This window comes from Schistocerca nitens, chromosome 5 (genome assembly GCF_023898315.1).
Source record: "Schistocerca nitens isolate TAMUIC-IGC-003100 chromosome 5, iqSchNite1.1, whole genome shotgun sequence".
Classification (NCBI taxonomy): Eukaryota; Metazoa; Arthropoda; class Insecta; order Orthoptera; family Acrididae; genus Schistocerca; species Schistocerca nitens.
Genome location: NC_064618.1, coordinates 87804486 through 88092843, shown reverse-complemented (window position 1 = coordinate 88092843; position 288358 = coordinate 87804486). Strand labels below are relative to the sequence as shown.

The 288358-nt window shown below is 43.2% G+C and overlaps 1 protein-coding gene and 1 long non-coding RNA gene across 2 annotated transcripts; both read left to right on the top strand.

Moving 5' to 3' along the window:
* The first annotated feature begins 63857 nt into the window (after window positions 1-63857).
* Window positions 63858-210212, top strand: LOC126260291 (uncharacterized). Its single transcript, XM_049957615.1, has 4 exons — window positions 63858-63881; window positions 101856-101944; window positions 156335-156485; window positions 209943-210212. The coding sequence occupies exons 1-4, from the start codon at window positions 63858-63860 to the stop codon at window positions 210210-210212; spliced, it is 534 nt and encodes a 177-aa protein (XP_049813572.1).
* Window positions 210213-230602: 20390 nt separating this feature from the next.
* LOC126259573 (uncharacterized) lies at window positions 230603-268426 on the top strand. Its single transcript, XR_007546530.1, has 4 exons — window positions 230603-230650; window positions 239567-239646; window positions 243036-243227; window positions 265126-268426. It is a non-coding gene; the product is annotated as an uncharacterized LOC126259573 (long non-coding RNA).
* The last annotated feature ends 19932 nt before the right edge of the window (window positions 268427-288358 follow it).

Sequence of the window (288358 nt, the reverse complement as noted above, 5' to 3'; positions counted from 1 at the left end):
TAACCGCCACTCTTCGAAACACGTGAGTACCGCAGAGCTAGCCCACGTTTGTACTTCTACATCTGTATTCTGAAAACCATTTTGAAGTGCGTGACAGAGAATAATATCCGTTGTATTGTATATTAGGATTTACTAGTGTTTCACTTGAGTGTGAGACACGAGATCGGCTGCTGGAATGCCTGTGGTCGGGATGTAGTTACTCTAATGTTGTTTTCGCTGTCTCTTCGGGAGCACTACATAGGATGCTGTTGTGTATTCTTAGATTACTCACTTAATGCTTGTTCTTGAAACTCTGTAAGTGGATTTTCTATCGATGCCTGATGTCTATCTTGAAGCGTCAGCCACTGCGGGTTCTCTGTATTTTCGTGTCAGTTTCCCACGAGTCATACGAACCTGCAGCCGTTAGTGATGCATTTCTTTGAATATGTTTAATACCATGTGTTAGTAACTTGAACACAACGTATTAATGTTCCACAAAAATATTTATTAGTTCGTAATGAACCGACTTTCGGCTTCTTAGGCCATTGTCAGATAACTTAATTGTTGAACAGAGAGTCCACACAACACTAGCTGTTCAACATTAAGTTATACGAAGATGGCCTAAGAATCCGAAAGCCGATTCATAGCGAATTAATAAATGTTACTACAAAACATTAATGTTTTGTATTCAAATTGCTAACATGTCTATGGTCCTCCAAGAACCGACGGAATATTCCACAGTACTCTCTGTTAGTTTTGTCTGGTTTGAGACCTACGCTCTTGGGCTGTATCTTAGGAAGTGTCTTGTAAGCAACATCACTTATAGACCTATTGCATTTTCCCAATATCGCAACAATGAATCGAGGTCTGACACCTACATTACCTACATTTGAACCTTGAAATCATGTCACTTCATGTCTCTACGCGTGGGTTTCTACTCGTTGCCCAACATTTGACACAGTTTTCTGCTAATTTGATACCTGATGGTTACATGGTAACTATGAGTTTTATATTGTCGAACATTAATATGAGAATTAGTGTTGTACAACTCTTAGAGCGACAGCTGAATGCGACTCATTGGTCCACGCTAATTTTAAATCCAGTCATGCGTTGACAGTTCCATCTACTCTAACTGTTACTTTCCTCACACATTTCATCGAAACTTATGTCGGTACAGATTCGAGTCAACCACAAAACTCTGATACGTTCAGAAGTTGTAAGTCAGTTGATAAAGTATTTAATAAAAAAATAACGGTTCTCTTTGCTGACGGACTTACTTACAACGGATTTTATTTATTTTTTAAACACCGAAAACATTAGGGACTAGGCATAGGATAAGGCTACTAGATGGAAACGTGGGATACACATTACAATTAGCAATCTTTCGCCTGGGGCCCCCGTTAAACTGTAAAATTTCGTCTGTAACACCCCCTGCCATGGCGTATGAGGGAAAATTGATAACAAGCATCCCGAGAAACTCATACACATCCGCCAGACTTCAGGGTTCAGTATGGCTCCTAATTATTCTACGTTTCGTTAGTTTCATTAGCGTCTCGTCTTACTTTGTGAGGTTTCTGTTAGTGATGTTCTAGACACTGGTTGCAGAGGCAAAACTAAAATGTGCCTTTTCTTACACAACGTAACATTACATCACACTGGCGATAATAGCAATCCATTCGTTTTGGAACTGGCATACAAGAGAGTGATTGCGCTGATCGAGAATGGGAACTACTGCCTGTGCGAAGGCAAAGAAAAAAAGCAGGGTCGTGCAATAATCATAAGCGCGTCAATATTTGGGAATTTCACGTAAATTTTGATTATGATGGCAGAATAAAATTATTCGCGGCATACCGTGTATACCCGACTGCCACCACGATACCTTTAACACCCCTGTACCGTAAATTTGTGATAACAGCATTAAAAGTGCAATTTTCTCACCGTTAGCACCAGCCAACGTCAATTACAGGAAGTTATAGATAAAATGTAGATGGGCACCTACTATATCACATTACACGACTAAATGAAGTCACATGGCCCTCTGGAGGGGACCAGCTATCTTGATATTTAAACAAATTGGAGGGTTCACAGTCTTTATCGAATCCTGATTTATTTAAACGGATTACTGGTTTCAGATTTACACCAATCAACGGATTTTAATAAGAACTCCGGCCCACAGGAGGCGTAGCTGTGAGTCGTACTCATCAAAAACGAACTTAATAATGTACCCTACTGGCCATTAAAACTGCTACACTAAAAATACACTCCTGGAAATGGACAAAAGAACACATTGACACCGGTGTGTCAGACCCACCATACTTGCTCCGGACACTGCGAGAGGGCTGTACAAGCAATGATCACACGCACGGCACAGCGGACACACCAGGAACCGCGGTGTTGGCCGTCGAATGGCGCTAGCTGCGCAGCATTTGTGCACCGCCGCCGTCAGTGTCAGCCAGTTTGCCGTGGCATACGGAGCTCCATCGCAGTCTTTAACACTGGTAGCATGCCGCGACAGCGTGGACGTGAACCGTATGTGCAGTTGACGGACTTGGAGCGAGGGTGTATAGTGGGCGTGCGGGAAGCCGGGTGGACGTACCGCCGAATTGCTCAACACGTGGGGCGTGAGGTCTCCACAGTACATCGATGTTGTCGCCAGTGGTCGGCGGAAGGTGCACGTGCCCGTCGACCTGGGACCGGACCGCAGCGACGCACGGATGCACGCCAAGACCGTAGGATCCTACGCAGTGCCGTAGGGGACCGCACCGCCACTTCCCAGCAAATTAGGGACACTGTTGCTCCTGGGGTATCGGCGAGAACCATTCGCAACCGTCTCCATGAAGCTGGGCTACGGTCCCGCACACCGTTAGGCCGTCTTCCGCTCACGCCCCAACATCGTGCAGCCCGCCTCCAGTGGTGTCGCGACAGGCGTGAATGGAGGGACGAATGGAGACGTGTCGTCTTCAGCGATGAGAGTCGCTTCTGCCTTGGTGCCAATGATGGTCGTATGCGTGTTTGGCGCCGTGCAGGTGAGCGCCACAATCAGGACTGCATACGACCGAGGCATCATGGTGTGGGGAGCGATCTCCTACACTGGCCGTACACCACTGGTGATCGTCGAGGGGACACTGAATAGTGCACGGTACATCCAAACCGTCATCGAACCCATCGTTCTACCATTCCTAGACCGGCAAGGGAACTTGCTGTTCCAACAGGACAATGCACGTCCGCATGTATCCCGTGCCACCCAACGTGCTCTAGAAGGTGTAAGTCAACTACCCTGGCCAGCGAGATCTCCGGATCTGTCCCCCAATGAGCGTGTTTGGGACTGGATGAAGCGTCGTCTCACGCGGTCTGCACGTCCAGCACGAACGCTGGTCCAACTGAGGCGCCAAGTGGAAATGGCATGGCAAGCCGTTCCACAGGACTACATCCAGCATCTCTACGATCGTCTCCATGGGAGAATAGCAGCCTGCATTGCTGCAAAAGGTGGATATACACTGTACTAGTGCCGACATTGTGCATGCTCTGTTGCCTGTGTCTATGTGCCTGTGGTTCTGTCAGTGTGATCATGTGATGTATCTGACCCCAGGAATGTGTCAATAAAGTTTCCCCTTCCTGGGACAATGAATTCACGGTGTTCTTATTTCAATTTGCAGGAGTGTAAATGCAGATGATAAACGGGTATTCATTGGACAAATATACTAGAACTGACCCCCCCCCCCCATGAACCATGGACCTTGCCGTTGGTGGGGAGGCTTGCGTGCCTCAGCGATACAGATGGCCGTACCGTAGGTGCAACCACAACGGAGGGGTATCTGTTGAGAGGCCAGACAAACGTGTGGTTCCTGAAGAGGGGCAGCAGCCTTTTCAGTAGTTGCAGGGGCAACAGTCTGGATGATTGACTGATCTGGCCTTGTAACATTAACCAAAACAGCCTTGCTGTGCTGGTACTGCGAACGGCTGAAAGCAAGGGGAAACTACAGCCGTAATTTTTCCCGAGGACATGCAGCTCTACTGTATGATTAAATGATGATGGCGTCCTCTTGGGTAAAATATTCCGGAGGTAAAATAGTCCCCCATTCGGATCTCCGGGCGGGGACTACTCAAGAGGACGTCGTTATCAGGAGAAAGAAAACTGGCGTTCTACGGATCGGAGCGTGGAATGTCAGATCACTTAATCGGGCAGGTAGGTTAGAAAATTTAAAAAGGGAAATGGATAACCTAAAGTTAGATATAGTGGGAATTAGTGAAGTTCGGTGGCAGGAGGAACAAGACTTTTGGTCAGGTGATTACAGGGTTATAAATACAAAATCAAATAGGGGTAATGCAGGAGTAGGTTTAATAATGAATAAAAAAATAGGAGTGCGGGTTAGCTACTACAAACAGCATAGTGAACGCATTATTGTGGCCAAGATAGACACAAAGCCCATGCCTACTACAGTAGTACAAGTTTATATGCCAACTAGCTCTGCAGATGATGAAGAAATAGATGAAATGTATGACGAGATAAAAGAAATTATTCAGGTAGTGAAGGGAGACGAAAATTTAATAGTCATGGGTGACTGGAATTCGTCAGTAGGAAAAGGGAGAGAAGGAAACATAGTAGGTGAATATGGATTGGGGGGAAGGAATGAAAGAGGAAGCCGCCTTGTAGAATTTTGCACAGAGCATAACTTAATCATAGCTAACACTTGGTTCAAGAATCATGAAAGGAGGCTGTATACATGGAAGAAGCCAGGAGATACTGACAGGTTTCAGATAGATTATATAATGGTAAGACAGAGATTTAGGAACCAGGTTTTAAATTGTAAGACATTTCCAGGGGCAGATGTGGATTCTGACCACAATCTATTGGTTATGAACTGCAGATTGAAACTGAAGAAACTGCAAAAAGGTGGGAATTTAAGGAGATGGGACCTGGATAAACTGAAAGAACCAGAGGTTGTAGAGAGTTTCAGGGAGAGCATAAGGGAACAATTGACAGGAATGGGGGAAAGAAATACAGTAGAAGAAGAATGGGTAGCTCTGAGGGATGAAGTGGTGAAGGCAGCAGACGACCAAGTAGGTAAAAAGACGAGGGCTAATAGAAATCCTTGGGTAACAGAAGAAATATTGAATTTAATTGATGAAAGGAGAAAATATAAAAATGCAGTAAATGAAGCAGGCAAAAAGGAATACAAACGTCTCAAAAATGAGATCGACAGGAAGTGCAAAATGGCTAAGCAGGGATGGCTAGAGGACAAATGTAAGGATGTAGAGGCTTGTCTCACTAGGGGTAAGATAGATACTGCCTACAGGAAAATTAAAGAGACCTTTGGAGAAAAGAGAACCACTTGTATGAATATCAAGAGCTCAGATGGAAACCCAGTTCTAAGCAAAGAAGGGAAGGTAGAAAAGTGGAAGGAGTATATAGAGGGTTTATACAAGGGAGATGTACTTGAGGACAATATTATGGAAATGGAAGAGGATGTAGATGAAGACGAAATGGGAGATAAGATACTGCGTGAAGAGTTTGACAGAGCACTGAAAGACCTGAGTCGAAACAAGGCCCCGGGAGTAGACAACATTCCACTAGAACTACTGATGGCCTCGGGAGAGCCAGTCATGACAAAACTCTACCATCTGGTGAGCACGCTGTATGAGACAGGCGAAATACCCTCAGACTTCAGGAAGAATATAATAATTCCAATCCCAAAGAAAGCAGGTGTTGACAGATGTGAAAATTACCGAACTATCAGTTTAATAAGTCACAGCTGCAAAATACTAACGCGAATTCTTTACAGACGAATGGAAAAACTGGTAGAAGCTGACCTCGGGGAAGATCAGTTTGGATTCCGTAGGAATGTTGGAACACGTGAGGCAATACTGACCTTACGACTTATCTTAGAAGAAAGATTAAGAAAAGGCAAACCTACGTTTATAGCATTTGTAGACTTAGAGAAAGCTTTTGACAATGTTGACTGGAATACTCTCTTTCAAATTCTGAAGGTGGCAGGGGTAAAAAACAGGGAGCGAAAGGCTATTTACAATTTGTACAGAAACCAGATGGCAGTTATAAGAGTCGAGGGGCATGAAAGGGAAGCAGTGGTTGGGAAAGGAGTGAGACAGGGTTGTAGCCTCTCCCCGATGTTATTCAATCTGTATATTGAGCAAGCAGTAAAGGAAACAAAAGAAAAATTCGGAGTAGGTATTAAAATTCATGGAGAAGAAGTAAAAACTTTGAGGTTCGCCGATGACATTGTAATTCTGTCAGAGACAGCAAAGGACTTGGAAGAGCAGTTGAACGGAATGGACAGTGTCTTGAAAGGAGGATATAAGATGAACATCAACAAAAGCAAAACGAGGATAATGGAATGTAGTCAAATTAAGTCGGGTGATGCTGAGGGAATTAGATTAGGAAATGAGACACTTAAAGTAGTAAAGGAGTTTTGCTATTTAGGGAGTAAAATAACCGATGATGGTCGAAGTAGAGAGGATATAAAATGTAGACTGGCAATGGCAAGGAAAGCGTTTCTCAAGAAGAGAAACTTGTTAACATCGAGTATAGATTTAGGTGTCAGGAAGTCGTTTCTGAAAGTATTTGTATGGAGTGTAGCCATGTATGGAAGTGAGACATGGACGATAACTAGTTTGGACAAGAAGAGAATAGAAGCTTTCGAAATGTGGTGCTACAGAAGAATGCTGAAGATAAGGTGGGTAGATCACGTAACTAATGAGGAGGTATTGAATAGGATTGGAGAGAAGAGAAGTTTGTGGCACAACTTGACTAGAAGAAGGGATCGGTTGGTAGGACATGTTTTGAGGCATCAAGGGATCACAAATTTAGCATTGGAGGGCAGCGTGGAGGGTAAAAATCGTAGAGGGAGACCAAGAGATCAATACACTAAGCAGATTCAGAAGGATGTAGGTTGCAGTAGGTACTGGGAGATGAAGAAGCTTGCACAGGATAGAGTAGCATGGAGAGCTGCATCAAACCAGTCTCAGGACTGAAGACCACAACAACAACAACTAGAACTGACATGTGATTACATTTTCAAGGAGTTTGGGTGCATAGATCCTGAGAAATCAGTACCCAGAACAACTACCTCTGGCTGTAATAACGGCCTTGATACGCCTGGGCATTGAGTCAAACAGAGCTTGGATGGCGTGTACAGGTACAGCTGCCCATGCAGCTTCAACACGATACCACAGTTCATCAAGAATAGTGACGCGTATTGTGTAAGTAGGCTGTTTAGGTTTTTTTTATTGGTAACGCCACCTCTGTATGAAAATCACTGGCTGTGCTGTGTGCAGTCTGTGGCTGCTTTGCATTGTTGTAATACTCGCCATTGTAGTGTTAGGCAGCTGGCTGTGAACAGCGCGTAGCGTTGCGCAGTTGGAGGTGAGCCGCCAGCAGTGGTGGATGTGGGGAGAGAGATGGCGGAGTTTTGTAATTTGTCATGAACTGCTATATATATATTATGACTATTAAGGTAAATACAGTGTTTGTTCTCTATTAATATCTTTCATTTGCTAACCATCCCTATTAGTAGTTAGTGCTTTCCATAGTTTGAATCTTTTATTTAGCTGGCAGTAGTGACGCTTGCTGTATTGCAGTAGCTTGAGTAGCGAAGATTTTTGTGAGGTAAGTGATTTGTGAATGGTATAGTTTAATGTTAGTCAGGGCCCATTCTTTTGTAGGGATTATTGAAAGTCAGATTGCGTTGCGCTAACAAAATATTGTGTGTCAGTTTAAGCACAATCATGTACTATTATTTAAAGGGGACGTTTCATATGTCGACCCTTAGCCTAGGATACCTCACTGGAATCTTCTGATTTTTTTTCTCGTAGTTTGTGTAATTAGTGTAGCTTTTGTTTATTGCTAGCGCGTAATTGTAGAGAAAATCTCCTTTGTAGTTGCAGTCTTTCATTGTTGTACAGTAAAACAGTTGTGGCATGCATGTAGATTTGCACCAAGTATTTCGCAGCTGCAATTAACTAGATATTATTTTCAGTGTTATGTTAATGTGTTCTCTTATTTTTGCTCTTCAAATTGTGTTTTTCTGTGTTGTCGTGTGAAATACTGTGACAATAATGGCGTCTGAAAAACGTAATACTAGGCTCCAAAGTAAACTGAGAAATGACAGTGAAAACGAAAGCAGTGTGTTAGCGCCACCGAGTAATGAATTAACTGATGTTCAAAGTAGTAATTTGGTAATTGTGCATAGGGAAATGGAGCGGGCGGCAAACATGGCGTGGACAGTGAAACAATTAGTGAAGAGGGAAGCATTATCGATCGATCGGTCGGCAACAGCTCGCCTCAGGAATCGGGAATGACAGGACACAATTTTGCAAATACTGTAGACTTAGGTTTTGGGTCCTCACCGTTTTCTCAAATGAGTCAAGACACATTTTCTGCTTGTCAAAATGTGAATGTTGCCGGTGAAAATGCACTGCCAAAAAGCATAGAGAAACAGATTCCAGACACTAATACATTGTTATTACAATTAATGCAACAAATGGGACAAAAGCTTGAAAAGTTAGACACAATGGAACAAAATCAGAGACAAACACAGCAACAGTTAGACACAATGGTACAAAATCAGAGTCAAACACAGCAAAAGCTACAAAAGTTAGACAGAATGGAACAAAATCTTCAAAAGTTAGACACAATGGAACAACACCAGAGACAAACACAGCAACTGTTAGACACAAAGGAACAAAATCTTCAAAAGTTAGACACTGTGGAACAAAATCTTAAAAAGTTAGACTCATTGGAACAAACTCTTGAACAAACACGTGAAGATTTAACTACTGAGTTACATAACATGGAATCGAAATGTCAAAAAGTCTGTAATGACGTAAAAACACAGATTTGTGAGCATTTCCAACCTATTTTTTCGCGTCATGAAAATGCATTACAGAATCACGAAGCAGCCATAAAAGAACTGCAGACTATTGTTCATGAAAATCACGACACCTTGCAAGCTAAAATTAACTCAGTTGCATCTACCGATACGGTTATGCAACTTGCAAAAACTCAGGAAAACTTAAAGGAGACAGTAGATACCATTTCAACACAAATGGACACTCTGAAACTTGGTTCAGAAAAACATACAGAGGAAATAATTTCACTATCGGATAAAGTAGCCGAACTTTCAGATCAGTTCACTAACTTATCTACAAAGGTAGATGATAATCTGAATGACACAAAACTGGTAGTCTTTAATGAGACAGAAAAGTGCGAACAAATTAGGAAACTGAAACAAAATCTGAATCAAATTAATACGCAACACCAAGTAGAAATCCGGGAAGTACAAGATCAGCTGACACAGGTAATACAAGAATTACGTATTTCAGAGGACACTCGCGCCCCAACACGGGAAGAGGGACTTAGAAATACGGAACACCCACAAGATAATAACACAGGACACTTCGGAAATTATGAAAGAAATTGGCAAGGTACACCGAATTTTGAGATGGAACCGCCGACACGACGTAACAATGACCGATATGCTACTCGCCGACACAATGATTTTGACTATAAGCTGTTTATTACTACACGTAAATTCAAAACATTTAAGAATTCTGCCAACGACATTCATCCACAAGCGTGGCTCCATCAATTCTCTCATTGTTTTCTTCCCAACTGGTCATTGGAGCACAGGTTAGAATTTATGTGTGGCTACTTGGAGAATGAACCAGCTGTAAAAATGCGATCGGTCATTCACGATTGTCACAGTGAAGTAGATTTTTATCATGCCTTCCTCTCAGCATATTGGCCTCAAGCTACACAAGACCGAGTAAAACATAGCATCATAATGATGAAACATTTAGAACAATCTGAATTTTCCAGTCTTGTGAAATTTTTTGAAGACATGTTGCACAAGAATCAGTACCTGTCAAACCCATACAGCCCCTCAGAACTCATCCGCATTTGCTTAATCAAACTGCCTGAACATTTACGACATATTATTTTAGCAGGACGTTGCAAAGAAGACATTGAAGCTTTTCAGGGACTCCTACAAGAATTAGAAATTGACACAGACAGTCGCGGGATGCGAAAACAGGAAAACAATCACTACAGGTCACATACGTCACAATTCCGTGATGACAGAAACAATAACTGGACACGACAAGGCTATTCTTACAACGCAAATCGTGACCAAAACAGACACCACCCATATGACAACCACTGGCAGAGTAATAATAGTTACAGAGAAAGATCGCATTTCTGTAGTAATGAATATGACAGAGATTACCTTAGAAACAGACAATATGGGAACCAAAACAATTATTATCAAGGGAGACAGAATAACTTCAGACGCAACAGTTCAGCGCGCAGTTACGATTCAGGAAGAAATTCTCCACCACATGACCGACAAGAAAGAAATTATGAAATCTACCGACATGACGACAGACGAGATAATCATAACGACAGACCTGGCGGGATTCAAACAGAGCAGGGCACTTTCGACAACGTGAATTTGTAGAAGCTAGGTCTCCTAATCCCAATAACGATGCGCGCCAACAAAGGAACAGACAATGACTCGCACCGCAGGTAGCCGCGTGCGCCGGCTGGCTCAGGGAAAAATAGCATACACGCTCACATTGAAGAAAATTTTAGCATTCCTTTCCGACGTATACAACATGATATTTGCATTCAAATCAAACTGTGAGTACTATGAAGAGTAAAGGATAGCACCACACTTCACATGTAAAACCGTTTATTGAAAAATAATCTGCTTTTTAACTTTGTCTTTGCCATATAACTTTTCACTTTACATTACTAGTATGCTTTGTAAGACTTAAGAAACTGATAACATGCAACAATGTTTGAAGTTAAATATCCAGTAAAGAACCAAGAGAACTTATTTGAACAGAAATTACGAATGCATTGTTATTGTGAACAGACGACACAGTGTTATTGTGTGTGTGCATTCTTGCTTGTTAGTTGCACGATTACGTAACGACTATAAGGCTCACATACTTCGAGCATATACAGGTACTGCTAATGAGATTTTAATGCAACATTTTCGTTTGCTTGAAAATACATCCTTTATTTGAAGTACTTTCTGTGGGATTAAAGATGACTTAGCATTTGGTTTCTTTGACAGCTACACGATTATATCACGACGCTACTAATGAGTGACAATTTACAATGTTGCTTTTGCGGTGTTTCTGTTTTATATCTGCACAGTTTTTCTGAATTCTTCTGGAAAGTAAAACATGTTTTAGTAGCAACTTTTGTGGTATAGCAACAATGAGACAGCCTTTTCTGTAGTACAACAATACGTTACAGCACGGTAGTTTCTTCTTCATGGCAATAAGCGTAATAACTAAAGATATCTATACACAAAGCATTTCACTTTTGTTTATCATGAGGTAAGTACATTGACTTCTGCAGAACTTAGCTTTCGGAGGACGATAACTACGAGACTTCCACAGAGATTATCTTACAACATGACGCACAGCTTAGCGCTACAGTACACGTATTTGAGTGATTAATTTCGCACTTAAAACATTTAATTTTTTAAGATATTTGAAGTGCAATGATACAAGGGTTTTCCGTGATAGATTTCATTCCATTGCTGTAATCTGTAACACCTGAGGGTATAATTACATTAATCCTCAGGGGGGTACACGCCTACTTTGTGTACCATGTGTTTGGCAAGCACAAGGAGCCCTAGCTAATATGGTGTTTGCTTATACAACTTTACACATCGGTACCATATTTCTGTAACACACAAATTACACAGCTATCTGATCATTTATTTGACAGAGAAACAAACATTCTTTTTACTACGTCAGTGACAGATGTTTACGCAATTACACAGTTGGATAACGTCACACTTATGAAACTGTATTTTGTCTGTACTTTGTGAACTGTTCATATTTTTTCGGAACCATTGTGATACTACGAGAGCTTTGAATGATATATTTGGTATGGGATCATGATTTTTGAAGTGCGTTTGAGCCAGATGACACTTTTGACATGAGCAGATAATTTTTTTTAGGTTTTGAAATAATTGGAGGAAGCTACGACGTTTTTGAGATTTGACTGAGGTGTTATGATGTTATTATTACGATGACAATGTGTATTATGCTGTTGAGGTATGTTTATGGTCAATAAGCTGATGCTATCTGAGTTATTTGAGTATGCTGCGTATTTGTTATCATAAAATATTGAAGAAGTGTCGACGAATGAGGTAAGAAATAATGAGTAGTGGTTAGGGACGCTGATTTGTGAAAAAGGTTGTTGGAAACCAAGAATCGTACTTTAAGAGTTATGAAATGTGTGTAAATGCATGAAAGTATCACAATGCCGACGAAAACGTTTTGGACGCTGTTATATTTATAGGATTTTGTTTCTACACATTCGTAACGCAAATTCTCGACCTCTGAAATTTTTTTATATGAGACTGTCACTGTAGCGCAAACTGCTGTCGTAAATATTTCGGTAAGGAAGCTAAGTGACTCAGGTGGCGCCCAGGCGTGCCAGCCACCTGGAGAAAAAGCCATTAGGTGAAAAAAAAAAGGCCATTATCCTCGCTGTTGACATTCCTTTGTAGAAAGCATCGCAAGTACGACACGCTCATTCCTTGGAAAGATACTTACATCTGCACACCTGATTATGACAAGCGTATTTCTACGAGAATTGAGAGAATTTCTACTAACTTATGAAATGCCACATGACTATTGAATGATATTTTTATGCTTTGTACATAGTTGCTATTTCTGGCTGAATAAATTTGGTTTATAAAAAATAGATTTATTTGCTTAAATAATAAGACCATAATTAATCTTAATATTGAGTAAATAATAAAGTATAGTTCTCAGATGTTTTCTCTAACTGTTAAGGATCTAATTATTCACCCTAAATGTCTAATTGAGGAATATGCTAATATCTGTTTTCCAGCTATGTTGCAGCATTGGTTTTATAAAATAAAATTAAATGCATTTGCTAATGTGAAAACTTTCTGTCAACAGATCTATAAAATAATAATATTATGATCCACGTTCTTCGAAAAAGGAGCACTTGGAAAGGAAAGAACAATAAGAAGGGATTAATAACAGTAACTGCATACATAATTTTCTTTTCAACTACTTGGTAATTTTTTTTTGGTAGAGTAAGTTATCATGATGCATCACTGTAGTGTTAAGATGTGACATAGGTATTAGACATGGCCATTTTTAGTGTACTACTTTTTCTGCTTGAGCTATGTCATGTTTAGGTATAAGATATTTCATTTTCTGCTTCTGCTTGCCAGGCATAGTGCTATTAAATTTCACTTTGCATTACTCTGTTAATCTAGTTATGCTACTGATTTATTTTTCTCGTTTGCTGCTCATTGCCTTATATTAGTTGCCATTTATGCTGCTTGCTTCGCCATTTGTATTTTTGATCATTGGTGTTTGTGTTAATTGTTTTGTGCTGCTGCATTGCCTCGTCCCTTAGTTTAGCATCTGAGCTCAGTAGATTTAAGTTAGCTTAAGATGGGGTAGGTTATATGCGAGAATGAGTTGTGATAAATTGGAAGAAATGCATTGAGAAGTTATATGAAAACGTTTTGGGCCCAAATGAGTATTGTACAATGAGCCATAATTATTTTGAAAGAAATATGGTTGGAATACAAAAAGGAGGTATAGATAGGACTTTTTGGGAATAATGATGAATGAAGGAAGATCTCCAAGAACAAAAAAAAAAGGTTTTGTTCGCAAAATACTGCAGTACCAAATGTTATATTGAAAACAAACCCTGTCCTTTCCCCCTGTGTTATTCTGCTATGTGTTTGTGTACTCTTGTATATTTGTGTTTTTCCTGTTGTAGAGTTTTTCAAATACTATGTTACTTTCTTTGTAAAGATGTTTAGACATTGTTTATTCTGTTTTGTTTTAATGATCATGTGTGAAATTAATGTTTCAAGAACTATTCTCATTATTTCATTTATTTACTTATGTCATAATTCCTGTAAACACTGATGTATATGTTTATTTCTATTCTTTTGTAAAGCCTGCATTACCGCAAATGTTATCTGTCTTGTTATGTTCTCTAATGATGTATTTTGCACATTTGTTATTGTATTCTTATGTTATAAAATTGTAATTGATACCAGTTCATCATATTATTAACTTGTAAGTTACATTTCACTGCACACGTTTCTGTTGGTCATAGTATATGGACAATATGTGAGAAGTAGGGACTGTTAGTGTTTGCACATGTGTTAATAATTCAGCAAGGGACTGGATAACAGCATTGCTGGTTCTAAGGATAATTCCAAAAACTTTGTGAGTGCACAAGTGTTGGTTATGGACTTGCTATATTATCCGCAAGACTCTTCAATGGTGAGTGTGCACCTGCACAGTCACAACAGATGGCTGCTGGCCATCTCTACAAGGATTGCAGTGGGTCTGCACCTCTGGTGGACCACCAGTACCGTAATCTCTACAAGGACTACAGTGGGTCTGCATCTTTGATGACCCACCAGTACCATTATCTCTACAAGGACTACAGTGGGTCTGCATCTTTGATGACCCACCAGTACCATTATCTCTACAAGGACTACAGTGGGTCTGCATCTTTGCTGACTCACCAGTACCATTATTTCTACAAGGACTGCAGTGGGTCTGCGCCTCTGGTGGCCCACCAATACCGTAATCTCTACCAGGACTACAGTGGGTCTGCTCTGTGATGACCTACCAAACGATATTCTTCAAAACTTCGATTGACTCCGCTGTGGGTTTGCTCTGTTGTGGCCCATTACCTGTCAGCATGTCAAGAGTCAGCACTGTCTTTCTGTTGGAAGGACAACACTACTTCTTCAAGACTGCATGGAAATCCACTACTTCTGTGTGCAATTTCTTTTACTAACGAGACTTTGTAAAAAAAAAAACTGTAATTACTATTATGATGAATGATCAGGACTATCTTTATGGACTGTGAGAAAATTTTAGCTTTTGACCAACATTGTATCAATAAGTGTGTGCATTTGATTTCTTTGTTATTGTAGTTACGATTATGAAAAATTGTAACAAATATGTATTGCCGAGTGCCCAAAACAATTTGTAAATTTTTTTGTGGGGAGCATGGGGGCTATGTAAGTAGGCTGTTTAGGTTTTTTTTATTGGTAACGCCACCTCTGTATGAAAATCACTGGCTGTGCTGTGTGCAGTCTGTGGCTGCTTTGCATTGTTGTAATACTCGCCATTGTAGTGTTAGGCAGCTGGCTGTGAACAGCGCGTAGCGTTGCGCAGTTGGAGGTGAGCCGCCAGCAGTGGTGGATGTGGGGAGAGAGATGGCGGAGTTTTGTAATTTGTCATGAACTGCTATATATATTATGACTATTAAGGTAAATACAGTGATTGTTCTCTATTAATATCTCTCATTTGCTAACTATCCCTATCAGTATTTAGTGCTTTCCATAGTTTGAATCTTTTATTTAGCTGGCAGTAGTGGCGCTTGCTGTATTGCAGTAGCTTGAGTAGCGAAGATTTTTGTGAGGTATGTGATTTGTGAAAGGTATAGTTTAATGTTAGCCAGGGCCCATTCTTTTGTAGGGATTATTGAAAGTCAGATTGCGTTGCGCTAACAAAATATTGTGTGTCAGTTTAAGCACAATCATGTACTATTATTTAAAGGGGACGTTTCAATTGTGACAAGTCAGTTGCTCGGTCACCATTGACAAGACGTTTTCAGTTGGTGAGAGATCTGGAGAATGTGCTGGCCAAGGCAGCAGTCAAACAATTTCTGTATCCAGGAAGGTCCGTACAGGACCTGCAACATGCGGTGGTGCATTATCCTGCTGAAATGTAGGGTTTCGCAGGGATCGAATGAAGGGTAGAGCCATGGGTAGTAACACATCTGAAATGTAACGTCCACTGTTGAAAGTGTCGTCAATGCGAACGAGAGGTAACCGAGACGTGTAACCAATGGCACCCCATACCATCACGGCGGGTGATACGCCAGTATGGCGATGACGAATACACGCCTCCAATGTGCATTCACCGCGATATCGCCAAACACGGATGCGACCATCATGATGCTGTAAACAGAACATGGATTCATCCGAAAAAATGACGTTTTGCCATTCGTGCAACCAGGTTCGTCGTTGAGTACACCATCGGAGGCGCTCCTGTCTGTGATCCAGCGTCAAGGATAGCTGCATCCACGGTCTCCGAGCCGATAGTCCATGCAGCTGCAAACGTCGTCGAACTGTTCGTGCGGATGGTTGTTGTCTTGCAAGCGTCCCCATGTGTTGACTCAGGAATCGAGACGTGGCTGCACGATCCGTTACATCCACGCAGATAAGATACCTGTGATCTCGACTGCTAGTGATACGAGGCCGTTGGGATCCAGCACGGCGTTCCGTATTACCCTCCTGAACCCACCGATTCCATATTCTGCTAACAGTCATTGGATCTCGACCAACGCGAGTAGCAATGTCGCGATAGGATAAATCGCAATCGCGATAGGCTACAATCCGACCTTTACCAAAGTCGGAAACGTGATGGTACGCATTACTCCTCCTTACATGAGGCATCACAACAACATTTCACCAGGCAACGCCGGTCAACTACTGTTTATGTATGAGAAATCGGTTGGAAACTTTCCTCATGTCAGCACGTTGTAGGTGTCGCCACCGGCGCCTACCTTGTGTGAATGCTCTGAAAAGCTAATCATTTGCATATCACAGCATCTTCATACTGTAGGTTAAATTTCGCGTCTGTAGCACGTCATCTTCGTGGTGTAGCAATTTTAATGGCCAGTAGTGTAATAAGTGGTAAAGGTCGTACAGCTGGTGGAAGGAGCAGTGGCAGGTTTTTAAACGTGCATCAGTGCTCGTCTACTGATAGATATAAAGCCAGGACTGGTAATTCGTTTATATAAAGCGGAATATGACCTAGACGTGAGTCTTTCAGTACACACTGTGGAGCCACAACATTATTAACAACTGGAAACGCTTAGGATAGTGAGTACCTCACATTTCAGCAGCTACTATGCGGGGGTTTGACAAAAATACGCAATCATCGCTAGAGACGCATACTTCACCATAAATACAGATGCTAGCCAACCTGAAGTCTGCGCTGTTATACGAGGGCAGTTCAATAAGTAATGCAACACATTTTTTTTCTGAAACAGGTGTTGTTTTATTCAGCATTGAAATACACCATGTTATTCCCCAATCTTTTAGGTACACAACACTATTTTTCAACGTAATCTCCATTCAATGCTACGGCCTTACGCCACCTTGAAATGAGGGCCTGTATACCTGCACGGTACCATTCCACTGGTCGATGTCGGAGCCAACGTCGTACTGCATCAATAACTTCTTCATCATCCGCGTAGTGCGTCCCACGGATTGCGTCCTTCATTGGGCCAAACATATGGAAATCCGACGGTGCGAGATCGGGGCTGTAGGGTGCATGAGGAAGAACAGCCCACTGAAGTTTTGTGAGCTGCTCTCGGGTGCGAAGACTTGTGTGAGGTCTTGCGTTGTCATTAAGAAGGAGAAGTTAGTTCTGATTTTTGTGTCTACGAACACGCTGAAGTCGTTTCTTCAATTTCTGAAGAGTAGCACAATACACTTCAGAGTTGATCGTTTGACTATGGGGAAGGACATCGAACAGAATAACCCCTTCAGCGTCCCAGAAGACTGTAACCATGACTTTACCAGCTGAGGGTATGGCTTTAAACTTTTTCTTGGTAGGGGAGTGGGTGTGGCGCCACTCCATTGATTGCCGTTTTGTTTCAGGTTCGAAGTGATGAACCCATGTTTCATCGCCTGTAACAATCTTTGACAAGAAATTGTCACCCTCAGCCACACGACGAGCAAGCAATTCCGCAGAGATGGTTCTCCTTTGCTCTTTATGGTGTTCGGTTAGACAACGAGGGACCCAGCGGGAACAAACCTTTGAATATCCCAACTGGTGAACAATTGTGACAGCACTACCAACAGAGATGTAAAGTTGAGCACTGAGTTGTTTGATGGTGATCCGTCGATCATCTCGAACGAGTGTGTTTGCACGCTCCGCCATTGCAGGAGTCACAGCTGTGCACGGCCGGCCCGCACGCGGGAGATCAGACAGTCTTGCTTGACCTTGCGGCGATGATGACACACGCTTTGCCCAATGACTCACCGTGCTTTTGTCCACTGCCAGATCACCGTAGACATTCTGCAAGCGCCTATGAATATCTGAGATGCCCTGGTTTTCCGCCAAAAGAAACTCGATCCCTGCCCGTTGTTTGCAACGCACATCTGTTATAGACGCAATTTTAACAGCTCCGTACAGCGCTGCCACCTGTCGGAAGTCAATGAAACTATACGAGACGAAGCGGGAATGTTTGAAAATATTCCACAAGAAATTTCCGGTTTTTTCAACCAAAATTGGCCGAGAAAAAGAATGTGTTGCATTACTTATTGAACTGCCCTCGTATTTGGCCATCAACGGCACGTGTGAAATGTCCTAAATACGTTTCAGGCCCGCATCTCGTGGTCGTGCGGTAGCGTTCTCGCTTCCCACGCCCGGGTTCCCGGGTTCGATTCCCGGGGGGGTCAGGGATTTTCTCTGCCTCGTGATGGCTGGGTGTTGTGTGCTGTCCTTAGGTTAGTTAGGTTTAAGTAGTTCTAAGTTCTAGGGGACTTATGACCACAGCAGTTGAGTCCCATAGTGCTCAGAGCCATTTGAACCATTTGAACCACGTTTCAGGCGTCAGTCGTGATCAGAAAAGTGCTGCGTGTGGTTCTGCTAAATGAATTCAAAAGTGGGCAAATTGTTGGTGTTGGTGTGATTGGTGCTTTCGTAACCGAAGACTTCGATGTTTCAAGAGGCATCGTATCGAAGATTTATACTCCACACAGGGAAAGAGGAAAAAGATCATCCGCCAATTCGAAAGGCGGACGAAAGTGTGCGTTGAGTAATTGGGATGTACGGTCATTGAACAGGACTGTGACGAAACATAGTGTGACGACAGCAACAAAAGTCAATGCAGAACTGAATGTCGCACATGGGAACCTTGTAAACACTAAATCAACACGAAGGGAGATCCCAAAGCAGGAAACTGCAAGGCGATCTGGAATTCTAAAACACTCATCGGTGACGCAACTTATATGAATGGTCTGTTCTTTCGGACAGGTCCACGCCTTTATACAACTGATTCGTCTAGAGGGACAGTTGATCCACTTCCAGTGCGGATGCACAAATACATCCGATCTCCTGTGGGACTGCGCGTCGGCCGAGATAGTCCGCGCACTTGTGGTAACACTGTGTCCCGGATGGTGCAGGGATTAACGCACCTGCTAAGCAAGCAGCAGATCCCGAGTTCGAATCCCAGTCCGGAACTGACTTTAACTCGTCCCCGCTGATTCAGAGTAATGTGCCAATGCAGCTGACATCAGTAATCCTTCCTTTCCTTTCTGCCCCCTCCAGCTTCAATTTACATATAGTGTTGCAATTATTCGTGCAGGAAAACGTGGTGCCGATGTCGAGAAACCTCCACTCCGGAGCAATAGAACAAAGTCGTTTGGTATGATATGTCTCGTATCACACTGTTTCCAACTTTTGGCCGAGTTTATGTCCTATCAGTGAAACGTGCTGGGGGTTCGGTAACGGTTTGTACAGCCATTTTTTGGTATCCCATGGGTCCCAGGGTTACACTGTAATGTCGCGTTCTGCCAACGATTATGTGACCATTTTGGTTGATCAGGTTCATCCTGTGGTACACTGTTTGTTCCCCAGTGGTGAGGCAGTCTTTCAAGATGACAGGACCCCTGTTCACACAGCTCGTGTCGTCTAGGACTGCTTTTGTGAGCACAAGGACGAAATTTCGTATCTAACCTGGCCACCAAAGTCACCAGATCTAAATGTTATTGAGCGTTTGCTGTTTTATTTGGAGAGAAGGTTGCGTAATCGCTATCCACCTCCAGCATCGTTATATAAACTTGCCACAATTTTGTAGGAAGAATAGTGTAAGATTCCCTTGAAAACTATACAAGACCTGTACTTATCCACTCTGAGAGGACTGGAAGCTGTTTTAAATGCCAACTAGTTTCCTACACAGTGAAAGGTGGCTACACTGAGCCACAGCGCCAGAGATCGCTAGAGAGCATTGTTCGCCCGCCTCCACTGGCAGAGTGATTATTGAGATGTCGTGGTAGTCAGTGCTTGTCCAGGACTGGTAGTAGTCAGTTGGTGTTCAGATGTGCTAGTAGCGAGTGCTTGCTGAGATGTGATACTGAAAAGTTCTTGTTGAGATGTGGTAATAGCGAGACGGTGTGGAGATATATTGTAATTATGAGAGTGATTTTGGTCAATATATGAAGGTAACGAAACTTGATTTATTTTTCATTATTTCCATGTTTTAAATAATGTGTCATTACAGGTTCAGTCAACAAAGCATCTGGCTTGTGTTCTTGGATTAGAGTGTAATTGTGGTTCTCTTGAGTAATTATGGTATTTGTATTTTCTTTAATTAATTCAGTATAATGTTATTTAAAAATTGTTGTGTTGTTGAAGAAGAACCGTGCCAGATGCGTACGTTGAGTCACACTCCCACACACAGAACAGTTACTCTTGTGCTTGTTGTTGCGTTGGTTTTATAGTTGCTGGGGACTTAATTAATTAACTGTGTTAATGAAAATTTCCATTTCATTCTTTGTTATTGTTCTAAGCAGTCAGATTGCGTAATAATAATAGTCAGGGCCAACCGTTACGAGACTTCGTAATCGGACAGACAGCTACTAAAGCAGAAATTAAAATTATTTGCATTCAATATTTTTATTAAGCCCCCATGCACGTGGCGACCGCTGCTTCGGATCGTCCCTTGGAATTCTTCTGATTGTAAAAATAGTAGACAGTAGTATTGTTGTAGTAATTTGTAGTTTAGTAATTGTAGTCTATATTGCATGTGTAGATTTGGTAATTGGCATTCTTCTGATGGTATTTTTCAAAATTTAATATTGGTTGTCTTGTCTATGGGTTTGACAAATTAGTGCAATTATTTCAATTGTTCGTTAATCGTGTTTGAAGGAAGCGTTTCGTGTGAATGGTATTGTTGGTGATAACGTGTTATATTCTCTGTAATTTTCGTACTGTGACGAGTTTTGTATGTTTTGTAAATGATTACGCGATCGATGAAAAAGGCAAAAATGATGGATAGTCACAATGACGAAATTGTTGACATGGCGAACTCGCCAACACAGGACAACAGTACGATAAATAATGAAGTTGAAAACAATTTAATAAGCAGGGAAAATAGTCCAGAACCCTTTCAAAATTTTTCTCAATCAGAAAATTCAGAGAATACGAGATTACCGATAGAAGATTCTGGAATAGTATCGAACACAGATAGCTTTACAGCTATGACGAAGGAAACTGGTTTTGCGGGAAATGTTAGGGGCGAAAAGAATTTCGAACCGGCTATTATGGAGCAGTTGTTGGGTGCAATATTAAATATGGGATCACAGTTACGATCTGAAATTAAAACTGATATAGCATCTGAATTAAAAACAGTGGCAACACGTTTAGAAACAGATATGGGAACAATGGAATCACGGTTAGACTCACAAATAGGAACAATTAGAACTGAGATGGGAACAATGGAAACACGGTTAGATTCACGAATAGGGACATGTTTCAAAAACATGAAAGATGAATTAAAGAAAGAAATCAGAGAAGAAGTACAACCGACTTTGAATTCTCACAATAATAGATTAATTGCAGTAGAGATTAGACAAAGGGAACAGGATAGAGAACAGGAAGAAAGAGATCGCGTGATAGTACAAAAATTTTCACAGTTAAATTTACAACGTGCACACGATAAGGAAGAGATATTTGAGAGAATCGAGGAATCCGTACCAAATGACAGATTAAATAACCTAACACAACAATATGAACAGTTAACTACCAAATGTGTCAACACTGAAACCCGAGTCGCGACACTTACGGAAGACGTAGGTAAACAGAAAGAAAAAATAGGTGACTTATCGGAAAGAGTTGAGGAGATTTCAGATAAATTGACAAATCTTAGTTTACATGGGGACAGAGATTCAGATGATACAGCACCATTGCCATTTGCAGAAACCGAAGAGTATCAGGACATAAATAAGCATGTTGAAAATCAGGGAAAATTTAATGAATGCGTGAAAAGGGAATTTGAGGCATTAAAAAAGCAAGTCAAACAAATTGAAGGCGAAATCGTAGGAAAAGACGGCAAAAGAGATTTAGAATCACAGATACCAGAGGGGTTTGAAGAAAATAATTTGTTTCATTTACGGGATGCAACAAGAGAGCGCCAGGCGCGCGAACTTGACAATAATCGACATTCAAACTGGGACAGACGCGGTAGGTCTTTGTCGCCACGAGGCGAAAACTTTGACTATAAACACTTTTTGACTGTTCGGAAATTTAAGATCTTCCGCAATTCTAAGAATGACATACATCCATGTGCATGGTTAGATCAATTTATGTATGCACTCCCACCAAATTGGCCACTAAGTCACAAACTGGAATTTATGTGTGGATATTTAGAAAACGAACCGGCGACGCGGATGCGCGCACTCATTAGAGATTGTAATAATCTGAATGATTTTTATCATGCATTTCTATCGGCATATTGGTCCGAAAACACACAAGACAGAGTCAAACATAGTCTGATTATGCAGCGTAATTTTAAACAGTCTGAGTTCCTCACGCCGGCAGAATACTTTGAAGACATGATTCGAAAGAATCAGTTCTTGTCCAACCCTTATAGCCCGACTGAATTAATTCGCATTTGTTTAACTAAGATGCCACAATCCATAAGACAAATTGCTTTAGCCGGAAGATGTAAAGACGACATTGAGACTTTTAAGACTTTGCTACAAGAACTTGAGTATGACAACGACGACGGGACTTCTTATAATTTTTTCAGTAGCAGTAATTACAATACATTTTCAGAGAAAAGAGATAGTGATCGGAACGGACGTTATTTGGGTAACTTTGAGAATGACAGACGTAACAGACAGGACAATAGATACCAGCCTTATGACAATAACAGACGTTCTAACAGAGATTACACAGACAATTATAATAGCGGTAATTCTTACCGGAATGATCAATCATACGGAAACAGTAATCGGTATCATCAAGACAGAAATTATTCATACAATAATAGAAACTCTTACTACAGAAATAACCAGGGTAGTAGGTCTAACAATAATTTCAGAAGTGACAGTCGAAATTATACAAGAAGTAGTTATGCAGACAGACAGGAAAACAGAAATTTTAATAACAGACACAACCAAGAATTTGCATCTAACAGACAGGAAGGATCTAATTGGCATCCTCCGCGTGACAGAAATTCAGAGAGACACGTGGAAATAGTAGAAATTGATCCGCGAAATGTCGGGAATAATCAAAGACGTGACGCAAACAATCGACAATGACTAGCAGCTTCGGCTTCTGGCAGCAATATAGACGGTTCAGAAAGTAATGACACTACAACTTTACACTACGTACGCCTGGAAGATATGAGAGACATTTTGCTAGGCGAAAAGGAAAATAATGTAGACGCATTTTTACATCCTGTTATTGAAGTATGTGTGGGTAAGAATAAGTTCACTGCAGTTTTAGATTCTGGGAGCCCATTGAACGTCATTAGTGAATCGGTTTTTCGTATATGTGAAAGAACTATTGCCTGTCCTGTGTTACCTATTTCTAAAACTACAATTCGAGGAGCGATTTCTGGAAAAGGTGTGGAAGTTAAACAACAGACCAACATAAATTTCATTTGTCAAGGATACGAATTGTCTGCTAATTTTATTATTGTTCCATTACTCAGTACACAGATTATATTAGGTATGGAGTTTCTTAACACACATAAGGCAATTTTGAACTTTAAAGAAGGAAGTGTGAATTTGAATGTTGCCGGTATGCCGAAATGTTTGAAATTTTTCGAGTGTTTAGCAAGATCTGAATCAGATACAAAATGTTTAAGGTTTCTTACTTCTGATGTTTTCGTTGAGCATTATGACGACAGTGTGTTTATTCATGACAATGACAATAGATACAGAGACGCGATGGAGGATATAATTAGTAGCGAAGAATTAATTAATGAAAAGGTTAAAAAAGCTGAAGTGCCAGATGACGTTGCAAGAGAAGAGCTGCACCATATTTTGACTTCACATGCTACAGTGTTTAGTCATCACACAGGAACTATACAAGGCTTACAATATTTATTTAAAGTAAAAGAACACACACCATTTCGCGGAAAAACGTACGCTATTCCTTTGGCTTACAGAGACAAGGTTAAGAATGAACTTCAATACATGTTAGATCAGGGCATTGTTGAGCCAGCAGTCAGTCCTTATACCAGCCCATTACACGTTGTTCTTAAAAAGGATGGGTCAATTCGTTTGGTTCTGGATTCCAGACAGATAAATAATATTATTATTCCTGAAACTGACCGTCCACAAAATTTAGATGAACTTCTTCAACATTTCCATGGAATTAAAGTTTTATCCACGATTGATATGCGCGCAAGTTTTTGGCAAATAGAACTCCACCCTGATTGTAGAAAATATACTGCTTTTTTAGCCTTTGGTAACTGTTACCAGTTTCGGAAATTACCGTTTGGACTTACTGTATCTTCAGCAGCATTCATTCGTAGCTTAAATGAAATTTTACCTGTTTATCTTCGTGACAATATCACTTCTTATGTTGACGACATTCTTATTGCTAAACGTTCTTGGAGTGAGCATAACAAAATTTTGGATTCATTATTACGTATTTTTGCACGAGTTGGCATGACAGTGAACTTGGAAAAATCTGAATTTGGTCGTTCTCAGGTGAAATTTCTCGGTCACATTATTTCTACAGAAGGTATTCTCCCTGATCCAGAGAAACTAGACGCTATTCATAATTATGCTGTTCCTACCACAAAACGTGATATTCGTAGTTTCCTTGGTGTCTGTAATTTTCTTAGACGCTTTGTTAGATTGGATGATTTGGCCACACCTCATTTACACATTTCAGTTATGCGCACTTTGGTCCCAGAAAATGCTTTTATAAATTACGAGAAAATTGCTACTTCAGTAATATGGAAAAACGTATTCGATCTGTTCTTGCCAAATGCAAATTATGTCAAAAGGCTAAGCCGCCAACAGTTTCTCACAGAGCACCGTTGTTTCCTATCATTCCAGCGAAATTAAAGGAGATGGCTGCAGTCGATTTGTTCGGTCCAGTGGTTCGTTCTACTAATGGTTTTGCGTATATTTTCGTAGCAGTGGAATTAACATCAAAATATGTGTGTTTTACACCTTTACGCAAAGCAACAGCTCGTTCAGTATCTAATGCTTTCATCAAACATTTTCTTAAGGAAGTTGGTCATGTTGATAAGGTTATATCAGATAATGGATCACAGTTTCGCTCTAAAATTTGGCTTCGTACTCTACGGCGTCGTAAAATTAAACCAATTTTCATTTCACTTTTTCACCCTCAATCTAATCCTTCAGAGAGATGGATGAAGGAAATCAATAAATTGTGTCGTCTTTATTGTCATCAGAATCACAGAACGTGGGATCAGTATCTTCATCTTTTTCAAAACATTCTGAATGAACTTCCTAATGATTCAACTTCTTTACCGCCTATACTGATATTAAAAAATAAAGCACCGATAAATCGCATTTCTGAAATCGTTTCTTTTCCGCCTTCACGGAAACTGCGGCATTCTGAAGTTGTCAACCTGGCTCTACAAAATATTGCATCTGCGGCTGCTAGAAGAGAGAAATCAGCTAAACGTCCTGGTCGTTTAAAAATCTTGTCAGTTGGTCAGAAGGTGTTAATTAAATCTCATCGTTTGTCTCATAAAGGAAAAGGCTTATGTCGCAAATTTTTTCTGCTTTATAACGGTCCATATAGAGTTCGCAAAATTATTCATGATAACACTGTTGAAGTAGAAACTCTTAAAACTCGGCGCTCTAAGGGAATACATCACATATCTAACGTAAAAATTTTTGTGGAATGACATACTTGTGAGAAACCAACAGTTTACGTAAACATGGAGAGAGTACAAGGATACCGCGCTGTGTTTGGCGGCGGCACATACTCAAAGCAACAGTCAGTCTGCGCGCCGCACAAGGCAGTCGTTGACCGCAAACAATTACCTTCCTACGTCACGCGCCTACAGCTGATCGAGCGCTCAGTGCGAATGCACTGACAGACGTAAACAAATACACAGTCTAATTTCTCCGACTAAATTCTGTATAAAGCTATAAGGACTTAATAAATTATGTTATTAACGTTCAGTATTTTTCAGGATACGGTTGTATAAAGTATTTAAGACCTTCAGGTAAATTCGGTGCGTGTCCGACGTTAAGACGACTTGCTATCGAGAAAATTTCAGGAAGAATGGAATTTCGAAAAAAAAAAAAAAAAAAAGTAATAAATTAAAAAGGGTAACTATTAATTGAGTTTATTTTTCAGGTAACATAATTCCACTTAGGTACGTACTTTAGACGTAATTTGCTGCTTGCGATTACGTGACTCATACTTTGTGCTAATTTCATGTTCTATGAATTTACTTGTGAAGCGACGTGCTTGCGCACATTAACTGATTTTGACAATGATTGACTAATGAACAGGGTTGTTATTTGTATATATTATGCATCGCTTGGCTGCTATGCTTTTTCACTGATGATATATTTTTTTATTATGTGCCTGCTGTGCTTATTTATTTAAATTATAATTGTCACCTGATTAATTGTGCTAATGTGGTTAGATATGTAAGTTATACTTTGTGATTTATCTGCTTGCGCCTTCATGGGTACTTATTAAGATTACATATGAACATTTATTTGCTTATGTCGATGTGATGCTAATGACCTGTTTATTGTGTAAGGCATGTTTGCTGCTGTGCGTATGGATTGCATATTTACACATTTCTGTTTTGTTGTCATAACTACTCTTCAATTTAGTATATAGAAATGCTGATATACTGTGTACGAACAGAGTTTAGGTTACACTGTGGTATTAATTATAGATTGTTCGCTTGGCAGAGCCTCGTTGTAGGAATTGTGCTGCATCCACTTGTTGACATTCTGTTCTCTACTGGTATATTTACTCGCTATTGCTTGTTTTGCCTACGCTCAGTGCCTTATATTTTTAAGATAAGAAAATGAACTGCAGTAATTCGACGAACGACATTAGTACAAGAAAGTCATAGAAGTCACATGAGCTGAGGTTTTATGGAAGCTGTATAAATTTATGCTAATAGGAAGGAAGCTAACGACATGACAGACCAAAACTAGGTTTAGACCATTGACAGTATTACACTGCATTTTCGTGAGCAATTGAAATAGGAAGTGACACTTGACACAAAAAATACTCCACATGTTTGCTTCTGCTATGATTCTTGAAGTGGTGTACACACTGTGAAATATTATGATCATTAACACTTCGTAATCGTACTTAATTACTGAAAGTTATTCGAACTAAGTCTGTTAGAGGTCATGTATGCATTTCTTTTATTTAATGATGGACAAGGAACCAAAATGTATCTTATAATTTATAATGAGTAGAAAATTTGGGTCAGATGGATTACACAGAGGTTGTGTGTGGACACTGTGTCTTCGGATTGTATGGGATGATGAATTGAAGTTGCACTAGGATTTTGTCTGTACTTGTTCAAGGAGACTGACTAGAGGAAAGAGTTGTTATGGAAGTGAAATGATATTGGTGCTGAGGTTTATATGTATCGACGTATTATTGAGGTATTGAGATTAGGTGAAGTAGATGATTATTGGAGTTTTCGTGGACAAAAGGTAAGATAAATGATATTGATGATCGACGTATTGAAAAGGTATTAGTGAAGTATTGAGATTAAGTTGATGATTATTGGAGTTTTGGTGGATAAGAGGTAAAGTAAATGAGGAGCATATTTTTTTTTGTTGGTCCATATGGAACAAGGAGGATAAAGATGGCAGACTAGAACACTCAAGTAGAAGGAAGATTGTCTACACACACACTTTGTCAAATCACTAAGCAGTATACACTTTTTTTTGAAGAGAGGAAGTATTTGCATATCTTGGCTCACTGACAGTTGTTCAGCAACAGTACAATTTGATCTGGCTTGGCAAACATTGGTCTAGACATGATGACTATGACGTTGACTAACTATTATTGACTGTTATACATTGCTGCCACTACTACTTGATACACATAATGAACATAAAATTTCGACAGAATTGCATTTACACAGTTAACACTATTCAATTACACAGTAGCACTAATGTGGATGAAAGATGAGTGAGTGTGTTTTGTGTGTTTTCCTTTTATAATCCCAGAGAAGTGATCCCAACCTATCTCCTAAATATTATTTCACTTGTTTGTTGTGGCTTGCACTGACACCCATAAATATTATAGGTTAACTGTTATTGTGTACTGTAATAGTTAATGTGACAATTACCTGATATCATTTGTGTGTTTATTATGATTTGTATGTTTAGTGTAAGAGCATTGATTATATTTTGTTAAAGAAATTGTATGTGCATTCAAACTATTGTTCATGACTGAACTGTCTCAGTAGTTATGGTGAATAGTATGGACTGTTACTTGCACTTTTTCTACATGATTGGTGCCACAAGGACATGTTTAATTTCTGCTGATGAACTGTGTGATCAGTGATTGTAAAAAAATTATGGACTGTTACTTGTACCTTTTCTACAATATTGGTGCCACTAGGACATGTTTAATTTCTGCTTATAAACTCTGATGAACAGTGTGATCAGTGACAGTGTATTTTATGGAACTGCTTCTGCTGAGAAATGTGACTTGTTGCTGTGTGTACCTGCTCAGCTTTGCTGGTGCCACTCATGGACTGCTTCTACTGAAATGGTGTTACTTGTTGGTGTCTGCACCTACTCAACATTGCGGGTGCCACTAATGGACTGCTTCTACTGAAATGGTGTTACTTGTTGGTGTCTGCACCTACTCAACATTGCTGGGTGCCACTGATGGACTGCTTCTAATGAAAAGATGTCACCTGTTGATGTCTGCACCTGCTCAACATTGCTGGGTGCCACTGATGGATTGCTTCTACTGAAATGAAGTCACCTGTTGCTGTGTGCACCTGATCAACATTGCTGGTGCCACTAATGGACTGCTTCTACTGAAATGGTGTTACTTGTTGGTGTCTGCACCTACTCAACATTGCTGGGTGCCGCTGATGGATTGCTTCTACTGAAATGAAGTCACCTGTTGCTGTGTGCACCTGATCAACATTGCTGGTGCCACTAATGGACTGCTTCTACTGAAATGGTGTTACTTGTTGGTGTCTGCACCTACTCAACATTGCTGGGTGCCACTGATGGACTGCTTCTAATGAAAAGATGTCACCTGTTGATGTCTGCACCTGCTCAACATTGCTGGGTGCCACTGATGGATTGCTTCTACTGAAATGAAGTCACCTGTTGCTGTGTGCACCTGATCAACATTGCTGGTGCCACTAATGGACTGCTTCTACTGAAATGGTGTTACTTGTTGGTGTCTGCACCTACTCAACATTGCTGGGTGCCGCTGATGGATTGCTTCTACTGAAATGAAGTCACCTGTTGCTGTGTGCACCTGATCAACATTGTGGGTGCCACTGATGGACTGCTTCTATTGAAAAAATGTTACTTATTGGTTTTTGCACCTGTTGACCATTGCTGGGTGCTATTGCTGGAACTGTCAACTGCTTATTCATGGGCTATGGAAAGCGTTTATGTGAATATTTGTATAAACTGATTTTTTTGTGTATTACTGTTTGTGGAAAGTTATGAGACTCTTACCTGCACATATTCGTCATTGCTGACGCTATTGATTGAACTGTTTAACCACATAATACTTGTGTAACCTATTATGTAAAGTCACATGCATGAAAGAATTTGTATTGCTTACTGTATTCTATATAATAGGTTATTGAAAGGTCAGTGCAAAGCCAAAATTTTATCTAGTTATATGGTATTTACGTATTAATATTATCTTTTATTTTTGTCTGTATTTTTTTGACGAATTTGGTGGTATTTTCACCACCAATGCTGGCAAAAATACCATCAAATTCTAGCCGTGGAGGAAGGGCATATGAAAGGTGGCTACACTGAGCCACAGCGCCAGAGATCGCTAGAGAGCATTGTTCGCCCGCCTCCACTGGCAGAGTGATTATTGAGATGTCGTGGTAGTCAGTGCTTGTCCAGGACTGGTAGTAGTCAGTTGGTGTTCAGATGTGCTAGTAGCGAGTGCTTGCTGAGATGTGATACTGAAAAGTTCTTGTTGAGATGTGGTAATAGCGAGACGGTGTGGAGATATATTGTAATTATGAGAGTGATTTTGGTCAATATATGAAGGTAACGAAACTTGATTTATTTTTCATTATTTCCATGTTTTAAATAATGTGTCATTACAGGTTCAGTCAACAAAGCATCTGGCTTGTGTTCTTGGATTAGAGTGTAATTGTGGTTCTCTTGAGTAATTATGGTATTTGTATTTTCTTTAATTAATTCAGTATAATGTTATTTAAAAATTGTTGTGTTGTTGAAGAAGAACCGTGCCAGATGCGTACGTTGAGTCACACTCCCACACACAGAACAGTTACTCTTGTGCTTGTTGTTGCGTTGGTTTTATAGTTGCTGGGGACTTAATTAATTAACTGTGTTAATGAAAATTTCCATTTCATTCTTTGTTATTGTTCTAAGCAGTCAGATTGCGTAATAATAATAGTCAGGGCCAACCGTTACGAGACTTCGTAATCGGACAGACAGCTACTAAAGCAGAAATTAAAATTATTTGCATTCAATATTTTTATTAAGCCCCCATGCAACAGTAATGGCCTTAGTAATGTGTAGTTTTGATGTTTCCATATTTTTGTCCGTCCCCTACATTATAAGTGGAGGAGAGACGAGTGGTGAATCATTCCAACAAAGATTCGGGCCGCCAGTAGGGAAATTACTGACGTAAGTAAAGCTGATAAGAGACACGTTATTGTCGCCGCTAGTGTTGCTCCGTCGTGAACGTCTATGGAAACTGACTACAGTACAGATTAGGCACATCGTGTTAGGCGCTCACGCCTTATCACAGAACGTGAATGTCGCAGACTTGGCCGCTCTGTAAAGTAAGATCGGTAGTGATCTCTGGCAGATTTGAAGACAGAGTAAAACGCTGGTGTAGGGGCAAATGTCCCGGAGCGCACAGTCACCAAACATTGTTGAACACGAGGCACTAGAGCAAGCGGCCGATGACTACAGTGGGCACGAGTTAATCGAGATTGGATCGTGGATCAATGGAAACGTGTCAGGTGATCGGATGAATCACGTTTCTTGTTACGTTGGGTCGACGGCCGCGTCCTTATACTCCATCTTCCAGGCGGACGACAGCTAAAAATATGAACTGCGCCACGGTGGCAGGCCTGTGGGGGCACTGTTATGAAATGGAAGACATTCTCCTGGGCTCTTACGAGACCTATGATCGTAATGCAAGGCACCGTGCCAGCTGGGAACCACGTGAACGTTATTGCGGACAACTTGCATCCTTTCCCGTTTGACGTCTTCCCTGACGGCGATGGCATCGTGCGGTAGGGTAACCGTGTGGCAAGAGTAGAATCGTCCGGCAGTGGTTTGAGAAGCACGACAGAGCACTGACGTGGATGTCTTGGTCACTAAATTCGCTCGATTTGAACCTGATGTAGTACCTCTGGGATGCTGTTAGGCGCCATCTCCAACCTCAGAAGCGACTGCTCTTTAATTTACTAGAACTGCATGGCCTGTTCCTTGGCGTCTGGTACCACATACCTCAGGAAACTTACCAAGACTCCATATTTCTCGGTTTCCAGAAGACGTACGACATAGTGCCGCACTGCAGGCTGTTAAATGAGGTCCGTCCATAGAGAATACGTTCCTAGATATGTGAATGGCTCAAAGACTTCTTAAATGATAGAGACTAGGACTTTGTCCTGGAGCCGGCCGCTGTGGCCGAGTGGTTCTAGGCGCTTCAGTTTGGAACCACGCCACCGCTACGGTTGCAGGTTCGAATCCTGCCTTGGGCATGGATGTGTGTGATGTCCTTAGGTTAGTTAGGTTTAAGGGGCTCCGGAACGCCCTATACTTGCAATGTTAAAATGCTTATAAATTACATCTTTCCTCACAAAGTATTTGAGGTAGGAAGTTGAACTTTTTAGAGATTATTTATTGGAATATGGGTTACAACTTCACACAGGGATTTTACAAAATTTTAGTTCAGTTATTAAAGATGATTTTTTTTCAATTGTAATGAAAATTCACAACATTTTTTGCAATTTTTTATTTATATATTCAAAAATATACAGTTTTTTGGAAAAAGGCTGTGTTAAATTATGCAGAAGGTACTGTGTAACATTTACTGAAAGTTTGAAACAAAAATGTTTGGAAGATCCATAGAAAACATGTAATTAGTATGAGAAAATAAAAGTTTTGGGAATCGAGCGACAAAGATTGGATTAACTTTTTAGTGCATTCCAGGTCCATAGGATGGATTATCTTCATCCTCTGCAAACTCCTCCTCCATCTTCCTCTTGTTCCTCCTCCTGTTTACTCTTGCTTGTATTTCTAGACTCTTTACAGCCCTGTCTGCAGCCCGAAGGCGTTCCTTGTCTAAAGCAAGCATCGCTCGTACCATGTTAGAACCTATCTTTATTCCCATATTTCTAAATACCTTGCACCTTTGGCTTTCCAACATTTCTCCTTTTCTTAAAAGCCTTCAGAGGATTTCTAATAACTTTACTTTTACTCATTATTATACTTCAACAAAACAGAGACCCAAGAAACAGAATTAATTACGAATATTTTCGAGATAACGACAGAGTAAATAAACATGATAAATCGACAATCACACCAGCGATATATATTGAAGCATCACAGGTTAGCCACAATACATACTTTATCTCACATCACTAAAATGTACCTGATGAACACGGACGTTAATAATAACACCATTTGACAGCAGTTTAACAGCGCCACAGTGGGTCACGCCCATGTAGAACACATTTCAAAAAAAAATTTAAAAATAGTTGTAGTCTTCGGAATTGAATAAATTATATATCTATTAAAAGGTAATAGTCTGCAGATTCAGAAAACGCAAAAAAGTAAAAATTGAACTTTTCATGATTTTGAGCCTTTCCAGAGCCCCTTAAGTAGTTCTGAGTTGTAGGGGACTGATGACCTCAGAAGTTAAGTCCCATAGTGCTCAGAGCCATTTGAACCATTTTTGTCCTGGACGGCGAGCGTTCATAAGAGACAAAAGTATCGTCAGAAGTGCAGCAGGGAAGTGCTATACCTGTAGGACTACCTTCTTTTATTACTGTACATTACATAAACGATATGCCGCACTGGGTCAGCAGCAAGCTGCTACTGTTTTTGCAGATGACACTGTAGTGTATGGCAAAGTGTCCTCATTGAGTGGTCTTAGGAGGATACAGGATGATTTAAACAGAATTTCTGTTTTGTGTGATGAATGGAAAATACTGGAAATGTAGAAAAGAGCCCAGTCCGACTATGGTATTAGTGCTGCGCTGCTTGAAACAGTCATGTCAGTTAACATTTCAAAGCGATATGAAATGGAACGATCACGTAAGGTTGCTAGTACTGAAGCCGAGTGATCGACTTCGGTTTATTAAAAGAATTCCAAGAAAGTGTACCTCATCTATGAAGGAAACCGCGCTCTGAAGACAAGGCCGACCCCTTTCTCGAATACAGTTTGGGTGTTTGGTATCCATATCTCTTTGGATTAAAGGAAGACACTGCAGCAATTCGGAAGCGTGCTGCTATTTTTTTTTTCTCTTTACCGGTAGACTGAATCGTCACGCTAGTATTATGGAAATGCTTCGTGAACTGAAATGGGATGCCTGGAAGAAATACGACGTTGTTTCCGCTAAAAATTTTTGAGAAAATGTAGAGAACCCGCATTTGCGACTGACTGCAGGGGGATTCTACTGCACTGAGATAAATGCCGAGAAGACAAGAGAAGAAAAATTAGGGCTCGTACAGAGGAGTATAGATAGTCGTCTTTCCCTCGCTCTATTTGCGAGTGGAACCGGAAAATGAATGACTAGTAGCAGTGTAAGTACGCTGTTTAGGTTAGGTTTTTATGTTGGTAACGCCACGTAGCGCTCTGTATGAAAATCACTGACTGTGCTGTGTGCAGTCTGTGGCTGGTTGGCATTGTTGGAATATTCGCTATTGTAGTGTTGGGCAGTTGGGTGTGAACAGCGCGTAGCGTTGTGCAGTTGGAGGTGAGCCGCCAGTAGTGGTGAATGTGGGGAGAGAGATGACGGAGTTTTGTCCGGACGATCTCGACGTGTGTTCGCCAGAAAAAGGAAATTTGTAAAGATGGATGTGATATATATTAACTTCTGAACATTATTAAGGTAAATACATTGTTTGATTCTCTATCAAAATCTTTCATTTGCTAACTATGCCTATCAGTAGTTGGTGCCTTCAGTAGTTAGGATCTTTGTCCGCAGCTCGTGGTCGTGCGGTAGCGTTCTCGCTTCCCGCGCCCGGTTTCGCAGGTTCGATTCCCGGCGGGGTCAGGGATTTCCTCTGACTCGTGATGACTGGGTGTTGTGTTATGTCATTAGGTTAGTTAGGTTTAAGTAGTTCTAAGTTCTAGGGGACTGACGACCATAAATGTTAAGTCCCATAGTGCTCAGAGCCATTTGAACCATTAGTTACGATCTTTTATTTAGCTGGCAGTATTGGCGCTCGCTGTATTGCAGTAATTCGAGTAACGAAGATTTTTGTGAGGTAAGTGATTCATGAAAGGTATAGGTTATTGTTAGTCAGGGCCATTCTTTTGTAGGGATTATTGAAAGTCAGATTGCGTTGCGCTAAAAATATTGTGTGTCAGTTTAGTGATGATCAGAATAAGTAAAGAGAGAAATGTCTGAGTACGTTCAGTTTTGCTCAGCTGTTTGGAAATCAAATAACGTAAGAGGTTTATCAGCACAGTAATTCATAATTTTTTCTGAGGGGATGTTTCAGTGGTACAAGGTACCCTCCGCCACGCACCGTATGGTGGCTTGCGGAGTATTTATGTAGACATAGACGGTCGTATCCATATGTGTCATCATCCAGGGGACGCGCAGTAGTGGTCGCAAGCATCCTGACAGCTGTGGACTGTGTGATCACTACGTGCCACGTGCAATCCTTCGTGAATGGTATCTTCCTCAAAGACTATAGCAACTTCCAACGGGATAACTTTCGGCTTCACAGGGCTGGAATCGTTGTACAGTAGTTTTAGGAACTTGTTAGTGAACTCATGTTAACGTCTTGGCTATGAAAGTCAGCTGACCTGCATCCGATGTAATACGTCTTTGACGCTATTACGGGGCACCACCTCTGCACCCATAAATTAGCAGCCTGTAATTTACGTCACCTATGCGTAAGTATCTGGTGCCACATGCCCCGGAGACACACCTTTAACTAGTCGAATCAATGCCACGCATAATCGCTGCTGTATTGTGTTTCAGATGTGGACCAATACGTTATTAAACAGGTAGTCATAATATTTCGGTTCATCAGTGTATTAGGTCAACTTCTCTTCTTCCTGAATCCGTTCATGGGTCTCAGTGTCTGACAGCGTGACAGCCTGTCTGCCTCGACATCAAACGTGCCGTATACATCTATTCGCTTTTCTCGCCTTCACATTTTGAGTGGAGAATCACACAACTACAATAAGGCGTACTGTACTCGTCAAAACGACGAACAGTTAAAAATGAACTATAGGCTGTCACTGTAAGAGAACACTGGGGCCGTGGTAAGGGTTTGCTCTGGAGCATGTGATGTTAATGATGTCACAAAGGGGCATAAATTATGTTTGCACTCCGATCACACATTTACTTTGAGCATACATACGATGTGCAACAGAGAATATTTATCGAAGGAGTAGCCACCCACATTCGACAAACATGTTTCTACAGGAGGCCATTTATCACTAGGTCGCTTCATATAGGACAATTATCCAAGAACTGTTTGAAAGAAATATCTTTGAGTGGAACTGCTGTTACAGACATGTAGAAAAGGAAGCAAATTATAATTACACATTATTTACGCAAATATGTTTAGCATACATACTGCGTAATGAACTGTTTATGAACTGCAGACTGAAACTGAAGATACTGCAAAAGGTAGGAAATTAACGAGATGGGGCCTGGATGAACTCAAGGGACTAAATGTTATTGTGAGTTTCACAGCAATGTTAGACTAACACGGGGGAACGGAACGCAATAGAAAACGAGTAGATAGCTTTGAGAGATAAAATAGAGAAGGCAGATTAGTATCATATAGGTACGAAGGTAAGGCCTTTTAGAAATCCCTGTGACATATAGGAGATACTGAAACCGATTAACGAAAGCAGAAAATAGAAAAATACAGCAAATGAAACAGGCTGTAGGGAATACAGACGTCTAAAAAGTAAGACTGACAGAAAGATAAAATGGCGAAACAGGAATGGCTGTAATACAATTGCAAGACTGTAAAAGTATGCATAATGAGGGGAAAGATAGATGTTGCCTGTGGGAAAATTAAAGAGATCTCTAGGGAAAAGAGAAGTAGCTGTGCGAAAATCAAGAGAGTAAGTGGCTTGCTGGTACTAAAGAAAGAAGAGAGAGGTGAAACAAGGAACGAATATATAAAGGATCTGCATAAGGGAAACAAACTTGAGAGAAATATTATAGAACGAGAAGAGGAAGTAAGTGAAGTTGAGATGGGAGATATCATACTGCGAGAAGAATATGACAGAGCGCGTAAATACCTAAATGGAAACAAGGCCCTTACGATAGACGACATTTCCTCAGAATTACTGAGATCCTTGGGAAAGACGACAAAATTATTCCACCTGGTGTGCACTATATTTGCACATGAGAAAGCCAAAAAAAAAAAAAAAAAAAAAAAAAAAAAAAAAAAAAAAAACATTAGACTTAAGCAAGAAATTTGAAATTTTTTTTTCTAGGGATCCACAGCTTTAACTTATTACCTGAATGAAAGCATGGTCCAAGCAGGCTGTATTCTTTTTATTATCTGTGCAACTGGCCAATTTCAAAAGCCGGTTATTTTCAAGCACGTGTCCTAAAACTATCTTTCAGAAAGCATGTAATAATTACAATACGAAAGAAATCAGGTATTGACAGATTTAAATACTACTAAATCATCAGTTCAATAGGTCATAGTAGCAAAATACTGACACGAATTATATACAGAAGAATGGAAAATCTAATAGAAACCCACCTCAGAGAAGATCAGTTTGCATACCGGAGAAATGTTAGTACATGCAATGCAATACTGACCTTACGACTTAACCTAAAATATAGGTTTAAGAAAGAGAAACCTTCGTTTGTAACATTTGTAGAGTTAGAGAAAGGTTTTGACAATTTTTGCTGGACTACAATCTTTGAAATTCTGAGGGTAACAGGGATAAAATGCGCGGGGCGGAAGGTTATTTGCAACTTGTAGAGAGATTACAGTTTCAGGAATTGAACGACAAGCAAGAGATCAGTATTTAAGAAGGGAGTGAGTCAAGATTGTAGACTATTCCCAGCCGGCCGCGGTGGCCGAGCGGTTCTATGCGCTTCAGTCCGGAACCGCGCTGCTGCTACGGTCGCAGGTTCGAATCCTGCCTCGGGCATGGATGATTGTGATGTCCTTAGGTTGGTTAGGTTTAAGTAGTTCTACGTTCTAGGGGACTGATGACCTCAGATGTTAAGTCCCATAGTGCTCAGAGCCATTTGAGCCATTTGTAGACTATTCCCGATGTTATTCAACTGTATAGTATTGTATGGGACTGAGGACCTAGAAACGACGGAGAGGCTTCGTCCCCACCGTAGCCCTCAGTGGTTCACACCCCACAACAGGCTACAGCAGTCCACTCACTCCACCGCCGCCCCATACCGAACCCAGGGTTATCGTGCAGTTCGGCCCCCAGTGGAACCCCCGGGTACGTCTCACACGTGCAGCCCCAATGTTTGCGTGGTAGAGTAATTATGGTGTACGCGTACGTGGAGATAGTGTTCGTGCAGCAATCAAATGGTTCAAATGGCTCTAAGCACTATGGGACTTAACAAAAATGGTTCAAATGGCTCTGAGGACTATGGGACTTAACATCTGACGTCATCAGTCCCCTAGGACTACTTAAACCTAACTAACCTAAGGACATCACACACATCCATGCCCGAGGAAGGATTCGAACCTGCGACCGTAGCAGCAGCGCGGTTCCAGACAGAAACGCCTAGAACCACTCGGCCACAGAAGCCGGCGCGCAGCAATTGCCGACATAGCATATCTGAGGCAGAATAAGGGGAGCCAGCGCGCATTTGCCGAGGCAGTTGGAAAACCACCTTAAAAACCATCCACAGATTGGCCGGCACACCGGACCTCGACACTAATCCGCCGGGAGGATTCGTGCTGGGGACCGGCACGCCTTCCCGCAAGAAAAGTAGTGCGTTAGATCGCACGGCTAACCAGGCGGGCCTGTTATTCAGTTAGTATACTGGGCAAGCAGTAAAGGAAACCAACGAGCTGTTTGGAGATGGAATTAAAGTTCAGTGAGAAGAAATAAAAATTTTGTGGTTTTCCGATGATTATAATTCTGTCAGAGACGCCAAAGGAGTTGGAAGAGCAGTTGAATAGAAAAAAATATTGTTTCGGAAAGACATGAAAAAATGAGTATTAGTAAACGTGAAAGTAGGGTAATGAAATGTAGTCGAATCGAATCCGTCGATGTTTAGGTTAGTAAATGAGGAACTAAAAGCAGCAAACGGGTTTTCGTAATTGGGGAGCAAAATAACTGATAATGCATGATGTAGAGAAGATATAAAGTGCAGACTAGCAATAACACGAAAAGCGTATCTGTAAAAGAGAAATAAACATCGAATATAAGTTTAAATTTTAGGAAGTCTTTACTGAAGGTATTTGTCTGGAGTGTAGCCTTATATCCTAGCGAAACGTGGATGGTAAACAGTTCAGATAAGAAAAGGATATATGCTTTTGAAATGTGGTGCTATAGAAGAATGCAGAAAATTAGATAGGTAGTTAGAATAACAAATGAGAAAGTACTGAACTGGCAAAAAAAAAAAAAAAAAAAAAAAAAGAAAAGGAATTTCTGCCACAACATGATTAACAGAAGGCCTCAGTTGGTAGGATAGACCTTGATGCATCGAGGAGTTATCAAGTTATTAAGGAAACGAATTGTGGCGGTTAAATATGGTAGAGCGAAACCCAGACTTGAAATAGAAACTAGTTTGGGCTCGATGTAGGTTGGGCTGGTTATGAAGAGACGGAGGGACTTGCACAGAATGGACTAACGTGGAGAGCTGCATCAGACCAGTGTTTGGACTGAAGACCGCAACAGCAACAGCAACAACGACAGCAGCACTGCAGTACTGGTTTTGTTTCAAGAACCGATTTTAAATGATGACTCTAGGAAAGTGCTATAACCCCGTACGCCTCGTTCCCATACTCATCACGAGATAAGATTAATTACAGAAAACACACAAGCGTTTAACAAGTCAATCTTCCCGTGCTCCTTACGTGTGTGGAAGGAGAAGATAGTACCAGGAACCCTAAGCCGTGCACTTTGCAGTGGTTGCACAATACGGGTGTACATATACAATGAGGTGACAGAAGTCATGGGATAGCTACACTCCTGGAAATGGAAAAAAGAACACATTGACACCGGTGTGTCAGACCCACTATACTTGCTCCAGACACTACGAGAGGGCTGTACAAGCAATGATCACACGCACGGCACAGCGGACACACCAGGACCCGCGGTGTTGGCCGTCGAATGGCGCTAGCTGCGCAGCATTTGTGCACCGCCGCCGTCGGTGTCAGCCAGTTTGCCGTGGCATACGGAGCTCCATCGCAGTCTTTAACACTGGTAGCATGCCGCGACAGCGTGGACGTGAACCGTATGTGCAGTTGACGGACTTTGAGCGAGGGCGTATAGTGGGCATGCGGGAGGCCGGGCGGACGTACCGCCGAATTGCTCAACACGTGGGGCGTGAGGTCTCCACAGTACATCGATGTTGTCGCCCGTGGTCGGCGGAAGGTGCACGTGCCCGTCGACCTGGGACCGGACCGCAGCGACGCACGGATGCACGCCAAGACCGTAGGATCCTACGCAGTGCCGTAGGGGACCACACCGCCACTTCCCAGCAAATTAGGGACACTGTTGCTCCTGGGGTATCGGCGAGGACCATTCGCAACCGTCTCCATGAAGCTGGGCTACGGTCCCGCACACCGTTAGGCCGTCTTCCGCTCACGCCCCAACATCGTGCAGCCCGCCTCCAGTGGTGTCGCGACAGGCGTGAATGGAGGGACGAATGGAGACGTGTCGTCTTCAGCGATGAGAGTCGCTTCTGCCTTGGTGCCAATGATGGTCGTATGCGTGTTTGGCGCCGTGCAGGTGAGCGCCACAATCAGGACTGCATACGACCGAGGCACACAGGGCCAACACCCGGCATCATGGTGTGGGGAGCGATCTCCTACACTGGCCGTACACCACTGGTGATCGTCGAGGGGACACTGAATAGTGCACGGTACATCCAAACCGTCATCGAACCCATCGTTCTACCATTCCTAGACCGGCAAGGGAACTTGCTGTTCCAACAGGACAATGCACGTCCGCAGGTATCCCGTGCCACCCAACGTGCTCTAGAAGGTGTAAGTCAACTACCCTGGCCAGCAAGATCTCCGGATCTGTCCCCTATTGAGCATGTTTGGGACTGGATGAAGCGTCGTCTCACGCGGTCTGCACGTCCAGCACGAACACTGGTCCAACTGAGGCGCCAGGTGGAAATGGCATGGCAAGCCGTTCCACAGGACTACATCCAGCATCTCTACGATCGTCTCCATGGGAGAATAGCAGCCTGCATTGCTGCGAAAGGTGGATATACACTGTACTAGTGCCGACATTGTGCATGCTCTGTTGCCTGTGTCTATGTGCCTGTGGTTCTGTCAGTGTGATCATGTGATGTATCTGACCCCAGGAATGTGTCAATAAAGTTTCCCCTTTCTGGGACAATGAATTCACGGTGTTCTTATTTCAATTTCCAGGAGTGTATATGCACATATACACATGGCGGTAGTATCGTGTACACGACGTATAAAAGGGCAGTGCATTGGTGGACCTGTTCTCAGGTGATTCATGTGAAATGGTTTACGACGCTGCTGTAGCTGCATAAGGGGGATTACCAGAGTTTGAACGTGGAATGGTTGTTGGAGCTAGATGCATGGGATATTCTATTTAGAGTATTTTATTTAGGAAATCGTTAGGGTATTCAATATTCCGAGATACATAGTGTCAAGAATGTGCCTAGAATATCAAATTTCAGGTACACTATGTGATCAAAAGTATCCGGACACCCCCAAAAACATACGTTTTTCATATTAGGTGCATTTTGCTGCCACCTACTACCAGGTACTCCATATCAGCGACATCAGTACTCATTAGACATCGTTAGAGAGCAGAATGGGGCGCTCCGCGGAATTCACGGACTTCGAACGTGGTCAGGCGACTGGGTGTCACTTGTGTCAAACGTCTGTACGCGAGATTTCCAACCACCTAAACATGCCTAGGTCCACTGTTTCCGATGTGATAGTGAAGTGGAAACGTGAAGAGGGTCGTAATGTGTAATAAGCAGACATCTATTCAGACCATTACACAGGAATTCCAAACTGCATCAGGATCCACTGCAAGTACTATGACAGTTAAGCGGGAGGTGAGGTAACTTGGGTTTCATGGTTCAGCGGCTGCTCATAAGCCACACATCACGCTGGTAAATGCCAAGCGACGACTCGCTTGGTGTAAGCAGGGTAAACATTGGACGATTGAACAGTGGAAAAACGTTGGAGTGACGAATCACGGTACACAATGTGGCGATCCGATGGCAGGGTGTGGGTATGGCGAATGTGTGTGTGTGTGAAATCTTACGGGACTTAACTGCTAACGTCATCAGTCCCTACGTAACCTAAATTATCATAAGGACAAACACACACACCCGTGCCAGAGGGAGGACTCGAACCTCCGCCAGCAGCAGTCGCACAGTCCATGACTGCAGCGCCCTAGACCGCTTGGCTAATCCCGCACGGCGGGTATGGCGAATGCCTGGTGAACGTTATCTGCCAGCATGTGTAGCGCCAACAGTAAAATTCGGAGGCGGTGGTGTTATGGTGTGGTCGTGTTTTTCATGGAGGGGGCTTGCACCCCTCGTTGTTTTGCGTGGCTGTATCACAGCACAGGCCTACGTTGATGTTTTAAGCACCTTCTTGCTTCCCACTGTTTAAGAGCAATTCGGGGATGGCGATTGCATTATTCAACACGATCGAGCTCCTGTTCATAATGTACGGCCTGTGGCGGAGTGGTTACACGACAATAACATCCCTGTAATGGGCTGGCCTGCACAGAGTCCTGACCGGAACCCTATAGAACATCCTTGGGGAGTTTTGGCACGCCGACCACGTGCCAGGCCTCACCGACCGAGATCAATATCTCTCCTCAGTGCAGTACTCCGTAAGAATGGGCTGTCATTCCCCAGGAAACCTTCCAGTACCTGATTGAGCATATGCCTGCGAGAGTGGAAGCTGTTATCAAGGCTAAGGGTGGACCAACACCTTACTGAATTCCAGCATTACCGATGGAGGGCGCCACGAACTTGTAAGTCATTTTCAGCCACGTGTCTGCATGTCTCACCACAGACAATGCAGTGCCTGACGGCTTTCACTTAACGACCGAGAGCAGCGGCCGTTGCGCAGAGTAGTTAGTACTAGCAGACAAGCAACACTATGTGTAATAGTCTCAGAAAGCAATGTGGGACGTGCGATAAACACATCTGTCAGGACAGTGCGACGAAATTTGGCGTTAACGGGATATGACAGCAGACAATCGACGCGAGTGCCTTTGCTAACAGAACGACATCATCTGCAGCGCCTCTCCTGGGCTTGTGACCACATCAGTTGCACCCTAGACGACTGGAAAACCGCAGCCTTGTCAGATGAATCCCGGCTGCAGTTGGTATGGGCTGATGGTAGGTTTTGAGTGTGGCGCAAACTCCTCGAAGCCGTGGGTCCAAGTTGTCAACAAGACACTGTGGAAACTGGTGGTGGCTCCATAATGGTATGGGATGTGTTTACATGGAATATACTGGGACCTGTGGTCCACCTGAACAGATCACTGACTGTAAATGATTGTGTTCGGCTATTGGAGAGCATTCGCAGCCAATCACGGACATCATGTTCCCACACAACAATTGTTCGCGATTGGTTTCAAGTACGAGGGTCACTTCAAAAGAAATGCACACTTTTTTTTTTTTAATCCATCTTTATTCTACATGTTTGAAAATTTTACAGTGTGTAGATACATCCTTTAGGAACAATATTTTCATTTCTCCAAATAATTTCCATCCCTCTCAACTGCCTTACGCCATCTTGGAACCAGTGTCTGGACCAACCTGTTGGAGCCACAGTTTGGCAGCGTGCACAAGGGAGTCATCATCTTCAAACCTTGTTCCACGAAGAGAGTCTTTCAGTTTGCCAAAGAGATGGTAGTCACATGGAGCCAGGTCAGGACTGTAAGGCGGGTGTTTCACTGGTGTCCATCCGAGTTTTGTGATCGCTTCCATGGTTTTTTGACTGACATGTGGCCGTGAATTGTCTTGCAACAGCAAAACATCCTGCTTTTGCCGATGTGGTCGAACACGACTCAGTCGAGCTTGAAGTTTCTTCAGTGTTGTCACGTACGCATAAGAATTTATGGTGGTTCCACTTGGCATGATGTCCACAAGCAAGTCCTTCGGAATCGAAAAACTCTGTAGCCATTACTTTTCCAGCAGAAGGTGTGGTTTTGAATTTTTTTTCTTGGGTGAATTTGCATGTTGCCACTCCATCGATTGCCTCTTCGTCTCTGGTGAAAAATGATGGAGCCATGTTTCATCACCTGTCATAATTCTTCCAAGCAATTCATGTCCACCATTCTCATACTGTTCCCATACTGGCCACAAGGTTAGTAAGGAATTCTTGTGGTAGCGCTTTCCATTCCTCCACCAGCTTGGTTGACAGGCACTGTATGGTCGTTGATGCAAGTCGACATACCGCAGCTCTACTCGCCAACTTATCCCACAAGTTCTCGATGGGATTTAAGTTAGTGAATGGACAGGCCGGTCCGTTCGCAGAATATCGTCTCGCTCCAAAAAACTGTTTCACCTGCAATGTTCGATGTGGTCGTGCACTGTCATCCATAAAAATAAAGTCAGGGCCTGAAAAGGCGCACATGGGGAAGGAGTATACTTTCACAATGATCAGTGAGTGTATTGCGTTCAATGATTCGTTGATCAGTACGCCATGGCAGTATTATGCTTCCCCACACCGTAACGTCTGGACCGCCGAAACGATCATGTTCGACATTCTTCCTACGTGTATTACTTGTTCTCACCTCTCGCCATGTGAGGGTACATAATGCTCCCAGGAGGATTCTCAAACATGATCGTTTTGGTGGTTCAGGTGTCACGGTGTGAGATCAAATGGTTCAAATGGCTCTGAGCACTATGGGGCTTAACATCTGAGGTCATCAGTCCCCTAGAACTTAGAACTGCTTAAACCTAACTAACCTAAGGACAGCACACACATCCATGCCAGATGCAGGATTCGAACCAGAGAGCGTAGCGGTCGCGCTGTTCCAGACTGAAGCGCCTAGAACCGCTCTGCCACACCGGCCGGCTCATGCTGTAAGAGGCATAATGTTAAGTGGGTGAATTGACCTTCAAATATTAGACCATGAGACACTCACGGGTCACTGTCATCGTGACATTGTACCCTTTCCCCATGTGCATCATTTCACTGCTGAATTCGGGCCCGATTTCATTTTTATGGTCGACAATAGGCGAACACATCGAAAAGTACAGATGAAGGAGCTCTTGATTCTGATTATTAATGTGTATATTACCCAGTTTCAATGGAAAGTTTGATTATTCATGAAATCCTGCCACAAGTTCACTCTCAATTACCTACCTGATCCCAGGATTATTTATCTTCTGCGCATCTTCCGATCAGCGTCACGGGAAACTTTGAGCGTTCATATGTGAAATCTTGTCAGCCTAGCTCTGAGTTGGTGAACTGTTGCTAAAATTAGCTCCTTTGAGGCACCTTCCAATTATTTACATATATTTTATCCATATTCACAGGAAATTAGATTCGTTAACTTTCAGTAGATTTGTAGTTTGTGTGCTCATTACTTAGCTTTTCAACGAATTTTGCCAGGATTTCTTCATTTTGCTCACTACTCAAGAATTATGTACATGTTTAAGATCCAGCATCACTGGGATTGCTGATGTTATAGGAATAGTCTATACTATAACTGCAGGGACTGATTTAAGAACCTTTGGTAAAATGTGTCAGTCAGGTTCATTGTGTGCTTTCTTTCTTAAATAATTTGAGTAAGAACAAAATTTGAGTGTGATTATTTACTCAGCATTTAATGTTCCAATACATTTTCATTGAAATTTTCTGTTATGTGCCAAGTATTGAGAACATTCATAGTTTTAACAAGTGTTGCTGCATTCAGCTCTGAAGGCTTCAACTATCTGCAACTTATTAGTCGAGGTTTGGTTCTCATTTCTCCCACTTTGCTGATGCTGGTTCTCACATGCTATTGGTTTACCGTCCTTGTGGGTTCAACAAAACATAGCTGTTCTATTTCATGGGTAGTAAGTGATTTCAATGGATTATTAACCTGGCACAGTAATCATTAAGATGTTCTACATTTTCTACCGTATAATTATGTTCGGTGTTAGTTTTTAGTAAACTGTGGCGAAATTTAGTGCATAAGCGTGTTTTAACACTGAATTTCTTGCCATAAAGTGTAATAGTATTACTGTGGGAATAATTTTGAATTTTTTGTATTGCGGCCTTTATTCGAGGGCTATTTCAAGCGCGGTTTCTGTGAAGGTGAAATTTGAATGAGATGGGATTTCTGTGAGAACTTCTGGATCCGTGATATGAAAAGTATGTGAGACTGAACCTGAAAAACATGGATTTTTATATCTTACGCATATCGTATGAAATTGTGATAGTGATGTGGGCTGAGATTTTGGTCGCTTTTAAAATTTTGTTTTACGTTTTGTTCTTCTGAAGGAAGTCTCAAACATTGTTGTATGGTATTTGTTTATCATTGCATGGTATTTTTCACTGGGGTTTTTCTTTTAATTCCTTGAGACACTCTTTGATCAGTTAATGTCCGTTGCGATTTTGCAGTGAACTTACTAACAAATAGTCTGGAATTATTTAATAGTGCGAGGTGACGGGGCTAGCAGTGTATTTAACACTAAATTCTTCTAGAATCTTCATATATAAAGTATGCCCTAAGACCCCCTATTCCAACTCCGACTTTTGCTGTTGCACATGGATTAAAAAAGAAACGCGAACTGACTGTAATCGACCCTGTAAGTGGAGTAGAAAAGAGTTTGGCACCTGCAATAATTTAATTTGATAAATAAGTTAAATAAAGGAAAGTTTCATTAATGTAGTGAGAAATGAAAGGGTTGCTCTACCAATTAACAGAATGAAAGTTCTGTCCAAAATTACAACATGATTTATTATGACTAAAATCAAAATAATAAAAACACATGAAACATTTTACAATACATCAAATTGGCTCAAATTGGATACTCAAATAAATGCTGTGAAGGTGAAGTTGTCCCTAAACTAGATTGTGACATTTATGACGAAGGGGTATGTGGAGCCAATTCCTTGCAACTCAAATCTTAAGAGAAAATACACAGCCAACCCAACATTAATTGCTGCTACCCAAGACAGAACAAAGTTAGAAAAAGACGAACAGGCGCGCTCTGCTGAGCTCTGATTATCACCTAGGAAAATCCCTATCTGCCGGTGCTGCGGACATACATTACCAAACTGTCTTCTTAACTGCCAGAACACTATCTGGCGTACCGGAGGCGATGGCTGGTTGCTTCGACGTCCCGCCGTGGTGATGATAATGTCGCGAGTATAGCCCGAAACAAATTATCCTGGTCTGGTTGTTCCAGACTAAAGACTTCCTAGCAATACAAATGCGCCTCTGAGGGAGACGAAGAAGGCTCGCCACACAATCACTGACGGTACAGTGATTGATTTTATCAAGCGAAGTCACACTGTAACTCCGATACAGTCAACTTTAGCCAAAACTGCTCAAGACAGACAACATAGGCCGCTTGTACGCAGAACATTCAATTGCCAACTGTACTCGGAAAGTTACGTTGAAGTCGAAACTTCAGCAACTTCATCAAAGAGTTACAATTAAATAAAAGTATATTAGAACGGAAGGCAGGCTGTCCAGAACAGCGAGAGCTCAGTCTTGTAACCTACTCCGACCGAAAGGCGAGAGCCGACTCCCCACAAGAGCACCCGTACAAACCGAACACAGAACATTCCCGCCCCCCACGACAGTGGCCGTGGTTAACCGTTCCAATCAGAAACTCGAAAACTGGCGGAAAATTCCACTCTATTGCCGGAGCACTACCACCAATGGAGATTCTTGGCGCCAATTTCTGCGCCGATTTTGCTACGTCACGGAGCTATGCCCTGAGCAAGCCAATCACAGTTATTATACGGCAGAAAACGCGGGAATTTGCGCGCCAAGGCTGCTTGGGAACACAAGTCATTCCCACGCCTCGCTGGTAGCCCGCCAGAAAGTGTTTTCGCAAAGTTTCTGCGAAGTAACGGAACCTCTAGCCCAGCCGCTACTTCAGGCCCCTCTGGGCGTGTCTTTTGACAATGTCAGCGTCTGGAAAGCATTCACTCCCTCACACCCGTCGGCTTACCCTTTCAAGATCAGAAGAGCCCGCCTGTCACCGGACCACTTGGGTGACGAGAGACGCTGCATGGGAAGTCCTCGTGTGAAGGAATAGCAACTTTTCACCGCACGCAATTAGAGAGGAAAATCGTAAGATAGAAATATGAGGGGGGTTCATGCCACCTCTCATAGCCACTATGCCATTTTAGATTGTAATTGGTGAGCGGTTGGCTCACTTAGGAGCAAGGTAGTTAGTCAATCGCCCAAGAGCAATCTCGCAAACTGACTGCACATGCCGCACTCTATAAGGAAAATCACTGCAACTGAAAAATGCAGCTCACAGAGGGAGGATTATTTATGATGTAGCCAACTTCACCTTCTTAATATGGAACACTAACACTCACATCACACATCCATACCCAGGGGGCCCCTTCCAAACACCGATTCACACTCTAAATATGGCCCGGGAATGTGAGCCAAATATGGAGCAGTTTATTCTTTACAATCAGAGTTGGAGTGCTCCGCAATTAAATGCCCAAGATGTTACAACAATTTGAATCATTAAACTAACCTGAACTCACTCACACATGATACTATTTAAGTTAACAATCTCTTTTTGTGAGCTTTCAGAATCTAATTACAACGTCCGATTCATTCTGTCTCCCTGCAGCAAGAATAACCTTTACAAAATGTTCCCTGAACTGATGGTCCATTCACAATGACAGTGGTGGTATCTGATTCAGTTTATGGGGACTTCAGGCACACTGTTTGCATACACATAACAACAAATACAAAATACAAAAAAACAACATGGTGTGGAGAACAACACAGTAATTTGTAATTTGTGCGCCCTACTATATCACTTACATAAGAATTACAGTGTAAAACACAAACACATACATGGTATGACATACATTACAAAAACAACACTAGAGAAAGAAATTTAAGAAAAAAACAAGGTTCATGGGGCGTCAAGTTGTGCTTGCACATTGCACAATGTTCACGACTGTGCTGAGAATGAGGCACTAAATCACATTGTTAGAAATATTCGAAGCACTTCACAAATTCGTTAGTTTCTCTCAGGGGGTTGGTATGTTGAGACATATGCATTGATGCACATGTTTCCATTTCTTGAGCATCGGAGGGGGGCTTTTGGGATGGGGCCACAGTACAGACATCACATAGGGCTAAACGTCAGGTGTTGTTGCTACGTTGTTGCAACAGCAATATGGTGTGCTGGAGCATCTGCAGTACTCTGTTGATATTGCAGCAAGACCCACACGTATGATCATGGCAGTACAGTAGGAAGACACAGTGATAGGCTCTCCTCACGTCGATTAATTGTCTCTGAGGTCTACTTGTTGGGACTTGTTGGGATACATCACTAGTCTAGGTCTCTTCTCTCGCTGGACAGTACTTTACGTTTCCCAATATCGCAGTTCGACGAGGGATGATGGCACGTGGAGTGACTCCACAAGTGTGTGAGGTCATCCATACAGGATCGAACTAGGAGCGACGATTGCTACAACTGCTCTATAATAGAGAGGAGAAGTTAGAAATGAGACCATTCATTGGTTAGACTGTGTGGCACGATACTGCTTTGTGTATGCAGATCGGCCAATGCTAGTGAGTTGTAAGAACCCAAAAAGGTGAGTATATAGCGTCCCTTTCTGTCCTGAGGCACATGAAGCGCAGGTTCTGACACAATATGTGATCTTCGTGTACTCACGACAACATGGTCTGCCGCAGGGAATCCCTCCAAACGGCTGCCGCGTCTGGAGAGCTAGCAGGCTGTTGCGTGTGGGTCGCGTGTCAGTGTCAACGGCCAGCCTCACTTTCGCTTGTGGCCTGGCGAAGATCGCGCCTAATCCCTCAGGTATACGGCCCGTTGACTGTCAGCTTGCAGGACCGGACGCTCCCACGCCCTTCTCGTTAGGTGGCGCGCTGACGCTCCACTTCCTGCAGGTAGCCGAAGACCTCTTGTTTTTGCTCCGGCTGGCCTCTGCATTGCAACGATACCCGTCATCTGCACAATTCTGACAAAAATCTTATGCCTAACTTTTTCCCATGACCTTCTATGTTATAATAAATTTACATAACGACACATTGATGGTCTGTCATTTCAGACACTCTTATTTTACTTTTATAGTTATTAATCTATGGCTACCATTATAACAAAATCTTGGTGTATCTAATTTAGACATGGAAATAATTTATCTTGATATTTGTGTAGAGACCGATCTCACTATTGTGTACGGTGTGTGACAACTAAATGTGCGGGCCCGCACTAATATTACTATTAATTATATAGATCGACAGTAGACATGCTCAAGAATTAACTACCATTTGCTAACGACCTTCATTCTATGTCTTCTGATTAAATTATGTTGTTATGCAGGTTGAAGTTTTACTGAGTTATAAAGAACATGCAACTATTCTACATTCGCTCGCCCGTCGTCCCTCCACTTGGGGTCTGTGGTTTGGTGACCTGAAAAATAGCATCCCAACACGCGCGCGCCAAACACTTATGGTAGAAAACCCCCACAATATTAAGGATCTAGCTATTGTTAAATCCTAAAGTTTAACTTATCCTAGTATATAGTACTCTCCATTTTCTATTTTTATTTATTTATTTATTTTTTGTTTACCTTATACAATACTCTTACATAATTCCTGTTATGTTGAGATTGTCTCGCTGCTCGCCGCTATTGACGACAGTGATGTGCGCGCCGTACGACATGACCTCCGAGTTTTCATTACGCCTCACTGAAACTCCGGAGACTGGGTTAGCCATGGCAATACAATAAATTTGTAGTTGCAACTTCTTTTTCTATGTGATGCGGTTTTCGCGATCAAAGCGCCCCTTTCCAGAGGCAATGTAATATGACCAAGCCAGGACTGGTTCCTGTTGAGGATTCCGTCGCCCACCACACACCAGGTACACAGTATGTCACCAATCTCCAAGTATAATTCCTTGGTTATTCATCTGTGACAGTCACAAGCAGCACGCTAAATCCCCAACCAGCACATTGGCATGGTAGGCTTTATGCCCGCATTTCTACCGTCCAGGGCACCATTGGAGTCAAACGCTCACAGGTTCAAAATAGTTCAAATGGCTCTGAGCACTATGGGACTCAACTGCTGTGGTCATCAGTCTCCTAGAACTACTTAAACCTAACTAACCTAAGGACATCACACACATCCATGCCCGAGGCAGGATTCGAACCTGCGACCGTAGCAGTCGCACGGTTCCGGACTGCGCGCCTGGAACCGCGAGACCACCGCGGCCGGCTCACAGGTTCACCCCGACTTGCAAGACAACGATGCTGGCGCATCACTGTAAAAACTATACTGCCCGTATTCATCCTCGAAATCACGCAATATACCACAATCTTGCAGTGCACTGACGCGTGCCAGCAAGCATTGGTATGAACGTCTCACGAACTGGTTGTGGCCGTTATGGAGCGTATCACGACTTCTCCGAACGCTTCTAAGAGCACGTTCTTGTATGCGCCCGTTTGTGCGACATCTCCTCACTCATCATTATCCCTTAACATGGACACCAGATAGGAAAGGACAAAAACATTGCTCATGGAAAGGTAGTGCCTCTTATCCCATCGACAGTGGAGATCGCGAACATAAATAAAGAAAGTTAGCATCAGTAAATTCTTATGCGAGAAAACGCAGCGTGTTAATACTTTAACAATCTTAATCTATTAATGCAACGATTATTGTTCCCCGAAGAAAGGTTCATATATTTGCCTATTCTACTATGTACACCACTTACACTACTACTATAGCAAGGTTCATGTATTTGCCCATTCTACTATGTACACCACTTACACTACTACTATTCCACGAACTTCTTTGTGTGAGAGATGTGGTGGAGTCCTATGGACTAGCGCCAATCCCTTGTCAGACTACCCCTCCTCTGACGTGCATTAGGATTTGCGGGTCTAGTTTCAATCTCCTGGTTCTCCTGTTGTCCTTGGTTTCGCCCTCTCCAATTACGGTCGCTTTGCCGTTCGTTATTCCTCCTGTCCCAGATTCCTTGTCTAGATTGACCCTGTTCCCCGACGTTCTGGTTTCCGTGTCTCTGGTTTCCATAACCTTGAATAGCGTAACCTTGATTTCCGTAACCCTGGTTTCCTAACTGACCAGTGCGATTATGCGATCTATTGTCGTCTTCCCTTGCTGGCCCGTGGTATTTGTTATTTTGTGCCTTCTTCCTGTCTTTTGCGTCTTGTTTATCAAAGACTACTTCGAGTTCGCGCAATAGACTGTTGAATGCTTCTATGTCAGATCCACACTTCCCGAGAAGTGTCTGTTGATACCTAACTGGCAATTTGGAAAAGCAAAATTTAATGATTTCTCCGTTGCTATATGGACTATCTAAAAACTGATTCTTCTTGAGTAAATCATCAAAAAATTTGGTTGCGCTCCTATGCCCGGACACTTCCAGTTCAGGACAAAATATTATTTCCTCTTTAATCCTGTCTTGCGTCTCCTTTGACCAGTAGGTCCGCAGGAATGCACCAACAAATTCCTGATACGTCCGACACGTCGCTGCCACACCCCGCATCTTTTCCGCGGCTTGGCCTTCGATGTGTCCACACATGAATTCTAATTTTGCCTGGCTTGGCCATGACGACGGTAATGAATTTGTAAACTGCATCACCCAGCTCTTCGGATGCATCGACCCTCCATTATCTTTGAATTTCTGGAATTTTAGTATCGACAGGAAGTGATTCTGATCAAAATCCTGTCTGATCCTCGCACTGGTGTTGTCACTCGTTTCCGATACTTGCAGGTCTACTGAGTGTCCTGATCTATCTTGCTGACAACTGTGATGTGCTACCTCTGTATCACAGTGGAAGTGGCACTCCGAATTCACTCTCCTAAGTGGGCTACAATTATTGGAGCTATTACTAGGTGTTTCGGCGTGTGCACTGTTTGTTCCGCACTCTGTCACTGGGCTAGAGCACGGCGGGCTTTTCCTCGGAGACACAATTCTTTGTACTCCATCATTGGAATCCGAACGCGCAGTGCTCGTGTGCCCGTTTCGCTCTAGTTTTGCTATTCGACTCTCTACATCTTTCATTCGTTTCGTGATGTTCGTAACCGCAATATTACCTTGAGTTTTTAAGACCGCTAGGGACTTTGAGTGGGCTTGTGTCGCACGTCGCACGTCGCAAGCGCCCTGCGAGTTGAGAAGTTGCTTTTGCGATTTTCATTGCCCCTTTTGCTGCCGTTTTGGCTAGGCCTGCTACTTTTTGTGCTACCATTGACATTTGTTTTGCTTCTCCACATTCTTTCTTTGTTGTTAGTAATTCCCCAAGAATTTCCCCTATATGCGAAATTATTGCCTCAGTGTCCTTCTTACGCTGTTTCTCATCTTCTTCTTTCATTGATTGTAGGAAGCTCAGTATTGGGTTAATGTCATCTTTTTGATCCTCGTCACACATGGGCGATGTAACTCTGGACACCTGGGCGCTAGAGCTCTGACGTGACCGAGCTGGTCCCTGTCTGCTCTCGTTCGTCTGATTATAAACTTCTGCTGCCGTCTCGACCTGTGTGGCTGTCTCTGTTTCATCCTCTACCTCACTATCATAATCACGGCGGCGACGTTGCTCTAAGATCGCGTCCAAATCACCGTCCTCATCGATGACCCTGTCGTCCTGTCCTGCTAAAAATGTGCCCATCTCATCTCCGAACCTATCCCCGTCAGCAACATGCCCCTTATCCATTACAGTATCCACTTTTGTTTTAGCTTCGCTCACTAATAGTCGTGCCTTACTTCTCGTGAACATTCATGAGAAACAAAATTTATCTAAAATACACAGTAAAAATAATCTACTCCCTGTATTTTTTCACATAGACATAAAATTTCAACAACGCTGTTCCAATGCTGTAATTACAAGCCCAATTTGATGTGGTACAGAAACCGCACACAAATCCGACAAAGTGCGATGTGGTACGGATAACACATCAACGAAACACAAAAAACAATGAACAAAAAAAATATATACACTGAAAACAAAAACTGTAATCATGCGCCGCTACTTAAAAACTAATCGCGGAAGTACAAGAAAAAGAACTTGGGTATTAATTATTAAAAAAAATAGAGAAAAAGAATTTGAATGTTCCTACTAAGAATACTGTTAGCTTATCAGTGATTCACAGGAAAGATCCGAGGCTAAGGGTCGCCATTTAATGCGAGGTGCTGGGGTTAGCAGTGTATTTAACACTAAATTCTTCTAGAATCTTCATATATGAAGTATGCCCTAAGCCCCCCCCCCTATTCCAACTCCGACTTTTGCTGTTGCACATGGATTAAAAAAGAAACGCGAACTGACTGTAATCGATCCTGTAAGTGGAGTAGAAAAGAGTTTGGCACCTGCAATAATTTAATTTGATAATTGAGTTAAATAAAGGAATGTTTCATTAACGTAGTGAGAAATGAAAGGGTTGCTCTACCAATTAACAGAATGAAAGTTCTGTCCAAAATAACAACATGATTTGTTAAGACTAAAATCAAAATAATAAATAAAACACATGAAACATTTTACAATACATCAAATTAGCTCAAATTGGATACTCAAATAAATGCTGTGAAGGTGAAGTTGTCCCTAAACTAGATTGTGACATTTATGACGAAGTGGTATGTGGAGCCAATTCCTTGTAACTCAAATCTTAAGAGAAAATACACAGCCAACCCAACATTAATTGCTGCTACCCAAGATAGAACAAAGTTAGAAAAAGACGAACAGGCGCGCTCTGCTGAGCTCTGATTATCACCTAGGAAAATCCCTATCTGCCGGTGCTGCGGACATACATTACCAAACTGTCTTCTTAACTGCCAGAACACGATCTGGCGTACCGGAGGCGATGGCTGGTTGCTTCGACATCCCGTCGTGGTGATGATAATGTCGCGAGTATAGCCCGAAACAAATTATCCTGGTCTGATTGTTCCAGACTAAAGACTTCCTAGCAATACAAATGCGCCTCTGAGGGAGACGAAGAAGGCTCGCCACACAATCACTGACGGTACAGTGATTGATTTTATCAAGCGAAGTCACACTGTAACTCCGATACAGTCAACTTTAGCCAAAACTGCTCAAGACAGACAACATAGGCCGCTTGTACGCAGAACGTTCAATTGCCAACTGTACTCGGAAAGTTACGTTGAAGTCGAAACTTCAGCAACTTCGTCAAACAGTTACAATTAAATAAAAGTATATTAGACAGCCAACGGAAGGCAGGCTGTCCAGAACAGCGAGAGCTCCACAAGAGCACCCATACAAACCGAACACAGAACATTCCCGCCCCCACGACAGTGGCCGTGGTTAACCGTTCCAATCAGCAACTCTAAAACCGGCGGAAAATTCCACTCTATTGCCGGAGCACTACCATTCCACCAATGGAGATTCTTGGCGCCAATTTCTGCGCCGATTTTGCTACGTCACGGAGCTATGCCCTGAGCAAGCCAATCACAGTTACTATACGGCAGAAAACGCGGGAATTTGCGCGCCAAGGCTGCTTGGGAACACAAGTTATTCCCACGCCTCGCTGGTAGCCCGCCAGAAAGTGTTTTCGCAAAGTTTCTACGAAGTAACGGAACCTCTAGCCCAGCCGCTACTTCAGGCCCCTCCGGGCGTGTCTTTCGACAATGTCGGCGTCTGGAAAGCATTCACTCGACCCCCTCACACCCGTCGGCTTACCCTTTCAATATCAGCAGTGCCCGCCTGTCACCGGACCACCTGGGTGACGAGAGACGCTGCGTGGGAAGTCCGCGTGTGAAGGATAGCAACTTTTCACCGCATGCAATTAGAGAGGAAAATCGTAAGATAGAAATATGATGGGTGCTTATGCCACCTCTCAATAGTTTCCAACTTAGATGGTTACGTGGTCTGTTTCAACAAACTGCATTTATAAATTAATTCTTCATTGATATTGCCATGATTAGCAAGTGGAACCTTTGATAAACGTGATAAAAATTTGAGAAACATCGTCCCCCCCCCCTCTTCCCTTGCTTAAAGTGTGATTACCATATACAGTGAAGTGCATAGCCGTTTTCACATATTTCATGAGTGCTAAAGACAGTGGAACATAGTGTTTGATAATTTTAGCTGATTTAATAAATTATTGAGATTTTGCCAACTTTCAAAATTTCCTGTAGCTTGGTGCTGTGTATGGTGTTTTTGGGCCATGTTCATTGAGCCTGTTATTTCTTTACTTTTGTAATTCCAAATTATATTTTGTTGCTGATTAGTGGTGTTGAATTGTAAACATTCTTTTCTCTTTTGACGGATTTTGAGTTAAAATTCTTCTTGTGGTTATGGGATATATAAGGGGCGATCAAAAAGCTTCTGTCTGAGGGCGTTGTTGCAGCGTATATGCAACGTAGCCCCACACTGGTGTGGATGTATGACCCTGACATGCGGGAAAGAGACTGGGCCGGCATTGGTGACTTTCTGATGTGCGTGCAATAAATGTGGAAACGTGAACTATGGCTATGTAATTACCAGATGGGTACAAACAGAACCAACATGCTGCTATTCTTTTCTTGGCTGCCGAAGGACAATCACCGGAAACTGAAGAATGTGTGTGGGGCAGCATGTCTGTCGAACACCGCCGTTCTGGAATTGTGCGACAAATTCCGTGCTGCCTTCTGCTAACTCGCGTCCCCATACTGCAAATGTCGTAGCGCAGAAGTTACGTCAACTCAGGTGTAAGACTCGTGACTGTCCGCCTTACAGTCCTGACCTCTTCCCTTATAATTATCCCACCTACGATTCCTTAAACAGAGCCTTGAAAGGTCGACGATTCGTGTCGGTCGAGGACGTGCATCAGGAAGTGACGGACTTCTTCATACAGCAGGACAGGGCGTTTTACCAAACAGATGTCTTCAATGTCGTGCATCGGTGGGATGATTGCCTCAATGCTCATAGTGATTTTGCCCGATCGGTACACTGATTCTGGACTGTATGGCCTTCATACGGAAACTTTTTGGTAGCCCCTTACATTATTCTGTTATGAGTGTAATACACAGTGGTTCCATTGTGTTGTATTTTTTCTTGGTAATGTCATTCAACTTTGTGAAAAAAGGTTTAGTATTTTGTCTTGGGTTATAACTGATTTGAATTTGTCATTTCCTGTTTATTATAGAGTTCGTTCGGTAATTGTTGCTTCTCATGACGCCATCAGGACGCCACCTATGCTAGAAATTACGCTGTGTCAACAACGCTAGTCACTTACCAAGCCTGACTAGGTCCATGTGTTCTCACTGGCACGCACAAAAGAAGGAAAGTCGAGCGGTAGGAGAACTGATCTACCATTCCCAGCTGTCAGTTTCGCTGCTTCCTGGTATGGCTCCGCAATGATGGAGAGAATGAAGAAATGTGAGCCTCGCAGGATTAGCCGAGCGGTCTAGGGCGCTGCAGTCGTGGGCTGTGAGGCTGGTCTCGGCGGAGGTTCGAGTCCTCCCTCGGGCATGGATGTGTGTGTTTGTCCTTAGGATGATTTAGGTTAAGTAGTGTGTAAACTTAGCGACTGATGACCTTAGCAGTTAAGTCCCATAAGATTTCACACACACACAGGAAACGTGACATGAGGTAAAAGCGATCACTCAGTTCATTAGGGAGGGCGAAAACTTCATTGGGATGAGGGATGGGAGTTTGATGGTATGAAAAGGGAGAATTATGAGAGAAAACTGCCTGGGACAGTGAAATGAAAGGTGAAGCCGTCCAGTGGAATATTGCTCAGAAATAATAAACTGGGGTGACAAAAGTCATGGGGTACTTGATAATACCCGTGTCGGACCTCCTTTTGCCAGGGGTAGTGCAGCAGCTCGACGTGGCGTGAACAAGTCACTGGAAGACCCCTGCAGAAATAATAAGCCACATTGCCTCTACAGCTCCCCATAATTGCGAATTTGTCGTCAGTGTAGGGTTTTGTGCACGAACAGACCCTTCGATTACGTAGCATAAACGTTCTGTGGCATTCATGTCAGGCTATATGGGTGGCCAAATTATTTGCTCGAATTGTCCAGAATGTTCTTAAAACCAGTCATGAATAGCTGTGGCCCAGTGAAAAGCCGCATGGTGATCCATAAAAATCCATCGTTGTTTGGGAACGTGAGGTCCACGAATGGCTGCAAATGTTCTCCAAGTATACGAACATACAAATTCCCAGTTAGTGATCGGTTGAACTGGACCAGAGGACGCAGCCCATCCCATTTAAACACAACCCAGACTATCATGGAGCCACCACCAGCTTGCACAGTGCCTTGTTGACAAGCTGTCCTTGACATCTTGGGGTCTGGGCCACACTCGAACTCTACCTTCAGTTCTTTCCAAGTGCAGTCGGCACTCGTCTGACGAGGCCACGGTTGTACAGTCGTTTAAGGTCGATATGGTCACAAGTCCAGGAAAGGGCTGTAGGCAGTGTCATGCTGTTAGCAAAGGCACTGGTATTGCTCGTCTGCTGCCATAGCCCATTAACACCAAATTCCGCCGCACTGTCCTAACGGATACGTTCGTTGTACGTCCAACATTGTGTTGTTACCGCACGCAATGTTGCTTGTCTGTTAGCACCAACAATTCGATGGAAACGCCGCTGCTCTCGGTCGTTAAGTGAAGGTCGTGGGCCACTGTGTTGTCTGTGGTGAGAGGTAGTGCCTCAGATGTGGTATTACTGGCACATTCTTGACGTTGTGGATATTGGAATATTGAATTACCTAACTATTTCTGATATGGGATGTCCCATACATCTAGCTCTAATTACCATCCACATTCAAACTCTGTTGATTCCTGTCGCACGGCCATAATCACTTTTCACATGAATATCACCTAACAAGGGAAACTCCCCATCGCACCCCCACCCCCCAGATTTAGTGGTAAGAAGGCCTGGCAGATTGTCCATCAAAGTCGTGCGGGGTAGCCGCGCGGTCTGAGTCGTCTTGTCATGGTCTCCCCCGTCGGAGGTTCGAGTCCTCCCTCAGGCGCGTGTGTGTGACGTCTTTCGCGTAAGTTACTTTTAGATTAAATAGTGTGTAAGCTTAGGGACCGATGACCTCAGCAGTTTGGTCCCATAAGACCTTATCACAAATTTACAAATAGTCTGTCAAAAACTGAAAACAGATCAAGGATGAAAACATGACGGACGTGTATTGGGCTGTGGAAAAAGAAGCAAAATAGAAAGAGTGAGCAGTCCAAGCTCAAGATGTGCAAAATCTTGAGCCACGGCATTGTGGTTATGTGATCACGGCGTTGGAGTGCGATGCGAGAGATCTGTATTCAGATCTCCTCCGTGGTCCATATATATAATTTTTCTCAAAGTTATGATGTGTTCATCGTATCATTGGTGTGTCTGTTCGCTGTATTCAAATTTGTGTCTGTGTCATGGAGTAACGTCCATTTCCAACAGCGAGATGTAAGGAAGGAACCTCCACACGTACCTACAGGGTGTTTCAAAAATGACCGGTATATTTGAAACGGCAATAAAAACTAAACGAGCAGCGATAGAAATACATTGTTTGTTGCAATATGCTTGGGACAAAAGTACATTTTCAGGCAGACAAACTTTCGAAATTACAGTAGTTACAATTTTCAATAACAGATGGCGCTGCTGTCTGGGAAACTCTATAGTACGATATTTTCCACATATCCACCATGCATAGCAATAATATGAAATTACCCGAAATCTTTGACAACGTGTCTGGCGGAATGGCTTCACATGCAGATGAGATGTACTGCTTCAGCTGTTCAATTGTTTCTGGATTCTTACGGTACATCTGGTCTTTCAAGTGTCCCCACAGAAAGAAGTCACAGGGGTTCATGTCTGGCGAATAGGGAGGCCAATCCACGCCGCCTCCTGTATGTTTCGGATAGCCCAAAGCAATCACACGATCATCGAAATATTCATTCAGGAAATTAAAGACGTCGGCCGTGCGATGTGGCCGGGCACCATCTTGCATAAACCACGAGGTGTTCGCAGTGTCGTCTAAGGCAGTTTGTACCGCCACAAATTCACGAAGAATGTGCAGATAGCATGATGCAGTAATCGTTTCGGATCTGAAAAATGGGCCAATGATTCCTTTGGAAGACATGGCGGCCCAGACCAGTACTTTTTGAGGATGCAGGGACGATGGGACTGCAACATGGGGCTTTTCGGTTCCCCATATGCGCCAGTTCTGTTTATTGACGAAGCCGTCCAGGTAAAAATAAGCTTCGTCAGTAAACCAAATGCTGCCCACATGCATATCACCGTCATCAATCCTGTGCACTATATCGTTAGCGAATGTCTCTCGTGCAGCAATGGTAGCGGCGCTGAGGGGTTGCCGCGTTTGAATTTTGTATGGATAGAGGTGTAAACTCTGGCGCATGAGACGATACGTGGACGTTGGCGTCATTTGGACCGCAGCTGCAACACGGCGAACGGAAACACGAGGCCGCTGTTGGATCACCTCCTGCACTAGCTGCGCGTTGCCCTCTGTGGTTGCCATACGCGGTCGCCCTACCTTTCCAGCACGTTCATCCGTCACGTTCCCAGTCCGTTGAAATTTTTCAAACAGATCCTTTATTGTATCGCTTTTCGGTCCTTTGGTTACATTAAACCTCCATTGAAAACTTCGTCTTGTTGCAACAACACTGTGTTCTAGGCGGTGGAATTCCAACACCAGAAAAATCCTCTGTTCTAAGGAATAAACCATGTTGTCTACAGCACACTTGCACGTTGTGAACAGCACACGCTTACAGCAGAAAGACGACGTACAGAATGGCGCACCCACAGACTGCGTTGTCTTCTATATCTTTCACATCACTTGCAGCGCCATCTGTTGTTGAAAATTGTAACTACTGTAATTTCGAAAGTTTGTCCGCCTGAAAATGTACTGTTGTCCCAAGCATATTGCAACAAACGGTGTATTTCTATCGCTGCTCGTTTAGTTTTTATTGCCGTTTCAAATATACCGGTCATTTTTGAAACACCCTGTACATTCTCTTTGTTATGCACTAGCAACACATTATGACTCTTGCGTTCCGTTTTGGAAGTTTTTATTCTTGAATTCATTTGTTATAACGTAGTTCAAACCCGTTTGTTTATTGTTTTCATCCTGTGAGAGGTCAGTGTGGCATCTTGCTTGCTGTCACTGTTCATCACATTTACTTGCAACGAATGTATTCTTACCATATGATTGATATTCTACAATCGGTGCATTGTTGTTGTGGTCTTCAGTCCTGAGACTGGTTTGATGCAGCTCTCCATGCTACTCTATCCTGTGCAAGCTCCTTTATCTCCCAGTACTTACTGCAACCTACGTCCTTGTGAATCTGCTTAGTGTATTCATCTCTTGGTCTCCCTCTATGATTTTTACCCTCCACACTGCCATACAATGTAAATTTGTGATCCCTTGATGCCTCAGAACATGTCCCACCAACCGGTCCCTTCTTCTTGTCAAGTTGTGCCACAAATTCCTCTTTTCCCCAATTCTATTCAATACCTCCTCATTAGTTATGTGATCTACGCATTTAATCTTCAGCATTCTTCTGTAGCACCACATTTCGAAAGCTTCTATTCTCTTCTTGTCCAAACTATTTATTGTCCATGTTTCACTTCCATACATGGCTACACTCCATACAAATACTTTCAGAAACGACTTCCCGACACTTAAATCTATACTCGATGTTAACAAATTTCTCTTCTTCAGAAACGCTTTTCTTGCCATTGCCAGTCTACATTTTATATCCTCTCTACTTCGACCATCATCAGTTATTTTGCTCCCCAAATAGCAAAACTCCTTTACTACTTTAAGTGTCTCATTTCCTAATCTAATTCCCTCAGCATCACCCGACTTAATTCGACAACATTCCATAATCCTCGTTTTGCTTTTGTTGATGTTCATCTTATATCCTCCTTTCAAGACACTATCCATTGCGTTCAAATGCTCTTCCAAGTCCTTTGCTGTCTCTGACACAATTACAATGTCATCGGCGAACCTCAATTTCTTCTCCATGGATTTTAATACCTACTCCGAACTTTTCTTTTGTTTGCTTTACTGCTTGCTCAATATACAGATTGAATAACATCGGGGAGAGACTACAACCCTGTCTCAATCCATTCCCAACCACTGCTTCCCTTTCATGCCCCTCGGCTCTTATAACTGCCATCTGGTTTCTGTACATATTGTAAATAGCCTTTCGCTCTCTGTATTTTACCCCTGCCACCTTCAGAATTTGAAAGAGAATATTCCAGTCAACATTGTCAAAAGCTTTCTCTAAGTCTACAAATGCTGGAAACGTAGAGTGCATAGGATGGCAATTTCCAAGACTATAGAAGGAGAAAAGATACATCAGTGACTGGACGGGAAGTTCATAATTTTGTAGTAAAAAGAAGTGGGGCACGAGGGAGATTTGAACACGGATCTTCCGCTTTGGAGTCCAAAACTATAACCACAGAACTTTTTTTTTAAAAAAAACAACTCAATATGTTCGCTTCTGTTCGTTGCATCTGCTCGGGGCGGAGGTCATAAGAAAACCGTTTAAGCTCGTTATTGATCGATTAACCCAGTGCTAATATTACAGAAGGCCCGTAACCCTCTGACCAAACACGATTTTTTTTTAAACTCATTTTGTTCGTTATAGTTCGTTGCAATCGTTCGTGGCGAACGTCCCCTGACGCCCGTTGAAGTTCATTAATGATCCATTCACTCAGTTTTTTTTATTACAGAGGACAGCTAACCCTCTGATCGAACACACTGTGCTACCGTGCCGGCTTTGGACGTTGAGATTCTTGTAATTTACTCGATGTTGCACACGTTGAGCTCGGACCGTTCACTGTTTGTATTTTGCTTCTTTTTTCACATTTCAGTACACCTTCTTCCTGTTTCCATGCTTGATCTGTGTTCAGTTTTTGACGGGCTATCCACACGGTCATTTTACCACTAAACCTTACGGGGGTACGATTGGGAGTTTCCCTTGTCGTTACAAATGACAGCTGCGCCATTGCAGTGGTCTTTATACCCTGCGTACGCGGTACTTCAGTGCATTTCGTGTAACAGTTGAAACGTCGCCTTAGAAAAATTAATGAATTACTGTGCTGATAAAACCCTTACGTTATTTGATTTTCAAACAGCTGAGCAGAACTGAACGTACTCAGACATTTCGCTCTTTACCTATTCTGATCAACACGCAACTGACACACAATATTTTTAGCGCAACGCTATCTGACTTTCAATAATCCCTACAAAACAATGGCCCTGACTAACATTAACCTATACCTTTCACAAATCACTTACCTCACAAAAATCTTCGTTACTCGAACTACTGCGATACAGCGAGCGCCACTACTGCCAGCTAAATAAAAGATTCAAACTACTGAAGGCACTAACTACTGATAGGCACAGTTAGCAAATGAAAGATTTTGATAGAGAACAAACAATGTATTTACCTTAATAGTGTTCAAAAGTCATAATATATATAGCAGTTCATGGCATCCAGTCTTACAAATTTACTGTCTCTGATGGACACACGTCCAGATCATCTGCTCTGAAAACTAGGCCATTTCTCTCCCCACATCCACCACTGCTGGCGGCTCACCTCCAACTGCGCAACGCTACGCGCTGTTAACAGCCAACTGCCCAACACTACAATAGCAAATTCCAACATGCCACCCAACCACAGACTGCACACAGCACAGCCAGTGATTTTCATGCAGAGCGCTGCGTGGCGGTGGCGTTACCAATATAAGAACCTAAACAGCCTACTTACACAGTGTATGTTAGCGTCCCATAGGATGGGTGATGTAAAGAAGCAGAGAGCCAGCTGCGTGTCGGGCAGAGAGGCGATGACTTGCGGAGCGTGGAGTGGTGCGAGTGCAGGCAGTCAGCGCCCGCAAGGTGGCTGGTGTGCGGTGCGCTGCGGCCCCGAGCCACCCCTGCACCTGCCTGGTCTCGGCTGGTCCTGGCTGGGTGCGGTATAAAGCGGCGGGCGGTGGCGCGCGCCCACCAGTCTGCTCTGGACCTCCGCCGCTGACGCCGCACCCCGCCGCTCGCCACTCGCACTGTGCTTCTCTGCCCCGACATGGCACGCGCTGCTTCTCTGCTGGTGAGTCCGCCTCATCTCGTCTCCCGTCACTGTGCCAAACCGCAGCGTAGGCTCACCAGTCGCAACCTGGTGTCTGAATTATTTTCACATTTGGCTCGCGATAACCTGGTCAATTGTTGGAAAATACAGGCGTCGGTCAAAATCCTGTCAATGCGAACGAAAGTTTTTCATCGTATATAGTCGCATCACGGTGTAAAAACACGTAAAGTTTGTATCACCTTTGGGAGACTGTTTCGTCTTCGTCCAGTGCCAGAAAGGTCATTGGATAAATCCTGAAACAAACTTCCTGAATTTTTATATTTGTTAAATCATTCCTCCTCGACATCCACGCCTACTGACTGTTCTAGTGTGGAAGTCCGCGCGCCACCGGATGCCCACGATGTGGCCGTCGTATCAACGTTCCCTTCTCTTAAGTTCTGTCGCCATTTTATTAGTCCTCTCCGTGTTTAGAAGTTAGGAACGTGGTCCTCGACGGGAGTCTCGTGCGGTGTACAACATTTCTAAAGCGATCAATTTTTCCTTGGTAGTGTAATGAGTGTCCAGATTCGGCACCCTGCTGAAGATTATTGCAATTAATGCAGATGAATAGGAAAAAGAATCCCGTAATGTTTGAATACTCCATTAGTAGTGTAGTGCTTGAAACAGTCACGTCGATTAAATATTTGGGCGTAACATTGCAGAGCGATATGAAGTGGAACAAGCATGTAATGGTAGTTGTGGGGAAGGCGAACAGTCGTCTTCGGTTCATTGGTAGAATTTTGGGAAAATGTGGTTCATCTGTAAAGGAGACCGCTTATAAACCACTAATACGACCTATTCTTGAGTACTGCTCGAGCGTTTGGGATCCCTATCAGGTCGGATTGAGGGAGGACATAGAAGCAATTCAGAGGCAGGGTGCCGGCCTGAGTGGCCAAGCGGTTCTAGGCGCTACAGTCCGGAACCGCGCGACCACTACGGTCGCGGGTTCGAATCCTGCCTCGGCCATGGATGTGTGTGATGTCCTTAGGTTAGGTTTAAGTAGTTCTAAGTTCTAGGGGACCTCCGCAGTTGAGTCCCATAGTGCTCAGAGCCATTTGGATCATTTTTAGAGGCAGGGTGCTAGATTTGTTACTGTTAGGGTTGATCATGACGCGAGTGTTACGGAAATGCTTCAGGAACTCGGGTGGGAGTCTCTGGAGGAAAGGAGGCGTTCTTTTCGTGAATCGCTACTGAGGACATTTAGAGAACCAGCATCTGAGGCTGAGTGCAGTTCAATTTTACTGCCGCCAACGTATGTTTCGCGGAAAGGCCACAAAGATAAGATAAGCGGGATTAGGGCTCGTACAGAGGCATATAGGCAGTCATTTTTCCCTCGTTCTGTTTGAGAGTGGAACAGGGAGAGAAGATGCTAGTTGTGGTACGAGGTACCCTCCGCCCTTGTGGATTGCGGAGTATGTATGTAGATGTAGAAGAGTTGTTGCCCTAATCTCGTCTGAATATGCTGCTAGTGGGTTTTCCGGAACGGAATTGAGCTTTATAGAGGTTGTACGTGCCCACTTAATACGACAGTTACTTGTCATTGAACTGTTCCAATTTGATTCATCAGCAGTCCCAGAGTAAACAATTTTGTCAATTATCCCGAAGTAGTCTTCTCTGAATGTCGTCATTCTTCCATTCACTGGCTGCAGGCACTCATTTTAATACACTTGAAGATCCTCCGGCATATCTAACCATATCACGTGAGCCTGTCTCCACTCATTTGAGCTCTTATACTGTGCGCTCGGAAAGTCGTTGCGCGCTGGACTGCAGGTGTACATTATGTTGGACGTTCGAAACAAAATTTGCGGAAAACAAGTTAGCAGAACTGTTTTTCATACATACACGAGTTTTTTCTAATTTGTTCTACTGTTTCGTAACATTTAACTATTTCATTCCGTTGATGAAAGTAATTAAACGGGATGTGAAGTATTTACCTGTTCAATTTACTTTCATGTTGTGGTTGTTTCAACTGAGTAAGATATTTCCTTGCTGAACATGCGTTTCGTCGATAAATAGACAGTTTTAGTACAGTAGGTACGTGCTGAAAAGTTCCCAGAAGCAGCTGCAGCTCAGCATAAAGTGGTTCATCGACTTATTGACAAATTTCGAGAGATCGGAGCAGTGTTACACAGTGAATGAAGTAGAAGACCAGCTAAATTAAACGAACAGTTGTTGTTGCATGTTTCTGGTCTATGTAGCAGAGCACAGCAAGATTTTTTCGCAAACTGGTACATGAAAGACGTATCGGGCTTGCTCTCGCGCATAAAGCAGCATCGCAAATATTGAAATGTATAAACTGAGAGCAGTGCATGAATTGAAAGACTCAGGTAATGAAAACCGTATCCTTTCCTGCAGTTGGTTGGTTGGTTGGTTTACTGAAGGGGACCAAACAGGTCATCGATTCCATCGGGTTAGGGAGGGATGCGCAAGGAAGTCGGCCGTGCTCTTTCACAGCAACCATACTGGCATTTGCCTGAAGCGATTTAGGAAAATCACGGAAAACCTAGATCAGGACGGCCGGACGCGGGTTTGAACCGTCGTCCTCCCGAATGCGAGTCCAGTGCGTTAGCCACGGCGCCACCTCGCTCGGTCCCTTACTGCAAATTGTTTATTGAGAAGAATTTCGTGATGTCACCTTCTATACAAACGAGGCCTGGTTGTACTTGCCTGCTCAAGCTAACACATTAAAGACACGGTTATGGTCAACGGAGAATCCACGTGCTGTGCTTGAAACACCACTGCGTGATCACAGTTGGAGTGTGGGTGGCAGCATCCAGACGGAGCATAACTGAATCTTTAATTTTTGAAGAAACCATGAACAGTGAACGTTATTGTTTAACGACCCATGATTTGGTTGACCAAACAAAAGATGACGAAATCAGCAACTCGTGGTTTCAGCAAGATGGCGCTTCTAGGCACACAGCTAGAAACACTAAGCGTCTTTTGGAAAGTTTTTTGGGGAACGTGTTACCTTAGAAAACCTATGGTCTCCCCACTTGTCAGGCCTTTCTCCACCAGACTTTATTCTGTGGAGAGCAGCAAAATGTCTAATGTATTGCAATCGCCTACACACTCACTGTAACTTATACTGAAATAACTTCTTTGTTGGGAAGCATATCACAATCAGTTTCGCAGAAAGTGTTAGCCAATAAAATTAAGCGAGCTGAGGTTTGTATAGCCGCCCGTGGATGTCTTTTCCAACAAACGTTGTAATTGCACAGCAGCTTTCCGAACGCCCTGTATAACCCTAGCAGCAACTGTTGTTCATTTGAGAGACCTGAATGTTTCGTTCTTTCTTTTTTAATTTCTTCTTGCGACTGACTATTTATTTAACTGTGTTCAACATTACTTCTGAATTTTTTATTGATTTAACTGAAAAGAATAGTGCTCATTTTTTCATTGACAAGGACGACTTTTCTGTGCTATACAGGGTGATTCAAAAAGAATACCACAACTTTAGGAATTTAAAACTCTGCAACGACAAAAGGCAGAGCTAAGCACTATCTGTCGGGAATTAAGGGAGCTATAAAGTTTCATTTAGTTGTACATTTGTTCGCTTGAGGCGCTGTTGACTAGGCGTCAGCGTCAGTTGATGCTAAGGTGGCGACCGCTCAACAGAAAGCTTTTTGTGTTATTGAGTACGGCAGAAGTGAATCGACGACAGTTGTTCAGCGTGCATTTCGAACGAAGTATGGTGTTAAACCTCCTGATAGGTGGTGTATTAATCGTTGGTATAAACAGTTTACAGAGAATGGGTGTGCCATTTCAGCCAATAAAGTTTTTGGTCCCTTTTTCTTCGAAGGTGCTACTGTAACTGGACTACAGTATCTGGAGATGTTAGAGAATTGGCTGTTCCCTCAGCTCGAACAAGAAGCACAACAATTCATATTTCAGCAGGTTGGAGCGCCACCACATTGGCACTTATCTGTCCGTAACTACCTGAACGTCAACTACCCGAGGCGATGGATCGGCCGCCAGGCAGCCCGTGACAGAGCACTTCATCACTGGCCTCCAAGAAGCCCTGATCTTACCCCCTGCGATTTTTTCTTATGGGGGTATGTTAAGGATATGGTGTTTCGGCCACCTCTCCCAGCCACCATTGATGATTTGAAACGAGAAATAACAGCAGCTATCCAAACTGTTAACGCCTGATATGCTACAGAGAGTGTGGAACGAGTTGGAGTATCGGGTTGATATTGCTCGAGTGTCTGGAGGGGGCCATATTGAACATCTCTGAACTTGTTTTTGAGTGGAAAAAAAACCTTTTTAAATACTCTTTGTAATGATGTATAACAGAAGGTTATATTATGTTTCTTTCATTAAATACACATTTTTAAAGTTGTATTCTTTTTGAATCACCCTGTATTATTCAAACACTGGTGGTTGCGCGTCATATAACGGCATAAGACGGATCTGTATTATTAATCACATGAAATGATACGTTTACGTTTATTAGAAAATTGATTTTTCATCATAGTCGTCCCGTTTTGGGATACGAGATGAATACTAAGGTCTATATTTCCTCATAACCTTCGATTTTCGTTTATTTCTAGCTGTGAGATTATATCCGAAGCTGGCAGCTTTCATTCCAGTGATTGAAAGACAGGTTTTCTGTTGTTCGAAAAGAGAATATACGGAAACTGATGGAGAAATGGAAACCTTTATACATTGTCGTAGATCATTGAGAAGTATACTTGAAGTTTACTTTGTGCACAGACCTGGGGGAAAGACCTAGGAAGGTCGGGTTATATATAGTCGACGAATGGGTGCAAACATTTGTTCAATATCTCATATACCAGCCTAGATTCTGAACCAAAGACGAGAGACAGAAATCCATATTGCGAAGTTCTACTGTTAAAGATTCATTGACGCTAGAGGTCGGAACTACCGTACTACTAATTCCACCCACACGCAAACTCATAAAAGGTTCTTATTGGAACCGGTACTCCCGATACAGAAAGGCAGCAGTGACTGCTCAAAGTGAAAGGTACGTCATGAATTTCCCTTGCATTTGACTGAAAATGCAACAGAATGAATCTGTTTCGTAGTGACAGCTACAATATTTTCCAGGAGTGTTTCCAGAATGTACCGGGTATCGTACACTAACACTTGACGGAAAATGCTGATCACTCCTGTTTGTAATAACGATGAAAGAATAGATGGGCAAACCAACATACGAAACGCTCATGTTTTTCAGATTGTAATGTAAGCTCTAACAACCGGTAGAGGCGAGTCAGTGGTAGTAGACTGGACTCGTGGGGACTATCGATTTCCTGAGAATAACACAAATTGCGTTACCGAGTATATGGAGATATACCAACAGTAGTTTTCCCTTCGCCCTATAGTTGCGACTGAACATGACTCGGAGTAGCTAGTATTGGTACAAATTAATGTTATGCAAGCAGTGGCCAAGTGGTGGCTGATGGAGATTATACATGGGCTTTATATGCCGAGCGAGGTACCGTAGTGGTTAAGCTGTAGCCTCGGATTCGAGAAGAACACGGTGCGAATCCGTGACCATCTATCTATGTGGAATTGTTTCACGGTTTTCCTAAGGTATCTATGTTCCTAATTCCTGGTTTTCCTAATGACGGAAGGTTTCTTTTGAAATCCACACAGCCTGTTGACCGTCCCATACTTGCCCGATCCGAGCTTTTGCTCCGCCTCTAATTTTCTCGTTGTCGACGGGATATCAAACATTAATCTTCCTTCATCTACATCTAGTTCTATATCTACATCTACATGATTGCTCTGCAATTCACAATTAAGTGCCTGGCAAAGGGTTCATCGAACCACCTTTTTACTTCTCTTCCATTTTACTCTCGAACAGCACGCGGGAAGAAAACGAACACTTAAATCTTTCCGTGCGAGCTTCAGTTTCTCGTATTTTAATCGATGATCATTTCTCCCTATGTAGACGGGCACCAACAAAATATTTTCACAGTCTGAGGAGAAGGAAGGTAATTGAAATTTCATGAGGAGCTCATGCCGCAGAGAAAAAAGGCCTTTGTTTTAGTGACCGCCAACCCAATTCGTATATCGTATGCGTTGCACTCTCTCACCTATTCCGCGATAACCAAAACGAGCTGCCCGTCTTTGAACTTCTTCGATGGCCTTCATCAGTCCTATCTGATGCGGATCCCAAAAGCGCACAGCAATAATGAAGAGGGCGGACAAGCGTAGTTGAAGCAGTCTCTTTAGTAAACCTGTTATGTTTTCTAAGTGTTCTTCCAATAAACCCTAGCCTTTGATTTGCTTTCCCCAGAATTTAATCTATGTGATCTTTCCAATTTAAGTTATTCGTAACTGTAGTTCCTAAGTATTTATATAAGTTTACAGCCTTTAGATTTGTGTGTTTTATCGTGGAACTAGAATTTAGCGGATTTTCTTTAATGCTCGTGTGGATGACTTCACACTTTTCAGTGAGGTGGAGTCAACTGTCACTTTTGGCACCATACAGATATCTTGACTATACCATTTTGCAGTTCGTCTTCGTCAACTGATGACTTTAATGACGATAAATGGCAACATCATCTGCAGACAATCTAAGGGGATCGCTCATATTGTCTCCTAAATTGTTTATGTAGATCAGAAACCACAAACGGCCTATACCACTTCCTTGGGGACGCCAGATATAACTTCTGTTTCTCTCGATGATCTTCCGTCAGTTATTACTACCTGTGACCTCTCTGACAAGAAATCACGAATCTAGTCACACAGGCATGAAATTTAATGAGAAGTCGCTTATGAGGAACCTTATAAAAATCGTTCTGGAAATCTAGAAATATGGAATCAATTTGACGTCCTCTGTCGATAGCACTCGCTACTTCGTGAATTTAAAGAGCTAGTTGTGTTCCACAGGAATGTTCTTTTTGAATTCGTGTTGATTGTTTGTCAATAAATCGTTTTCTTCGACGTGATTCACAACGTTGGAGAACAGTACATGTTCCAAAATTATACAGCAAATCGCAGTCAGTAATATGGGTCTGTAATTCAGCCGACTATTATTTTCTATCTTGGTGTTACCTGCGCAGCTTTCCAATCTGTGGCTACGGATCTTTCTACGACCGAGCGGTTGTATATGACTGATAACTATGGAGGTATTGTATCAGCATACTCTGAAAGGACCGGGACTAGAATAAAATCTGGACCGGAAGCCTTGCCCTTCTTGAATGTTTTAAGCTACTTCCCTACACCAAGGATACCTGATTCTAAGTTACTCATGTTGGAAGTTGTTAATTCGAGTTCTTTTTTTGAGGAGGAATGTCCGAAAACCGTGCATAATAGTTATGCTTTAGTGGCACCCCAGATCACGTAAGAAACAGATTGACCGTCCTTACGGCGGAACAGGCAACCGCAAAAATAGTTTTCCCGTCGGTCAACAGATGTTGCAGGCGACGCTACAATGCTAGCTGACCTGTCCATGTCGCGGAATTGGCAACGCTGTATCTTCTGTGACGTGAATGATGCTGATTTTTGTTCGGCTAGAGCGCTGCACGCGAAATGCATTCGTCACACAGCTGACTGTAGACCATGATTGGCTATGGTTTTTCCCGAGTTTTCAATCGAAGAATGTAGATTAACTCCTGTAATTCTACAAACCAAGTTTATTTCTACTGTAGGGATACTTCTCACAATCATATACAAAATGAAATAAATGAAAAGTAACACACAAATATTTCTCGTAAGTTACTGTTTAAATGCAGACTGTATTGCAGTCACATAGATTTTACACTCGCCTTCCATGCCGTCTATTTCCTCTTTGTTATACAGCTCTTCTGATACGGATTATGTTGGTAAAAAAGATATCCACGTGCAGGTTAACACTAGAAAGTTTTCAAAACCTCAACGTCTTTGAAATATAATCCGTTAATTTACTGACAAATACTGCACTGAGCAGTGGGTTTCGCGTCCTGACATTACCGACATAATTATTTATTTTGCATAAAGTATGTGTAAGGATTAGGTGAGTTATAACTACAAGATATTTTTCAAATTGAGACTGTAAATAAGTTTAAGAAACAGATTTTGCTTCCTTTCTAAGTATTTCTGTAAGCGTTCTTAAGTATAACCACATTTTGCATTTGCTTACTGTTAGTTTAAACGAATATAATTTCATGTACGCACTTAACAACGATATCTTCGAAAAAAATAAATATTGTGAAACCTTAAATATCGTGAGTAAAAAAAAAATTCTGTGATGGTAAACATCTTAACTTTGCAGTCAGCACATCTACTATTGTCACATGCAGTACTGTTTTGCTCAGATTTAACACATTACTTCTTTCTAGTTAAACGTGGTAGAGTGATCAAGGAAAGGCAACGAAAATTATTTGTGCAGCCTAACGGAGAATCTTTATTTGGTACTTAAATACAATATGAATAAACTACATATTTTTTATAATTTTCAGTTTTGAGACAGTTCTACTACACTTGTCTTTGAACATATAAAAAAGTCCAAATCGCAGCAAAGATTTCATTTAAAAATTATATGATATGATTCTTGTACAGGAAGGGCTGCCACGTTATATCAGAATATAAGATCGACAAAATGTATATAGGAACGAATGCTTAGGGCTCATCATTAATTCTTACTCGTAACTAATTTATTGATTTACCTGAATTTAAAATCCACTCGCGTAACCTTTCTTTATCTTTGATGGGAAATCTGAACATTTTTTGTGGTGTCACCGCCAGACACCACACTTGCTAGGTGGTAACTTAAATCGGCCGCGGTCCTGTAGTACATGTCGGACCCGCGTGTCGCCACTGTGTAATCGCAATCCTAGCGCCACCACATGGCAGGTCACAAGACACGGACTAGACCTCGCCCCAGTGGTACGGACGACATAGCTTGCGACCAGACGTACGAAGCTTTCCTCTCATTTGCCGAGAGACAGATAGAATAGCCTTCAGCTTAGTCCATAGCTACTACCTAGCAAGACGCCATTTGTATCAGCGCTTATAGCTTACTAAAATTCAAGAGAGATGTATTCCAACAAGAGAATAAAAGTTAAGTAACATCTACGTACTTTTCTTCTTATTCATTGATAAGTCTCATGTTCCAGAACTTCAAGCCCGTCTGCTTAGTTTAGCGTGCACCTAGCTACCTCATTGTGTCTATGCTGTAGGAACTAGACACAACATTTTTAATTCAGGATTTGTTCGTCTACTCCTTCCACAGTTGATATACTCGCAGGTTCTCGGCATGACGACTCGATCCACTACCACTTGTATGTCAGAAACAGCTGTACTTCACAGACGCCAAATAGTGGAAAGCTGTACGCGTTCGGCCGATGTTGCCACATATTTCACAAAACGGAGTGCCATCTAGTGGTTGATTCCACAAGTAAGGGTGCGACGCTGTTGCCGCCTGGTGGCCGTTCCCTGACAAGGGTTGCCTGCTAGACCAAGCGATTGGACAATCTGTTTCTTACGTGATCTGGGGTGACACTGTCATCAATAACACCACCATTGTTAGCGCACAGTGAAGGTGTTCATGCGTCTTGTTACTGGTGTACTTTACATATGACCCGAATCTATTTGGATTTCCTGCCAGATTTCGAGACTGTGTTTCGGTATGGAAAATATTAAATGCATCTCGCACTGAAGTTCGCACTTAATTTCGATCTTCTGCAAAACTTCGATATTCCTTAGGATTTTGCGTTCTTTTAAATTTGGTATGCTTTTTTCGTTGCTTCTGCAACAGTGTTCTGACCTGTTTTGTGTACCATGGGGGATCGGTATCATCTCTTACAAATCTGTTCGGTATATATCTCTCAATTACCGACAAAGCTAACTCTTTGAATTTACACCATATCTGAGCTACGTTTACGTTGTCAAATTTAAAGGAGTGGAGACTGTCTTAGGAAGGTGTCAACAGAATTTTTATCTGCTTTTTTGAATAGATACGCTTTGCGTGTGTTTTTGGTGGCTTTGGAAATACGGTATCCAGTCTAGCTACAACAACTTTGCGGTCACTAATCAAAAAAATGGTTCAAATGGCTCTGAGCACTATGGGACTCAACTGCTGTGGTCGTCAGTCCCCTAGAACTTAGAACTACTTAAACCTAACTAACCTAAGGACTTCACACACATCCATGCCCGAGGCAGGATTCGAACCTGCGACTGTAGCAGTCGCACGGTTCCGGACTGCGCGCCTAGAACCGCGAGACCACCGCGGCCGGCGCGGTCACTAATCCTTGTATCTGTCATGATGTTGCTTATTTGGTCTTGTTTATTGGTTGCTAAGACGTCAAGTATATTTTTGCAATCATTTAGACGTCCAATGGGCTCCTGAAATAGTTGTTCAAAATAATTCTTTGAGAACGCATTTAATACTATTTCTACGACGTTCTATGCCTACTACCAACATTAAACATGTATTTTCACCAACATATGGAGCGTAGATCAAAGTCACTACGAACTATAATTGTGTGAGTGGCTGTCTATTTGAAATGACAGTCAAGTTTTCTTTGAACTGTTCAGCAACTATATCATCTGAGTCGGTAGTTTGATAAAAGGAGCCAATTAATAATTTATTGCGGTTTCATGTATAACAGTTACCCATACTAACTCTCACAGGAACTATGTACTTCAATATCACTACGAAGTAAACTACTTCTCACAGCAATAAACACTCCACCAGAAAATGTATTCAATCTATCCTTTCTGAAGACGGGTAGGTACTTTGTAAAAATTTGGGTGAACTAATTTCCGGCTTTATTCAGCTTTCCGCACCTACAAAGATTTGAGATTCGGTACTTCCTTCTTTCCTTCCATTCCTTCACCTCTTCTTTTCACTTAAACCCGGACTCATTGTCTTTTCCATTATCTCTACGAAGTCTTGTCCATTTTGTTTGAAACTGTGTATCACAAAAGTCTACTTAACAAAGTCTCGAAAGTTATTCCTCGATTCGTAGTTGCAAAGGTCACTCATGAGGAAGGAAGGATGTCTAATCACGTCTACAATGAGATCACTGAGCACATATTGGATATGGGGAAGGATATCTGTCGCGTCCTTCTCAAACAACCATCGCGGCATTTGTCTTTAAGCGATTTGGGGAAACCACAGAAAACCTATACCTGGGTGCACGTGACTGTTAAAAGGGGTTGTGACAGGGCGAGTACCGACCCTAAATCCCACGTCACAGCTGGTAGTAAGCATGCTTGCTCACGGCCTCGCCGCCTCCCTTGCTGCTCCCACGCAGTCGTCGTTGACTGTTAGGCTGTTTGGCTGCAGGGAGCTTCCTACGATTTTGGGATATCTCTAGAGCTATTTTCTCTGTTAGAGTCTCTGAATGCCAGCTGCACCTGTCAAACGTAATGCAGTGCGCTGTACTATATGGCGGATCTTCCACAGAAACGAAAGTAACAGTGGGGTGTGCCCCAGCGAAGCGTAATAGGACCTCTGTTTTCCATATATATAAACTATTTACCGGAGAGGATCAGCAGCACCATGAGTTTGTTCTCCGATGATGCAGTCGTGTACAGGAAAGTACCTTTGTTGTATGGCCGTGAGGAATTGCGTAACGACTTGGACAAAATTTCCTCTTCGTGTAATGGATTTTACCTCTATTTAAATGTGTATAAATATAAGATAAGGTCTGAAACAACGAGAAAGAACGTTTTGTGCACGCCACATCATATATTTAGGGTTAATGCTAAGAGACGAAATGAAAATGGGACGATCACGTAACGTCAGTATTAAGGCGAATGGAGATTTAGGTTTGTTGGAAGAGTTCACATCTGCAAAGGAAGTTGCGCATAAGACGCTAGTCCGACCAATTTGGAATAGAGATCCAACATTTGGAGTCCTGATCACGTAGGCGTAATAACAGAAGAGGAACGATTTCAAAGACGCACTGCTAGAATTGTAGCTTTTCGGTATAGCGCGTACGAAAGTACAACAAAAATGCCCTGGGAGCTTAAATGGGAATTCTTGGAAGAAAGACGACGTACTTTTAGTTAAACCCTGTCGGGTAAATTTAGAGCACCTGTATTCGAAAAAGAGTGTGCGAGCATTACGCTGCCCGCATGGAATGTCTTACACAGGGATCATGAAAATGAAATAAGACATGTAAAAGTTTCGGCAGTCACTTTTCCCTGACTCAGTACGCGAATGGAATTGGTAAGGTCTTATGGGACCAAACTGCTGAGCTCATCGGTCTCTAAGCTTACACACTACGTAATCTAACTTAAACTGACTTACGCTACGGACAACGTATACACACACACACACACACACACACACACACACACACACACACACACATGCCAGAGGGAGGACTCGAACCTCCGACGAGAGGAGCCGCGCGAACCGTGACAGGGCGCCCTAGACCGCCCCGTAGTACGCGTATGGAATACGAAAGAAAATCGATAACATTACTACGATGTATACCTAGGCATGAACCGTACAGAGGCTTTCAGAGGACCAGTAGACATAGTCCTGACGTCACAACCTGCAACAGTGCCATTGGCAAAGGGCCACAGGTTGGAACTTACCGTCGCACAGATTTTTCATTTCCGTGTAGGGTCCACAATACACCGAGTGAAGTATTACTAGCTATGCTGATGCGTGTGGGCAAGGACCTCCCATTTATTAAAACAAATATTTCTGTGCTGAAGTTAAATGAACGGCATGTGCTACAATCATTGTAATTATACTTGTTATTGTTGTTGTTGTTGTGGTCTTCAGTCCTGAGACTGGTTTGATGCAGCTCTCCATGTTACTCTATCGTGTGCAATCTGCTTCATCTCCCAGTACGTACTGCAGCCTATATCCTTCTGAATCTGCTTAGTGTATTCATCTCTTGGTCTCCCTCTACGATTTTTACCCTCCACGCTGCCCTCCAGTACTAAATTGGTGATCCCTTGATGCCTCAGAACATGCCCTACCAACCGATCCCTTCTTCTAGTCAAGTTGTGCCACAAACTTCTCTTCTCCCCAATCTTATTCAATACTTCCTCATTAGTTATGTGATGTACCCATCTAACCTTCAGCATTCTTCTGTAGCACCACATTTCAAAAGCTTCTATTCTCTTCTTGTCCAAACTATTTATCGTCCATGTTTCACTTCCATACATGGCTACACTCCATACAAATACTTTCAGAAACGACTTCCTGACAATTAAATCTATACTCGATGTTAACAAATTTCTCTTCTTCAGAAACGCTTTCCTTTCCATTGACAGTATACATTTTATATCCTCTCTACTTCGACCATCATCAGTTATTTTGCTTCCCAAATAGCAAAACTCCTTTACTACTTTAAATGTCTCATTTCCTAATCTAATTCCCTCAGAATCAACCGACTTAATTCGACTACATTCCATTATCCTCGTTTTGCTTTTGTTGATGTTCATCTTATATCCTCCTTTCAAGACACTGTCCATTCCGTTCAACTGCTCTTCCAAGTTCTTTGCTGTCTCTGATACAATTACAAAGTCATCGGCTATCCTTAAACTTTTTATTTCTTCTCCATGGATTTTAATACCTACTCCGAATTTTTCTGTTGTTTCCTTCACTGCTTGCTCAATATACAGATTGAATAACATCGGGGAGAGGCTACAACCCTGTCTCACTCCCTTCCCAACCACTGCTTCCCTTTCATGTCCCTGGACTCTTATAAGTGCCATCTGGTTTCTGTTCAAATTGTAAATAGCCTTTCGCTCCCTGTATTTTACCCCTGCCACCTTCAGAATTTGAAAGAGAGTATTCCAGTCAGCATTGTCAAAAGTTTTCTCTAAGTCAACAAATGCTAGAAACGTAGGTTTGCCTTTTCTTAATCTAGTTTCTAAGATAAGCTGTAGGGTCAGTACTGCATCACGTGTTCCAACATTTCTACGGAATCCAAACTGATCTTCTCCGAGGTCGGCTTCTACCAGTTTTTCCATTCGTCTTTAAAGAATTCGTGTTAGTATCTTGCAGCCGTGACTTATTAAACTGATAGTTCGGTAATTTTCACGTCTGTCAACGCTTGCTTTCTTTGGGATTGGAATTATCATATTCTTCTTGACGTGTGAGGGTATTTCGCCTGTCTCATACATTTTGCTCACCAGATGGTAGAGTTTTGTCAGAACTGGCTCTCCCAAGGCTGTCAGTAGTTCTAATGGAATGTTGTCTACTCCCGGGGCCTTGTTTCGACTTAGGTCTTTCAGTGCTCTGTCAAACTCTTCACACAGTATCATATCTCCCATTTCATCTTCATCTACATCCTCTTCCTTTTCCATAATATTGCCCTCAAGTACATGGCCCTTGTATAGACCCTCTGTATACTCCTTCCATCTTTCTGCTTTCCCTTCTGTGCTTAGAACTGGGTATCCATCTGAGCTCTTGATATTCATTATACTTAGAAAGTCAAATCTTAAAGGAATATGACACTTATGGACTTGACAATTCAGGTTGAAAAAAGAAATTCCATTCGAATACTTAAACTGTCCGTGAACCTTAAGAGAACAATCGCTATCAACGTTTCTCCCCTTCATCCATGTTTCAGACGACGCTTTCGCTTTTCTTCATTCCTCATTAGCACCCGACTGTTCATGGCTCAGTACCAATACATCTAACAATGCTGATTACTTCTGAACATTGGCAAGTGAAACACACATACAGCCACGAAACGACTTGCCGCTGACCTCACAAGGGCCCAGAGCTATCTGACACGCCGGCAAACAAACGTATGGCGAAAGTAGCTCCGCGTGACATGTGCTTTGCCACATATCTTGACTGGCTGATCAGGCTTGCCTCGTGATGACTGGGTGTTGTGTGATGTCCTTAGGTTAGTTAGGTTTAAGTAGTTCTAAGTTCTAGGGGACTGATGACCATAGATGTTAAGTCCCATAGTGCTCAGAGCCATTTGAACCATTTGATCAGGCTTGTTGGCTGAACGATTCTATGTAGGATGGCCAAAATAAAACTTGTCCGGAAGATATTTACGATACTGAGAGGGATCGACACTTGTTAGTGAATAGGAGAACTGCCTATCACAGGAAATACTAGAAACCGTGATTTAGATGTACCAGTCGGTTAATGTCACACCGCTTTGACAAGCTTGACACGAATGTATGGGGTGTTCCGTGACAATAGGACAATGAGCAGGGGCAGTAGAAACTCCTGGACACGTGCGTCAGCTGATATCTCTCCCTGTGATTTCCTATCTTGGTGTAATACGCCCTGTTTTATGCGACCGTGTGTGGGCGCTCTGCAAACATAATATTTTATATACATATGTTTTTAATTAGACAGCCGTACATAAGTATGACCTCTGTTTGAATGCGGATTCTTGCCGAGAATATTTTTTGTTAGCATCCAGATAGTTTCGTAATTTGGACGACGACGTAGGCTAAAAAACTCGGAATGTTATTTAGTGTTCTCTGCTATAAGTTAACCAGTAACGTTATTTATAATTTCATTTGATCCATAATTTGCAGCTTTAATTGTGACTGTGTTCAATACGCTGGAAGTATAAAATGAAAAAACGTCTTCAGTCAGAAATTTTCGTGTCTTATTAAATACACGATACATTTCGTACCCTGTGGGTCCAGCATTAGGCGTAAATTGTCTTAATACATGATTTATTTTTGCCCTTTAATAAGGTGAAATGGATTTTCCTGTCATGAAAAGGTTTGATGTTAGGACTTGAATCTCGTAAGTGAAACGCGGAAAATATTTGCGAAATACTGGAAAAAATGAACAGTGTAAAGTTACCACATAGTCCAAGAAAAGCGTTTCTAACTTTTTAGCACCATCATACAGTCTTTTCTCTATCCTGTTAATACATATCACTTCACCCAAGAGGCATTTTTCATACACATGCTTGTAAATAGTTCACAGATGTCGTTGCACATAGTGTGATCAAAGATTTAAAATTAACACCTGATATATTGTTAAATTCCAGAAACTGATTAAATTAATATTTTGTAGTCTGTGGTGTACTCAGCATTGTTAATTCACTTCTCCTTTCCTTTTCAACAACGTCTGTTATAATTCAACTATTTTAAGCTACAGACATTTGGATAAAATTGATACGACAAGCTCCAATATGTAATCTTTGGTTTGATGCATTTCGTAACTGTATAAAAATATCATAATTTCTTTATTTTTAGTTTTTATACTTTTTACAAACAAGTTGCCAATCTGCCAAAATGATTTCTTCATACCATAAAAGTTTTTCACTTCTCACGAAGAAACTATTTACTTCCACTTTCTGACGGCTATAAAAATCCACTTTTACAACCAATTGTGGTGTCACCACAAGGTTGTAGGCTTCAAATCGGCCGCGGTCCGTCAGTACACAGCGGACCCGCGAGTCGCCACTGTCGACTCTAGCAGACCGAGCGCCGCCACTCGGCTGGTCTTACGAGACAAGCTAGCGCACTGCCCAGTTCTACAGACGACTTTAATAGGAATAGTTCAATTGTTATAGCATCAGAGACCTCATTTGCAGAGACGCTAGTTAGCATAGCCTTCAGCTAAGTCAGTAGATGCGACCTAGCCAGGCGCCACCTGCATTTTATGCATTGACAATTGATCTATATGTGTAAAACAATCAGAATTGTAAAGAAGTATTCTCAGTTCAGTCTATAACTGCACTTGTAAATATTATTGTACAAAGTCAAGATCGACGCTCACCGCTGATGCTGAATTAAAGCTAAGTATTTAATTGTATTCCTGTCTACTAACCTTCTAATCACCTAAGATGTTCCAGATACATCCCGTCAAGTATAGTTTATTGATCCTCATGTCAGCCTACGTGATCAACGCGTGCAATTATGGCCACACCTCTTGATCAGACTAAGAGTCAAATTGCGTAACTCAGCCGGGTCACCCTTTTTCCATGAGGCTCATAGTTCCGCCTCATACACAACACCAGTAGCAACCATCCTATACAGGGTGTTTCCGTAAGACCGTGAAAAAATGAAACAGTACATAGAGAATGCTCCACTGAACAATTTGAGGTAAGGAACCTGGGGTCGGAGAAGCCATCTTAAGAAAATATGGAAGTAAAGTTCTCTACCGCTTTGTCTAGCACTACTATTCTCGAGCTTATTGGCAACTAACATGCGTTCAAGTTTACACCAACTGTGCTGCTTATTTACATGTACATTCCTTTTTTCCTTCAAGGAAACAAGGAATTGCCGGAATTGTAGCTGCCTATAATGTGATTCGAGAAGGCATGAGGGAGGACGCGCCAGTACCTTGTTCGTCGATATCATGCTTGCATTAAGGTTGGAGGCCGTCAGTTTCTGCACATTTTGTAAGATATAGTACAAATGCTACATTCATTGTGTCAGTGATGATATTTGCAGTTAACTGTAACTGATGTAAATAAAAGTACACAGTAATGTGATTTTGTTCCTATTATCTCCTTACGCTGGCTTCTCCGACAGGTTCCCGGGCTCAAATTGTCCTGTTAAATTTTAGTACGCTCTTACGGAAACACCCTGTATAAACGAGATACAAATGGCAACTACACGCCGCAAAGCTTAAAATCATCCACCGTTTTTTTCTTTCCACAACTACAATAATAATACTCGCGGTGAAGCAGAACAAGACGGCGGCATTTTCTGGTAGTGGGTGACCATCTGCTGTCCGGCGCGCCGGTGGTGCGCTTACAGCGAGGTATACGCGGCCGTGTCCCTCCGATTCCCGCTCGTTGAACTTGAAACATAAAGAATAAATAAATACAAATTTTCTAGTTGTTTCATAAAATCACTGCATGTAACGGGTTTTTAATCATATTTTAAAAGAAATACGTACCTTACGCCGCTTAGACTGCACAGATGACGAAGACAACAGTGGGGACGAAAATTCTGTCATATTCGGCACGTGGGACAAATTGAATGATTAAGTGTACTGAAATAATTCTCAGGGCTCATCAGAACAGTAGAAGCGATATTGTCGCTATCCCTCGGGCACCGAGGTGGCGCAGTGGTTAGCACACCGGACTCGCATTCGGGAGGACGACGGTTCAAATCTACGTCCGGCCATCCTGATTTTGGTTTTCCGTGATTTCCCTAAATCGCTTCAGACAAATGCCGGGATGGTTCCTTTGAAAGGGCACGACCGACTTCGTTCCGCATCCTTCCCTAATCCGATGGGACAGACGAGCTCGCTGTTTGGTCCCCTCCCCAAGATCAACCAGTAACCCTCAGGCACAGCTGCTACCCGTGTCTCATAGTTTCATAAATCGAGCACAGCACTGCATCGGCGTCAATGGTGACAACTCACAGCATGTTCTGTGATGTTCAGTCTTATTGTAAGTAACGTCCAGGCCAGGTTTATTTTGGTGCATTCTGTAGAAGTAACGCTTGATTTCGACTGGTTCTGTGTAGCGTAATGTGTTCAGTTTGTTACTTGTCACTATACCGTACTGCTTCTGTAAACTAGTGTGAATGCTCGTAACATGGAATATGTGTTGGATTTGTAAGGAAGACGTTTCCATAGAGCCACGTGTCTTTACACTCAATTTGTGGAATAACAACTAGCGAATCGAATATTACAACTTTGAACATGGCTGACGTTTGCAGCAACCGTATACACAAATTTGAAAAATATGTAAAAATCTGCCAACCGGTTGGCATATTTTTACATATTTTTCGAATCGAATATTGACACCAAAAAGGCTAATGCGCGCGGTGCAGAACAAAACGGGTCCATTCGGAGCTTCTAACATACTGCATGCTGGGTCACTGCACATTCTGCAGTGCTCGATATTCAGGACAAAATGGCTCTGAGCACTATGCGACTGAACTTCTGAGGTCATCAGTCACCTAGAACGTAGAACTACTTAAACCTAACTAACCTAAGGACATCACACACATCCATGCCCGAGGCAGGATTCGAACCTGCGACCGTAGCGGTCTCGCGGTTCCAGACTGTAGCGCCTTGAATCGCTCGGCCACCCCGGCCGGCGACATTCAGGACATATCTTGCAAAAGAGATACTTCTTTACTCTTCTGTACTGAACTACAGTTCCTCTGCCCAGAGCAAACTGGGCGAAACGGAAAGAAAAAACAGATTCTGAGTGTTTACGCCGTCAGCGGATATGAGTCTGTATCTGTGAACGTCGTTCACAAGTTTCTTGTGAACCATTCCGGTATATATTATGTAGGGTCCCAATCGTCTCGTATAGGGTGCGTAAGGGATGCTGCGTTCTCGGAATGGTATATAACAACTCAAGCAAATAACATTGTAGTTTTATTTCAACAAAGCAGATTGTCAATACTTAACTTCGGAGTTAGATCGGTGTCACAAGCCATGGGCGACATGCAAGCGGTAATGTTGTTCGCTGTAGACGAAGTCCAAACAAGCAATGGATATGGATCACTAATAACTGTTCTCGTCTCACTCTCTGCTCGGCCGTGCTAATACTCTGCTAATACTGTCCACTAATATCCGCCCGAGGCTGGCAGAGGCTGCGCTTATTCACTTCCTATCGTCGTGGCGTCCTGGTTGGCGCCGACGTTCTTTCACCGCCTTCTCCTCTTGCGATATTCCTCTTCGTTCCGGCGCTTGTGGCTACGCCAGAATATATTACATGTGGTATGTGACAGCTCCTTTGTTATTGACGGTGTTTGAAAACCACAGCTGGTTACTTTGTTATTGACAGGGATTTTCTGACAATGTTGGAGTAGTTCTTCTATGTACCGACGTATGTGCGAAGGTTTAGGAAGGCCGTGAGAATCTTGGACAGTATTAAACTCACCAAGCTCCGTTTCGAAAAGTGAAACATTATCTTTTTACTGTTTTTGTGCATTATTTCTGCTAATTGTAGTTCAATAATAATTATGTATACTTAAACGATGATTACATTACCGGCGTCGAGTGCAAAGTACATGTTACTTCTGTCCCCATTGCTCACATGCACTTCGTGGTACAGTCCACTTGGTGTTTTTGTTGAATAGTTTGGTCAAAGTGCCACTCGTACAGTGACTGTTACAAATATTGTGAGTTGTGTCTTTTAATAGGTCGAGTGTTCGGACTGCTACGGTGCTGCCTGCCGCGGCGTCCTCTCTACATCTACAGCTACATCTACATTTATACTCCGCAAGTCACCCAACGGTGTGTGGCGGAGGGCACTTTACTAGCCACTGTTATTACCTTCCTTTCCTGTTCTAGTCGCGTATGGTTCGCGGGAAGAACGACTGCCGGAAAGCCTCCGTGCGCGCTCGAATCTCTCTAATTTTACATTCGTGATCTCCTCGGGAGGTATAAGTAGGGGGAAGCAATATATTCGATACCTCATACAGAAACGCACCCTCTCGAAACCTGGACAGCAAGCTACACCGCGATGCAGAGCGCCTCTCTTGCAGAGTCTGCCACTTGAATTTGCTATACATCTCCATAACGCTTTCACGCTTACCAAATAACCCTGTGACGAAACGCGCCGCTCTTCTTTGTATCTTCTCTACCTCCTCTGTCAACCCGACCTGGTACGGATCCCACACTGATGAGCAATGCTCAAGTATAGGTCGAACGAGTGTTTTGTAAGCCACCTGCTTTGTTGATGGACTACATTTTCTAAGGACTCTCCCAATGAATCTCAACCTGGCACCCGCCTTACCAACAATTAATTTTATATAATCATTCCACTTCAAATCGTTCCTCACGCATACTCCAAGATATTTTACAGAAGTAACTGCTACCAGTGTTTGTTCCGCTATCATATTATCATACAATAAAGGATCCTTCTTTCTATGTATTCGCAATACATTACATTTCTCTATGTTAAGGGTCAGTTGCCACTCCCTGCACCAAGCGCCTATCCGCTGCAGATCTACCTGCCCGTTGCTGCAATTTTCTAATGCTGCGACTTCTCTGTGTACTACAGCATCATCCGGGAAAAGCCGCATGGAACTTCCGACACTATCCACTAGGCCATTTATATATATTGTGAAAAGCAATGGTCCCATAACACTCCCCTGTGGCACGCCAGAGGTTACTTTAACGTCTCTCCATTGAGAACAACATGCTGTGTTCTGTTTGCTAAAAACTCTTCAAACCAGCCACACAGTTGGTTTGATATTCCGTAGGCTCTTACTTTGTTTATCAGGCGACAGCGCGGAACTGTGTCGAACGGCTTCCGGAAGTCAAGGAAAATGGCATCTACCTGGGAGCTTGTATCTAATATTTTGTGGGTTTCAAGAACAAATAAAGGGAGTTCGGTCTCACACGATCGCGGTTTCGGGAATCCATGTTGATTCCTACAGAGTAGATTCTGGGTTTCCAGAAATGACATGATACGCGAGCAAAAAACATGTTCCAAAATTCTACAACAGATCGATGTCAGAGGTATAGGCCTATAGTTTTGCGCATCTGCTCGACGACCGTTCTTGAAAACTGGAACTACCTGTGCTCTTTTCCAATTATTTGGAACCTTCCGTTCCTCTAGAGACTTGCGGTACACGGCTGTTAGAAGGGGGCAAGTTCTTTCGAGTACTCTCTAATAGCACGAAAACTGTTCTCTGACGCCTCAACACACGTTGTGTCATCCTGCCCATTCTGTTTGTTTGTCAATGTCCTCCATATATTGCTTTCCTCGCTGATACCGTCTGACGTTTACTACGCAGTGCTTTTGTAGAGCATACATGTAGAGGAACTCATTTCTTATCTTATCAGGCCACTTAAATTTGAGCATTCTTGAGTTATATCACAACTCAAACACTTAGATTTTTCTTGTTTTCCGGCAGTCCCACGAGGGCTGGTTTTGTTTGTAGTAGCACGCTAGAGTGTTTATATCTCAGCCAGTTGTTATCTCACCATGATCTAATAAGCTGAATTCTGGGTCGTAGCAAATGATGGTGGATCAATTGACACTTTTTGTGCTTTTCTCACTTAAATCCTCTTACCGCCTGCCCAAGAAACTAATTCTGTTTTGTCTGCAGGAAGTAGGTTATTGACATGTACGGGAAACAACAGTGTACCTATAGCTGAACCTCGTGGAGATGCATCACGGCTTTATCGACTAATAACTTCGTCGAGAGTAATACTGAAAGTGAAATTAAAGCGGGGAGCTCCCGTGGCGACGATAAGAAACACAAGAGATCGTCGAGCCAATTCTCCGTGTTCTGCGGGCTATCAGCTGCACAGGGGTTCTGTGCGTCGCGACACGAGATGCGAGAATTTGCTTTCCAGCGGCTAAGTACCTCTATTCTGCCGACTCGTACTTCAGTCAGTATAACAGACGATACTAGCTCAAATTCGCAGCAGATCAACACAAATGCAGATCTGCGAACCAAGACACTGACTTTGCTTCCAGAAAAGTGCTGTCTGATGCACTACCGCATAAATCTGCGACACTCTTTGGTCATGCACTTTACAATGAGTATTACTGAAGATTCTTCTTGTGCTGATATGATTACATTGACCGTATGTATCCATCAGCTGCAATATACCTTTCTGGGAATATAATTAATATTCTTAATTTCATAAAAAATATTGCTCCTATTGGCACATGAAGTGACGGACTAGAAACAGCTGGAATTGTACACTTCTATTCCCGAGATGTTATGCATACATATTATTTTTCCTTTTCATAGACGTTGTTCACATTGTACAACACAATTACTATGAAACATAAAAGTGAATGGCACTTGATGAATATAGTGGAAAAGTTATTGTACCATAGTCATCATAACATTTTAGTGGGCAGCTTGTCCAATAAGGTGCTTTTTAACATTATACATTCACACACACACACACACACACACACACACACACACACACACACACATACACATATATATATATATATATATATATATATATATATATACGAGAGCGGTTCAGAAAGTAACCTCCGATTGGTCACAGTGCGGGTTGTGGGGGGAGTAGCGACGCCATCTGTGCGTTCACGCACTCAACAGGTCAGTCGGCATCAAGCCGTGGTCGAGTGAACGTCGTACCTGCGCTAGTTTAATTTTTGTGGCAGTTTAAAATGTGTGCTGCAATAGAAAACCCCGCCAAATGTGAAGTGCGTGCTGTCATAAGGTTTTTTACAGCCAAAGGATATTCTGCAGCAGCTATTCATCGTGAGCTTTGTGCCGTGTACGGACCAAGAGTTATGAGTGAAGGAGTTGTCCGTGAATGGGTACGTTTATTTAAAAGTGGACGAGAAAACGTTCATGATGAAGAGGGGAGTGGTAGACCATCATTGGTGACTGACGAACTCGTTCAGACAGTTGATGCAAAAGTTCGTGAAAATCGACGTTTCTCAATGTCGGAGTTGTCTACTGGTTTTCCACAGATTTCTAAGACTCTCTTGTACGAGATAGTGACAGCAAGATTGGGTTACCTTAAGTTCTGTGCACGATGGGTGCCCAAAATTCTTACCGACCACCACAAAACTCAAAGAATGGCCTCTGCATTAGACTTTCTGTCACGTTATGAGGACGAAGGAGAACCGTTGTTAAACAGAATCGTGACCGGTGACGAAACCTGGATTAAGTACGTGAACCCTGAGACAAAAGAACAATCAAAGATGTGGGCATATTCAAATTCGCCTACCAAACCAAGAAAAGCCTCGCAAGATTTTTCTGTCAGAAAACTGATGGCAACGGTGTTTTGGGATGCCAAAGGGGTGTTGTTGGTTGAATTCATGGAACGTGGTATGACCATTAATCAAGACGTGTACTGTGAAACAATAAAAAAGTTACGACGGGCTATACAGAACAAACGCCGTGGTCTGCTGACTTCCGGTATCCTTTTTTTGCACGATAACGCCCGTCCTCACTCTGCTCGCAGAACAACGGCCCTTCTTGAGTCCTTCAAGTGGGACATTATCAACCATCCACCTTACAGCCCAGACCTGGCGCCAAGTGATTATCACTTCTTCATGCATTTGAAGAAATGGCTCGGGTCACAGCGGTTTGATGACGACGAAGAGCTCAAAGATGCGGTCACAGGCTGGCTCCAGGCACAAGCGGGTGATTTTTATGCAGAAGGAATTTCAAAGCTTGTGAAGAGATACGATAAGTGCCTCAATCGCTATGGAGACTATGTAGAAAAATAGTGCAAAGATGTAGTTGTAAGATGTATATATTAAAATATTTTTATTTAACTTGGTGTATTTTTTTAAATCAACCGGAGGTTACTTTCTGAACGGCCCTCGTATATATATATATATATATATATATATATATATATATATATATATATATATATATATACTAGTGGCCATTAAAAATGCTACACCACGAAGATGACGTGCTACAGACGCGAAATTTAACCGACAGGAAGAAGATGCTGTGATATGCAAATGATCAGCTTTTCAGAGCATTCACACAAGGTCGGCGCCGGTGGTGACACCTACAACGTGCTGACATGAGGAAAGTTTCCAACCGATTTGTCATACACAAACAGCAGTTGACCGGCGTTGCCTGGTGAAACGTTGTTGTGATGCCTCGTGTAAGGAGGACACATGCGTACCATCACGTTTCTGACTTTGATAAAGGTCAATTGTAGCCTATCGCGATTGCGGTTTATCGTATCGCGACATTACTGCCCGCGTTGGTCGAGATCCAATGACTGTTAGCAGAATATGGAATTGGTGGGTTTATGAGGGTAATACGGAACGCCGTGCTGGATCCCAACGGCCTCGTATCACTAGCAGTCGAGATGACAGGTTTCTTATCCGCGTGGATGTAACGGATCGTGCAGCCACGTCTCGATCCCTGAGTCAACACATGGGGACGTTTGCAAGACAACAACCATCTGCACGAACAGTTCGACGACGTTTGCAGCAGCGTGGACTATCAGCTCGAAGACATGGCTGCGATTATCCTTGACGCTGCATCAAAGACAAGTTCGCATGCGATGGTGTACTCAACGACGAACCTGGGTGCACGAATGGCAAAACGTCATTTTTTTCGGATGAATTCAGGTTCTGTTTACAGCATCATGATGGTCGCATCCGTGTTCGGCGACATCTCGGTGAACGCACATTGGAAGCGTGTATTCGTCATCGCCATACTGGCGTATTACCCGGCGTGATGATAAGGGGTGCCATTGGTTACACGTCTCGGTCACCTCTTGTTCGCATTGACGGCACTTTGAACAGTGGACGTTACATTTCAGATGTGTTACGACCCGTGGCTCTACCCTTCATTCGATCCCTGCGAAACCCTACATTTCAGCAGGATAATGCACGACTGCATGTAGCAGGTCCTGTACGGACCTTTCTGGATACAGAAAAAGTTCGACTGCTGCCCTGGCCAGCACATTCTCCAGATCTCTCACCAATTGAAAACGTCTGGTCAATGGTGGCCGAGCAACTGGCTCGTCACAATACGCCAGTCACTACTCTTGATGAACTGTGGTATCGTGTGGAAGCTGCATGGGCAGCTCTACCTGTACACGCCATCCAAGCTCTGACTCAATGCCCAGGCGTATCAAGGCCGTTATTACGGCCAGAGGTCTTTGTTCTGGGCAATGATTTCTCAGGATCTTTGCACCCAAATTGCGTGAAAATGTAGTCACATGTCAGTTCTAGTATAATATATGTGTCCAATGAATACCCGTTTATCATCTGCATTTTTTCTTAGTGTAGCAATTTTAATGGCCAGTAGTATAAACACTCCTGGAAATTGAAATAAGAACACCGTGAATTCATTGTCCCAGGAAGGGGAAACTTTATTGACACATTCCTGGGGTCAGATACATCACATGATCACACTGACAGAACCAGAGGCGCATAGACACAGGCAACAGAGCATGCACAATGTCGGCACTAGTACAGTGAATATCCACGTTTCGCAGCAATACAGGCTGCTATTCTCCCATGGAGACGATCGTAGAGATGCTGGATGTAGTCCTGTGGAACGGCTTGCCATGCCATTTCCACCTGGCGCCTCAGTTGGACCAGCGTTCGTGCTGGACGTGCAGACCGAGTGAGACGACGCTTCATCCAGTCCCAAACATGCTCAATGGGGGACAGATCCGGAGATCTTGCTGGCCAGGGTAGTTGACTTACACCTTCTAGAGCACGTTGGGTGGCACGGGATACATGCGGACGTGCATTGTCCTGTTGGAACAGCAAGTTCCCTTGCCGGTCTAGGAATGGTAGAACGATGGGTTTGATGACGGTTTGGATGTACCGTGCACTATTCAGTGTCCCCTCGACGATCACCAGTGGTGTACCGCCAGTGTAGGAGATCGCTCCCCACACCATGATGCCGGGTGTTGGCCCTGTGTGCCTCGGTCGTATGCAGTCCTGATTGTGGCGCTCACCTGCACGGCGCCAAACACGCATACGACCATCATTGGCACCAAGGCAGAAGCGACTCTCATCGCTGAAGACGACACGTCTCCATTCGTCCCTCCATTCACGCCTGTCGCGACACCACTGGAGGCGGGCTGCACGATGTTGGGGCGTGAGCGGAAGACGGCCTAACGGTGTGCGGGACCGTAGCCCAGCTTCATGGAGACGGTTGCGAATGGTCCTCGCCGATACCCCAGGAGCAACAGTGTCCCTAATTTGCTGGGAAGTGGCGGTGCGGTCCCCTACGGCACTGCGTAGGATCCTACGGTCTTGGCGTGCATCCGTGCGTCGCTGCGGTCCGGTCCCAGGTCGACGGGCACGTGCACCTTCCGCCGACCGCTGGCGACAATATCGATGTACTGTGGAGACCTCACGCCCCACGTGTTGAGCAATTCGGCGGTACGTCCACCCGGCCTCCCGCATGCCCACTATACGCCCTCGCTCAAAGTCCAACTGCACATACGGTTCATGTGCACGCTGTCGCGGCATGCTACCAGTGTTAAAGACTGCAATGGAGCTCCGTATGCCACGGCAAACTGGCTGACACTGACGGCGGCGGTGCACAAATGCTGCGCAGCTAGCGCCATTCGACGGCCACACCGCGGTTCCTGGTGTGTCCGCTGTGCCGTGCGTGTGATCATTGCTTGTACAGCCCTCTCGCAGTGTCCGGAGCAAGTATGGTGGGTCTGACACACCGGTGTCAATGTGTTCTTTTTTCCATTTCCAGGAGTGTATATAAGAGCGAGCGAAAATTCAACAGGATATAGAGTTAGAGGATACTCCACTGAACAGTTTGAGGTGCGGAAACCGACGTTGGAGAAGCCAGCTTAAGGAAATAATAGGATTAACATCAACCTCTATGCAACCATGACATCGGCGAACAAAATTCTGACGGATCCTGACAAATATCACTGGTGCGTTTCGAATCACTTCACAGGCAGCCACAATTCTAGAAACTAATTCCATCTCCGTATGCACTGTGGTTTCACGCACAAGAGCCTTTAGATATCCTCATAGGAAATAATCAAGGGGATTCAGGTGAGGTGTCTCGCAAGACCTCCGCTTCCTATCCAGCGACGGAAAAAACGCAGCATCGACGTCCACACTAAAGTGAGGCGGTGCACCGTCATGTCGTATCCACATCCCCTCACGAACAGCCAAGTGTATGTTCTTCAACAACTCAGGTAGAGCCCTTTGCATCAAGCGCAAGTAGAGGTGGCCATTCAGACGGGCAGGTAGACTTCCTAGTAATCAGGCTCGTCCTCCTTGCTGGAAGTAAAGGATGTAAAGAAGCAGCACAGTACCAGTAGACTTGTACGCATGTTTGTTGTAAATAAGCTGGAAAACAGTAATGTTAGATAAAGCGATAGACAAGTCTTCTTCCATATCCCGTTAAGCTTGCTTTTACGACCCCATGTTCTCTACCTCAAATTGCTCAGTAGAGTATTCTCTGTGACCTGTTACATTTTTGCACGCTCTTACGGAAACACCCTATATATATGTGCTGGAAACCTTGTTGTAATAAGTCTTCTTACGTGCCCAACTCGACATAACTGTCTGATTAAAAAAAAGTGAAACACCCAGATGGAACGATCGTTTCTCTGTGTTATTTCGTACCTGTTCACTGGTATGTAAATGTTTAGGGTTGCAGTTCTCTGTCTCTGTCAGCCAGAATGCATTATTACGGTTCGTGTTTAGTGTTGTTTCCAGGCCTGATGGGATATGTAAGGGTCGTGAACAGCGCCAGATACTGAGTGATCGCTGTGAAGGACGCGGACAAGCCTCACACTCGTGTGATGCAGCGTTATCAACACCTGACAGACAGCGGAAGGCGCCTCATTGTGGGCTTCACCATCATTTCACCTGCAATATCCAGTTCTGTGCGGCTGTGAGATGTGACAGTGGCCCGGCGTAGCACTGCATCAGAATGTGAGGGCAGGCGCACTCTTTGCCAAGATGCCGGTCGATCACGCTGACCACCAGAAGGGAGAATCGCCGTATCATGCACCAAGCACATCTGTTGCCTACACATCTGCACCGACAATCCGAAAACAAGTAATGGATCTACATCTACATCTACATGGATACTCTGAAAATCACACTTAAATGCTTGGCAGAGGGTTCATGGAACCGCAATAATTCTCTATTATTCCAATCTCGAACAGCGCGCGGAAAAATCTAACGCCTATATCTTTCCGTGTGAGCTATGATTTTCCTTATTTTCTTGTGAAGATCGTTTCTTCCTATATAGGTCAGTATCAACAAATTAATTTTGTATTCGGAGGAGAGAGCTGGTGAGTGAAATTTCATGAGAAGTTTCCGTCGCAATGACCTCCACCTAAATCCCACCCTAGATCCTTTCTCATGTCAGTGATACCCTCTCCCTTACTTTACGACAGTACAAATGTGCTAATCTTCTTTGAACTTTTTCGATGTACTCCGTCAATCCTATCTGGTAAGGATGCCACACCGCGCAGTACTATTCTGTAAGAGGATCGACAAGTATGGTATAGGCAGTCTGTTTAGTAGATCCGTCACACTTTCTAAGTGTCTTGCCAATACAACGCAGTTTATGGTTTGCCTTCACCACAACTTTTCTTACGTGTTATTTCCAATTTAAGTTATTCGTAATTGTAATTCCTAGGTATTTAGTTGAATTTACGCCCTTTAGATTTGACTGATGTACCGTGTAACCGAAGTTTAAAGGATTCCTTTTAGCACTCATGTGGATGTCTTCAGACTTTTGATTATTTAATGGTTAATTGCCAATTTTTTACCCTACAATATCAATATAGAATCATCTGCAAACAACCTTCGACGGCTGCTCAGATTGTCTCCTAAAGCTTTTATATTGAAAAGTAACAGCAGAGGACCTATAACACTACCTTGAGGTATGCCAGAAACCATCTCTGTTTTACTCGAAGACTTTCCGTCAATTACTACGAACTGTGACCTCTCTGACAGGAAATCACGAATCCAGTCGCATAACTGAGGCTATGTTTCGTAAGCACGCAATTTCACTACAAGCTGCTTGTGTGGTACAGTGTCAAAAGCCTTCTGGAAATCTAGAAATATGGAATTAGTTTGATATTCCTTGACAATAGCACTCAACACCTCGTGTGTGTTAAGAGCTAGTTGTCTTTCACAAGAACAGTGATTTCTTAATCCTTGTTGAATGTGTATCAGCAGGCCGTTCTCTTCGAGGTAATTCATATTGTTCGAACACAATATATGTTCCAAAATCCTGCTGCATATCGACGTTAATGATATGGGCCTGTAATTTAGTGGTTTACTCCTACTACCTTTCTTGAATATTGGTGTGACGTGTGCAACTTTAGAGTTTTTGGGTACGGATCTTCCGTCGAGCGAGCGATTATATGTGACAGTTGAGTATGGAGTTATTGCATCAGCATACTCTGAAAGGAACGCAATTGGTATACAGTCTGAACTGGAAGATTTGCTTCTATTAAGGGGCTCCGGAAAGGCTCAAAATCATGAAAAGTTCAATTTTTACTTTTTTGCGTTTTCTGAATCTGCAGACTATTACCTTTTAATAGATATATAATTTATTCAATTCCGAAGACTATAACTATTTTTAAATTTTTTTTGAAATGTGTTCTACATGGGCGTGACCCACTGTGGCACTGTTAAACTGCTGTCAAATGGAAAATAATGGTAACAGAGATTTGACTGCAGCGTTCGATGGTACCTGGCATAAACGGGGACACACATCTCTTCACGGTGTAGTATCTGCCACCAGTATGTATACAGGGAAAGTTTTAGATGTAGCAGTAATATCAAAGTATTGTAGATGTCCACAAAAATATAAAGGTACACATGTAAATAATTGCAAAGCTAACTATTTTCAGAGACTTAGCAGCACCTGAACTGTTGAAAAAGTGTATTCACGCAAAAACTCAAAACCCCAATGAAAGTGTAAATAGTGTTATATGGTCGAGAATTCCCAAGACTGTATTTGTTGGAATAGAAACACTTCACTTTGGTGTGTATGATGCTGTTGCGAATTTCAATGATGGCAACATTGTAAGGTGCAAGGTATTTAGAAATATGGGAATGAAGATAGGTTCTAACATGGTACGAGCGATGCTTGCTTTAGACAAGGAACGCCTTCGGGCTGCAGACAGGGCTGTAAAGAGTCTAGAAATACAAGCAAGAGTAAACAGGATGAGGAACAAGAGGAAGCTGGAGGAGGAGTTTGCAGAGGATGAAGATAATCCATCCTATGGACCTGGAATGCACTAAAAAGTTAATCCAATCTTTGTCGCTCGATTCCCAAAACTTTTATTTTCTCATACTAATTACATGTTTTCTAAGGATCTTCCAAACATATTTGTTTCAAACTTTCAGTAAATGTTACACAGTACCTTCTGCATAATTTAACACAGCCTTTTTCCAAAAAACTGTATATTTTTGAATATATAAATAAAAAATTGCAAAAAAATGTTGTGAATTTTGATTACAATTGAAAAAAAATCATCTTTAATAACTGGACTAAAATTTTGTAAAATCCCTGTGTTAAGTTGTAGCCCATATTCCAATAAATAAACTGTAAAAAGTTCAACTTCCTTCCTCAAATACTTTGTGAGGAAAGATGTAATTTATAAGCGTTATTTTAACATTGCAAGTATAGGGCGTTCCGGAGCCCCTTAAGTAATTTAAGTTGCTTCACCACTCCGAGGATACCTAGTTACTGATGTTGGCAGCTGTTCTTGATTCGAATTTTGGAATATTTACTTCTCCTTCTCTGGTGAAGGAATTTCGGAAGGCTGCGTTTAGTAACTATGCTTTGGCAGCACTGTCGTCGATTCCCTGAGACATACTGTGTCATACTGCACCAATGGTCGGAGACTAACAGCAATAGGAGCGTGGAATTACCGTCACAGGCATAGGCCGCCGTGTGCACCGCACCACAAACAGCTACATCTGCAGTGGTGCCGCGAACGGGAAGCGTGGACTGCTAATCAAAAACGTTTCTGCCCCGGATTAACATCGTCGGCGAGTATGGAAGCGACCGTGGGTAGAGATGCCATTGTTCCAATCGTTTGGAAAGGCACACCTGTGTTACTTAGTGCTGGTGTCATGGTATAGAGAACCTTCGGGCATGATGACAGTCGTGATTTAGGAACTCGGATGGAACAACTGTGCGTCAAGGACACCTTCGTCGTAAATATTACCACTCATTCTACAGCATTATGGTGCAATTTTTTAACAGGACAATGCCCATCCACAAATGGTACGTATGTCTCGAACTGTCTGCGTGATGCTGAGATACGAGACCAGCAAGATCACACGCATCGTAATATGTTCTTTACTAGTGAGACGAATTACCATAATGTTCCAAAAGTGATTTTCTTGAACGAATCATAGAATTACCACCATACTTTCTACAGATATGAAACATTCGGGAAAATTCATTTAGCTGCAGAAGGAAGTTTCATATTGATCACGATTTTTTTGTAACTAAAATCGACATGAGTACTACATTCCCTTGCAGGCACTAGACAAGTGGCCGCTGACGTGATACTGCTGCAGTTCCCATCTCACTCGTTCTCTGCCGATGTGGACAATGTCCTCCACTATATCGACTGAACTCCACAAAAAAAGTTATATTAATATGCTGAAACCAAGGGCAGTGGTCGAGACTGCAGAAATTGTCAATCTACCACATTCTGAAAACAAATGGGGTTGACTGGCCTGCTTTTAGTGGAAACTACCGTGGACTGTATACCTTGTCTAACATGTTTAGGAATATGAAGTTCATGTTAACTGACTTTTTGCGTGAATTCTTGATAGAACAATTTCATAATTGCTATGTGATTCTTCAGTTTCTCCCGGCGTATTTGTTGATCGAACGGCCCGCGGGTGTACTGCCGGTTCGTAGTGTCCAACGGGCGCAATGTTTCGGCTATCAAACATGTCGCCATCGTCAGTTGCGCTGACGAAATGAGCTCCTGAGGGCGCGCGGTCGACTTTTATCTCGTCCCCCGCGAGCCGCACCGTCCACGATCAGCGGCCGCGCATCGGTGTTCACAGAGACGCTGGCGTCGGCGTCTGAGATGGAATTGATGTACGTTTTCTGTCCGCCCTCAACGTCATCACAGAAGCCCATGCTAGCGTCTCCACGAACACCGACGCGCGGCCGCTGATCGTGGACGGTGCGGCTCGCGGGGGACGAGATACAAGCCAACCGCGCGCCCTCGGGAGCTCATTTCGTCAGCGCAACTGACGATGGCGACATGTTTGATAGCCGAAATGTTGTGCCCTTTGCACACTATGAACCGACAGTACAGCCGTGAGCTGTTCCTTCGTAATTATTGTTTATATTCTACAGTGAAAGGGAAGCAGGGGTTGGGAAGGGAGTGAGACAGGGTTGTAGCCTATCCCCAATGTTATTCAATCTGTATATTGAGCAATCAGTAAAGGAAACAAAAGAAAAAGAGGTTAGCCGATGACATTGTAATTCTGTCAGAGACAGCAAAGGACCTGGAAGAGCAGCTGAACGGAATTGACAGTGTCTTGAAAGGAGGAATAAAATGAACATCAACAAAATCAAAACGAGGATAATGGAATGTAGTCGAATTAAATCGGGTGATGGTGCGGGGACTAGATTAGGAAATGAGACGCTGAAAGTAGTAAATGAGTTTTGCTTTTTGGGGAGAAAAATAACTGATGATGGACTAAGTAGAGAGGATATAAAATGTAGAATGGCAATGGCAAGGAAAGCGTTTCTGAAGAAGAGAAATTTGTTAACATCGAGTATAGCTGCATCAAACCAGTCTCAGGACTGATGACAACAACAGCAACAACAGCTCAATATTGTTGTTGTTGTTGTAGTCTTAAGTCCTGAGACTGGTTTGATGCAGCTCTCCATGCTACCCTATCCTGTGCAAGCTTCTGCGTCTCCCTGTACCTACTGCAACCTACATCCATCTGAACCTGCTTAGTGTATTCATTTCTTGGTCTCCCTCTACGATTTTTACCCTCCACACTGCCCTCCATTGCTAAATTTGTGATCCCTTGATGCCTCAGAACATGCCCTACCAACCGGTCCCTTCGTCTTGTCAAGTTGTGCCACAAACTTCTCTTCTCCCCAATCTTATTCAATACTTCCTCATTAGTTATGTGATCTGCCATCTAACCTTCAGCATTCTTCTGTAGCACCACATTTCAAAAGCTTCTATTCTCTTCTTGTCAAAACAATTTATCGTCCATGTTTCACTTCCATACATGGCTACACTCCATACAAATACTTTCAGAAACGACTTCCTGACACTTAAATCTATACTCGATGTTAACAAATTTCTCTTCTTGAGAAACGCTTTCCTTGCCATTGCCAGTCTACATTTTATATCCTCTCTACTTCGACCATCATCAGTTATTTTTCTCCCCAAATAGCAAAATTCCTTTACTACTGTAAGTGTCTCATTTCCTAACCTAATTCCCGCAGCATCACCCGACATAATTTGACTACATTCCATAATCCTCGTTTTACTATTGTTGATGTTCATCTTATATCCTCCTTTCAAGACACTGTCCATTCCGTTCAACTGCTCTTCCAAGTCCTTTGCTGTCTCTGACAGTATTACGATGTCATCGGCGAACCTCAAAGTGTTTATTTCTTCTCCATGGATTTTAATACCTACTCCGAATTTTTCTTTTGTTTCCTTTACTGCTTGCTCAATATACAGATTGAATAACATTGGGGAGAGGCTACAACCCTGTCTCACTCCCTTCCCAACCACTGCTTCCCTTTCATGTCCCTCGACTCTTGTAACTGCTATCTGATTTCTGTACAAATTGTAAATAGCCTTTCGCTCCCTGTATTTTACACCTTCCACTTTTAGAATTTGAAAGAGAGTATTCCAGTCAACATTGTCAAAGGCTTTCTCTAAGTCTACAAATGCTAGAAGCGTAGGTTTGCCTTTCCTTAATCTTTCTTCTAAGATAAGTCGTAAGGCGAGTATTGCCTCACGTGTTCCAACATTTCTACGGAATCCAAACTGATCTTCCCCGAGGTCGGCTTCTACCAGTTTTTCCATTCGTCTGTAAAGAATTCGCTTTAGTATTTTGCATCTGTGATTTATTAAACTGATAGTTCGGTAATTTTCACATCTGTCAACATCTGCTTTCTTTGGGATTGGAATTATTATATTCTTCTTGAAGTCTGAGGGTATTTCCCCCGTCTCATACATCTTGCTCACCATATGGAGAGTTTAGTTATGACCGGCTCTCCCAAGGCCGTCAGTAGTTCTAATGGAATGTTGTCTACTCCCGGGGCCTTGTTTCGACTCAGGTCTTTCAGTGCTCTGTCAAGTTCTTCAATCAGTATCGTATCTCCCATTTCATCTTCATCTACCTCCTCTCCTATTTCCATACTATTGTCCTCAAGAACATCGCCCCTGTATAGACCCTCTATATACTCCTTCCACCTTTCTGCTTTCCCATCTTTGCTTACAACTGGGTTTCCATCTGAGCTCTTGATATTCATACAACTGGTTCTCTTATCTCCAAAGGTCTCTTTAATTTTCATGTGGGCAGTATCTGTCTTACCTCTAGTGAGATAGGCCTCTACATCCCTACATTTGACCTCTAGCCATCCCTGCTTAGCCATTTGGCACTTCCTTTCGATCTCATTTTTGAGACGTATGTATTCCTTTTTGCCTGCTTCATTTACTGCATTTTTATATCTTCTCCTTTCATCAATTAAGTTCAGTATTTCTTCTGTTACCCAAGGGTTTCTACTAGCCCTCGTCTTTTTACCTATTTGATCCTCTGCTGCCTTCACTATTTTATCGCTCAAAGCTACCCATTCTTCTTCTACTGTATTTCATTCCCCCATTCCTGTCAATTGTTCCCTTATGCCCTCCCTGAAACTCTGTACAACCTCTGGTTCTTTCAGTTTAGCCAGATCCTATCTCCTTAAATTCCCAACTTTTTGCAGTTTCTTCAGTTTTAATCTACAGTTCATAACCAATAGATTGTGGTCAGAGTCCACATCTGCCCCTGGAAATGTCTTACAATTTAAAACCTGGTTCCTAAATCTCTCTCTTACCATTATATAATCTATCTGATACCTTTTAGTATCTCCAGGCTTCTTCCATGTATACAACCTTCTTTCATGATTCTTGAACCAAGTGTTAGCTATGATTAAGTTATGCTCTGTGCAAAATTCTACCAGACGGCTTCCTCTTTCATTTCTTAGCCCCAATCCATATTCACCTACTACGTTTCCTTCTCTCCCTTTTCCTACTCTCGAATTCCAGTCACCCATGACTATTAAATTTTCGTCTCCCTTCACATGAATAATTTCTTTTATCTCATCATACATTTCTTCAATTTCTTCATCATCTGCAGAGCTAGTTGCCATATAAACTTGTACTATTGTAGTAGGCGTCGGCTTCGTGTCTATCTTGGCCACAATAATGCGTTCACTATGCTGTTTGTAGTAGCTTATTTGCACTCCTGTTTTTTTTTATTCATTGTTAAACCTTCTCCTGCATTACCCCTGTTTGATTTTGTATTTATAACCCTGTATTCACCTGACCAAAAGTCTTGTTCCCCCTGCTACTGAACTTCACTAATTCCCACTATATCTATCTTTAACCTATCCATTTCCCTTTTTAAATTTTCTAACCTACCTACCCGATTAAGGGATCTGACATTCCACGCTCCGATCCGTAGAACGCGTTTTCTTTCTCCTGATAACGACGTCCTCTTGAGTAGTCCCCGACCGGAGATCCGAATGGGGGCCTATTTTACCTCCGGAATATTTTACCCAAGAGGACGCCATCATCATTTAACCATACAGTAAAGCTGCATGTCCTCGGGAAAAATTACGGCTGTAGTTTCCCCTTGCTTTCAGCCGTTCGCAGTACCAGCACAGCAAGGCCGTTTTGGTTAATGTTACAAGGCCAGATCAGTCAATCATCCAGACTGTTGCCCCTGCGACTACTGAAAAGGTTGCTGCCCCTCTTCAGGAACCACACGTTTGTCTGGCCTCTCAACAGATACCCCTCCGTTGTGGTTGCACCTACGGTACGGCTGTCTGTATCCCTGAGGCACGCAAGCCTCCCCACCAACGCAAGGTCCATGGTTCATGGGGGGGAGCTCAGTTTTAGTGTTCTCCAAAATTTCTGTTAAGCCTCACATTTCTTCAGTACTTCCCACACTCCATCTTCAATGCTATACCTCCGTTTCATTTTGTATTTATTTATTTTATTCTAGGCGTATTTAACAAATACTTTTTGCAGCAGTTATGTCACTCTTTACTTGCTTTGATATCGTATTCGTCTTACATATTTACGTTTTCGGTTTTTATTTTTGAGTACTGTAGCTCGGAATAGGACGACGTCCAGTTATTTATTATGTCCATTTTTCAATATACTTCCAGATAACCTGGCGATGCCCTGCCTGGATGGAAAGATTCATTTTTAAGCCAGTAAAGAACACTGTGAACATAGGACTGTCTTTTAGTATTAATCAAAATATAAGATTGCTGCAACATCGGGCCACAGTGGATTGAATTTATTTTATTTTGTTGTGTATTCCTTATTTTCTGTTATGTTATTACATGTGCGTCTTCCCTACAGTAAGCGATTATTATTTATACTACTGATACATAACTTAGTTTGTGTTTTTCCTGTTCCGATTGTCAATTTTTACCCTGGTTCTGCACCACTCTCTATTTGTAATACATCTTCCAGCTATTCCTCAATACTCGCGTCTTGCATTAGTTTCATTTGATTTTGATTGTGAATGTAGTTTAAAATGACAAATTGATTGATGGATTCTGTCTCCGGTTCTTCGGCCGACGTTTGTTTGACGATTTTTACGACGTTTCGACAGGCCGAGAGCCTGGAATTGTCAAAGCTTTGGCAGTGCCAGTTCCTCATGAAGGTGAAAGAAGGTTCGTCAGACAAACGTCGGCTGAAGAACCCGAGCAGAAGCCAAAAGGCAATTTGTCAATAAGTGGCCAAAGCCTTAGCAATTGTTTTACCACACGTACTTCTACTCTTCTGTTGAGAGTAATTCATTGATAATGTTGCCGCCCTCTTCTTCCACATCACCTTCACACACACACACACACACACACACACACACATACACACACACACACTCGTTTTTTGGTGTTTAGCGTTAATGTTTTTGCTGGTTTGTTTCATTTCTATTTACTTATTTTTAAACTTTAATTTTTTGAATTATTAAAAAAAAGAACTATTTGGTTCCACAGGCCTTTTCAAGTTTCAAACAGCTGTGACTTATATATGCAGCCTGAAGCGACGAATGAAAGTTTCTATCAAGTCCCAAAATCGAACCCAGGTCTCTTGTTCACTAGTGGCAGTGGTCAGCGCATCTGTCCAGAGAGCAGGAGGCTTTGGTATAAATTTTCATTTGTCGCTTTTTGAATTACGTTGATGTTACACTGACGGAGAGGACGTTTAGTCTTTGTTTGCACTTCCCTGTGTGTTATAACTTTTACAATGCTCTTCACTAATATAGCACACTCTTTGAGGACGATGATGGCCTTGCACGCCGACACCCGGCTAAAGACATGACTCAGTATTGTAGAACATACGCCTGTTTTGTGCTTTTCACTTACAATTACATGAGACTGACAACTACAGTGCTGACATGTTCCTGTAGGCTGTAGGCTGTGTCTCTCTGTTTGCGGCAGGTGCTGGCGGCGGCCCTATGGCTGTGCGTGTGCTCCCAGCAGACGAACGCCTTCTGGCTGCCCAGCTGGGCCAGTTGGTACAAGAAGCCGTGAGTATCCCGCCTACCACTTACCGCTACTCTGCATGTGTGTTGCCAGTGTATTACGAAGGTTGCCCACAAAGTAATGCACCGCATTTTTTTTTATCAGCCGAAACCAGTGCTATGAAAGCGAAACGCCACGTATGTGTCGCTCGGGATTAGCCGAGCGGTGTAGGGCGCTGCAGTCAAGGACTGTGCGGCTGATCCCGGCGGAGGTTCGAGTCCTCCCTCGGGCATGGGTGTGTGTGTTTGTCCTTAGGATAATTTAGGTTAAGTAGTGTGTAAGCTTAGGGACTGATGAAGGCGGTTTGGCGGAGTTCTACGATTTGCAACGGTCGGGAAGACCATCCACGCCTGTCACACCTGACGTGTTGCAGCGAGCTGATGTCACTCGCGAGGACAGATTGAAGGATGCCATTCGTACAGGACATTTTGAGGACGATGAGGAGGTGATTCGCACAGTGTGGCTCTGCCACCAGGACAAGGATTGGTACCGACAGTGCAAACACGCCCTGGTTTCGCGCTGGAGTAAGGCCATACAACGGGACGGAGATTACGTGGAAAAATAGGGTGTATAGATAAAACACCTTTCTTTCGTATGTGTAATTCTCATTATGATCAACAAAGAATTGTTTAAGAAAAAAAATGCGGTGCACTACTTTCTGGGTAACCCTCGTACTCATCGGGTGACTGCCACAACCTGGTTGCACCGGTCAACACCATTTTTGTGATAAGACGATCTATAACACTGAGTCGATCATTTTGCCACAAAATAAAGATTTTTTAATGAGATTTCTTGTTTCGTTTTGTGACCAGGGCAGTTTTCATTTGTTTTTGTACTTAATGTTAGTTACCGACTACCGAGAAGATTTTTCTCCAACCAAGAATAAATAACGGAGTCACCGTACACACATTGTTTGGACACAATTGGAGATGCCTTTGTGAATTTATGTCATATATTCAACTGCAGATCAGAACTGTTGATATTTTTAAAAATAGCAGGAATCAATATTTGAAAAAGTATCATAGTCTAGAATCGATAAATCGAAATTGATTGTCAATATATCGACGTTGAGAAGATTGACATATCAGCCCATAAAAATATACTGCCGGTTTTAGAGATGTGTATTTAAGTACTGATTTCTTACTAGATATGTTGTGTTGGCAGAAGAGCCAACACCGTGTTACTAGAGGGGGCCGAAATGCATGCGTTTTAGCTCACGCAGGCTGGCGTGAGGAGGGAGGGACTATACTGACGTGAGGTCTGGAACATGATAAGGAATTAGAATTCAGAAAGCGGACGTAAATAGTTTGATACTTAACTTTAATCCATTAATGATGAACGTCGCTCTTTACGGTACATGATTCACAATATCTGTTCAGAATACATTCTTGAAATAACTGAATATGGCGCCTTGCTAGGTCGTAGCAAATGACGTAGCTGAAGGCTACGCTAAACTGTCGTCTCTGCAAATGAGAGCGTATGCAGACAGTGAACCATCGCTAGCAAAGTCGGCTGTACAACTAGGGCGAGTGATAGGGAGTCTCTCTAGACTAGACCTGCCGTGTGGCGGCGCTGGTCTGCAATCACTGATAGTGGCGACACGCGGGTCCGACGTATACTAACGGACCGCGGCCGATTTAAAGACTACCACCTAGCAAGTGTGGTGTCTGGCGGTAACACAACAAGATATTTGTACATCAGTAGGCTAGTAGCCTTCTTATCCCTCTTACAGAAAGAACTGAAAGGAAAACAAAGCACGGTCAAGCTTGGCGATAAAACTTTGCTGAAAATTGCATGTAAGTGGCGCAGTAAAAGGTATCCGATGGATCCGTCGTTCGGTTTTGTCAGATACCAGAATTCTCCAGAACATATCATGTCGACTTTCCTGCTTTTTCGTTTCTGCAGACGGCAGCGTCCTAGCCGTTCTAGTGTCAAAATTACGCCGTGCGCGGCCGGGTAACCCGGGTTCGATTCCCGGCGGGGTTACGGATTTTCTGTGCCTCGTGATGACTGGGTGTTGTGTGATGTCCTTAGGTTAGTTAGGTTTAAGTAGTTCTAAGTTATAGGCGACTGATGACAATAGATGTTAAGTCCCGTAGTGCTCAGAGCCATTACGCCGTGAAGCTAAACGTTGCAGTTTCTGTTGGTAGGGCCGAGCGCAGGATACGCAGCATTCGCAGCATTTCCCCCCACACGTCTCCGGCCACTGCAAAGACCACTCTTATCATTTAGATTTTTGTTCATCATCTTCAGCAGCTGTTTTTGAAGAATGTCGATGTGAAAAAATAGCACACTAGATGCGTTAAAAATTGTTTTTTAACGCTGCTGGTGTGCTGCTTCTTCACATCGGAAATCTTGTTAGTCCAATCACACCGCCATCCCACAGTGCAATCGGACTTCTTCTTTGTGCGACCTTATACTTGCTTCACACATTCACATAGTCAAAGAGAAAGACTAGATGTGATGAAAGCTCAAAAAGTAGTTTCCTTCACACAGTGAAAGTAAAATTATGTTCTACTACGATTTCAAAAGAACAATTCCAAGTACTTATCGAAAATTGCAAAAAAATATAATATAAAATAAAAATATCGGCAGTCGATGTAGCCATTCCGATATCGATACATCGATACATCAACAGCCCTAGAGCAGAGCTATCAGGAAGAAGTAAAGAAGGACGCTAACTGCAAATTGTATAAACAGCACAATATCAACTGTTTTTGCACAAATATTTTCTGGGTTATTTTTTATAAAGTTCTCCCTAAATGTATAAACACAGGTCCAACTTCACATTCCCGTTATACAGTAATGTCGTTAAAATTGTGGAATGCTTCAGCTGCTGTTCCACGTTGAATGTCACTGTTCATTCATTTACCATATTACTCGCATTCTTTTTCTTTTGTACACTTGCTATGCTCAGAAGTAAATAATACATCTTTCGACGTGAAAGTATTTGTTTAATGTTGAGAACTGTGAAGTATTAGCATGAGACAATTACTCTAACAGGTATCTAGATCTACATTCGCAGATGTATTTCGCAGAGCATCTTATGGTGTGTAGCGGAGAGTACTTTGAGCATCACTATCAGTTCCCCCGTTTCCTCTTGCAGTCGTGAATGCTGAGCGCGTGAAACGAATAATCTTGCTTCCATGGTCTTTACGCGAAAAATGTATAGGAGGAAGCGATATATTGGTTGATTCTTTTAGAAACGTACGGTCTCGGAATTTTAGTAGCAAACCGCACCGTAGTACACGGGGCCTCGCTAGTGGAATCTGCCCCGCCTCCGCTTGACGCTTTTGCGCTTTTATAATGAATCTGTGAGGAAACGCAATTGCTCTTCTATGGATCTTCTCTGTTTCCCAATTAATAACATATTCCGGGCTATTATGCCATGGTCGGATGGATTTCATATTAAAACCCGACGTTTCGGCCCAGTTTGCGGAGGAAATTTTCATGGTGGATTGTAGCTTTGTTGAATGTACGGTTCACACCCTATCTCGCTACAAGCTACAGCAAAATTCCGTTTCCCCGAGCTTCCGCGCAGTGGTGTGACGTCACATGTTTTGAATATGCTGTTGACAACGGCCAATTGCGATCGCGTGTTCAAAACATGTCAAATCACTTAACTGCGCGGAAGCTCGGGGAAACGGAATTTTGCTGTAGCCTGTAGCGAGATAGGGTGTGAACCGTACATTCAACAAAGCTACGATCCACCTTGAAAATGTCCTCCGCAAATGGGGACGGAACGTCGGATTTTAGGGTGTAATCCATTACACCACGCACTATAGTCCGGAATTTGTTATTAATTATGGCATTTACGGCCGTGAAAGTTCGCATTTTACAACTTCTCTGTTTCATTTATGAATCCTATATGGTGCGCATCTCATACTCATGAGCAACACTCAGGTATCGGTCAGACGAGAGTTTCGTAAGGTATCTTCAACGTTTGTCTCCTTTCATACGATTAGTTTCATGCGGTCGTTGACTTCAAATCGCTCCGTGCGTATATTCCCAGATGTTTAACGGAAATGACTGCTTCCAGTGACTGTTCGGTAACCGCGTAGTCAAACAAAAACTGATCTTTCGGCCTATTTACGGCTAATACGTTACATTTATTTATGATTGGACCTGCTGCCTACACCGAACGTTAATTCCCCTGCAGGTTTTCCTGGGTTTACCAACAATTTTAAAGCGTTACGGCTTGTCTATACATAACAGCATGATCCGAGAACAGCCTCGTGGAGCACCCGACGCTATCCAGCAGGTCATTCACAAACGATGTTTTAAATGTTAGGAGAAACTAGTGCACGTATTCTGGCTGCTTGGTAAACGGTGTAACGACAACAGCGAGCATTCGGGAAGCGTTAAACTTAATGGTGTCCATCTCCACATTATCCACAATACTGCGTCAGCGAAGTGTCATACAGTGAACGGGGTGTGGGGGGTGGTCTAGGGGGGGGGGGAAGGGGGGAGAAGCATCGTAAATACTCAGCAGAGCCTTACTGCAGTTGTTTGAGATGCAAGAGAGGAATGGAAGCAAACGGGATAAAAAGACGGCTAAAAGAAAATGATTGCAACGTTTCGTGTCGTAACTCTCGTTGACGAACAGCGATAACTAATCATACTTGTAAAGTGTTTCACTGTAAGACGAGGAGGCAGGATACAAACATAGCAGTTACTGGTAGTTTTATGGGAATCAGGTACTGAAGTAAGGGCATTTATTGATTTGTGCCGTTATACCGTCAGATCTCTTCGACGCATATACAGCAAACCAAACAGAGACAGGCAATGCTAACTGTAATGTCAGCTGGCTCCGCAGGGATCTATCGTTGTAGATAAATCTCGTTTCTGCGACTCATTGACCTCTGTTCGACATTGTTTCTGACTACCACGCCTGATGTCACTGTGTGTGACTTGTCCATATCGGGCCAACTGCTACTTAGAAGACACTTGTTAGAACCAGCAAAGTCCGTGCTTTTAATAGAAAAGACTGGTTGTCAGTTCACTAGTGCCGCTGTCGTTTTAAAATTGTATCTTTTTTTTTTTTAATTTGGCACTTCAGGGAAAAAGTATATTAATGTAGAAGTGAAAGAAAATAACAGAAAACCTTGCCCTATCAAGCCATGCTTTCTCTGCATCTTATATCAACTCCCACTCTTGCTAGTTCAAGTTGCTGAAACAATGAAATGAAGAAACACTCCAGGTCACTCGCTATTTTTTTATTTATTCGAATAGTTCTCGCGATATCGTTCTTATACTTACAGCCCACCAGCTGTCGGCATCGTTCGTAACGAAACGGCGTGCTTAGAACTTTGGTACACAGAGCACGAGCCATAGCGGCTTCACACAGCTTATCCGAAGAGCTATGCCACTTCCGTACGGAATTCCTGCAAAATGGATATTCCGGAGATTCGCCGAGCCTCATAGCCCGCGCCCGTCAGACAATGTCAGGAAAGGTCGTCTTGCCATATGTTGGCGGTGTTTGTTCGAAAACAGGAAGGTTACTAAAACAACATGAAGTTAAATGCGTCTTCCGTCCGCCATCAAAATTCAGAGTTCTTCTAGGTTCAATGAACGACAACATCGTTTTCAGTACACCCTGTGTTTATAAGGTTCTTTATAGTTGAGGAAAGTCATACATCGGACAAACCTGGGAAATTTTCAGTGGCCTAGGATTGCCTCAGTACTGGGCAGAATACATAAGGTGATTGTCCGCAGCTCGTGGTCGTGCGGTAGCGTTCTCGCTTCCCACGCCCGGGTTCCCGGGTTCGATTTCCGGTGGGGTCGGGGATTTTCTCTGCCTCGTGATGACTGGGTGTTGTGTGATGTCCTTAGGTTAGTTAGGTTTAAGTAGTTCTAAGTTCTAGGGGACTGATGACCATAGATGTTAAGTCCCATAGTGCTCAGAGCCATTTGAACCATAAGGTGATTTTTTCTACGGCGTACAAATCCTAGGAACTGATCGATGAGAGGATACGGCAAAAAAAAAAAAAAAAAATATATGTAATGAACTTACGTCGGGAAATGTATGGTTTCCATGCTAGAGACCATTTATTGAATCATGCATTGTTACAGAGACCGCGGTCTAATATGTGCTGTACCATGCAGCTACAGTTAAGGCAGGCAATGAAAATGGTTTCCATGTACCTCAACGCATACGTGTACGACGCGACTTAGCAGGTTGTGTCTCCCACGTTCGGATGCAGCTTGGCCGATATGGACAGTGTCAAGGCAGCATGGATACGCCGCTCCAGTGTCTCCACATCTGGAATGGGCTCTGCATACACGATACTTTTGAGATGGCGCCATAACCATAAATCGCACAGGCGGAGATTTGGTGAACGTGCAGGCCATGCAACTGAACCGCGTCGTCCGATCGATCAACCAGGGAAGACACGTTTGAGATGCGTCTGGACGTAAACGGTGAAGTGGGCTGCAGCACCATCATGTAGGAGCCACATAACCCTTCAAACCATCAATAGCACTTTTCTCAGGAGGGGAGGCAAAGTCACCCGCAAGAAACGCCGTTAGTTTCGGTCTGATGGGAAGTTTCGGTCTGTAGGAAGGAATACTCGTCCCAAAATACAGTCGCCAGTTATCCCGGCCCATACATTCCGGCGGCATCGATGCTGATGATTCGCTGTCACCATACCATGGACGTTCTGCACGCTATCCCACAGATGACTGTTATGAAAAGCCGGCCGAAGTGGCCGTGCGGTTAAAGGCGCTGCAGTCTGGAACCGCAAGACCGCTACGGTCGCAGGTTCGAATCCTGCCTTGGGCATGGTTGTTTGTGATGTCCTTAGGTTAGTTAGGTTTAACTAGTTCTAAGTTCTAGGGGACTAATGACCTCAGCAGTTGAGTCCCATAGTGCTCAGAGCCATTTTTTTTTGTTATGAAAATCGAAGATACCACTCCGTGTAAAGGTGGCACCATCTTTGAATAGCATGGATGACACATATCCCGGAATCGTGGCTCCCTGGCGAAGAGACCAGTAACAAAAGTGTTCCCGATGTAGAAAGTCTGTCTCTAGCAAGCCCTGCACACGTCTAAGTGTTAAGGGTAGAATGTTCCAGACAGTCGTCTGGCTTACTCTGTACTGGCGACCAACTGCCTGGTACTGATATGACGTTCGCCTACCACGGCGTTCCTCTGCACTTTTTTCTTTGTGAATGCATTAAAGACGTTGTCCATCGCGATACTCCAACAGAGGACATGCAGGAACGTATCGTGCTTGCTTGTAATTCTCTGCAGCAGGCAACTCTGGAAGCAGTAAATAATTCTTTCGTTCAACAAGTGCACTAGTGGATCGGTGTCCAGGGTCACCACTTTGAGAACCTTTGAATGTTCTACTCCTGGGCAATGGTACAGAAGAATCAAAGTCAAATTTGTGTTATGTTTTTACTTGGTTTTCATTTATTTTCTGTCAGCTCTAGCAAGTGGACTAGTTTGTGATCCCAGGTTCAAAGTCAGTGTTGTGTTATGTAATTAATAATGTTGTGTTTCAGTGAATGGTACACTGTGATACAGTTTTGAATAGGTCTTTAGAAGAGGAAAATGCAGTACCGAATTAAATATACAGGGTGTCATTTAAAAAAGTCATACCCCTGTTCATGTCTTTATAAAAAGCAAAGCTAGAACGAAGGCAATCACGCTGATTGATGTCCCCGTGACGGCTAAAGAACATTTGCTTGAAACATTTTGTAACTTGCATCTGGACAAACAGTTATTTAGGGTGGGCAAGATAAATGGGACACCCTGTATAACGGCTGGGAACGACTTAACTACAAACACATTTGAGGATAAGAAATGAATCAACTGCAGACATACATGAGGACAGTCAACAATCACGGTTGGGTTAACTAAAAAAAGATTATTCAGTGCTTTCAGGGAATTAGCTAGAAGAAGAGAAATCTTGTTGAAAGCCATTAGTCACCAGTCAGTCACGAGAAGAAACCTTAAAATACCTTAAAAAAATCTGATGCTAACAAAGAAAATGAGAAAGAGAAATATAGTGCATCAAAATAAACTTAAATCACTGATTAAATAATGATGTAAATGACATGATTTTTCTCTTCATCCTTAGCATTTTTGTTCAAATAGAATCACAATAAATGATTGAAATCTAACTTACCTAAAGCTAACAGTAAAGAACAGACTCAAATGAAGTAACCAAAATGTCCTCTCAGTGTAGTAAACTTTGTGAATCCTCATTTACTTTTTTGAATCTTATCACATTTTTCCTCATTATAAACATATTACCTCTTCTATGACTCTTCTTTTATCCTCATTATTTATTACCTTCGCTGTCATTCACATTTCAACAATTACCAAAACTACTTCTTCACTTCATTACCACGTTTTTTCTCTATCAGCATCTCATAGTATTACACATTATTCATCAGCCTCTATAGATTTCATCTTCAAAATTACCAACGCAAACACAGCTAGAAAACCTTTTATCACCATGGCTTTTACATATTTAGTTTTATACATATTTGACCACAACAAAATTATGTATTTACTTCATTGCCACATATCTTCTCTATCAGCATCTCACAGTACCACATATCAATCATTAACCTCAATACATTTCATCTTACATCTCCAAAACCACTAGTATTACAAATATAGCTAGAAAACCGAAATACGTACCATAACATCAAAAGCTAAACTTCTCAGGTACACTAAGCAGAGTAAGAAGTTAACTTTCTTCCTGTCTGATCTTTCTCCAGACTTAACACTTCACGCTGGCATATACCTTCGTTTACCTGGTCACATTATGTCCTTAAATTTCACTTTCATCAAATATTGTTTGTGCTAAAAGCAAAAGTTATTTAACCTGAAAATAATTTTACCACAAGCAAATGTGTTCACATACGGTCATCTTACAGTGTTAAAAAGTAAACTACAATGCTGTGGCAGAAAAAATTAAATGTAAAAGGGAAAGATCTAATGTAATGCTTATACATATTACAAGGAAAAAAAGGCAAGAGGCTTACGTACAGCCTTTTCTGTTTTCCTGATCGATATATGGTTCAAAATTTTTCATCAGTCAGTTTCCATTAGGTGAACGCCAATTAATTTCTTCTGTGTAACTTTCCTTAAAATGGATGTTTCACTTTAACTTTCTTTGCAGTAAGAAATCCCTTAAACATACCAAAATAAATATCAATACACAGCAAAGTGGTATCTACAAGACAGCATATTCTCCATGTTACAATGTGATTCATAAGGCTCAAAATACAATAGTAAAAATTACAGCAATGCGCATTTCATAATAATAAAGCAAGAAATAGACAGCTGGCTGCAAGAATGTAACTGTGTGCAAATACACAAAAATGAAAAATGTTCGTCAACTATTCACAGCAAATTGGGTTAAATTTGACATGGTGAACTCCTCTAATCTTGTGCTTACATAAAGTTTCAGCATTGTTGTGTGTTGTTGTACGAGTGCTGGAAGGTCTATTACAAAAAAAGAAAAAAAAAAGTACCTCAAATTTTCAACTTTATGTGACGAGATTTCACTGACACAATCTGTCCTCAATATAATTTCTTAACATTCACTCATGTAGGTTTTAATTTCTTTTTTGTTTCAGCAGATTGCTTTATGTTACTCAATACTGAGTCAATTACTGTCTTGTGAGGTAATCATTATGGTGTTGGACAAGGCATAAGATCTTTAATACGATCTGGTAGCGGTATTCTCAGAGTGATGTAGCTCATTGTTGGCTACCGAAACTGCATGTCGTGGTACCGTTGTACGTTCGTGACGCGGATTATCATCTGGGTTAGGCGGCCGAACTTCGATCAATTCCAGTTGTGTTTGTGGGTTCACTCTACCACAACAGTGTAAATGTGGACCAGAGTCCTGTCTGTAATTAGTCTGAGTGTTCTGATTAATGTGTTATTCATTATTGCAATTGCTGTTGTGCCACGAACTATATCCCCTATCACCGCTGTATAAGCTACCTTTGTACGAAAATTGTTTCTTGTTTGTCCACTGTGTATCGTGTCTTTCTTCATGTCTGTAATTATACCGTTGTCAAAATTTTGTAGGCATATGCCAGTTGTTTCTATGTTCTTACGGTATGCAGTGATGTTGTCTATTATAATTGCGCTATTAGATATCGTGAATCTTTCTTGCCACGCAGTCGTCATTATCTAACTCTAGTTCCTGCAATAAAACTTGCAACGCTTCCAAATCGCCTTTGCACCTGCCTGCAAGTGAGACGTATCTTAAATGTGTTGGCAGTTTTGTCAAATAAATATGTATGAGCTCAGATGGACGGTAAGGGTTTCACAAATATTAGTTCTTCTGCGCCATATATTCAGTATTTAGTGTTTTCTTTTCGGGCTACTCCAGTATTAAATTTTTCAAATAAATTAACACAATTTACTGCACTAAAAAACCTGCAAAATACACACATCAAAAAATGTTTTGCGTCACCCCAGTTCCCAGAACTCATGAAGATAAACATTGACTGTGGATACTGTATCACAGACGGAGGCCGGCCGGTGTGGCCGTGCGGTTCTAGGCGCTTCAGTCTGGAACCGCGTGACCGCTACGGTTGCAGGTTCGAATCCTGCCTCGGGCATGGATGTGTGTGCTGTCCTTAGGTTAGTTAGATTTAAGTAGTTCTAAGTTCTAGGGGACTGATGACCACAGATGTTAAGTCCCATAGTGCTCAGAGCCATTTGAACCATCACAGACGCAGTCCCTTTGACTGTTCAAAGATGTTACATTTGAACCATCACAGACGCAGTCCCTTTGACTGTTCAAATATGTTACTAAACCCGCCCAAAGATGTAAACAACGAGGCATGAGCAGCGCCTATTAGACGGAGGGGCTCCGACAGCCGGTTCCGGTCATTCCACCAGGAAGGAGGTACACAGCTCTTTTGTTTTTGTCTGTAATTCAACCATGCCTAGACAGTCAACACCGCGGTTCGATCGCGTCCGCATTGTTACTTTGTGCCAAGAAGGGCTCTTAAGAAGGGAAGTGTCCAGGCGTCTCAGAGTGAACCAAAGCGATGTTGTTTGGACATGGAGGAGATATAGAGAGACAGGAACTGTCGATGACATCCCTCGCTCAGGCCACCCAAGGGCCACTACTACTGTTGATGACCGCTATTTACGGATTATGGTTCGGAGGAACCCTGACAGCAACGCCACCATGTTGAATAACTCTTTTCGTGTAGCCACAGGACGTCGTGTTACGACTCAAACTGTGCGCAACAGGCTGCATGATGCGTCACTTCACTCCCGACATCCATGGCGAGATGCATCTTTGCAACGACGACACCTTGTAGAACGGTACAGATAGGCCCAAAAACTTTCCCAATGGACCACTCAAGATTTGGCATCACGTTCTCTTCAGCGATGAGTGTCGCATATGCCTTCAACTAGACAATCGTCGGAGACGTGTTTGGAGGAAAGCCGGTCAGGCTAAATGCCTTAGACACACCGTTCAGCGAGTGCAGCAAGGTGGAGGTTCCGTGCTGTTTTGGTGTGGCATTATGTGGGGCAGAAGTACGCCGCTGGTGGTCATGGAAGGCGCCGTAACGGCTGCACGATACCTGAATGCCGTCCTACGACCGATAGTGCACCCACATCGGCAGCATATTGGCGAGGCATTCGTCTTCAAGGACGGCAATTCGCGCCCCCATGGTGCACGTCTTGTGAATGACGTCCTTCAGGATAACGACATCGCTCGACAAGAGTGGCCAGCATGTTCCCCAGACATGAACCCTATCGAACATGCCTGCGATAAATTGGAAAGGGCTGCTTATGGACGACGTGACCCACCGACCCCTCTGAGGGATTGACGCTGAATCCCCGTTGAGGAGTGGGACAATCTGGACCAACAGGCCTTGATGAACTTGTGGATAGTATACCACGACAAATACAGGCATGCATCAGTGCAAGAGGACATGCTACTGGGTATTAGAGGTAGCGGTGAGTACATCAATCTCGACCATCACTTCTGAAGGTCTCGCAGTATAGTGGTACAACATGGAATGTGTTGTTTTAAGGAGCAAAAAAGGGGCGGAAATTATGTTTATGTTGTTCTCTGCTCCTCTGCTCCTCGGAACCGAGGTGATGCAAAACTTTTTTTGATGTGAGTATATTCGGATACTTCACCCAACAGTCAAGTTTCAGTGTTTTATAAAATTCGATCATTTTTTCAAAATAGATTAGTTGATACAAAATTTACTTTCTGAATCTGACGTTGAAAATTCATCTGGCACCCTCAGCTTCAATACATCGTTTTTACTTTCCACAGATGCTATGTCGTCTTTCAAGGCTGGACAACCGTTTACCTCTATATCAGCATCACCTAATGCATTTACAACATTATTACATAAATTGATTAAATTCTTTTATGTACTAATTACAATAGATGCATCCAAGTTTTCAGTGTTATCTGAAGTGTTAGCTGCAGCTTCCAAATCAGTTACTCTTTGATTAACACTTTGAACTGTGATTCCTGTGTCAGTGAAATTGTCGTCTGGTTTATCACGTTTTGAATTTACAGTTGCAAATTAGTCGTTCAGTTCATCTTTAAATTCAGTTATTTAGTTCTTCTTCACATACCGAAAGCTGACTCCCTAAAACATGTTTTATTTTATTAAAGCTTTCGGAAATTAGATCATTTGCTCCAGAAATTAGGTTGTATTTTAACTCGTCATAGCATCTGGAAATTAAATTGTTTGTTTCGAAAATTCGATTATTTGTTTGACAAATTCGTTTCCCTAAAACCCCACTGTTTTTAACGAGATCCCTTTTTAACTCGCTATTTAAAAACAACACAGTTTCTACCTAATTGACCGCTTGTTTTAGCCATTTTCTCCCCTGGAACGTGACTGTTTTGTTCTAAATCATTCTTTCACTCACTTTTTAAAAAGTCTCTGTTTGTAGCCCTGTCATGTCTCGTCAACTTTGATGTCCCTCATAAATTGTTCTAACGATAGTGTGTGCATTGAATACGTGGCATTTTCAAAACTGATTTAATCTTGGCTCTGCGTCGGCACTTTAAAATAAGTCCTGAACTGAGCAACTTCTTTTACATTTTCAAAGTTTCAACAGCAATGGAGGTCTACAAAGATGTTGTTTCAGACTCAAAAGGATAGTTACAACTGATACAATTTCTGCCACTCTTCGAAGATGACTCAAATTAGGTACTTGTAAACACAGCAATGGAGATTTCGCTTGTACAGATCCTTCTAGTATTGGTTACTGTCTTAGCAAATGGTTTAATGACAGTCGATCCATACAAGCTCACGCTTCCAGCAGTCACTAGCGGTAAAATCCAGTTCGTTGAAGCTTGGTTAGTGTCTTATGTTAGCTCAGAACTTCGGACCACTTTATACGCGTCCATGCCACGCGGCGCAAATTTCGAGTGGTGTGGTACCGTACATAGCAGTAACACGACAGTTCTTCTGCAGCTGACGGTGGCCAGGTTTTCTGTCACGAGGAAAACAGCTCTGCCCCAGTCTGCAGCTGTTAGCCAAACGGCCGTCAGTCCAACAGTTAGCGCAACATCCCTCTTGGCCGTTTTTCGTGCGCGAAATCTTCGAAAAAGCGATCCTACTTTTGAGAAGCAGCCGATACGACACTTTTAGAACATAGTCTATGGAGCTGCTTATCAGGGGGGCACGATTGAAGACAGGAAACGGAGGTCGTTACATTGCATAAGAGAGAATAACAAATCCTCACTGAATGTAAGTGCGAACCTTTAGAAGAAAGGTTCCGATGTTTTCGGCGTTTGCTGGAGCTCGGCCCCTGTAGCGTACATGAATACCGGCCGTACCCCCTGGCCACACAGCGAGTGCGCGGACCACCCACGCCACGCCACTCCAGGCCAGTCAGTCCAGGCCGCTGTGGGAGTCGGCCTGTGTACGTACACGAACAGCCGTGTATACCTGCGTTTACGAGCGGTCCGGTGGGCCCGCGGCTGACGACTGAAATTGCGGCTTGGATTTACGAGGCGGCCTGGCTTGGCCTGCCGCTTCTTCTGCTGTACGGGGGAGGGCAGGGTCGGGCTCTTGCCCAGGCCACTAGCTAGGAGCTCTGCAGGTGGAGCGGAGGTTGCCATCCACCCACATTGTTAAGTGCAAGAGCCCTCACGAAAGGACACGAACAGAATTACATCACGAAAAAGGAAGTGAATACTGAACACTAGTGATTATTTGAAGGAAGGAACTTCATGTTTTAACGCCCCGTCGACGACGAGGTCATTAGAGCAGAGCAAATGTTTGAATTCTATACCTACATCTACATCCGTACTCTGCAAATACTGCAAAATGCACGGGAGAGGGTATTTCCTACACTTCAAGTTAATACATCCATTCACGCATGGACAACGGGAAGAATGGTGGTCCAATCGCCTCTGTGTGTTGTTCAAAAAAATGTTCAAATGTGTGTGAAATCTTATGGAACTGCTAAGGTCATCAGTCCCTAAGCTTACACACTACTTAATCTAAATTGTCTTAAGGACAAACACACACACCCATGCCCAAGGGAGGACTCGAACCTCCGCCGGGAGCAGCCGCACAGTCCATGACTGCAGCGCCGTAGACCGCTCGGCTAATCCCTCGTGGCTCTGTGTGCTGTTATTAGTGTAATACTGCCTTCGCGATTCTTACGGGAATCTTTCATAGAGCGTTCTACTGCACTCTGCATCACTTAAAATTCATTCTTGTAACCAGGTTTTCACACCATAGCCAGCATGTACCTACCTCCTAGCGTCTACCAGTTCAGTTCTCTCTGTGACGCTTCCTCAGATATATATATATATATATATATATATATATATATATATATATATATATATAATAGAAACATTCCACGCGGGAAAAATATATTTAAAAACAAAGATGATATGACTTACCATACGAAAGCGCTGGCAGGTCGATAGAAACACAAACAAACACATACATACACACAAAATTCTAGCTCTCGCAACCAATGGTTGCTTCGTCAGGAAAGAGGGAAGGAGAGGGAAAGACGAAAGGATGTGGGTTTTAAGGGAGAGGGTAAGGAGTCATTCCAATCCCCCAATCCCAGGAGCGGAAAGACCTGTCCTTTTTTCCCCCTAAGGTAAGTCTTTCCGCTCCCGGGATTGGAATGACTCCTTACCCTCTCCCTTAAAACCCACATCCTTTCGTCTTTCCCTCTCCTTCCCTCTTTCCTGACGAAGCAACCATTGGTTGCGAAAGCTAGAATTTTGTGTGTATGTATGTGTTTGTTTGTGTTTCTATCGACCTGCCAGCGCTTTCGTATGGTAAGTCACATCATCTTTGTTTATATATATATATATATATATATATATATATATATATATATATATATATATATATATATATATACAGTGACCATTATTAGTGCCCTCCTCTGTGTCTCTCTCTTTCCTAAGCATGTATCCCGACTTGTGGGGTCTGCTGGTTAATTGGATGTGGCATCTTAATGTTAAGGGTGGCCGGATGTCCTTCCTGCCACCACCCCATACCCCCCCCCCCCAGGAAGGAATTAGTGTACCCCAACTGGCTGCATCTAGTGTAATCCATGGAATAGTGCGAATGTGTTCAAATATCTGCGAGATGTGTAACTGAGGCGGAACGCGGGTGCCAGCCCAGTATTCACCTAGCGGCATGTGGAAAACCGCCTAAAAACCACATCCAGGCTGGCCGGCACACCAGCCCTCGTCGGTAATCCCCTGGGCGGATTCGGTCCGGGGCCAGCGCGCCTACCCGAGTCCAGGAAGCAGAGCGTTAGCGCTCTCGGGTACCCTGGCGGGTTCTCTGTATCCCCTGTTAATCCAATTTGGTATGCGTTCCGAGCACTTGATCAATTTTCTAGGTTGCGCCGCACGAGTGTTTTGTAAGACTGATCGTATTTAGTTAGCATTCTACGAATAAACTGAAGTGTTGCGCTGCTCGATCTGTTTCATATCTATACACATTGTAAGTCCCAGGTATTTGTATGAGTTGACAGATTCCAGATGTGACCCACTGTTACTGTAGTCGTTGAATACTTAGGTTTTTTTTTCGCTTTATGAAAAGCAAGGTTTTATATCTGTGAACTATTAAATATGTATACATGAAGATAGTAACTGTTCTCGAAAGAACAGAAGCCACTGATGACCGTGCAGCTTCTCTAGAATAAATGATAATAAATTGAAACCCTCAGCTGCCTACAGGTGTTGTTGATGTATCTCGATGGGGACAGCTGAAAACGTGTGCCCCGACTGGGACTCGAACCCGGGATCTCCTGCTTACATGGCAAACGCTCTATCCACCTGAGCCATCGACAACACAGATGAATAGCGCGACTGCAGGGACCTATCCCGTGCACGCTTCACGTGAGACCCACATTCCCAACTGTCCACAATCTACATACGTAATGTTCCTAATAGTTATTTGCCCATCCACTCATTACTCGCGCCCACTAAGGTGACGATTCCCGTAAAAGTTCGGGCAACCTTTGCGCATTCACACAGACGAAGGTCAATGGCCGCGTAGCCATTGAACTATGTATGAAGAAAGTAACTGTTCTCGAAAGAACGGAAAGCGTGCAAGGGATAAGTCCCAGCAGTCGCGCTCTTCATCTGTGTCGTCGGTGGCTCAGATGCCGGCACGGTAGCTCAGCTTGTTCGGTCAGAGGGCTGATTGTATTCTGTAATAAAAAGACTGAGTGAAGGAATCACCGATCAACTTGAACAGATATCATGTGACCTCCGCGAAGACCAAAAGAAACGAACAATTAAAAAAAAAAAAAGATGGATAGAGCGTCTGCCATGTAAGCAGGAGATCCCGGGTTCGAGTCCCGGTCGGGGCACACATTTTCAGTTGTCCTTATCGAGGTATATCAACAACACCTGTCGGCAGCGGAGGGTTTCAATTAATTATCACTTATCAAATAAATTATCAAAATTTTCCACCACTTTGAAATCTTATCAAGGTCTGGATGAGCTTTGCAGCTATTTGTGCAGCTACTTGCAGACAATACTTCGTTACAGACAACTGCATCATCTGCGAGAAGTTTTACGTAACTATTAATTGGAAAGGAATGGTCAAGGAAATTGGCCGCGTCGTTTTTAAAGCTGTCACTGGAACACCTGCCTTCAACGATTCAAGAAAACCGTGGAAAAAAGGTAAATATTGTTAGTCTGACGGGTATTTGAAAGCGTAGATCGCACAACGCCAAGCTTACTCCATTTATTCGCTAGCTCCAAAAGACAGTAGATGGTGGAGCTCAGATTCGTGCCTCGTTCGCCAACTTGCAGAAAGTCTTCGTTACGCTCCCATACAGCCACGTAGTAAACTTATTAACTGCGATCGTACTGAAGATTTCTGAGCAAAACGGACACAATGTGCCGTTCCTCATGGGAGGTATCTTCAGAAGACCAGCGTCCAGCGTGCTTCAAGGCTTTATGACACTGGTGCGGAGACGGATTATTTTAACATTTCTGTAGAGCCCGAGACACTTCCGTAGATTTTTTGATTTCTCATTCGTTGGCTTCACCAGTTCAGAAACAAATTGTGACTTCCAACCTAAGCTAGACCTCGGGCTAAGCTGTAGATGTCTGTCACAACAACCACCTGTGAAAAACCGCTTGTGCCAGCAGGAGTTTCAGGCTCTGCAGAAATGTCTCTCCGCAGAACCTCGTGTTCCAACCTCGTGATTCAAGGAATTGTGGGGACGGCCGCTACTGTTCGCGGAACACAAGTGTATATACAGGGTGTTTCAAAAATGACCGGTATATTTGAAACGGCAATACAAACTAAACGAGCAGCGATAGAAATACACCGTTTGTTGCAATATGCTTGGGACAACAGTACATTTTCAGGCAGACAAACTTTCGAAATTACAGTAGTTACAATTGTCAACAACAGATGGCGCTGCGGTCTGGGAAACTCTATAGTACGATATTTTCCACATATCCACCATGCGTAGCAATAATATGGCGTAGTCTCTGAATGAAATTACCCGAAACCTTTGACAACGTGTCTGGCGGAATGGCTTCACATGCAGATGAGATGTACTGCTTCAGCTGTTCAATTGTTTCTGTATTCTGGCGGTACACCTGGTCTTTCAAGTGTCCCCACAGAAAGAAGTCACAGGGGTTCATGTCTGGCGAATAGGGAGGCCAATCCACGCCGCCTCCTGTATGTTTCGGATAGCCCAAAGCAATCACACGATCATCGAAATATTCATTCAGGAAATTAAAGACGTCGGCCGTGCGATGTGGCCGGGCACCATCTTGTATAAACCACGAGGTGTTCGCAGTGTCGTCTAAGGCAGTTTGTACCGCCACAAATTCACGAAGAATGTCCAGATGGCGTGATGCAGTAATCGTTTCGGATCTGAACAATGGGCCAATGATTCCTTTGGAAGAAATGGCGGCCCAGACCAGTACTTTTTGAGGATGCAGGGACGATGGGACTGCAACATGGGGCTTTTCGGTTCCCCATATGCGCCAGTTCTGTTTATTGACGAAGCCGTCCAGGTAAAAATAAGCTTCGTCAGTAAACCAAATGCTGCCCACATGCATATCGCCGTCATCAATCCTGTGCACTATATCGTTAGCGAATGTCTCTCGTGCAGCAATGGTAGCGGCGCTGAGGGGTTGCCGCGTTTGAATTTTGTATGGATAGAGGTGTAAACTCTGGCGCATGAGACGATACGTGGACGTTGGCGTCATTTGGACCGCAGCTGCAACACGGCGAACGGAAACCCGAGGCCGCTGTTGGATCACCTGCTGCACTAGCTGCGCGTTGCCCTCTGTGGTTGCCGTATGCGGTCGCCCTACCTTTCCAGCACGTTCATCCGTCACGTTCCCAGTCCGTTGAAATTTTTCAAACAGATCCTTTATTGTATCGCTTTTCGGTCCTTTGGTTACATTAAACCTCCGTTGAAAACTTCGTCTTGTTGCAACAACACTGTGTTCTAGGCGGTGGAATTCCAACACCAGAAAAATCCTCTGTTCTAAGGAATAAACCATGTTGTCCACAGCACACTTGCACGTTGTGAACAGCACACGCTTACAGCAGAAAGACGACGTACAGAATGGCGCACCCACAGACTGCGTTGTCTTCTATATCTTTCACATCACTTGCAGCGCCATCTGTTGTTGAAAATTGTAACTACTGTAATTTCGAAAGTTTGTCCGCCTGAAAATGTACTGTTGTCCCAAGCATATTGCAACAAACGGTGTATTTCTATCGCTGCTCGTTTAGTTTTTATTGCCGTGTCAAATATACCGGTCATTTTTGAAACACCCTGTATAAGCCGCCGCATAGCGTCTTTAAGCCTGTGAGCCTGTTCGCAGACGACGTAGTTTTGTATGAGGAAGTAACTTCGTCAGGCGCGTGTTATGGAAAGCAGAGAGACGAACATGTGGTCAGTATGTGCGTAGGTTGACTATTGTCTCTACACTTAATTACATAAAATAGAATGCAGAAGAACAGAAAAAAATGTCCATCAGACTACGTTATCTGTGGTCAGTGACTGGAATCCGTCGGGAACTTCTACTATACAGCATTGTTTCTTTAGAGCGATTGAAGGGACGAGCAACCGCATGCATCCAGCCACGTGAAGGGCAGACACCTGACTCAGTTCGGAATCCGAAAGAAGCGAAATTCACTGACGAAAGAAGTCGCTTACGAAATCCTTGTCCGATCGATTGAGTATTACTCGTCGGCCTGTGATCCCTGCCAGGTTCGATTAAGTGAAGTCACAGAAAAGATTCAAAGAAGAGTTGTACAACAAGTCACGGATCTGTTCAGGCGCATAAGAGCGTCTCAGAGATGCTGTGGATGACGCCACAATGAAGGCATGAGGCATGTTGTACAGCTTAACTCACGAACTTTTGTGATCCTATATTCCAGATTGGTGAAGAAACATACTCCTTTCTGCACTGTGCAGGGGTTGCACAAAAATACGAAAAAGCAGCGAGAAATGCGTGTTTGAACTTATATATCTACATCTACATGGATAATCTCCAAATTACATTTAAGTGCCTGCCAGAGGGTTCATTGAACCACCTTCACGATTCTCTATTATTCCAATCTCGTATAGCGCGCGGAAATAATGAACACCTATATCTTTCCGTACGAGCTCTGATTTCCCTTATTTTATCGTGGTGATCGTTCCTCCCTATGTAGGGCGGTGTCAACAAAATATTTTCACATTCCAAGGAGAAAGTTAGTGATTGGAATTTCGTGAGAAGATTCCGTCGCAACGAAAAACACCTTTCTTTTAATGATTTCCAGACCAAACCCTGTATCATTTCTGTGGCACTCTCTCCCATATTTCGCGATAATACAAAACGTGCTGCCTTTCTTTGAACTTTCGATGTACTCCGTCAGTCCTATCTCGTAAGGATCCCACACCGCGCAGCAGTATTCTAAAAGAGGACGGACAAGCGAAGTGTAGACAGTCTCCTTAGTAGGTCTGTTACATTTTCTAAGTATCCTGTCAATAAAACGCAGTCTTTGGTTAGCCTTCCCCACAACATTTTCTGTGTTCTTTCCAATTTAAGTTGTTCGTAATTGTAATACCCAGGTATTTAGTTGAATTTACGGCTTTTAGATTAGACTGATTTATCGTGTAACCGAAGTTTAACGAGTTCCTTTTAGCACTCATGTGGATGACCTCACACTTCTCGTTATTTAGTGTCAACTGCTACTTTTCGCAACATTCAGATATTTTTTCTAAATCGTTTTGCAGTTTACTTTGATATTGTGATGGCTTTAATAGTCGATAAACGACAGCGTCATCTGCAAACAACCTAAGACGGCTGCTCAGATTGTATCCCAAATCGTTTATATTGATAAGGAACAGCAAAGGGGCTATGACACTCCCTTGGGGAACGCCAGAAATCACTTCTGTTTTACTCGATGAGTTTCCGTCAATTACTACGAACTGTGACCTCTCTGACAGGAAATCACAAATCCAGTCACATAACTGAGACGATATTCCATAAGCACGCAATTTCACTACGAGCCGCTTGTGTTGTACAGTGTCAAAAGCCTTCCGGAAATCCAGGAATACGGAATATGCAGATGCTTGTCGAGCCTGCAGGTTGCGCTGATGTCTTTGACCACGAATAGCACCTGTGAAATATCCTCAATACCTTGCAAGTGTCAGTCATAGTCAGAAGAAGAGTTATGGACAGTTGTGAGTGAGTTATGTCGCAATTAAGTGAATTGGAACGCGGGAAAATTGTTGGTGCGCTTATGTTAGGTGGTTCCGTAACGAAAGGGGCGTAAGTGTTTAGTGTTTCAAGAGGCACTGTATCTAAAATTTATACTGCACACAGGGAAAGAGGAAAAACGGTATTCGCCAAGTCACAACGCGGGCGAAACTGTGTGTATTGAGTGATCGTAGCAGACGATGATTGAATAGGATTGAAAATAAGGGGATGAGAGCTGTAACAGTCACTGGAGAATTAAGTGTGGCACTCGCGTACCCTGTCACCACTAAAACAGCACGGAGGGACCTGCATAAGCAGGGGCACCGAGCGAGGTGGTGCAGTGGTTAGCACACTGGACTCGCATTCGGGAGGACGACGGTTCAATCCCGTCTCCGACCATCCTCATTTAGGTTTTCCGTGATTTCCCTAAATCGCTCCAGGCAAATGCCGGGATGGTTCCTTCGAAAGGGCACGGCCGACTTCCTTCCCTAATCCGATGAGACCGATGACCTCGCTGTTTGGTCTCCTCCCCCAAACAACCCAACCCAACCCATAAGCAGGGAAGTGCAGGATGAGTTGGCATTCCAAAACCGCTCATCAGTGATGCAAATGTATAAAACAACATAATGCCGCAGTCATGAAACGTGGGCTAAGGACCAATAGAAGAGAGTCATTAGGTCAGATGAGTCTCGTTTCACACTGTTTCCAACTTCTGGCCGATTTTACGTCCCAAGAGTGACATAGCGGGATTCACTGATGACTGGGGCAGCCATATCGTGGTGTTCCACGAATCCCAAGGGTATTGTGAAAGGTCTCATTAACGCCAAGGGTTATGTGACCATTTTGGCTGATCAGGCCCATCCCATGGCACAATGTTTGCTCTCCAGTGGTGATACTTCGCACACAGTGGACAGGGCACCTGTTCGCACAGCTCGCATCATCTGTGAGCACGAGGATGAATTGTTTCATGTCCCATGGTGACCACATTCACCATATCCCAATATTATTCAGCTTTTGTGGCCGACTTTACATAGTAGGGTACGTGATCGCAATCCACTTCCAGCAGCGTTACCTGAATTCGTCACTATTTCGCAGGAAGTCTGGTATAAGATTCCCCCGAAAAGCATAGGGGATTTGTACGTATGCAACCCCTCTCGACCGTAAGCTGTTCTGAATGCCAGCGGGTTTGCTACGGAGTATTCCACATGGTAAGGTGTTGACTTTTTGATGTTTCTGTAAGTTGTATTAGTGCATAGGGATGACCTAAACGCTGTTGAGGAACAGAAATTCCTGTCTAAGCGATGGTAAAGTCTGCGTGTGCCGAGTCCTTCACGATGGAAGGGAGAAAGGAAGGACGTAAGGTCAGGGTTCAACGTCACATCGACGACGATATCATATGAGATGGAGTGGAAGCTGGCGTAGACGAAGGATGGGGAAAGAAACTGAGTTTTTTTGTAGATACATCGCGATATTTGTCTTAAGAGGTTTAGGGAATGCAAGGGAAAGCTGAAGCTGGACGACTGGGTGGTGACTTGAACCAGTGGCCTCTATAGTACGAGTCCATTTGTAACACATTTCATGGCCATTCATGTCTGCTAGCTCTGCCAACCATTGTAGTAGTCTGGACCAATACCCGGCTATAAGGAGAAAAAAGAATTTCTTCGACCTGAAATGGCACACGTGGTCTTACCCTAATCTTCATAAAAGTGCTTTGGCTGTAATCTTGAGTGGTGTCGTGCTCTACTTTGTACACACAGTTGGACAAAGAGACCAGTCTGTTGAATTAACACACACAATCAAACAATACGATTCGATGCTTGGTGCTGAAAGACATGTTTTATCGCTCTCCACAGCTGTGACTGAAGTGAACACATGTGGAACTATTTATACACATTATTAGTCTTGATTGGTAAGCTTACAGACAAGCAGCGAAAAACAATGAATTGCGTTATACACTCCTGGAAATTGAAATAAGAACACCGTGAATTCATTGTCCCAGGAAGGGGAAACTTTATTGACACATTCCTGGGGTCAGATACATCACATGATCACACTGACAGAACCACAGGCACATAGACACAGGCAACAGAGCATGCACAATGTCGGCACTAGTACAGTGTATATCCACCTTTCGCAGCAATGCAGGCTGCTATTCTCCCATGGAGACGATCGTAGAGATGCTGGATGTAGTCCTGTGGAACGGCTTGCCATGCCATTTCCACCTGGCGCCTCAGTTGGACCAGCGTTCGTGCTGGACGTGCAGACCGCGTGAGACGACGCTTCATCCAGTCCCAAACATGCTAAATGGGGGACAGATCCGGAGATCTTGCTGGCCAGGGTAGTTGACTTACACCTTCTAGAGCACGTTGGGTGGCACGGGATACATGCGGACGTGCATTGTCCTGTTGGAACAGCAAGTTCCCTTGCCGGTCTAGGAATGGTAGAACGATGGGTTCGATGACGGTTTGGATGTACCGTGCACTATTCAGTGTCCCCTCGACGATCACCAGTGGTGTACGGCCAGTGTAGGAGATCGCTCTCCACACGATGATGCCGGGTGTTGGCCCTGTGTGCCTCGGTCGTATGCAGTCCTGATTGTGGCGCTCACCTGCACGGCGCCAAACACGCATACGACCATCATTGGCACCAAGGCAGAAGCGACTCTCATCGCTGAAGACGACACGTCTCCATTCGTCCCTCCATTCACCCCAGTCGCGACACCACTGGAGGCGGGCTGCACGATGTTGGGGCGTGAGCGGAAGACGGCCTAACGGTGTGCGGGACCGTAGCCCAGCTTCATGGAGACGGTTGCGAATGGTCCTCGCCGATACCCCAGGAGCAACAGTGTCCCTAATTTGCTGGGAAGTGGCGGTGCGGTCCCCTACGGCACTGCGTAGGATCCTACGGTCTTGGCGTGCATCCGTGCGTCGCTGCGGTCCGGTCCCGGGTCGACGGCACGTGCACCTTCCGCCGACCACTGGCGACAACATCGATGTACTGTGGAGACCTCACGCCCCACGTGTTGAGCAATTCGGCGGTACGTCCACCCGGCCTCCCGCATGCCCACTATACGCCCTCGCTCAAAGTCCGTCAACTGTACATCGGTTCACGTCCACGCTGTCGCGGCATGCTACCAGTGTTAAAGACTGCGATGGAGCTCCGTATGCCACGGCAAACTGGCTGACACTGACGGCGGCGGTGCACAAATGCTGCGCAGCTAGCGCCATTCGACTGCCAACACCGCGGGTCCTGGTGTGTCCGCTGTGCCGTGCGTGTGATCATTGCTTGTACAGCCCTCTCGCAGTGTCCGGAGCAAGTATGGTGGGTCTGACACACCGGTGTCAATGTGTTCTTTTTTCCATTTCCAGGAGTGTATGACAAGTTGTAGATCTTGTACTCTAAATGTATTTACTACAACGCTTGTCCACAGGATACAACTTAACTCTCGGTATATACAAGTCTGACATAGCTCGGCAGAGCGATGGTGTGACGCCTCTGTTCACTGGAAGCAGAAGTAGAACTTGAACTGAACTCGAGACGGAATCCAGACGGAAGTCTAGACGAACCTTCTCGCTTGTCCCTGGAGGCCGTATTTCATAATAGCCGCACAGCAGTGACACCTCGCAACTACTTGCGAGTGGAGAGCGGGTGAGGGTGGGCATGACTCAAGCCTCGTCCGGGACTGGTGCCACCAGCGACGTTGCGTGGACATGCAGCATCTTTGCGGTGGTCGACAGTTGATGTCAGGTTATCGATGACCCCCCCACCCCCCACTTAAACATCCGTACTTTGTTAGATTGTGCACGACGGACAATTGCAGGGGCAGGAGCTGAGACACAAATCGACAGTGAGCACCCATCCATATCTCTACATTCGCCCTGAGCGTGGCAACTGAAAAGCCAGCCACAGGATGCGCTGCGGCTCGATATCGGTAGGCGCATACTCGGGCGTTGACGCAGATGAGGCGACGAGGACGGCGACGGGAATCTCTGGGGTCACTGGCCAGGTGACGAGATGCGACTCCTCTGCCGGCTGCGGCTCCAGGTCGTCATCTGCAGGTGTCCTCAACTGAGGAGAGGACCGCGCTGCAGGAGGAAGCGATTGCGTCTGTGACGGTGACCGCTGCAGACCATGGCAACGAACTGGGCGGCAGGATCTCGAAAATTAACAGGCCTAAGCTGGTTTTGATGGTCCCAATGCAGCCCCGTTGGGCTCTAGACGACGTAGGTGCACTGCAGAAGCTCATCAGACACTACATCATATTCCCATCAGTGACCCCTGCTGGAGACTCTATACAAAAACCAGTTGCTGGGGCTCAAACATAGAAGTGGGCGGTGATGTGGAAATCCTCTGAGACAGACGCAGGAGGTGGAGCAATTTCCTATGATGGCGACCTTTAGGAGTTCTTCTGGTGACTTGCCACCCTGGGGAAGGAGCGGTAAGACCACGGAAACACCTAGAGGACCTGATCGCATGAGTGAGTGGCAGGTAGCTTGTCCATTTGGGCTTTGAAGATTATAACAAAACTTCCGCCTCTCCGTTGCGCTGGGGATGGAAGGGCGCCGTGAGGATTTGATGTATGGCGTTGTCACTGCAAAACTGTCCATATGCAACGTAAACTGTGGCCCAATATCAGACAGAATTAATTCCAGCAACCCTTCAATACAAAAAATTGAAGTCAGGGCCGACACAGTATTGACGTAATGGAGATCATGGGAACGACAAAGGGGGACTTGTTGCAAGCGTCCACCACCAATAACCAGCACGTATTTCAGTACGGACCAAGAAAGTATATGTGCAGCCGCTGCCACATTCCAGCAAGGTGCGGCCAATCAGTGTAATGTTGAACGGGGGAGCGACCAGATGCTCCACCCACATGGCACACTGTGAAGACATCGCCGCTACCTGAGAGTCCATCCTCCACTCTGTACAATGACGTCTGGCTAACTGTTTGGTCCAGATGACACCTAATGATCCTGGTGCAGCAGTTCGAGTATTTCTCCCTGCAGGGACTGAGGAACTACTATGCGGCCATCGGCACTTTCTTTAAGAAGGAGGAGGACGCCCATTTCCACAGACATGCCTGGAGACCACCCTTGGCTAACAAACTTGAGAACCATACTCAAAGCCGGGTCGGATGCCGTTTGTCTTGCCACTCGGGTAGAAGTAACCGGAAATTCTTATAACATGTGCATCTCCTGAGAGATAACGTGGAAACAGGAGTCCTCCGATGAATCAGAGCTGGTGACAGAGCCCACTAGTAACCGCGACAGTAGGTCAACATTGGGATGCTTTGTAGTAGGCCGATACATCAGTTCACACTGGTTATTTGACAAAAATAAGGCCCACTGGTGTATCTTTTGTAATGCCTGAGCTGGGACACAGTGGTAGTAACCAGACAGTGCCGTCATCGACCAGTGGTCCGTAATCACATAAAAACGGTGTCCGTATACTGATGGGACTGAGTAACTCCGTAATTGACAGCCAGGGCCTCTTTTTTCCAGTTGATTGTAAGTGTGACTGCCTTTTTCAGAGCCTTTGATGCAAAGACAGCCGTCCCGTCTGTGGAGGCTGTGCTGTGTGACACGCACCGATACCGTAAACGGAGTCGTCCACTGCAAGGACGACAGATCTGGTGGGGTCGAAGAGCACAAGACACCGCTCAGTTAGGAGTGCATCCTTTAACGGCGGAGAAACTGTCTGACAGTCTCAGGAACAAACGAAAGGAACACCCTTGCAGCGCAAACGATTTAATGGACACGTGATCAGAGCTGTGTTGGCTACGAATCGAATATTATACGTCAATTTTCCCGTGCAGTTCGTTATATTTGTGGGAACAGGCAAGTCACGAATGGCACATAAATGCGATTGAGACGGATGAATGCAGTGTGCATTAATCCGCCTGTGATACTGTGAGCGCGGAAATGTGCCATAAACTGGGCCAAACATTGTACCCAATCTTCGCCTTGGCCCACAAATCCTCGGAACTTTGGCGCTCGAGTCACTTGCTTCAATGGTTGAGCTGGAACAGGTAAGTGCGGCGGTTGTGGCGCTGGTGCTGCTTGTAACATGCTTTGCAGTGCTTGTAGTACTTGGTCAAAAGCTGCCTCTGTAACTGTACAATTTGAGGTAACGACTTTATATGATTGACATTGTGTCAATCGTTGGAAGCGATCTGAAAGTTATGTTATTCTTGAAGAATCAAGCCTGCGAAGATCGCTAGTAATTCTTTTTATTACTATTGCCGGTGTCTACAGATCTGTGCTGTCGTCATCTGATCTGAAACTTACAGAAACAAACATCCCAAGAGAAGGTGGTTCAAGTAAATACGATTTCACATAATCACTGTGTACACCACTGCAACATTACCTTGTAACATTATTAGATGTACATGCTTTTTTCAACATCGCAAGTCACATAGTGATGCTGCGTCCAATCGTAAAAAAAGTGCAGGGAACATCAGCATGTTACAAATAAAATACCACACAACTGAAATATACAACATGTTGTGCTGATGTCCCAGCATAAATTAACTACTTGACACCACAATGGCGATTAGCTAGTATAATATTTTCACAGATAAGTTAGTATACAGTTGTTTACATAGTGGTATCCGGTAATCGATAAACTTCGATAAATATGCCTCACTGCAATTATTTATTCTCTCCAACCTCATTAATAATATTTTAAGACAATTTACGTAACATTTTAAATCGCAGATTAAAGAAAAAAGCATTAAATTTTGGAAATACACAATGACATTTTTAATGTAAAATTTTCAATGAAATATACATTATCATGCATTAAATGTCAACTTATAAGAAATTATAATTCAATGTCAGTTTTTAAAAATCAGGTCTACAACGAACATAGTTTAGATTATTCATCGACACAGAGTCAAATCAAAAGGCCTGATACAAGAAGCTCATCAAGGTAACTATAAGCAAGACAAATATAGGCCATAGTCGTGGAACATCCGATGAAATACTATTAGGTTTAAATAATTGTATTCTTCACAGCACGTAAAATGAATTACATTATGTCATACGTGAAAGTGATGCGGTGCTCTTGGTCTAAATACAGTGTGTTCATTAAAGAATTATGGGTTTACGTGTCAGCGTAACCACATAGCGAGTTATTGAAATTATTTACAAGTATTGCAAAATGTTGTGGAGATCATAGTATTGTTCCCGAGGTTTACATGAGACCATATGCACCGAATGACGAAAAAATTTACCTGTATTGTGGAATTCAAAGTTTGCGTATGCTAAAGTGCTTATAGTTTACACCTTCTAATTTTTAGCTTAAGTAGGCGCTAAGTAAATCCGGAAATTAGACGTGATTTGAATAACTTCTTCATATATGAACGAAATTTCTATAAGTAAATAACTCTGTGCTCGATGTTTATGTTTATTACAGTACACAAGATTTTGTGCAAGTATGTGCAACAATAAATACATCATCATAGGCATAAGTGTGACAGTAAAGAATTGAAGATTACATGAAAATGACATGACTCCCGGTTATAATCTGAGTCGGTGTTCGAGTTTGCACTGTAAGTTATACTTCCGCCACTGTACATTCTCCTTTCGTACACGCAGTTGGAAAAAGAACACAGTATATTGAATTAACACACACATTCAAACAACAGAACTCTTTGAAACTTCCTGGCAGATTAAAACTGTGTGCCCGACCGAGACTCGAACTCGGGACCTTTGCCTTTCGCGGGCAAGTGCTCTACCAACTGAGCTACCCAAGCACGACTCACGCCCGGTACTCACAGCTTTACTTCTGCCAGTATCTCGTCTCCCACCTTCCAAATCTTACAGAAGCTCTCCTGCGAACCAGGAAGTTTCATATCAGCGCACACTCCGCTGCAGAGTGAAAATCTCATTCTGGAAACATCCCCCAGGCTGTGGCTAAGCCATGTCTCCGCAGTATCCTTTCTTTCAGGAGTGCTAGTTCTGCAAGTTTCGCAGGAGAACTTCTGTAAAGTTTGGAAGGTAGGAGACGAGATACTGGCAGAAGTAAAGCTGTGAGTGCCGGGCGTGAGTCGTGCTTCGGTAGCTCAGTTGGCAGTCCGCTGTTAGCAGCGGTGGGGCAAGGTCGTCGTGCCTGTGTCCCCCTGTTAGCGCACCGCGCGCGCGAGTGTTTACTGTTTACCTTCAGCTGCGGCGAGTGTCACGCGTCCGTGTCTCGGTAGTGCCATGGCGCACTCGTATCGCAAGTCCACCATTAAGATCACATTTCAAGCGGACTACGCAAGACCTCGAGCACTTGACATTGAACGTTTCATCCGAGAAGAACTTCATATTGCACCTCAAGACATCATTGGGATCCACTTTTCTATAACACAAAGTGTCGTCTACATAAAAAGATCAATGAAAAGGCGTGCACTGATGTTGTGTGTCGATACGCTCATGGACTTAAATTCAAGCATTCTGATGGTCACATAGGAACTGTCACGATCGACCACGCTGGATCAGGCCTTCGCACTCTGAGGGTCTTCGAGCTGCCATTCGAAGTCCCGCCAGATGTTGTGGTGACAGCTTTCAAACCATACGGCAATGTGCTAAGCCACTTGGCTGAAAAATGGCAAACGTTTGAAACGTACCCCGTCTTAAATGGAGTGCGACAAATTAAGATTGAACTGACGAAGCATGTGCCATCCTATTTAGTAATTGGCGGCTGCAGAGCCATTGTCATGTACAACGGACAACCGCGTACTTGCGCCGGCTGTGGCCAGGAAGGACATGTTCGATCGGCCTGCATTCAACGCCGACTGACTCAGACACCGGTTGGTGAAGTTCCATCCCCGGCGACGCCTACTTCACTCCCAATCACTTATGCAGCGGCTGCAACCGCAACAGCTGTTCCTGCCCAGGATCGTAACACCTTATTGCAGTCAGTGGTCGATGACAGTGTGGCGGACAGCATATCCCCCTCTACGACGTCATCGGCAGACTTGCCTCAAGACGGTGATCAATTGTGCCACCAAGACGAGCCTAAAGAGAAGATGGAAGTAGCAACTGAAATTGTCCTGACCTCTGCCTTCCTACCAATGGAGACCGCATCAGATGATTGTCGCCCGCACTCTGACACAGAACAACGTGTCCGGAAACAACGGTCCCCTCGAAAACGCAAGAAACGGCGCCATACGCCATCCGATGATTGCCTGCTTCGGATGTGTGACTCGGACGAACATCCGGCGTCGGACGACAATCAGGACTCTACCACCACAACTCACCCTTCCCGTCACGATGCTACGGCGGATACAATTTCTGAGCCTCAGTCTGACAACATCACTTCTGCTACTGAACATGCGCGCGAGCGCTCTACTGACAGCACTGATCAACATTTACCAATTGCTGCATCTAATTCTTGGGCGGATGATGTCGAGGATGAGCCACAGCACCAGGAGGATGCCGAAGGCAGAGATGCTCCCGCGGCTGTACCCAGCACCGACCAACAACAGTGACTACGGCTGTATCGTCAGCCTATGTGGCGCCGCCCCTGCCGCCCACACCTGGCCTCCTACACAACCCAGTTGCCGACCTGGCTGACCAAACGTACCGTCTAGCGACGATTAACATCAACAACATATGTGCCCGACATAAATTAAAGATGCTACAGGACCTGCTCAACGCAGCAGACATCGACATTGCGCTCCTTCAAGAGGTGTATGTCACAGACTTCAAGGTACCCTATGGCTACAAGACTTGGGTCTCACATGCGTCTGCAAATGGCAGTGGTGTGGCGATCCTCCTCCGCGAAGGTATATCCGCAGACGACGTCGAGTATCTCCCTGACGCCAGAGGCATGGCTCTTACTATCCAAGGAGTCAAACTTATTAACATCTATGCACCGTCAGGATCTGGTCGGCGTCGGGAACGATCCACCTTTTTCGCTCATACAATCACGCCCCTCTTTATGGGCCGTCAGGACGCCTTGATAATGGGAGGGGACTTTAACTGTAGCCAAGCACCTAAGGATCAGTTACCACATCATTCTCCCTGCGCAGAACTTACGACAATTATAAATAATCTTCAATTGGTGGACTCGTGGGAACATGTTTGTGGCGATCGGCCCGGATTTACTCACTACACCAGCCATTCCTCCAGCCGCATCGACCGGATTTACATCTCGCGCTCCATAGCGGTGGGGACAAGAGCTGCCGAAGTTTGGCCCACAGCTTTTTCTGACCACGAGGCCTACATCTGCGCTATTACCCTCGGCCGCCAGAAGGTATGGCACAGCCGTGGTCCTTGGAAGTTGAACGCCGCCCACCTCGCTTCTCAGGAATGCCGCCGCCTTATAGAGAACACGTGGGACTCTTGTAGCCGCCGGCGTGGTACCTACCGGTCTACACTGTCGTGGTGGTTACTCTGCGCCAAACCAGCCCTCCGGAAGACCTTGATAGGCTACGGCCGAGATGTTGCAGCATGGAAGAGACATACCATGGACTTTTACTACAGCATCTTAAGGGAATGTACAACACTGCCGTACTCACCTGCACGGCAGATGACGGTGAACCGTGCCAAGGCACAGATCATCAGATTAACACGTTGCCACCTTGAGGGTGCGATCGTCAGAGCGCGCACTCAAGACAGAGTGGCCCAGGAGGAACCGTCTATGTACCACGTCATTGCAGAACGACGGCGCCGACGCAGGACACTGATCCACGCTATCACGACGGACGACGCCTTGATACCCAGCGCGACATAGGAAACGCCCTTCATGCTCACTACACTAGGCTGTACTCGGAACATCGACATCCCCCAGAGGTGATCGCCGAAGTCTCTCAACTCACTTATGGCTCGATCTCTCCGACAGCGGCGGCGGATTTGACTGCAGATGTAACGGAAGAGGAAATCATTGAAGCAATACAGGCTGGGGCTGCTCATAAGTCCCCAGGACCTGATGGCCTTCCTCTGGAATTTTACCGGACGTATTAACAATTGCTGGCACCAGCATGGACTGATATTTGCCGCGATCTTATGTCTCCGACGACGCAGATACCTGGGGCCTTCCTAGAAGGACTGATTGTGCCTATACACAAACCACGAGGCGGATCCAGGATCAGTGACTATCGGCCCTTGACCTTACTCAACAGTGACCTGAAGATTTTCACCCGGCTTCTGGCGGCACGCCTAAAGCGATCAGTACGATGTGTTGTGTCGCAGGACCAGGCATCGTTAGGTGGTGACCATAATATTCGCACTGCATTGTGCCGATATAGAGATATGATCGCGCTAGCCAAAGCTCGCCAACTGCTAGGAGTTTTGGCCTCACTCGACTTTAGCCAGGCCTTTGACAGAGTCGACCACACCTTTTTGATGGAGGTACTGCGACACATGGGGTATCCGGACGTCATAGTTAATGTACTGATGCGTCTCCTACGCGGCGTGACGTCCAAGGTGTTATATAATGGCCGTCTTACGCCGCCGATACAGATCCAGCGATCGGTGCGACAAGGCTGCCCTCTTTCGGCGATATTGTACGCCCTCGTCTTGGAACCACTCCTCTGCGGCCTCCGACAACGCCTGACTGGAATATCCCTTGGTGGACACACTTTTTGCTGCACTGCCTATGCGGATGATCTGGTACTCCTTCTTCGCAATAATGACGAAGTTCGTGCAGCACTGGCGTGGGTGGCGACCTAGGCGCGGCATCGGGGAGCCATCTCAATCTCCACAAATCACACTCCCTGTCTATAGGCAGAGGCCTACCTGACGAGAGTGTCGCACCGCTAAGAATCAGTGACACAATCCGCTGTCTTGGCATTGATTTCACATCTGACATGAAGCGTTCAACAGCCCTTAACTACAGGCGTTTATTGAATCAGATGAGAGCAGGAATAAGTGACCACCGTCTGCGACATCTAGACCTCCTGCAACGGACACGATATGCTAACGTCTATTAGGCGTCACGTATCCCCCATTTTGCACAGATACTCCCCGTACCACCTACCCTGGCTCACCGCATGTTGGCGGTTTTGGGATCCTTTGTTAATATGGGCATGTTATTTAAGATTCGTTACGAGTCCCTAACCCTCCCGAGGAGCAGAGGGGGTTTAGGCCTTTGTCATGTTCAGAACAGAGCGAAGGCCCTGTTCGTCAGCTGTCACCTGCAACTGTGGCGACGAAGTCCGACGTGCCTCACAAGTCTCTTACTGGAAGCCTTACGACCAATCTCACTCGCACCCCCTGTGATGATATCGGACATCCCAGCACCTTTCTTCTACATTAGCCAGTTCTTCCTTGAATTAAGCTACATCCGCACCGCACTACTACCCACACGCTTGATGATGACGAGGGCGGTATATGCTGCCATGCAAATGAACAGGACGCCGAATGTGATTGAAAGCAAACACCCCAACACCAAGTGGCGCGCGGTGTGGCAGGCAGTGAATGCCACCACCCTTGATACTAACGTGCAATCTGCATGGTACGTAACTGTTAATGGGAAACAGTTGTGCCAGTCCCGCCTACATCACATCCACCTAGCTGATTCACCCTTGTGTGCCACATGCCAAATGATTGACACGGATGAACATCGTTTCGAATGCGGCAAAGGACGTTTGGTATTTGGTGCGTCAGATATTGGCTTTACTCACACGCACGATTCCCGACAGGATAACTACCCGATCACTTCTTTTCCCTGATAAGATTTATTTCCCAAGAGCAAAAACGAACTCTGTGACGTGGATCAGCGGCCACGCTGTTCACTACCTGTTCGGTAATGGCGAAAAGACGGTACCCGATTTTTGGTATTACCTCAACGAACGACATTGTGCGATCGTCAAGAACCCTAAATATAGGCAATATTTTTCTAATTTTTTTTGGAACGCATTCCATAATCCGCCTCGCAGCTGGATTATCGATGACATGAGAAGATAACCATAGCACCTCTTCCCAGTTCCTTTTTTTTATGAGATTGAACAAACAACGGAAACAACACAGCAACGAGAAGACAGTCATCGAAAAATTCGCAGCGGGCTATAGTATGGAGCATCCTTTGTCGTAACGGGACGACTTCCTATTATTCTGTTTATGTAGCCGAAGAGGAACGGCCATCCTTTTATCCATTTGTATAAAAAAAAAAAAAAAAGTTGGTGGAGCACTTGCCCGCGAAAGGCAAAGATCCCGAGTTCGAGTCTCGGTCGGGCACACATTTTTAATCTGTCAGGAAGTTTCATATCAGCGCACACTCCGCTGCAGAGTGAAAATCTCATTTTGGAAACAGAACTCTTTGTTTAGTACTGCCACGATTGAAGCGACGCAATTTGCAATCATTTATACAGTTATGACTCTTGATTGGCAAGTGTACAAAGAAGCAGTCGAAGACACTGGGTTATGTGGTATGGCAGGTCTGTAGATCTCGAACTCTGAATGTTCTTAGTGCAGTTATTACACTTGTCCTCAGGACTCAGCTTGACGCTCGATATACACAAGTCTCACATAACTCGGCTTGTGGACTATAGCATTCGCGACTTGATCAGTTCCACGCTGTTTCACGGGAACGAGCATACCAGATTTCTCTCCTAAGACGAGCGGAAGCAGAAGTAGACTCGATCTGAACTTCGCACGGGACTGCCCCGTACGTTCCGTGCGGACGAATTTCATAACCGCTGCGCAATTGCCTGGGGGCGTGGCTCAAACTTCGTCCGGATTGGCGGCGCTGCGTCGACATGCAGCTTCTCTGCGGTCGATTGCTGGTGTGACGTTATCGATGATCGAGATATCAGAGCTGGCTTGGAGGGAGCATAATTTCCTCATGACAGCTGGTGTTTCCAAAATCCAGTCTTACAGTCCTATCAGAAGACAGCACCTAACAGAAGTGCTGTAAGCACCAGCGAGAAATGGCCACCGAGAATAGCTACGTTCTGTACCTGGCTTTTATTGGCTGAAGTTCTATATATTAGACAATTTCGTGGAGCGGTATGGAGTTCGGCGAAATCCGGAGCTTGCCTGCACGCCTCGTGGGGTTAACGTTTGGTGCCCTCTGCGGCGGAGGTGGTGTTTTCAGTGTGTAGTTCGGAAGTAGGTGATTGTTCGTTATCAAGAAAGTTACTTAGAACAGCACACAAGACTGAAAGAATCCGAAGTGCTTTTTGAAAGATATAAGCGCTATTTGACTCGTATTACAACTGCAACAGATTACAGCGTAATAGTTGTACCAAGTGTCAGAAAAATAGCAGGGCAAATAATTAAATTGATGTATGAGCTGCATGATTTGTTCTCCTACGTATTAAAAATTATTAGACTTGAGTAGAACACAATTACGATAAATAGTCCCACTACCTGTTCCCACGATATACCGCAGATCACATGGTGCAAACTGGGATGCCTTTGTGACAGTCTCCGATGATCGTTTCACTTCTGTTTACGTAAATGGTTGCTTAGACACAGTGTAGCCAAGTTTAAAACGTATGATTTGGTCATCTAATGTATTCCACAACCATATCAAGTGAAGAAGTCACTCTAACTGCCAGTACATGAGCCTATGATGCAAATGTTGTCACATTTACTTTTGACCAAATTGGTTTATATAAGCGAAGATACATGTTTTGGCACGTGACCAGTTTTTGCTACAAGTTTTCAGATGTGAAGGTGGCACGTACTGACTAATACTCGTTATCGAGAATTAATAAATTTGTGGACTAGACTGTGTTATTCAGGGAGTGTGACCAGTTGCTTCGTGTTCCTCACCCGGGACGTACGACGGGTCTTCTGGAGTGGAGACTCTTCCAATAGAAAACGCAACGATTCCAGGGAGAGCACAAACAAAAACGTCAGCCGGGAGAAAGTGGAAGAGTCGGCAAACACCAGCTGAAGTGACACTTCGCAGGCGCGAAAACTACCGCCTCTGAGAGCACTCCGCTGGCGTCGTTTCTCAGTAGGGACGGCCGCTGTGGCCGAGCGGTTCTAGGCGCTTCAGTCTGGAACCGCGCGACCGCTACGGCAGCAGGTTCGAATTCTGCTTCGGACATGGATGTGTGTGACGTCCTTATGTTAGTTAAGTTTATGTAGTTCTAAGTTCTAGGGGACTGATGACCTCAGATGTTGAGTCCCATGGTGCTCAGAGCTATTTGAACAATTTCTTCTCAGTAGGGCGCGAAGCGTCGCAGTGATAAGGCAATAAATGACCCATTGGACACCCATTCTCGAGGATGGCAGTTCAAACACCCGTCCAGTCGCCCAGATTGAGATTTTTTCTACTGTTTTCCTTAAAGCCCAGAGACAGATGCTGCAATGGTTCCTTTGAAAAGCACCGGTCGATTACCTTCCCTATCCAAATTTGTGTTCTGTCTGTAATGAGACATAAAACTGCAATACTCATTCCTTCCTTCATTGTAGGTACGTGAAAAGGAATGGTATTTTCTCCTGAACGTCTAGTGTGTCTCGATCGGAGGATTACATGTGGAATAAAATGAGTCAGCTGTTCACGTTTGAAAACTTTAGCATATTTATAATGCAAATTCTGTTATTAAATAAAAGTTTCTCGTTACATTTAAAATATGGGGTATTTCATAATTCCCATTACAGGCTGGTAGGGGTTGTAGATGTAACTTTGTACATAACGTGTCGATAACCGAAACATACACTACTGGCCATTAAAATTGCTACACCAAGAAGAAATGCAAATGATGAACGGGTATTCATTGAACAAATATATTATACCAGAACTGACATGTGATAACATTTTAACGCAATTTCGGTGCATAGATCTGGAGAAATCAGTATCCAGAACAACCACCTCTGGCCGTAATAACGGCCTTGATACGCCTGGGCATTGAGTCAGAGCTTGGATGGCGTGTACAGGTACAGCTGCCCATGCAGCTTCCACACGATACCACAGTTCATCAAGAGTAGTGACTGGCGTATTGTGACGAGCCAGTTGTTCGGCCACCATTGACCAGACGTTTTCAATTGGTGAGAGATCTGGAGAACGTGCTGGCCAGGGCAGCAGTCGAACATTTTGTGTATCCAGAAAGTCCCGTACAGGACCTGGAACATGCGGTCCTGCATTATCCTGCTGAAATGTAGGGTTTCGCAGGGATCAAATGAAGGGTAGAGCCACGGGTCGTAACACATCTGAAATGTAACGTCCACTGTTCAAAGTGCCGTCATTGCGAACAAGAGGCGACCGAGACGTGTAACCAATGGCACCCCATACCATCACGCCGTGTGATACGCCAGTATGGCGATGACGAATACACGCTTCCAATGTGTGTTCACCGTGATGTCGCCAAACACGGATGCGGCCATCATGATGCTGTAAACAGAACCCGGATTCATCCGAAAAAAAATGACGTTTTGCCATTCGTGCACCCATGTTCGTCGTTGAGTACACCATCGCAGTCGCTCCTGACTGTGATGCAGCGTCAATGGTAACCGCAGCCATGGTCTCCAAGCTAATAGTCCATGCTGCTGCAAACGTCGTCGAAGTGTTCGTGCAGATGGTTGTTGTCATGCAAACGTCCCCTTCTGTTGACTCAGGGATCGAGACGTGGCTGTACTATCCGTTACAGCCATGCGGATAAGATGCTTGTCATCTCGACTGCTAGTGATACGAGGCCGTTGGGATCCAGCACGGCGTTCCGTATTACCCTACTGAACCCACCGATTCCATATTCTGCTAACAGTCATTGGATCTCGACCAACGCGAGCAGCAATGTCGCGATACGGGAAACCGCAATCGCGATAGGCTACAATCCGACCTTTATCAAAGTCGAAAACGTGATGGTACGCATTTCTCCTCCTTACACGAGGCATGACAACGACGTTTCACCAGGCAACGCCGGGCAACTGCTGTGTGTGTATGAGAAACCGGTTGGAAACTTTCCTCATGTCAGCACGTTGTAGGTGTCGTCACCGGCGCCAGCCTTGCGTGAATGCTCTGAAAAGCTATTCATTTGCATATCACACCATGTTCTTCCTGTAGGTTAAATTTCGCGTCTGTAGCACGTGACCTTCGTGGTGTAGCAATTTTAATGGCCAGTAGTGTATTTTACACCCAAACGACATATTCCCAAGTATACTAGTTGTATAGGTTAGTTGCTGTCTTTAGAATCTGTAATAACAGTATTATTAAGAGCAGATGCGTTTCGATTTATTTTACAGCGTCGTCATACGGTATTTTTCTCTTATGGTTTTGTTTGGTTTGATGATTAACAATTCGCATGCTTTATTTGATACTATAAACAGTAAGAGAAAAAACAGTATTGTTACAGTGACCACTGAACATGGTTCAAAATAAAGCGAAACGCAACTGGCCTTGATTAGACTTTTAATTACACTTGCTAAGGACGGCACTTGACTTATAAACTAGTATATGTGCAATTGTGGAAAAAGGGAGGCCGAAGAACAGAAAAGACAACATGTATATTTGCAAATATATTTTCCTTACAATCTTATCTGCTATCAAGTTTTTGTATGTACATCCCTGTGCCTGGAGGTCTGGATGACCACGGCCGTTCACTATTGTAAGAAAAAACCTACAGCCGTCCTTATGAGGTCAATTATTGTTTGCTACCAGTTTCAGGACAGCGCCTAGAACCGCTCGGCCACTTCGGCCGGCGAAGCTCACTATACTACAAGGAAAATGAGAGACGTTATCTCCTGTTACGGTCTGCAAATGAAAACAATGTAATAGCAGGCGGATTACATTAGTAGCTCTGCTGTTGCACATTAACGGAATAATGTGTTCTCATTTGTTTATTCATTCGTTTGCTGGGTTCTTGGTTCAAATGGCTCTGAGCACTATGGGACTCAACTACTGAGGTCATTAGTCCCCTAGAACTTAGAACTACTTAAACCTAACTAACCTAAGGACATCACAAACATCCATGCCCGAGGCAGGATTCGAACCTGCGACCGTAGCGGTCTTGCGGTTCCAGACTGCAGCGCCTTTAACCGCACGGCCACTTCGGCCGGCCTTTGCTGGGTTCTCTAAGTCGTTCATAATAAGAGGAGCTAGCAGTAGAAAAGATGTGTTTCACAGAATAGCTCTTAACGTAATGTGTTTTAGAGCCCCTTTTCACTTGGTATTTTTTTTTTCTTGCTTTGGTCAATCAATACTAGCACCTTTCAGTAAATGGAATATTTTTTATAATATACTCCGTACCCGCATCTACTTAATCGCCGCTGGCCATTCTGCCGGTTTTCCTGTCTCTGTGATTATGTATTATTTGTTGAACTGCACGCCACATAAGACTATATCTATTCACTGCAAAAGCAAAAATGCAATCATTTACGGAAATACTCTTCAGACATAATTTTAGAACTCTTGTTTACCAGACATTTTTCTCTTTTTTTTTTTACTCTTGTTTGCACCGCTTAAAATAGAAATATGTTTTATCGACACCTGTGTGTAATGCAGTAGACGAGAATGGGGCAAATCGGGAAAGGAAGACGCGGCCAAATGCGTTTACCGATAAGTCTACTGCTGTGGGACATACCGATAAACCGAGTATCGCTCTAGATTAACTTAGTAACGCAATGTCGAAAGTGCACGTAAAATTAGACTATGAAGGAAAATTTATTTGTAAATAGAAATAAACCCATGTTCTCCAAGGGCTCTGGAAGTCTCATGAAACATGTGACAATCATCCTCAAACAGTCTACAAACGCGCCTGACGACTCTCAAGAGACACACGTGGAAATATTGTGCAAGGTCATCATTTTATGAGGTCCCATTCCAACATTTACATATTGACCGAAGTGGAAAAACAATTTTTTTTTTTTTTGCGATACCCTAGTTAACTAGTGTCACATATGTCAGTAGGGCGCTCCCAGATTATTTTAAGATATTGAGGGATTTGACCTTGAAGAGTTAGAAGGTGTGCCATCGCCATACATGTAATTTTGTGACGCATCTGAAGTCATTCCCTCTCCATGGTGAACAGTTCATGTGGTCTGATGCCGGAGACCCTGGAATCGCAGGAATGGCAGTCTCTTTGCCACGCTTCTAAGCGCCACTTTCAGCTCAGTCTTGTGTGGGACCAGGCTGAAAACATTCAAGACTGGCCGATTTAATAATCCACGGTTGCAAAAATGGTTCAAATGGCTCTGAGCACTATGGGACTTAGCTTCTGAGGTCATCAGTCCCCTAGAACTTAGAACTACTTAAACCGAACTAATCTAAGGACATCACACACATCCATGCCCGAGGCAGGATTCGAACCTGCGACCGTAGCGGTCGCGCGGTTCCAGACTGTAGCGCCTAGAACCGCTCGGCCACTCCGGCCGGCTATAAATAAAGAGATGCGATAAGTACCTGTACCATCGATGGGGAAGGTGCAGGAAAGGATGTCGGGAAGACAGTAGCGTGGGGACTGGGGAATGGGTGGAGCCATAATCTGAAGGAGGTAAGGGGTAGAGACCGATGGGGAGGGGGTAACGAAACAGGAAGAGGAACGGGGGAAAATGGTGAAGTGGGACTGGTAGGGTGGAAAAACTGTAGATCGTTTGAGGCTCAGATCTGGCCTAACCCATTGCGCACTATCGTTGTTGACTTACCTGACACACAAGCAAACACCACCGGCTTGCTCGGAGCGCCATTGACCGCCGAGACGCTTTCTCGTCTGTCTCGAGTACTGCTCCTATATCGGCATTCTACAGTTATGTTGCCCCTGCAGTGTTGCCAACAACTCTCCTCTACTTCTCAGCTGGAATTAGAAACACTGTCACGAGCCGGACGTGAGTTTGTCAGTAAAAACTGCCTTTCTGTGCAAGAAAACGAGCGAGCAAAATACACTTAGATTTACATGTGTCGTGTCTGTTCTTTCGGACGTGTCTGTAAGAACAGACACCATACATACAAATATATCCGCCTTGACGGCAAATAATGATACCTTCAGTGCGGATCCATTCTTCCTTCGACCTCTTGCGGGAATCAGGTGAGGATAATGGACAGGGGACATTACGTATGCAGTGTGCGACATATGGGAATTTAGGATGGACTGGAAACGTGCTCGGATGCCCGAACTGTTTGAGTCCACTGCTAGCGATAAGCTTGAAATCCGTGTTCGAGGCCCAGTACAGCGCAAATTTTCATTGGTTGACACTGGATTTATTTCAGTGCTCAATGGCGGGTGATGTTGGGATTATTTTTCGTCATACGTAAATTTATTCTTGATGATTTCGCTGTAGTCGAATCTGCATTTTTAGTATCTCCAAGTTCGTGCTCGAAGCTCTGAAGGGTTTTGCATAAAGAATCTGCTCGCTCCAATATTCCAGGTGTGTGCTATATCTGCTGAAACCCTTGAGCACGCTGGCAAAGAATGTTAGCATTTGAAGTGGGTCGTGAATACACTATGACCCCAAAAATAAGAATCCAATGGATTTAGATCGGAAGGTCGACCAGGGCAGGACGTTGCTGCCCCACGCCCTGTCTGTTTATATGGGAAGCGCTGATTTAAAATTGTTCTTGCTCGCAGAACAAAATGTTGGTGTTCCCCATTGTGCACCAACCATACGTTCAGACGTAAGTGTAGTGGAACCTCTTCGAGCGAAACTTTTAAATGTTCCATTAAAAATTCGCTGTACGATGCTCCAGTCAATGCTCCATTGAAAGTGGCAGGTCCAGTTAATCTGTCTCCAATTATGGCAGCTCAGACATTAACGATAAACTGTTGTCGATGTCTTGTTTCCAAAACTGTACACTGATTCTCGTACTCCCATGTATTGTGAAAGTTCTGCACTTCCTTCCTGATAAACTTTGCTTCATCGGTGAGTAGTACGGAAGTCAAAAGGTGTTGGTCCTGAACACACATTCCTATTAATCAAGTGCAAAAAGCTTTTCTGGTTTGAAACTTTGTTTCAGTAACACCTTGTACCCTCCACAGTGGTATGGATAAAGGATTCACATTCTTAGTTTCTGCTATTTTTCTGGTACTGTTACCATTATTACCCTCAGTATGATGAATTATTTGATCTTCTAAATCAGGCGTTTTAACGCTGTTTGGTTATCTCCAAAAGTACATTAAATGTATTCGCAGTTGCGAATATGGACAACCATCAGCTGTATAATGGAATGACGACAATGGAAATTAGTGTCGGACCGGGACTCGAACGCGAATTTGCCTCTTATCGCGAGATGTCGCCATTTGGCCATTTGTCAACCTCTACACCCGTTCAGGCCCAAACTTTCGTATGTCGTCAACCATGTGCCTACGACCTGCACTCGTAAAACCATTATGTATATTCCCGTGCAGAGTAGACATTTTACTTGATGCATGTGGGTCCGAAGGAACCTTGCATCGTAAATCTGAATAACACAGGCAATGTAATATCGTATCGTATTTTCCCAAAAGGGCCTGTCGTCAGAAGACACTCACGTATTCTTCGAAAGGTGTTATTGTTTGGTTAATGTCGTTTAGGAAATCTTACATCATACAAGCATCTGGCTTCTGACGCATTGCAATTTTCAGGTCCATACATCAACTCCATGTCCTCCATGTACTGATCAGAAATCATTGTAGCCAGAAATGTACAGTGCACTCTAATCCAATAAGAATCTGTCTTGAAGTCAGACACAACACCTCGCTCTCCAGCTGAGGTCGCTAAAGCACGCCTGTTCAGTGGCAGTCCTATCGTAAATAGCCGATTCGACTCTTGGTGGGGGCAGAATGTTCTGGAAACACTAAACAGTAGTCCAATAAGAACTGAGCAAGCTTCCGCTACTGACTGTGTTCTCAATACTTAAACGATTTGTTTATCTAATAGTCCCACAGAGACCAGGATATATATTTCTCTAACAACAGTTAAGTCTGTATAAAAATAAAAAAAGTTGGAAAATAAGCGCTAACATTGAGCAACACTTATCCACAGTAAAATTTAGGAAACATGTTTTGTCTTGTAACATATGTTGCAACCCATCCCTACCCAAGCTCTTCAATGGTCAACATGTCACACATCTCCAAAATCAACACCCATGCAGGACACTGATAGTTGTTCAAATTGAGGCTAAATAATAAAAAAATGATTATGGAAGTGTAATAACTTTTTATAAATATGTGGCTTTTGAAACCAAATGTTTCGTTAGATGGTTCAAATGGCTCTGGGACTTAACATCTGTGGTCATCAGTCCCCTAGAGCTTAGAACTACATAAACCTAACTAACCTAAGGACATCACACACATCCATGCCCGAGGCAGGATTCGAACCTGCGACAATAGCGATCGCGCGGTTCCAGACTGAAGCGCCTAGAACCGCTCGGCCACACCGGCCGGCGTTTCGTTAGATGATGTATCAATTTGTATAATAGTTTGGTTGGATTTTCGGCTTTCTACACAAGACGTGTTCACTGTCGAAATTAATCATGTATTACCCATACTTAAATTCCTTCTCAAGATATCTTTCGATACTGGAAACTTGGCTGTAATTACTGTTTATTACAAACCTTTCTTTCCCTTATAAATCCGTGAGAACATTAACTGAACTTTATCAGAGTCTGTAAGTACGAATATCACAGATAGTATTCTGATGTGTAATTCTTCAGCTACAGATTTTATTTCAAAATCTGAAACATGTCTGCGGATCAGCAACTGTATAAATCTGAAGAGGTTGAAAAAAATCAGCCGACCAGTTTCAAAACAAAGATTTATTCTCCCTTGACCTAGGATTCGATATTTCTAAAAATATCTTCTTCAGAAGGAATGGGCGTTGTTACATCACTGGACTCGCGTTCGAGAGGACGACGGTTCAAACCCGCGTCCGGCCATCCTGATTTAGGTTTTCCGTGATTTTTCTAAATTACTTAACGCAAATGAGGGGATGTTTCCTTTGAAAGGGCACAGTCGACTTCCTTACCCAGCCTTCCCTAATCCGATGGGACTGATGACCTCGCTGTTTGGTCCCCTCCCCCAAACCAACCAACCAACCAACCAACCAACCTTGTTTGTTTGCATGGTGGGTGGTAAATCACATTAGCTGAAGCCGAGCTGCTCTTGTCATATATAAAATTGAGATAAAAACCAGGAACATCACATGACATGGCTTAAGACAGCAGCCAGATTACATTCAGCGTACGTCAAAGAAATGCACAAATGTATTCGCCCACTGATAAGGGCTCTTGTCAAAATAAAATTATAACGGGAGTCAAATGATAAAATATTTGCATAACGTAAGGATACACCCTTCCAGAGAGAAAGGCCTCGTTTTTACATCAGTTTTATATATGACAAGAGGCGCTCCGCTTCAGCTGTTGCAATTTACCATCATGTGATGCAACAAGGCTCACTCCTGCTTAAGAAGATATTTTTAGAAATGTCGAAACCTAGGTCGAGGCCCAATTTCTCGAGAGACGGACTAGCACTCGCCCCAGTTGTACGGACGACTTAGCTATAGCGATGCACACTGACGAAGCCTCGCTCATTTGCAGAGCAGATAGTTAGAATAGCCTTCAGCTAAGTCAATGGCTACGACCTAGCAAGGCGCCACAGCAATTGATAGTTATCGTATGAAGCATGTCTCATCAAGGACGATGTATACAAATGATGGATTAAAGTTAAGTATTCCAGAAGCTACGTACTTTTCTTTATAGCATTCATTACGTATCCTGTTTCAGACCTCACGCCATCCTGCGTGAGCTTATAGCGTGCATTTCGGCCTTCTCTAGCAATATAACAAAACCTTTGTTTTTCAACTGGTTGGCTGATTTTTTGCAATCTCTACAGATTTTATTAACGACTTTTCAGCGTGTAGAACTACACTCCTGGAAATTGAAATAAGAACACCGTGAATTCATTGTCCCAGGAAGGGGAAACTTTATTGACACATTCCTGGGGTCAGATACATCACATGATCACACTGACAGAACCACAGGCACATAGACACAGGCAACAGAGCATGCACAATGTCGGCACTAGTACAGTGTATATCCACCTTTCGCAGCAATGCAGGCTGCTATTCTCCCATGGAGACGATCGTAGAGATGCTGGATGTAGTCCTGTGGAACGGCTTGCCATGCCATTTCCACCTGGCGCCTCAGTTGGACCAGCGTTCGTGCTGGACGTGCAGACCGCGTGAGACGACGCTTCATCCAGTCCCAAACATGCTCAATGGGGGACAGATCCGGAGATCTTGCTGGCCAGGGTAGTTGACTTACACCTTCTAGAGCACGTTGGGTGGCACGGGATACATGCGGACGTGCATTGTCCTGTTGGAACAGCAAGTTCCCTTGCCGGTCTAGGAATGGTAGAACGATGGGTTCGATGACGGTTTGGATGTACCGTGCACTATTCAGTGTCCCCTCGACGATCACCAGTGGTGTACGGCCAGTGTAGGAGATCGCTCCCCACACCATGATGCCGGGTGTTGGCCCTGTGTGCCTCGGTCGTATGCAGTCCTGATTGTGGCGCTCACCTGCACGGCGCCAAACACGCATACGACCATCATTGGCACCAAGGCAGAAGCGACTCTCATCGCTGAAGACGACACGTCTCCATTCGTCCCTCCATTCACGCCTGTCGCGACACCACTGGAGGCGGGCTGCACGATGTTGGGGCGTGAGCGGAAGACGGCCTAACGGTGTGCGGGACCGTAGCCCAGCTTCATGGAGACGGTTGCGAATGGTCCTCGCCGATACCCCAGGAGCAACAGTGTCCCTAATTTGCTGGGAAGTGGCGGTGCGGTCCCCTACGGCACTGCGTAGGATCCTACGGTCTTGGCGTGCATCCGTGCGTCACTGCGGGCCGGTCGCAGGTCGACGGGCACGTGCACCTTCCGCCGACCGCTGGCGACAACATCGATGTACTGTGGAGACCTCACGCCCCACGTGTTGAGCAATTCGGCGGTACGTCCACCCGGCCTCCCGCATGCCCACTATACGCCCTCGCTCAAAGTCCGTCAACTGCACATACGGTTCACGTCCACGCTGTCGCGGCATGCTACCAGTGTTAAAGACTGCGATGGAGCTCCGTATGCCACGGCAAACTGGCTGACACTGACGGCGGCGGTGCACAAATGCTGCGCAGCTAGCGCCATTCGACGGCCAACACCGCGGTTCCTGGTGTGTCCGCTGTGCCGTGCGTGTGATCATTGCTTGTACAGACCTCTCGCAGTGTCCGGAGCAAGTATGGTGGGTCTGACACACCGGTGTCAATGTGTTCTTTTTTCCATTTCCAGGAGTGTATATTGTAATACCCGATTCACGTTAAACAGCATTTTAGAATCTGATACATGACACAACGTTGTATTGTACACTGAAGCGCCGAAGAAACTGATATAGCCTAGCTTATTTAAGTACAGAGATATGTAAACAGACCGTGGGTAACGGCTGTATGAGACATCTAGTGTCTGGCGCAGTTGTTAGATTGGTTACTGCCACTACAATGGCAGGTTATCAAGATATATGTGAGTTTGAACGTGGTGTTATAGTCGGCGCACGAGTGATGGTACTGCATCTTCAAGGTAGTGATGAAGTGGGGATATTTCCGTTCTACCATTTTACGAGTGTGCCGTGAATATCAGGAATCCGGTAAAACATCGAATTTCCGACATCTCTGCCGCCGAAAAAGATCCTGAAAGATAGAGACTAACGACGACGGAAGAGTATCGTTCAACATGACAAAAGCGCAACCCTTCCGCAAATTGCTGCAGATTTCAATGCTGGGTCATCATTAGGTGTCAGCGTGCGAACCATTCAACGAACATAATCGATATGGGCTTTCGGAGCCGAAGGCCCACTCGCGTGTCCTTGACAACTGCACGACACAAAGCCTAACGCCTCGCCTGGGTCCGTCAACACTGACATTGGACTGCTGATGACTGGAAACATGTTGCCTGGTTGGACGAGTCTCTTTTCAAATTGTATCGAGCGGATGGACGTGTGCAGGTATGGGGACAACCCCATCAATCCACGGTCCCTGCATGTCAGCAGTGGACTGTTTCGTGGGAGCTCTGTAATGGTGTGGCGTGTGCGCAGTTGGAGTGATATGGGACCCCTGATACGTCTAGATAGGACTCTGAGAGGTGAGTCGTACGTGAGTATCCTGTCTTGTCTGTTCGACTGCATCTATTCACGTCCACTGTGCATTCCGACGGACTTGGGCAATGCCAGCAGGACAATGCGACACCGCACATGTCCAGAGTTGCTACAGAGGAGCGCTCTTCTGAGTTTAAAAGCTTCCGCTGGCTACCAGACTCCCCAGACACGAACATTATAGAGGATCCCAAGCTGCGACATCGTCGCGAAAAAACAATGACCCATATATGTAATAAGTTTCCTTTAATTTACATCTATGGTCACAAAATTTTTGTTAACGGATTACCGGTTTCGGTCTTTAATGACCATCATCAGATCTGCAGCAAGAATGGGAAAAACATAACTACACTCGTATTTATTTCATAGACTGCATTAATCAGATAATGTGGATCATCCACTGTTACGGAATTTCGTCATTCTTTTCTTGCAACGGAGTACCGCAGGGTAAGAGGGGCCCTCTGCCGGTCACGTTCCTCCAACCACTTCCCGCCTGTGCGGAATTCTGGCGTTAGCGCTAGCAGAGGGGGGGGAGGGGGGGCGCAGATTATGTGCAGTACTATGTATTCTTTCATTTTTGGCTCCTTTAGCGATTTGTTTTATGGTTGTTTAATATTATCCGATGGACTATCAACGGTGTTTAATATTTATGTCATTATCTAGAATATTGGCACTAGAGGACATGTCAACTAGAGCACGTCAAAACGCTGCTCACTCTCGCTCGCTTCTCGCTGAGTACGCGGCTCATTATCGCTGGCACAGGCGCTGAAGTGGGGATGACTGACGTCACACTACGAAACGGAGCTGAGACGAGGGTTGTCGAATAGGACGGGTGCCGGCCCGAGACTGCGAGAGCGCGAGCTGGCCGAGAGACTCGCATTATCGTAACGTAGCGGTAGGCTGTAAACTGTCACGGGACTAAACTCAGCATGAGTGGTTCCGGAACCGGGACCAGTGCAATGACTACCATCACAAAAGATGTTGTGTTGAAGAAACTTGCTGATGGGACATACATTCTGATAAATAAAGTGGGAGTAAGGAATGGCAGTTCCAGTTGGGAAAATTTTAAGGCAAGCCCTTCAATTATTACTAAATAATTGCAGAATAGAACTTCCGAATTCGATACGTGATAGTATTTGATTAATCGAATCGCTTCGTTTGTCTAGCATTTTTAATAAATTGATAACGTTTCTTGTGTCCGTAAACGAAAAGAAAAATTGTCTTCGCGAAACATACATGAAGGTGTTTATGACGACTGTTTCAGGTGGTTGTTGAAAGAGATACTCGTCTTCCAGTTGGTTACGTTCAGTGCCAAAATGGAAATTGTGGAGCATTGCTTGCTTACAAAGGAAGCACAACTGGAATGAACAGACATAAATGTAAGGATAATCGACACTTGTCAAGCGTTGCAGCTGCCAGTGCTGATAAAATATCTATTAGGGACAAATGTGTTTTAATGTGTGCAACAGACCTCCGACCATTTAATATGGTAAGTGGTGAAGGATTCATAAGCTTAGCTCAAGAACTGATAAATACAGGAGAAAAATGTGGACAAATCACCGCCCAAGACGTGCTACCTTCCCCAAGGACTGTAGCACGACATATTAAGGAATTGGCTGATCAAGTCAGGAGTGAACTTATTCCAGTAGTAAAAGACGCAATTGGTAAAAACCAGTGTTCAATGACGTGCGATCTGTGGACAGACAGTTACCGTAAGACCCATTACCTGACTGTCACATCCAGCTATATTGATGAGTCGACGGACAAATGGATACTAAAAAACAGTGTACTCTTAACTACGAGGTTTCCAGATGTTGCCAAGACTGGTGAACATATCATTACGGAAATATATGAACAAATGGCAGAGTTGCAGATAACGTCCTCGGAACTAAGACGGGCTACTTTCGTTACAGATAAGGGAGCTAACATCAAGAAAGCACTAGAAGCACACAAACGACTCCCATGTGTGATGCACTGTATTAATACAGCACTGAGGCACACATTCAATGAAGGTTTCTTAATGGATGAGATTCCTGCAGTGTATGACTCCATCCTGACTGTACGTAAACTAGTAGGCTTTATGAAGCGAACTGGCTTAGTCACGAGATTAGATAAAATCTTACACCATGATGTAGAAACCAGGTGGAACAGTGTGTACACGATGTTAGACTCATTCTATTCACAGAGAGACCAAATAGAGACGGTTTTGCGCGATTCAAACAAACACGAGATGATGATGTCGTATCAGAATGCGACTGTGGAAAGCGTTATTCAATTTCTGAAGGTTTTCAAAGAGGCCACGGACGATTTGGAAGGAGACAATGAGCCAACAGTACCATTTGTAGTGCCGTGGGTTTTGAAACTGATAGGTCTCTGCGAAACTGGAACCGACGATGTGACAATGTGTAAGCTAAAGAAGAGGGCAGAACTATTTATAAAACAGAAAGTTCTAAATGAACTACATGACATTCATTACGTGGCAACGTTCTTGCATCCCTGTTTCAAGGAACTATTAGTTTTTCCCGAAGAAAGAAGAGAAAGAATTCATCAAGATGTGCGAAAAATGTTAAATAACGTTGTTGATACGAACGTAACCAAGGAAGTCATGCCTTCTCCCACAAAAAAATTTCAAAATTGGCGAACATTCACCTCAAAATCGAAAGATGAGATTGAGAAATATATGAACATGGAGAGTCCAAACGATGAGATCACAGACCTTCTTTCATGGTGGAAAACAAATTCGTGTACCCTGTCGAAACTCATCAAACTCAGCAAAGAGGTTTTCTGTATACCTGCCAGTAGTGCCTCAAGTGAAAGAAATTTTAGTAAGGCAGGGTTGGTACTGACTCAGGAGAGAAGTTGTCTAGATTCCGATCGCGTTAATGATATTCTCATCATCCATAACAATAAGAGAACCAAATAACCTAAATTTGAATCACAGAAGCAAAGGCAACTGACAACTGGTCTTCTGAGATGTGTACGTAATCAAATATAATACTGAGAAGTGATAAGTAATGACTGCACAATTACGCAGTGAATATTACATACTTCATACTAAGTAAAGTAAACTGTTGTATAACTATGGTACTCAGGAGAACAGACTCAACTGCAGTGCAATATCTTCAGAAATGTGACTGCTGAATTAAGGTTTCAGATTAATTTGCGAAACTATATTCTACATTATTCGTTTTGAATATGTACACTTTCTTTTAATAAAATGAATTTATTATTGTGTACTACGGTCGTTTACATCGCTTGAGTAGAAGAAAATTGGTTGTGTATAAGACGTTACTTCCTCACTGAATAACAGATTTATTCCAACGTACTGTTTAGCAGGTGGATCGGTTCCTCAGCTGCTGCTTTAAATCGTTTTTCTTTTGGGTGCTATTGTACGACTGCCGGTACAACAGTCTTTGGTTGGTCAGTTAGTTAAATTTTCGATATATCATTTAAATGATTGTTTTATGGAAATGATGTGGAAAGAGCGTCTTTTTTTCTCTGGCTACCACCTTTTCAATAGACATTCTTCAAGGGTCAACAGAAACGTCCGATCTTACTCGTCGGCTTTGACCCGTGACGTAAGCGTGTTGTGGTGTGTGACGTCATTACGGCGCGGAGTTTGGTTTGCGATTGTGGCGTGTTTGTAGATGTCTTGTTTTTATTTGTGGTGCTCTTTGGTGGTGTGTTTTTTAAGGGCTGTGGGTAAAATGTATAGACCGAAAGTGGTTAGTTAGGGTGGGCTGGGTAGGTGGGTGGGTGGTTTATTTTGTTGTATAGTGTTTGTGTGTTGTATTTTGGAGTTGTGGGGGAGGGGGTTGACGTTTGGGTGGGTTGGGTTTTTATTTTAGTTCAGTATTTTTTCGTTGGTGTGTGTGTGTGTGTTTTTGAATGTGTGTGTGTGTGTGTGTGTGTGCGTGCGTGCGTGTGTGCATTTGTGTGTGATTGTGGTGGCCAATCTAGTTTGTGGAGCTGGAACTTTTTTGAGGTAAGTTCCGTTTTTTTTTTTTTTTTGTTATTTATGTATGTTTTGTGTATTGGGTATAGGTTGGAAACATCCGATCTCACGCGTCGGCTTTGACCCGTGACGTAAGGGACCTACACATTGATCTGTAGCGTAGCCCTGAATACGAGGTTAGGTTGGGAGTTTTTTTTTGGAATGCGGCCGCGGCAGCGGCCGCCTATGATTCGAAAATATTGATTTGACACTAATGAACATGTATACGTAATATGAAGCAATTTGATGAACATATTGATCTGTAGCGTAGCCCACTTGAGGTTAGGTTGGGAGTTTTTTTTTGGAATGCGGCCGCGGCAGCGGCCGCCTATGATTCGAAAATATTGATTTGACACTAATGAACATGTATACGTAATATGAAGCAATTTGATGAACATATTGATCTGTAGCGTAGCCCACTTGAGGTTAGGTTGGGAGTTTTTTTTTGGAATGCGGCCGCGGCAGCGGCCGCCTATGATTCGAAAATATTGATTTGACACTAATGAAGCCTGTGGGGGGATGGGGGGGGCACTGCAGACTCCCCCCACCGCATAACGACACATGATGATCAAATTTTGAAAAAAAATGAAAAATTTTTTCCGTACCTGCTAAACTGCATAAGTGCCGATGTATGTAGGTGTAAGGGTAGCTTTCGTTTCTTACTTTTCTATTGGGGGATGTGATCGGTAGGTTCTGTTGAGCTATATAGGTTAAGGGAAGTGTCCGATTATGGATAGGAATGTGTTTTTTGGTATTTGGTCAGTTTTGTGATGTTGATTTATTTCGTTGTTTTGCGTGGTTTTGAATGGCGGTCGGTGGCTACATTTCTGTATATTTAGTTTCTCCCCACCCAAAAACCCCTAATTTCCCACGCTTGTCCCGTTACAGTCATTAGGCTTTTTGTGAAACTTGTGTATTTCAGTGTTTACAATACGTATGCGATGTTTTTATATCCGCCATATTGGAATTGTTTATAGTCGTTTCCGCGGTATTTGTGACGTCATGGGTCAAAGCCGACGGGTAAGATCGGACGCTTCTGTATTTCCTTCTTCAATGGAACAGAAGGAGTTGTCCAGGAGAAGTAATTTTTAAGTTCGATTTAAAACTCACTTTGCTACCTGCCAGACATTTTAATTTTTAAGTTAGATGTGAACTTACTTTGCTACCTGCCAGACATTTTATGTTATTGGGCAAGTAATCAGAGATATTTGTTATTGCATATTGAACTCCTTTCTGAGCCACTGACAGCTTTAACAATGGGTAAGATCTTTTTTCCCTCTAGTGTTCTCCCTATGGACAACACTGTTCTTCTCAAACTGTGATGGGCTGTTTCTAACGAATGTCAGTAGCAAATATATGTATTTTGACGGCGCAGTTAAAATGCCAACCTCCTTGAAGATTATTGTGCCTACATGATTTCCGTGAGTGAACATAGCATATTATTTTTACTGCTCTCTATTGTGCAATCAGTATTTTCTTTCTAAGTGATGAGTTACCTCAGAACATCATTCCGTAACGCATTTTTCTTTGTTGAGTTCAAGCATCGTAATCTTAAGGTTCTTTCAGCTTTAGCAATAGGTGGATCCGGCTTTTTGTAGTTTTTCTTATGTCTGTTGCTGTGGTTTGTATATTTTCAGTCAGCTTTGGCAGCTTTATTTTTGTAATTACGTGGACTGGATTTGCTCGAATGTCTCAGTTTTGATTCGTTCGACCGAAATGTGTCTTAAATCTACCAGAATGCATTCATACATACCAGCACAACTGTGACATGACACACGTGCATGTTCCTTACTAGTATACTTGTAACTCGGGTAGCCGCACACAGTACGATACGCGTTCGGAACGGCCCCATGCGACCGGCGGCGCTGCAGGTGGCCAGCCGAGAGTGTCGGGTCGCCTCGTTATCGAGACCGCGCTCTCGGAACACGACAATCTCGCAGGCAGCATTCTCGCTGCTCAGTCTCGCTTACGAGAAAGAGCGGGAATACGGCGACAGCTGACGGCCTCTAATGTCAACCACTGTTTCTTAACTCTTCCTCTTTTTAACAATATTACTTTTGTCGTGTTCTACTTTTTATTGCTTTTTATTACTTTAATGCCTTTTATATGTTATGAGCTTATTACAGACTTCAACTATTGTATTTTCGCTGTTTCAATTAGTTATTGAAAACTAGTGTATGCCGACATTTGCGACATCTGGTGAACTTACAACACAAACATCTTGTGGCTACTGTACGGCAGCTTGTTTTAAACAGTAGTACTACTGACAACATGACTCGTGCGTGTGATGTTATCTATATGTATTTGACGATGCTGGTGCTGATTCCGCGCCGGCCGGGGTGGCCAAGCGGTTAAAGGCGCTACAGTCTGGAACCGCGTGACCGCTACGGTCGCAGGTTCGAATCCTGCCTCGGGCATGGGTGTGTGTGATGTCCTTAGGTTAGTTATGTTTAAGTAGTTCTAAGTTCTAGGGGACTGATGACCTTAGAAGTTAAGTCCCATAGTGCTCAGAGCCATTTGAACCATTTTGCTGATTCCGCATTTAACATTTGACGATGCGACTATGGCTGCAGTACATTAGGACTTTGTTTTTATGAAACAGGTATGCCTCTTCATATTTAAAGCGCACAAATGTAAATTTTGTCAGTACTACTTTTGATTATGGTCTACGTATTGTTCTTAAGCTGTATACAGTTTGCGAGTGTAGTTATGTTTTTCCCATTTTTGCTGCTGATCTGATGATGGTCATTAAAGACCGAAACCGGTAATTTGTTAACAAAAGGTTTGTGACCAAAGACGTAAATTAAAGGAAACTTATTATTGGGGATATCTGGGATGCCTTGCAACGTGCTCGTCAGAAGAGATCTGCACCCCCCCCTCCCCCCCCCCCACGTACTCTTAAGGATTTATGGGCAGCCGTGCAGAATTCATGGTGTCATTTCCCTCCAGCACTACTTCAGACATTAGTCGAGTCCATGTCTCGTCTTGTTGCGGCAGTTCTGCGCAGTCGCGGGAGCCCTACACGGTATTATGCAGGTGTACCAGCTTCTTTCGCTCTTCAGTGTAGTATCCGATACACTACATAATTCGTTGTAAGAGGTGCCATCTGTTGCTTGTTAATAGAATTTTTACGGCTCCATGTGTGCCTAGTGTTGCTACCAACTGTACCAGGAAGGACGATGCGGCAGTTACGGATGTGGTGTGCCTGTGTTGCAGGGACGTGGCGACGGCGTACTCGGCGGGCACGTACCCTGCGCCGGCGGAGGCGCCTTCGCAGTTCACCGGGCACTCTCTGTACGGTGGCGGGCCGGCGCAGGCGGTGCCGGTGGCCGTGCCGTACCCGGTGCCCGTGGGGCCGCACCTGCAGGTGGGCCAGCCGCACCAAGACCCTGCAGCTGCAGCTGCCGCTAGCGCCTTCACCCTGCAGCCGCCCCGCTGCTTTCTCCGAGGGGAGGTCAGCCGCGCACCGACATTCTCCACTCTCTCTCTCTCCTCTCTGTCTTTCGCTCCCCCCTCCCCCTCTCTCTCTATCTCCCTCCCTCTCTTTCTGATTGAAGTCCGTGCTCTTTGTGTAAGTCAGTAAACAACCACGTCACGAATGGGACGGTGACGTCACTGAGCAAAGTGTACCGTGTGTGGTGTCTTAAAATCTTGAATACGTTGCAGCCTACGGGCGTGTAGAAACAGGTGACTGCAGCGTCGCCTGCCAACACCGGAAGTTACCGTTTTCTCACCGAACTCACTCCTATTATAGTACTATAGTTGATAATTCTTCCGGGTTATATAGCCGTGGTCCATGGTATACTTCTATTCCTAACGTTTCGTCCAATACTACGTTGGTCATCCTCAGAGGTATGGCTGGTCCTGTTGAGTCTTGCCGACAGCACAACAGCACCATCCGGTCGTGAAAGCCTTCATTGTATGATTATAGTACTATAGTTTGTGCTTTTGTGTCTTCTTAATCATAATTTCGTGGTTTGCTTTGTTTTTGTGACACGCTGCAAAGGTTGCATCAGGGCTAGAGATTTTTTTGTGCTAGTGTTCTCCCGCATAAAGGACGAAATAGCTGAAAGCAAAAAGGTACGGCTATTTATGTTTTACAATACCGGTATCTGGACGTTAAAAACCTTACATTGTGCATAAGTAAGAATCAGTGATAAAGACAGAACTGTTTAACGAGAAAAATAGTTTTCAGCGGAATTTGGAAACACAACACAGAAGAGATACAGGAAAAAGACTCTTTTTAAAGCCTCGCAATATTTTTTGACGTGGTTGTAAGTAATATAAGGGGGTTCCAGGAGAGATGGTCATATAAATGACCTAGTAGATAGTGTCGGAAGTTCCATACGGCTTTTCGCGGATGATGCTGTAGTATACAGAGAAATTGCAGCATTAGAAAATTGTAGCGAAATGCAGGAAGATCTGCAGCGGATAGGCACTTGGTGCAGGGAGTGGCAACTGTCCCTTAACATAGACAAATGTAATGTATTGCGAATACATAGAAAGAAGGATCCTTTATTGTATGATTATATGATAGCGGAACAAACACTGGTAGCAGTTACTTCTGTAAAATATCTGGGAGTATGCGTGCGGAACGATTTGAAGTGGAATGATCATATAAAATTAATTGTTGGTAAGGCGGGTACCAGGTTGAGATTCATTGGGAGAGTGCTTAGAAAATGTAGTCCATCAACAAAGCAGGTGGCTTACAAACACTCGTTCGACCTATACTTGAGTATTGCTCATCCGTGTGGGATCCGTACCAGATCGGCTTGACGGAGGAGATAGAGAAGATCCAGAGAAGAGCGGCGCGTTTCGTCACAGGGTTATTTGGTAACCGTGATAGCGTTACGGAGATGTTTAGCAAACTCAAGTGGCAGACTCTGCAAGAGAGGCGCTCTGCATCGCGGTGTAGCTTGCTCGCCAGGTTTCGAGAGGGTGCGTTTCTGGATGAGGTATCGAATATATTGCTTCCCCCTACTTATACCTGCCGAGGAGATCACGAATGTAAAATTAGAGAGATTAGAGCGCGCACGGAGGCTTTCAGACAGTCGTTCTTCCCGCGAACCATACGCGACTGGAACAGGAAAGGGAGGTAATGACAGTGGCACGTAAAGTGCCCTCCGTCACACACCGTTGGGTGGCTTGCGGAGTATAAATGTAGATGTAGATGTAGATGTAGATGTAGATGTAGAATTCACACATGGAAAGTACAGGCCAAAAGTAGCTAGAAAGCTCCAGTAAACATGGGTTCGCAAATCCACCGTTGCCTTAGTATCGCATTAATTCGAGTTGGGAAGCAGCAGTAAACCCCCTGTAAACCGCGGTATTGACGTTCGTATCACAAGGTTTGGAATCGATTACAATTATCTGTTTGTACACGCATGCGCAATTACTTCCCTTTCCCACTCTGTGCACCGTGCCGTACCGGACTCACAATCAGTTACGAACGTAAAGGCACCACGGACTGAGGTTACACGAGTGAAAGTACGCTCATATCCACTTCATGTATGGCAGAAGGAATGGCAGTGCCCTTGAGGCAGGACTGCTCATAGACCGCATTACTGGGGCACACTTCCTACCACAGAGACTAACCGGACAGCAGTACTTGCAGTTTTTGCGGACTGTATTTCCAGATGTACATGATGATGTCCCACAGAACCAACGCCTCAACACATGGTTTATGCATCACGGTGCTCCAGCACGTTTTCATTTACGAGCGTGCCGGCTTCTAACTCGGACGTATGGTCAACATTAGATAGATAGAGGAGGGCCTTTGCCATGGCCTCCAGGGTCTCTGGATTTTAATATCATGGATTTATGGGCGTGGGGTCATGTCAGAAGCCTGGTCTACTCTACGCTGGTGAACTCTCTTGAGGAATTACGCTTATGGATTGAAGCATTCTTCCAGCATTTACACAATTCCCCTGGATTGCCTGAGAGGATTCGCAACTCATTTAGGAGACGAGTTCAGTGTTGCATTCAAACACATGGACAACATTTCGAACATCTTCTTTAACGTTTAGAGACGCCATGTTTTCCTAGACACTGATGAACAGCAACAGAAAATGTATTTCGACAACGGTTGATTTGTGAACCCATGTTTATTGGAGCATTATAGCTACTTTTGGTCTGTACTTTCCATCACTTCTGAAACAAACTGAATATTTTCCCGAACGGAGGAACGTAGATATTTTCGTTTCGACCTGTACATCCATGTGTGAATTATCGATCATCTCTCCTGGAACCCCCTGTGTACCTACAACCACGTCAAAAAATATTTACGAGGCTTTAAACAGAGTCTTACAGTATCTCTACTGTCTTGTTTTCTTATCTTCTCCGCTGAAAATTATTTTTCTCGTTAAACAGTTCTGTCTTTTTCACTGACTCCTACTTATGCACAATGTAGGGGCGACTGGAATGCAGTTGTAGGGGAAGGAGTAGAAGAAAAGGTTACAGGTGAATATGGGCTTGGGACAAGGAATGAAAGAGGAGAAAGACTAATTGAGTTCTGTAACAAGTTTCAGCTAGTAATAGCGAATACCCTGTTCAAGAATCACAAGAGGAGGAGGTATACTCGGAAAAGGCCGGGAGATATGGGAAGATTTCAATTAGACTACATCATGGTCAGACAGAGATTCCGAAATCAGATACTGGACTGTAAGGCGTACCCAGGAGCAGATATAGACTCAGATCACAATATAGTAGTGATGAAGAGTAGGCTGAAGTTCAATATATTAGTCAGGAAGAATCAATACCCAAAGAAGTGGGATACGGAAGTACTAAGGAATGACGAGATACGTTTGAAGTTCTCTAACGCTATAGATACAGCAATAAGGAATAGCGCAGTAGGCAGTACAGTTGAAGAGGAATGGACATCTCTAAAAAGGGCCATCACAGAAGTTGGGAAGGAAAACATAGGTAGAAAGAAGGTAGCTGCGAAGAAATCATGGGTAACAGAAGAAATACTTCAGTTGATTGATGACAGGAGGAAGTACAAACACGTTCCGGAAAAATCAGGAATACAGAAATACAAGTCGCTGAGGAATGAAATAAATAGGAAGTGCAGGAAAGCTAAGACGAAATGGCTGCAGGAAAAATGTGAAGACATCGAAAAAGATATTATTGTCAGAAGGACAGACTCAGCATACAGGAAAGTCAAAACAACCTTTGGTGACATTAAAAGCAACTGTGGTAACATTAAGAGTGCAACGGGAATTCCACTGTTAAATGCAGAGGAGAGAGCAGATAGGTGGAAAGAATACATTGAAAGCCTCTATGAGGATGAAGATTTGTCTGATGTGATAGAAGAAGAAACAGGAGTCGATTTAGAAGAGATAGGGGATCCAGTATTAGAATCGGAATTTAAAAGAGCTTTGGAGGACTTACGGTCAAATAAGGCAGAAGGGATAGATAACATTCCATCAGAATTTCTAAAATCATTGGGGGAAGTGGCAACAAAACGACTATTCACGTTGGTGTGTAGAATATATGAGTCTGGCGACATACCATCTGACTTTCGGAAAAGCATCATCCACACAATTCCGAAGACGGCAAGAGCTGACAAGTGCGAGAATTATCGCACAATCAGCTTAACAGCTCATGCATCGAAGCTGCTTACAAGAATAATATACAGAAGAATGGAAAAGAAAATTGAGAATGCGCTAGGTGACGATCAGTTTGGCTTTAGGAAAAGTAAAGGGACGAGAGAGGCAATTCTGACGTTACGGCTAATAATGGTGCAAGCTGTTCGAGATTCTGAAAAAAGTAGGGGTAAGCTATAGGGAGAGACGGGTCATATACAATATGTACAACAACCAAGAGGGAATAATAAGAGTGGACGGTCAAGAACGAAGTGCTCGTATTAAGAAGGGTGTAAGACAAGGCTGTAGCCTTTCGCCCCTACTGTTCAATCTGTACATCGAGGAAGCAATGATGGAAATAAAAGAAAGGTTCAGGAGTGGAATTAAAATACAAGGGGAAAGGATATCAATGATACGATTCGCTGATGACATTGCTATCCTGAGTGAAAGTGAAGAAGAATTAAATGATCTGCTGAACGGAATGAACAGTCTAATGAGTACACAGTATGGTTTGAGAGTAAATCGGAGAAAGACGAAGGTAATGAGAAGTAGTAGAAATGAGAACAGCGAGAAACGTAACATCAGGATTGATGGTCACGAAGTCAATGAAGTTAAGGAATTCTGCTACCTAGGCAGTAAAATAACCAATGACGGACGGAGCAAGGAGGACATCAAAAGCACTCGCTATATCAAAAAAGGCATTTCTGGCCAAGAGAAGTATACTAATATCAAATAGCGGCCTTAATTTGAGGAAGAAATTTCTGAGGATGTACGTCTGGAGTACAGCATTGTATGGTAGTGAAACATGGACTGTGGGAAAACCGGAACAGAAGAGAATCGAAGCATTTGAGATGTGGTGCTATAGACGAATGTTGAAAATTAGGTGGACTGAGGTAAGGAATGAGGAGGTTCTCTGCAGAATCGGAGAGGAAAGGAATATGTGGAAAACACTGATAAGGAGAAGGGACAGGATGATATGATATCTGCTAAGACATGAGGGAATGACTTCCATGGTACTAGAGGGAGCTGTAGAGGGCAAAAACTGTAGAGGAAGACAGAGATTGGAATACGTCAAGCAAATAATTGAGGACGTAGGTTGCAGGTGCTACTCTGAGATGAAGGGGTTAGCACAGCAAAGGAATTCGTGGCGGGCCGCATCAAACCAGTCAGTAGACTGATGACCAAAAAAAACAAAGGGTTTTTAAGGTCCAGATCCCGATATTGTAAAACATAAATAACCGTACCTTTTTGCTTTCAGCTATTTCGGTTTTGAATAGTGTGGAGAACGTACCCATACGACCTTTGTGAAGAACATGCAATATGAATTTTGTTTCGCTGAAAAATAATCTCTATTATCACTGTTTGTTCCTACATTCTGCTACTATATTTCGATTTTTTTCATAGAAAACCTCACTTTCACTGTTCAGGCGCCAAACTACATGGCAAACAGCTCACACAACTCACGAAATTCTGTAGCTGGAAGTTTGAGCTATCGAGCGTTCGGGATTCTGGCATGACTCCTTTGAAATAAATGTTTAAAATTTCCTTTAAATTGGTTTATTGTCTTTAGAAGATGGAAAATGGCTATAAAGTTCGTATTTTATATCCCGACATCAATTATGCACTGTTACTGTCTCTATTATTACAAGTTCACACCAGAAAGCTGCCAGGAGATATTTAATCCGACCCGACATTCTGAACGTCCTAAACAGTCACTGACCCACTAGTACTTGCAAGTTAACACATTCATTCGTTCGGTAGACTTCTGTTCAAGAAGTGCTCGCCATAATGTCTCGTAATCAGCACGAAAAACACCACACGGAATTTATGTACGATATGAAATGTTCACACACGAATATCTCCTAAAATAAACCTTCTAACGAAGCTCAAACTTTCACAAAATACTCAATACAGTAGTCGCTTTTCACGAACGACGCGAGAGCCAATCAAACTCACGAATTTCTTCATATTGCCATACATTTGATCACCGCAGTTTAACATCTGTGTTTACCGGTAGACGGTTCCCTAGCGACTCTGTCGACTTATGGATCTGAGGTACGAAGCCCTACTTAGACGGGCGGGAAATACTGAATTCATTTTGGCTAGTATTTTAAACAGAACATCTCGAGCACTTCTACATTCGCGGTATTTCTAATATCAGCGAATCATATTACCACAAGTAATTTATACTAGAAATCTTGTAATGTCGAAACTAAATACTATTTAATGAAAACAAAATACGATTACTTTCCACAAAATAAATTACTGATAAATTTAATACTCAGCGTCCCTTCTGGCTGCCTTTTACGTATAAAATCAAGCTCACTCAGGTATAAGCCACAAATACCTCTACTGCACAACTTTGTCAGGCAAACATTTACATAGTTTTAATCAAATATCACATTCTCACTTTACATATGTCCTCCATTCACTCTCTCCAAAACACCCATACAACCAAAACACGATGAAATAATAATTTTCCAAAGCACTTCTAATTACGTCAGAAATCTGTTGTAATGAAACTGAAGAAAATTCCAGAAAATTAGATTATATGAACCTATCGTCTTGGTTGTAGTTTAAATGGACACTACAGATGGGTACATTACAGTCCCTTACTCAGTTCCACAATGCCGGCACGATTATTGTGTGTATTGTCTAAAAGTTTATATTTGCAAAAATATTGAAGTTACTGATTTGAAATTTCAAGAGTACAGATGTGTTATTCGTAGAATTTGATATACTCAGTATGAAAATGATCGACTGATATGTAATGGTACTTCTTCAGATTCATAGAGAGTATGTTTAACGTGCTGCACGCAGCGTTAGTCAAGCACAAGGCTCGCTCGGCCCGGTTCGCAGCGTCAGCTGTGGCAGGGTGAGAACCAAAATTTGCTCATGTCCCGGTTCCAGGGGAAGCTGCTCTTTCAATGCAAGATGACAACTCCTAATTATTTGCTACGTTACAAGGTGACACGTTTTCAAAAAATGGTTCAAATGGCTCTGAGCACTATGGAACTTAACATCGGAGGTCATCAGTTCCCTAGAACTTAGAACTACTTAAACCTAACTAACCTAAGGACATAACACTCATCCATGCCCGAGGCAGGATTCGAACCTGCGACCGTAGCGGTCGCGCGGTTCCAGACTGAAGCGCCTAGAACCGCTGGGCCACACCGGCCGGCGGTGACACGTTTTCTCTCAGCCACGATCCGTGTCGATAATCCAGTGCCCGCTGCAACTGTGACTGGCGATGTCTTTGGGTAACATGGGAACGAGTATCGGTCGTTTGCTGCGCAGCACCACGCGCAAAAATATGCGTTGAAGGATGCGCTCTGGAACACGCGTGCCTGCAGCAGCAATTTATGCTGTCGCCAGATCTTCTACAGATCGCTGCCTGTCCTGCTTTCCAGATCGAGCCTCAGAGAGACACCCAGGTCTTGTGATGAGGCGTGGACGCCCAACACCGATGTTCAACTACTTTTCATGGACGCTGAGGGTAGTGGCACGTGAACAGTCGACCAACTTCGCAGTTTCCGGGATGCTCATTCGCAGACGTCCATTGTCAGAGTGGATTAAGTCAGTGGATATGCCCATCTGTGGTCCACATTATCGCTATTCCTCATAGACACTTTGCATACCGCGTCACGTGCTCTTAACGACACCAGACGATATTCAGTTTCGCGGTGGATAATGGACATAACGCTTCCTTTCATCAGTGGATCTTAGCCTCCTCTCTCCTGCTGAACAGAAAGGAGGAAAGTTCCATTGAGTTCTCAGCACTACACGTATACTGTATATATATATATATATATATATATATATATATATATATATATATATATATATTTATTGTAGGTACGACGCCACCTCCAGATGAGAAATAACAAGGCGTGTTAGGCGCCTGCATACAAAATACGAGGGTAGTTCGGAAAGTAAGTTCCATTTGGTAATAAAAAAGGAATCGAATACAGGTAAAGAAAGCAATTTATTTCAAAAAGTCTATAACACTGACATTACTTTTCAAAATAGCCCCCGTAATTTTCCAGCATTTGTCGTAGCGTGGTATAAGTTTATGTATTCGTTCGTTCTAGTCGCCTATGTTGTCAACCATGTGCTGACATGTTCTTTTACCTTTTCATCGCTGTTGAAGCGCTTGCCAGCATGGACGACTTCAGATGCCGAAAGAGATGAAAACCGCTAGGAGCGAGGTCCTTACTGAACGTAGGATGGCCAAGAACGTCCCAACTAAAGCTCCGAAGGAAGTGCTTTGTCATATTCGCGTGTGTGGTCTGGCGTTGTCGTGAATGAAAACCACAGCTTTGGACATCATTCCTGTGCGCTTGTTCTGTATTGCGCAGCGTACTTTGTTAATCGTCTCGCAATAAACATCCTTGTTGATTGTTTCACCTCGTGATAAAAAAATCAGCCAGTAAAATGCTTTATCTCTCCAAAAACACTGTGCATATGACTTTTCGGAGTGCCAAGAGTTGCTTGGGTTTATCCTTTCCTGGGAACGAAGTGTGCCTCCATTTCACCCATTGCCATTTCGTTTCACGTGTGTCATAAGTAATGTAAGTTTCATCCCTCGTGACTAACTGGGATAAAAATTTATCGCCATCGTCACTGTTGCGCGTCAAAAAACTCAAATGGTTTGCCCATCTGTTGTTGTTTGTGTTGTACACTAAGAAGTTTAGGCACCCAATGCGCGCTAAGTTTATGAAAATCTAGTTTTTCAGTAACAGTCTCCTAAATTACTGTTCGTGGAATTTGTGGAAGTTGATGAGCAATAGCATCAATCTTGAACCTATGGTTTTTTCAAACATTTCTTCAACTGCACTACCCAGTTCATCAACAGCCACAGACGGACGTCCACTTCCACTTCGTTTTTCCTTATGCGCTTGATGACGCCCTTTCTTACATTGTCGGGCCCATTTTCTCACCACTCAAGCACTCACTGCACTTTCACCTTAAACTTCCCAGATTTGTCGACACGATTGTCACTTGGTACAACGTTCTTAGCATTCGGAAAACGAATCACAGATCTCAATTCACACGCGGTGGAATTTTAGATCAACGATGCCGTCATAATCAATCACTACGAATGCCACACAATTACAGAGCGATCTGGAAATGGCGTTATTTCGTTCTGCTTGAACCGCACATACTGCTGCGCATGAGGGGAATTGCGATCGTAGGAGTGCCGGGGAGAAAAATCGAAACGGAACTTATTTTCCGTAATACCTGTGGTGTCACCGCCAGACACCACACTTGCTAGGTGGTAGCTTAAATCGGCCGCGGTCCATTAGTACATGTCGGACCCGCGTGTCGCCACTGTCAGGATCGCAGACCGAGCGCCACCACAAGGCAGGTCTCGAGAGACTTACTAGCACTCGCCCCAGTTGTACGGACGACATTGCTAGCGACTACACGTACGAAGCCTTTCTCTCAATTGCCGAGAGACAGTTAGAATAGCCTTCAGCTAAGTCCATGGCTACGACCTAGCAAGGGCATTAACCATATCTGGAGAGAGTCTCACTTGTATTATCAAGAGAAATGTACCACAATGAATTAAAGTTAAGTATACGAGAAGCTCCGTTCTTTTCTTTATAGCTTTCATCACGTATCCTGTTTCAGACTTAACGCCAGTCGGCGTGTGTGTACGCGTGCCTTTCGGTTACCCGTCACTGTGGACTGGCTGCCTTGTCAGTCCACTACAATACCCTCGTAAAACACGAAAGCAGTGTTACATTGGTGCAGCAGCTCAGCACGGCGCTAATGCAACACCATTGTGATTGTGGGCAGTTTCATGAAGCACGAGACACGCGTGGACGCACACATGTAAAATGAGAGAGGAGATCCACACTCTGAGGAGCGCAACATCGGCAGAGGAGCTGCGGCAGGCACCTGACGTCATGGCTGCAAGCAGCACCACCGAGGCAAACAGCGAGTGGCCGCTGTGTGGGGCATTCACTCATCGGGCAATGTCGCGACTCTCTGGAGCTGTACAAACTGCGCAGCCAGAACTGGCGTCGTATATCCGCGACTGCCGGCAGGAACACGCGGCTCTCAGAACTTGCTGGTTTGCAATGAGCCACCAGTAAGCAGTAAGCTTTGTAATAAAAAATGGTTCAAATGGCTCTGAGCACTATGGGACTTAACATCTGTGGTCATCAGTCCCCTAGAACTTAGAACTACTTAAGCCTAACTAACCTAAGGACATCACATACATCCATGCCCGAGGCAGGATTCGAACCTGCGACCGTAGCGGTCACGCGGTTCCAGACTGAAGCGCCTAGAACCGCACGGCCACACAGGCCGGCGCTTTGTAATCGACGAGTAACGTTGCGCATACCCTTTTCGTCCGCTTTGTGACATGCCAGTGATATTTTAGTTTGAACATTAATTGACTTATCGCACCAGTAGTTAACGCCATAAGTTCAAGTACTCACTCGCATCAGAAACAGTCTAAGCCCAGATACACATTCCGACATGCCGGAAACAGCAGGTAGTTTCAATGTCGCTCTTTCGACTTGTACCTGCTTTATCAGCTTACAAGTTTCCATATTTGTTTGTCTGTCTTTTATTCCCAGCTTCACCATAATGTACTGGAAATCAGCACGACGGGGTTTTCGCAGTGGCGCAATAGCTTCTCTGAAGGACAGATTCCGTCAACTAATACTGCAAGCCCAAGCCCTGATATGAGAGCACGGTTAATCTTTTTTTTAATTTTTTATAGAAAAACCTTCTAAAGCAATTACGGTATTTCACCGCACTTCTAAAAACTACTGTCACTTAAAAGTACACATACTAATTACTGTTCATTAGTTGAAACATCAATAAAGAAATATTTATAACTTATCGTTTAATCGTTTGATCAAACGGAATCGTTTCCTGTACATCATGATAACATTCTGTTTGATTTACATTGTGTCATTTTCCTAGCGACTTTTGTTCTTTACGCGTTTTTAGCCCTTTCCATCTCTTTCAGTCCACGCTTTGCTAGGTGTAGATTACAGGCTAGAATCATTTTCGTGTACAGTGAAAATGGAAAAAGGAGTCGCACATATGTAAAAGGTGGACGCAGAGAAAAAAAATATTGATACAAGCCTTTTTTGTGTACAATCTAGAATCATGTCCATGTGATATGTTACAAAAGAATAGTTCTCTCGTAATTCTAACAATATACAGAACCCCTCTAGGAAACTTTAAGCTATTTATGAGAAATCTAGATGCATTATTGACTTATCTGTCGGATCAGAAGAAACAGTAGTTTATAGAGATTTCATTGTGGATTTCTTAAAAGATACAGACAGGAAAAATCAACTAGAATCATCATTTGCGTGTTTCAATCTGATTTCAGTGGTCAGTTTTCTGTCTCGCATGCAGCAAGGCAATAGGATCCTGACTTATAGTAGTTGTGCAGACAGTGCCCTGGCTGAAACCGTTAATGTGAACCGTATTTCAATGGAATATCTGATCACGATGCACAGTTAATGGAAATAAACAAGGCAGCACCTAACAGCTGTGAGGCATGTTCACACAAAGCAGTGAGGCTTATTGATAAGAGTGTTTAAGAAGGAGTTGAAAAAGGTAGAATGGGATGAGGTGTATACAGAAAGAGATGCTAATGCACATCGCTGGCAAAGTGATATTTCCAGACAGATTAAAATATGCAATTGTTAAACCTCTTTATAAAAAGCATGACAAGAAAGATTTAACTAGTTGTTGTACCCTTCCCTAGCTGAAAATTTTTTCCAAAGCATTCGAAAGAGTAATGTACTCAAGAGTAGTCTCATTTAAGTACAAACAACTTACTTAGTACACCAAAGTTTGGATTACAGAAGGGTTACTCGACTGAGAATGCTATTTATACATTTATTCATCAAATATTACAAGCATTAAGGATAATATATTGCAGTTTTTTTTGTGTTTCCAAGTTATTTGGCTTACGTGTACATCATGTTACAGTCTTAGAAAAAGTTAAGTTTTATGCAACTGATGGCCTTACATACAACTTATTTGGATCATACATAATGAACAGAACGCACAAATTTGTGCTGAATAATACAGACAATATTCAACATTGACGTTATTATTCAGCACAGATTTTTGCATTCTGTTTGTTATATCAATGACCTTCAACCTAATGTTAATCAAAGAAAATTGGTACATTTAAAAAAAATAGTAGTGCTACATTATATCCCATTACAGAGAAAGGAACAGGAGAGACGTAATGATTTTTCAAAGCATTATTTAATGATCCTCTGAAAACGCACTTCGCTCAGTTTTGAGAAAACACACTACATACATTATATACAACAAATAGAGTCACGCCAACAATTGATGTAGCACATGAACAGGAGCTATATTTTTGGGTCCAGATATTGATTAGAACTTGTCCTGGAAGAAGAATATTACTGAGCTGTTCAAACAAGTAAGTCCAGTAATTTTCGCTCTTCGTATAAATGCAAGAGAATCAACTTCCTAACGTATTTCACATATTGCCACTCAGTATCATTACTTACAAAGATGGTATAGATTGCAAAAAGGCGAACAGTAGGAATAATACATTACGTTCTCCCACTGTCGTCACGTAGGCACCACTTCAAGAAATTAGGCACTTTAAGTCCACCGTCACAATACTTATATTCGCTAATGATATTCGTCATAAAGAATTCATCACAATTTGAGAAGAATAGTGGTGTCCATAAGTACATTAGAAAAGTAAATAACCTTAATTATCCATTGTTAAAGCTGATGGTGGCCCAGAAAGGAATTCAATATGCAGTAACAATTTTTTTTATATTTGCCCAATACCATGAAATGTCTGACAGGAGGCAAAGCAAGTCTTAAATCTAACCTAGAATCATATCCCTTGGACCACTCCTTCTATTCCATTGATGGATTTCTACTGAAAAACACGTAGCCTGAAAAAAAAAGGTTTTGAGTGTCGTTGCATTCATTAATTTTAACAATAATCGCCTATAGGTATCTTGTAAACTGCCTCGTTCCACATCCTTCGATAAAAGAATCGTTGAAGTAGTCTATGGACCAAGTAACTAAGTTAAAAAAAAATGGCTCTGAGCACTATGGGACTTAACATCTATGGTCATCAGTCCCCTAGAACTTAGAACTACTTAAACCTAAGGAGAACTCGAACCTCCGCCGGCATCAGGCGCACAGTCCATGACTGCAGCGACCTAGACCGTTCGGCTAATACCACGCGGCCCTCAATAAAAAGAAAAGTGTTCAGATCATTTTGTTTGAAGTACTTTTGCTACATTTAATTACAATTTGGAGGTCAAGAATTTCCTGTCGTTGCCTTGTTGTGACTGTGGAATGATAAATATTTCATGAGTTACCTGACACATTTTCCTGGTGACGTTGCATCCATTTAATACATGCTCTTCAGTTCTAACTCGACTGTTGCCCGCAGCAACGTATCTGTTCAATACCCTTGAGTAGACGCTGTAGACCTGTTCCCGTTCCCCTTCCTTATTGAAGTTTCTGTGACGTCGGGTTAGACTTCTGACATGTCTAGCTCAGCGTGTGACTGCAATATCATATATCATTGACAAAACGTGACTGCCCGCAGGTCATCAAAAACCATGTTATGCACACAGACCTATCATGTTGTAGCCCACGAACATACGGAGTAGCGTCGACGATAGTTCATCATTCGAAAGACACAGGTCACGTTAGTATTCTGTATGCTCAATCAGTAACGGATAGGAGGTACAGTCAGATATTGTGGATGTTCCGTATCAAGCTGTAAGACCATACTTCATGCAGCGTCAGTAGTCCATATGAAGATGATGGGACACACATAAAATCTGTTTGCACATGGCTGGAGGGATTGTAGCTAATTGAAAAGGAGCGAAATGTTGTGTGGTATACGACATGGAAATAAATGACTGATATCAAAATACCTGCCGTGAATCAAGAACTTTTCCACACTGTCTTCAATTACGCTTTTAAGGAAAATGTATACACAGAGAAAAAGCCCTGTACAAGTATAGCGTAGTAGGGAGAATGACAATGGTTTTTAGAGAAAACAAACTATTGACCTAAATTATTTTTTACGACATAGTGCCGAGAGATGTAGCCTACCAAACAAATAGCAGTACTTTTCACAGAGCATGGGCAAACATGAATCCTATGAAATTCACCAGAACCATCTTAGTTGTTTCTGCATCCATCTTAAGTAACTGAATTCTGGGGTACCAGCATGCATCTAAATTAAACACAAATATTCATCATCTGCGCGTCGTGCGCTGTCAGTATCCATGCATCTTCTTAGAAATCTTAGCGCTATATTATGCCTTAATTTGTTGTGTGATGCCACGCAATGTTACTTGTAAGAACGCCATATCGTTTTTCTTTTTGTCCCGCTATTTATCTGGAGTAATATTTTAGTTTCATTGTGGTTTCTTGGATTTTTTCAACCGTTCATAGCCATGTAGAACGTTGTGGATGAAACAGACACGAAGATCACGTTTACGAGCATACGTAATGAAGGGAACGTGGGAGCTATCGCTACTTTTGGCAAGACCAGCTAAATAGAAACCACTAAAATTGATTGGAAGGCGCAAACTGGTTTCCGCGACAGGAACCGGGCCTAATAAACAGGTGGTTCCTAAACGAGGACACGGATTTTCAGCTTTCGCAACAAACCCACGCAGATGTACCTTATGATTAAAGTTGTTATAGTGTTCAAGCTTCCATGGTGCATTAATACTCATGCATACCAGGGGCCGGGCTGTCGATGAGGGAAACTGCAACGTCCGGCCACGCCAGCTACGAAGCATGGCACGGGTCTTTCAGACTGCTTGGCTGGCACCTCACATGTTCCTCTCTATACATACGCGGAGGGCCAAAAGCCTGGGATTTTGCGGCCACTCGACGTGTTTGGTTGTTCCTGAATTTTAAGAGTGCGAAAAATCACGGTTTTATGCCGTTAGACGCGAGAATAATTATTGTACCCCTGGAAAACAGGGTTCAGTAAGCCGTTGTCCGTGTTAAGATGAGGATAAACCACAAAACTAGTCTGGCCAACGGCTCCGTGCAGCCATTCTGCTGGAAGTCGCCAGCTAGCCTGTAACGTGACGTTTCTTTCTGTTAATTCTAAAATCATTGTTGAAACAGTTTTGGATTGAAACGACTGTCTGCGGCTGCATTATGCGCTTCGTATCAAATTTATGAACGACGGTAGCACGTCAAATTGCTTTTAAACTTGTACGCGTGACTCAGAACCACTTGAACTGTGTGTGTAATCGCAACGGCTGAACTTCATCTCTCAATTGTTATATCGTTATGGGCGACTGGGCGAGCTCAACAGAACTGGGGCAGTTCCCAGGACCACAGAATACTGAATTATTTTGTAAAACAATGCACAACCAAAAAGGTCTCGCTGTATCCAGCAACGCTTTCATTAAGAACAAATGACGACACTATCGTATAGCAACAGTGGTCATAGCAGTCTCATAGAGACAGATATCGAAAACAAGCAGGAAAAAGGCGAGTTCACGATAATCACTGCGACAGACTCCTGGCAGAGGTACACTACTGGCCATTAAAATTGCTACACCACGAAGATGACGTGCTACAGACGCGAAATTTAACCGACAGGATGAAGATGCTGTGGTATGCAAATGATTAGCTTTTCAGAGCATTCACACAAGATTGGCGCCGGTGGCGACACCTACAACGTGCTGACATGCGGAAAGTTTCCAACCGATTTCTCATACACAAACAGCAGTTGACCGGCGTTGCCTGGGAAAACGTTGTTGTGATGCCTCGTGTAAGGAGGAGAAATGCGTACCATCACGTTTCCGACTTTGATAAAGATCGGATTGTAGCCTATCGCGATTGCGATTTATCGTATCGCGACATTGCTGTTCGCGTTGGTCGAGATCCAATGACTGTTAGCAGAATATGGAATCGGTGGGTTCAGGAGGGTAATACGGAACGCCGTGCTGGATCCCAACGGCCTCGTATCACTAGCAGCCGAGATGAGAGGCATCTTATCCGCATGGCTGTAACGGATCGTGCAGCCACGTCTCGATCCCTGAGTCAACAGATGGGGACGTTTGTAAGACAACAATCATCTGCACGAACAGTTCGACGAATGGCAAAACGTCATTTTTTTCGGATCCATGTTCTGTTTACAGCATCATGATGGCCACATACGTGTTTGGCGACATCGCGGTGAACGCACGTTGGAAGCGTGTATTCGTCATCGCCATACTGGCGTATCACCAAGCGTGATGGTAAGGGGTGCCATTGGTTACGCGTCTCGGTCATCTCTTATTCGCATTGACGGCACTTTGAAAAGTGGATGTTACATTTCAGATGTGTAACACCCTTCATTCGATCCCTGCGAAACCCTACATTTCAGCAGGATAATGCAGGACTGCATGTTCCACGTCCTGCACGGGCCTTTCTCGATACAGAAAATGTTTGACTGCTGCCGTGGCCAGCACAATCTCCAGACCTCTCACCAACTGAAAACGTCTGGTGAATGGTGTCCGAGCAACTGCCTCGTCACAATACGCCAGTCACTACTCTTGATGAACTGTGGTATCGTGTTGAAGCTGCATGGGCCATCCACGTTCTGTTTGACTCTATGCCCAGGCGTATCAAGGCAGTTATTACGGCCAGAGGTGGTTGTCCTGGATGCTGATTTCTCAGGATCTATGCACCCAAATTGCGTGAAAATGTAATCACATGTCAGTTCTAGTATATTTGTCCAATGAATACCCGTTTATCATCTGTATTTCTTCTTGGTGTAGCAATTTTAATGGCCAGTAGTGTATGTTACTGTTTTTGTACAGGTCATCATCGACCAGTAAATTATAAATAGAGTTTGGAGTATTAATAATTACCAATATGTTTCATGGGTTATATACGCTGACAGATATGGAAACTCTTCTACTTTAACAAACCTTAAATAAACACCGCCGAATTGATATTCCAATATTTACATGCCAGTGGCATATATTGTTTAAAATTGTATCATCATCAAAGCTTATTTTCAATACAGGAAAGAAGACATTTCTCCAGATGAAGAACGGTGTGAGTATATGATGGTTGCTGGGTATGTCTAACGAATCAGGAACTTTTCAGGTGAGGATCGCAACGCAGCATACTCAGAGGGCAAGCATATGTTGGTTATCGACAGGTTTCGGAGTTTTTCCATATTAGCCGTATGGTGTAGAGCCAGAATCAACTAGGAAAATATCCTTAACATCGGTTTGCTGCAAAGTTCTTCTCATTTCGAATATAACAGATATCAAACGAAACTTCCTGGCAGATCTGCTAGTTCTGTAAGGTTCGCAGGAGCTTCTGTAAAGTTCGGAATGTAGGAGACGAGGTACTGGCAGAAGTAAAGCTGTGAGGACGGGGAGTGAGTCGTGTTTGGATAATTCAGATGGTAGAGCACTTGCCCGCGAAAGGCAAAGGTCCCGAGTTCGAGTCTCGGTCCGGCACACAGTCTTAATGTGCCAGGAAGTTTCATATCAGCGCACATTCCGCTGCATAGTGAAAATCTCATTCTAGATAACAGATATCACTGAAACGGTAAACCTTCTGTCTACAAATCAGCACGGTTTTACAAAGCATCGCTCATGCACAACTCAGCTTGCCCTTGTGTCACATGATTTCCTGGGAACTGTGGATGAAGGGCAATATGCCTATTTCCGAAAAGCATAGGGTGCGATGGCTCGCTGCAAACTGTTAATGAAGGTACGAGCATATGGTGTAGGCTCACAGATGTCTTAAGTCCTTGGAAGACTTATCAAATAGTAGAACCCAGTAAGTTGTTCTAGACGGCGAATGTCCATGAGAGACAAGGGTGTGTGCGGGAAGGTATCATCTTTGAATGTCTATAGGAGGATACGAGATTACTTACATACAATCTCTAGTTGGTGTGATGAACAGCAGCTTGTACTAAACATAGAGAAATATGAGCCAATGCAGACGAGTAGGAAAAACAATCCTGAAACGTTTGAATACAGCATTAAGTAGCATGGTGCTTAACACAGTCACGTCGATTAAATACCTAGGCGTAACGCTGCACAGCGATATGAAATGCAACTAGCACGTAAGGATGGTAGTAGGGAAGTCGAATTGTCGACTTCGGTGTACTGGGAGAATTGTAGGAAACTGTGGTTTATCTGTAAAGTAGACCGTGTATAGGACACTAGTGGTGCCCATTCCTGAGCACTGCTCGAGTGGTTGGGATCAGCACCAGGTGGGATAGAAGGAACACATCGAAACACAGGCGGGCTGCTAGGTTTGCTACCGATGGATTCGATCAACACCCAAATATTACAGAGATGCTCAAATGGGGATCCCTGTACGGAAGACGACGTTCTTTTCGAGGAACACTACTGGGAAAATTTAGAGAATCGGCATTTGAACCTCACTGCGAAGCGATTCTACAGCCGCCAACGAACTTTTCGCATAAGGACCACACACATATGATAATAGAAGTTACATCTAGGGAGGCATATAGACAGACGTTTTCCGTCGCTCTGTTTGCGAGTAGAACATCAAAGAAACTACCTAGTTGTGGTACAACGTATCCTTCGCCACACACCATACAGTGGCTTGCAGTGTGTAGAGGTAGATGTAGAGCGGTATTCTGTGCCGTTCGGCGACGAACTTCGCTTCTGGTTTTTGCGTTCAGATGTTCGTAAAGTAACTGGTGAAAAGAAGCAACAAAAAGCGACTCTTGAGACCCATACCTCTCCAATTCCTGGAACCATGGTGTAGAGACCTACTGGATATGGTAACAGGTCTACTGTATATTGTAATTGTTGAGCGCTGGTTGAATGTGCGCTAGTATGTGGCAGGAATTGTAAAACCTGTCGTCATACCCTCTGCGGCCAAGGTACCAAACGCCATATTCCAGTAGGACAACACATGACCGTACACAACAGTTTACACTACAAAAGCCCACAGGAATGTACCGATTCTTGCCCAACCCCTTGATTTGTCCCCTGTAGAGCGTATCTGGGATTCGATGGGGAGATCTATACTTTCATGCCAGCCTCCATCAATTCCAATGGTCATGAACTGACACAGCATGTCTTTCCGGCGTAGCACAAAATTCCTAAATGTGACATCCGTGGACTGTTTGCTTCCATGCCACAACGAATAAAAAAGAGTACTCATGCCTGTGGGGCTACACCTCATACTGATGTTGATGATGGACATCACTTCCGAATGGAATGAAAGTTTAATCATTAATTTAATACCTGTTACATGGCTCGATAAGTATAGGACGAATGCATGTTTAAAAACTAGAAACAGAGTTCCACTGTACTTAGCAGATTGATTCATGTTGCACTAGAGTGATCGCTACCGACACGGCTAACAATTGTTTACAGAACTCCAGCACATACCCATAGAATAGACAACTATAAAAGTGAAACATGAAAGAAAGTATGCGACTTGAACGATATCGGCTCTACCTCAACCAAAGGATAGCAGCAAGTGGAACTTACGTCACAGAGCCTCCACTGCGCCTTCAAGTAGGCACCCTGGCGTGCTTCGTAAGGTCTCAGGAGACCGCGAGAGTTGTACGTCGCCATCTCTCGCTTGAGTTTACTTTGTTTTTCGTAAATGTCTGATTTGTGTATTTTTGTACCAGAGATCTGACGATTTTGTTTTTCTTGTGGTGCATCTCGAGCATGGAAAAAAGGAATTGCGACGAAGGTATTCTTTTATATTACTGAGTGCGGCGCCACATATACTTGTATGTTACGAGACAAAATTTTAATGGAGAGTTGTTCGACAGTTGCCTGTTCCTCAGTGTGTCGACAGGACAGAGCCGCCCAAACGAGGGCGATCGCTTTCTCGGTTCGCGCCTTTCACTTGCTTTTCTCCGGATCATTTCCCTGATGGTGACGATGCGGCCTGATTCCACTGGGTACTCATTACGCTGACTTATTACGGTAGCATTCCCCCTGCTTCGTTTGGGATAGTGGCGTGTGGGTTCCCTGCCGTGCCATTGTGAACAGACCTTCACCTTTGGACGCACATGCACGACATACAGCTACAGTTTCGAGATAAACGTTGAAACATTGTCACTCCTTGACATTTTAACATACAGTTCATAAAATATTATGACGATCGATTTAATGCCCTGAAAAATTCCCCTTTGTATGAAATCTGACCCGTAAGTCAACGGAAACGCGACTGAACAAACTTTATTGCGTGTTTCATAGTGACAAGGATTTGCTCATAAAGGAACGGAATAATTAAAGGGTGGTGTAATACAAGCTAAACCAAGGCAAAACTAAAAGCATTGTTCTTAAAAAAATACGCTATCTATGTATGTCTATTACACCTTAAAGGTGGAATTTGTGCAGTTTACACGTATAAGTACTCTGTAACCCACAACACACAATAAATTGAAAAGACCTGAGCTGGTGTGAAAAAGAAACACAGTTTGATACCAAACAAAACTATAGAAAACTATGTTTATTAATTACCGAACTTACTGCAACGATCTTACTACCGTGAATTTAATCTGATACTTTATTTTTACTTTTTGTGTGTTGCTTCTACTTGAAAATTACGTCCATGAGGTAGCAGAATAATCGGTTTCAGTATCTGCTTGCTGCAGCTTGCAATGTGCTGGAATTTAGTGAATGAGAAAAAGTCGATATTCCAATAAAAAATAATGTACCCAAGATTTCCTATCACGATTTCTTTTTAATTAACTTTTGTAATTTTTCAACAAAACTTTCAAATGAAATAAAGTGAGTTACTTTGCACTAGGCAATCATTAACTTGCAACAGATATTCGCCAACATTAACGTAGCGGACACGGCAGTTGAATTTTAACAATGCAATTACTGCAACATTTACAGTAAAAAACTTATAATGGAAAATTCAGTTCACTAATGTGTTCAGATATATGTTTGACATAAACACAAGTGAGGTATGAATGCATTTCTATGTGAAATTTGACATAATATATTAAGTAAAGTATTACTTCTGAATAACACTGAATTATGTTTTAATTACGTAATTATTTTAATTATTGACATTGTTACATGGTCTTGTACAAAGGCTGAATCATTTAGTTGAGATGATTTTTCCATCCCTTTATCGTATATACTATTAAAGTGATTTAATGTTATCCTATCGTTAATTTTACATTTAAAAGTTATTATGCAAAATACTTATAATTTTGACAGCATTTATAAGCTGGTACAATAATAAGTGATGAATGACAAAATATGAACAGTAATTTCACACTCGAGACTTTGTATCGTATTGTGTACTAGAGGGGTCATCGACTTCATCACAAGATGCTTATGTATTTTTTACAATACTAATGACAGCTGTTTGCAACACATACGTACTTGCGCCAATATACTTGACTAAGAGTGTATGGTTCGTATGAGATTTGTGCACATTATTTTGCGTCGGGAAGGTAACGTTGAGATACACGCTAATATCTTCTGTATTCATATTTTGAGTAGTTTTGACAGTGGATGGCAATACGAAAAAAATACTCAACTTGAAGGTGGACGCTACGGTAAGATTTTGGAAATCAGAGCCGTGTGACGACAAGAATATGACGAACTACGAAATAATTTTTAGCTTTGAAGACAAATGATTGTCGGCATAGTACCAACTTGCCAATATCTATTATTTGATCCAGATTTCTTTAGACCGGTGTGGCATGATACGTGTGTTGCGTGGCTGTGTAGCACAGAGAAATTTATATATATGTGAGTTAGATGGGGCCGGATAACCTCTTCTGCTCCCCATTGGGCACGCCCTAGGGATGGCGGTTATCGCTCAAATAATCCATTTACAGTTGTATATTTTTTCGCGTCATTTTAAACTGGTTTCCGAAATAAATTATTTTCGATTGTTTATTCCTACTATTTCCTGTAATAAACTTATAGGTAGAAGAAAGACTGAAAATATTTGACTCTTTTAGTGCCAAGATACCTGGAATCAAAGTATTAAATTAAACAGGCAAATAAAAGAAAACTTATCCGTCCACCATTCACTGCTTTTCTCGAAAAGCGATAGGTCGGTGAATACTATAAAAAGTCACCAGCATTCTCGTACTGTTGCTAATTTATCGAAACTCTGCTCAAAGACCATGTTATAATCAGGGATCATGGCACTATTTGACCGCGACGTATAGTCAGTGCTAAAGGGAGAAAACTGAGGTTCAAAACCTGTTTCACGCGTTAATTTGCCCGGTTTCAAGGTTCAAAATGGTTCAAATGGCTCTGAGCACTATGGGACTCAACTGCTGTGGTTATCAGTCCCCTAGAACTTAGAAATACTTAAACCTAACTAACCTAAGGACATCACACACATCCATGCCCGAGGCAGGATTCGAACCTGCGACCGTAGCAGTCGCACGGTTCCGGACTGCGCGCCTAGAACCGCGAGACCACCGCGGCCGGCCCGGTTTCAAGCGCTATGAGCAGATGAAGGCATGTTATATACACTCCTGGAAATTGAAATAAGAACACCGTGAATTCATTGTCCCAGGAAGGGGAAACTTTATTGACACAATTGATATATCACATGATCACACCGACAGAACCACAGGCACATAGACACAGGCAACAGAGCATGCACAATGTCGGCACTAGTACAGTGTATATCCACCTTTCGCAGCAATGCAGGCTGCTATTCTCCCATGGAGACGATCGTAGAGATGCTGGATGTAGTCCTGTGGAACGGCTTGCCATGCCATTTCCCCCTGGCGCCTCAGTTGGACCAGCGTTCGTGCTGGACGTGCAGACCGCGTGAGACGACGCTTCATCCAGTCCCAAACATGCTCAATGGGTGACAGATCCGGAGATCTTGCTGGCCAGGGTAGTTGACTTATACCTTCTAGAGCACGTTGGGTGGCACGGGATACATGCGGACGTGCATTGTCCTGTTGGAACAGCAAGTTCCCTTGCCGGTCTAGGAATGGTAGAACGATGGGTTCGATGACGGTTTGGATGTACCGTGCACTATTCAGTGTCCCCTCGACGATCACCAGTGGTGTACGGCCAGTGTAGGAGATCGCTCCCCACACCATGATGCCGGGTGTTGGCCCTGTGTGCCTCGGTCGTATGCAGTCCTGATTGTGGCGCTCACCTGCACGGCGCCAAACACGCATACGACCATCATTGGCACCAAGGCAGAAGCGACTCTCATCGCTGAAGACGACACGTCTCCATTCGTCCCTCCATTCACGCCTGTCGCGACATCACTGGAGGCGGGCTGCACGATGTTGGGGCGTGAGCGGAAGACGGCCTAACGGTGTGCGGGACCGTAGCCCAGCGTCATGGAGACAGTTGCGAATGGTCCTCGCCGATACCCCAGGAGCAACAGTGTCCCTAATTTGCTGGGAAGTGGCGGCGCGGTCCCCTACGGCACTGCGTAGGATCCTACGGTCTTGGCGTGCATCCGTGCGTCGCTGCGGTCCGGTCCCAGGTCGACGGGCACGTGCACCTTCCGCCGACCACTGGCGACAACATCGATGTACTGTGGAGACCTCAAGCCCCACGTGTTGAGCAATTCGGCGGTACGTCCACCCGGCCTCCCGGATGCCCACTATACGCCCTCGCTCAAAGTCCGTCAACTGCACATACGGTTCACGTCCACGCTGCCGCGGCATGCTACCAGTGTTAAAGACTGCGATGGAGCTCCGTATGCCACGGCAAACTGGCTGACACTGACGGCGGCGGTGCACAAATGCTGCGCAGCTAGCGCCATTCGACGGCCAACACCGCGGTTCCTGGTGTGTCCGCTGTGCCGTGCGTGTGATCGTTGCTTGTACAGCCCTCTCGCAGTGTCCGGAGCAAGTATGGTGGGTCTGACACACCGGTGTCAATGTGTTCTTTTTTCCATTTCCAGGAGTGTAGACACAGGAAGTAGATCAATTACTTTCTATTTTTTTTTCTTGCATACGATTGCTTCGTTTCGCTTCGCTGCTGTAAGCCACGTTGCTGGTTCGCGAGTCGGACGAGAGAATGTGAATCCGATGTCGGTGGCTGGGCCAGCCTTGACCCAGAGTGGAGAAAGAAATAGCAGCTGTTTTCAATTTATTAGTGTCACCATAGTTTCCTTGCTGTTTCATTATTTCATAGAAATAGTAGACAAATCTGTAATCTTATAACAAATGAAGCACTGTACTAAAATGTAACATCACTTCGTAAAAATGTTTCGACGTTAGGGTTGGTGGCATACTACATGTGGTGTCACCGCTAGACACCACACTTGCTAGGTGGTAACTTAAATCGGCCGCGGTCCTGTAGTACATGTCGGACCCGCGTGTCGCCACTGTGTAATCGCAAACCTAGCGCCACCACATGGCAGGTCACAAGATACGGAATAGACCTCGCCCAGTTGTACGGACGACATAGCTTGCGACTAGACCTACCAAGTCTTCCTCTCATTTGCCGAGAGACAGATTGAATAGCCTTCAGCTTAGTCCATAGCTACTACCTAGCAAGGCGCCATTTGTATCAGTGCTTATAGCTTACTACTATTCAAGAGATGTATTCCAACAAGAGAATAAAAGTTAAGTAACATCTACGTACTTTTCTTCTTATTCATTAATAAGTCTCATGTTCCAGAACTTCAAGCCCGTCTGCGTTAGTTTAGCGTGCACCTAGCTACCTCATTGTGTCTATGCTGTATGAGCTAGACACAACACTACAAACCATGGATGTTTGGTGACGACAGCGAGGAATTATCGTGTAGACCAGGTGGTGGCGGTGGGGGGGGGGGAGGGGGGGAGGGACAAGTCTTGCACACTGCACTTAAGGTACACGTAGCCGCGTACCTTAAGTCACGACTACCGGGAACAGGGACGTTACTGATTCACCACTGCTGTGCCAATCCTTATGTCAAGTGTTTGTTGCTCGTTTCTGTTGGCATTGTTATTGAAATAGCATTGATCGATTTTTCTATTTTCTGTAATAACGCAATATTTCAAACCAGTGCAAATATTACGGGTAAAAAAGATTTATGTGACAGCGAAATATTTTAGTGCTACCACTTGGGCTAATTGATCTTTCAGGTTTTTTCCTTTGCTATTTGTAACAGATAAAAAAAATCTGTTCTAACCCAGACCAAACAAATACCGAAAAAACCAGTTATTCTGAATTAAAATACCGGTATTGGATATAACAGGTCGGTTTTTCTCATCCCTACCGCGCCCTTGAGCGTAGATCGGGCCGCACTGCTTTGCTTCGCTTCAATACTATAAGCCACGTTGCTGGTTCTCGAGTCGGTCGAGAATGTGAGTGAGACGTCTGTGGCTGGGCCAGCCTTGACCCAGAGTGGAGAAAGAAATAGCAGGGCGTGTGTGTGGCGGTGGGGGGGGGGGGGAGAGGGGAGAGCTGAATTACGGCCGGCAGCTGGACTCTGCTGCCGCACACCGCCTCGCTGCCTGAGGACAACTGGCACACTACACTACACTACACCTGGCCACGAGGCCGTTCGTAGCAGAGCACAGGCGTGCAGTGTGAGCTGACGATGTTGATGCAAATTCGTCGCGGGAGAGGAGTAATGTCCACTGATGAGCAGCACCATTCTGAGGTGATCCTGTGCCCTTAGCAGAGCTACTATATCACCCCCCCCCCCGGAACACCCCTTTCACCCCTTTTTACAACTCTTTCAACGCAGAATTAGTATGCGCTTATAGATTTATATTATTATTATATTATAAATGTTACGCTTTCATGACTAATCCGCTGAAACGATCTTGAAGAAATTTGGTGTGGAGATAGCTTGAACGATGAGAAAGAACATAGGCTACCTTAGAACGTGTGTAGTTCCACATATTTTATGATTTGAACAATATATACTGCGAAATATGGAACAATAATTACTCTTTGAAAAGCTATTTACTTTTTGACTTTTGAATTTTTGTTCGTGAATATACTTTTATTGTTTGATACATTGCACATAATTCGATTCAACGTAATGAATACAATGCTCAAAAATCCTCAACGTGTTTAATCTATACTTCCATATTAATGTTATTAAATGCGTAAGTAAGTTTTCACGACTACACAGAATCGATTCTGATTATTTGGTGTGCAAATTGCTTGAATCCTGAGGAAGAATGTAGACTACTACTTTAAGGGAGGGGGCAAAAAAGAATCGACCCCGTGAGAGGGTGATGTACAGAATGCAACATATTTTTTTGTAATGCTTAATTGCCGTATTTAGTAACTGTAATAAATGTCTTATCAGTACCAGACGCCTTTCGCTTTATTTTACAGCATCTTCAGTTTTCACTGTAGCAATGTGTTTTTTTTCTCTTAAACTTTTTGTTTATTATGATCGTTAACAGATCGTGTCCTTTATTTATTACTATAAACAGTTTTTATTCTTTTCGTTTCTGAGGGCTTTTTGTTTCTTGCATTTTTCTTTGTCTTTCACGCGTTTGTGTAAAGTATTTATTCACAGCACTTTTACTGCACCTGAGCATTTTAGCCGGCCGCAGTGACCGAGCGGTTCTAGGCGCTTCAGTCTGGAACCGCGTGACCACTACGGTCGCAGGTTAGAATCCTGCCTCGGTCATGTACGTGTGTGATGTCCTTAGGTTGGTTAGGTTTAAGTAGTTCTAAGTTGTTGGGGAGTGATGACCTCAGATCAAGTCCCATAGTGCTCAGAGCCGTTTGAACCATTTTGTTTTTACTTACTAGATATCTGAAGTGATACGTTGAATACAAGAACTGATGTTTCCATTCATTGTCGTAAAGACTTGTATCCCAAATTGGACAATGTATATCACTCAACAAAACATTCAGTATGAAGATATCAGGAAGAGTGCCTGCACTTCTTGCTCTTCTTTGAGAAGACAGATACACTATGTGAATTTTTATCACGATATACACAGTAAAGGTACAAGTGACACGAAATATTTCTAGAAAATATCCTGTAATCATTCGTAGGAATAAAATGACAAGAAAGATTGTAAAATTCGTATGTCATGGGAAGAAAGAATATAGATTCCTAAGGGTTGTGGGGTGTGGGCCACAGTCGAACCCTACCATCTCTTGAACAATGTTGAGATCCTTTCATCACTCATGCCACCACTGATAATAAAAATTAAGGATGAACTGAACATGTACAAGGGTATATACTTCTCAGTCTAAAACGGAATTTCTGTTTTTACAGCCGGCGATTGTGGCCGAGCGGTTCTAGGCGCTTCAGTCTGGAACCGCGCGACCGCTACGGTCGCAGGTTTGAATCTTGCCTCGGGCATGGATGTGTGTGATGTCCTTAGGATAGTTAGTTTTAAGTAGCTGTAAGTTCTAGGGGACTGATGACCTCAGATGTTAAGTGCCATAGTGCTCAGAGCCATTTGAACCATTTTGAACTTAAGCATTTTACATGAGAGAACATAAACCATGTTAATAAATCCCTAAATTTGATGCATAATCTATACGTTGTAGAGTGTATAGATGCCCATGTCCCAGCACACAGTGCGACATCGTATCGCCCTGCATTGAGGCAGTGGACGGAGGGTGCACATTACGAGCTATGCGTACCTGAAAAGGCAGACATTTATGGGCAGCTGACATTATTGCATGTGCAATAGTTGCTTACTGACGGTCGTAACAAAACTGCTGATATGCGAGCACAGCTCCAGGTAACAGCTAGCATGATTAATAAAAATGAAGCGATATTGAAGAACTAATGTTTAAATGTATCGTACTGCGTTGAACTATTGTCCACAGCTAATTAAATCTAGCATTGTGATGAATAAATTACACAACATATAAACTCGATCCAAAAACAGGAAGTGAAAGAAAATTATGACTTTTTGTTTATGGCAGCTATTGTACATTGGTTTTCGTAGATTTCTTCGTCATAAATGATTAATACTGGATAAATTATAATTAGAAATGAAAAAGGTACTGTAAGTAATAGTTGAGAAAATGTCTCTTTCCAGAAATTTTATTATTGTTATACATTGAAGAGGCAAAGAATCTGGTAGACCTGCCTAAAGTCGTGTAGGGCCCCCGCGAACACGGCGTGGCGGGGGCTCAACTAATGTCTGAAGTAGTGCTGGAGGAACTGGTTCAAATGGTTCAAATAGCTCTGAGCACTATGGGACTTAACATCTATGGTCATCAGTCCCCTAGAACTTAGAACTACTTAAACCTAACTAACCTAAGGACAGCACACAACACCCAGCCATCACGAGGCAGAGAAAATCCCTGACCCCGCCGGGAATCGAACCCGGGAACCCGGGCGTGGGAAGCGAGAACGCTACCGCACGACCACGAGATGCGGGCGGAGGAACTGGCATCATGAATGCTGCCGGGCTGTCCATAAGTCCATAACAGTACGAGGGCTTGGAGATCTCTTCTGAACAGCATGTTGCAAGGCCTTCCGGATATGCTTAGTAATGTTCATGTCACGGGAGTTCGGTAACCAGTTGGAGTGTTTAAACTCAGACGAGTGCTCCTGGAACCACTCTGTAGCAATTCTGGACTTGTGGGGTGTCGCATTGACCTACCTGAATTGTCCACGTCCATCAGAATGCACAATGGATGTAGGTCATCAGACAGGATGCATACGTACGTCTCGCCTGTCAGAGTCGTTTCTAGACGTAGCAAGGGTCTCATATCACTCCAACTGCACACGCCCCACACCGTTACAGAGGCTCCACCGGCTTGAACATTCCCCTGCTGACAAGCGGTTGTCTCCATACCCGTACACGTCCATCCGCTCGATACAATTGGAAACAAGGCTCGTTCGGGCACGCAACATGTTTCCACCAAACTCCAAACACAGTCAAGAACATTATTGGGATGCCTTGCAATGTGCTATTCAGAAGAGATCTCCACCCCCTCGAACTCTTACGGATTTATGGACAGCCCTGCACGACTAATGGTGTACGGGTATGGAGACAACCTCATGAATCCATGAACCCTGCGTGTCAGCAAGGAACTATTCAAGCTGGTAGAGGCTCTGTAATGTTGTGGGGCATATGCAGTTGGAGTGATATAGGACCACTGATACGTCTAGAAACGACTCTCACAGAAAGTAAGCATCCTGTCTGATCACCTGCATCCATTCATGTCCATTGTGCACTGCGACGGACTTGAGCAATTCCAGGAGGACAATGCGACACCCCACACGTCCAGAATTGCTACAGAGTGGCTCCAGGACACTCTTATCAGAGTAAACACTTCCGCTGGCCACCAAACTCCCCAGACATGAACATTATTGAGCATATCTGGGATGCTTTGCAGCGTGCTGTACAAAAGAGATCTCCACCCCCTCGTACTCTTATGTATTTATGTGAGCCCTGCAGGATTCATGGTGTCAATTCCCCCCATCACTACTTCAGACGAGTCCATTCCAAGTCGTGTTGTGGCACTTCTGCTTGCTTGCGGGGGCTCTACACGATATTAGGCAGGTGTAGCAGTTTCTTTGGCTCTTCAGTGTATTATAAACTTTACTGAAGCTATAGCAGTTATAGCTCTTTGACGACGAGGTTGATGCAGTCTACAAAGTCAATGTTGCTCCCCCCCCCCTCCTCCCATCCACCCTTAAACTCATCATGTACGCAATTGTTGTGTTGGCATAAGGTGTTAATTTAAAGAGCCGGCCGCCGTGGCCGAGATGTTCTAGGCGCTTCAGTCTGGAACCGTGCGAAAGCTACGGTCGCAGGCTCGAATACTCCATCTTGCATGGATGTCTGTGATGTCCTTAGGTTAGTTAGGTTTAAGTAGTTCTAAGTTCTAGGGGACTGATGGCCTCAGCAGTTAAGTCCCATAGTGCACAGAGGCATTTGAACTATTTTTGTTAATTTAAAGACTGCATCTTAGCTAGAAGTAACAATGTGTGATACTGAATGTGTTGAGCAAAACGTCCTTTCATTGGTGTATCACCGGTTATTATCACGATTTGTAGTGCATAATAGGAGAAAAACACAACAGAATCTAAACGTGTCCTCTATTAATTTAACCATCATGGTCTTTGCTACAGCTACTGAATCACTTAGCTGACGTGTGAGTATTTGTTCGCCATGTTGTCCGCAGTGTGGTTAATGCTTCAGCATGTGAAACATCAAGGAAGCGAATCTGTGCGATACAGGATGACTTTATAAATTAAAGGAAATATCGAAGGATGTACAGATAATGTGAAAGTAATTTCAACGTTATGTCCAATTTTTTCACACGAACCAATATTTGTGAAGCTCTCGGTGCTCTTCTGTACGTCGCAAACAAGTCAACAGAACGTAAAACCATCTAATTAGTACCTAAAATGATCACGTTATAAGGATATGAAGGAGCTGCTTAGTCTAAACGAAGGCAAAAGGTATGTGAAGTTTCAGTTAGCAACCGAGTGAAAGAGGGTTTTAGCTTTGGAAGCACTCTGGCCTTTGCTCAGTGAGTAGCTTGTCGAAAGTGTACACCTACGTCCATCTACTTCTACATGATAATTCTGCAGTTCTCAACTAAGTGCCTAGCAGAGGGTTCATCTAACCAACTCATGCTACTTATCTACCGTTCGACTCCCCAATAACGTGCACTGAAAAGGAACACTTAAATCTCTCCGTGCGAGCTTTGATTTATCTCATTATGATGATAATTCCTCCCTGTGTAGGAGGGTATCAACAAAATATTTTCGAACTCAGAGGAGAAATATGGTGATTTAAATTTCGTTAGAGCACGGAACACACAGATTCCTGTATGTCTACACGAACCAGGAGGTCTACGATGCTATAAAGCATCTGGGTTCGCTATGGCAGCTAAACATAAATATTGTCTCACCTTTGCTGTGAGGACCTGCTAAACCGGGAACCTGCCAGATAGTTTTCCTGTTCTGACCATGACTTGGGCATAGCTTTCATTTTCTACTGGCAAGCGTCATTATGAGCAGACTTTATTTAATTGCAGTTAAATTGATTAAAGCTAGTGTTAGACATGAAGGACAAAGGGGGAGCTCGCAACATTAATGTAACAGTAGTGGTATTCAGAGCCATATAAGCAGGAATACATTGCACGAGAAAATTTCATACACATACGCACCAACTACGGTTGTGTAAATGTTGCAACTCTCTGTGGCAGGTAAAACGGCCAGCAGAGTGCATCAGCGCTGTTTCTGTTTAGCCTGTTAGCAGGGCTGGTGGCGCATTTACGGGGCGTGAACAGCGTCAGATGATGATTGATCGCTGTGAAGGACACGGAGGTGTCACGTACTCGTGTGAGACAGGGTTGTCAGCACCTTACACAGTTTGAAAGGGGCCCAATTGCAGGTCTCCTTTTTGCTGGCTGGTCTAATCGTGCAATATTCAGTTTTTTGGGGCATCTAGATGTGACAGTGGTACGATGTTGGACTTGGTCTAAGCGTGCAATGTTCAGTTTTTTGGGGCACCTAGATGTGTCAGTGGTCCAATGTTGGACTGTATGTGAGCGTGACGCCAGGCATAGTGGTCGTCAAGGTTCCGGCCGATAACGTGTGACCACCACAGGGAACGATCGCTGTGCTGTGCACCAGACACATCGGAACCTCTCCACATCTGCGCTTGGCATCCCAGAAACAGTAAGTTTCATTCTGCAGCGTAGATCGGAGACTATGAAACTAGAAAATCAGCGTTTCGTGCTTAGGCTGTCGTTAACACTACAACACATTCGGCTGCATCTGGAGTGGTGCTGTGGCTGCGAAGCAAGGACTGCTGACGAATGACGTCGCGTTGTGTTCGGCGATGAATCGCGGGTCTGCTCTATCCTGGATGATCATCGTCGGCGAGTGTTCTGGCAACCTGGCGACAGGTCCCACTCTTCCAGTGTTTTCGAGACGCGTAGCAGTGTTATTCCTGGCATCACGATGTGGGAAGCCATCAAGTATGAGTTCAGTTCACGGCTCGTAGAGACTAGGAGAAATCTCACGGTACCATCGTACGTCACGGATATCCTAGGTCCTCGTGCGTTACCTTGCGAGGTGCCGGGGCTAGCAGTGTATTGATCACTAAATTCTACTAGAATCCACATATGTAAATCATGCTCTAAGCCCCCCCTATTCTAACTCCGACTTTTGCTGTTGCACAAGGATAAAAAAAATACGCGAACTGACTCTAATCAACCCTGCCAGTGGAGTAGAAGAGAGTTTGGCACCTGCAATAATTTAATTTGATAAATAAGTTAAATAAACAAAGGTTTCATTAACATAGGGAGGAATGATAGGGTTGCTCTATCGATTAACAGAATGAAAGTTCTGTCCAAAATAACAATAGGATTTATTAAGACTAACACAAAATAATAAACAAAAACACATAAACATTTACAATAAATCAAATTGGCTCAAATTGGAGACTCATACAAACACTGTAAAGGTGAAGTTGTCCCTAAACTAGATCGTGAGGTTTAAGACGAAGTGGTATGTGGAGCCAATTCCTTGCCACTCAAATCTCAAGAGAGACACACAGCTAACCCAACAGCAATTGCTGCTACTCAAGACAGAACAAAGTTAGAAATAGACGAACAGGCGCGCTCTCCTGACTTCTGATTATCACCTAGGAAAATCCCTATCTGCCGGTGCTGCGGACATACATTACCAAAACTGCCTTATTAACTGCTAGAACACGATCTGGCGTACCGCAGGCGAGGGCTGGTTGCTTCGACGTCCTCGACCGAAAGGCGACTGCCGACTACCCAGAGCACCCGTACAGGCCGAACACCGAACATTCCCGCCCCCACGACAGTGGCCGTGGTTACGTTCCAATCAGCAACTCGAAAACCGGCGGAAATTCCACTCCATTGCCGGAGCACTACCATTCCACCAATGGAGATTCTTGGCGCCAATTTCTGTGCTGATTTTGCAGAAAGTGCGGGAATTTTCCCGCCACAACTGCGTGGGTACACAAGTCATTCCCACGCCTCGCTGGTAGCCCGCCAGAAAGTGTTTTCGCAAAGTTTCTCCAAAGTAACGGAACCTCTAGCCCAGCCGCTACTTCACACCCCAGCGGGCGTGTCTCTTGACAATGTCGGCGTCTGCAAAGCATTCACTCGACTGCCTCACACACGTCGGCTTAACTCTCTCCAGTTCCACAGAGCCCGCCTGTCACCGGACCACCCGGGTGACGAGAGACGCTGCGTGGGAAGTACGCGTGTTAAGGAAAAGCAACCCTCCACCGCATGCAACTATAGAGGAAAATCGTAAGATAGAAATATGAGAGGGGGCTCATGCCACCTCTCATTGCCCCTACGCCATTTTAGATTGTAATTGGTGAGCGGTTGGCTCACTTAGGAGCGAGGTAGTGAGTCAATCGCCCAAGAACAATCTTACAAAGTGACTCCACATACCGCACTCTATAGAAAAGATCATTGCAACTGAAAAATGCAACTCATAGAGGGAGGATTATTTATGATGTAGCCAACTTCACCTTCTTAATATGGAACACTAACACTCACATCACACATCCATACCCAGGGAGCCCCTTCCCAAACACCGATTCACGCAGACATTCACTCTCTAAATATGGCCCGGGCATCTGAGCCAAATATGGAGCAGTTTATTCTTTACAATCACAGTTGGAGTGCTCCGCAATTAAATGCCCAAGATGTTACAACAATTTTAATCATTAAACTAACCTGAACTCACTCACACATGATACTATATAAGTTAACAATCTCTTTGTGAGCTTTCAGAATCTAATTACAACCTCCGATTCATTCTGTCTCCCTGCAGCAAGAATAACCTTTACAAAATGTTCCCTGAACTGATGGTCCATTCACAATGACAGTGGTGGTATCTGCTTCAGTTTATGGGGACTTCAGGCACACTGTTTGCATACACACAACAATAAACACAAAATACAAAAAAAACATGGTGTGGAGAACAATACAGTAATCTGTAATAAGAATTACAGTGTAAAACACAAACGCATACAAGGTATAACATACATTACAAAAACAACATAAGAAAAAGAAATTTAAGAAAAAAAACAAGGTTCATGGGGCATCAAATTGTGCGTGCACATTGCACAAAGTTCACGACTGTGCTGAGAATGAGGCACTAAATCACATTGTTTGAAATATCCGTAGCACTTCACAAATTCTACAGTACTGACATCACATAAGGCTAAACGTCGGGTGTTGTGGCTACGTTGTTGCAACGGCAATAGGGTGTGCTGGAGCTTCTGCAGTACTCTGTTAAGATTGCACCAAGACCCACGCATATGATCACGGTAGTACGGTAGGAAGACACAGTGATAGGCTCTCCTCACGTCGATTAATTGTCTCTGAGATCTACTTGTTGGGATACATCACTAGTCTAGGTCTCTTCTCTTGCTGGACAGAACTTTACGTTTCCCAATATTGCAGTTCGACGAGGGATGATGGCACGTGGAGTGACTCCACAAGTGTGTGAGGTCATCCATACAGGATCGAACTAGGAGCGACTATTGTTAAAACTGCTCTCTAATAGAGAGGAGAAGTAAGTAATGAGACCATACATTTGTTAGTGTGGCACGATACTGCTTTGTGTATGCAGATCGGCCAATGCTAGTGAGTTGTAAAAACCCAAACAGGTGAGTATATAGCGTCCCTTTCTGTCCTGAGGCACATGAGGCGCAGGTTCTGACACGATATGTGATCTTCTTCGTGTACTCACGACAACGTGGTCTGCCGCAGGGAATCCCTCCAAACGGCTGCCGCGTCTGGAGAGCTAGCAGGCTGTCGCGTGTGGGTCGCGTGTCAGTGTCAACGTCCAGCCTCACTTTCGCTTGTGGCCCGGCGAGGGTCCCGCGTAATCCCTCAGGTACACGGCCCCGTGACTGACAGCCTGTAGGACCGGATGCTCTCGCACCCTTCACGTCAGGTAGCGCGCTGACGCTCTTTTCTTGCAGGTAGCCGCAGACCTCTTGTTCCCGCTCCGGCCGGCCTCCGCATTGCCACGATCCCCGTCATCTGCACAATTCTTACAAAAATCTTATGCCTAACTTTTTCCCATGACCTTCTATGTTATAATAAATTTACTTAATGACACATTGATGGTCTGTCATTTCAGACACTCTTATTTTACTTTTATAGTTATTAATCTATGGCAATCATTATAACATCTAATCTAGACATGGAAATAATTTATTTTGATATACGTGTAGAGACCGATCTCAGTATTGTACATGGTTGGTGATAACTGATGCTATGTAATGGATGAACAACTAAATGTGTGGGCCCGCACTAATATTACTATTAATTATATAGATCGACAGTAGACATGCTCAAGAATTAACTACCATATGCCAACGATCTACATTCTATGTCTTCTGAATAAATTATGTTATTCCAACTATTCTACGTTCGCTCGCCGGTCGTCGTTCCATCTCGGGTCTGTGATTTGATGACCTGAAAAATAGCATCACAACAGGTGCGCTCCAAACACAACACTTGTGGTAGAAAACCCCCACAATATTAAGGATCTAGTTATTGTAAAATCCTAAAGTTTAATTTATCCTAGAATATGGTACTCTCTCTATTGTTATTATTATTATTACTTTTTTTTTATACAATACTCTTACATAACTCCTGTTACGTTGAGATGTCTCGCTGCTCGCCGCTATTGCCGACAGCGATGTGCGCGCCGTACGACATGACCTCCGAGTTTTCATTACGCCTCACTGAAACTCCAGACACTGGGTTAGCCATGGCTATACACGACAATAAATTTATAGTTGCAACATCCTTCTCTATCTGATGCGGTTTTCGGGATCAAAGCACACCTTTTCAGAAGCAATGTAATATGACCAAGCCAGGGGTGGTTCCTGTTGAGGATTCAGTCGCCCAACACACGCCAGCTACACAGTATGTCACGAATATCCAAGTATAAGTCCCTGGTTATTCTTCTGTGACAGTCACGAGCAGCACGCTAAATCCCCAACCAGCACATTGGCATGGTAGGCTTTATGCTCGCATTTCTCTCGTCTAGGGCACTATTGGAGTCAAACGCTCACAGGATCACCCCGACTTGCAAGACAACGATGCTGGCGCAGCTCTGCAAAAAAAAAACTATACTGCCCATATTCATCCTCGAAATCACGCAATATACCACAATCTTGCCGTGCACTGACGCGTGCCTGCAAGCATTGGTATGAACGTTTCACGAACTGGTTGTGGCCGCTATTGAGCGTATCACGACTTCTCAGAACGCTTCTAAGAGCACGTTCTTGTATGCGCCTGTTTGTGCGACGTCTCGTCACTCATCTTTATCCCTTAACCTGGACACCAGATAGGAAAGGACAAGAACATTGCTCATGGAAAGGTAGTCCCTCTTATCGCAACGACAGAGGAGATCCCGAACATAGACAAAAAGTTAACAGCAGTAAATTCTTAAGCGAGAAAACGCAGCGTGTTAATACTTTAACAATCTTAATCTATTAATGCAACGATTATTGTTCCCCGAAGAAAGGTTCATATCTTTGCCTATTCTAATATGTACACCACTTAAACTACTATTATTCCACGAACTTCTTTGTGTGAGAGAAGTGGTGGAGTCCTATGGACTAGCGTCAATCCCTTCTTAGACTCCCCCTCCTCTGACGTGCATTAGGATTTGGAGGTCTAATTTCTATCTCCCGGTTCTCCTGTTGTCCTTGATTTCGCTCTCTCCAATTACGGTCGCTTTGCCGTTCGTCATTCCTCCTGTCCCAGATTGCTTGTCTAGATTGACCCTGTTCCCTGACGTTTTGGTTTCCGTGTCTCTGGTTTCCATAACCTTGAATAGCGTAACCTTGATTTCCGTAACCCTGGTTTCCTAACTGACCAGTGCGATTATGCGATCTGTTGTCGTCTTCCCTTGCTGGCCCGTGGTATTTGTTATTTTGCGCCTTCTTCCTGTCCTTTGCGTCTTGTTTATCGAAGACTACTTCGAGTTCGCGCAGTAGACTCTTGAATGCATCTATGTCAGATCCACACTTCCCGACAAGTGTCTGTTGATACCTAACTGGCAATTTGGAAAAGCAAAATTTAATGATTTCTCCGTTGCTATATGGACTATCTAAAAACTGATTCTTCTTGAGTAAAGCATCAAAAAATTTGGTTGCGCTTCTATGCCCGGACACTTCCAGTTCAGGACAAAATATTATTTCCTCTTTAATCCTGTCTTGCGTTTCCTTTGACCAGTAGGTCCGCAGGAATGCACCAACAAATTCCTGATAAGTCCGACACGTCGCTGCCACGCCCCGCATCTTTTCCGCAGCTTGGCCTTCGATGTGTCCACACATGAATTCTAATTTGGCCTGGGTTGGCCATGACGACGGTAATGAATTTGTAAATTGCATCACCCAGCTCTTCGGATGCATCGACCCTCCATTATCTTTGAATTTCTGGAATTTTAGTATCGACAGGAAGTGATTGTGATCAAAATTCTGTCCGATCCTCGCACTGGTGTTGTCACTCGTTTCCGATACTTGCACGTCTGCTGAGTGTCCTGATCTATCTTGCTGATAACTGTGATGTGCTACGTCTGTATCACAGTGGAAGTGGCATTCAGCATTCGCTCTTCTAAGTGGGCTGCAATTATTGGAGCTATTACTCTCTGTTTCTGCGTGTGCATTGTTAGTTCCGCACTCTGTCACTGGGCTAGAGCACGGCGGGCTTTTCCTCGGAGATACAATTCTGTGTACTCCATCATTGGTATCCGAACGCGCAGTGCTCGTGTGCCCGTTTCGCTCTAGTGTTGCTATCCGACTCTCTAATTCTTTCATTCGTTTCGTGATGTTCGTAACCACAATATTACCTTGAGTCTTTAAGAATGCTAGGGATTTTGAGTGGGACTGTGTTGTACGTCGCAAGCGACCTGCGAGTTGAGAAGTTACTTTTGCGATTTTCATTGCCCCTGTTGCTGCCGTTTTGGCTAGGCCTGCTACTTTTTGTGCTACCAATGACATTTGTTTGGCTTCTCCACATTCTTTCTTTATTGTTAGTAATTCCCCACGAATTTCCCCTATATGCGAAATTATTGCCTCAGTGTCCTTCTTACGCTGTTCATTAGCTTCTTCCTTCTCCTGCTTACGTTGTTTCTCCTCTTCTTCCTTCTCCCTCTTACGCTGTTCTTCAGCTTCTTCCTTCTCCTTCTTACGTTGTTTCTCCTCTTCTTCCTTCTCCCTCTTACGCTGTTCGTCAGCTTCTTCCTTCTCCTTCTTACGTTGTTTCTCCTCTTCTTTCTTCTCCCTCTTACGCTGTTCGTCAGCTTCTTCTTTCATTGATCGTAGGAAGCTCAGTATTGGGTTAATGTCATCAATTTGATCCTCGTCACACATGGGTGATGTAACTCTGGACACCTGGGCGCTAGAGCTCTGACGCGGCCGAGCTGGCCCCTGTCTGCTCTCGTTCGTTTGATTATAAACTCCTGCTACCGTCTCGACCTGTGTGACTGTCTCTGTTTCATCCTCTACCTCACTATCATAATCACGGCCGCAACGCTGCTCTAAGATCGCGTCCAAATCACCTTCCTGATCAATGACCCTGGCGTCCTGTCCTGCTAAAAATGTGCCCATCTCATCTCCGAACCTATTCCCGTCAGTAAACTGCCCCTTATCCATTATTCTATCCTCTTTTGTTTTAGCTTCGATCGATAATAGTCGTGCCTTACTTCTCGTTATCATTCATGAAAAACAAATTTATCTAGAATGCACAATTAAATTAATCTACTCCATATATTTTTACACATAGACATAAAATTTCAACAACGCTGTTCCAACGCTGTAATCACAAACACAATTTGATGTGGTACAGAAACCGCACACAAATCCGACAAAGTGCAATGTGGTACGGACACCACATCAACGAAACACAAAAAACAATGAACAAAAAAAATATACACTGAAAACAAAAACTGTAATCATGCGCCGCTACTTAAAACTAAACGCGAAACTACCAGAAAAAACTTGGGTATTAATCAATAAAAAAAATTAGAGAAAAAAAATTTGAATGTTCGTACTAAGAATTCTGTTTGTTAATCAGTGATTCTCAGGAAAGATCCGAGGCTAAGGGTCGCCATATTATGCGAGGTGCCGGGGCTAGCAGTGTATTGATCACTAAATTCTACTAGAATCCACATATGTAAATCATGCTCTAAGCCCCCCCTATTCTAACTCCGACTTTTGCTGTTGCACAAGGATAAAAAAAATACGCGAACTGACTCTAATCAACCCTGCCAGTGGAGTAGAAGAGAGTTTGGCACCTGCAATAATTTAATTTGATAAATAAGTTAAATAAACAAAGTTTTCATTAACATAGGGAGGAATGATAGGGTTGCTCTATCGATTAACAGAATGAAAGTTCTGTCCAAAATAACAATAGGATTTATTAAGACTAACACAAAATAATAAACAAAAACACATAAACATTTACAATAAATCAAATTGGCTCAAATTGGAGACTCATACAAACACTGTAAAGGTGAAGTTGTCCCTAAACTAGATCGTGAGGTTTAAGACGAAGTGGTATGTGGAGCCAATTCCTTGCCACTCAAATCTCAAGAGAGACACACAGCTAACCCAACAGCAATTGCTGCTACTCAAGACAGAACAAAGTTAGAAATAGACGAACAGGCGCGCTCTCCTGACTTCTGATTATCACCTAGGAAAATCCCTATCTGCCGGTGCTGCGGACATACATTACCAAAACTGCCTTATTAACTGCTAGAACACGATCTGGCGTACCGCAGGCGAGGGCTGGTTGCTTCGACGTCCTCGACCGAAAGGCGACTGCCGACTACCCAGAGCACCCGTACAGGCCGAACACCGAACATTCCCGCCCCCACGACAGTGGCCGTGGTTACGTTCCAATCAGCAACTCGAAAACCGGCGGAAATTCCACTCCATTGCCGGAGCACTACCATTCCACCAATGGAGATTCTTGGCGCCAATTTCTGTGCTGATTTTGCAGAAAGTGCGGGAATTTTCCCGCCACAACTGCGTGGGTACACAAGTCATTCCCACGCCTCGCTGGTAGCCCGCCAGAAAGTGTTTTCGCAAAGTTTCTCCAAAGTAACGGAACCTCTAGCCCAGCCGCTACTTCACACCCCAGCGGGCGTGTCTCTTGACAATGTCGGCGTCTGCAAAGCATTCACTCGACTGCCTCACACACGTCGGCTTAACTCTCTCCAGTTCCACAGAGCCCGCCTGTCACCGGACCACCCGGGTGACGAGAGACGCTGCGTGGGAAGTACGCGTGTTAAGGAAAAGCAACCCTCCACCGCATGCAACTATAGAGGAAAATCGTAAGATAGAAATATGAGAGGGGGCTCATGCCACCTCTCAACCTCTCATGTGACTGCATCGCAGTGCCACTTTTCAACAGGACAGCGCTCTGACACACATGGAAAGCGTGTCTATGAACCGTCCACATGAAGATGCGCTACTACCGTGGCCAGCAAGGTCCCCAGATCTGATTCCATAGAGCGTGTGGGGGTCTAGGTCATGTTTGCCCAATGCCAGTATAAAGGATATCAAGCACCGTTTGTAACAGTTGTGGGCCATCTCCTCTCATGAGTGGATACAACGGTTATTTACGGCACTCTTCCAATCAAATCAGCGCATGCATCCAGGCCAGAGATGTTGCAGCGTTGTGCTGACAAGCTGCGACATAGTCGCGAACCGAACAGTGATCCGGATATAGAATAAAGTTCCTTTACTTCACGTCTACGGTCATAAATTCTTTGTCATGAGACTACCGGTTTCGGTCTATAATGATCATATTCAGATCTGTTTTATATAAAAAAGTCAACTTATACTGCCAAGTTAATTGATTCGATACTGCATTCACTGAAATAACATCACTTACTGTCCGAACCTCTGAAGTTCCACTTCGCTTCCTCCTCCTCCTCTTTAGGGAGCTCCACATTTCCTGTCAGGCAGTGTGTTAAATTAATCAAATAAATTAACAAAGAAGCTCACTGTTTTACAAAGGAGATCGCACTGAAATAGGTAGAAAAAAGTGAGTAATTTCTTCAGCATAAACGTAAAACACATTAGGTTAACTGGAGAATACAAATCACAAGACAAATTCTGTATTATGATGTGAGCAAGAAAGACATCGTCAAATTATGATACAAGTGCTGTAGAACATTTGGTGTATTATGAGCGTGACGTGGATGACCTTGTGGCTTGGTGACTATCGTATTTTTATGCTGCTATTGTTTTTTTTTAATTACAGTTGTTATCGCGACTAGCGAGTAACAGGATGATTAAAACCATTTCTTGTTGAATAGTTTAGTTTTCCAAAAGCTTGCCGGCCGGAGTGGCCGAGCGGTTCTAGGCGTTACAATCTGGAGCCGCGCAACCGCTACGGTTGCAGGTTCGAATCCAGCCTCGGGCATGGATGTGTGCGAGGTTTAAGTAGTTCTAAGTTAGGTTTAAGTAGTTCTAAGTTCTAGGGGACTAATGACGTCAGCAGTTAAGTCCCATAGTGCTCAGAGCCATTTTTTTTTTCCAAAAGCTTGTTTGACCTTTAACACTCGGATAACCTTCTAAGAGCTGGCACCTGAACCACACGTCCATGTGGTCTGGAGGCTGACTGCAGTATCTGCAGAAACATCTGTTGTTGTTTCTATTAGTGAAAGCGACTGCGCTTCTCGGACCTTACTTAAAATCTCTCATTGCAAGTAAGGCGCCAACCAACATGCACTTGTCAGTGGGGTGCCAACTTCTTTGGATCGTCATGACCGCGGCTCTTTAACCGAGCCACTGACACTCGCTGAACTCACATCTGTCCTCCGTGCCTGTCCGGGACACAAGTCACCTGGCCCCGACGGTCTCCCTTATGAGTTCTACCAACAATTTTGGGACCTGCTCGGCGACCGCTTCTGCACAATGTGCGAGGAGATTTTTGCTGGATGCGACTTACCCACCGAATTTTTAACTGGACGTATCGCCCTTATTCCAAAGGTGACTGGTCACTGTCGAGCTCAGGACCTGCGTCCTATCACTGTTCTTAACACTGACTATAAGTTGGTGGCACGATGTGTGGCCTCTCGTCTCAAACAGGCGATGACTAAGGTACTTTGCCCCACTCAATCCTGTGGCGTTTCGCGCCGGAACATCTTCACCGCCGCTTCCCTGTACCGCGATGTTGTCTTCCTCACCGCCGACACTCGCACCTCAGCTGCCATTCTTTCCTTGGACTTCGCCGGTGCCTTTGACAGAGTCTCGCACCCATACCTGCTGGCCGTTATGTCGCGGATGGGTTTTGGGGAGCGCTTCATACGCATCATCCGCCACTTCTTGCATGGGGCGAATTCCACTATCGTGGTGAACGGTTGCCGGTCGCGCCCCATTCCTATCAGACGGTCAATTCGACAGGGATGTCCCTTGTCAATGTATCTGTTTGCCTTAGCGCTAGACCCCCATGCTGCGTGACATTGGCCGGTTGGTCGACGGTGTCGCTCTTCCAGGCGTCACCTTCCGCTGTGCGGCCTACGCCGACGACGTTGGTGTGTTTGTTGCTAACGCCAGGGACATCGATTCCGTTCGCCGCGTCCTCGATGTCTACGAACGGGCCTCCGGTGCTCAGTTAAATCCTAACAAGACCGTGCTGCTTCCGCTAGGGCCCCGATCGTTGACCGTCGAACGCCCCTGGTACCGCGTTGTGGGGGAACAGCGTATCTTGGGTCTTGAGGTAACTGCCTGTCCGCAGCGTATGTTAACCCTCACGTGGCGACGGCTTTTAACACGCATCCGAGGCCTTTGCGTGAGCCACGCTGATCGGCGACTCGACCTCCATCAACGCGTCCAGCTGATTAATGGTTATCTCCTATCACGGGCATGGTATGTCGCCCAACTCCTTACGCTACCAAAACAGATCGGCCGAGCCATATCACAAGCGGTATATTGGCTTTTGTGGCGGCATGCGCTGTTCAAGGTTGATGCGCTGACTTGTACGCTGCCGAAGGTCGATGGTGGCCTCGGCCTCATTGACTTTTCCCGGAAATGTGCGGCCCTTCTGATTCACCGTGTTGCCACTTTGCGCGACGCCGACCCAGGCGGGACTACAGCGGTCCTCTTCGACCGTTATCGTCCACACTCGGCGCGTGCACCGGTGTGTTTGACGCATATTCCGTTCCGGCTGACGACGGTAAAGGACTATTATCTCCACCGCAGTTATATCCTCCCAGTAGCCACGGACAAGGCACGCACATCGCGGCGCCTTTACCATGCACTTCGCGGCCAGCCCACACCGCATAAATTGGAGGGCAGACGACCATCAGTCATTTGGAGCCATGTTTGGGCCAATATCAACAACTCCGCCCTTCCCACGGAAGTTTCGGCACTCTGGTATCGTGTCGTCAACAATTTGATTCCCACCAATCACCGCCTGGCGGCCATCCGTCTACGGCCATCGGCTGCTTGCGGCCGGTGTGGTGACATCGATACCAGAGAACACCGACTCCTCTGCCCTCTCGTCACGGAAGTGTGGGACCTTGCCCGTGGGCTCTTAGCGCTGATTGGTGGGACGACACCGGACAATGTATCCATCGACTGGTTCCTTACCCCTGATCTTCAAACCAACCCCCGGACGCGACGGAACGCAATGGTGTGGCTCTTGGGCCACACCATTTTCACGATCTATGACCTCTCCCTCACCGATGCTGTCACCTTCATGGATTACCTGTGGAGCCAGCATCGCCTGATGGAATCTGACCGGACATACACCAATACCTTTGCTCGGTTTTTGAAGGTTGCCATGATTCATGGATACCAAAAGGTACTCAGGGTTAACTAAGGCACCTCGTATACCCTAAATTTGATATTGGCCTTCTGGGCATCACTGGAGTAGGCTATTCTGTGATACAACTGATTTGCCAATTGGTTCCCTGGGACTTGAGTAAACATTTATGGGTAATTCTGGAAAATTGGAAAACAGGTAATATTCTTAGAGGATTATCCTTCGTTAATTCTATAGGCGATGGGATTATCTCGCCAGTTCCGTTTCATTTGTGTGTCCTGCCATCCCTGGTTTAGTTTGCCTTCATTTATGTCTTTCTTTATTATTTCTTTTAGTTCAACACCATCAATTGCTTCGCACCTGCAGAGAGGGGTGTGTTTTCTGAGTATTGTGTCGACGCTCCCTAAGGCATAGCAGAGTGTGCCTCTGTTTTTATTTCGTTTTCCGGCAATAAGGCTTGCCACTACCAGCACACTGCTTAACGTGCTGCGTTGACACTTGAGGATGGCGGCAAACTTGGAGAGGACAAGGAAGGGCTATAGGGGAGGAAGGAGGCCCAAAAAAAAAAAAAAAAAAAAAAAAAAAAAAAAAAAAAAACTTGTGTGGTACTAATTCTAATGACCAACCTAACAGTGTCTTTGTAGCAAGTTCCGAAACAAGTATGAAATGTTAGGTCTCCAGAATCTGGTGACATTTTTCGGCGAAATTCACCTTCAAAAATGGTTCAAATGGCTCTGAGCACTATGGGACTTAACTTCTGAGGTCATCAGTTCCCTAGAACTTAGAACTAACTAAACCTAACTAATCTAAGGACATCACACACATCCATGCCCGTGGCAGGATTCGAACCTGCGACCGTAGAGGTCGCGCGGTTCCAGGCTGTAGCGCCTAGAACCGCTCGGCCACTCTGGCCGGCAATTCACCTTCCAGGCGGAGTCTGTGACGTTCACCGGCTTTTTTTCTTCATTGATTGTCCTCTGTGTCGACGTACTTCGTTGTGATATTGGCTGAAAAAATAGGGGTGGAAGTGCAGTACTGTCTACTGTAAATGATGTAGCCGACAGATGCACAGTTGCGTTTCACAATTCTTTACTTTCACTGTTCTCAATCCCCCAATATTACACAGTTATATGGCCAGTGCACTATTGTTTAACTTTCGATAAGCCTAATTAATAGGCTGCAGGCAAACATCCACATACTGCTACAATAGTTTACTGCTGAACATATATGAGCAGTAAAAACCTACCCCACATTTCACAGTTCTTGAAGAATAAAAAGGTACATATGGAATAGACACTGTCATTGTTTTAACACACAGCTTAATTGTGTTGTACTTATTTCACAGTTAAGCTGATGCATTGTTGTAGAACTAACTGTTGTGTCGATTCCCTAAGGTCTCGACACAATGAGTGGCTAGGTGCACGCGAAACTAACGCAGACGGGCGTAAATTCTGAAACAGGAGACTGGATGAAAACTATAAAGAAAAGAAAAGAGATTTTAATATACTTAACTTTAATGTAGTCTTGTTCTTGTTGAAATACATCTCTTGCATAGTAGTAAGCAATTAGCAATGATACACATGGCGCCTTGCTAGGTAGTAGCGATGGACTAGCTGAAGGCTATTTAATCTGTCTCTCGGCAAATGAGAGGAATACTTCGTAGGTCTTGTCGCAAGCTATGTCGTCCGTACAACTGGGGCGAGGTCATGTCCGTGTCTTGTGACCTGCCATGTGGTGGCGCTAGGATTGCGAATACACAGTGGCGACACGCGGGTCCGACATGTACTACAGGACCGCGGCCGATTTAAGTTACCACCTAGCAAGTGTGGTGTCTAGCGGTGACACCACACTAACCATTATGGGTTTCTCGTCTGAAATTCGGCCGTGGACTCACTCACTCACAGCACGGACTGAATATCGAGTCCGATGGGGCAGGAGTCTAAGGAGCGAAGCTGCTGTTCCTCCTTGGTAGGCAATGGTGGTTACGATGGCCTCTGGTACGGATGGTCCTCAGGCTACTTCCGAAGATTTTCGGGCGATGGCGGCTGCGCCCTCTGGGACAGGTTTTCTTCTGCCGGAGCGCCACTCTTCCTTCAGCCACTTCTCGGCGACCGGGTAGATGTGCTCCCAGTCGTCGGGGGTGAAGATGGGGAGGGCTTTGATCGCTCGATGGCCGTGGACTGACTGTCTCGGGACCAAAAATCGGGCCCTTATATATCCTCACAATAATAGGTACTGAAACTACACATTGTTTGAAGTTAAATTTACTACAATTATAACTTAACTCATTAAATTGACTGAATACATCGAAAAATTCCATCATTTTAACGCTTTCTTTTACTACAAGAGTTAGGCCGAATTATTTGTTTAAATGATGAAATTAACAGATATCGTTACCCAAACAATACTTTTGACAAAACTGTTAATTACTTTAGAATTAATTAAGGTCTGGCTTTGCTAACATGTTTTCGAATAGAGCCAAATAAATCCTGTAAAAATACTATTAGTTGTTCCTCAAAATGTTTACAATCAGTACAGAATTTATATTTGTTTATAAGTCAATAATAGAGTTTAAGTTACGAAACAATTACTGATTTCACCCTATAACAAAATACAGGAATAGTCAAAATAAATTGGATAATCAATTACATACATAAAAGTAAGCACAAAATTAGATCTGGTGTCATATTCCTTACAACTGAGGGCCAACCCTTTTCTTTTATGAAAATGCAGATTATGCTCACTTATGTTAATGGTAATTAGTTAAAAGTGAAAAAACGAATTTAAGGAGGCAGATGGCCAGACAAAAGGGAAGTTCAAATGGCTCTGAGCACTATGGGACTTCTGAGGTCATGAGTCCCCTAGAACTTAGAACTACTTAAACCTAATTAACCTAAGGACATCACACACATCCATGCCCGAGGCGGGATTCGAACCTGCGACCGTAGCGGTCGCGCGGTTCCAGACTGAAGCGCCAGAACCGCTCGGCCACTCCGGCCGGCAAGAGGGAAGTAAAAATATCCCAGCTTGCTACATCACAAGCCTCGCACTCGAAGGTAGACGTTTATCACACATACACTTGGCTTTAACGGTAAACACCATCTTGGCGATAATTTTAATTTATTAATGATTATATACAGCCTCAGAAAAATAGGGGGAAATAAAGGAACATCATGTTATTATTTTCATCTCTCGGTCGTTCCCGCAACACACATGACATTAATTATAAATTCTTCTAACCAGTAATTAATAAAGTTTTTCAGTAATTTTGAACCTCAGTATTTACGAAATCTGTGTAATAGTGGAATATGAGAGTAACATCGCCACCCCCTGAGGGTGCCGGTTGTGTGTCCCATACTCGCACGGGACTGCTACACGTATTCCCTAAAGCTACTTTGTACTAACAAAACACTTAGATGTTAATTATTGTTTAAACCGTTGGCCAAACAAACCTAATAGACTGGGGGTTTTCCTCTGTAAATCACCTGTGTCATACGTTCTGCGGATGACAGTTCTGCATGCATTCCGTAGCAACCCTGCAAAAAGAACATCTTTTCTCAATTATGTAGACTGTGTAGACCTTAAGATTTGTGTAAAAGGTTTTGAAAATCATACTCTTTTATATTGTTGGAAGGTGGGGTTAAATGTTCACTACAAGCGATAGTGAATTTTCACCCCAACAGTGTTATCGATAGAAGCCTGCCACTTACACATTTTGAATCTACATCTTATAAGCTATAGTATATAGGAACTACGCGCATTTTTCTAAAGGCTTAATCAGTGTTCATTTCCTCCACCTAATGGAATACTCTGCCCTCGGCTGGCCATTTTTCTGGTCACGTTATTAGTGTGAAAAGATGTGGTATTTTGTTCCGATGTGCGTACTGGCGTGATAATCTCAATATGTCATTAACTGCAAGTCAAAAACTTGTCTATTTCAAGATTGTAATTGACAATTTCTTGTTCTCGTTCTTCACTGAACACTCTTCTCAAGCTTCCCGTAATCTTTTTGTGACCTACTGCGTCTCCATTTCTTCGTAGAACTCTTCTGTTCAGCGTGGTACATGGAACATTAAATTCCTTTTTTTGTCGTAGAAAAAAGCGTGTTAACATTATTCACCGCCTCAGTAGCATTTTCCATCGTAAGATGATCCCATGTTTGTTGCTCTGATTGTCAGACATATTTTCAAGGCGTCTTGCTGTTCTATTGTCTGAAGCAACATCAAGCTGCTGCAGCAAACTGTTTTCAATCGGATTTTTGTGCTACGTCAAATATAAAAGAAAGGCAATGGTTTTCGATATAATTAATAAATTAATTCAAGATCGCCAAAAAAAGATAGAACGATACTTTTGTGTATAAACGAATTTAGCAATCGGTTTGTAGTGGTATATGGAAGTAGTAACCAAATCTCTTTGTGGAGAACAGATTAAGAATAAACTGTAGTAGTGTGGACGAGAAGTGTGGGTACTTTTTCCTATCAGACACCATGTCGGGATTAGTGGTTCAAGGATGAAACCATCAAAGTGAAAGAAACAAAAAGGAACTACATTTGTAAGCCATAAGATGTTGTTGAAACACAGATGCTGCAAAAAGTTATTAATCTTCCTGTAACCTAGTAACAAGAGTAATACAACTGTCTTACCCTACATCAGAGACTGAAAATCATAAAACTTCTTAGTAAAAATAACGGTAAAAAGGTTCCTCTGTTAGGCTCGCTGGGTGCAGTGATAGTGTTCATTAGAACGAACCTGACGACTGCTTGGTAGCCAACAGCACTGTTGAGGTCAAGAAATATGCTAGGGTCACTTTTCCTGCTCTGACCACTTTAGCCCACATTCTCCCATAGCACGAAAATGGATGGAAAAAAGTCGATACACCAAAAGGTATTTAAAGTAGACTAATGAAATTTGGGGAATACATCTATCTGTGTAACATATTTAAGTGATTAATATTGTAAGATCACAGGTTAATGCACGTGCGAGAGAAACGGTTACAAATGTGAAATGCTGCTACATTAATAACCGGTGTAACCGCCAGAATGTTGAATACAAGCGTGCAAACGTGCATGCATTGTGTTATACAGGTGCCGGATGTCAGTTCGTAGGATGGAGTTCCACGCCTGTTGCACTTGGTCGGTCAATACAGGGTCGGTTAATGTTGGATGTGGATGACCCTGGAGTTGTCACCCGATGATGTCCTGTATATGCTCAACTGGAGATAGATCTGTTGAACGAGCAGACCAGGCAACACGTCGACACTCTGCAGAGCATGTTGGGTTACAACAATGGTATGTGAACGACCGTTATCCTGTTGGAAAATAACCCCTGCGATGCTGTTCATAAGTGGCAACACAACATATCGTATCACCAGACTGGCTTATTTGCAACCAGGGTACGTAGTATAATCACGAGAGTGCTCCACCTGTCAAACGAAGGCGCACCCCAGAGCGTAATTCCAGATGTAGGTCCAGTGTGTTTAGCATACAGATAGGCTGGCTGCAGGCCCTCAACTGGCCCACTTCTAACCAACACACGTCCATCACTGGCACCAACGCAGAACCAGCATTCATCAGAGAACACAAGAGACCTCCCCCCTGCCCACCAATGAGTTCTCGCTCAACATCACTGACGCCGCAAATGGCGGTGGTTTGTGGTTAGTGGAATTCACGCTACAGGGCTTTTGACTCGGTGCTGTCCTTGAAGTAACCGATTTGTAACCGTTGTGTCACTGTGGTGCCTACTGCTGCTCAGATTGCTGCTGGTGATGCAGTATGACGTGCCAGAGGGATACTCCGAGTATGACGGTCTTCCCACTCGGTAGAGCCACGTAGCCGCCCGCAGTCCGATCTTCTTGCGGCCGTAGGTTTCTGTGACCTCCACTGCTAGAAATGATGTACAGTGGCTACATTCCTGCCAAATGGTTCTGCAATATCGCAGAGAGAATATCTAGCTTTTCGTAGTCCCATTACATGATCTCGTTCAAACTCAGTGAGGTATTGTCCTAGTTTCTTTGTCGTCTTAAAGGCATTTTTGACTAACATCAACTCACTACGTCCAGTCTCAAAGGTGACTAACGCGAACGGCTTTTACATTGTGAATTAAAAGCGAACTGATTTGCATCCTCTTAGTGGCGCTACTAGCGCCAATCTTATGCGACTGACGCTCAATTTTCATAGACGCGATCTTTCATATGTATGTATGTATGTACACTATGTGATCAAAAGTATCCGGACACCCTCAAAAATATATGTTTTCCATATTAGGTGTCTTGTGCAGCCACCTACTGCCAGGTACTCCATATCAGTGACCTCAGTAGTCATTAGACACAGTGAGAGGGCTCTCCGCGGAACTCACGGGCTTTGAACGTGGTCAGGTGATTGGGTGTCACTTGAGTCATACGTCTGTACGCGAGATTTCCACACACCTAAACGTCCCTAGGTCAACAGTTTACGATGCGATAGTGAAGTGGAAACGTGAAGGGATACGTACAGCACAAAAGCGTACAGGCCGACCTCGTCTGTTGACTGACAGAGACCGCCAACCGTTGAAGAGGGTGCTAATGTGTAACAGACAGACGTCTGCCCAGACCATCACGCAGGAATTCCAAACTGCATCAGGATCCACTGCAAGTACTATTACAGTTAGGCGAGAGGTGCAAAAACTTGGATTTCACGGTCGAGTGGCTACTCATAAGCCACATATGACGGCGGTAAATGCCAAACGCCGTCTCGCTTGGGGTAAGGAGGGCAACATTGAACGATTGAATAGTGGAAAAACGTGTGGAGTGACGAATCACGGTACACAATGTGGCGATGCATGGCAGGGTGTGAGTATGGTAAACGCCCAGTGGACGTCGTCTGCCAGCGTCGGTAGCGCCAACAGTAAAATTCGGAGGCAGTGGTGTTATGGTGTGGTCGAGTTTTTCAGGGAGGGGGCTTGCATCGCTTGTCGTTTTGCGTGGCACTATCAAAGCACAGGCCTACATTGATGTTTTAAGCATCTTCTTGCTTCCCACTGTTGAAAATTTGGGAATGGTGGATGCATCTTTCAATACGATCGAGCACCTGTTCATAATGCACGGCCTGTGACGGAGTGGTTACCCGACAATAATATCCCGGTAATAGCCTAGCCTGCACAGAGTCCTGACATGAATTGTATAGCACGCCTTTGGGATGTTTTGAAACGCCGACTTCGTGCCACTCCTCACCGACCGACATCGATACCTCAGTGCAGCACTCCGCGAAGAATAGGCTGCCATTCCTCAAGAAACCTCCCAGCCACTGACTGTACGTATGCCTGCAAGAGTGGAAGCTGTCATCAAGGCTAAGCGTGGGCCAACACCACATTGAATTCCAGAATCACCGATAGAGGGCGCCACGAACTTGTAAGTCATTTTCAGCCAGGTGTCCGGATACTTTTGATCACATAGCGTGTGTATGTATTAAACCGGGGACCTAGAAACGACAGAGGGGCTTCGTCACGCCGTAGCCGTCAGTGGTTCAGGCCACAGCTGTCCACCAACATCATCGCCGCCCCACATCGAACCCAGGGTTATTGTGCGGTTCGGTCCCCAGTGGAACCCCTCGGGAACGCCTCATGCCAGACAACCCCCAATGTTTGCGTGGTAGAATAATTATGGAGTCCGCCTTCGTGGAAACGGTTTTTGCGCCGAAATCGCTGACACAGGGTAGCTGAGGCGGAATAAGGGGGACCAACCCGCATTCGCTGAGGTAGATGCAAAACCGCCTGAAAAATCATTCACAGGCTCGCCGGCACACCAGACATCGACAGTAATCCGTCGGGCGGATTCGAGCCGGGGATCGGCACGCATTCCCGCTCGAGAAGCAGCGCGTGAGACCGCGCGGCTAGCCGGGCGGACATCTTTCAGATGTAGAAACACGCCAAACTTTAGTTTATCCCGCACAACTCCTTCTTGGTGTTGCGATTTTTTTTCCGTCAGTTTAGATGTCTGAAATCCTTTCTGTCGTCTGATGACGGATTAAACATCAAATTATTACAGTACTGGCCATTAAAATAGCTACACCAAGAAGAAATGTAGATGATAAACGGGTATTCATTGGACAAATATATTATACTAGAACTGAAATGTGATTACATTTTCACGCAATTTGGGTGCATAGATCCTGAGAAATCAGTACCCAGAACAACCACCTCTGGCCGTAATAACGGCCTTGATACGCCTGGGCATTGAGTCAAACAGAGCTTGGATGGCGTGTACAGGTACAGCTGCCCATGCAGCTTCAACACGATACCACAGTTCATCAAGAGTAGTGACTGGCGTATTGTGACGAGGCAGTTGCTCGGCCACCATTGATCAGACGTTTTCAATTGGTGAAAGATCTGGAGAATATGCTGGCTAGGGCAGCAGTCGAACATTTTCTGTATCTAGAAAGGCCCGTACAGGATCTGCAACATGCGGTCGTGCATTATCCTGCTGAAATGTAGGGTTTCGCAGGAATCGAATGAAGGGTAGAACCACTTGTCGTAACACATCTGAAATGTAACGTCCACTTTTCAAAATGCCGTAAATGCGAATAAGAGGTGACCGAGACGTGTAACCAATGGCACCCCTTACCATCACGTCAGGTGATATGCCAGTATGGCGATGACGAATACACGCTTCCAATGTGCGTTCTCCGCGATGTCGCCAAACACGGATGCGACCATCATGATGCTGTAAACAGAACCTGGATTCATCCGAAGAAATGACGTTTTGCCATTCGTGCACCCAGGTCCGTCGTCGAGTACACCATCGCAGGCTCTCCTGTCTGTGATGCAGCGTCAAGGGTAACAGTAGCCATGGTCTCGGAGATGATAGTCCATGCTGCTGCAAACGTCGTCGAACTGTTCTTGCAGATGGTTGTTGTCTTGCAAACGTCCCCATCTGTTGACTCAGGGATCGAGACGTGGCTGCACGATCCGTTACAGCCATGCGGATAAGATGCCTGTCATCTCGACTGCTAGTGATACGAGGCTGTAGGGATCCAGCACGGCGCTCCGTATTACCCTCCAGAACACACCGATTCCATGTTCTGCTAACAGTCCAGCAACGCGAGCAGCATTGTCGCGATACGATAAACCGCAATCGCGATAGGCTACAATCCGACGTTTTTCAAATTCGGAAACGTGATGGTACGCATTTCTCCTCCTTACACGAGGCATCACAACAACGTTTCACCAGGCAACGCCGGTCAATTGCTGTTTTTGTATGAGAAATGGGTTGGAAGCTTTCCTCATGTCAGCACGTTGTAGGTGTCGCCACCGGTGCCAAACTTGTGCGAATGCTCTGAAACGCTAATCATTTGCATATCACAGCATGTTATTGCTGTCGGTTAAATTTGGCGTCTGTAGCACGTTATCTTCATGGTGTAGCAATTATAATTTCCAGTAGTGTAGTTTTTTAGTGTGACCCTTGCTACATATAAAAGAAAATTTCATTCATGTAAGCCCCTTACCTGCAGATATTTATTTTGCTCTTCAATCTGGCGTAGCAACCCCAGCACAATACTACTAACTCGTGCCCTGACGATTGCACAGATGCCGCCCAACGCCGGACAGCTGTCGCTGAGTAGCTACAGTGTGGGCGTGTCCAGCGGCGGCAACGGCGTGGGCGTGGCGAGCGATGCCGGGGGCGCCGGTGTGGGCGGCGTCGGCGTGAGCGTGGGCGGCCTGCAGCTGGTGCCGTGCTGGTGCTCCGTGGCCAGGGTCGAGAGCGAGGAGTCCCCCGGAGGCGCCGGTTCGGTCCCCGGCGCCGGCAGCGCGGGCGGCTCCTTCATGGTGCAGGCAGCGCAGCCCGTGGGCAACTAGTGGGCCGCCCTTCGCTGGGAGGCGCCCTGACAACGCCACGGCCGGCCTCCACAGCATTGCTAACTCACTCACAGGGGGCGCCTTCGGAGCGCCGCTCTCTGCCGTTGGCGGGACACCTCACACACTGGCTGGCCTCGCGGTGACGTCACTCTCCTAACCCACCTCATACCTTTACCTCACTTCCTGCGCCGACGATTACACCTTTGGTTTAGTTTCGAGATAACTACTTCAAGTAGCAATATCTCACTGGGATTAAGGAATCCTACTCTCCCACCAAACGTTTTGTTGTAAATATTGTTTGCCTCTTTATATACTAAAAAGTGGAATATAATGTTTCTTGAAATATATTAGAGTAACTTGCAGTACTACTCATTTTCTGCTTCTTCTTACACTTGGTGTCAGATCACTTACAGTGATCGTACGTTTGGGCTTGACTCTCTCATAATACTATTTTACAAACAATCGATGCAGTATACGTCACGATAGTAGCAGTCACTTAGTAATGTTCCTGCTGTCAGCCCTTTCCTATCAGCCTTTCCAATATTGTGTATCTATAGGACAAGGTCCTTGTGTACCCATGTGCAGCATGAGAAAATTGGAGAGCTCCCCTCAATTGGGTAGTACCAAAAGCTGTCAACTTCAACACTCCAGGTGCAATTTTGGATGCGGGAGCGTAGTGGGATGAAAAATAATGACGTTTCCTTCGCAGCCGAGCTTTTCTGGAGAACAAATTTTCCAGCTGCTTGTGCTTCCTGAGACATTGCCTGCCATCACAGTACAACTTCCATTATTTACGACGACAGTCGTAAACCTTTTTAACCCCCATCTTACAGATTTCAGCTCCGTGCTTTTACTGAACATGTTGCTCAAACACCTGCAATCAGTTAACACTATTTCGATTTACCAACGAATATAACAATAAGTATTCTTCCATCTGTTACAACCATCTTGCAGAAAACATTCACAGCATTTATTTTGAACACGAAACAAATCCATTATGAAGCAAAGTGACGCTGTATCGCACATACACTCATAGCTGTTTATTTTCGCACTTCTCTCTTCTTCTTGCTAACAGGGATCGATGTACCATTTTTCAGATGCTCATTTTGTGCATTAGAATATTTACTGTTTTCACTTTCTTAGTGATACATCGCTACATTGCACGAAACGTCACAGACTTCGATGCAACATCTGAGTTCAGCTGCTCACACGGTGCGAGTCACTGCTAGCTACATAAGACATAGTCTCCTGCTTTCATGCGTAAATGTGAATATGTATTGACGGTAGGGCGCATTTAATATTACTTGTTGAAATCAGTACAGGTCTTGTTTAGCTACTCTCTATCTACCCCAGTCAATGCAGTCACGATGTGTTCTTACTTTTGTTTCATATCATCATGCATTGACAGTTACTAGCTGCTGTCTGTGTAAAAATTTCGTAACGTATCCAATGTACATAGTACGAATTAATAAAGTTATTGTAGTTCGTTACGATAACATTAGAAATGAAAACAAGATTTTACTAAGAGCATAAAATTACATTTAAACATTATGACAGAATAAGGCATGTTATTCAGAATGTATATTATTAAGTTATTGTTGTATGAATAATACTTGAACTAATAAATGGTCTATGTAACTTAACTGTTATGTCTGATAACCTGACACTGCCTATCTGTACCATGTACAAACGTCTACAGGACTTACCCAGTCAAAACGTTGACAGTAGTACATACACTACTCCAGATACACAACATTAAACCAGACACAAAAAACCTAACAGCTGTTAGTTATAATTAAGAGTAACCGAATGCTTTTACCATATTATGTGATAAAAGACAAGGACTACAGTATAAGTGATTCCATATCAGCTCAAATGAAACAATATTCAGCCTATTAAATAGAGAAGTAACACTAAGTTCTCGATATAAAACTGGCTTGAGTAGGTACTCCAACATACATTACATGTATTTAAGTGATTTATCAATACATAAATCTGGAACATTTTTGTGTGTGGTGAATTTTCTGGAAAGCACACTTAAATATTTTCCCACCCTTTGGATACTACTCGTTACTGTTAAGTGAATCAAATAGATTCTCTATCTTTTCTACACACTCGAATGTGTATGTAGCCTCAGGTGATAATATCTGCGTAGGTCCGTATGTTTCAATTAGTCCCTGCAACTGTATGGCTCATTTGTGCAGCAGCAACTTGATCTTTAATTTGACACAGGAATCTGACAGTTTATAACTATGCACTTATTTTTGTTCAGTAATAATACCTGCTACAACTACTATTCAGTCATTACGATTACAAAGCATACTCAGGGGCAAGAAGCACCAGCATTCGAAACGCAATTACATACTCGTTCCATGGCAAATTGTAATAAAGTTGAATAGCAATTCCGTCATAAGCTGCTTACATGGAGTTCTCCATTAAGTGGGAGAAATTCAGAAAAATGAATGCAAGTAAAAATGAAGTAGATGTCAAGCCATATACTTACAACGCAATTAAATCGAGCAACACACACACGGATTTGTACGTACGTCAGTCCGCAGAATACCATCTAACGAAACCAGTCTCTGTTTTACACGAAAGAAACACAAATATGGAATTATTTACTCTACCCAGCTTCACAGATGCAAGCAAAGATCAACCAGAATACGATAAAAATACTTCCAATGCAATACAGAGAATATAGTACGCAAAAGAAATCGTAGTCCGGAACACAATGAAAATAAATCGGCTTCAATTTTCTACGAAATAAAAACAAAATTGGAAGAACTTAAATCACGCAGTAGTAAAAGGAGGTGATGAACGATGGTGGACTTGCGGCGCTCAGAGTGGCTTGGCACCAAACCAAGGTCGTGTTCTCGGAAATCCCTGTATGAGTTTCAGCGCTGCTGTACCACCACGCCGTTTCTCTCTTCTCTTGCTTTTCCCGAAGACCAGATTGTTACAACCAATGGTCGCTACCTACACTGCAGTTGTCCGGGCACCCCGGCCACGGATCCTCGTACGTTGTTTCTTCACTAATTACAACACGGCGGCCACGAAAAGTCACTAGGACCCAAAAGAAAATACTTTTCAATTCTGCTGTTATATGACCCTATTATACTGGATATTTCAGATACCTGGAGAGCAACAAATTCAACTTTTGCGAAAGTAGTGTAATAGACGGTGAATATTTTGCTGTATCATTGACAATGGAAGGCTGTTGTCCTGCAAAACAACAGCTTCAGATGCAGCAGAACTCGATAAATTAGGTGCTATATCAGTTAAACCTTCAAATACAGATGATCTATAAAACCAAATGTCGTAAACAGTGTAGATGTCTCTTGAACAATGTTGAGATCCTTTGCTCAATCACACCACTACTGATAGTACAAATTAAGGATGAACTGAACATGTACAAAGGTATATACTTCTCAGTCTAAAGTGGAATTTCTGTTTTTACGTACTAGATATCTGAAGTGACACATTGACTACCAGCACTGTTGTTGCCATTCTGTGTTAAAGACTTGTATCCCAAATTGGGCAATGTGTATCACTCAGCAAAACTTTAAATATCAAGATATCAGGAAGAGTACCTGCACTTCTGGCTCTTCTTTGACAACTCAGATACACTAGGTGAATTTTTATCACGATATACACAGTAGGGGTACAAGTGAAAGGTGTGATAATCTATAGGAAACTTGTTTACCACGGGAAGGCGCGCAGATCTTCAAAATATCTCTGATGACGGTGCGGATTGTCTCGGGCGAGAAACGAAGAACTATTGCTAAATGATCAGATGAACGCAATGCTGGACATAGTGAACTCATGAGAAACATTTTTTTAAACGAAGCAAGTTTACTGTAATCCTCAAACGGCCGAGAAACGAAATAAATGAATAGTAAATAAATAATGTTACAGTAATATGAAAGCAGTGAGTGACTTCTCAATAACTGGAGTACTATCATTTAACAAATTGTCACAAACGTAGATGCCTTGCTGCTCAAAAGTGTCGTACACCTCTTGTCAAATTCTCTTTCGTATTGTTCTGCAGCAGAACGGTAAGTGGCTTCGGCCTGGAGAGCCTCTGGAATTCCCTGTCGTTCTTTTTGCCGCCGGCCGAGAAGCATTTCCCGAGGCACTCTGCTAAAGTGCAGGCCTGTGGCGAAAGGGCCCCGAAACAGAACGTGAAGAAGCGGCATTCTTTGCGACTCGCCTGTTTTCCGTAAGTAGTCAGTTCAGCTGACTGGAGACTCGACTCTGTTGGCCTTGCCTTCGCTCTAATCGCATTCAGCTGCGATCTGTTAACGAAATGTATCTGCGGGAAGATTAAATCAGTAATAACGCCACTCAGTCAATAACAAAGGACCAAATCAAACTGCACCATTCTCTTGAAGGTCTACATAATATGTTAAAGAAACCGGGCACTTTACTCGATATTTACAGGTGTATATCTAAAAGGAGATCACATGCTGAACAAATAGAATTTTAAAATACCTTCAGATTAGGAAAACGAGACAATGTTTCTGGACATTTATGGACTTCAAGAGAGCATATGATATCAGTGACAGATATTGTTTAATGTTTAAGAGGAATTTCAAGTCGATAAAAAGACAAGGGCCTTAACGAAACAAAATATGATACAAAACAACAACAACAGCTTTTACTTGAAATTCCTGAATCTTTCGAAATCAAACGACACTAAACGGTATAAATGATGCACCAACACAAACATCAATTTCATTGTGAATTTTAAAATTTTCTCGCGAATTGAATGTCCAGTGACATTTCAGGTATGCAGCTGGTCGTCGTTACTTACACTACACGATATTTCGAGTGGACGCCCTCGCTGCCGAAATTGCGGAATTCAACTGTCCTTAGGAGCAATACAAGAATAGGTTTAAAAACGAACTAGATAGTAAGAACGCTGGTAAGCTTCTGTGAACGGTACTACGAAAGCGTTGACGTAGCCAAAGTAAACACGATGCCAACACACACCACAATAGTACAAGTTTGTATGCCATCTAGCTCCTAGGATCTGAAGAGACTGAAGGAATATAACAGGTAAAAGAAATTATTCAGGCAGTTAAGGGAGATTTTAGATGGGGAACTGGAGTCCGATAGTATAAAAAGGAAGAGGAGGAAAAATAGAAGAAGAACATGGACTGAGAGACTGGAACGATTGGTAGAATACTGCACAGAGCATAATTTTCATATCGCTAATTTATTCTTAAAATCATGAAAGAAAGTTGTATATCTGCAAGAGAGCTAGTGTCACAAAACAGATTCAAACAGATGACATCAGTGTAATACAGAGATCTAGATTCCACATTTAAAACTGCGAAAGACTTTCAGGGCAGATGTAAACCATAATTTACTGATTAGAAACCGCACATTACATTGAAGAAATTGCAGAAAGGTAGGAACTTATTGGGGATGAGACCTGGACATGTTGAAACAAGTAGAGATTGTGGAGAGGTTCAAACGGAGCATTAGGCAACGATTGACTGAACTCGTTTAAGAAACACTAGACGAATGGGTAGCCTTAAGGTGTCAAAAAGTACAAGGAGCAAAGGAACTTACAGGAAAAATAGAAGGCTCAGTATCCTTGGATAACGCGCGATATGTTAAATCGAATTGACAATAGGGGAAATTATGAAATTGCAGAAAATGAAGTAGCCAAATGGAAATGCAGTTTCTAAGAAATCCGGTTGATGTAGGTTGCAAAGTGGCAAAGCAGCAATGGCTAGGCAAGAAATGCAAGGATGTAGAAGCATGCATACCTGAGGTAAAGATAGACGCAGTCTAAAAGAAAATTGAAGGGAGTTTAGACGAAGGGAACCACCTTTATTGATATCAGAGACTCATATGGTAAGCCAGTGCTAAGATAAAAAGGTAAAGCTGAAAGGCGGGCTATCCAAGGGAAATCGACATAAAGCCAATATTATAGAAACGGAAGGGCAAGCAGACGAAGATAAGTTTGGAAGTACGATACTGCGAGAAGATTTTGACAGGACTACGACAAAAATATTCCACATGATGTGCAAGATATAGGTGACAGGTGAAATTACCTCAGACATCAAGAAAGATATAATAATTCCTGTTCCAAAGAAGCCAGATGCTGACAGTTGTGAATATTATTGAACTGTCAGTTTAATAATATTGACGGGTATTATTTACATAAAAATGGAAAAACTATTAGAAGGCAAGATCAGCTTGTGTTCCGAAGCAATGTAGGAACACGCGGGGCAATACTGACCCTATGACGAACCTTAGAACATAGGTTAAAGGAGGGCAAATCTATTTCCGTGGCGTTTGCAGATTTAGAGAAAGCTGTAGACAATTTTGACTTGTGTAATCTCTTTGAAATTCTGAAGGTAATGGGGATGAAATATAGGGAACGAAAGTTTATATATAACTTGTGCAGAATTGACTACTGTTTTAAGAGTCGAAAGGCGTGAAAGGGAAGCAGTGGTTGAGAAGTTAGTGACAGAGTGTTCTAGCCTGTCCCCACTGCTACTGAGTTCCTGCATACAGCAAGCAATGAACGGAACCAAAAACGAATTCGGAAAACATTCACGGACGAGAAAAAAAAAAAAATTCGCGGTTTGCCGATGTCACGGTAATTCTGTCATAGATTTGAAAGATCAGCTGAACGACATCGAAATCAATGTTTTCTGATTTTTGTACCCGGCTTATCTAGAACTGTGCAAGAAGTTAGCTATTGTACAGTCAGTACTAGATTTATCATTGTCTGTTCTTGATGTTGCCGTGCTGTGTTTTACTCATAAGTGAAGGTTTTATTGGCTGTTTCACGGCGGTACTCTGTTGTGTTATTATTGCTGTTACCACAATCATCACACGAAGCGAAGAGATAGATGCAGTAAAAAGCTTTGCCGATTACGGCAAGCTGCCTGGCCCTTACAAGCCAGTGTAGTTTTGCCAAAAGTCTGCCGGTTGAAACATGTTCAAGGGTTTGGTATGAACAACTGATCTTTCAAATAGATGATACCCGCTTTGGTATATTCAGAAAGAACAAGGGTATTAGAAGGTAAATGAATGCAGTTCCCTATTGACTGCTTTTATAATGTTATATATACTGGCCACTGCATCTAGCGTCTACAACTATTACTTCCCTGCAGATTACGAACCCATTGCTAAATTTTGTGGTGCAGTCACTAAGTGGCACTCGTCAAGTTTTTCTGCAGCAGAGTTGCACAGTGTGAAGCAGCAGTTACTATTAGCGGTGTCCAATTTCGGAGACGTTTCACTGACTTCAGCGTCCCTGCTGTTCCATACGAAGCCTTATGAATATGGAAGGTGATAACTACATTCTGGCAGCTGATCTGTGTTTTATTACTGTTATCTGGCCTCATCATTGTGTGTGTGTGTGTGTGTGAATTGCCCAACGACTGTCGAGGGGCGTTGGGTGCGTTCTCATTGATTCCAGCAGGCTACATGGATGTCTCTTGACCTTCTGCGGACATGCATGTCACCTCAATCAAAGCCTCGCTAAATCTGAGCACACTTGTGGCCCAGAGGTTGCCTACCAGTGACTGTTACGTCTCAACAATCATTCCCTCCCATCGGCAAACAGTACACCTTGAGTCAAGCTTTATCGTAGTGATTTGTGGGGAAACAGGGGTAGATGGCCATGATTCCTTCAAATACCAATATCAAACTCTAATACACAAAAAACACTGGGAAATTTACACATATTGCTTTACATATTCATAAAACCAAAAGAAGACTTCGTTCGCGCAGTTAGAGCACATTTCAAAATAACTACGACTTTTTAAAACATTATGTAACAGTTGGCCATCCCACGTGTATATCACGGTTAGATGGCCCGGCACGCAATGGATAGATGACCAACTGGCAGAACTCTTGGAAAACAAAAGGGGAAATCGTACTAAAAGAGTATCCAGTGATCTTAACGTGTTTTTATTCAACTACTGTTTACGGGCAAATTTTATAGAGAAAATTGTAGAAAATAACACAAATCGTTCCTCATTGGCCATAGCGCGTGGACGAGAAGGCAATGCAGCTAGACATATACAGAACCGAAATCCGTAACTACTCATAGTCTAGCTTACGAAAAAATGGAAAAGTATTGACATGCTATGTAATGTTGTGTTAAAAACTAAAATCATGAAAAATACTTACTTTTTGTCGAAATAAAAAGTCACGGGAAGCATCAGAGTGTCTCTCGCGACAAACACTCACTATGAACTGACCAGCAGCGCTGTAAAGCGGATAATTGGAGAACCACAACCGTTGTCCATCTCCCCCGTATGGCTGTCTATCCCTGTTCTACTCTACCACCTTTATGTTCCGGTTAATTAACCAAAGGTCCCAGTTCCCTGTGGCACACAACGTTCCTCTGCTGCACTGAACGGTGGTCCCTCAATCATGTACGCAGATTAAGGTTATGGACAACTTGTGGCGGCCACCAGTCCCGAACTCCTGAATTCCGATTTCTCCAAACCCACTGTGAAACAATGATGGGTGAGTTCCGGAAGTACTCGCTATTTAGCCCTACCCAGGAGGCACATATGATGATTACGGACATGGTTTCTGTTTTTATTGAAACAGGGTGGGCAAAATAAATCTGGCACGGAAAGTATTTCATGCAAGTTCAGGTAGGCAACCCAACTACATCAGCTGACTCAGGGTGCGTGAAATATTTTCCGGACCAATTTTTGGGCTACTTTTAATTTGACCAAGATGTACCCTTGCAGGAGGATATTCGATTTCTGGCCCATTAGAGTCACTAACGGCCTATTCATCCAAATACTAGACGAGGGTTGGAAGTGGGAGTCAAATCTGGGATATTTTGGGAGGCGTTTCCTACTTCCGATAATTGCTTTACAACTGGGGGGAAAGTCCAAAAACCCTCGCCATAATTGGCAGATCGGATACTATTTATTTATTAAATGAAAAGTCGCAAGAGATGCTGTTGATGACGCCTGAATTCGGATGTGGTGAGGAACGCGTCCCCTTCCCGCCACCAAAATAAGTAACTCAAGAATGTAAGCAGAGTAAGTGAGACTGTCCCCAGAAAGTCGCTTTGCGCTACGTGTACTCGTATGCGAAAACAGTCTTCCCTGCTTCGAAACACGTATGGTTCAAAGTTAACGAAAAACACAACAATGAATCCATAGTAACACAGTAGTCATTAGCGGGGTGTAGACTGTTGGCAAAGCTTACAAGATAATACTGCAAGCGCGTCATTTGGAGCCTGTGTTACAGAGTAGAACTCCTGAACGAAATGAACCAAGTCAGACAGGGAGCGTTCATTACGTTACAAAACCAAGCCATTGGCGACGAATCTGAAATGCAGGAAATGTTAGTAGTAGGTCGGTAGAAGTTAGAACAGGAGCTACCACGATACAACAAGACCGAATTTATTTTAATCATGGATTCAGACTAGTTATCTCTTCACCTCTAAGTGGCACTTACACCCAATGCCTTTAAATTTTTATTCTATGTATTCTGCTTTCTGTAATTTCTTTTGCCCAGCATGGCCCCCTCTAATAACAAGGAAATTATTTCCTAATGTCTGAACACATGTTCTACCAGGCTATCCCTTCTCCGAGTTCTGTATTCCATTTATGCCCGACTAAGTGGAGGGCCTCATTTCTTACTAGTCCACCTAATTTTCAACAACCTGCTGTAACGTTTCAGTTCAGACGTTTCATTTCTCTTATTTTCCGATTTTACCACAATCCGCAGTTCACTTCCGCACAATGCGATTTTCCACACAAGTTCTCACAAATTTATTTCTCGAGCTAAGGTCTATGACACTAGTGGACTTGCATTGCCGAGAAGAGTCTTCTTTTTCCGTCTAATCTACTTCTTGTGTCCTTCTTGCTTCGTCTGTCATGCATCATTTTGTTTCCAAGATAGGAGCATTCCCTCTAATTTTGATTCTATTTTTTATATGCTCAGAAGGGTATTCATCCCATTCAACTGATCGTATAATACTTCTTAACTTTCATGGAAGGCAGCACTGTAACCAGAAAATCTTATCACTATTCTTCTTTTACCTCGAATTACACTAAAGCGCCAAAGAAAATGGCATAGGCATCCGTATTCAAATACAGAGAGAACAGGAAGAATACGGCGCTGCGGCCGGCAACGCCTATATAAGAAAACAATTGTCTGGCGCAGTTGTTAGATCGGCTACTGCTGCTACAATGGCAGCTTATAAAGATTTTTAAGTCGGTCTGAACGTGGTATTATAGTCGGCTCACGGGCGATGGGTCACAGTATTTCCGAAGTAGAAATGAAGTGGGGATTTTCCCGTACCACCATTTCACGAGTGTGCCGTGAATATCAGGAATCCGGTAAAAGATCAAATCTCCGACATCACTGCGGCCGGAAAAAGATTTTGCAGCAAAGGGACCGATTACGACTGGAAAGAATCGTTCAACGTGACAGAAGTGCAACCCTTCCACAAACTGCTGCAAATTTCAGTGCTGGACCATCAAAAAGTGACAGCGTGCGAAGCGTTCAACGAAATTTTATCGATATGAGCTTTCGGAGCCGATGGCCCACTCGTATATCCTTGATTGCTGCACGAGACAAAACTTTACGCCTCGCTTGTGCCCGTCAAAACCGACATTGGACTGTTGATGGCTGCAAACATGTCCCATGGTCGGACGTGTCTCGTTTCACACGTTCAGAATTGTTACAGAGTGGCTTCAGGAACACTCTTCTGAGTTTAAACACTTGGCCACCAAACTCCCCAGAAATGAACATCACTGGGCATATCTGGGATGCCTCGCAATGTGCTGTTCAGAAGAGATCTCCACCCCTTCGTACTCTTACGGATTTACGGACTCCCCTGCAAGATTCGTGGTGTCAATGCCCTCCAGCACTGCTTCAGGCATTAGTTGAGTCTATGCCAAGTCGTGTTGCGGCACTTCTGCGTGCTCGCAGGGGACCCACACGTTATTAGGTAGGTGTACCAGTTTCTTTGGCTCTTCAGTGTATAATTCTGTCGTATGCTGCCCACTCGTCTAATATAGGGTGCCTAGGAAGCCATTTTGTCGCTTCTGTCGTGGTGTAGTCCTAGCCAGCGTAGGCTGACGTCGCCTCGCAGCCCCCTCTGCTGTAACGTTGCAGGCCGATCTACCGGCGCTTGATGTTAGGCCGGAACAAATTCCAATTCCGGGTGATTCTTTTATTTTGTCCATTACTTCTTTAATGTACAAGAATATGGGGGAAAGGCTGAATACCTGACTTAAGCAATCTTTAATCTAAGATCTTCTCTTTTGGTCTTTCCTACTTATTGTTCACTCTTGGTTCTTGTACATATTTTATGTCAGCTGTTTTTCTCTATTTCATATACCTACTATGCTGATGTCAAACGTTTTGCCCTGTTTTGCGTTGTCACAAATCCAGCGAGGGTGTCCTGATTTCATAAATCCACCATTAGGGATCGGTACGGGACATTCACTGGACGGCTAAATACGAAGACGCCTCAAGGACAGTTATTGTTGCAAGAGTGGCAGTGTTGCAACACAGATCTGCAGCTACACCCCACGGCTCCTCCTGTGTGTGTCCCGGTCGCTGCAGCACAGGCGCCTCCTCATGTTGGACAGTGTTCATTCGCATTCAGTTGCTCCGGAGGGTGAAATTCTCTTAGGTATGGAAGCTGTCCATCGCGTATGACGGCAAAGTGTACATCCTACGGAGAAGGAGTTGTCACATTTTCAGTCCCCGTGGTTCCCATACTCAAAAGACTTATGTCTTTCAGGTCGCAGATATTTGCAACTTCATGTTTTAAAAACTAAAATTCGACAATTTTTTATTTCGACACTGCCATTGTTAGAAATTAGATTAAAATGGGGCAAATATAGTCGTTCAGCGGAATCACGCCAATGTTTTTAAAGCACAGTTTTGTTACAAAAAAGGGGGGGTACGACGTATATTAATTTTTATAACTACAGAGAAGGGATAATTTATGTCTGTAACACAATAGTAATGTAATTTAAGATAAAGGGCTTGAGAGAAAGTTTTTCGTGTTCCGCAGTAGATGGCATGGTGATCACATAATTGTGTCATTTCACAACAGAATTGATTAACGCTCATCTAGCTTTTTCAAAGGCTGGAAACAAATAAGAATAGAAGGCTATGGGACCATGGGAGAGGAGCAGTTTCTGAGGTGTTAGTGACACAGTATTGTTACTGTATCCTTACATACAACAAACAATAACGGAAAAGGAATAACGGGAAAGGAATTAAATTTTATAGGAAGAAATAAAAACTTTGATGTTTGTCGATGATGCTGAAAATTCGTCAGGGATGCCAAAGAGCTTGAAGGCCGACATAAATAAAAGTAAAACAAGTATCACAGAATTAAACCAGGAGATGCAAAACTGACGATCTCAGAGGGACAGACCGTATAAAACATGGGCTGACCATAACAACTAAATTATTTCAGAAAAGAAGACAATTATTAATATCTAATGAATATTTAACTACTAAAAAGTCCTTTCTGATTTTATTTGTCTGGAGTGTAGCCTTATATGGAAGTAAAACTCGGACCATAAACATCACAGGCAAAAGGAGACATGGAATACAGTTTTTCAAAAGAATAATGCATATTATTAAAAGAATAATGCATTCTACGTTCTCTATAATTCTTGCTAAAGTCGCCATATGAAGCGCATCTACTTTGCAATCTCGCCATAAAACGTATCGATACTTTAATATCTTTATTTTCGTTAATTCCTTATTTAATTTAATGGTCCACATATCATGATCCGCATGTAACAATGCCCCTTTATAAAAATGCAACAGATGACTTTATTTGAACAATCGGTTAGAGAGTCACACCTAACTTCTCTCATGAGAAATTTAGCTTATTATTTAGTAATGCATTATGGAATTGCGTTGGATGATAATGTATAAATTTTTTTAAACATTCCATACGGATGCTTTACGTATCAGGCATATTTGACTTGATGCAAATATACACAAAGAAACTACACTTCTCAACATAATACATAGCCAAGGTCCTCATTTCCCATAAAATTAAATTTACCAGCATATCTGCACTGATTAGCGCTATGAGAAGACCAGGATATGTTCGCAAAAGAAAAACACTTGGTTTAGGATGGGAATCTCTCCTCATCACAGGCTCGTTCAATCATCAAGGAAATTGAAATGAAAGTAATTCTTCACTATTGATAACCAGTATAATGAACACTATATACTCAACAGAAAAGTCTTAGATCAAACGAGGGCAAGTGCCAAACTGAGAAAAATATGTTGAGCTGTACAATCTCAGAGTGAAGAAAAATAAGCCACCCATGTAGGTATTCATTATAATCCGCAATTTTAGATGTGTACAATGATTAGCAAACGAAATGAATTTCGATGTAGTCTGTGTGGCACGTGGCTGAACACCCTGATATGAATGCAAAGAAACCCTTTGAACTCATCTTGAAGTTGGAAATCTGCATATATATTGCATAAACAGAGACGGTAAAAGCATCTACTTGTAAGTATTTGAAGAAGAAACCATTTTTCTACCAACAATCATGAGGTGCCCCAGCTGAAACTAACCCAACAACATTCAAATACCAAAAATTCAAGAAAAATGTAAAATTACATTCCATATTCGGCACAATTGTGTCCTGTGGATTTACTTTAAACACTGCAAGCAATTTCACTTTGATAAATCAATCGGAAAATAAAGTTTCTTTGTAGTGAACTCATCGTGGTAGGCAACTCACAAATAGACAAAGCTCCCCTCAAAAACACAAGAATTGCGGTAAATCCACATCCGAAATTAGTCCTATGACAATTAGTATGCTTTAGCCCTAATATTAAAAATGCTGAAAAAGTGTTTACTATACACAGTATGCCGTCCCTGCTCGCCACACTTCCGACACGTGGTTGGCACAATGATTATGGCCAGTGATTTTGGATTTGGTCTTTAACATTACCAACAACAACCAGACCATTTATGTCATGACTTTAGTACAACGCGATGAGAATTTAGTATAATGCTGTTATCAGTGTGACTTGCCTATTTTACTCATTAAGATGCTGTAGCACTAGCCTGATTTCTTGTTTTATTTAACTGTATGCAACCTGAAGATGTTCAGCGAACGAAACAAATAGTAAGATAGTAAATGTGTGATAATACAGCTGAGGTGTTTTTTTTTAATTTAATAATTAAATGTGAGCCTCACACATTAAATAATTTCAAATACCTCCATCCACAGACTGTCCGAAGGTACGTCCGTTCTTACTCAGTACCGGACGAACGGTAACTGTCCCTCGCTATCCACCACCAGAGGTGACTATGGCACCCACTTACCAACCATACCGCGACTGCCTGTAAAGACGTCTGCCCCGATGATCAAATTAAACCTCTTTGCCTTTCCACCTAAGCTACCACTATTAGCAAAACTGCACAGGCAGACAACAGATACCAGCCACACTTATGAAACTGGCATTTTTTCATCTCGATTACATACTAATTTAAATAACAAGAGAAGGAGACATGAAAGACACAGGTGCACCAACAGCAATGTAAATTTCGAAAATAAAACAACTCACTTTCTCCCAAGGCACATGCTACGTTCGAAAATTGGTAACGAGTGGTAATGTAAAACAGGAGTGACCTGTAGTCGCAGAAATATATATGAGATGGATCTGACGGATCAGTCTCAATGGTTAATTCACATAGCTAATGAAGAAGTGCTGAATCGAAACGGGAAGCACTGGGTTTGGTGGCACAAGTAAACTAAAACGAGGAATCAGATGATGAGACGTATCCTTAGGCATCAAGAAGTAATTAAATTGGTTGTGGAGGGAGGAGGGAGGTGTGACAGTAAAAATTGTAGGAGTTCACTAAGGTTTGAATAGAGTGACGAGGTTCAAGAGGATGTAAGTTGCAGTAGTTATGCAGAAATGAAGAGGTTTGCACAGGATGGACGAGTGTGGAGAGCAACATCACACCATTCTTTGGTCTGCAGGCCACAAAAAAATGATCTTTTTTATGAAGGAAGGGTGTGGCGCAGTTAGTTTGAGGCTGAGGCGTACAGACATAACAGAAGTGGAAGCCTTGGACTACCGAAGGCACCGATAAATGTCTATTTGTTGTGAATGTACCACGGTCCTACACTGCGATGGTCACCATAGTGGACGAACTGAAGCAGCTACTCTTAATTGTACGAAGACCTCAGCTGTAAACTGTGGTAAGGGACAAACGGCGAGAAACAAGGGGAACTGCATGTAAAACATGGTACGTTGCATGCTTTACTCATATGAGTTGATAGTTCCGCGATAAACCGAGAAATGGCAGCTCTGTCTCTAGTTTCGGATTCTCACTGATGACAACTTAGTCAGGGTGAGCGCATGTAAAAAGTGGTGAGAGCCAAAACTTGGCTTCCACTAACAGTAAAGTGTGGGATGTTCGTGCCAGAAAATTCGACTTTGAGGGACGATTTGTACAAATCTGAGGATCATGTGGATAACTAAGAGTCTGATAAAGATCCTAAATATATTCCAGACAGCAAATGGCTTCAAAAGTTGTTGCTAATAAGGTAAATGCGAAAATCTTTTAAGGAAGTAAACAATGCTAAGTTGTTCCCCTTACCATTGTTTACGCGTATTTCCGTAACAGTTTGATGGCAGAAGTGTTAAGAGCCATCCTTAACATTTTGCTGAGTCATAGATTAATTTTTGAGGTGGTTACACTTCATTATTTAAAAAAATGGTAATGCTATTCTTAGCGTAATTAACTGAAACAATGCCTACCTTTTAAGTATGTATGAGGGGCGTGCTGAAAGCCATTCCAATTCCAATAATGTAAGAAAAACGACTGCAGGATCGTAATCTACAGACCTTGCATCATATATTGCCACGGTGTGACGTCATTGGCGTTTATCACGTGACCACCGGCAGTATTTCAAAAATGGCCTACATTAATAACTCGTTTTTCAGCATGATTCAATTGAATTCCTCGTTGAAGAGGAAAATGGCTGATGAAATTCATCTTAGAATTCACCGTTCGTAATGAGATATCTGTATGGGTGCCAGCAGTATTTGAAGATGCGTGAAACATTTCAAAGATTGGAACACGAGTATCTAAGAAGAGCCTCGTAGCGATCGCCCTTGAAATGGGATTCATAGGGCTGCATTCTGATTTTCTTTTACCTGGAAAACCTATAAAAGCTGCCCGCAATACCTAGACACTTCTGAAGCTGCGTCGTGCACAACCCGCGCTGTGAAAAGGGATAGATCATCCTTCAACGGGATAATGTGCATCCTCACACTGTTTGTGTCACTGTGGAGAAGGTCAGGACATGTGGGAGGGAAACTCTTCTGCAACACGAACTAAGTACCGACTTTTCGGATCAGTTAAGGAAGAAATGTGAGGCCGACGCTTCGAGACAGCGAAGGATATTCAGCAAGCAGTGCGTCAATGTCTTTAGGAAGATGTAACGGAGCTACGTAGTAAGAACTTGAAAAATGATGGGAAAATGTGTGCAAAGAAATGGAAACCATGTTGAAAAGCGACAGAGAGTTTGTGGATTAAGATGATATTCTTCGTTTGTCTAAAAAATAAAGATTAAAAGTTCTAAAAACTGTTGCTCATTACTTTCAGTATGGCCGTCGTGTTTTTGAGAGGGTTCACGGTCATGTTTCATTAACTCTCCCAGTAAGTTAACACTGGTAAGTGAATGGTAACTGATAATAAGTGCACTCAGTTTGAAAGTAAACGATGTTAACTGACCACTGACATATTTCTAAGAATAAAATTTCGGATAGAATTTATGATTTTAAAAATAGTCTCTGTTGATCCACATTTTAAAAATATGTCTTTACACTAGTAAAATTTGAAAAAAATGACTTAACTGAATAAAAAAGTCGCAATGGATGTACTTGAATTTATGAGAATTTATGAGAATTTATTGAAACATTATTATGCAGTTTCTCAATCAACCATGCTTTTACAGCCGAGGTCTTCATTTCTTCAGTCGATTCATTCACTGCAGTTTTGGAAGGTACTGCTACCTTCTATTCCTTCGAAAGAAAGAATTTACCAATTTCATGCTCATTATTTACATATATACTACGAAAAGTATCATTACGCATTATTATATCAAGCCAGTTGGATTGTGGGCCTGTGGCTCAGCCGGTGAGTGCTACCCTACAAACCTTGCGGTCTTGCGTTCGAGCCCACTGACATCCAAGATATTCTGCTTATGAAGGTGCAAAATTTCAAATTGCACCGTGATACGGCCTCCACGTTAGTTTCGCTAAGTTGTTTTAAAACAAGAAGAAGACAAGGACATACCAAAGGCGACAGACTATTCCGATGGCAGGACAATTCATGTGCTCTGTTCATGCCGATCCATACCTTGCGGACCACTGTCATTTGCACGGTAGATGCTACCTCTGACAGTACCATGTATTAATATTTCTTCCCATTTGACTCCGATAGGGAGCGTTGGAAGGATGTTTGCGTAAGTGCTCCTGTGCGTCCGGTAGTGAGCGTAATTTTGTATTAACGGCCTCTATGGAAGCGATGTGTGGTAACTGAAGAATATCTCTAGATTCTCCAGCTAACAACCGTTCGGGTGTGACTTTGTAACTAGGCATTCAGTGGCTAATTGACGCCTGACAGTTCATGGTTTTCAGCATTTTGGATGCCTGCTCACAAGCCAAACAAACCGGCGACCATAAGTGTTGCTCTTCTTTGTAGACACCGAATATCTCGCCTTAGTAATATTTGATATGGGTCTCACTCACTTCAGTAATATTTTAAAATGTGATGGACAAGTGTTTTGTAAGCAGTTTCTTTTGTACACACTCTTTTTGTTAGTGCAGTACGCTGCTTTACAACACGGGATTAATTTCCTTTGTTGCTTGCTGTTGTGTATTTCGAAGACTGCTCTGTCTAACCTGAAAGCCTCTGTTTCATATCCATGAGGTGGCACTGGGAACTCGGCAGATGGACGTAATTTAACTCTTTTGCTGGCGTTGGCCTTCTTACACAGCGAAAACATGTTGTTGTGGCCATCGCTCTTCAGGCTGGTATGTCCTACGCAGACTCTCCATCTGTGCACAGCTATGCAGTCTACGTCCATCTGAATCTGATTACTGTATTCAAAGCCTGCTCTCCTTCTACAGCGTCTACCCCCATATGTTTCCCTCCATTAACAAACTGACGTTTCCTTCATGCCTCCACGAGTGTCCTCTCAACCGATCTCTTCTTTTAGTCTAGATGTGGTATAAATTTCTTTGTGCCACATTTCGATTCAATAGCTCGTAACAGTTCTACCTTACTCCATCATTCTTCTGCATCACCATATTTCGAAGGCTTCTCTTCCTGTCTGAACTGCTTATCGTTCGCACTTTAGTTCCGTCCAAGTGTACATCCCAGGCAAATACGTTCAGAAAATTCCTAAGGCTTAAATGTATATTAAATGCTAACAAATTCCTCCCTTTGAGAAATGCTTTCCTTGCTATAGCCGGTGTGTCTTTAATATTCTCTCTGCTTCAACCAACAAGTGTTATTTTGCTGCACAAATAGCGAAACTCATTTACTGGTTTCAGTGAATTAATTCCTCATCTAATTCCCTCAGCATCGCATGATGTAATTTTATGACATTGCATTACCCTTTTTTTACTTGTCCCCTTTTACGACACTATCAATTTGTTTCAACTGTTCTTGTCAGTCCTATATGCGGCTTAAGGTCAAATTAATCACGGCACCTGTATCAGATACGATATTCTCCTGCGTCAGAGAATTGTAGAGGATCCATTTGATGCGCGATGTACACGAAACTCTTTCAGAACTTCTCAGATTTATCGGCGAAACCCATTTTTGAATTTTTGAATATTACCGCTACGAAGGATTTCAGTGCCGCGAGCAGTCTTTAAAGATTTTTTTTTTTTTTTTCGTTCCATAGATCCGTGCTGAGGAGATCCTCGTGGATGTGGAACATGTCAATTTTTTTAATGCTGAAATAACAATACTAATAGTATGAGTATATACAATACATCATTTGTTTCTATTAAAAAACGATTCATCAATGGAGTAGAAGGAGTTGGCCACTAGTAAGTCTTTCAGGCTCCTTTTAAACTGATCTTTATTTGTAACTAAATTTTTTATGTTTGCTGGCAAATTACTGTAGATGAGTGTTCCTGAGTAGTGGACCCCTTTTTGAACTAAAGTAAGTGCTTTTAAGTCCTTGTGCAGATCATTTTTGTTCCTGGTATTGTATGTATGAACTGAGGTGTTTGTTGGAAAAAGAGATATATTATTTAGGACAAATTTCATTAAGGAGTAAATATACTGAGGGACAGTAGTTAGTATACCCAGTTCTTTGAAGAGGTTTCTACAGGATCCTTGAGGATTTAATGATCCTAGTTGGAAATTTTACAGTGTGAGGTAGATTGAAAGACCACACTACTAACTGCAGTAAATGCTTACTGGAAGATTGCATTAGAAAATCTGTATTAAAGCCACCAGCAATCAAAATTTCTTTGTTTCTTCTTGTTAAATAACCCAAAAGAGCTTCTAGATGATTTATGAATAGATTATAATTTCCTGCAGGTTCTCGGTAAATAGTTACTATTATATAGGATCACTTATGGAACCCTGCTTCTGTTGCACATGCTTCTAGATGCTGCTCTAAACAGAATTTATTAATGTCAATGTTCTTGAATTAATGGCAGTTTTTAATAAATGTGGCAACTCCTCCTCCATCGATATCCACTCTGCAGAAGTAGGAAGCTAGCTTAAATCCTGAAATGTCTAACATATCTATACCAGCGGTCACTTGATGTTCAGAGAGGCAGATTATGTCAATTTGGTGAGATGAATTCATTTCATCAATACAAATGAGTAGTTGATCAACTTCATTTATGAGTCCCGAAATGTTCTGGTGTAATAAAGATAACTGGTACTGCATACTAATGGGATTATAATTGCTTTGGCGAAGATGAACTGGCAGTTTCTGATTACTTTCTGTTAAACATTGTTTAAATGGAGGCTGCATGCTAACATATGACTCCTGTTCATCTGTTTTCTCAAACTGAGTGTGTCTGCCAATCTCTCTTAAAACTCGTTTTCTTTCCCCCTTCTGCATAAAGAGATCACTGCCTGATCGTCGCAAAGACCCTGCAGCTTCTGTCGGTAGTTCACGGTCCCCATTTCGGCTGAGGCTGGACGCCTGTGGCGGAGACGTCCAGAGATGGGGCAGGCAGATCTTCAGCATCCGGGACGGCCGCAGGAGAGAATCGCCGCTGGAGCATGTCGCCAGGGCCACGGCCACGGCGGGGTGGGGCGGGGCGGTGTCGCGGCCTGGCCTTGTTTCGCTTCTTGCGGCGCCGGCGCGGCCTGCGGCAGCCTATATAGGCGCCCGCCGGCCGCTGCCCCCGCCGCTGCCATGAGGATCGCAGCCCAGGTAAGTGTCCGGCCGGCGCAGAGCGCTGACGTGTGAGCTACGGGGCGAGCGGCCCCCACCTGCCGCTAGTCTCCAGTGTGTGACCCACACCGAGCTGACAAAAGTCACGGGATACCTCCAACTATCACGTAGGCGTCAGCAGCAACTCGACCTGACATGGCCTCAACAAGTCGTTGAAAGTACCCTGCAGAAATATTGAACCATGCTGCCTCTATAGCCGTCCATAAATGCGTAATTACTGCCTGTGCGGGATTTTGTAAACGAACTGAGATCTCGATTATATCCCATAAACGTTAGATGGAATTTATGTCGAGCAATCTGGGTGGCCAAACCGTTCGCTCAAAGTGTCCGAAATGTTTTTCAACTGAATCGCCAACAGTTTTGCCCCAGTGACATGGCGTATTATCATCCACAAAAATTACGTCGTTATTAGGGAACGTGAAGTCCATCAGTGGCTGCAAATGGTCTCCTTTCTTTCAGGGGTACTAGTTCTGCAAGGTTCGCAGGAGAGCTTCTGTAAAGTTTGGAAGGTAGGAGACGAGGTACTGGCAGAAGTAAAGCTGTGAGGACGGGGTGTGAGTCGTGCTTGGGTAGCTCAGTTGCTAGGGCACTTGCCCGCAAAAGGCAAAGTTCCCGAGTTCGGGTCTCGGTCCGGCACACAGCTTTAGTCTGCCAGGAAGTTCCATATCAGCGCACACTCCGCTGCAGAGTGAAAATCTCATTCTGGTCTCCAAGTAGCCTAACATAACAAGAGGACCAAGTCCACTCCATCTAAAAACAGCCTACATCATCATGGAGTCACCAGCAGTTTGCACAGTGCCTTGTTGACAACTTGGGGCCACGGCTTCACGGGGTCTGCACCACACTCGAACCTTACCATCGACTCTTACCAACTGAAAACAGAACTCATTCGACCAGACCAATGTGTTCCAGTCATCTAGGGTCCAACTGACGTGGCCATGAGCCCAGAAGAGGCGCTGCAGGTGATATAGTGCTGTTAGCAAAGACATCGGGTCCATCGACGTTAAAATCTTCTGGGTCATTAGGCCGCGTCACGTTTCTTCTAAAATGTTGGACATTTCGACCCCTCTGCTGGGATCTTCCTCAGGATCTTTTGGTGTCCACTAGCAGTAGTGGACACCAAAAGATCCTGAGGAAGATCCCAGCAGAGGGGTCGAAACGTCGAACACTTTAGAAGAAACATGACGCGGCGTAATAACCCAGAAGATTTTAACTTCACTGACAACGGCCACGATAGCCTGCAGACTTACATAAATCGCGCCCATCGTCTGCTGCCATAGCCCATTAACTCCAAATTTCGCCGCACTCTTCTAACACGTACGTTCGTCGTACGTGCAACATGGATTTATGACGTTATTTCACGCAGTGTTGATTGTCTGTTAGCACTAACCATGCAAACGCCGCTACGCTCGGTCATTAAGTCAAGTCCGTCGGCTACTGCTTCGCCTGTTGTGAGAGGCCTGATATTTGGTATTCTCGGCACGCTCTCGACGCTGCGGATCGCGGATTACTGAGTTCCCTAACGACGTCTACAATGGAATGTTCCATGTGTCTAGCTTCAAATACCACTCCTCGTTCAAAGTCTGTTAATTCCCGTCCTGCGGCCATAATCACGTTGGAAGCCTGTTCATACGTATCAACTGAGCACAAATGACAGCTTCGACAGTGCGTTGCCCTTTCATGTGTTATGTACATAACACTACGGCCATCTTTGTATGTGGAATTCGCTATCCCACGACTTTTGTCAGCTCACTGTATATACTTTTCCACTGATCTTTGCAGATATTTAATTCTTCCGTATTATTTACTTATTCCAATTACCTTTTTACAGAGAACGTTAAATCAATGTTCTTGCCGAATGCATTATTCTTCGTATTCGCTCTCATTCGTTTTACCTGTTCTGATCTCTACTTCCGAAGTTGTTCGCTATTATGAGCTTGCCTTCTTTTTCTTTCTTGTTTGTGCCCGCATACCACTCTCTTAGTTTTGTTCCTGAATATGTTCCTCTGATGACTGTCCATTTGTTGATGTGTGCTTCTTTGAGATCATTTAGCAACTGTGTAAACTATGCTGCTTGTCCTTTCAGCTTCATAATTTTACTACACATTTGCTTCGTCAGTCTCCCATCATCCATTCTATCCAAATAATCAAAGAACGACATCCTTCATTGTTTGTGTTATGTTCTCTGCGTGTTCATAGATTTCTCTGTTGGATCGTGGCCTTTTATATTCTGTGCTTTTCCTTTTGGGTCAACTATGCTTCTAACTACTTTCCATATTAGTTTTAATGTTTCGGCGCCATACAGAACCTCTCCTATTATAATGTATAATTTTGCTGTTGCAGATAAAGTCTCCTTCTTGTATATGTTTCTGTTGTTCTAGAATGTAGTCCTCATCTTATTTGCGCTTAGCTATACACTATCCTTTTAGTTGTCCTTTATACTTAACCAGTCACCTAAATATTATATCTGGATTTTGGGATTTTCGGGTGTTCCTGTTCTCAAGCCAATGTCATCATCTACGATTGTCAGGCAGTCCACGTAGATGACCTCCTTTTGTTTTTCCAATTAGACGACGTTCGTGCTCGATTATCTCCCCCCTCTGGTCACCATCCCAGGGTGCCGTTGAAAAGCAAACACGACACTTCATCGCTTTTCCTTACTACTGTTTTTATTTCAAAGTTTTCGAGAATTCTTCACAGAACCTGATTTTACATAAAGTATTGGTTAGTGTGTCTCGGATAATATTCACAATTTTTGGATTCAAGCAGATTTGTTTCCTAATATTGAAGAGGAGATTTTCTGTTAATGGAATCATACGCTTTCCTGAGATTTGCAAACCTAACTGTTTATTTCTCAGTTGTCTCTTTTGCAGAATAGTTTTTAGATTCTAGATCTGTTCGCCGCATCATCAGGTTTTATGAAATCCACCTTGATATTCCGCTAGTTGTGGGTCTAGCTGGGATTTTGCACAGGTCTGTAGTAATTATACAAGGATTATGGAATATCCCGTCGGTACGTGAAGGAACAAACAAATATCAAAAACTAAAATCCACAATACTGATGTTCAACAATGATACTTATTTTATAGCTCGTTGTGGACCAACTTTGGGATTTCTAAACCATCCTCAGACAACTAAAGACTAAACAGATAGTACACACAACATTAGCGACAGTTTATAAATGTGCATTGGTCGCTTTTTCGAATATATGCTGCCTTTTACGACTGTATAGCTATACCCAAAAAGACAAGCATTCTGGAATACACAAAGAATCTTTGGTTAAATAAACCGTGTGCAACATTATACTTACAGATTAAAAGTATAAGAATGTAAAGGCCGAAACATTACGCAAGTGAGTATTGGCACATACTGCTATGTTTTATGGACAAAATAACTGGTCATTGTGATGAACAGGCAAAGGGAAGGGGTGGTAGGACAGAGGGGAGAATCAAGTCAATGGAAGGTGGGTGGGGAACGTTTATACTATTCGCAACAAGCGTATTATCTTGTGCTGAGGGAAATGTGGACTGGCTGCTGCTCCTTTAGCAAGTGTGAAAATGGAACTGTATTTGGTTGTTAAGCACTAACACAGAATTCTATTATTAGTGTTTCCTGATAAACAGTACTTCCCGCATTTAATATCACAAGGATCACATTCATTCAGAAAATTTTCAGCAGCGTTGGAATCTTTGTCTTTCAGTCTCCAACTCCTTTCATTTTCAGTCAGTCTAAGAATTATAGCCCTACATAAATTTGCTTCCTATCTTTCAGTATAGTGTGATATATGGTTTATTTGTTCATAGATTATTTGTGTATTTCAATATGCTTGTGTTTTTCTTGTAGGCATACAGTAGTAAAAACAATCTTTGTGCAGCTATAAGCACTAGCTGATACTATATGCACTGTCCGTTTGGTTTTAAGTAGTCTGGGGATAGGTAAGAAATGCGAAACCCGATCAAAAACGACCTATAAAATAAATATTGTTGTGGAACATCAGCACTGTGTATTTCAATTTTTAATTACACAAGATGTTCCATGTCCGAAGCAAACGCTACTTTAGGCATTGTGCGTGAATGAATATGCCCATAGGCAGGCGCTGATCACAGTATGCACACGGGCGTTTTGCTTAGTCACTGTACCAGGTATTAACTGAACACGGGAGATAGTGATCTTCCTTAATCTACAAACTCAATTTGTCAATACATAAAGCTCACAGGAATTTGCAAGTGTGTTGCCATATACATACGAGGAAATCGGACTACTATTCATTTTCCGGCTTTCTAGGTGTCTGTTGCCATTTAGTAAACGTGCACGCGTTCGATACACAGAGCCCTCATATCAGAGGCTGGAGCTATTAGCTAACTGGAGCGGGTGTTTCATAAAAGACACTGGTTTGGCGAGCTGGCTGAAGCCAGTAAATGATGTTCGTTACTATGGAAACTTGAAGTGTTGTGTCTATCACTGACTTTGAAAGCCTGCCATATCTTGTAAAACTTTAAGTTTAGACAAAGTTTTAAACAAGTCCCACCCTGATTTATACATCAAATTTTAAAATGTGGGTCTCTAGATAACGCAATGTGAATTGGAAAATCTGTTACTGTCGTGGTACAAACCTCGCTAGCGCTACATGGTTTTTTGTAGGGCATTTCTAACCAACAGACTGAATATTAAATGAACACGTTGCCTAATCCAAGAGCAAACATATAATCAACTTCGCCTTATAGGTGCGGTTCGTGCAGGGGAAATGTGCTTGCCATCTGCTACAGCTATCACTTGAAAAAGTGCTAAACAGAGAGCCGTGGTGAGTCTGAAAATTATCCAACTACTACTTTGAAGTGCATCTCAGGAGCCGCGTGCCGCTTCCTCACCTGATTGCTGAAATATCTTACGAAAGGTAGCAGGCTCGTGTATTGCAAATTGAGTAGGTACTTTGCTTGGAATGAGTATGCATGGATAAAAACAAGCGATTGTATGCATGAACAAACGAAAACTTCTAATGCAATAAATATGCATATGAAAAATGAGAGAACCCAGAGGGACAATATAAATAATCACTACAAGTGATGCATAAGTTCAGAAATCACATAGGAGTAATAATAGATGAAAACCTAAATTGGACTGAGCTCAGGAAAGCATACGACATCTACAACTGGTCACGCATGCCTGTGATCGTTCTGTCCATGATGTTCCTCTGTGATCACATTTCATCATCATATGCGCAGCTACCCTGGCTGTGTGCAGACAAGTGCAGAGATTTCCGTATCCAGTGTCTTATCTGCTGTCTTATCAATGATCACTGCCTCTCATACCTTGTCTGAACAACATGGCAGAAACATCTGCTCCCACTCCATCGTTCAGTCACCTTCTAGAAGTCCTCAGTAACAGGAACCCGACTCTGGAACAACCTTCCACATTATATTAGAGAACTAAGTAACACATCCAGCTTCAGAAAACAGATAGTAATGTACCTACTAAAGCAACATCGTCCATGTACGCACTCAATACCCTTTTGACCCCTCTTTCCAACCTTGTCTTCGTCATTTCTCAGTATTCTTAGCTGAGGTAGTCTCCCTAAAGTTCCTTTTACACAAGTCGCCACATCAGAAAACTTCCATTTTGTAATCCTATAAATTCTTCTTATGTCTGTCACTGTCATTATTCTTATTAATGTCACAATAACATTATTATTATTATTACTGTTATTAGTGGCAGAAGCTGCAGTAGTACAAGCAATACCAGTACTAACTTTGTTAGCTCGTAATCAGTATAATTTATGCACACTGCCTCTTCAGATATTCAAATCATTTTAATACTAGCAGTCATACCCAAACTGTTATTTCTTTGGTAGCTATGATGTACTAAATACTTATGTGAGAAACCCTGGTCCAATGTAAGAGAGAGCCTGATGGCCTTAATCAGATTAGTTTAAATAAATAAAATAATTGTTGAAACAAGTAAGGCAGGGCTTCCCAACCTTTTCAGCTGGCGGACCCCTTCTTCAGTCGAAAATCCATGGCGGACCCCTAGTCAGTCAAGCACAGTAACTTAAATTTCAGAGCGAAACCCATGGGAATTGAAAGCTTCTTAATGCAAGTGCCATGTTCCCAATGCTCCCCCCCCTCCCTCCCCCCCTCACCCGAAGTATCAATAGTCTTTGGTTTAGAGATGAACGAAAACAACTTGAAATTAACGATCCAACTTTATTTCCCACTGTATCCAGACACTTACTAGTGGATTTACTCCCTTTGTTCAATACACTGTAGCCTGATTAAAGTAACTTGGTAATTGAAATTTCACATGATGGAGCTGTCTTCCACCAAGAGCAATCAACGTCACGTCCACACTGTTCGCTGTTGACAAGCTGCCGCTTATGGTATGTTCACTTCCACTATTTGGCTACTGTTGTGTAAGGAGCATCCATATTTTGTAACAGTCGTGTGTTTGTGTGTGTGTGTGTGTGGTTTTTCGTGAAATCCGAAGAAAAATGTTCAAATGTATGTAAAGTCTTCCTTTGGTCGTCCTCCCTCCTCATTCATTGCAACTGGAAACTTCCCTTGTTGTGAAGGCGATGGAGAAACTGCACCCTTCTTCAATGATCCTGACTTCAGCCACCGATCCATGTTAGAAGTAATAAACTGGTCAAAAATCGACTTATGAAATAGGTAGTGCACTGACAAAGCAAGTTTGACATTTAATGGTGCCTGGGGCAGCAAACGTGCCAGCGAGCGCTGTGATTGGTCGACAAAGCTCGCTCCACGCATGCGTAAAAGGTTTCACCGCATCTAGCGCCGTGAGCCGGCGCACAAACGACCCCCGTATTGTTGCTAAACAGTCGATCAGAGAAGCCGCATCCTCCGGCGCTAAACTGTGTATACGTTCTCATGTATACGTTCTCACTTAGAAACCTCAAAGGCTGCTTGGGGATACGACCTGAAGTAAAAGTACATATGTTTTTCACACGAAAAAAAGTGATGAATTTGATTTTCAAATTTTTATTCAATAATTTTACTCATTATTTTACACGATTTGGTGGAAGGTGGCCGCGGACCACTATAATCAGCCGGCGGACCCCTTAAGGGGTCCGCGGACCACAGGTTGGGAAGCCCTGAAGTAAGGAAAGCTGCAAAATGTTTTCTACGCGTTTTGAGAGGGAGAGAGAAAGATATTACATGCTATTTATATCATTGAATGGAATAATTATAAATGGATACTACCATGAATGTGCATACATGTATTTGAATGGGTAAGAAAGGAATGTTGACGTACCATAAAAAATCGAAAAATATTCGGCTATCCTGAATAAACATTACTTGAAAACATATTTGAAATACCAAAACCATAACTGAAACGTGAATGAGTTGTATGGCTAATGCCAACAGCTGCAGTCTCACCCAGTTTTACCAAACAGAACAGCATGCTGGAACATCAAAAGAGTCACCTTCATCTGTGATGATGTCTATACCCCATCAATGCAAAACCCAGGAGCAAGCAAATGTAACTTCCTTTTTCAGAGCATCTCGGTACAGCTAAAGTTTTTCGGCCTGCAGTCTCATTGGCTCATGCTGGTCAATGTTCCTAAACCAGGCAAGATATGACATACCAAGTGGCCCAAAGACATCTGCCACTGGCTCTTCAAACTCGCTAGGCACACACAAACGACTGACTCATACTGGGAACGCTAGCACAAAATTATATAGCTAGGGAACAGGATGGTAAGCATGGCGCCAAAGTGTTCCTACTTTGATCTTTAATTATGTACTTCTGTCAGTTCTTTAGCCAAGATGGGCATAGAAGTTTCTCATAACCACATGTCTGAGCAGTTTATAAAATTGATAAGATAGTTACTGGTATCTTTTTATATCCCTGAATTTTTGACTTGACATATATTCTTGTTATTTGTCTTTACTCTACAATTGGAGCTCATCCACATTCAGCAGCCTGTTATAATTGTTCACAATCACAGAGCTTATTCTGTGGTAGTTTTCTTGCATGCAGAAGTTGTGGTTTGGTGTTGGGTATCCAAACATCTGAATTTTGTCAAAAATTCAAACAGAATCCTGCATTACATCCAGTTCGATAATCTATATAATAATCAGCTACAGATAGCTGCTACAATATCTGAGACAGCTCATCCATTAGTACAGCCATTTTAGTATGAGCCAGTTCCTCTTTATACTGTACCACAAAAAGATTTTTATGTTTCCTCGGAATTATTTCTAGTGGTTCCTTGTCAATTTTTTCTAGTATATCTCTTGCTGTCAGACTGTCTTTCTCATGTAGGAGAGGTAGCAGATCTCTTGCAAGAAATCAGCTTGGAAAATCCGTCATATAGATAATTGTTAAATGCCCCACACATTTTCTTCTTTAACATTACAGACTGTCCCTTCTGTAATTGTTCTTGGCAGTCCACTTGATCACAGATTTTAGAAACCATGATGTCGTCGCAAAATGGTTCAGTAATGAGCATAAGCACATTTAAATTGTATGGCTGTAACACTGACACATTGAACTCTGCTGCGACTAGTCATTTGTTGCCCCTTGCACCAAGGCAATCATGTACCTCATGTGCATCCTGACCTGCTGGTTCATGTCATGTCGAACTACGCCGAAAACCCGTCACAGGCAGAGCAGATCTGTTCACCCTGGTGAAGGCAATGACAACAGCTGGGCAATGCCACTGGCATATTTAAGTTGCATTCAGTAGTGCCTTAAAGTACACCATTATAAAACTATCAGCTACAGTAAATGTCCTGCATAGGAACAATATACATTGATACAGTTCACTGACATTATGTGTGTTTGTGGTACTTTAGCAAGTTTAGTGAATCCTAGCATCTGCTATGCTTGGCTACACATTGCACACTGTTACTAACAACGCTGTGCCTTCCTTTGCAGGTGTGCTTGCTGGCTGTTCTCCACCTGATTACTGCACCTGAGGCTGGCGCATTCTTCTTGCCCTTCTGGTGTTTCAAGCTGTGAGTGAACAAATAGTGTACTTATCATACATGTTAAATTATCAAGGTACTTGACACACTTTCCTTCACTCAGATTGGAAAACTGAAAACAAATATAATTGTGTCATGTATCACCTTTCCAACAACAGGAGGGAATGCAAGTGTATGTGCATACAGCATTCTATGAATTGTTGTCTACCTACAAAATTTGTTCATGGTATCATCACTGGAGATGAAAAATTATATTTTTCGTTGTGACCCATCAGTAGCAATGCAATGCCAATCTGGAGGCAAATTTGACCTTTCATATTTGGATGCCTGCATGCAGGGGCCAATGCATGATGTCATCAGTGATCTTTCACCTTGATCACATGATGTCATTAATAACACATTATACAATCTTGCTTTCCCACCTCATCCCACGCTCCTCCCCTTGTCCACTAAGCGGAACCCAGAAGTTTACCAGCCATTAAAATGAAACCGACCCATCAGATGCATCTGCCATGTTCAAAAGTATCTATGAAAAATACGAAAAAAGTATTTGTGACAAATACTGTACCTATCATCTAGCATATGTACACACAGCACCAAAAAATAGGTAATAGGTAATTTACACTATTTTCACATAAGAAATATCAAAATACTGGTACATAAAAATATTGACATTCAGATCTTTGAGGACTACTTGAGTCAATGAACTCATGGTATGAAGATAAAACATTCATCATCTGATGTTTTTACAAATTTTTTCAGTAATGCTTCACCTCATGAAGGGGGGGGGGGGGAGAGAATAAAACGCATCATGTACTACACTAGAAAAATTTAATAATTTTTGTTCAAGATTAATATAGCTGTTTTTACATTATATTTTGTGCATGCCTGTGGTAATGTGTTTATCCACTGGCATAACTTTTTTGAAACAATTTAGCACAGAGAAACCAAATTAAAATGCATTCTGATGAGACATTTAATGCATTGCACAACTTAAACGATATTTTTTCGTAATATACAAGGATAACTTCATATTCAAATATGAGACATAAACACTTAACATGACCAAAGAAGAAGATGGTGTAACCTTCATTTGGAGTGTAAAAACATGAATGTGGATTCTCAAATTCATTTCCACATAGGTATTTCCAAGCCTAAATTGTTATCTAACTGTATAAAACACATGTCCTATTCTACAATAACATGCTAAGCATGTAGTTGACAGTTTCTCCTAGGCCAAAATGAGGCTATATAAAGAGATGAACTTTACCAAAAATAATTTGACAGGAGAAGAAGGTATTTTGATGAGATCTTTAATGTATTACTTCACTTAAACTATATATTTTCATAATACTGAGAATAAATTTGTAATGTTCCAAGTACAAAATGTAAACATACAGTGTGGGCAAAGGAATAGATGGACAAGTTTACATACAAAGAGGAAATCCCCATATTTCAAAAATACGATCATTCCACCATAATAAAATAATTTTCAAAATGGATAGTGCTTTTGATTGGATAATACACACAGGCTGCTTATCGTAATACACAAATAGAAATATGTACCTTTGATCATGAACAAAAATTCGATTTTATTGTCTGTATTATCTATCAAAATATGTAAAGACTTTAGTGCAAAACACATAAAACAACTGTTGTACAAAATACATGTGGTACTACTGTCAGAACTTAATTATTTACAATATTTTTAAAATATTAACATGAGTAGAATATTTACACTATTGATGTAATTTACTGAAAAGTTTCAAATATTCACGAGAGTGCTTTGATTAGTAGTACAACATTTTTCCAGGTTCATTGAACCCTCAAATTAAGCATTTAAACATCAAAAATGTATGTTTTAATCAGCAAAATACTCATGGCTCATATGCTGACATTGCTGACACAACTTACAGGTTAGTCAATGAGCTTAGTTTGATCTTTGTACCACACTCATTAACAAACGAAAAATTATCTGTATTGAGTATCAAAGTATGTATAGATTTGTTCTATAACATTGCAGAACACTCATGATACTTCTGCCAATCCAATTGCAGCTGAAAGGGCACTTGTTGATTAGGATAGTTTGATCTTTGTACTAATCGACGCCATTCTCACATCTTAGTTGTAGATATTATTTGACGGAAACTCGTTCTCGTTTTGCTAAAACTGATATCAAAGTCAGCCAGTCCTTGTAGTGATCATAATGCTAGGGCTGTAACTTTATCTCGCAGTGCAAAACATTTGTTATTTGCTGATGGTAATATAGCAAAATTGTAACAAATTAGCCTATACATCGTCACGTTACAGCAAAATTGTAACAAACTGTCTTATAGACCGTTATGTAATAGCAAAATTGTAGAAGATTGCTGTATACATCGCCATGTAGTAGCATAATTGTGACAAATTACTTTATTAGTAACTTATTACAGCACATTAAAGTACAAATTCCGCCATTAAAAAAACGTTTGTCATCTTCTGCTGATGATGCCAGATTATGCTATTTTGCAAAAAAAAAAAAAATAAAAAAAATAAAAAAAAATAATATAAAATAAAATAAAAACTGTTCGGGCAAGGTTAGTTGAAACTCACCACGGCGATGATCGTGTGCGGACACATCTTCATGCTGGCAAATGGCTGTTTGAGACATGCACTGTGCTATGGCACAGGCGAGTGGCTCCAGTGTTATATAATTGACGATTTGCGCCTGGGCGCCATGGGACCGTGGTAGTCATCACAGGAAACATGACCGATGTGGACCAAATGAACATTATAGCTGACTACCTGCATCCCTTCATGGCTGATGCCCTGCCCAACAGCAATGGCACCTTCCAGCAAGATGACTGTTCTCGTCACAAGACCAGAATCATACTTCAGTGGTTTCAGGGGCATGACCGTATACTCACGTTGATGTGTTAGGCATCAAATTCGCCTGATACGCACACAATTTCACATCTACGACGCTATTTGGTGGCACACCTGTGCCCATAAACCACCAACTGGTAATTTTAGTGGAACTTTCTGACCTGTGGTTAGAGGTATGGTGCCAAATTCCTCCGGAAAGACATCAAATATTTGTCAAATGTACGTCATCATACAGTCCGTTTGGTATTGAGTTCTGAAGGTGTACCAACACTGTATTAAGCTGTTTGTCAACATATTTTGGCTAATAAAAACATGTGCAGTGCATTTAACTGTGGTTTTAATGACTGTTACGTTATTTTTTGTGTCATATTCATTAATAATACGAATTTAACCTTTCGCTAGGTCACTATAATGGTCATGAAACCCGACGGTAGAATTCTAGTTGACTGACGGCTATAGACCAAAATTAATTAGTACTTAGAGGCAATTGTTCACTCGTAACAGAGTTCGTTGTAGCATTTACGTACAGATTACAGATCTGAGTGTCATTGCAGTGCGAGGAAGTGGCGCCTGGGGCTGTCCCTGCCCTGGCTAGGCGAGGAGGATGGCCGGCACGAACACGTGCACTACCACAACCACAACCACAACCACAGGCACAGGCTTCCAGTGTCGCCGCGCCGGCCGTTCTTCAGATAACCAAGGCACTGCGTCAACAGCTGAGCAGCATTTGCCCGCCCAACTACGAGGTAATTGCCACGTAAACCAGTAATATTGTGGACAGTTTTTTCAGTTATTCAGTTTTCATATTCTTTTATCATTTTATGTGAATTACACAGCATAAGATTTCCATTTCCTTAAAAATTTAAATATTTCAAATATTTGTAAAGAATGTTTAACTTGAAAAGAAAATTTCCTTTTGTTGTTAATGGGGAAGGTACGTAAGATAAGTATATCCTCAGCAACGCCAGAGATGTCACCGTACATTTTATTAATCCACACCTTATTAAATGTCTTCATACGTAAACGACTAACTAATTTTTCCCCAGAATTCAGTACCCCTTTGATACAACTTTTTGATTAGAAAAGTTTCATGACGAAAAAAAAAATTGTTCAGGAGCGTAATGTGGTCCTCTGATGATCTGAAAGCCGCATGTTCCTGTCAGTCGGTGCAGGCTGGCGACGTGATTATTAGATGTGACACACACGAGGGCAGCGACGCCACATGAATGTTAGTCGGAACTTAGCAGTCGTGGAATCGACGACGAAGGACGTGGAAGTGTGAGCGAAAACGTCGATAAAGTCAACATTTGGGACAGAGGCTTGAGAGTGCAAGAAAGATGACACAGTATTGCAAGAACGACAATGAAACAATTATATTCGACACAGTGTCTGAAATGACCGTCCGGACATTGTGGTCTAGTGGCTAGCGTAGCTGCCTCTGGATCACGGCGTCCCGGGTTCGATTGCCGGCCGGGTTGCGAATTTTCTCTGCTCGGGGACTAGGTGTTGGTGTTGTCCTTGTGTTGTCCTCATCCTTCCTTTATCATCATTCGCGTAACCAGGTGGCGACAAGAAGGGCATCCGGCCGCCCCTTAAATTAACCCTGCCACATCTGACTGTAAACACGCCGACTTTGCGCAACTGTGAGGCAAAGGCACCAAGAAAAGAAGGAGCGAGTGGCTCTGACATGATTAAGCAAAGTACTGCAATTAGTTCTGGTTTTATGTACTAACAGTCAGTGCCGACAAACAAAGCGAAAAATAATAATATACAGCTCAAAACGAATAATTGTGGTTTCCTTCTTACATTTAATCATTTTCCCACAAAATGTCGCTATGCACTGAGTGACACACTCAGTCAAGTCTCGCCACCATTTTGAAGGTAAAACAGAGCAAATTATTGGCTCGTTCCAGAAATCGTCTTTTCAGTTACAGATGACGGATCATGACAGACAGTTAAGCTAGAGGCTTTTGGGAGTCAGTGCTGAGATATAAATATCTTTGTTGTGTATAAGTAGGGTAACTGAACCTCTGTATCTCGGAAATCGATAAAGATATCAGGAAAATTTTCGAGGTTATTCGAGATCCAGATCTTAGAAATATATCATTGCTCCATTTGCCCAAGCAGGAGGAAGTGGATAATACCCCAGATCACACAAGAAACAGATTGACCGTCCTTATGGCGGAACAGGCAACCATAAAAATAGTTTTCCCGTCAGTCAACAGAAGTCGCAGGCGACGCTACAATGCTAACTGGCCTGTCCATGTCGCGGAACTGGCAACGCTGTATCTTCTGTGACGTGAATGACGCTGATTTTTGTTCGGCTAGAGCGCTGCGCGCGAAATGCATTCGTCACACAGCTGACTGTAGACCATGATTGGCTATGGTTTTTCCCGAGTTTTCAATCGAAGAATGTAGATTAACTCCTGTAATTCTACAAACCAAGTTTATTTCTACTGTAGGGATACTTCTCACAATCATATACAAAATGAAATAAATGAAAAGTAGCACACAAATATTTCTCGTAAGTTACTGTTTAAATGCAGACTGTATTGCAGTCACATAGATTTTACACTCGCCTTCCATGCCGTCTATTTCCTCTTTGTTATACAGCTCTTCTGATACGGATTATGGTGGTAAAAAAAGATCTCCACGTGCAGGTTAACACTAGAAAGTTTTCAAAATCTTCTCAACGTCTTTGAAATATAATCCGTTAATTTACTGACAAATATTGCAGTGAGCAGTGAGTTTCGCGTCCTGACATTACCGACATAATTATTTATTTTGCATAGAGTATGTATAGGGATTAGGTGAGCTATAACAACAATATATTTTTCACATTGAGACTGTAAGTTTAAGAAACAGATTTTGCTTCCTTTGTAGGTATTTCTGTAAGTGTTCTTAAGTATAACCACATTTTTCATTTCGTTACTGTTAGTTGTAAAATGGTTCAAATGGCTCTGAGCACTATGGGACTTAACGTCTGAGGTCATCAGTCCCCTAGAACTTAGAACTACTTAAACCTAACTAACCTAAGGACATCACACAACACCCAGTCATCACGACTGTTAGTTGTAAACGAATATAATTTCATGTACGCACTTAACAACGATATCTTCGAAAAAAATAAAGGAAGGGCTGCCACGTTATATCAGAATATGAGGTCGACAAATTTTAGATAGGATCGAATGCTTAGGGCTCTTTATTAATTCTTACTCATAACTAACTCATTGATTTACCTGGATTTAAAATCCACTTCCATAACCTTTCTTTATCTTTAACGGGAAATCTGAACATTTTTAGTTCAGAATTTGTTCGTCTACTCCTTCCACAGTTGATATACTCGCAGGCCCACGGCATGACGACTCGATCCACTACCACCGGTATGTCAGAAACAGCTGTTCTTCACAGACGCCAAATAGTGGAAAGCTGCACGCGTTCGGCCGATGTTGCCACATATTTCATAGAACGGAGTGCCATCTAGTGGTTGATTCCACAAGTAAGGGTGTGACGCTGTTGCCGCCTGGTGGCCGTTCCCTGACAAGTGTAGCCTGCTAGACCATGCGATTGGGCAATCTGTTTCTTACGTGATCTGGGATAATACTAATACACTACTGGCCATTAAAATTGCTACACCAAGAAGAAATGCAGATGATAAACGGGTATTCATTGGACAAATATATTATACTGGAACTGACATGTGATTACATTTTCACGCAATTTGGGTGCATAGATCCTGAGAAATCAGTACCCAGAACAACCACCTCTGGCAGTAATAACGGCCTTGATACGCCTGGGCATTGAGCCAACCGAGCTTGGATGGCGTGTACAGGTACAGCTGCCCATGCAGCTTCAACACGATACCACAGTTCATCAAGAGTAGTGACGCGTATTGTGACGAGCCAGTTGCTCGGCCACCATTGACCAGACGTTTTCAGTTGGTGAGAGATCTGGAGAATGTGCTGGCCAGGGCAGCAGTCGAACATTTTCTGTATCCAGAAAGGCCCGTACAGCACATGCAACATGCGGTCGTGCATCATCCTGCTGAAATGTAGGGTTTCGCAGGGACGTTCACTGTTGAAAGTGCCGTCAATGCGAACAAGAGGTGACCGATACGTGTAACCAATGGCACCCTATGCCATCACGCCGGGTGATATGCCAGTATGGCGATGACGAATACACACTTCCAATGTGCGTTCACCGCGATGCCACCAAACACGGCTGCGACTATTATGATGCTGTAAACAGAACCTGGATTCATCCGAAAAAATGACGATTTGCCTTTCGTGCACCCAGGTTCGTCGTTGAGTACACCATCGCAGGCGCTCCTGTCTGTGGTGCAGCGTCAAGGGTAACTGCAGCCATGGTCTCCGAGCTGATAGTCCATGCTGCTGCAAACGTCGTCGAACTGTTCGTGCAGGTGGTTGTTGTCGTTCAAACGTCCCCATGTGTTGACTCAGGGATCGAGACGTGGCTGCACGATCCGTTACAGCCGTGCGGATAAGATGCCTGTCATCTCGACTCCTAGTGATACGAGGCCGTTGGAATCCAGCACGGCGTTCCGTATTACCCTCCTGAACCCACCGATTCCATGTTCTGCTAACAATCATTGGATCTCTACCGACGCGAGCAGCAATGTCGCGATAGGATAAACCGCAATCGCGATAGGCTACAATCCGACCTTTATCAAAGTCGGAAACGTAATGGTACGCATTTCTCCTCCATACACGAGGCATCACAACAACGCTCCACTAGTCAACGCCGCTCAAGTGCTGTTTGTGTATGAGAAATCAGTTGGAAACTTTTCTCATGTCAGCACGTTGTAGGTGTCAGCACCTTCGCCAACCTTGTGTGAATGCTCTGAAACGCTAATCATTTGCATATCACAGCGTCTTCTTCCTGTCGGTTAAATTTAACCTCTGTAGCACGTCATCTTCGTGGTGTAGCGATTCAACGGCCAGTAGTGTACTTGGATACTGTACTGTAGGACAGAAACATAAGCCGATCCTTCTGCTGGCTATACAAATGATCCCTAGCCCAAGGGCATTCCAAAACACTTGACGCTTCGTTTCTGTTACCAACAAACCTGTGGTATGACCCCTAAAAAAAATCATGCTTTTACTTGCTGCGTTCTGGTAAGGATGCATTGTTATTTATTTTATGTTATGTTTACACGAACGTTTCTAATGATGTATACAAGTTCTTGGTGGTTGATTACATGATTATGATTCCAGCATGACGGGGCCCCCACACTTTGTCACTGGTGTCGCTGAACATTTATACAAGGTTTTCCCCAAATTTTCGTTTGGGAGGTTTGGGCCAGTATCGTGGCTACCACTTTCTGCTGACCTCATTCCTTCTTTTTGTGCGGGTTTTTTGGTTTTCGAGGCACGTATAAACCTTGCAGAACAGCTGGTTGCCCGTCTGGCTGAAAACGCAGCTACTACTCGCAAAGTACCTGGTTTTTATGAGCCTGTTAGACAACCATTAACACGCATACGCCAGTTGTGCATTTATGTAAACGGACGACAGTTTCAGCAACTTCTCTAAAACAAGATGGAACATAAGGTAGTCTGAACAACGCAGTTGAACCTCACTAGTGTCTAAACCTTCATGGAATCCTAGCAGGGAAAGGTGTATCGCTAACATTTTTCTCATGTAAAAACGTGTTCCTTCTCTAAAAAATTTACTGTCGTTGTCTCGTTACATGCTGTACATATGTGTGCGCGCGCTATGTGTGTGTGTGTGTGTGTGTTATATAATTCTGCCATATACACTATTTCGTAGGTCAGTGTGTATACAGCTACATCTACATACGTTCTCCGAAGCCACCATATTGTGCATGGTTGAAGGTACCCTGCACCACTATTATTCATTTCCTTTCCTGTTCCGCTCGCAGACATACCAAAAGAACTCTTTTCATACCTCCGTATGACGCTAATCTCACTGAACTTATCTTGATGATCCTTAGGCGAAATGTATGTCGGCGACAGTAGAATCTTTCTGCAGGCAGCTGCAAAAGCCTGTTCTCTAAATTTCCTCAATAGTGCTCCTCGAAAAAAAACGTCTCCCTCCATCCAGTGATTCCCGTTTGAGTTCCCGATACTTTCGTATTGTTCGCAATATTTGCGTATAGCTCGAACCTACCGGTAACAAATCTAGCAGGCCGCCTCCGAATTGCTTCATTGTCTTCCTTTAATTCCACCTGGTGCGGATCCCAAACACTCTAACAGTACTCAGCAATGGGTCGCAACAGTGTCCCATATGCGGTCTCCTTCACAGATAAAACACACTTTCCTAAAATTCTCCCAATAAACCGAAATCGGCCATTCGTCTTCCCTACGACAGCCCTTACGTGCTGATTCCATTTCATATTACTTTGCGATGCCACGCCGCGCCATTTAATCGACGTGACCGTCTCTCGCAGGTCACAACAAACACTATGATAGAAAATCACAAGATTTCTTTCCTGATCTGCATTAGTTTACAGTTATCTACATTAAGAGTAAGCTGGCATTCACCAACATAAATAAAAATTCTATCTTGTATCCTTCTACAGTCACTCAAAGATGACACTTTCCCATACATTACGGCGCCATCATCAGTTGCAGACTGCTGCTCACGCTATCCGTCATTTCATTTGTGTTTTTTGGAGAACAAGAACGGTCCTGACACACTTCCCTCGGGCACTCTTGACAATACCCTGCTCTCTGATGAACATACGCCTCGAGGACAATCTACTGTGTCCTGTTAGTCACGAAGTCTTCGCTTATTGTGAGATATTCCGAATTTCATTTATTTTATGGCTTCGTAAAGTACGTATTGTCGTGGCGTTTTAACCTGCCTCTGTAGCCGTGCGCCAGTGTCTTCGATTAAATTCCAAACCTCTCCGCAGTGTCTTGTGTCGGCATGTGACACTGTTGATGATGATCCGTCCATGGCCTGGGGACGTTAGGCTCTACATCCTCCTCGGTACTATTCGAGAGGAGTTGGCTATGTGTCGGCACTGTTTCACCCTCTCGCTTCCCTTCATTCGTAACAGCACAAACCCAACACTAAGCTGTAAAAGTGCTCATCATGGTCGTTCACAGGACACAAAAACACAATTTGATACTTCATAACAGAATGACGATACAGAATTCGCGCATCTGCCCTCCTATCATCCCCTTAAATACAGGACCGGTTTGACACAATGGCGTTATTAATCTGTAAATGTGTTTTGGCTCTACAATGCTGTTTGTTAAAGGACAATCGACTGACAATGAGTAACTTAAGAAGAATGAATGAAGACTATCGGAAATGATCTAGTACTGCTTTTCTGAAAAAAAAACTTCATAGATCGTTAGAAACTCAAAATTGAAAATTTAGCAACTGTATCTTGTCATGACAGCACATTAAGATGCTGTGGAAACAAGGACGTATATACACGGTGATTCAGCTGCCCCTACCCATGGGTTTTATGCTACCTGCAACGCTTTCAAATACCACGCACAAAATTTTCACACTCTTTCGCTTGCTACGTACAAAGTATGAGTCCTACAGAAAAAAATGAACAGGACCTTATTGTACGAACTTTAATGTAGTTAAATTTTGTCCTGGTATATATTTTCGCTAGAGGCCATAGGTTTCGAATTGTTCAAGAAAAACGTGGAAAAGTTACCTTGAAACTCGTTTTTCTTGAGTAAGCTGAAAGGAGTGGCCTCCAGCGAAAACGTATCTCAGTGCAAAATTTAACTACATAAAATTTCCTACGAAAAGGCCCTGTTCATTTTTTACTTGCACGTAGCAAGCGAGAGAATATGAAAATGTTTCATATGGTTTTTGAAGGTGTTGAGGGTTGTATAAAACATATCGGTAGAGGCAACTGAATGCCCCTGTGTATCATTATCGAGTCAAAAAGCGTTTAACGTGAAACAGATGCTTCGTCTTACATGTGGGATTCGATAAAGTGAAGTTCCTCCGCGAAGCACGGAAGCACGGGGACTACCTGTTTGAAATTCCCTTGCTTCCTAATAAACGGAGCAGTCAGTCAGCTTCCACTGAACTGGAACGAAAGCTGCGCCTCCTGAAAAAAAAAGAAAAAAAGAAGAAGGACCGTGACCTGCAGCATAGTCTCGGCCCACGTAAAGCTCGAGACACGTACGTCTGCCGGTTCTCGGAAAGTGCGAGTTTCAAGACACCGCTCACTTTTATTGAACATTACCATTTATAAGAGAAATGAATCCAGAGAAAGCGCTAAGTGTTTCCGCACGCACCTCTTATGTCCTTCGAGCGCCTCTCGTTTTCCGCCGAGATCAAGAGACGCTAATTTCACTGGCTTCTCCGCTGCCACTTTCCCCTGATTGTCTCGTTCGATGTGTTGGTCTCCGCTGCCAGTGAGCAGCGTCTACGTGTCACTGAGCTGGCAGTTTCTCCCCCGGCGGTGCAGTGGCCTTTGTCTCGGCCCTTCACTGAACCGCACAGCCATCCATCAGCCGCGGGCGTCGCAGACCGCATCGGCTGCTTCCTCATGTTTTCGCAAAGGGAAAAAGGAACGACGCTGTTGCCTCATGACGCGCAAGCAAGCAGCGGGGCGTATGTCAGGGAGAGACCAGAGGTAAGATGGAAAAGCGGCACGCGACAGCCCGCTCGCTCGTCACCTGTTCTCTGCCACCACCAGAGCTCCACCCTTCTGACTGCGCGAGAGGCGTTCGATGTTTAATGCAACACCTTTTTTTCGGTCGATATCGGTTGAAAAAAATGTGGAATTTGTTGCGGGATGTCGTGGATAATTCCCGCTTCAGCCCGTATTGTTTCATAAAGTTTCGATGCGTGTCGGAGCTGTACGTAGACTTCAAAATGGCGTCTGTAATGGAGACGAGTTAGAAGCTAAGGGCGCTATCATCGATTTCCTTTTGGCGGAAAAACAGAGCACTGAAAATATTGATAGGCGCTTGCAGAATGTCCCTGTGAACGAAAGCGGTGGGTCGTTGGGGGAAACATCTGCCATCATCGCAACATGGTCACGCGGACTTCTCCAAGCTCCCGCGTGCCGGCCGGCCGCACACAGCTGTGTTTCCTGTAATTTTGGAACGTGCTGACACTCTCGTTCGAGATGATCAACGGATCACAATCACACAACTCGCTGCACAAACTTGACGCCTCTGTTGGCAATACTGATACACTCGTCCACAAGTTGGGATACTCGAAGGTGTGTGTCAGCTAGGTTCCTCGCCATCTAACAGAAGACCGTAAGCTGGCCGCTGTGACCGAGCGGTTCTAGGCGCTTCAGTCCGGAACAGCGCGACTGCTACGGTCGCAGGTTCGAATCCTGCCTCGGGAATGGATGTGTGTGATGTCCTTAGGTTAGTTAGGTTTAAGTAGTTCTAGGGGACTGATGACCTAAGATGTGCTCAGAGCCATTTGAACCATTTTTAGAAGACCGCAAAGAGCAACGAAGGACCATCTGCTGCGGAGTTGCTTGCTCGTAACGAGACCGATCGTGAGAATTTTTTGTCGAACATCGTCACAGGCGATGAAACATGGATTCTTCACTTCGAAGCGGAAACAAAACGACAATCCAAGTAATGGAGCCACACCACCTCTCCTACGAAGAAAAGGTTCAAAGCTGCACTCTCAGGCGGTAAAGTTATGGTGATCTTCTTCTGGAACCCTGAAGGGGTTGTTCTTTTCGATTTCGTCCATGGTGCAACAATCAACTCGGAAGTGTTGGAAGTGTATTGTCGTACCGTCGAGGAAAAAAAAGAAACGACTTCAGCGTGCTCCTCGCCACAAAAATGCAAATGAACCTCTCCATCTCCACGCATCGCAAGGTCTCACATAAGTCTGCGTAGCTAACTTTCATTGGACTGTTCTCAGTCATCCACCCAATAGCCCGGATCTCGCACCTTCCATCTTTGTTTGATCCAATGAAGGACGCATTCCCCGGGAAGCAGTACATGATGATGGGAGGGTTATTGAGGCAGTAAAACATTGGCCCCGACGTCGACCGTAGAGTAGTATAATGCGGTCGTACAAGCCCTCTGAATAACGTGTCGTAAGGCTGTTGCATTGACCAGAGATTATGTTGAAAAACAGGGCTTTGTCCGAAAAGAGTGGGGATAATATTGTGCATTGGAATCCTGAATGAAACCAATCTACTTTCAGAAAACAAGTGTTGCATTACTTGAACGCTCCCTCATTAATGCCTACTGAGCTACTGGCGCAGTTTCAAGTCGCTCACAGGCTGAGGGTATGTTCTAGCTACGCGCCTGTCGTGACCTAAGCTGCGATTTCCACATTGCACTTCATCACAGACCTCAATTTAGTAATGACGAAGGTTAATAAAACTGTCAGGAATTAAATTTCCTCTGTTGAACCTGTGTGATATCAGACATACCATAGAACATTCGGAAGGATACAGAGCACACAGTCACAAAAATATCAATGGCAGATAAATGCGAGAACTCCTGGATCCGTTGCAGGCTCGGCATAGCGGCTAATCAAACAGTAGCGGCTGATCAAACAGTGTGTACAGCAAAACCTAAACAACACCCGTATTCTTACTCATTTTTCTTCAAGTTACCAGTTTCGGCACGTCACTGGTGCCATCCTCAGGCCCCTGGCACAATTTGAACGGATGTAGCACAATGCTAGGTGTAGAGGCCATCAAATAAATCTGGATTCCGTGAATATTTTATTGAAGTAAGTACCCCAGTGGTTGGACGATAAGTATTGTTGTCTAATCATCAGCCGTCCGGGGTGTCTGAGCGGTTCTAGGCGCTACAGTCTGGAACCGCGCGACCGCTACGGTCGCAGGTTCGAATCCTGCCTCGCGTGTGTGATGTTCTTAGGTTAGTTAAGTTTAAGTAGTTCTAAGTTCTAGAGGACTGATGACCTCAGAAGTTAAGTCCCATAGTGCTCAGAGCCATTTGAACCATCTAATCGTTAAGGTACTCGCTTCAGAAGAATATCCACGGAATCTAGACTTATTTTATGGATGCTACATCAACACTTGTTTTACATCAGTTCACAGTGTGCATCGGAGCCCGAGGATGGCACCAGCGAAGTGCCGAAACTGCTAGCTTAAATAAAAATAAATGAGAACTGATTGAAGTACTGCTCTTGTTTAGTTTTTCCTCTAGATAAATGCGAGAACTGTCGCACAATATGCAACCAGCATGCTGACGAGAATAATATGCAAAAGAATTTAAAAGAAATTACTTTTGAGTACATTATGGGAGTCAACATTGATCAATGTGTTACGAATATTTACTATAAAAAACGTTCTTGATCACAATTTATTTATTACGGTGACCGGTTTCGACCACTACTGTGGTCATCTTCAGACCAATGAGTAAGAACCTCTCCAGCAGAAGGAGGTTCGAAAACGGTCACCGTAAAAAATAAATTGTGATCAAGACCTTTTGATAGTAAAAATTTAAAAGAAAATTAAGAATCTGTTAGATGACGAACAGTTTTGCCTCGGAAAGGTTAGAGCATCACAGAGGCAGTTCTGACGTTAAGATTGATAATGGTACAATTTTAAATCCTCGTCGCCGTCTTTTATGTCGTCTCATTGTTCCTGTAGAGCTGTATCATGGGAACAGGGAGAGGATGTTGTTTGGTTCTCGGTATCCCCTTTCTATAGCACAAAACTGCACACAATTATTAGCTGGATTCTTGAATGCTAACAAGGGAACCTCCCCATCGCACTTCCCTCAGATTTAGTTATAAATTGGCACAGTGGATAGGCCTTGAAAAACTGAACACAGATCAATCGAGAAATAAGGAAGAAGTTATGTGGAACTATGAAAAAAATAGTAAAATATACAAACTGAGTAGTCCATGTCAAGATAAGCAACATCTTGGAGACTGTAAGTCTAGGAGCGCCGTGGTCCCGTGGTTAGCGAGAGCATCTGCGGAACGAGAGGTCCTAGGTTCAAGTCTTCCCTCGAGTGAAAAAATTTAATTTTTTATTTTCAGTTTATGTGACAAACTCTTATGTTTTCATCACCTTTTTGGGAGTGATTATCACATCCACAAGGAAACCTAAATCGGGCAAGGTAGAAGAATCTTTTTACCCATTCGCTAAGTGTACAAGTTAGGTGGGTCAACAACATATTTCTATCATGTGACGCACATGCCGTCACCAGTGTCGTATAGAATACATCAGATGTATTTCCCTGTGGAGGAATCGGTTGACCTATGACCTTGCGATCAAATGTTTTCGGTTCCCATTGGAGAGGCACGTCCTTTCATCTACTAATCGCACGGTTTTACGGTGCGGTCGCAAAACACAGATACTAAACTTATTACAGTGAACAGAGACGTTAATGAACGAACGGACAGATTATAATTTTGCGAAAATAAAGAAAGCAAAATTTTCAGTCGAGGGAAGACTTGAACCAAGGACCTCTTGTTTCGCAGCTACTCACGCTAACCACGGGACCACGGCACTCCTCAGCTCATCTTCTCCTTGATGTTGCATATGTTGCGCATGGACTACTCAGTTTGTATATTTTACGAATGTTTTTCATAGTTCCACACAACTTCTTCCAGTTTTCTCGATTGATCTGTGTTCAGTTTTTCAAGGCCTATCCACTGTGCCAACTTATAATTACATCTGAGGGGGGTGCGATGGGGAGGTTCCCTTGTAAGAATAGAAATCTACTTTAGGTAGTTATTGCGTGGTACAATCGTGGTGTGTTCCGCGTTAGGCTCGCTGTTGGTGAAGTACAAGTCCGCTATGTTCACTATAAGGTTACTGTGTGCGGCCTGTTTCTGTGCTAAAGGCTGAGACTGCGGCACCACCTCGGTGACACGCTGAAACTCACTAGGTCCGACAAACTCGAACTAACTGGCCCTCTGGTCCCCGGCGACTATCTAAATACTGGCAGCCGAGAGGGCGCTGGCGGCGCGTTTTCTGCGAGTCTGTCTTGGCCTCTTTCGATTTACTCGAAATCTCTTTGCCACATGGTGTGCTAGCGCCAGCTTAGCCAGCACAGGCAAGATTTAAGAAAAATCAAGACCTCTTGACAGGATTTGTTAACGTAGAAAAAGCGTTCGACAAGATACAAGATGTTCGAAATTCTCGTGATAATAGGTATAAGCTATGCGTAAAAATGGGGAATAGTCAATATGTATACAAAACAACAGAGATCAATACTATTGGAACAACAAGACAAAAATTCTCGGAATAAAGTGGATGTAGACTGAAGAAGCAATATGAAGAAGAATTACAAGATTTGATTAATTGAATGAACAATCTAATGAGCACTTCATATGGACTGTAATCAAAGTAAATACTGACGAAAATAACGTGGAACAGCAAAAATGAAATAAGATATAAATTTCAAATCGGGATTGAGAACCATTTGGTAGATGAACTAATGGAATTCTTCGGCCTTCGTGAATAAAATGACTTACGTGTGTAAGAAAATCAAGCCATAACATGCTGTGTTATCTAACCTGTCACAAAGTGATCCACATATAAAAAAACAGATTCTCAGATATCTATTCTGCGTAGTTTTGACCGTCAATTTTGATTATCTAAACTCAAAAGATCCCATTTTACTCCCAAACTTAACTAAAGGAATGGCGTCAGAGTTTAGGAGGAAGCGCCAAAAGAACATAGAACACGAAAACTGCCGTAAGTTAGTTCGTAAATAATTTAGGAAATGTCTATAACTATATTCAGCTATAACTGAAAGAGCCAAATAAACTCACATTTGGTCATGAGTGTGACGTAATATGATCTCTTATTGAATGTAATCACAATTTCTGTAGTTGACAGCTGTCAGATTAAAAAAAATCTCACCTATAAGGTGCCTTGCACCAACAGTGGACGAGCTGTCTAACTTTGATTGGTCAGCGCTCACAATTTAAAGATAGAGGGTACTTTTCCGGCTCAATATTATCTAACAATCAACACCGGTTACTTTCAGGCACTGTTTATAATGTATATGTTTTACAGATTTTCTGTTGATATCAAGTAATGCAGCACACTTTCTAAACAAATTAGAAGTATTTTGAATGTTTTTGAACCTGCTTAAGGTTATTAAAAATTACAAAGAAATTGATGCAATTTCTTTTCCAAAATGCTTCCTCAAATTGAAGTACCAATTAATCCAGCGTTATACATTTGAAGGAGACCAAATTTTTACAGATATGCATGACATGATGGCTGAGCTAGCAGACATATTTCATTCCATCTATTATGTATATTACAAGGGCAAAAAACATCACATCTTACATTTTAATTTTTATAATTTTTTTCCTAGTAAAAATGTTAATTTTTTCTATAATTTAGTTGATTCTGCAATAAAGTTTAGGTCTACTGCATATGTATGAACTATTGCAAGTTACAGAAAAAAATTAGAGGAATGCTTCATAATCTTTAGGAAATATTTGTAACTGAATTGTGAAATGTACAACTTGTGGGGAAATTGCGGATGAAGATAGGAGTCCAATTAATTTATTTCACTCATAACAGGCTCAGGAAGAGAATGCTTATGATGGTATATTTGACCGCTTTCTTTTGCTTTTTGCTAACCACATCTAGAATCAGCTCCTTTAGGGCAAAGTCCGTGAACAGGGTGGTCAGCTGTGGACTCCTTTTGAAAGTAGGTGGCCCATACAGCTTTTCTCATTGCTGTAACATCATTCAGAGGTGCAGTTCGTCTAATGGCTACTCCATAATAACTCTGAAGAAGGTCTGTTTCAGTTTCTGTTACTTTGCCTCGGCCAGACAGAGATTTTCCATCAGATAGCAACTTTCCTTTCTTTTCTCTCTGTAGCTTCCTCAATCTAGCACCCATCCTCTTTTGCAGATGTCCACAACGCTCCAGTTTTGTTAGCAAGGTATTACCATAAACATTGAACTCATCAGTTTTATTGAAAGCTTTAGAGTCCCCATCGCCTAGGTGCTTCATATATCTAACGTTATAAACTGGCACCGACCTCTGAAATATTTCTAGAGCTCCATCACACTCTATACCTCCACTGTAATCATCATAATTCTTAGAACACTGATGTTCAATATGTCCTTCAGTGTTACTGTGGCAGGTGTGGCAGTACTTAGATAAGTACTCAACATCAACAACTTTTCCATTCTCCAGAGAAGTAGCACTTACAACACCATTCAAGGAACGAAGTCCTCGACACTGCCATGTGACATCAAGTGCAACAGCAATGTCCCTAGTTCCACTAATATTTACGGTTTCTTCAACTGCACGTTTCATAGATGATTTAGACACAACCGTCAAGGCACCTAAAAGAATTTTTATGTACTTGATGAACCTACTGGGAGGAGGAGGAAGGTCCATCAAACCACAAAACGTTTGAGTAGCCATTTTTTCCTTTTTCTATTGCACGCATTGCGCACATTAACTTCAAATTCACATCATCTGAATTATGCACAATGTTCAAAGTCATTTTCGAGGTAGTTTTATTACAGAATCTACACAGAACAACTAATTTTGACGCTAAGCCTTCCTGCTAGATTCTTCTTCAGTTACTTCCATACAGTCTTTGCCATCACATTGTTTACATTTCTCCACTTCCTTTATCAAAGAAGATAAGATCCCACATCAATAACAACAAATCCACTACAAACAGCATCATTGCTACCACAAAAATTTGAATCACCGGGAGGCATGCCATGTGGGAGTTTCTTACCTGAAGAACTGATACATAGGTTACTTTCAACAATGTGGCTTGCTTTGTTTGTGAACTGGTTACCATCGAATTTCCTTTTATTGCATTTCTTGATGTGTGGCACAGTTCGTATTTATTGCACGCTAAAGGACGTGTACTTCCACAAATATATGTAGCACTTGGGTAACAAACATTCAAGAACACATGAACAAACTGTTTTAGCGAAACAAAAATAAATACAAGCAAAGATAATCATTTACAGGCACTAGAAATCTGCACTGTTACCAACATATACAATGCATCATACTTATAATCGCTGTGAAAAGAAAGTTCAGAGTTCTTTTCGAAATAATACTGATTTCAGTAACAGAAATAAAGAGGGCGTGGGAAAACCGGAAAGGAAGAGAACTGAGCGTTGGACATGTCACAGAAGAATGATAAAATTGAGGAGCGCCGATAAGATAAGAAGAAATGAGATGTCCCTCCACAGAACAGTCGAGGATATGAATATGTGGAAAGAAGGGGCTGGACGAAAAAACTTGTGTTCAGACATCAGAGGACAGCCTCCATGGGGTACTTGAAGGAGCAGTAGGTGGTAAGAGGTGCACAGGTAGACAGAGCGGGGAAAATATCCAACGAACAATTGAGGACCCTGGAATCAATTGGCGTGCCACATCGAACCAGTCACAAGATTGTTGCTGCTCTCTCCTCCCCCCCCCCTCCCCTCCCTTCCCCGAATAAAACACAGGACAAAACTAAACACTCAACACTTATCCAGAAAACCAGCAGCGACATTCCTATTCTGCCGGCCTTTGTGACTGAGCGGTTCTAGGCGCTTCAGTCTGGAGCCGCGCTGCTGCAACTGTCGCAGGTTCGAATCCTCCCTCAGGCATGGGAGTGTGTGATGTCCTTGGGTTGGTTAGATTTGAGTAGTTCTTAGTCTAGGGGACTCATGACCTCAGATGTTAAGTCCCATAGTGCTTAGAGCCATCTGAACCATTTGAACTAATTCCTATTCTAGTCATAATTTGATACTCATTGTTATGACACATTTGCGAAATTAGTTATTAATCATCTCACATTTGGAATTGAACCGTGATTTATTTTCGAAGAATATTCTTAAGAATTTATTTTACTTACTAGTGATTCATCAAGAACATTAACACATTTAATCACACTATGTAAGCATGGAAGTAGTTGCCAGGGAGTAACTGATGAAATCATAACCAAATTCCTTTTAACAAATGGGAATTTTATTCACTTTAATAGTGCCTAAAAGCATTTTTTAAAGAAACCGATTTAAAATTATAATCAGAATGCAACCTCTAAATATCAAAGTTACAATTTATTCAGAGGCAGAAAGAAACAAGTTTTGACTTCATGAGCTTTCGGGCAGAGATCCTTGCTGCTCCCTTTTGACTCGACCGTAGTTACGACCGCTCACAACAGCCTCTGAAAGACTGCACTGGTGCAAATCTGCAACACACCAGATTACTTTAAACTAAGAGTTTTAACAATTTACAAAAGTACACAAACTATGCACCCCCCGTAGGAGGGATGGAAATGCTACAAAACACTAACAATTAAAATATTAACCTTGCCACCGAAGGTGCAACTTGATTTTAACTTCTAAGAAAAGTCTTACGGTGAAAGGGTGGCAACTTTACATACTAAAATGATCATTTAAATAAAAGCCCATGAAATGCAATCTTATATAAAATTCTACAAGATTGGCCAAACAATACTTAAGATGCTCTACAGTACTCAGATATCGCCTCTCAAGATCATATGCATTAATATCAAACTTTCCAAAGATCGAAACATATTTCAGGTATTAGGCCGTTAAACTCCAAGCAATAAATTCGTTAACACACCAAATCCGACAAACATGACAGAGGCCGCTACTAACGTATGGTAGATTGATAGGGAGATTACCGAACAACCCGAACCGCAGGTTGCTCTAACCCACCCCTACTCCACAAGGGAAAAACGGACCACACAATATATAAACAACCACCTTCCCGCAGGTGGGCAAACGGAGAAGAATGGTGGGACAACCCCAAAACAAAGCGGCTGGTGACCTCGCCAAGAAAACAAGTAGAATTGAACAAGAGTAAATCAAACAACATATCACCAATCACTTCTTATAAATTGCGATTTCTCGAGAAGACCTGACGCAGCACCCCCAAATCGCTCTCCCGAACCGTCCGCTGCCAGCCGCTTCAACGGACGCAGGAAGGCGTAACGATCTCCCGTCTCACGGCGTCGCAGCTCGCACAGGCCAGACTGATGTCGTGGGTTGACTCCTGTTGCTCTCGTGTCGACCGCGAAGTCACTATCCCTCGCTATACGGCGCGGCCCACTGGACTCACGTCGCGACCTCACATGCGCCGACACTCAAGACGGACAAGTCATCTTGTGTCTCACAATCAGTGCGCGACCTACCAACCGATCGATCCAACCGCCAATGGCCATTGCCTGAGCAAACTCGAGCAGACTGGCGGCCTAACGCGCAGACTCAGATGCAGGAACTAAGCCCCGGCCAGGCGACCACTCGCTGAGTTCTCTTACTGGCCGAGTGGAAAGACTGATTTGGTCGGCTTTAAAGGTTGATCCGAACGACAGACATACTAGCACTCCGAACGACAGACAAACTGCCTAACAAATGCGGACGAGAGGCAGACTAGCAAGCTGGGGACGGGAGACTGACCGACTGGCGAGCTCATAGCGCCCCTTAAATGCACGTGAACAGGCAACCTTTCCCCTTTCCAATCAGAGGGAGACACCAAAGCTGCGATTGCCTCAGCGGCGCCACCGCCAGAAACGGAGGGCGACTGCTTCACACTACGCGCTGCGGCGCGCTCTTCAAAACAGCAGTTTTTACCACGGCTCAAGAATCATTTTAGCAGTGCAAACCTTTTACTGTAAAAAGGCGAATTCTATTTAATAATTGACTGATTCACACTTACAGGCATACAATTAACAAAGGGAACTGTTTCATAAGGATGTGTGCTTGGTTTGCAAGGCCTTCTGTATGTGCACATTGTGGTTGATTAAGGACAGACTAATATTAGACCGTCCACAGAGGGCAATGTGTCTAAGGTAGTGGTAAGACACTGGAATCGCAACTCTGGAGGACGGCGGTTCAGTCCCCGGTCCAGACGACCAGAATTCTATTTTGCACGGTTTTCCTGAATCACTTCATGAAAATGCCAGGATTGTATCTTCGAACGGAATACGAGCGAGATCTTGTGTTCCGTTTCCAACCATCTCGTCATCCACAGGACCATTGCCTTCCTTCATTTGATACGTCACATTCATATACATATAATGACTACTCACTACTGTCTACGGAACCTTTTACATGCCTCTAAAGAATTTCAAATGATGTGGTCTAGAATCGGTGATAATAAATTCCAAGCAGAAATTAAGCAAGGCACGTTTGGATCAAGTCTGTGTGTCCCGAATCCTCGATTTCGTTGCATATACTTTGGGAGCAAGCAACCGAGAGAGGACTGCGTGGAATTAGAATTAAATGCGATATTTCTGATCCGATCAGCATGTAATGAAGCACCTTCCCGTGCTCCAGGGACTATGCGACATGCATAGTGGGTGTCTAAAGCTATTTATGTTCATATGCCGTGATGAATTTTAATAATCACAAGACAATACAGTTTCTGATATCTGTGTCTCCCTTATGACTGAGAACGTCGAAGCTTGATTTCTGGGCACTTAATGACGCCAAACCACGTTATTTGAATTTTACACGTCAATTTGTCGATCATGATATCCTTTACGTGGTTTAGGAAAACCGTGACATTATTTATCGTCCTGTCTTCTGAATCAGTCGCCTTAGGAACCTTTGATGCTAACTTGTGCACTGAATCAAAGGAGAAAGTGTAGAAAATGTTCTGTGCATTGAATAGTGAGGCACATCCATCAGACGAAAATATTAAAAGGGTTGGAGTAGGAACGATGAAAATCCTACAAGAGGTCAATAATGACACTGACCAATTTGTAAGAGTTAAATAATCTTATTTAAAAAATCTCTTGCCTTGTTTGGCGATTGAGAGTCCGCAACTGCGAGACTGTACGATAATTTTTTTACTAATTTTATGCACTCGGATACAAGCCACTATCCAAAATTCATTTTAAGCTAAGTCAGTTACACATGTTGTTACGCGTTTCGTACTTCAGCTCATAATCAGGCCATCACTCAGGATAAATTTTTCATTTACATGCTAAGCTTACGATTAATTTACAATTTTGTTACAATAAGGTTAATCTAAATCTTGCATTGTTAGTTATGCAAATTCTTACAGGACGCTGATGTTTCACGTCCTGTGTTTCTGACCTTATTGTTACCTACTATTGTTGTTTCATGGTGGTGTTCTTCTGTTTCTTAGACAATACTTATGACGTATTTCATATAAAAACTTTCCTGGTTTGCCCAATATTTTACGAGGCCGCTTCACAGTGAAGTTCGTTTTAACATTGAACTAAAAAACAACAAACATTGCTCTTTGAAAACTGATTGCTGTGTTTATTAAACTTACTTTGGACCGATTTTCTTGAGAACTGAAGGCTGCTTTATGGAATTTACGGAGTGTACTGTGTTGTGTGGTCTTCAGTCCTAAAACTGGTTTGATGCAGCTCTCCGCGCTAGTGTATTCTGTGCAAGCCTTTCCATCTCTGCGCAAGTATTGATACCTATATCCATTTGTACTCATTTACCATAATCAAACGATTATTTGATGTCTCATGATGTGTCCAGCCAAACCAAACCCTTATTTTACTCAAGTTGCGCCATATACCATTTTTCCCCAGTTTGACTTAGTGCCACCTCATTCACAATTCAGTCTACCCATCTTATCTTCAACGTTCTTCTGTAGCACCAAATTTAGAAAGCTTCTTTTCTCTTTTTGTCTGATCTGTGGATAGCCCACTCTACACTTCCACATAAAGCTACACTCCAGACGAATACCTTCCGAATATACTCCCTAAATCCAAGGTGGTATTAGAAGTTAATAAGTTTGTCTTTTCCGTTACTTCAGCCATCATCTATATTATGCTGCTAAAATTGCACAAATCATTTACTACTTTTAAGTGTTTCACTTCCTAATCTAATTCCATTAGTGTCGCCTGATTTAATTCGACTACATCCCATTACCACAGTTTTAATTTTGTTGATCTTTTGCATTTCAAGACATTATTCATTTCGCTCAATGGTTGCTCGAAGTCTTTTGATGTCTCTGACAAAATTAGAATGTTATCGAAAAACCTCTAAAATTTTATTCCTTCTCCCTGAATTTTTATTCCCTTTCCAAATATCTGCTTGGTTTTGTTTAGTTGTAGCTTATGAAACTTCCTCTGTATGAAATGTCATTAAGTTATTCTCTGTGTGTAATCTTCACACACTGATGACCTATGATAATGTTTGTAGTAGCCCATACTTTTATTCGACGCATGTCTTAGAATTATTTTTACCTATGTGTTCCAGACGCATAATGTGGTTTATGCGATATGTTTTGCTTAATGTAAGGTACATGTACTTGGTTTTGCGAAGGATGTTTTCTCATTTGTCCGTGTGCAGTATTGTTGCAATGAATTTTAAGTGTACTGATAGACGTATATCTTTACTGGTTCCTATTATCATTTCCAATGCATCTTGGTGTAATATAAAGCAGAACTATAGCTACAGATTTGTTTATCATAAATTGTCAGATAATATAAACTTAAAATATTTTTGAAATTTGTATCTTTATGAATCATTCGTGTGTACAATATGTCAATAACCTGGTCTCCGTGTATCTGTATGTAATCTCAAGTCACTACGTTACAATACAATCGCGGTCTGGCGCACCAGTAATAAATAGACTGTTTCTCTGTATACTTTTCATGACATTTATGCTTTCATACACGCTTTTAATTAACTGTAAAAATGTATGTGCGCTTAAGTGACATTCGTCACCGATTACCGAGTACACAATACTTCAACTAAGTCTGACCTGTGAGCAGTAAAAGTAATATAATTGCACACAGCTATCGACGGATTTACAATGTTTGGAAGTAAGTGCATCTTTGACAACTCTTGTCATCTGCTTTAGTTGTAAGGCTGGAGCACTTAGAGTACGTTGCGATGAAGTACGACTTCTGCTTTTATGTATGAGACATGAGCACGATATATACATGACATAGCAAATGTAAGCGATGTTATTGTGCTGTAAATTATGTTAATGTGAGTTTTTGACTATGTTACTTAAGTCTTGAAACGATATGTTCTGTATTTTCGATATACGCTTAAAAATTTAGTAACAGCTGTGTTATACATGAGTGTGAATTTAGTTTCCTGCTCTGTATGATGATTTGAAAACGCTCCTCGGCCCGAAACTAGTCATCGAGTGAAAAAAAAGTAAAATTTGCAACTCTGGACTGGTTTTTCGTTGTACTGACTGGACGGACAGTTCATAATTCGTGAAAAAATCGAGAAATAGGATGATTTGAAAAGGGATCTCGCTCTTGGAAGTTTACCGCTGTGAACGTAGAACCACGTCTCTATAATTCTTCCAACGCGCTCGATATTCCACATCTTGAGCTTGGACCTTTAATTGTTTCTATTTTGCTTCTTTTTTCACAGTTCAATATACCTTCTTCCTGTTTTCACTCTTGATGTGTGTTCAGTTTTTGATGGCCATTTTACCACTAAATCTGAAGGGGGTTCGATGGGGAGTTTCCCTTGTTAGTAATACAGATAATTTATGTAATAATGCGCTCTGCTTTTCTGCTGTCCGTGTTTCCCTTCGGCGCCCATTTAATTGCTGGTACAGGTTACTGACAAAACTCAGTTTCATGCTGGGGAAATACTCGACTTGATGGTACCGATTCTTTTTCATCTGTCACGTGTAATTTATGTATTACACACCAATGTTACAAAATATAACTTACGTGTTGCCGGTTGGTTCGTTGCTGGCAGCATCTGTCTGAGAGAGCGCCCCTGGCTATTTTCAGGCGGATCGCAGCGCAGCGGCCGGGCGCCTTGCAGAGTGGCGGGAACCGAACCCGGGGCCCCACTCCTCCGTGTCCGCCTCAGAAGCAGGAGACTTCGCCAGCTGCGGCCCACTAGCGCTGCTGCCCTGCGGTTTTCCTGACCTGCGAGCCACGACGTCACACAGCGACTTACTGCCTGGTTTCCCTCTCCCGAAACGAACCCCGTACCTCGTGTCCGCAGAACAAATCACATAACTACAACTGAGAGAAATCTCTCCCGCCGCGGCTGCATTTACTGTGACCTTCACGCACGGAACGTATCAGTACCAACAGGGAATTTCACAGAAAATGATTCTATAAAAGATAACTATTGAGATATGACTTATAAGTCAGAGTTGCTCCCTGGAATGCATACCCGCCGTCTCCAATCCGTATTGATTGTGCCTGCTAATGACGACTCTCATGTCGAGTCAAATATCGCCAGAACATACTCTCTGGTGGAGCCTGTCCTCAAATCCAAACCACTGTGACTTCTGAAGTACGCATCATCTCGTATGAGAACAAGTATAATTCTGTTACATGTGATTGTCCCCTTCAGCTCACTACAATGATCAATCAAAAGCTAACTCACAGTACACTGTCACTTGGTCATGATAGGCACTACGAAAATTAAACTTTGAAGCTAGGAGCACTGGTACTTTACTCCTTGGGAAAAGGCACTAGTATATAATTTCTCTGCTTCACTACACTGCAGACTTCATTGCCTCTCTGATAACAATGTACGTCGGCCCATTACATCACTACTTAACGTACGCGATGAGCTCATCGAAACTTATTCCCACTCTAACAATACCACCACCTGTAAAGTAGGTTAGAAATCAGATTAATAACGTTACTCACGCAGCATATGTTCGCTTTATCGGGCAAACAACAAAGTTATTGACTGTGGATGGTATCGTCAGAATGAAAATAATGAAGTCACTGTAAAAAATTCATTAATTTTGGCACTTATCTTGAATGGATTCCCACGTAGATTTCGTCGAAGTTGTAATGGCTCATCTTGTTGATTCTAGGGTGATTCCACTTTGACTGCTAGAAGGTCCAGATCTGTATTTTAGCAATATTTGAAGACCTAACAAATGCGTTTTTCAGGAAATTCTTAGTGATCAAACAATCCCAGATCAGCACAATGGTATGGTAGAAATAATTTTTGACTTGGTGTTCACGATCCACATTTTTATTAAACTTCTTGTAAATTCACATATACTTCTTCTTAGTTGTCACACCATCAAGAAAACAGTTTTGTATCAATCTTCATATATCTCATTTCCACTTTAAACAAACTCAAGGCTTGACTGTTCTTTTACAAAGCGAAATAACAACTTAACTTCTGCAAAGTGAAACAAAGACTGCTCTGTGCGCATTCGCGCCAAAACGGTTACAAGTAATTCAAAGATTATGACAGTCTCACAGAAATGAATACACACAAGAAGCATATCACTGTAATATATCGATACATCGGAGTACCTATACATTAATAAAACCAAACGTGAATATTGTCACAAAAAAGTCTGTTACTTCGCAGAAATGTAGTACGATATTACTGGTATATAGAACTGGGGTTGGAGTGCCGTAATGGTCACGTACATAAAGAACCATTACACCACGCTGACGATCTTTCAATCGTCCAAACAGATGGTACTGTCTCAGCATTGTATGTAAGATGTGGCACCAATACCGGTCCCACTTGGCCAACCTTTCGAACTGGGACTTGATAACTTGAGTTGCAGGCCTGATTACACTATTGCGCGGTGACTCATTGTCTTCAGACTGACACTCCTATTTCGTTCCCACGGTGTGCTGAAGTTTGGTGAAGTCGTTGTTTGGTACTGTTTGTTTCATATCAAAGGAATACGGCGCAAATCGCTCTCCTGAGATCACGAAAGAACGCCAACAATTTGTTACGTTATGTGTCAAGTTGCTAACTGTTCGGTGCCGTATACACGTCTTCCTGTCCCTTTCGCCTTAGGGCTAGAGCGAGTCCTACATTAAGTTTGCAGATCGTCGTACACTTCCTTTCTAATTGAAATCAGTTCCTTACGAAGAGAAATGTAATTCAGTGTACACAATCTTCTCCATGTCCCAGTTGTTCGATTTTCATTGAAGTGAATATTTTCGCCATTCCTACATGCATCACGAACTGTATCATACTTATACATTCGTAATATTGATTGTCTTCACCAATGAGTGACGCGTTTCAAGTTATAATGACTGTTGATGGCTATTCCTAGATGCTATAATTACTGTGGTGAAACCTCTGAGGCCATCGGAACACAGCACGTAGATCCAATGTGTTGTCGCCGTGGACTACTAATAGCTTACTGTGAGCAGGTGTTTCTTAGTTAAGACCACATTTATAGAGAAGTTGCGCGATAGGGTAGAAGAGTGTCGCATTTATCATCCATGATGCCTCAGGTAAAACAACCAAATTTGGTTTCGTGCAAGTATGTTTCTACATACAAAATATCGACTTCCGTGCTCTTACGGTAACAGACGTGCTTTATGTATGGTACTTTCTGATGGGCTGTCTTATATTGTAGGGCAGAAGGACAATTTCTGGTACAGCAAACGCCTTACACTGACCAAGAAAGTGTTTTTAAACACATTATTACGCTGACTTTAATGTGGTGTACCTAGCAGTTTAGTTTTTTCCTCAAGCTATACTTATAAAATTTCACACGCCTTGTGTCCCGATCTGTATTTACGTATGCCAGTGTTAACGTGTACTGGTTTGATCCCTGAAAAGATTTCCAGCCCGAAGTGTATGATGATTGCGGTCTAGATTCTACGCTATGTAAGAGTATGAAATTAGGTTGAGCTGCTATTGTTCGAACATACAGTTTGCAGTTCCGTGCATACTCGAAGATACGTGGTAGTAACGAGAGAGCAAATGGTGAAGCTGCAATAGGTTGTCTCAGGGCCGCAGTTGACCACGGAAAGAAGACAAATGCGGAAACAGATAGGGGAAGTCGCTGTGTTGAATGATGTAGTAGTAGTATTGTGATTAGGTAAAAGTGTCCCTGCATAACAGTAGAAACGGAAATGTTATTGGTTTATTTCGACCGTACTATTGAGGAAAATGTTGTATGACAGAAAATGTTTTGTATGTATGTGTGTGTGTGTTTGCCATAAATTACGAATTGATTATAGTTATAGGACTGAGATCTGAAGACTTAGGGAACTCGTTATGTACAATGGCATTCCTCAAGTTAAAAACATATATTTTGTAAGTAATTCATGGTTCCTAAATAAAATATTGCTAAGGCTCTACATTACTTATGTACCGTATCATTTGTATACATTTGTATTTTATTACAAAATTAAATTGTTACGTGATATTTACATTGGCATTCTTCACTTCTTTGATCCTAATGGTCTGTGTGAACAGATGCCTCATATGAATCAAAAATAAAACGCTTTTTGTCTTTTATTTGTTTATTTTATCCACGAGTTCGGCATCTGAAATGAACACATACGTCTTACAATCATAAAATACACAGTAATAAATGGTTCAAATGGCTCTGAGCACTATGGGACTTAACATCTAAGGTCATCAGTCCCCTAGAACTTAGAACTACTTAAACCTAACTAACCTAGGGACATCACACACATCCATGCCCGAAGCAGGATTCGACCCTGCGACCGTAGCGGTCGCGCGGTTCCAGACCGAAGGCCTAGCACCGCTCGGCCACACCGGCCACAGTAAGACTAACAGTAAAGAGGAATATGTAGTTCTGTACCATGTTTCTTCAGCCACTCTATCATATAGCTTTCAAGCGTCCCTCTCCAAACCCTTATACGCTCTTAACAATATTGATCATGTAAGCGTAATATATTGAATAAGGAAATTATGAAGTCAGTTCTGAAATTACGAAACCTCACTAGGGGAAAGAAGTTTCCAAAATAAAAACATTCTTCTTACTATGAATAGAAAAAAATTGAACGTTAATTAACTAGTACAGTTGCACGCAAATGAAGATGCGAGAGAGAAAACACAAAATTTAGATAGTCCAAGAGGACGTCAAAGTATTCTGATGAAGTGCAAAACGTAAAAGTAAAGTCTGTGGCGCACGTCCGGTTAACGGACGGTCTCTCTCTATCGCAGCAGTAGGAGGGTGTAATCTTACCCTCCGACTCATCGCATTAAATTTCTCTTAGTCTCTTCGTTATTTTCAAAAGCTTCGAGAGGCGTTAGGTATAGAAAAGAAAAACTTTTTACTTGTCTTCATTTTCTCTTCTTGTTGGCTCCGGTTCTTGCGTCTAGGGGTACATTCTGGCGGCTGAAATTTTGATTTAACGTTGTGGGTTCCTGATGACTAAATAACTTGTGAAGTACTATCTGTTGCTACGATTTTCTTTTATTTTATCCCATTCTTCTATATCACACTGACTTCACAATCTCCATTTTCAATATGCGTGCGTTTCCATCAGAGGGATACCCACTACTACTTACATTCTGCGTTGCTCACAGTATTCCAAAGAGTTTACAAACTTTCTTGACAAGGGGTCCTCCCGCTGGTGGACCCAACATCGAACAAGGAACACATCTTCAGATGTAACGCGCGGTTGCTCCACCTGTGAGCCCCATCCCAGATGTGACGAGTGGTGGATCCGCCTCCGAACATCGGTCTGGAAATATTGTGCGCCGCAGATCCACACTCGAACGCTAACTCGGGTCTACTGTGGGTCTTGGGAGCCATCCACGACACATGCACATTCACAGACAAACAGAGCAAATGCACTGCAAATGTGGTATATGTGGGTGGAGGCGACTGAATGCAATCGACTACAGTGCTATATCACGCGTCCCGATCAGAAAAATAGTGATTTTGCGCTAGGTGTTGGCAGCTGTACTACATTCATAAGCAATTTTAGAACATGGAACGAGAGGTTATGTTATGATCGCGTGGGTAGAAGTGACATAAAAAAATCTATATAATTGCGAAAAATGATGGAACATACGTATAAATTGAGGGAAAATGCGCTGAAATGCGGGTAAATTGAGGAAGTAATTGCGTGTCTTCTGGTTGGCGCAGAACAATTCTTGTACATGGCGACAAGTATGCGACAGCAAGAGGAATCCGAGAAAACGTCGAGATGGAAGCCAAGGGAACCAGGGAAACAGTTACTTTTTTCAGTCGAGGCAGCATGCTTCTGCATTGAGGTAACAGTGATACATGCGCGTTCACTACTGCATTTGACGCTTTTATGGAAACGGAGAACCATGTGCCTCTAAACTTATATGAATCTGTGTCACAGGATAACAGAGAGTGGACGGGGTGATCGATTGCGATGGAGCTGTAACACAGAGAGAGATGCTAAATTAAGCACTATGCCCGAGGTTCTATAAATATGTAGAATGCAGTCTCGTATACTTTGATGATTTCTGTGTTCGAGAATTAACAATAAACGGACGTACTGCACAGTCATCTACCTACATTCGCACTGATACTCGCGTGGTAGAGGAGGGGCGGTGTAGCGATGATACTGAAGTTGCGAAACATGCTGTCACATCATTGGTCGGTGTTGAAATTGCTGTTAAATTGCTAAAATTGTTCGCACTGTCCACTGTGATGCTTATTATTAGGGTACATCGACGATGTCTTTTCCATCCTATCCGTCCACAGATATTGTGTTGGTTACCACGTAATGAGACTGACTGACATCGCTTGTTTGAGTTGGAGGGAGAGTTTGGTGGAGGGGCAACACCTTCTGCGGATGGCTAGCACCGACACAGTGATCGTATACATGAATGTAATATGAGGAATCACTCGAAACAGTACGCAGAGACATCAGCTATTCCGTGACTATGACAATGTAGAGGTCATCAATCACCTTTGGACTGCAGTTTGGAACCTCTCCAGAATGCCGCCAAACTCTTCCAGTTTCCTTAAGTTGTGACTATCTTTTATTTAAAATCATCCATTGTGTGTGGTGTGTTATGGTGGTGGCAGTAACATGATTTATACCGTGCAACATCTAGTTTTCTGTGAGAAGCAATGCAGTAGAACGTGTTAATGTCAGTTTAGAACCTGACACAGACCTCGAAGTCGTGGCAGAAAGAACAAAATGTATGCCAGTGTGTGAAGAGTGTTACAGCAGAAAAAAAAACAATGTTTCAAACAACGATAAAGGGACACTGGAAGGGTCTCTTCGACTTATAGTGTAGATTGTAGCATACGGTCATTCTCCTACAGTACATGTGATGAAACTTACAACTGGTCTGTGCAGTGGATCAATAGCTGTACATTTAATAGGATCGTCAGATGTGCTTTATGCTGGAAAGCAAACGGTATTCATTTTCAATATATGGGAGGAGAGAAATGTGATAAAAACCTTTCGAGTTCTCTATTGTATGAAGTTAGTGGAGCTTTTATAATTCGTAATTTTTCTCTCCTCGATGTTTCAGAATAATGAAGATAGCATGTTGGGGTGATAGACATCAATGGACGCTGAGGGACGCAGATCTACTTCAGACTGTACTATCTGTATGAAGTTTGGGGATGCACCACAATGAGTTAGCAAAATCTTCGTCTTCTCCCAGGTCCTGTTTCCATCGAATGGTCAAAAAACACTTCTGTCACAGTAACTCAGCTTAGCCTGTTTCTACACGGGTTGCAGAAGATGGTAGATATAGCTTTCTCCGACTTCTACTCAGTTCCGACTTACATTGGAACGATCACATGCACAAAGCTGCAGAGATGATAACGCAGAGACTGAAGGGCAGTTGCAAGATGCATAGGGACTACCTAAAATCACGTTTCAGTTTTACTGTAGCGGATAGGTTCGAGAAAGGTGACTTGTTTCGAGATGTGAGAGTGCCATAAATATGATTCAATAGTGGCTGTAATCATTAAAGGACTGCTCTATAGAATCCAACGCAGGTATTTGGTTGAATGAAAAGACTTGATTCCAAATCCCAGACAGCGTTTCTAGCCGGCCAGGGTGGCCGAGCGGTTGTAGGCGCTACAGTCTGGAACCGCGCGACCGCTACGGTCGCAGGTTAGAATCCTACCTCGGGCATGGATGTGTGTGATGTCCTTAGGTTAGTTAGGTTTAAGTAGTTCTAAGTTATAGTGGACTGATGATCTCAGCAGTTAAGTCCCATAGTGCTCAGAGCCATTTGAACCATTTGAACAGCGTTTCTACTGGAGAGTGTCACAATAGAGATATGAAAAGTGTGTGCACATTTGTTACATCCTGAATGAGCACACCATCTACTATTGTTTGTGATCCCTCACCATCAACTATCACCTATAACCCAGTCGATATATCACCGAACCTCTGACCTGGCATCGAGACAGAATAAATTACAAATACTGAAGAAATATCTAGCGGCGGCATGAGGGAGTTGCAAATACCGAGTTCATACCATGTTCCTTAAATGAATCACTTTCTAAATTCGGTAATTTTATCATGAGGTTGCACCATCAGTGACATGTAACAGCACTGCTGGTCTGATAATATAGACTCCAGCGATCGTCATCTATATTCAGTGTCACAGTATTTGTCTGGAAAAACCACTTCATTTGGAGGTAATTCCATACCTCGATTTAGAAAGCCGGGATAGCTTTAAACGTGGATACTTGTGTGCACATGGAGAACTAAGACTGCTTGTGATAGTAATATGGTCGTATTTTTTAACATCTTTTGATTTGTAAGTCGATTATGTCTTTCTTTCTGAGGTACAGTGGTACCACTCACAAAAAAACTTAAGACACATGTCGACCCACCGTTGATTTTCGGTCAGTATTAATTCGTATCGCCAGCAATGTTATTGGCGAAGTATTATACCTAGTAGTAGGGTGTATGTGAGAGGTTCGCGTTGAGCATCAGGCTTGTAAAGTATTTGTGTGTGTGTGTGTGTGTTCCGACATGTGCAAAAGAAATGACTGTGTTCAGTCCTAAAGAAGGTATGGATTTCACGTGGAATACTGTGATCGCAAAGGGAAGAGTATGACAAGTCATAAGAATGGTACAGATATTTCTATTTCCAGAGCCACAGCCATCAGCAGGGTGTCCGTTACTTCACTCATTGTCGAATGTCTTCCATTTGAGACCGCGATCGTAATATTTAATTGTAAGTACAGGGATAAAATATATATGAGGCGAGTTTTTTTCCTAGGACGATTCTGTCTATGTATGCTTGGCATACAGCGCTGGTGACCTTTGGCAGGAGTGACTCACATTTCTAGCTGACGGTAGGAGCTGTCCAAATGGAGAAGCCTGTTAGGGTGTAGGAATTTAGCTGACTGAACCATGTCGAATAGCGAACTAATACTTAGTATGTGTTGGACAGCTTTCGTGATTGAGTGGAAATTTTAGAAGATTCCATACGGACGTGTGTTTGCACTGGACCGTTATTCCCTCCCATGTAAATTGTTCAGTTGACTGCTACGGCACATTTCGCGCCTTTATTTATTTTAGGGAATATCTAGCAGGTGAAAGACAGGTGGAGGGTATATTTTCTGGTTCTCTAGACATAAGAAACACCTTAGTTGACTTTGTATAGGAATGATTTGAGTTCTGTTACATCACTGACATCAATATTAACGAGTGGAAATATCAGTTTCATCTATTTTTTTTCGAGTTCTCATATAAAGGTCTTCGCAGGCAGGGTAAGTTCCTAGCTACTCAGTTGTTTACAGCGCGCTCCACCTCGCTAAAGCTTCAGGTTTGTAGAGAAATAATTTCCAGTCTATATCTTTGGAATTATGCTGGGCGAGCGATTGGTAGGATAGTGCTATGTGCTTGATATCGAGAAGTACCTCGTAAATGGTATAATATTATGGCAAGCCATATGAAAATACATGTGTTTTTCTAATCCCACGGCCTGGAGGAGTGTGTAGAAAAGCAAGCAAGCAAGCAGGCTGGGTCCAGAAACAGTAATGTGTTTGTGCTGAGGGGAGCCGACCCCATATTTGTAGAACAGTTCTCAGAGTGACTTTGGTCCTCTGAGGGCGTTCACATGTTGGGAGTGGATGACTTGTGACCGTCGGCTGCGGGAAAATATCTAGTGCTGCGAGGAGCATATATGGTGCTGTTGTCTCCATGGTATATGTACGAGAGTCTGGTGGTCGATAGCTACATGAAGGATGTAAGAGCGCCGATTTTGTATGGCGCAGGATAAAAATTGTATGTTTACTACATCGACATGGTATGCGGTGATATATATTGCCAGATTGGAGATTGGTTTCACGCTCTAATATTCAAGCTTTCGATCTCAGTGACAGAGCGGTGTAAATGAGTAAGCATCTTTTCGTATTTGACGATCTGTAGGCCACTTAGCAGGGTTTAATTGCTGGTGCAATATGGTAATCTGCACAAAATAGTTTTTGCCTCTGAAAGTATTGTCTGCAGAAAGAAAAAAAAAGATGGACAGTGCATCCCATACCGGCAGCATCAGTAATTTGGAGGGTAAATTCAATAAGGGCCAATCAGAATGTTTCATTCATTCACAAGACGTCCTTTGTGATGGGGCATAGTAGCATATACAAACTGATCCATACAAGATGGATGCAAGGTATCTATGGGAATTTATGAGAAAGCAAGTGTTCAAAGACAAGTTGAAGCAGACCATCCATCTCTGGTGGGGATGACATCACTCTCTGCCACTGTAGCATTGAGATATCTCCAGACCAATAGCTGTAGGATACCAGAAATTTCCGCCATTTTTCTCTTCTGTAGGACAGTGGTTCGAATTCTGTTTGTGTAATTGTTCTGATTCCTCCCCCCCCCCCCTCTAATCTGAACTTAGACGGTGCTCTCTTTCCAAACAACAAGAATGCTTTTATGATTAACAGTGTTTTCACGAGCCTGCACAGACATGATGAAGGATTTCAGCAGTGAGAATGTTTAATGTTTCTGAGACATATATTGACAGCAGGTCGCCACAATTTCCAGGAATGGAACACGTGATGTCTCGTTAGGACCATCAGGAGGAATGCAATCGGTGTTATTCTGGGCTATTTTCGTAAACAGGTCCTGGTCGCTGCATGAACAATTCGTGGTAATGCGTCAGCCACAGTGGGCAGGTAAGCATGCACGAACAACTAGACACAGCTCACATATCCCATTAGGACCGCAATGGAGAAAGCAGTCGATGTTATTCTGGGAAGCAATGGAATGGATTTCTGCAGCATCTGGGAGGGTGGTCCGTCAGCAATTAGGTCTTCACTGGACCACAGGTAGAGAGAGGGATCATGCCAGCAGTGGTGAACATGTTCACGCAGTCCAGAGGGTGACTTGGCCCTTATTTGCATAGAGATGTGACATCAGTATAACTCTCAAAGAACTGCATCTGTAGACGCGACTTTCACCTGCTGTCGGCAGCAGCATAAGAGCAAATGGTTAGTGTTCTGGTGGTGGCTTGCATCCAGCTGGTCCTGCAAAGTGCATGTGCGCATTGGAGTCTGATAGTTGCGGCTGATTACAGTTCAAAAGCTGTTTTTTACGTGCACTCAGTGTTTGTGCACTGGATTATTTTTGGCTGTTTAAGTGTTGAGAGCATGTTTGCATAGTGTTACACATGCATTATCTTTTGAAAATTCACGAGTTGTTTTGGTGTCTGTTGCATTCTTTTGTGAACAGGTGTGTCGGTGCATGATTTCGAAAGTTCAAATTCAGCAACGTGTTTGCAGAGTCTTTTAGATGCATTATTTTGACAATTTACGAGTTTTTTGCCTCTCTGCACATCAATGTACTGCATTATTTCGGCGTTTTACGAGTAGTTTGCATGCCTGTAGACTATTTACTGTCACCCCAAGCATGCTAGGGTGAGCGTTTTTTTATCAGTGTAATAAATAAACTACGTAAAATGCACCCCTAAATAAATTGTATGCATTATTCCTATAGCTTACGAGTTGTTTTCGTGTCTGTACGTCAGTGTACCGGATTATTTCGATGCTTTAGGAGTAGTTTGCAGGTCTGTATGCTGTGTACTGCATTATTTCGGTAATTTACGAGTTGTTTGCGTGTCTGTACATCAGAGTTATGCATTATTTCCGTGATTTACGAGTAGTTTGCAGTTCTGTAGGTTGTTAAATGCATTATTTCGACAGTTTACAATTAGCAAGCCTATTTGCAGACCATTATCAAGCATTATTTTGACAATTTACGAGTTGTTTGCGTGTCTGTACATCAGTGTACAGCATTATTCCGACGATTTACGAGTAGGTTGCAGGTCTGTGGGCTTTGAATTGCGACCCGAAGCTCGTCAGAGCATGTGTTTTGTATCAGTGTAACAAATATACTACATCAAAATTGTCCCCAAATAAATTGTTCCAAAAATAAATAAAGTACACTCCTTACCCTCTCCAGCAACCCAGAATAGGCTGACTCCTTTTCCCACCGTTTGTCTCCCTCCCGACCGCCATCTTGGATTATGTCATGGGAGGGCTGACAGCGCCCTCTGGTGGTAGTACTGTGTACTAGGTTAGATGACTCTGGACCTTGTGGTGAACACACTGGATGGAGATACTTACTCTAATTGTTTAAAAAAGTGTTTAAATAAAGACTTAAATCCATCCTATCCAGCACAGGTGGAGTCCTTTTCACACCAATTCCTAGGAAGAGGTGGCCATAGGATGACTTAGATTAGTAGAGGTAGCACAAGTGCCCTATTTTTCCGACCATTTTCTTAGGTTAGTGGAGGTAGCTGTGGTGTGTTGCATCGTCCTGATGGAATTTGAACTCCCCACCATTTTCTGGGGCTTGGGAGGGGGGAGGGGGAGTTGTTAGTTAATTGATAAATTTAATTAAGTAGTCAATAACATTGATAAGAGTGAGAGGGGCTATTGCAATAACTCAGACCTGAAGGTGTATATGTAGCGGTGAGGGCTGAGGTTTTCTGAGAGGTGGTGGTGGTGGGGGGGGGGGGGAGGTGGAACAAAAGTGCCTGTCCATCAGAAGGAAGGATCCTTTCAGCAGAACAATAGGGTAAGTACCTGTCAATTAAAGGAGAACAATTGGTTAAGAACCTGTCAATCAAAAGAGAACAATAGCTTTGCCCCTGCGCGCATACCTGCCCCTGATGTAGGCAACCTGCACTGACACCACCCTTGTTCTACTACTGACATGTGTCAGTTCTAGCAAATATCAAATCATTTAACTGTACTAGATACAAAAACAGACGTAGTTGCAGAAGCAATATCACATGACACACCATTCTGGCCAGGAATGCGATTGTTATGATAATGCCAACACTTTGACACTGGAGTTACTGGTACTGTGGTGCGGACATACCAGAATTGATCGAGCCTGTAAACACGCCACATTTAGCAAGAGGTCATTTTTCTCGAATTCGCTGTGTTTTAATTGCTTCATTGAAACTAAATATTTGCCCTCTGTTGACAAACAAAGAATGATCATAAAAGGATGCATCAAAAAGAATTATCCGACTAAAAAAATCATAATTATTATGTTATTTGAGATAAGTGCATGAACAACTTACTGTTGGAAAGAGAAAACTCTAGAGTTTTACGTTTTTCCCGCTAGGTTGCACCAATGGGCACCCGCTTCATCAGTTCTACTAAAAATGGTGTCAGGCTAACAGACAGCATTTTGTGTTCTACGTTTCGCGCAGTGAGGGTCAATAATAACTGTTCAGCTTGAGAACTATCTTTTCCCACAGTTGGACAATGATTTGAACGACTTCATTTACCAACAGGATGAGGCACCGCCACACTGGCATCTGGAAGTGCGGGAATTTTTAAATCAAATGATTACTGAGCGATGGATTGGTCGCACAGGACCAAATGATTCAGCCTTACATTACTGGCCTCCAGGGTCACCAGACCTGACTCTATGTGATTATTTCTTGTGGGGTTTGTAAAAGACTCATTTTATGTGTCTCTACCAACAACAATGATGGAACTGAGACATAGCATAACAGCAGCTGTGCAAGCTGTAACTCAAGACATGCTCACTGCAGTGTGGGAACCATTTCAATACCGCACTGGCATATTCCATGCATATCAAGGGGGCATATTGAATACCAATGAAAATGTATGAAAAAGAAAAACTTATTGAGTTTCTCATTCATCAAAAAACAAAACTCATTATATATGTTTATTAGTTTCGGAAATATAGGTGTGCGAAATCGGATGATTCCTTTCGATTCGGCCTACATATCTGCAAGTAGTTCCAGTGTTAACATACACTCCTGGAAATGGAAAAAAGAACACATTGATACTGGTGTGTCAGACCCACCATACTTGCTCCGGACACTGCGAGAGGGCTGTACAAGCAATGATCACACGCACGGCACAGCAGACAAACCAGGAACCGCGGCGTTGGCCGTCGAATGGCGCTAGCTGCGCAGCATTTGTGCACCGCCGCCGTCAGTGTCAGCCAGTTTGCCGTGGCATACGGAGCTCCATCGCAGTCTTTAACACTGGTAGCATGCCGCGACAGCGTGGACGTGAACCGTATGTGCAGTTGACGGACTTTGAGCGAGGGCGTATAGTGGGCATGCGGGATGCCGGGTGGACGTACCGCCGAATTGCTCAACACGTGGGGCGTGAGGTCTCCACAGTACATCGATGTTGTCGCCAGTGGTCGGCGGAAGGTGCACGTGCCCGTCGACCTGGGACCGGACCGCAGCGACGCACGGATGCACGCCAAGACCGTAGGATCCTACGCAGTGCCGTAGGGGACCGCACCGCCACTTCCCAGCAAATTAGGGACACTGTTGCTCCTGGGGTATCGGCGACGACTATTCGCAACCGTCTCCATGAAGCTGGGCTACGGTCCCGCACACCGTTAGGCCGTCTTCCGCTCACGCCCTAACATCGTGCAGCCCGCCTCCAGTGGTGTCGCGACAGGCGTGAGTGGAGGGACGAATGGAGACGTGTCGTCTTCAGCGATGAGAGTCGCTTCTGCCTTGGTGCCAATGATGGTCGTATGCGTGTTTGGCGCCGTGCAGGTGAGCGCCACAATCAGGACTGCATACGACCGAGGCACACAGGGCCAACACCCGGCATCATGGTGTGGGGAGCGATCTCCTACACTGGCCGTACACCACTGGTGATCGTCGAGGGGACACTGAATAGTGCACGGTACATCCAAACCTTCATCGAACCCATCGTTCTACCATTCCTAGACCGGCAAGGGAACTTGCTGTTCCAACAGGACAATGCACGTCCGCATGTATCCCGTGCCACCCAACGTGCTCTAGAAGGTGTAAGTCAACTACCCTGGCCAGCAAGATCTCCGGATCTGTCCCCCATTGAGCATGTTTGGGACTGGATGAAGCGTCGTCTCACGCGGTCTGCACGTCCAGCACGAACGCTGGTCCAACTGAGGCGCCAGGTGGAAATGGCATGGCAAGCCGTTCCACAGGACTACATCCAGCATCTCTACGATCGTCTCCATGGGAGAATAGCAGCCTGCATTTCTGCGAAAGGTGGATATACACTGTACTAGTGCCGACATTGTGCATGCTCTGTTGCCTGTGTCTATGTGCCTGTGGTTCTGTCAGTGTGATCATGTGATGTATCTGACCCCAGGAATGTGTCAATAAAGTTTCCCCTCCCTGGGACAATGAATTCACGGTGTTCTTATTTCAATTTCCAGGAGTGTATGTCGTTTCAAGCATATGCTTAACTTGTTGTCAAATAATATTTCATTCTCGATTCTTAAGAATTTGCTGTTTGTGGTCCTTGGATTCCTTAACCTTGAAACATCGACTGTAAAAAGATGCAGAGTTTTAAAGATAAATGACCTTGATGTGTGGTAGATCGTCTCCATATTTTAGAATCATTTTTGTACTGCTTTCTGCATGGATACTGCAGTTATTAGAATCTTTTAGTGTGCAAGAGGGGAGTGTACTAAACACATTTTTTTTTTTTTTGCAGTTGGGAGTATACCTCCCAGTCATGGTGCTTCATACAATATGAAAAACTGACAGTGATCGGATTTAAGTTAAGGATCCACACAGGGTGTCAATTATGTAGTGAAGTAATTCATTAGTCTCCTTTTTGTGAAGACAATTAATTTTACAGTTATTACATTTTATTGTAGACAAAATTATTGCACTTGAACATAGCATTTGCAAGTTAATGAGAAATAAAGGAATTTATGTGTCCTCACAGGAATGTAGATAGATTACGTAAGAATTGTTTTATTTGTATAAAAGGTTCTGTCAGGACCACAGCCACATCAGTTCAGTTACTGTTTACAAAACAATCAATATTTCTCCAGCAGTACGATTGAAAAGTGAAAACAATAACTGATTCATAAAATTAATGTAAATCTCTAAAATCACCTTCCTTGGTTTATTTATTGTTACTCAAAGACAAGCAGAACATTGTCAGTGGCGGAAGCGCTCAAGTGTGTGTCGTGGTTAGGTAGCGATAAGCAGAGCACTGCACCTGCGTGGCGAAACCACTCGCTGTGCCCGCGCACATCGAAGCACGCGGCCAGCAGTCAGCTCGGGCGTCAACACGCGGCGCTCACTCACCGAATGCGGGGCAAGTGGCTAACAGGCGCTGCATGACAAGCAGTGCGACACTTGGCATGACACATACGTAGCACTGGCGTGCCGCGTGTATTACTCGATGTTAATAGAAGCAGGAAAACTTGGCAGTGTAGCACCACATCTTCTTTGAATGATGAAGCTTTCCCAGTTTTAGGATGTTGTACAGCACATCATTAAAAGTGATATTTTGTCGAATGATTTCAAGAGAGAAACATGCTTTTAAAAATATCAAAAAGCCCTTAATTGGTGCTAAAACATCTAAATCATTTTCTTGGGGATGTTCTATGACGGCACTAAACAAATTACAAAGCTTAGTTCTGTTCTGTCACACAGTGTTCACCATCTAGTTGAGTAATTCCATCGCATCATACAGATGTGTGGAAGACAACGTTGCAAAAATGCATTCAAAAACGTAATACTTTTAGATGATCAGGAAAAAAATACTGGAAGTCCACTGAGCGAATAAAAAATATTTCGGAATCGGGTATTTGGCTGAAGCTTTGAGATAAAATTATGATTAGTACCCGGGGGTAACAGTGAAATGAAATAGCTTCATGATATGTGACTTTGATTAATGCTTGGTACCCATTCAGATTTTTCCCCGTACTTACCACACCATCAAATGTCTGTGCGACTAATTTTTCAGTATATCAGAATTCTGAGAAGTGGCAGGTAAGTTCTGCGATAGCCTAGGCATGTGTGTCACCACTTATATCACTGAACGCCAAGTATCTTTCCTTTATTTCTCCTTCATACACATAACGCAGGACAACAGAAAACTTTGCTTTATTAGGCACATTTCGGATTCCATCAACCATGGCGGCCACAAAAGGAACACGCACCATTTGCTGCCATAAGTAGTGGGACAACCTTCGTGCCACCCCACTCTCCATTGTTTCCAAATTTATTCAAGATGGCGGTGGTGACGTCATCCAATATGGTGGCATGAAGACTTATTTATTATCATTTATTATTATTGACCAGCCTCGACTAGAAAAATTGCGCCAAATTCAAATTCCAACACGATAATGTCTCGAAAACTGTACTTCGATTTTTTATTATCATTTATTATTTATTTAAGATGTCCGATTTTCTCGGCGAGAAAGCCATTTTCCTTACATCCATAACAAAAATCTGTCACAAGTTCAAATCCCAACACCATAATTGATCACACTTATGAGCTTTCTCCATCACTTATCTTTTTTCACTGGTAGCCTATCATAATCGCGTCAAATAATAAACTACACTTTAGTAACGTAAGTCACGTCCTCTGATTTTGCAGGGGGGACGGGACTGAAGACTTCATTTCAAGCAGTGCGGTCATCACTTGTTCACCAACACAGTCAGCACACACATCTTTGATATCGCAGTGCAGTCACCACGACGGCCGCACTCCGACTGAATTAGTTCAAATCCTCGCCACCCCCTGGCCAGCGCGCGGAGACACTACCGACGCCTGTCACGTGAGGCGGCCGGCCACTCGCAATGGGGGCGAGCCCAGTGATCGCTCCCACGTCGCAAACATGTTTTCGCTGGACACGCTGGAACTTACCGAGTTTGACGTCACAGCGGTCCCTTGTCCGCCCATCACGCGTATTCGTCGCCTCCGCACGTTTCCCGCCAAAATTGTTTGCCTGCGAGCTGAATCACACAACGGTCGACTGTTCCCTGCCACACTTTTGGCGCCAAAGTTGTTTTCCTTGGCACATTCAGACCTGTCGGTGCCGACCGTTCGCCGTCCACCACGTGTCCCTGTGCGAGCGAGAACGCAGTGCTACACTTTTGGCGGGAAAGTTTGCTCGACAGTGGACTGAAATTATTTCCGAAAATTAGCAGTTGTTTGGCAATTTGGACGTAAATGTTTTGTATTATTTATGAGCGGTTCGCATGTCTGTAGGCTGTGCTATGAGTTATTTTTAACTGTTTACAATTAGCAAGCGTGTGTGTAGAGCATTATAAATGAGTTGTGTAGTAGTGATTTGCAGGTCTGTATGGTGTGGAGCATGTCGGTGTGATACATATACTCCATTCCTAAATAAAGTAAATTGGTTCCTCCATCCATGGGCCTAGTGCAGGGTCAGTCCTTTTACCTGAAACGTGTAGGAAGAGGTTGAGTGCTGGTGGCTTAGTTTAGTGGTGATGAGCTTCGTTTGCAACAATTTTATTAGGTTGGCGGCGGGAGCGCAAGGGAGCTTTGTTTACTGGCAGATTTCAAACTTGGCAATGGTTCCTAGGAGGAAGTGGCGGTCGAGCGGCTGTGGTTCGTACAAGTGCCTTTTTTTTTCAAACAATTTTATTAGGTTGGTAGAGAAAGCAGAAGTGACCTTTCTTTACTGACAGAATTCAAACTTGGCGCTGGTTCCTAGGGAGAGGTGGCTGTCTGGTCCTCGAAAAGTTGTTGAAATTAGGTAGTTGAATACCTCTGCATACGTATATGAAATTGTAAATTGAATTGTTTAATATGATTAAAAACAAAATGGAATTAAGTACTTAGGTATTTACAGAAGACTATGTCCGTCGCGTGTATGGAGGGTGTGTGACGTAAGCAGGGCGGCGGCGCAGCGATTGTACAGTTATTACGCGCGCGCGAGAGCGAGTCAATTAGCGAGCATTTTAGTGTGGTCCAAACGTGCTGTTACATAGTCATGGCGGATTCCACTGTCGAGCAAACTTTCCCGCCAAAAGTGTAGCACTGCATTCTCGCTCGCACAGAGACACATGGTGGACTGTGAGCGGTCAGCATTGACAGGTCTGAATGTGCCCAGGAAAAGAACTTTGGCGCCAAAAGTGTGGCAGGGAACAGCCGACCGTTGTGTGATTCACCTCCCAGGCAAACAATTTTGGCGGGAAACGTGAGGAGGCGACGAATACACGTGGTGATCGGACAAGGGATCGCTGTGATGTCAAACTCGCCAAGTTCCAGCGTGTCCAGCGAAAACATGTTTGCGATGTGGGAGCGATCACTGGGCTCGCCCCCATCGCGAGTGTCCAGTTGCCTCCTGTGACAGGCGTCGGCAGTGTCTCCGCGCGCTGGCCAGAGGGTGGCGAGGATTTGAACTAATTCAGTTGGAGTGCGGATGTCGTGGTGACTGCACTGCGATATCAAAGATGTGTGTGCTGACTGTGTTGGAGAACAAGTGGTGACCGTACTGCTTGAAATAAAGTCTTCAGTTCCTTCCCCCCTGCAAAATCAGAGGACGTGACTTACGTTACTAAAGTGTAGTTTATTATTTGACGTGATTATGATAGGCTACCAGTGAAAAAAGGTGACGGAGAAAGCTCATAAGTGTGATCAGTTATGGTGTTGGGATTTGAACTTGTGACAGATTTTTGTTATGGATGTAAGGAAAATGGCTTTCTCGACGAGAAAATCGGACATCTTAAATAAATAATAAATGATAATAATAAATCGCGGTACAGTTTTCGAGATATTATCGTGTTGGAATTTGAATTTGGCACAATTTTCTAGTGGAGGTAGGCCTATAATAATAAATAATAATAATAATAAATGATAATGAATGATATTAAGTGATAATGAATGATAATAAATGATAATGAATAGTAATGAATAATAATAAACAAAAGTAAGGTTTTGCAGCCATTATCATGTTGGAATTTGATTTTGGAGGGAATTTTCTAGTGGAGGCAGGTCAATAATAATAAATGATAGTAAATAATAATAACTGATAATGAATGTTAATAAATGATAATCAATAATAATAAAGACAAGTACGGTCTTTGCATGCATTATCCTGTTGGAATTCAAACTTACCGCAATTTTTTCTTCTGGAGGCTTAGTTTAGTGGACGTAGCACAATTGGTCTATTTTCTGGCCAAAATTCAAATTTCCCGCCATTTTTTATTGAGGTTAGGTTAGTCGACATAGGACAATTGGCCTATTTTCCCGCCAAAAGCCGCTATATTGGATGACGTCATGCGCTGTTGTCACGTCTACATGCCGCCATATTTGATGACGTCATCGCCGCCACCTTGAATAAATTTGGCAACAATGGAGAGTGGGGTGGCATGAAGGTTGTCCCACTACTGCTATATAGCTGTTAGAACGATCGAAACTACGACTTGTATTAGAGCGTTCTGAATTCGAATAGAAATTTCTATAAACACTCCGCCAAACTAGAATCATACTCTGTAGATCATCTCAACAATTTTCCTGATTGAATTTGTCGTTTCATCATGTCACTGAAAGGCCAACTATTGTTTTCCCAGAAAACACACTGCATTAACGAGCCTTTCAGACCGTTGATTGTATAGAGATATTTCATTTTTAAGCTGGTCATCACATGTAGTTTCTGTTCTGTGTTACGGAAAGGAGCTATAGCTATAGATGATCATAGCCGGTTACAGTATCGTACGTGCTCTGTCTTATGACTGTCGTATGATCTTTTAAGCCAGTTCGGTAGTTCTTGTGTTAGACGCTCATTTTTAATTACCTCCTTTTTTCTGAAAAAGGCGTGCACAGAACGGCTTAGAGAAAATCTCATTTGTAACAAATGTAGACATAGTTCTGTATTATATTACTAGATTCTAACTGCTTCGCTGGCACTGCGACACACTTTAATACAGATTCGGCAAACCCAAACTGAGCGTTGCAGTATTGTGTTGCTTATTCTGTATTATATGCCCGTCTGAAGGTAGCTTCGCAAGTGGTCAAAAACGACCTGTCTCGCTGCCTGAACCTAGCTTCGGTTGTGGCAGAAAAACGCACACATGGCACGTGACCAACAGAGCTGCATGCGCAACTGCCTCCTTGCTCAGCTGAGCTTCAGCGATATTGCTTCGGCTCAGCTCACAAAGCTCTGTCAGTAATGTAACATACTGATAATATCAGTTCTGTATGTTTCGAAGAAATGTAAGGGTTTTATCTAGATATTCTCGAGTAAATGCGTGTTTATAATTACATAATGTATCATTACGAATATTGTTACTGAAGCAGTGTTTCAGTTGCTTACCCAGAATGCACACCGCTGGTTTACAGCGATGTCTTGTGTGTGTACCTATATATTTGTAGAAACAATTCCACTTGGACTTTTTTTTAAATTCCCTGCTGTCTTTACACATTGACTGTGGCATCCTAATGTGTAAGCCATTGTATTTAACACACTAATTGATAATGCATGAATAAGTTCCTTACAGTGAAACATAGCTACGTACGTAGACTTGATATGTAGCAAGAGAGCATTTGTTTAAATATGCACTGTTGTAACTGTTTAACGTTAAACAACGGAATATCAGTGTATTTGTTTAAATTTGCTCCAGTGTAATTTTTTAAACATTACTTGTCAAACACTTACGGTAATATCCATGTATCTTCGTATGACGATCTTAAAAAAACAGTTGACAGTGAGTATTTGGAATGCTGGAAGAGAACTATCCAAAAACTGCAATAAACTGCCCCAAACTGCAAATAGCAATGGAAAATTGTCATACGCTGGAGTACCTGTAGAAAACGCCGTTGGGAGTAAGACTCTACTGCAGCAAATAGGATAACGCCTTTTTGAATTTCCTAACATTTTTACACATCCACCGTTGGGTCAAAGTGTCTGGGCATCACAACGTCATTTTTGGGTCATAAATTATAATAAGATAAGGCTAAATACACAGGGTGTTATGACAGTGGGTCAAAGTGCCAGTGGACAGTCTGTTTACATGTCGGCCATTTTGGAGCATAAATTATAGTAATTGAGATAAAGATCAAAGCATTGAATGACCATTTTGTGCGCTTAAGGGAACCAGGCATGTGTGCAGTTTGTTTACGCTAGGCTTGAATTTATATATAACAGTGATGTCCTTCTTTACATAAGGAGTCCACCTCAAGTGACGCGATTGTTTACATCAGGAAATGTAAACTCATCTAACCCGGATGAATACAAAGAAAAGGCTTTACTGTGGGAGAGCACACACTCTGTATTGCCAGCGAATGGAAATATCGAATACTTTGTCATAAATCTTACTCCAGACTGAAAGTATTTGCATCAGGGAAACGACAAGTGCTGAATGTTACATTTTTTTAATTTGCGAAGAGTGGTGTTGGTTTTTCTATTTTTAACTTTGAGTAATTTTCATTGTGGTTTATAATAGGTCGTGTGGTGATGACTAAAACAAAGTTAAATGCGAAAGCGTAATTTTTTTTTTTTTTTTTTTTTTTGTGGGGGACAGCACAGGCATTATTTCTGTCAGGTGATTCCATCTTTAATGGTTATAATGATCCAACCCAACAGGCTGTAAAAGCTCAAAACTGGTTTCCTGAACATGAGGACGAAATACCATATCTCCCCTGGCCTCCAAAGTAACCAAATATGAATTTTATAAAGCGATAGTGATTTATATTGTAATAATTACAAGCGGTCGGATAACTTTTCTAGAATCCCGAGGAACTGATACGAGTATAATTTGTCTGTATTGATTGATATAAAAGACCCTAAGCATAGTTCTGCTTTGATATGCATCAGCCATAGGAAGTGAAAGATGCTATAGACACCAAAATTGGCTACACACCATTTCATATGGAGTTCATATTGTTTTGTGCATCACATTTGCCACATGTTTCACTATTTTTGTTGTTATTATTTATTGGAGCACTCAGTTTGAAGAGGCATTGATAGTGACAACAGTTTAAAGAGAATCTATCAGCATGGCCGGCCGCGGTGGTCTCGCGGTTCTAGGCGCTCCGTCCGGAACCGCGCAACTGCTACGGTTGCAGGTTCGAATCCTGCCTCGGGCGTGGATGTGTGTGATGTCCTTAGGTTAGTTAGGTTTAAGTAGTTCTAAGTTCTAGGGGACTGATGACCACAGATGTTAAGTCCCATAGTGCTCAGAGCCATTTGAACCATTTCTATCAGTATGTTTTATGAGAACTCAAAGAAGTAATCTGCCCTGCTTTCTGCAGTGGTCAACACAGCAAACGATACCGTCTCAGATCATGCATGTTGTCACCGTTTCTTTCGGGACAGTGGCAGCGTCCGATATTACGTGTTGTTTTGTTAATGTTTATGGTGCGGTTCTAGTAAATTCCGAAATTTTTATAATTTATTGAGGCGAGTAGACCATATCTTTAGTAAGGAGAGAAGATTCTTTACACTCACTGATACCGCTGTTCCAAAGTTCTGGGGAATTGTTCAGCTGAACTGCGAGTGCTAGTATTTTGCATCCAGCTGTGTTGTGTGTTATAGTTTCTTCCTGATCCTGAAACTTTCTGGAACTGCATATCCTTATTGTTATCATTATTATTACTGAAAGTGTGAGACAGCTAAAACAGTGTACTGGATCGGCACTCGATCCCAGAACCTTGCCTTTCTCATGTCCTGTTCTGATTGTGCCACCCACACACATCTTATGATCCGCCCTCACAACTTCAATATAGCCAGTACCTTCACTGCAGACTGCAATATTCCTTCTAGACACAATCCGCAAGGCTTGGAAGAGCCATATCTCCCAAATATTCCTTATTTCCAGGACCACCTGCTCAGTACAGTTTGCAGGACAGCTTTCGTGATGCCGGAAAGCAGAAGATGAGGTATTGGGGCAAGTCAAGCTCTCGACGAAGAGTCTTCAGACGTGCTTGGACAGCTCACTGACACAGCGCTTGCCCACTAAAGGCAAAGCTTCCAGGCTCGAGTTCCGGTCCAACAAACAATTTCAATCTGTCGCTTCAGAATGAAAGATCGTTCTCGGTAGAGTTATTATTGTTAATTTTAC

Bases quoted from the DNA above. Each gene is read 5' to 3' on its own strand.
- LOC126260291 (XM_049957615.1), top strand. From the start codon at position 63,858: ATGGCACGCGCTGCTTCTCTGCTG. The intron at 63,882-101,855 runs GTGAGTCCGCCT...TGTTTGCGGCAG, and splicing joins CACGCGCTGCTTCTCTGCTG to GTGCTGGCGGCGGCCCTATG. The intron at 101,945-156,334 runs GTGAGTATCCCG...CCTGTGTTGCAG, and splicing joins GCCAGTTGGTACAAGAAGCC to GGACGTGGCGACGGCGTACT.